Source organism: Strix aluco, chromosome 3 (genome assembly GCF_031877795.1).
Source record: "Strix aluco isolate bStrAlu1 chromosome 3, bStrAlu1.hap1, whole genome shotgun sequence".
In the NCBI taxonomy this organism is placed as follows: domain Eukaryota; kingdom Metazoa; phylum Chordata; class Aves; order Strigiformes; family Strigidae; genus Strix; species Strix aluco.
In genome coordinates, this window is record NC_133933.1 from 38,046,510 (window position 1) to 38,334,867 (window position 288,358).

Here is a 288,358-nt window from a genome sequence, read left to right on the forward strand (position 1 = left end):
TAAAATTTTAAAATATTAATACTTCCACTGAATACCTGATTACTGAGAAATAGAAATAGTTTCGAATATAAATGATTTGTTTAAATTTTAGTTTGCAAAATATATATGCATATTCAGCAACTGAGCTTACAAAAAGACTTGCATATACTTCCATAACAGGTCTTATAGCATTGCTCACATAAGCAGTTACACATGATTTTTATACAAATGTCCCGCCATACATAATATTCTTAACATGTGTCTTTACAGAAGTAATGCAAAATGGAGGGTGTTAAGGAGTATTTTTTCAGTAGAAAAAGTTTAATTTAGCATCAGATATCTTCAACATGACGAAACAGTCAGACTTTCTCTTAATTCTGTGCCTAAACCCTGGAACACTGCAGTTCATATGGAACAGATGCCATTCTTCAACAGGAGAAAAGAATTTCTGTCCATCTCCTGGTGTCCAGGAACTCACAGGTTAGTTGTCCTAGATGAAGATTTCTAAAATGGCCCAAAACAAAGTATATTCATGGCTGACTGCTAGGCAGTAGGCTGTTATGCAAAGGTCACTCCTTCCCTTTTCTTTCCCTTTCTACTCCACCAGCACATAAACCTAGGAAATGTTTGGTTTGTGAATCCCAAACCCATAATCCAGGGCTACAAAGCATCATCTAAATCCTCTCTCTCCATGTTTTCCTGTGGAGTATACTCATCCACTTGCATTTGCTGGCTACCATCAAACCCATTTTGTAGATCTTAACACTCAAGTATATATTGAGAAAATTAGATGTTTTATTCAGTATGCTCAAATCCACACATAGATTGAGCAACTAGCTTTAAGGCACTGTAATAATCAGTAGAGCTATACCTAAAATCCTTATCTTGCATCTAATTTTTCCTCTAAAAGTAGCTTGTTCAGCTTCACAGGGATGTTATAATGGAGAAATATTTTAGAAAACAAATGTTAAGATATGCCATTAAGGTCATACCCAGAATAACAGATAAAAGCATAGAAATTGTTATTCTACTGAAATTAGCATTTTATGGTACCAATACCATAAGGATTAAAATAACTATCAAGAATTATCCAGCAGTTCTTGTAAGGCCTTAGAGCAGCCAACTACACATATAACTGTGTTATGTACTTTCTTAAACACTATTGCCCGATTCAGAAAACAGAAAATCAGAAGGAAGGCTGACAAGAAAAGCAACACCTGACGCTACATTACTAGCTCCATACTTTTGCCCATGATTAGCAAAGTGGCCACAGTTTTATGGACTTTGGCATACAATCACCTATTATAGAAAATGTTCGTCCCTTTCTTAAAGTAAAAATACTAAGAAAAACCAAGAAAGTCACCAAAAAAGAAAAAAAAAAAAAAGAGAATGTAAAGCCTAAATTAATTAATTCCTTTCTTTTCCTTCATGCTTATCTGACTGGCCTGGTCATCTATAAAGTCAGGAGTGGTACTTTTTTCCTGGACACTCAGATGGAATGGGTTGGATGTTAATTTCCTTGCCTTTTATCTGGTCCTGTCGAAGCTGGCTAGTGACCTTGATACCTTCCCCTAAAGCTCGAGAGAGGTGCGGTTCTCACACCTCTCTTTAGAAACAGACTATGTTGGATACTGGCATTCCTCCCTGCCTCTCCGAACACCTGTCTGGCTCATCTGAGACTTTCACACTTTTCAAAAACCAGCATGAACTCCAGCTGGCTACCTACCTAGTTATAACAACTGATGTGCTTTTATAATAAAACTTCCTTTCCTTCCCCCCTCCAGGGTGCTCTAAGCTACGGGACCTGTTAATAAAAAAAAAAAAAAAATTAAAAAAAAAAAAAAGTTAGTCCAATTTCCAGCACAGGTCTTCGAAGGTAGGGGGAGGATGAGGTGAAGGACGGAAGGAAAAGTGGAAGATTCCCCAAGCGCAGAGCACAAGGGATTCCGACTTCTGGCTCTCTTCTAAATAGCTGAGGTGCCTTAACCGGCACTTCGGCTTTGGCAGAGAGTGCCTGCAAAGAGCCTCACCGCCCCGGCTGGAGGTACGCCTCACAACGCGGGGAGAGGCGAGCAGCCCCCCAACAGCACAACCACCGGCCGCTGCCCCCTCAGAAGGGGGACGAAGCGGTTCCAACGCCTGTCGCGCGGCGGTGCCCTCCCGCGCCCAAGCGTTTTGCCGCCGGCCGCACGCGCGCTATAGCGCGGCGGAGGGAGACGACGAGTCGTGATGCGGTTAGGCCGGTCAGTCCGTTAACGGGTGCGTCTAATGGCCGCGGCGGTGCTGGCGCGTGGGGCTCGGCCACCGCCCCGGCCCGGCCCAAACGCGGCCCCCCCGGCGGTGGGGCCGGGCACCGAAGAGCTCTGTGGAGCGTGAATTCCCTTGCTCGGGGGTTGGTTTTAAATTAGGAGAACGTTAGGAGAGACAAAGCGCAGCTAGAGTCCAACCTGGCTACAGCTGTTAAAGATAATAAAAAATGTTTCTATAAATTCATTAACAACAAAGGGAGAATTAGAGAAAATCTCCCTTCTTTATTGGATGCTGAGGGAAACAGGGTAACAAAGGATGAGGAAAAGGCTGAGGTGCTCAAAGCCTACTTTGCCTCAGTCTTTAGCAGTGGAACTGGCTGTTCCCTGGACACCCAGCCTCATGAGTGGGAGATGGGGAGGGGAAGCAGAATGAGGTCAGCACAGTTGAAGAGGAGGTGGTCAGAGACCTGCTACACCACTTGGATGCACACAAGTCTGTGGGAGCGGGTGGGTTACACCCAAGGGTGCTGAAAGAGTTGGCAGATGTGCTCGCCAAGCTGCTTTCCATGATTTACCTGAAGTCATGGCTAACTGGGGAGGTCCCATTGGACTGGAGAGTGGAAAATGTGACACCCATCTACAAGACAGGCAGAAAGGAGGATCCAGGAAACTATAGACCTGTCAGTCTGACCTCAGTGCCAGGGAAGGTCATGGAGCAGGTAATCTCAAGTGCCATTAAAAGTCATATAATGGACAACCAAGGAATCAGGCCTAGTCAGCATGGGTTTATGAAAGGCAGGTCCTGCCTGACAAACCTGATCTCCTTCTATGACAAGAAGATCCGACTATTGGACGAGGGAAAAGCTGTGGACATTATCTACCTGGATTTTTGAAAAGCATTCGACAGTTCTGCATAGAATTCTCATAGAAAAACTGGCTGCTCATGGCGTACGGTCTGCTGGATCAAGCACTGGCTGGATGGACGGTCCCAGAGAGTGGTGGTCAATGGAGCTAAATCCAGCTGGCGGCCGGCCACAAGTGGTGTTCCTCAGGGCTTGGCGTTGGGACCATTTCTGTTCAACATCTTTATTGATGATCTTGATAAGGACATAGAGTGTACCATCAGTAAATTCGCAGATGACACCAAGTTAAGCGGGAGTGTCGATCTGCATGAGGATACTGGACACTCAGATGGAATGGGTTGGAGAGACTTGGGTAGGTTGGATCGGTGGGCCAATGTTAACAGGATGAGCTTCAACAAGGCCAAGTGCCAGGTCCTGCACTTGGGCCACAACAACCCCATGCATCGCTACAGGCTTGGGGAGGTGTGGCTGGAGAGATGTCTGGAAGAGAAGGATCTGGGGGCTCTAATTGACAAACAGCTGGATATGAGCCGGCAGTGTGCCCAGGTGGCCAAGAAAGCCAACGGCATCCTGGCTTGTATTAGAAATAGTGTGACCAGCAGAAGTAGGGAGGTGATAGTCCCCCTGTACTCTGCACTGGTGAGGCCACACCTGCAGTATTGTGTCCAGTTTTGGGCACCTCAAAATGAGAGAGATATCGAGGTGCTGGAGCGAGTGCAGAGGAGGGCAAGGAAGCTGGTGAAGGGCCTGGAGAACAAATCCTATGAGGAGCGATTGAAGGAGCTGGGACTGTTTAGTTTGAGGAGGAGAAGGCAAAGGGAGACCTCATCACTCTCTACAGCTACCTGAAAGGACATTGTAGAGAGGTTGGTGCTGGTCTCTTCTCACAGGTAATTAGCGATAGAACAAGGGGGAATGGCTTTAAACTCCAACAGGGGAGGTTTAGACTGGGCATTAGGAAAAAATTTTTCACAGAAAGAGTGGTCAGACAGTGGAACAGGCTGCCCAGGGAGGTGGTGGAGTCACCATCCCTGGATGTGTTTAAGGGTCATTTAGATGAGATGTTGGGGGATATGGTGTAGGGGGGAACTTTGTAGAGTAGGGCTGATGGTTGGACTCGATGATCCCAAGGGTCTTTTCCAACCTGAATGATTCTGTGAAAAACAAAAAAAAAAGAGAGCCAGCAAGTTGGATAACTGTCACAGTAACAGCATTCTGTCACTTCTGTAAATGTACCTATGGAAGTTACTTCAGTTCTGCCCGGCAAAAGCACTCGCCTCTCAGTTATCAAAAGCGTACTGTTTTCCTCAAAGCATGAAAAATCTTGTTTTTCATGCGGAGTTTTTGAGAGAAAGGTCATTATTCTCTTTTAGACCTGAAATAATTTTCACTGAAGTCACAGCGTAACTCTGGAGGTGTCAGATACTACTTGAAATCTCCCCCCAGCGCCCGAGGGCGAGGGCAGAAGCCCGGAGCTGCCAGCACCGGGGAGAAGGGAATGTCCGCAGGGCTGGAGGCGCAAGCCGGGGCCCCGAACCCCCCCGCGCTCCCTCCTGCCCGTGGGAGACTGAGAAAAAAAGCGCCGTGCCAGGGGAGGGGGGCACGGTACGCCCGCCCCGCCAGCGAGCGGCGGCCACAGGGACGTTTCATTCCCCGCTTCAGCTAATGAACCCCACAGTGGCGGAGGCTCCTGCCCGCTAATGCTCAGGGGAACGCGCCGGCGACCCGGCCAGGCAGCGGCGGGGCGGGGGGGGGGGGGGGGGCGGAGCAGAGCAGAGTAGAGCACCGCCTTCCCGCGGGCGTCGCCGCCACCTCCTCCTCCTCCTCCTCCTCCTCCTCCTCCTCCTCCTCCTCCTCCTCCTCCTCTCCTGACATGGCGGCCCCGGCCGAGCTCAGCGGCCTCAGCGATGAGGCAGCCTACGGCGCCTGCTCGGAGCCGGATGCCAGCACGAAGGTGGGCTGGGTGGGGGGCATCGAGGGCGCCGCTGGGCTGCTGGCGCCGCGAGGGTCTGCGCCAGCGGCCGTCCCCCCGCCCGCTGCTTGCCTGGCGGAGGTGCAGTGGGCGGGAGGCGGCACGGGGCCGGGAAAGGGTCCCGGCGTGGGGGAGCGGGGCGGGTGGTCGGGGATGGCTCGGGGTGCGGGGAGACCGTTCCGGCGGTGGCCAGCCCGGCGGGGCTTCACCATCGCGGTGAAGGGCGGATCGGCTGGGCCGGGCGCGGTGAGCCCCGTCCCGCCCCGGGGCCAGGCCGGCCGGAGCGCCCTCGGCCCGGCGGCGGCTCCGCGGGAGCGGAGGAGGGCGAGCGGCCGCTCCGCGCTCGGCCGCGGGGTGAGCGGGGCCCCAGGGGCCTCTCAGCCAGTGCGGGCCAGGGTTGCAAAACGAAAATGACCCAACACATCCCAAAAGTTTTTACTCTTTATTAGGAGAACACTGTAATTGCATTTTAGTTGTTCTACATCTGTTTGGTTGGTTGGTTTTTATTTTTTAAATACATCTGTCAAAGCTATCGTACCGTTCACTTTACATCCACTTAGTTGCTCTTTTAGCCCTTGGTATATAAAGTGCCACCGTGGCTGGAGGAAAGATACCCTTACAAAATTGCAGGCCGGTTTTGCAGCCAAGATATCGTCAAGCTTGACAGAAATTCAGCGCCTGTGCAATGAAATAATTAAAATAATGAGTTCAGGAGTTTAGCTTTATTGAAATTCAGTGTCTGCAGTGAGGCCCAATATCAAATAATGACGTGCTTAGTGTGCTTGCATGCAAAGTGGTTCATGTGCAGTACAGCTCTGTGAAAGAATAATAAAGATAAGAACGATACCCTTTTTTTGATACCACTGATAACATATATTGAATGATACCAGTGGTGGCTTTGTTTATTTGCTTTAAACATTATGTTACAAAGGCGTATTGAACACAAATCTCTATGTGTAGGATCAGGACAAAAGGTTTTATTTACATTTATGTACTTTATTTGTTACTTCTAAACCTGCTAGTTTTAGATTCATTATTAACTGGCACATTTGTTAATACGCATAATTAAATTCTGGTTGATGTATAAATAGTAAACCTTTTTTCCCCCCAGGATTTTTTGTTTCAGCAGACAATGTTAAGAGTAAAGGATCCTAAGAAGTCACTGGATTTTTATACGAGAATTCTTGGAATGACGTGAGTAGAAGTTGTATGCCACAATAAGTTTGGTTTTTCCTACCATTGTATTCAAAATAAAATTTTATTTTGATGTAATTATACTAATTGGTACATAAACAATGCTGGCCCATCAGCTGATGCCCAGTTGGACAGTCTGGCAATCTGTGAGAACTCCCACAGCACAGTTAATGCCTAAACTGTAAATGAACTAATATTGGCCTTGATTAGAAATTTCTTTTTTTCTTAAATAGGTCACTCATTATCAGTGTACAACTTGCTTACTTCCTCTTCACTGAGCCTGCAGATAACTGGTAATTTTTATGAAAAGTGCTTATAATCAGGAGTCATTGCTACAAATCTTCAAATTAAGTGTTTTACTAGTTCTTGGCGGTCGCTTATGACCACCTCTGGTCATAGGAGACCAAGGCAGTGGGAGCTGGAGGCAGGGTCCAAACTCAGCCTTTTGGAGAAGGTTGTTGGGAGGCACGTGCCCTGCAGTAGCCAAATGTGATTATGCCAATGCTCTTTACATTCTTGACATTTGAAATGAGTTATTTCAAAACAAAATTCTAGCATATTTTTAAACATCTTGAAATGAGTCCAGATTAAAGTAAAATAAACTACTTCCACTCTAATGAAGATGTGGGTGAGAGAAAATAAAAATTAAATACCTGGTAAGCTAAAAAAGAAATTAGATTTGTTTTGCATGCCTACTTGTTTTGTTTAAACGTCTTATGTAAAAATGTATACCTCAAGTATTTTTTTAGTTGATTAAATTGTCACATCTGAAATTGAATTTATCATTATACCTAGCTATTGAAATTGTAAAAACATTTTATTTGAAGGTATGTTTGTTTTTTAAATCCTGCTGTGTCCTTACACTTTGTTTGGTGCTAGTGAGCTCCCCAGAACAAATAAGTTTTGAAGTAAATCTTTTTATTCCTTGGTCATATTTTGAAGTGGGTAAACATGAAGATCTTCCTGAGGAAATACATACAAGGAACAGAGTGGCAACCTCAAGACATGAGCCTTTGTACTGGCTTTGCTATTCAGTTACTGATAGTTTGGTTTTTAAGCATCTGATTCTTCTAATTCTTGTAGGTTTGTAATGTGTTCTGGAGTGTTTCTATTTGATAGTTCGAAACATACCTATTTTGAGATGTGGATTACAGTGAGAAAGGCAAAAAATCACATCAATAATTCTTCTGTGGGGGGAGCGTCTTGGTTTATTACCTTTTAAAGTTACTATTTCAAAATAATTGTTGCCATTTAGACTGCTTCAAAAATTTGACTTTCCTACAATGAAGTTCTCGCTCTATTTCCTGGCATATGAAGATAAAAATGATATCCCGAAAGATAAAACTGAGAGAACAGCTTGGACCTTCTCTAGAAAAGCTACACTTGAACTGACACAGTAAGTGTTAATATAATAAGAGATGACATTTAAGTAACAGTGATTAAACAGAAGTGAATGAGTGTAAATCCTACTGGATTGTATAAAAAATGTAGTAACTGTGGCAACATCTTCACTGACATATAGCCTTACAATATGGCTGAGGTCTTGGATACTTGGCAAGCTTAATCTTTCTCTTTTCAGAGCTCTATCAAACTGTTAGGTGAACAGTGGTACATAAATACGAAATAATGCTTGCTATATTATGAGTATGCATGCCATCTGGGTGAGGAAGCCACAGAATTTAGGAAACCCCATTGTGGTTAGAACTTTCTTTGGATCCCCAGAACATCCTAATAATGGATAACTATTGCTTTTGGAATCCAAAAGAGGTATTAAGGCAAAACATACAATTCCCATAAACAGGACAAATTGGGTAATGCTACTAATTGTAATTATGCAGAAAGAATCTCCCAAATACCCCAGTGTCTTGCTTAGCTTCAGGACCTGCTACCCTCACTGTTTGTTCTCCAGTGATGGGTAGATAAACTGACTCATGCAGCATAACCTTCTCTCTAATCTGAATGAGACAGAAGTGTCTCTGCCTCGTTAAAATACAGAACCTGAATACTCGTGAAGGGCTGTGAACGTGACTGGATTAGCCTTGAGACTATCCCCAGAACCAGGGGAAATTTTGATAGTTTAATCAATGCAGCCAACAGCTGAAATTCTCTGGTTTCTTATGAGAAACAGCTTACCCTCCTGAGGAAACTGAACATTTAGGATTTGTTAGTTTTGATGCTTTTCTTCAGTATCTAATAATTACTTCTTACAGCAACTGGGGCACTGAAAATGATGAAAAACAGTCTTATCACAATGGCAATTCAGATCCCCGAGGATTTGGTAAGTCTTTAGTTTTGTGTTTGTAGTTTTTAAGCTTTGGCTTATTGTGATTACATTTTTTTCTCTCATGTACTGGGGAAAAATGGAGCTTCAGATGTTTTTTAGAAAACATCTATATAAATTCTGTGCAAAGGTTATTGGGTAAGTATATGCTGTAGGTCGTTTTTTAATGAGAAAATATTTTAAACTTGTATGGATGGTAAGAGTTTTCTAGTAGGTTACTGTGAAGAAAACGTACTAGCAGTAGGAAAGAAGGGAACTTCCATCTTATCCTTTATCTCTTTTCTTCCAGCATGTACGCTGGGAAAGATTGTGAAAATAGGTAAATAAATGTGTTTCAGAGTAATGTGCTGCAGTGACACTTTTTATAAAGAATCTAATCCTCTGGCAAGCAAACACATGCTAATAGTAACTACTGAATGAAGTACAGTAATTGCTCTTGTGTATCAGATTATCATGGTGTTTAGACTGATTTAGATTTGGATTTCTATTTTATAATCCACTGGCTACTCATTTTAAGCTAGAAGGAGAGTTCCGTTTGTAGCACTGAGGATAGCATTTGTGCGCCTTGGTTTGATATTTTGAGTGCTTGAAAGGTCACTGGCTTGTGAAATAAGATTCATGCTCAATCTAGCCACTTGACATTTAAAGCTTCTGAATTGATTTGTAAGCTCAGGCCTTGCACAGCGTTAGCGTTAGTCTCTGCAAAGACAGCATTAATGACAAACTTGTACTGTTGAACTGAGCAAAAGCAACAAAAGCCTGTGAATATGGACATGCTTCCAGAAAGGAAATACAGATAAGAGTTTGATTGAAAAATCTTTTTTTTTCTTACTCTAGATAATATGAAATACTTTAACTCTGAAGTTCCTATTTTAAAGGCATTATGAAAAAGCCAACTTCCTGAAAGTGTTGTTTTTCTTGTATACAATCATATTGTATATAAACTACAGCATGTAAACATCTTGCACAAGGTGAAATACTGAGCAAACTTTTCCCTAGAACACCCAGCAATACTTATGGTGTACTTCACTCTTTTTACCTTGTTGCACAGGACACATTGGAATTGCTGTCCCTGACGTCAATAAAGCTTGTAAGAGGTTTGAAGAACTAGGAGTGAAATTTGTGAAGAAACCAGATGATGGTAAGTCTTGATCAGAAATGCAATTCAATTTTTTCCCTTGTTTTTAATATATTCTGTCTAGTAGATCTACCTGGAAAGCTGGGTAATAGGTTTCTAGTAGTTGCCACTGCTTCAAAGGTGCTAGAACTACTTACCCCTGCACCTTCTTACACAGTGGGCAACACTGACAATAGATCCATCTTGGCAACAGTAGTTAATCAGTCTAGCCACATGCCTTCTGTATGTTGTCTGGCCTTCAGGAAAATTCACATGCTCTGTTGATGTCATATTTTACTATGTATACTACTGTCCAGGGTTATTACATAGTTTACTTTCACATGGATCAAACTCACCTGTCACATATGTTTGTTCTTATTCTTATCATATGAAAATAAGATGACTCAGAAGACATAATTACTCCCACCCATTAAAACTGAGCAATTCTTGACTTTTCTGGCAATTTTTATTTAAATCCACCTAATGCCACCTACTAGCCATTACCATTTTAGCTGTTCTGCCAGCTTTGGTAGAAATAGCCTCATTAGTCTGTATCATATTTGACGTGTATGATTTTCAGTGAAAAATGCATAATGTGTAGTTCAAATGCCTAGAGAGTATATAAACAAATAATTTCCATGCCAAAATAGCCTAAAATACAGAAATCAGCGGTGAGAAGTCTTGCATTTTTCTGGATAGACCTCATGAGAGTTTTAGGACCGATGCATTCCAAAGCAGACATCTAATACTCAGGAACATGCACAAATCTGTGATACTTCTTTGTTGCATTTAAGGTAATGAATTAATTTGGTAAGAGATGAATCGCCTTGCGTTCTAGCCGATCCTCAGAGATTAGAGGGGCTAGGGGCGGCTGGACTTATCTCTTAATAGGTATGCCAATTATGGCCGTAACTGTAGGCCTGACACCAGATGCACGAACAGCCCGTATGCTGTAGGTCTGGTTGCATTCAAGAGAAGCAGTCAGGTTCACAAATAGTACGGTTTATTCTTATGCAATATGGACAGATTCTTTAAGATTGCCTGTGATAAATGCACAAACTGCAGGTTGGCTATATAGCACTACACACAAAAAGAACGATTGCAGTCACACACACTTAATACCCGGGTAATCACTCAGCATAGCCAAGGGCCCAAATCTTACTAAAAGGCATCTCTTCTGGGGGCGGGTGAGGAGCACAAACCCATCGATCTGTCCCTCTGATTTGGTATCGGATTATCATCCCTCCAAGTTAGATACAAACTCGGGGTAGTATTTATCTAAGTATGTATGTGTGTGAGTGAGTGGGACTGTGGTCAAGCCATTGTTTCTTGAGTAACGACACAGCACATTCCTTGGTGCAAGTTGTGCGCTGTTTTTTTGTGGGAAAGAGGAAGAGTGAGAGATAAGGTCTGCAGAGTACTGCAAAAGGGTCTTTGAGAGAAGGGGAAGAGCAGGAGACAAATCTGCATAGTCATGTCAAATGTTCCTTGAGCTAAGTGGAAGAACGGGACCACACAGCCTCCACCTCGCTTCCTCCTTGGTGCCACGGCAACGCAAATCACTGGATCTCCATCCCGTCCTGTGTTTGTTCTGGGCACCATGTGTTAAGGAAACATGTGTTTTGCAGATTTTTCGCTGTTTTGCTTTTCCCACACTTCCAACGTTCTTCCTTCTGGCTATAGAAACTAGACCTGCCTGTACTAACGGTGCATTTTTTTTTTAGTTTGAAAGTAACATTAGTACCTGAAGCTTCAGTTTACACGTATTGGTATTGATCTTCTAGATTCCTTGCTAGAGGAATAAGAACAAGTAGTTGAAAAGAGACTTAAATGATTTTCATTTTATTCACTGCGTTCTCAGCTGAAGGAAATGTAAGAAGCGTAGCTGAAGACTTGAACAGAGATTTCTTGATTTAAGAATTGACCTTTGTATTTCTAGCGTTTCAGATTTTCTGAGCCCTTTTTAATTTGTTCAGCACCTGTTGAACTCGGAGAGTTGAAGTGAGAGATACTGACTTTGATTCTGTATCACTGCACAGCTCTAAGTATGTAGGAGGGGAAGTTTAGACTGTAAATGGAATAAATCACAGGAAAGAACTCTTGAAGCAGTCAAGGGAGGGGGAGAGCAAAAGCTGTTAAGCTGTTAAGAAATAGAATTGCTGCAGCAAATACAAAGGAGGAGGAAGAAGTTTTGGACTTCACATTCGTTGTTTGTGGAGCAGGCTGAGAAACCTAATGTTATTTTTCTTTCCCTATATTACTGAATCAAACATTACTATTTTCTCAGAAGTTTTTGCAACTAGAATATATATGAAGAGTTAGGTTGGTTCTGCTATAGTAAATAATAGAGCAAGTATAATTAAAAGTGTGTGGTTAACGCTTTAAAGTAACGTGTTAAGCTGTGCTATCCTGAATTACTGTTGAAGACAACTTCCGGGGACCCTGTTTTAATGAGTAATATTTTTTCCAACAGTAAAATTTAAAACATTCTTGTCCTGAATTTCTCTGTTTTATGAAGTAATGGAAGTGTGTACTGTAAACCACAAACAAAAAACAGTAACATAAAACTTCAGTGTGGAGGCAGGAGTGATGGAAGATGAACAGCACAGAGAAACACAGGATTTTATACTGGCAAAGCCAGTTCAACAAAATATGTTAAAACATCCTGGAGCACAAAAATATTTTTCTGAATTTAGAGGATGAACACTTAGAGGGGTATATACAGAAAACTTCAATCAACAAAAGATAGAATTTCAAAGTGACTTTAAACTACAGCTTTGTTGAGAGCCAGATTGACAATTTAGCTTGCAAAGATCTAATGCTGATTAAAAACTAACCTGGATGTTTTCAGAATTAGCTGTCTAAATTTGAACCAATTCTTATGCAGAAGGCAAAAAAGGAAAAGTATTTTCCAAGTAGTCATATTTGACATTAAGAACTAGTCATGTAGTCTTTGTCTTGTATTTTTTTTCCTAATAGGTAAAATGAAAGGACTTGCATTTGTTCAGGATCCTGACGGCTACTGGATTGAAATTTTGAATCCTAACCACATGGTGACTCTCACTTAGTTCTAATGAAGTATATAAGAGATGCCCACTTTGAGCCCCCTGGAGAAAATCTGTAACACTGTTTGTTAAATTCTTGATTAATGGAGAGGAATCAGTCGTGTTCAGAGTCTCCTCTAAAACTATCCCCTGGGACCTCACTGTACATTAATTCCTGTTTTTTCTCCTGTGATGCCACTGCAATTTGTTACCAATTAGGAATACTCAATATTTTTTAGAAGAGTGCTTACACAGATTCTCCTCTTGAACATTGATTATGCTAATATTTCACTAAACACTATCAAAAGATATGCATCTCACACTGTTTAGATTTAAACTAACAACAAAAAAAATCCTATGTTACTACTGATGTGCTTCAACAAAGAGGTCAAAAAAACCCTTGAGAATAATTTTTTATGAAGTTAAAGGCTTCACACCCTATCTTGTATACTAGAAAATAAAATTTCAGATTAACTTTGACTTGAGTAATAGTATGTTTATGAAAGTCCTAGTTTTACATTATGCCAGGCAAAACTCTTCAAGGAGCAGTCTTAAACAGCCTTGCCTGGAACAAGAAATTTTCTGGAAGCAATAAATCAGTCCAGCAGAAGGAATTCAGTCTTTCAGCTTTCTGGCTGCTGTTTGACAGCCAAGCTAAGAGGTCTCATAGTTGCTGACTCACAATGATCCTTCTCGTCTCTTCCAACACTAAAAAGAACTTGCTCGCAATTTTTATTTCAGTGGAAGTCTGGGGCTATACTTTACTTAGGTTCTGCATTAGGAAATGACTGAAAGAGTAGCAACAATTTCCTACCAGTAGACATTTTGATTGGCCCTCTCAGAATGAGTGATGGTTACTGAAATGATACCTGTAAACAGCGGGAAAACACATAACGTTTACATATGTTACACAAATTAATTGATTTTATGCTGTTCCACCTGCTATGAACAGTGTAAACTATGTCAAGTTTTGAAATCCCGTTGTTCCTTCCAACAAGAAAGAAACCATCTGTCCTGTCTTACTGTTGTTTGAGTAGCACTCAACTCCTGCTAAGTCTTCAGTTACTTGACTGTTGAATAGTGTAATGGCATTGCAGTTCACTTCCAAATAAAGCATTGGCAAAAACTAAAAAATAATTTTAAAGCAGTATGACCTGTTGCTTTGTTAAGTGTTGAATCCTAGATAACTGAAAGACTGTTTTGGTCCGTGGATTCTTTTTTGAGAAGTCTGGTGATAAAAGAACATGAATTGGGAGTACCGTAGTGAGGAAGGTAACTGTGTGACTTGATTAGCAGGATGTTTTAGTAACGTAGTGTACAGGGTTAATAACTGTCAATAACTCCCTGGCTTATAAGTTAAAACAGAAATGTTGGAAGTATTGCATTTGATTTCTACTATACTAATGTAGATGTTAATGACTTAAATGCTGTGTTGCTGTCCTGTCTTAACTGAAAATTCCTCAGTTCTGTCTGCCTCATCTTAACAAGATAGCATATATAAACTCGGTCATTTTACAGAGCTCCACATGAAAAATCATTTATACAACTTAATCCAAAATATTTTGTTTAAGCTTGGAAATGAGTAAAATAGATTATACGCTTCATCTGAGTCTTAGGTGTTGGAAAAAAGAATGTGAAAACTATTGCTCTGCTTAATACCCCCTACAGATGTGCAAGCACAATCATAAATTAATTGGAAGGTAGACATAGTAACTCAAAAGATAGTATTTTTTTTAAGTTTTCTGTTGTTATATGAAGCAACCTTGATATTTTCAATTGTCATTTGTATGGTATTTTCTGGCTGGTCTCTACAATATCTACAGATACTGTGTTTTAGGTGGGGCCTTATCAGTTGTCATTCATATACAACAGATTCTTTCCCTGCTTGAATATTTGCCAAGTTGCCTTTTTTCTGCAACAATAAATACTGTTGGTTCATAGTTGCATTCTCTATTTCTGCCTTCCTGTACTTCCAGAACTAGTATCTAGCCTGTTCCCTGTCTTACTCCTTGTGCAGTTGATTATTCTCCTGTATGTTAGGTCATTTTGATGGGGACAATATAGTTAACCACTGTTTGGAGCAAGATCTCTTTAAGTGAGCTGTCTTAATAGCTGTCACCACATGATCTCAGTCTTCTTCCTCCCAGATAGGGGGCTTTTGACATTGCACCCCCTGCCTCAAGCAGGCTAATTCACCTTAATAAAGTGGCAAAGATTTTCTTGACTGCTGGATTAGTTTTATGCCAGGTTTACTAAGCAAAAATGAGGAGCCAGTTCAAGGTTCTTGTTTCCTGAATGAGTAAATAAAGCTGTTCATTTTAGCAGAAAGTTAGATTGGCTCAAGCTGACTCATGAAACTTCATCCTAGGTTAAAGAAGGTATACAACATTGCAGAATACCTGACAGCAGCAATTAAGAAGAGTCTTAATTTGAAGACTGTTCTAGTGTAACTGTAGTATGGTATCTTCTGAAGTTAGTAGGATGAGTAGTGCCAAGAAGCATGAGAGCTACAGCAATAAGACAAAGCACTCAGTTGATTGCAGTTTACATAGGTTGTGATGGCTAAACTGTTTTTCATATACATCCCTTCTGCTGCTGGTGTTCTGAAACAGGAACTTAAAATGAAGTGAAACTCAACTGAAGCACAAGTGCTACCTGCAGTTCCTTACCATTCGGAATCTCTTACTAGATCATGTGAGTAGAAAAATTACTTTGACTAATAGTAGTCTAAGTGAAGTTGTCTAAAACTAAGTTTTATTTCAGTCAATACAGATAAATCATCTAAAGCTTTATGACCAAGGTGTTGGCAAGGAAAGTATCAACATTTTACAAGCATGTAACTCGGTGGTTCATATTTTATCAGCATGCAGTGTTTCACTCAGACTTGTTTCACTACACTTCAAAGTACAGGTGTGACTGGAAGAGCTATTGACCCAGTTGTATGGAATCCAGTAAATAGAACTGGGATAGTTAGTAAATCAGATGAGTAAGTCAAAGGGTGTGCCTATGGAGTTCAGTGGATAACTACATGAGGAGGAGCAGGCTATGCAGAAGGTTCTGTGCTTAGTACTCAGAAGTTACTCTAACCATGTTTACTAATCTTGGGATTACCCTTGGGTTTTTTATGTCGTTAACAATGTATAGACAAGGTGAGAGATGATGAGGTAGTAAAGAGGAAACTAGTAACCACTGGAATCTACAAGCTAGTTACAGCAGTATCATGAAGTGGGCAAGGTATTTAAAAAAAAAGAAAACCAAAACCAAACTGCTGCTTGCCATACTGAGAACTAATTAAAACCAGTATTCTGTTATGAAATCCAAGAATAAACTACTGAAGAAAAAGTGATGATTCTTTCAGCTTGCAACAGATGTTAAAGATTTTGGTTGTTAAAACTTGAAATTATTTCATGTTCTGATTACAGACAATGCTATTTTTTACTTCTTCCAGGGTAACACTTATTTTCAGCTAAATAAAGCATAGCATTAAATAAACATGTAGTGCTTTGCCACTTGGAGGGCCTAAATTTAGCTTCATTCAGTAGAGTAGAAATGACTCTTATGGTCAGATAGAGACAAGCCGGTGTTCTCCTTAGACAGGAAGAGGTTCCCAACACTCCGGACAGCAGAACAGGTATCACCGACTGGCAAACACACGGCTACACCTCAGTAAAAGAAACGTGTATTTCGAATGTGGCCGAATAACAGCAGATGAGAAGGGCAGGGAAGGTTGGACAGCAGTTGCCATTTTATACGGGCTGGGCATTTACGCGCCCCGCTTGCCTGAACAAGAGCCCGGTTTCTGACAAGCGCTGGCACCTGCTGGAAGGTTGGCGGCGGCCATGAAGCTCTTACGCAGCCCCACCCGCGGCTCCGCTACCGTAACCCTCGCGTTGAGAAGCTTCCCCGGTGCGGCGGCGGCCGTCGGCCTCTCCCGGCCGTCCGCCCGCCCCAGGCCCCGCGGCTCCCCCCAGCAGGGGTGGCGGGAGCGCGACCCGCTGCGGCCGCCCCTGTGGGGGCTAAGCCCCAGGCGCTCTTTCCCCGGCCCGGCCCCGCGGCGGCCGCTCCGCTACCGGCCGCCTCCGCGCTATGGCCGGAAGAGGAAAGCGGGCGCCGCGCGAGCGGAAGGACGGAGGCCGAAACGAGCCGGTACCGGCGCCCTTCCTGAGGGTGCTTGCTTACGTCAGCACGCAGGAGGACGGCCGCTGTTGCTAAGTGACGTCAGCGCGCCGGTTGACGTAGCGACGGTAGGGCAGGGGGTGGAGGCCTTGTCGTCGGTGGGGCCGGTGAGTCCCGGGGGAGGGTGGCGGTCGGGCGCGGCGGCCGCGTCCCCCCTGCGGAGCGGGTTCGTGGCGACGGGGCGGCGGCTCCCGAAGCCTCCCCCGGGGTGGGCTGCGGCCCCTCGGCGGGCCGGCCGGCGTGCTGCCGCCGGTGGCTCCCCCCGGGTGCGGGCGGGTCGACCGGGAGCGGGCCGGGGCGGCGCCGCCGCTGGCGGGAGCGCGGGCCGCCAGCGGGAGGCGGCCGGGCGCACCGGGCGCCGAAGGGATTTCACCCGGAGCGCCTTTTTGCGAGGGCGGGGGGCGGTGGAGCGGGCGGGGGGGTCGCCTCCCCGCCGCCCCCAGACTTGGGAGGCGGCTTCTGGGCAGGCGGCGGCGGCCCTGGCTTCCCCGGGCGCGACCTTGGGCGGATCGCCCGGTGTCGGCCGCCCCCTCGTCCGTGGGCGTGATGCGGCGGCTTCACCTGCCTTCCCCTCTGCCTGCCCCGGCGCTTTGCAAGACCCTGTTGTGGCTTTTTTTTTTTTTTTTTTTTTTTTTTTAAATATTAGTTTAATATTTTGAGGCTTTGACAGCACACACAATATTTTCACAGGTTCTTCCGGGGTCTTGGTACTTAACTACTCTTGCAAGTTAAGCACTACTGTGATTCAGTGACGTTACCTTTGACTTAGAAGAAGCTGTCACATTATCAGACATTAAAAAAACCCAACTTGTTAGCAATCTGCCTGTAGTCTTGCTTGCCCAGTAATGCTCTCTGCTTGCGTTATTTTTAAAGTACAGATCCCAAAGCCCTGTGCTGGGATCACTTAATTTTTTATGTGTTCTAAGAATTGAGTCTACTCACAGTGCAGTTGTATTTGGCATGTCTTGTTACAAACCTGTAAATCAGGTGCTTGAGGGGGTTCTGTTGGGGTCTGTTCACTCATATTTATCTAAAACTCCACAAGAATTTTTATAAATTATTTTTGAATGTATGTTGATAATACAAGACAACTTGATAACACGCATTACTTGTAGGAACAAATATTTTGATATGACATGTTATTTTCCAAAACCAGGAGATCTTTTTTGTCAAATACCTGTTTTCAATTTTCTGGGTTAAGGTGTGGTTACTTTCCAGTTCATGAGACTACCTGAAAATATTTTTTCTTCCTTCTCCTCCCTTGCTCCCTTAAACATATACTTTAAAGAAGATTAGAGTGTCTTTTATGAGAGAATTCATAGATCAAGGTATCATCTGTTTACCAAATGAAATACAGTTTATTTTTCCTGCTGGCAGGTATGATGCAAAGAATAACAATAATTTATACTTGTTGAGAGACTCATTATGTTGGTTATGTATTTAATCAAATAAAGCCTCTATATTTCTGTATTTCCTCACCCTACAGTTTTGTTTTGTTTTCCTGTTTGTAAAATTAAAGGCTTGCACGGGAGAAGGATCTGCAACTGCCTGAAGTATTGTAAAAAAACCAACCACCGAAACCCAAACCCAATCCCCAAAACCTGTAGCTAGAAAGAGCACTTGGAGAAATTTAGATGTGTAGGGAATAAAATGTGTGTGATGCAGTTTGTATAGACCAGGTTTAATTAGGACACCCATGTGGGAAAATGGTGTTCTCAGGGCCATGAATGCTGTAGCAAGAATGTCAGAATGAAATTTCTGTGGCTTATAATGAACAAATGAATGGCAGTATGTTACCATCTTTTTTGATGGTTAAAAAAATGACTGGTCAAAATTAAATGATGATGGCTCTAAAAAAGAAATTCTAATGCTGTGTTTTAACATCATTAGGCGTTTTCCCGTAGAATGGAGAGATTTTTTTTTAAGAATTTATTTCCACAAAAATTTTAACTAAGAAGTATGTATCTCTCACTTTTGCCATAGGCTACATGCCCCCAATTTCTGATGGTATATATTTTATGCATTGTTTCAGGAAATGGTACAGTTGTTGCTGTGCAGCTGGATGTTGCTGAATAGCGTTTCTATGAGCTTGCTGTTCAATCTGTCTGTTGTTCAGAATGGCGAAGAACCCTAATTTTCAGGAAGTTGGTCATCTGCCTACAGGCTACGTCCACTGTAGATCTTCAGACAGCTTTACTGGTGAGTGGACCAATGTATTTTCTTGAGATTTTAACTTAAGGGTTTAGTTGTATGCCATTTTAACCAGGCTGTATCGAGTGCATTAATACCTATTTTATATGTATGTTAACAAATAATCTGTGCTTAGTATGTTGTTCTTTGTACCTAGCTAAACTTATTCCAGCTCTTCTATCAGAAGAATACATCTTTGGGCAGAAAGTAAAACATTAGCAGTACAGCACTTAAGTAATGGGAATGTGTTTCCAGACTAGTAGTGCGTAACTTCCCATATGCTTTAAGTCAAACCATTTTCGGTACTAAATTGTTGTTTAGAATGCTGTCACTGAATGGTGTTATGGTGTAACCATCGTTAACATCTGCTCTTCTTTTAGACCTTTCACAACAGAGGGGTTGGAGGTGAGACTTAAAAGTTCTGTGAATTTGATTTACTTGATCCTATTCTGTATCTGTAATGCATACTATATTGATTGTTATTATTGGATACTAAGTATCAGAATATGTTTGGGTTTTTTTCCCCTTTCTGTTACAATTTTCATTCATAGTCAATTTTCTTATTATTTAGAAGGGCAAAGGAGCTTTTGTAGAGAGTGTTCCAAGAGTCAAAGTATTTATTTGGGTTATACTCTGTGTATCTTGAAATATTTACTAAAAATTCCTATGTCTTGATTCTCTTACTGTACCAGAACTTGTAAGAACAAAATAGTGTTGTATAAAGACATGTTTATATCCTTTAAAAAAAACAAACCGTATGATTTGAAACAATGGTATGTTTGTACAATAGCTTTACTGTCACACCTACCATGTTCTGTGAGTCTATGGTAATAGAAATCATAATTAAAGTAATATTTTGCTGGAATTTATTTAAAGCATAGCAAAATATTTTATGAAGTAATGAATTACAAAAATTGAAATACTATTCAAATCCCTTCCAGTCAACTGAGAACCAGTTCCTATTTCTAGATAAAATAGTGGTGTAAGAGAATTAGATATAAGAAAATTCCCTTTCTGTAATTCTATCAAAGTCTTTATTATCTTGCTGGGTGCAAACTAAATGATGAAGGAATTAAGTGTTTCAAGGATATGAAATTATTTGCTCAGTGTTTATAATCCAGACTTATTTAATGTCATTTTTAATTCTAGCTATAGTCTGTCTATTTGCATTTATTGCTCAAGTTTCAATAGGGTTATCAGTTATGTAAACATTTTTCACTGATTTTTATATAAGAAAAAAAATCCAAATTATTCATGAACAATTTCTTAATATTCCTTTTTCTGTGCGTGGTGTAAAAACAACTCTTCCATGTTTCTTTGAAACAGCACTGCTTTTTAGAGGACTGTTCAGTAAGATCCCAAATGGGGTGGGAGGGGTGGGGGGGGAAGTGACTGAATACTAGTCTTCATTGCAGCTCTTGTTTGAGAGTTGTTTAGTAAAGATGTCATTGGGGTTTTGCTGTTGCTGCATTTTCTACGTCACATTTTTGTATGCCATAACATGTTATAGATTACTTACTAAAAAGAAATATAGCAAGCTGAAAGCTGTGGGGTTTTGTTGTTTTTCTAGCCATGACATGCATTGTGTAATATTGCATATTGCATCATGTAATAAATACTAGGCCGCATTTTTTCACAGGCTCACTGTTGAAGATGGCCACCAAGAAGTGTGTCTTCCCATGGGGTCTTACACGGAAGTGATTTGTAGGCCTTCTGACTTTAGCAGATGCCTTTTGAGATTGTTGCAGTTTTAATGGTGCCTCGGACTCACTGAGAAGACTGTTTTGTTTATTTCTGTGGCATGAACTGCAGCAGCTGACTCCTGAAGCAGTTAATTAGCTTTGATGACAGAAGATGCCAGAGGGATCTTTAAGAAGGGTTTTGCCAAGCTCCTGGCAGCATCTGTCTTTTTTTTATTATAAATAATACTTTGAGCTGCAACTAGAAAAATATATGTTTAGCTATACAAGGAAGTTGTGAGCTCATAGCAGCTTGCCACAACTAAAGCAGTATATTACTTTTTACTTCCTCAAACAAGAAATGTGCAGATCACTTCAGGGATTGACTGAATTCGTACCATTAATTAATCCAGTCTGGGAACATCTGAAATCATGTATTATTTGGTTCTGTGTTTTGAAGGTGGGACTTCTCTCACCGCACTGCTTTATATGGAAAATCCACAATACAGACAGAACTTGCATTGGAAATGCATAGTGGTAAACAAATAAATGAGTTTGAGTGCTTTTTCTATATACTGGTGTTACCCACAGAAAGCATATAAGGCATGTTCACAGTTTCGTAAAGTTGCCACTTTTCAACACTTTGTATCATTCAAGCACTTGAAAGGCTCCTCAGCCAGAGGCCTATAGGTGTCGTTTGAGTCCTGTATTCCCTGTGATCCGTGTGTGCTTGGTTGAAACTGTCAATTTAGAATAGTAGTTGTACTAGCAATTTGGAGAGCATTTAACATCGAAACAAATTTGTCTTGCAGCTTACACAGAGGGCCTTCTAAATTTCTATTCTCATCACTTGTGGTAATTCAGGGTCTTGATGTTCATAAGGACTGGCATCACCGACTTATTAACAAGTGTCTCCAGTTCAGACTTTGCCACCTTCTATGCACTGATTCTTCCTTAGAGAGAGGTTTATGTCCTTGAGAGGGAAGTGTGCTTTTGATTGTATTTATTTAACCTGAAATGGAAACAATTTTCCTTTGAACTTTTCACTCTGTTAGTACATGACAACATCTATAGCTACTGTGCAGCTGATGGCCTTCCCATATCTCTGCCAATTTTACGGTCTCTGTTTTATGCAGAAAGCACCTGCTTGTGTTTTTTAGAGATAAAAGTGGATGTAGGAAACAAAGAAGTAGAATGTAGAAGAAAGGGAAATAAAAATAGAATTTAAACCCAGAATGTGCTTGTATTTACACATGCATGAAGTATCATAAATGAACTTCCCTAATCAATCAAAATCAGAACTAGCAGGAGAGAGTACAGAATTGCTCGATAATGTGCATGTAACTCGCATATGACTGGGTTGCCTGACTATTCTGAATGAAGACCAACAGCAGCAATTATAGACTTGTAAGGTACAGAAGTGGTGAAGGCCATCGAGGCCTGAGATTTGCAGCTGAGTAATAAATACATCCTTTTGTTTGCTCCTTTGGTGTAATAAAAGGTTTTATATTTTGAGGGCTTTTCAATTTTACTATTGTCTCTAAAGTCTCAATTATGTTGTGATAAATATTATTGCTGGTATAAATAGATGCAACTAGACTGATGTGAGTTAAGTTAATCTTGCTTGTTACAAGGTAAATGTTACTGGAAGTGTATGTTGCATAAATCTCTTCAGTGCAGAGTTGCTTTAGCTAATTGTAAATTAATTAGTGCAAATGGAAGAAACAGTCTGTTATTCTGAAAAAACATAAAAATTAATTTACTCTCCTGTCAGGATAGAAGAATGACTGTACAGTATTCTGTGTTCCCATGGTTAGGATGCCTCCAGTATCTCGGCCAGTATTGCTGGTTCCACACTGTAGTGGTTACATGCTTCCAATTCAAGTAGCTTCCAATTCAAGTAGCAGAGGCAGCCTCAGGAAAGCTGGGTTTTTGTTCCCATTTGTGCTGTAAGCTGTATTATCAATTTAGTATGCTGTATTTTTCTCAACTCTTACTTTCTAACACTTCTAGTTTATTTGAAAGTTCTTTGGGACCCTGTTTCTACAGTATCTTGATTTTGGGTTGTTTCCAGGTGTTACAGAAGTGCAAATAATACTTAACCCCGTGGGCACATGTTTTCTTTTCTTTGTTAGGGCAGAAATGAAAAACAGATGCATATTTTCTCATAATACTTTTAAACTATAGGTTAAAAATGCATTCTTGTCATGAATATTTCACTTGAAAGATTAGTGTTAGCTGTGTGCAGGGTATGGCCTCATCATTTTCCTGCTTCTTGTGGTACACCGTCTTTCTTCAACACTAAGTATGTGCCCATGTTGAGAAGTGGCTAGTCACTGGAGTGTAGAAGGTGTCTCTGAAAACGTGGGTGGTTATTACCTGAAACAGACAACTTTTATTTAACAGTAATCCAAAATGTAACAAAAGGAGCTGATTTAAGACCTAAATTCTCCTGCGGATCCTCTTGCCACTGAGACTACAGAAAGCCTCTGTTGCTGAAATAAACCAAACCCAACAAAACTAAGACCTCTTGTGAATTAAGAAGTAACAAAATAATTCCATAGAAGATACAGCTAATGCATTAATCTATATTGTACGTTAGTGGACAATCTCTTACTTTTATGACTGAGAGGTATTAGGGGGTTTATTTCCTTACATATATCAGGGAACAAGAAGGCATCAAGAAAACTGAGTGGAAAGGTTAAGAAAATTGAATTGTACATTGTAAAGCTTTGCTCTTTGACAGACTTTGTCTGTTATTTATTAAAAATTATCTCAATTGTTTATTTTCTCCCAGTTCTGGAAAGTTGATTGGAGTTCTGCAAAAACACTGATGTTTTCACTCATCACTGATTTTAGTAGAGACTTAGGAGTTAAGACTATGCTTAATTGGTCAAATTATTTTTCTTTATAAATTATGTGCGTTTTAATGCTTTCTAATGGTAACTTGAAAATTGTTCAATTTTTAATTCCTTTTGTTGGATGCCTTTTATTTTAAGTAAATGGGTTGACAGAACAACAAGGTGACAGAATTCTCTGAAATACTTTCTGTCAGCTAGAATTGTTGATGCAAGCTGCATCAAGTCCTGCTGTAAATGAACTTTAATAGGAAGCCTGTTGGTTTAATTTTTCTTGTAACGTATGGTAATTTACACTGGTCACTTTTTTCGTAATCGCAGCTTGATCTTTGCTATTTTTTAATATTTGTGCCCTTTATAACTCTGGTTGTTTTCTTTTTCCCTTTAGGCTACCAGTATCACCATCCATCCAAGATGAGTAACAGTCATCCACTTCGTCCTTACACAGCTGTGGGTGAGATTGACCACGTTCACATTCTGTCTGAGCACATTGGTGCTCTGATGAATGGTGAAGAATACAGTGACGTTACCTTTATTGTAGAAAAGAAACGTTTTCCTGCACACAGAGTGATCCTGGCTGCTAGGTGCCATTATTTCAGGTGAAGTATAGCTTTTTGTCAGGCTCACAGGAAATTTTCATGCAGATAAGATAAACATTGTTTCTCTATGAACTTTTCAGGGTGTAATCATCTGTCCATTGAGTGTGACCTTTTCTGTGTGAATGTTTCCCAGCGCATCAAATCATTGTGTCCAAATATAAAAAGATAAATACCATGTCATGATGTTATTCTTTTGACCTTCATTAAATTGGATTTTGAATATAGTTTCACAAATTCAAGAGGAAGATAACTTCAGAACAGAAAAATTGTTTTGATTTCTGAGAGTATGGATGGTGTGCCTCTAGGGAATATACTCAATTAGAAAGCTTAATTTTATTGTGTTGGAGTTGAGTATTCAAAGAGGTCTGGCTGGTTAGGATATGTATTTTACAACTAGGAATAATACTAATCCAGCTTTTTTAAGAGCTGGGCATTTTTCATTCTAAATGTAATTAATAGAACTTCCTGATAATCTTCCAGTTAATTTTGTCAGAGGGATAAGCTGATAACTAAAGGACAGTGTGTATGCAAATTGTGTTCAAACTGTCTACTGTTTTTTAAAAAATAATTGTGAGTACTCTGATTTTTCTCAAGATTCAGAATTTCATCAGAGTTGACATGTGCTGGATTTTAGGCTAGGGAATAGAGGATCAAGAATCCTGACATTTGCTAATCTGCCACTGCTATTATAGTGGTGAACTATTTGTTTCACTTGCTTTCTGAAAATTTTTCATTTTTTTTCCTTTCTCACTGATAGCACTATATTAAAAAAAAAAAAAGAGAAAGGTAAGAGTCACGTCTCTCAAGTTCTGCTTTGAAAGCTAATGTGCAAAGTGCAAATGGAGAGTTGTGTAAGATAAAAATATGACACATTAGAGTATTATTCTTGTGCAGCTGCTTTCAGAGCAGAGCTGCGCTTTAAATGCCAAGTATAAGTGGTTTTCTTTCGTAGATTCTTAAACCATATCCCCTTTGTATTCCCCTTGCTGTAAATAGTAATTTTTTCATTTCTATTTTCTGCCCAGATTTTATCAGGATATAAATTTCTCAAATTTTATCTTCCTTATAGAGCATTATTGTATGGTGGAATGAGAGAATCTCAGCCTGAAGCAGAAATTCCTCTTCAGGACACCACTGCAGAAGCATTTACCATGCTGTTGAAATATATTTACACTGGTCGTGCTACACTACGAGATGAGAAAGAGGAGGTTCTCCTAGACTTCCTAAGCCTAGCACATAAATATGGGTTCCCAGAACTGGAAGATTCCACGTCTGAGTATCTTTGCACAATACTTAATATTCAGAATGTCTGTATGACATTTGATGTTGCCAGTCTTTATTCCCTTCCCAAATTAACTTGTATGTGCTGTATGTTTATGGATAGAAATGCCCAGGAGGTGCTCTCCAGTGAAGGCTTCCTGTCACTTTCTAAGGTATATACTTTGTTTGCCCTTTTTTTTTCCCCCAGAAATGTTAATTTTAATCTGTATGCAGCTTTATGATAAAATACTAAGGGGGGCACCCAATACAAGTTTATAAGTTAGATAACAGATATCATTTTATACTAGTGAAACTGTGACAGTTGGAAATGTTCAAGCCAAACTGAACTGAAAATCCTGGTGATCTGTTCTGAATTATTTAGGTATTTAATTTTGACCAGTCAGTAGAGCTAATTATAGTAAATCTGATGGAGTATTATAAAAGGTGGGAGCAGACAATCTAATCATTGTCTTTTTTCAGCTGTTCCTGAAGTGATATAATTTGACTGTCATGCACAGTTTGTTAAATCTGAGCTCTGAGAGCATGTTACCAATAAAGAAATTAGCAGACTTTATCAGGAAGCGCATACTTTATGACATCTTTGCCATAGCCAGTCCTGGTATATATGAGAGATTTATCCTTTTCTTAGGGAAAATCCTAATTAATCTGCTAGCTAAGTGAAAATCAAAAAGCTGTTCAATTCTTCTTGTTCTCATTTTACAGTCTGTGGGGTTTTTGCATGAATAAGAGCCACTGAAATTTTTACCTGCTGATTCTAAGTTGGTACCAAAAGAGAGAGAGAAGGGGAGGACGGGGAGGGGGGGAAATCCCAAATAGTTAGAAATGTTTTAAAAAGGTGATTCCAAGCCACACTTTATTTTTCTCATCAGTGTTCTTATGCCAGCCTAAGTTTAAAGGAATGCTTTGAACTGTGCTACCAAATCGCCAAATCACTTCCTGTATCTCAAAGTAAATTTGAAGTAGTAACTGGAATTAAATTGATTTGAATAGTTCTCCACATTTCAATTCTGACTTACTTCTCCTGGTGGGTTTGTAATATGCAAGAATTAGAGAATCCATCACGTAAATAATAGGTAACAAGTAACTAAAATAAGCTACAGTTTCAGGTGGTCACTCCTTTGGAGATTATTTTTAATAAGTACAAGTTAAAATACCCATTAATTTTTGCCTTATTTTATTTTTTTAAAAATAATTTTATTTCTGTTTATTTGGAGTTTTTTGTTTGTTTTTCTTTTCCAGTCTGCTCTTCTAAGTATTGTACTGAGAGACTCATTTGCAGCTCCTGAGAAAGACATTTTCCAAGCTTTGATGAATTGGTGTAAACATAACCCCAAGGAAAACCATGCTGAAATCATGCAAGCAGTACGTTTGCCACTAATGAGTCTAACAGAACTACTAAATGTCGTAAGACCTTCTGGACTGTTGTCACCTGATGCCATCCTAGATGCCATTAAGATTCGTTCCGAGAGTCGGGACATGGACCTCAACTACAGGGGCATGTTAAGTAAGCGTCAGGTTTTTTGTTTCTTTCTTTCTCATTTAGTTACTATAGTTGTCTGGAGGATATGGTTAATTTGTGCTTTGAGTTTTTATCTATTATTATGTGTTTTAAAAGGCTTACATAATGAAATATCTTGTTACGTACTGCTATTGCCATTTCTTTTCCTCAAATAATATTAGTCAACATATTTTCTTTCTTTGTGTATCAGATATTGCTCAAACATGAATGTTGTAATAAGAGTGTATTTTCCTAGAGAAAGTGCTATTTTAATAGAAAAGCTTTCGCAAATACATTAAAAATAAAAATGCATTGGCAGCAGGTTATATGATATTTAAATGGTTTTATGTTGATGGTGACTTGTTTTCTACTGCATGAAGATTTTCATCTTTTCTCCACTACTTTTGATTTTGCTCTTACTCATTACATGCTTGCCCAAATAGTATAAACAAGTCTTCCAAGATTGTATTAATAGAAGCCTGAAAAGTGTGAGAAGCTTTCTGTTTGACTTTTGTCTGTGCTCTCTGTTAATTCCCAAGAATATCTAACACTGAGCTTTAGAAAGATATTGTTATCTACTGTGTGATTTACAGAGTATTTGCCCCACAGCAAATAATAAAGTTAAATGTTCTTTAAGAGCCTGCACTGTAGTCTGTCAGTAATGTATGATGAGCCCTGAAAATAAGTGCTTTCTCGGAGCTGCATCTCCCCTTCGTTCTCTCTTAGAAGTTACAGATATTAATATTTAAACATATGAGTTTAATATTAAGGTATTGTTAAAGTCTTGTCATGCAAGGCATTCTGTTGACAGTGCAGTAGATAAATTTGAAAAATTTAAATGGTGTTTTCTGACTTCTTTTTCTGCATATTTGTGTCTCAGTATGCTCCTAATAGCAAAATTTTGAACTTCGGCAAAATCACAGCTTTTTAGAGAATTGAATTTGTGTTGGTTTAGTACTACTTCAGGCTCTTGGGACTTTTTCTGTTTATGGAAGCATTGATGACCACTTATACTTTCATAGTTGAGCAACTGATATACTACAATGCAGTTAACATTTTACCGCTTCAAGTTCTGTTCCTTAGATGTTAAATTCAACATCCTGTTAAAAATCAAACATCTGTTGCCAACCTGCCTGAAGAGTTCAGGGGCAGCTTTTCATCATTTAGCTTTCAGATCATGTTTTCTAGGGTTTCTCCTCAAGACTGTTAAAAATGTCTTTTTAACAGGGTGGTTCACCAATATATTGTTTTGTAGTTGGAGTTAGGGATCATTATCCCTAGTTAATCTTGTTGGCACATCTGTTCCTAGGACGTAACAAGTTTATTACTGTGAAATGGTGGCATAAAAAACTTGCTTTACTGTGTTGGTTCAAAGCCCAAGCAGCCAAGTTTCCTGTTTCACTCAGGTTTGTTTAACTTTGCAGAGTACAGGAAGCTTGTATACCTATCAAAATAGCTTGTATAGCTATACCACTGGATATACTACCCTGCAAATTCATGATGCATCCACATCTTGAGCATTTAATGTGATTTTTAGTTTCCTTCCACTTCAAAAAAACCCCAAAACCCACTCAAAAACCCAGGTGAAATTAGAACAAAAAAATGGGAAAGAAAGGATAAAAAAATTATTAGAGGTATGGTGAGAGGTTGATCACAAGAAGAGTGTAAATAGACCAAAACTTTAAAACCAAGAGGAAAGTGATGATTGAATGAGGAAGGTTCAATAGAATTCTGTAAAATCATGAAGGGGGCTGAGAATATAGATAGTACATACTAGTAAATTACCACTAATTATTATTACCATAAAAGACCTAGGGGAACATTGAATGAAATGGAAGAAGCAAAATTTCTAAAATGCCACTCTTCTTGTATTTATGTTTTTTTCTTGAGCATGTGTTGTGGCCAAGAAAGGATACTGGCAATAAATCTTTGTTCTGACCTAATACAGTTGATGTTCAGAACATCTAATTTGCAGTATGAGAGTGTAAAAATTAAGTAATTATTTCCTTTTCTTCTTAGTACCAGGGGAAAATATTGCAACAATGAAGTATGGAGCTCAGGTTGTAAAAGGCGAGCTGAAGTCTGCTTTATTAGATGGGGATACTCAGAACTATGACTTGGATCATGGCTTCTCTCGACACCCGATTGACGATGACTGCCGTTCTGGAATTGAAATTAAACTAGGCCAGCCATCGATAATCAACCACATACGAATACTCCTGTGGGACAGAGATAGTCGGTAGGTGCTAAGTTGCCATAAAAAGGGAAGGTAACGCATTTTATACTGGTAATAATATATCAGTGCGAAATATTCATCAAAATGCTATATAGAAACAACATGATACAGTGTTGGAGATGACAAGTTTTATTTGAAAATATTGGGGTTTTTAAGTGTAGGTTGGCTTACTTACACACAAGACCATATTTTGTGATATTAAACTACCTCATAATACTTCAATGTATTTTCTGTCTTCATTAAATAGTTTATATTACTAATGAAAGTTTATGTAATTTAAATTGTTTTAATTGTTTTCTATTTGCCACTTAGTTTCCAACTGCTTTTATTTTAGTTTGAAAAACAGTATTCTAGTCCTCTTGCAGAAACCATATTTTTTTACATATTTACATTCACAGAATCACAGAATCATTCAGGTTGGAAAAGACCCTTGGGATCATCGAGTCCAACCATCAGCCCTACTCTACAAAGTTCTCCCCTACACCATATCCCCCAACATCTCATCTAAACGACCCTTAAACACATCCAGGGATGGTGACTCCACCACCTCCCTGGGCAGCCTATTCCACTGTCTGACCACTCTTTCTGTGAAAAATTTTTTCCTAATGTCCAGTCTAAACCTCCCCTTGACATTGAAGGAATGTTTGTTCAGATTTTTTCAATATAACAAAATTGTCAAGAAATACCCCACTTTGACAATAATTGAGAGATATTAATATTTATTTAGAATGTGAATTACTGACTAACTACAGTAGTTATTAGAAGCCACTTCATGGTGAGACTGGTGAAGTATGAACTGTCATAGATGCCTTAGCCAATTTATGCTCAGATACTTTAGATTATTATGGAATGCATGAAAGATCAAATTATGCGTATTTGAACAATTGAGTGGCTGCTTAAGTAGGAAAATTGCAAGGTTCTTTTTATCAGACACATTGAATATATTATTTTATAACTTGCCATGACAAAGATTTTACTGTTTAGTAGACAGCTCATGCAGGTATTCATAAGCAATTTTCTATTAAAAACAATAAAACAAGCTACTTATACTTTCAACACATTATTACCTTTATGATAAAAGATTAATTTTATATTACATCCAGACTAACAGTTTAGAAATGCAAGAGTTGCATTTTGTTTTCTTAACTAAGCTGTGTTATTTTTATAACAGGGTGTACTAATGTTTTATTGATTTTTGGTTTTATTTTTTGTAAATTCTTTTTAAAATATTAATTTCAGTTATTAATAATTCAAAACAAACTGCATGAATTTTTAGCTATTGTTTCAAGTACTTCTGATTCAGTTCAACTGAAATTTATGCTTCTCCTCTCTTTCTTTTGGGAAGATTGAAAAGTAAAACTTTGAAGGTACAAGGAACTACTTCATACAATATTATACTACTTGTCCCAGAAGATCAACCAAATTTCTAAACCAATTATCAACCAATTTTATAAAATTTGATAAGTATTAGAGCTATATTGATAATGAGGAGTTCTCTAGCAATTTTTAGAGAGCTAGTAACTAGTAAAATGGCCCTCATCTGCAAGACATAAAAGCTGCTGAAACTTAGGGAAAAACCCTTCTCCTTGGGACAACTTATTAAAAAAATATCTGTTGCTTGGTGTCCTATGCCTTTCCTCTGAAATTTGTAGAACAAATGATTGTTGCTGGCAGAATATCAGGCAAGATGGACCTCTTGAGTTTTTTGTCCCCATAAAATACTGAGGGTACAGTGGTTTAGTATCTAGTTTCTGTGTTATCCTGAATTTTTTGTTTTTCTGTGAAAAGTTTGCTGTTGGACTTTTTTTTGCTTCTTATCAGGTATAGTACTGAATTGTCAGGTTTTTTTCCCCCAGGAGCTCAACTGTCTAAGATAAATGGAAAAGGAAGCATTGAGTATTTTGTCCAGTTGTAGGCTCCTCGGTATAAGATACTGACATACTGGAGTGAGTTCAACAGGATACCAAGATGATGAGAGCTTGAGGACACGATGTACAAGGAGATACTGAAAGAACTTGCTGTTTTAAGAGGAGAAGACGTAGAAGTGAGAACTTAATGCTGTCTTCGCCTACTTAATGGAAGAATATAGAGAATACAGGGCCAGACTCCTCTTACAGCTGTGTGCTGAGAGGGCAGAGAGCAGTGGACACAAGCAACGAGATAAATTCCAATTAAAATATTAGGAAGATAGTTCATAATGGGGTAGTTGAAATTGGGAAGAGTTTGCACAGAGAGGTTATGGATATCAGCCCTTGGATGTATGCAGAACTCTACCAGCCAAGACCTTAAGGAACTTGCTCTAAGATTGTCCTTGCTTTTTCTATAAATCCTTTCCAACCTATATGCTTTTTTAGTGTAAGAATTACCAGCCACTTGTCTGCATCTTTCTCATGGGATACCTGAATAATGTCTCCAAAAGAGATGTTTTAGCAACTGTACAAGCACAGGGTAGATTCTTGTTGAACATCTTTTTAAACTACTCATTCATTTTAACTGTCTCTGTGAAGCTCTGGTCTAATGGATATCTTTATATAGATAATGTACATTCTTAACAGAATCAAATACAAACTAATGGGCATGTTTTGCACTTCTGGTTTAGAGGTGTTATTAACAGATGAATCTTTAGATGTGAAAGTGCTAAGGAGACTAGCTGTCCAAATTAGCTCTCCAAAAAAGATGCTATCCTTAAGAAAAATAAAAGGCATAATGTTGTGTATGGTATTGGAACTATATTTTTGAGATGGTTTCTGAAGGTACCAAGCAAAAAAAAAAAAAAAAAAAAAAAAGCATGTCGCCTATTGGTTACAAATTTACATTATTCTAGCAATGGTGATGTGAGAACCCCTAAATTCTCACCACACAGGGGACAGACAGAAACTTCTGGATCCAAACTGCTCGAACTCTAAAATGCTGGAGCCTACTTCAGTTAAATATGCATAGGCTAGTAATAATAATGTTGCTAAAACACAGTGTATTTATATGGGTTGTGAATATTAATAAGACATTTAATGTTTAACAAAAAGTGTCATGTAGAACTCTGGAAGAGCAGCTCTTCTTCTAGAAATCAGTGTGAAAGCAGGATAAGTACTAACATGGTGCTGTTGAAATGCCTGTGTATGTTGCAGACTAATATATTAAGAGCAAAAATACTCTGAAACATGTTTCATGATTTGCTGATCCACAGGTGGAGTTCCTACTTCTTTCTGAGTATCACTGTTGTAGGTATAATATGGAAATAGTTCTGCCTTTTAAGTATGAGTTTTCTTTCTCCTAACAGCAAACTATAGGCTAAACATAATTGATAAGCAAGAGGAAGACACAGATTCTGTTGATGACCTTTTTTTTTTTCATTTTGATGAGGTAGTTTTGGGATATGTAAGTAGTGACAGGCTTAATGTATCGTAAACAACTGAAAGGGATAGAAGAACAGCATCAGTGAGAAAATGATGATAAAGTAAATTTGTTTTTTTCAAGTGAAGGGTTTGAATGTGTATTTTTGATCTGCTAAATGTTTTTTATTTTTCTTTATTGATATGGGAATAGAAATAATAACTGTATCACTGGTGTTTTAGATTTATTTCATGCAGAAGGAATACAGATTATTATTTTTGAATTGAAAGTCTCCGTTGCGTACATGGCCTCATCTAATTACTGCAGATTGTGAGTGTTAGGATGTTTTAAGTCATTCTGAAAACATGTAACTGCATGTGAATTTATCTTCAAAGCTATTTGAAAATAGGGATCTCTTTTAGGTATCTTAGGTACAGGTCTGTGGGTAGGAACAAATAGCCTTCTTTTCAAAACAACTGAAAATCCAGAAGAAAGGGTGAAATTTAATACCTGAAATGTGGCTGCTTGTATTCTAACCAGGTTTTTTTGACAATCCACAGATCGTATTCCTACTACATTGAGGTGTCCATGGACGAGTTAGACTGGATTCGGGTTATTGATCACTCTAAATACCTCTGTCGGTCCTGGCAGAATCTGTATTTTCCTGCCCGTGTCTGCAGGTTAGTTCATCAATGTAATGTTGCATGGCTGTCATTAAATAATGTAGACACCAGGAGAAGTTGCTGGATTTTGCTACTGCATTATGTATTTCTGATAATGTATAATATACACAACTTTCATTAGCTATCTTAAAAAAAGAACATTTGTCTATCTTGATGGATGCTCTTTTGCTATAAATATAGGTGATAAATTGCAGGTATCCTGTTTTGAAAATTGTGATGCTTCCATCTCTAACTCTGTATCTCTTTCTCCTTTTTTGTTTTTTTAGTCATACTCACTTTTCCTCTTGCAGTTGATTTGTTTTTTTCACTCAGTAGTAAACATCATTCCTTGACCACCAAAATGTTTAAAATGTGTTTACATACTTGCTATAGAACTTGGAAATGTATTTTAATATCTTTTATATATTTTCTGCTGTTTCATTGAAAGTGTGTTTTAAATAATTCTGAAAGAGTGAAAGGGGAGAGTTGGGGCTAAGGAGGTTTGAGCAATGCTTTGTGTAAACCAAAGCAGCTAGATGGATTTAATCGTTATTAAGGTGGTGATGTCTTTTTACTCTAGGTGCTGGGAATTCTGGAAAAAGCTTATAATCATATTGAAGCTGTCTTATCCAAAAACTGAAGTAAGCTCATTGATAGAGAGGCTACAATGTGTAGATTCCAAAGATGTTATCATCATTAGGTTTTGGGTCACAGACCCAAAGAGGAAATGCCCTGTATAGTAATAATTATTCTGTAGACACAAACTGTTTAATCAGCAGAACAACTCTTGGAATCCTCAAGGAGGGGGAGTGCTTTCTTTTTCCCAAAGAATGATCTCTTTCTCTGATCTTTACTGCTCTGCAGCATGGGATTGCTGGCAAGCAGTTGTAGTCTATGGGGAAATAGTCTGGTGGGTCACTTGTGTGTGTCTCCTTCTCAGATAACTTTCTCAGCCTCCCTATCTTTTACTAAGTTCATACCGAATATAACTGACCTGAAGTTTATTTTTCCTGATACAAACAAATACATCCTCACCTTTTCCCTGTAAGTTTTATGATTCTGGTTTTACTGTTTTCTCTTTCTGAAATAGTTGGTGCTGTCCCTTAGTTTGTGTGTATATCTGACAAATTTTTACTTGGAGGTACCTGTGATAAATCATCTAGCAATGATGAAATGCCTCATGGAGTTTGTAGGTATTTAACATTTTCTGGGGATATATTTTTTGTGTGTGTGTGACCTTAACTTGGTGCAAAGTGGACAGATTGTTAGTAAGCACAGCTTTTTTCCTTCTGTCATGTTACCAAGAAGATTTGAAGAGGTCTAGGGTGTTACGGTAGGACTTTCCTTAATCTTCTTTCAAAAGGGCAACCATTCTTTGGCCTCATCCAAAGACTTGTCCAAAAGTGATTTTTCTGTTGCAACAACATATTATCTCTTTGTCATCCCCCACCTCAGCTGTCTTCATCTGTGTGTGTGCTGTTTTGAGAGCATCATGGTTCTGTTTTGGTGAAGGCTCTTTGTAGCCTTGCCTGAAAGTATGGAGAGGGAAGGGTGGATGGGAGAATGTTATTCCAGAGTTTTAGGTGGTACCCAACTCATTTTTTGGCACAAAAGGACCTCTTGTATATTCTAGCTCTCCAGTGATCTCTTAATCCTGTGTAAGTGACTTGCCCTCTATTGGAGGAGCAGATTATCAGGAGGGAATTAATTTCATGTGCTGTTTTTGTATGCATAGCTATGTATTATCCACTTAAATGAATGCGGAAGCACACCTGGAAACCTCCCCCTTGCAGTTTTATTTTAGCAGATATTTGAAGTATACAGTTGTCCAGGTACCACTACAACACAGATTTCCTTATCACATAGTCCTCTAATTTTTCCTGTTTGACTCCATGATCCCCAGTAAACCTGTTACTTTCTATAAATCTCTGTTATCATATCCACAAAGTGGTAGGGAATTCCCGGAAGGTGCAGCTACTTTGAAGAGTGAGTGAAAGAGCTGAAGAGAAAGTCATGTAGCAGTATAAGTTTATGAGTACTTATTGTTAAGGAGTAACCTTAAGGCAATATGAGTTCTCAGTTGAGTCAACATAATAATTCAGTGTAGTTTAGATAAGGCCGTTCTATAATCTCTCTTTACATCAGTGAATTGAAACCTGAATTATATTAAGAGTACATTTGCTAGTCAAAAGTAAAAGTACTGCAGCTATAATTTATTGTTCTTATGTATTTTTTTCCTGTAAATAAGAAGAAAAGGATGTTTAAAATGTAAACAGAGACCTAAAACTGCTAACAAATTTTTAAGGAGTTCCACTTTAAGAACTTTGTATTTTTTTTTTATATAAATATAAATAGGTCTACCTTGAAGGTTGGCTCTGCTTTGATAGGGGTTTGGACCAGATAACCTCTATAAGAGAGGCTTTGAGTGGGGGAGGGGGCTATGTACAGATACATATTGGTATTTGACTTTTATTGGTCTGGCTTTTAGTTAATATTCTGTTTAGAAAGAAGTAGGCAAGGAGTACTAAACATTATTTCTGTCTCTAATTTCAGGTTTTTGTGATCATGTATTTAAAGTAGCTTTGTTTGCTTAAATGAGCTAAGATAGTTATCTCTAGGATACTAACATACACAAAAAGAAATCCTAAAATATGTAACAGGTTTTTGTCATCTAAAAAATATATGATCTCCAGTGTTATGAGCACAGATTTAAAATATGAGTTAATACGAGATTATGTCAGAATGTATTCTTTTAATATTTGATATTCTTCTTTTATAGATAAGTTATACATGTTTACCAAAGGGCAGATATGTTTTAAGTGTTTTATATGCTCTGTCTAGAAAGAAATTGTTATCAGATTATCAACAGATAATGAGAAAAAACCTCATTTATTTCATTTGAAGACATAAGTGTTTCAATTTTTGATGGAAGACTATAACATAACTTGGCAAATCACTCATATTTATTAGCACTAGGTTAATCAATACATTCTTTACGTCCAAAACTAGTTATGTTTTCATATTTCTCAACACTGCTTCTGTTGTATACTCTTGAGTCAGTGTGACAAGCCCCAGTACTAACATTTTCCTGTTTATGGACAATGGAACTGAGGAGTGCATTGCAAGCATCGTGCTTTGCTCTGTCTTCTTGCCATTAGTTTTAACATTTATTCCCTTTTTGTCTTAGCAATGCAGATAATAATCTCTCTGCAAGCAACCACTTAGGGAAGCACACAGCAATTTTTTTGAAGGTTTGTATGCATTTTCAGAAGAAGATGATGGACTAGGTGTCTTTCACAGTTCAGATTTTTACCAGTATAGGTTTGCGATAGGTGGTGTTTTGGGATTTTTATTTTAAAGAAAGTTTATTTTATCTCAGAGCACTTTATGGCATCACTGTATAGGATGACATTTCGAGGAGCAACAAAGAATTGGAGACAAGGGTTATTGGGTGTTTTTTTTATTTACACGCTTTTTCAAAGCAAGGGAGTAGAACATGCCAAAATTCTGTACACGTTGTTGAAGGACAGCCTGTTTGTGTCTGATACACTAGAGCAATTGTTCAAACATAGATTATGAAGGGAATATGAGTCCTGTAACATTAGGCAAGGTTAGTTGCCTTTTTGAGTTACCTTTCACATAAATATTAGTTCTGCAAGGTAAGAGCTGTCAAGGGCTGAACTAACGTGTTCACCTGATTTTAAAAAGCTATTCAAATGTTTCCATGGGCATTAAAAATTGACAGAATGTATCTTCTATTTGCATGTATGCAGGTTGCTTTTTTTGTTTGTTTTTTGAAAACCTTTCACTTTTCTCTTAAGTAAATCTATCCAATTTCAAATCTGCAATAAATGCCTCTTTCACACTAGCTGCATTAAAAAAATGCAACCTTCTAGCTGTTAATTGTTAAATAAAATAAGTAATTTATTCCACAATGATTTAAGACCTGTTCAATCTCCTTAATAAGCCATTTATTGTATTACGTGTGTTATAGTCTTTATCATGACTGATTTTTTTGATATATGGAGCATTGTAGAATATTCACAATAGTGTTAGTTAGGGGTTTTATTGTGCTTCCCATGAAAATTTGTACTTGGCAAAGCATGTATCAAGCCAAATTGATCAGACAGAATCAGGTAAGTAACATGATAATGTTATTTACACTCTTTTCTTTTGCCTGTTACTTACTTACATGCTCAAGTCTATGTTTTAATAAGGTCAGAATAACTTTTGCCAGCCATAACCTTTGTCTAGATTTTTAGATGGAAAGTAAAAGGACCAAAGACTCTGAAATTCTATAATGAAAAGGAGATAAGAAGATGGTTTATGCTTTCTCACACACAGAAGATAATTTATTTGTGATATGTGGAATGTAATCCCTGATTTAGTTATACAAGCCAATTTGTACAAGGAAGAATATTTCTTAGGCATTGAAGTTTAGTACAACAGGTGAGAGAGTGTTGCTGTATTTTGAGGTTTTTTTTTTTAGTAAAAGAAAATGCTAGGTATAATACCTGGGCTTTTTATTGACATAGTTGTATTTTAGAGTTTTGTTTATTTATTTTTTTTAAATGCTTTTCAGGACATTATTCCAGCACCTTTAAAAATTGAACAGCCATATACTATGCAGAGAAAGCAAATAAGAGAGTGGGAGTACAGGGTAGCTTTTTTTGTTTTTTAAAATGGTACTGCATTTTTCTAGAATTTATTTTCATCCTGGTTTCATTGTTTGCACTTATATAGCAATTTTCATTCAGAGCTGAAGACTCCCTTTAGAGGAAAGATGGGAGACAGAAAATAATGTAAGGAAGTTCCTGTCAAACTTAAGAACAAGTCTTAGGTTCATAGTTGTTCCAGCTTCCTGTTTTAATAGTTAGGCAGTGTAGAAGAGAATGCTTGTGTGTGTGTTTTCCTTGTGTGGTTTCTTACTGATTTTTGAAGTGAATATTTTTCTCTATTTCCAAGTGATTTTAACATGCAATTGTTAATCAAGCCAACTGTTTACACTGTCATTGACCTGAAAAAATGAATACCATCTTCTTGATTATATTAACAGGGTAATTCTTACATATCACTTACTCAGTCCGTGGTCCTGACAATGTTGAATTGTATTGTGTTTCAACAAATCAGTGATTAAAAATCATAAAAGAGCTGCTTGTGGGCTATTTTTCATATCCCATGTGGATATCAGTTTGACTATGGGTTAGCAACAATAGTTCATTTAAAAAAAACCAAAACGGACAGATTTCAAATTTAGATAGCAGTCAGAGTTGTGATTCTAAGCCACGTCTCTTTTTAGGGATTAAAAACTGCAAATACATTAAGTAAATGTTAATACTTCTAGAGATCTTTGAATGGGCAATGCTGTTTTCTGTTTTATCCTTCTCACTTCTGTCTTCCTTTCATTTTTGTTTTGCGGCTTCATCTTTTTACTTAGTCCTAGACCACAAATTTTTATGAATTTCGTTAAAGCAATAACAAAAAAATGAAAAATTTTGAGAGGTTTCAGAATAAGTCAAATGTAGCCACAAGGTGTCGCTATAATAAAAGTTTAAAAGACTTTTTTTCTGTTTAAACTTCTTTAGTGAAACTGTTATTCCTAGTGTATGTTGTGCTTGTGTACTAGACTTCCCAGGTTTACAGAATCATCTGGTTTGTTGTTTTTGCTATAGAGAGAGCAAGTAGAGAGATGGTACATTAAATCAGAAGGAAACTCCCAATTTGTTTTCCATGTTTCATCTCCCATTGGATGATGCTGAGTTTTAACTGGGGGAGTATTTGCCTGACCAGATCAATTTATAGTTTGAAATGTAATGCTATTTTGTCAGTAATATCAGAATTTGCAAAAGATAATGAAAGGGGAAAGGGGTTGATTTTTTTATCTGCATTCGCTACTATTTTATTGTCTTATCTCTTCTTGAGATATTATAATGTGACTAATCAAAGGGAAATACTAATTAATTATTACTGCATGAAATTTTGGTCCTAAAGCATGTTTCTGTTAAAATAACTGATAGATGCCTGTAGAATAGTGCTGTAAATGTGGGGCGTTATTTAAGCGTATTCTTTTTCCTGTTTTTTAATTTGTTTTACATTGAAAAATGTTGAGGTGTTCTAATACTAGTAGGTTGCATTAGTAGTGGTATAATATGTCTAAGTGCTCTGTGTTTTACCTTAAAGTACTTGGCTGCTATAGAAAACATGGTGTAGCATTATTTTTACTTCAGAAGGTGTGTACTCATGTATTAAATGTATTTATCAGTGCAGAGAGAATTTCTTGCCTTTCCTTTTATTAAACATTGATGATATTGGGTGGTTTTTTTGTTCACTGCTTCAACAGTTTTTGCTGCTAATGATTACACCATTTGTAATCCTCTGCCTGAGTGGAGACAAATTAAATTGTAGACCCTGTCTGCTGAGCATTGAAAAAAGTAAAATGTAATAAGAGTAAATGTTTCAGTACTAATGTAGTTCTAAACTAAGAAGTGTTGGTAGTTGTGCACAATTATTTCACAGGTAGTGACAAGTGATGTGATTTTTCAAGTATAGGCTAGACAAGTCTTTTTATTTAATTCTGTTCTTGGTCAGGCAGCCTCAGACACCTGTGCTTTGTATTGGTGATGGTGCAGTCATTTTATTTTTCTTTCCACTTGGGAGAGTTACTCATTGAAATTAGCCGCTGATTAAGCAGCAATGTCTCACTTTCAGCCCCAGTAGGTCTCTGACATCCTTACCTATAGTAGATACCCATTTTGCAGTTTTCCTGTGCCTGGTGGAAGCTTAGTGGATAATAACTTGACAAAAGGCATTCAGAATGTGGTTCAATTTAAGAAGATGTTGAAACAAGTGAGGAGTTAACTCTTGAGGAAACAACAGTTGAAACACTGTCTCAGGTACTTGAAATAAACTGAGGAGAAAGCAGTGTTTGCAGATCTAATTTATCACTGACTTACGCAAGTAATTCTGCATCCTCTTCCCTCCCCCAGTAGAGAATGGTGGTGTTCAGAAGAAGCACACGGGCACCCAAAAGAAGTTTTTGAGCATTGTTTTAAGTTAAAATGCAACCTTACTACATCACTGACCTAACTGAAAAACATAGAGTAAGAGTTGCTGGCAGGAGCTGTGGTAAGGCCTTCAGTCGGTCTGAAAAGCATTTGAAAAATTTTTCCTCACTAAATCACTAATTTCCTTACAAAAGGGTTTCTTGCAAATGGAATGATTAAACTTGAGCAACTGAAACCATCTTTACCTTAGTTACAGCACTTAAGAAATACAAATGGTTGCGTAGGCAACATGTTGATTAGTTATTTTATTTGTACTGTGCTTTGGGAAACATTGACTGTTGTGTAAATATTTTATTTCTAACTGTGCAGATATGCTGATGTTTCAGAGTTCAGGAAAAAACCAAAACCTTGCTACACAATACAAATTAGCTTTTCTTAATTTCTGGATAACTGAAATCTTAAAATCTTTTCCTAATTCTAATGCTGTGTGTTATACAGTGATAATGTAATGTCCAGAGATATGTAAAAAAGCAATTTTGAAATGCCACTCCAGACCTTTGAGGGTTTTCACTGATGTTATTTTCACAAATCAGTTTTCACTGCAGGCATGCAGTTTTCTGGGTTATTTTGCGGGGGTGAGGAGAAGGTCTAATCATTCTTTCTGGTAGAAGGTGATCATACTGAGGGATCTTTATTGGTATGTTTCCAATACCTTGCTTTTTAACTTTGTGAAGTACAAGGAAATGATTTCCCGAAGTCTCCGTTTTAGTGGCTAGGTCCTGCTCGATTATCTTTCTGTCTATCAGTGTTTAAACATCTTTTTTGAAGTATGTGTTCAATCTGGCATTTTTTTCTTTTTCTAAGGTAAGGTGATAGTCTCAAATTTTTCAAATAATGTAGATCATCTACACAGGATCAAGAAAGCTACTGCCTTGTCTGGGACAGAGTATTTATTGATTTAAAAAATCGCTTTCTTAATTTCAGGTTGTGTATACTTTTGATCTTAAGTTTACACTTCTAATTTCAGCTCCAAATGTGGTCCTAGTGATATAGAAGCTCATTTCTCTACAGGCATAATAAATAACATTTTTCATGAAGAACTTTATCAAGGCAGCTTTTTTCTTCTCAAATTCCTTCTCTGTCTCTGCCATAACAATTTCAGTTATTCTAACCTAAAGAGCCCAATTCTGCTTTGAGGAAAAGCAAAAAAGCTAGTGTGCATTTCAGCTGTCAATGACAACCTGCCAGACAGCTCATCCTCTGGAAATGAATATTTGTCTGAAAAAGCGTGTGTAGAGGGGTCAATATTGCTTGTATAAAAATACCTGAGAAATGTGAGAGCGCACCTGACATTCCAGTTTGTTGCATATGAATTATAAGAAAGTATTGTATATTCTTTTCTTATTTTTTGGCTTATGGTTTAGAAGAAACAATTAACTTTTTAAGAGATCTAGATTACTTATTTCTCACATTTGACATACTACAAAAACCCCTGCTTATTATTATGGTTAGAATTTCTATGTTTTCTAAATTTTGATGTATTCATTGTGAGTTTCTTAAACTGTAAATTGTCTCCAGGTTTGTTTTCAAGCTGTTTCACCTCATAAAAGAGATCTGACATAGGTGAAAATTATTAGCAGTTATTCATCTTGACAGTGATACATAAAGATATATCTAAACACTAAATTATCAAATTGTTCATAATAATTCTACAGCAAGTTGTATTTTATAGTTAATGTTGCGTAAGACAAATCTGTGTTTAAAAGGCATCTTCAACACTCTTTTTCTTTAAATCCTCTTCTGTGATTTCTGTTACACTCCAAAAGCTAGAATTAACTGTGAAAACTTGCCATATATATTTCCAAAGACAGGCTTTTACAAAAGGAAAGCTTGTTTGGCCAAATTTGTATGAATTCTGGTTTATTTTAGTTTGTTGATCAGTGATGGCCATCTGTTGAAGTTGTTTGCTGCCGCTGTACAAAGCCTTTCTTTTTTTTTCCCTATTTCTCAGCAGATAATGGGCATGGTTTGTTGATGTGTATCTGGAACACTGTACCATGCTTACAATTACACATTATGAATATTCAAATTGTATATGTAAAACCAAGTAATACACTGATGTGGATTCACTTTTCAGTTTCTAAGTTTATAAAGCCATCTGTCAACCAATACTAGGCCAGTCTCAATTTTGGAATAATTTGGATGACGTTAGGAGTTTTATAGTAAAGCAAATTTGTCTGTGGTCAAACTTGATTCTTTGTTCACAAACCTCATGTTACCTTCCATGTAGCACTTTTTAAAGGTATAAGTCAGTGTATGAATGGTAAAGTCATAAACTGCTTTATTCAGTGTTCTTTTTCTTCTCAAAAGAAGCTTGTAGAACTGGTGTTGAACTTAAGCTTCTCTATCTTGGACTGTACTTGCTCTTTCTCATCTCAGTTTCAGTTGGATGATTAGGCTGATGGTTCCAATTGATGCAGCTTTTAAATAGTTTTCTGTTCTAGGAATATTCTAATAGTTTTCTGTGAAAGGAATATTCACGTCCTGGTATGGAAAAAGATAGGACAGAAACAATTGAAAATGAAAAATCAAGCTGAAAAGACCAATAAATAAAAATTAACAAATTAGGTGCTATAGAGAATCAAATTTATAGGAAATAAGACATGTGAAAGCATGCATAAGCATCTTCAACTGACAGAAATGAGTGAGTGAAGGAAAGAAAGCAATGGAAGAGAGAGATCACAGAAAATACAACATGTTCAGAAAAGAAAAATCAGTGCAAGTGAAAAATGTTTTAAAAGATCGTGGTTTTTACAGCAGGGTTAATTATAGGAAAGCCATGTGCGTTTTCTCATTTTCAGGCTGCTACTGGAAGCAGTTATTTTATTACTTGTGAAGTCTTCTAAAAGAGAGAAAGAGTGGTCTTTGTAAAACACAGGATTCTGCATTTGGGTTTTGATTTTTACCACAAAGTAATTTTTACAGCTTTGTACTTTCATGCTTGTTTTTCATATGTAAGATTAGGACAAATATGTCCATACTTCACTGGAAATGTAATGAAGATCTCGGAAATTTTAGATACTGTAAGTAACATCATTAGTGATCAGTAAAGTAGTGGCTTCATTACCTTTCTTCATACCATTTTCTTTGTTGATTGTATTGGGGAATAACAGCAGTGATGGAAGGTGTATTAAATATTGATTTCTAAATCTGTATTCTGTTCAGTTAAATTATCTTGTCTCTTTTAATGGCAAATTGCAAACTTGGCTAATCAAGCTGCATTCTCATTAACAACATAAGTCCCCTATTGAGTCAGATCAAGGGGCACCTCAACCTGTGTCCTGTCTCTGACCCTGAGAGCAGGAGGTGCTGGTCAGAGAGAGCCTGTGAGCTTGGCCATCCTCTGTGTTCCATTTGCCTAATACTCCTCTGATACTGTTAGTATACATTCATAAATTTCTTGTCTATTCGTTTATCTAAGGTCCTTCTCTGATTGGGCTGTTACCAACTGCTTTCACAGCTTCTAGTGGCAGCAAATTCTAACAGTTCATTTGCCACTAAATAAAGAAAGTAGTTTTATCTGTTTAGACAGTTCTTTTACTAGTTTGTGTCCTCTAGTTCCAGTATTGTGGGATCTGGTGAATAACAATGCTGCATTCACCTTTTCCACTCAAAGATTTTGTGAATGTCAAGCATAGCCCTCTCAACTATCTCCTCTTTGATTCCACCTACTCTGTTGCTTTTATGATTTTAGGTGATCTCTGTACCTTTTGTGACTCTACTATGTATTCCTTGAGGTGTGGAGACCAAAACTGTACACAAGCACTTGAGTAATGGGTGCACCAAGCTGTTACAGAGTGACACAACAGCACTGTTTTGTCTTCAGCACCCTTCCCAATGATGTGCAATATTTCAATGATCCACTGGCATTTGACTACCCAAAAAACCTTACTTTCGTCTCCAGACTTGGAGACTGAACTAACGAGAATTGTTACGTCCCAGGCTAGTTAGAAGCAAGATTATAGATTTCATGACTCTTCTTGATATTGACAGTGTTTTGCAAATGAAAACAACTTTGGCTCTCACAGTTCCTTGACTGTGTGACTTGCGTGATACTTGCAGTTTTGTTCAACTCCTATGTTAAAGCTTTAAAAAGTAAGATTTGTCAGTATTTCTTTGGGTTGAAGTTGATCCACTATTTGCAAAGATTAATTCTCTGATATACTTCAGAAGCTAAAATCAAATGTGGGTGTTTTGTTTTCTTCTTTTCCTGAAAATTTAACTCTAAACCTATCAGGGGATTTTCTTAAGCTACGAAATACCTATTTTGGGGGGGAGGATGAACATGCATGATTTTTTTTTTTAATTTTTTTTTTTAGTTAATGACTAGAACTATAGTCTTTTAAAGTGAGTGAAACATTTTGAAGTTAAAATAATTATTTTCTTTCATGTCCTCCTATGTAGAATTGAGGGGAGGAAATTTTTTGTTTGTTTTGCAGATTTATTTTTAAGTGGTTACAATTAAATTGGACTGGAAAAATCCTGAAAAGCCCTTATGAATTTGAAGAACATGAGTTTTGTCTGAGAGACTCGACTTTTCAAATGTGTAGGATTTGTGTGTGGGTTTATACTAACTTCCCATGTGATTTGACATTACATGTTCAACTTCACATTAACTTATCAGACGCCCTCGCTCTTTATGCCATCAAAATTTGGATAATGGAGTTAAAAAATAATTTTATTTAAAAGAGCAATTAATTCAAAAGGAAGTAATGTGTTACTGTTTCTGTAACAAGCTGTTTAGAGCCTAGAAATTAGTCATGTGTTTGGACATTTGAAAAAATTAGGAGTAAATTATGAGTACATAGTATTAAGGCATACAGTCAATCTTAACTGTGCCTTAGGGTGTTTCCATACAGCAGTTATGTTCTTCAGTGCATATTAATAAGTTTTTTATCGGATAAAATTCACTTCTAAGAATTACTTCGCTTGGCTTTTTAAAATTATTCTTATTACAGTATCAGTAACAGGACAGTTTTCTCTGTAAATGAGTATTTATGAAGACTCACTGATGTTGGACAATTTTAATTATTTTTTTTGTTTAACTAGTGATGTTAATGTTTTGTTTAGAGAGTGAGGGTTATTTTTTCTTTGCATTTTTACAAGAGTATTTTTGATTTTGATTTAATAGGTAGGAAAACTAAATCTGGGTGAAACACTGTGTATATGTGTATGCATAGTTGCTGTTCCCATTCAGGTTGTATTTCATCCCCATTTTTTTAAGGGAAGGATTTAATGTATATTTAGATGAAAACTGATTTTAAAACTTTGGTAGATCAGAGTAAGGTGAAGGGCTGGAAGATGTTACGACTGATGATTCCAGTTTGTAGTAAATTATAAAGCATGTATAACAGCTGTAAAGTGAGATGACTTCCTGTGTCATATTTCATCTTGCCTTCAAAGATAAGTGTGTAAATGAAAGGGAAACAAATTGTTTCAATATGGCAAATCCATATTATTTCTTTGAAGTGAAAATGAATGAAATTGAAATGATTCACTCCAGGATGAAACTAGAAACTATAAATATATTTTGTCCTCTTGGTGTGGATTGACATACTGCAGATTAGTAATAAGACAGTCTTCCTCATATCATCTTCCTCGTATCAACAGTAGTAAGACAGGTTCATGAGTACTGAATTACAGTTAAGAAAAAGGGGTTCACCATACTCTCATATAACGTACACAGAAGAGCATATAATTCATCATTTTAACAGAAGCTGGTGTCCACTGTTAGAAAATTATTTTTTTCAGACTTCTTAAACCCTTTTTATCCCTTGTGTTATGGAAAGTTTGTAGTTCCTGTGCCTCGTCTGCATCATCTACGCATCACCTGATTTCTGGGAAGATACTAAAGGCTCTTTACCGTCACCTGGTATGTGGCCATGTGTTGCCACCATTGCATCTAGCACCTAACTGGTCTTCCCCACAGGTGTCTGGAAATAAATATTATAATAAGGTTTGGGGTCAACAGCATATTTAGAATACTTTGTTTCTACAACTTACCAATAGTCTCTTGGCATTTTGTAGAGAATGAGACATCTGTGGAAGGTTCACAGTGCCATATGCAAGTTGAGCTTGTGGGGTTTGTAGTGATGATACACAAGCAAGCTAACAGGAAAGTTATCTGCAGCCACTGAAACTTTTCCTATCACCTTTATGAATGCAAAGAAAATCAAAATGAAACTGTTCTGATCATTCAAAAGACACATCTTTCTGCCTTGCTGATGAGTGTGGCAAAGTAGCTAGAAAAGGCCTATCTTCTAGAAATTATAGTTGTGTTTCTCAAGTCTAACTTTCAGTTAGGTTTGGTTTAGAGTAATAATATGCCAAAATAATGTACCAATATTCATTCTTCTTTGACAAAAATTGGTTCCTTTATGTTTTTCATAACTGGTTATTTATTAAGAATTCTTCTGCTACTAAGACTTCAATGAAAAATTTAGGACACTGTTCTTAAGCCAGCTTTCCTTGTGTATCTGTTTCTTACCAGTTTGAATGCTGGAGAAGTGCAGATGCTCACTTGAGTTTTCATGTGACGTGCGAGATGCTCTGCAAAAAAGTATGCTGCTAGATATTTAATTTTCTGGTACATAAGAATTCTTTGGAGACCACTACTGTCAAATTTGTTACATCACAGAACTGTATAATGTTTCACAGAAATAGTCTGACAAGGATAAAGTTTGGCTGACTTCACAGCAAATTCTGGAGGCCAATGCAAGCTAACACAAATTGCTGGAGGAGGCTAATGTTGCTACATTGCACATATAATTAATAGAGAGCAGAGAACCTCTTCCAGGGCTTGATGGAGAGCATGAACCTAAATGTGGTGTTTTGAATGCCTTGTAGAGAAGCCTTTTTATATTAAATGATAGTGCTGGGAAACCTCAGGTGACTGTTACCACAACATAGCTCCCCAAGTTGGATGCCTGCAGCTAAATGATGTGAATAATTCCTCTTTTCTTTGGGAATCGTTCCTTGTTAGGAGTGTTCATGTTACGAACTTAAGGTATGCACGTGATGGAAGAGATTAATACTTCTTTGGAGGAATGTTAGTACAAGGGCAGGAGGGTGCAGGTAAGACCTATGCTCAGGAAAACACTATTTGATTGATATTGGGGAAAAAAAACTACTATTGGAAAGTATTTTCAGAAACAGTGCTCTGAGTTTAGATGTGCATCACTTAAACTTTTGAGGGGGAAGAAATGGTACAAATGAAGTAGAGAGGATGTATGTAGGAGCTAGAGGTGAGATAGAGGTGATGGGATGGCTTGTCTGCTCAGATAACTTCCTAGGATTTCTATACATCAGACATCTACACTAGATAAGGCAAGTGTGAAGGAGAAAACATGAGTGCTTTGGCAGAAGAGTGATTAGGTTTGTATTTGGTAATCTGTGGAGATGATGGGACTCTGGAATTCATCTTTTAAACGCCAATGAGGCTGCACTTTTTATTCAAGGGGCAATGGACATTCTACATTTTACTGGCATTTGTTTCTGTATTGTGGTTGTTTTGTATTTGTCATTATCAGAAACAAGATGACTGAGACGAGATACTTGAATTTTGGAGAGAATCTGGGTTTTGTGGGTTTTTTATGACTGGTCTGCTGAATCATCCCACACTTAATAAAATGTTTAGGCTTGTTAAATAAAAACTTCTAAGTTGGAATTCTCAAAAGGTACATTTTAGACACAATATTAGTTTGTGTCTAAAATTAATCTAAAAAGGCATTTTGCAACAGGGAAGTTGACTGAACATTTTATTCTGTACTATAAGCTTGTTTAGTGCACATTCTTCCAAAAATTATTGTTAAAGAATCCTCCAAATCACAGGTTAAGAAAAATTGCTTAAAGCAATGCACGGAATGCAAACTGAGTGTCTGCCCAAGTTGGTCTGTTTCCTTTATTAGCTTTGGCAACTATTGGACCTCAGTTAATGTGATGCATTGTTCTGTGTGTTTTGGGATGATGGCATTTAAACATTTTTTATGGGAGGTGGGAGAGAGTGAGAGGAAGTACTGTTCTTAAGCAGCCTCTTGAGCATTTGGAGGACTTCACTGGTGTATCATTTGTAAAATCTTTTAAAAATAACTGATTTTAAAATATATCTTCTCTGGCTATTTACTCTGCTTGAATTTATTTGATGCTTTTTCTCATTTTGTACTGTGGATGACCACTGTTTGAACTGTTCAGAGACAAACCACCAAATTTATTTAGTGGTTACATTTTTTTTAAAATAAATTGGAGGGAGAAGGAGGCATCTAGGCACTAAGAACATCCGTTATCCTGTTTTATTTTAAAGTAAGCTCAGTGGTCCATTATATAAAATTGCCATTTTAGTGAAATTCATAATCTAATCTTTATTATGTGGCTTTGTGGCTTACACTGTATGCAACTGCCATGATGCAATTTAAGAAGTTGAATATATTTGTGCTCTTCTCTATTACCTAAAAAGGCAATGTTTCAGTTTGAGAATGTTATGGTCATTATATCAATTTCTTAAGTGCAGATGGGAGGAATTACTATCGATCTAATAGATTTAATAGTTTGTATTCAGAGTCTATGGAAAGAAGTAATATTTTGCAGCTGAGTAACTGCTGAGTGTAATCCTTCAGGCAGAATTCTGAAAGCAGCTGTAAAACTGGAAAATTACGTTATTTTCTTTTTCAGGCATAACTGGACTTAAATATCTTCGTTTTAGCTTCTAGTGAATTATATCTTCATAAGGAGCTAAATTATGTATTTTATTTCATTCATTCAGATAAGAATTTGTTTTGGGTATTAAAATTAGGAACTGTATGTCGTTACCATGGAAATTATTGGAAGTAGTTGCAGTACTTAAGAGAAAACAGAGGTCACCACGGGAGTCACAAACAACAGAGAGTGCTTTTATACAAGGTGAGTTGGATCAGGCTGATAGGAAGAGACTGAGCTTTTTAGTTCTTCCTGTGGTGTTTTTCCTATGTCTGGTGGCCTTTTTATATGAGAGAGTAGTTTTTTTTCTGTGGTCTTCTAAACTTCTTTTGGTTTGCTTCCTCTCAGCTTCTGGTTTTCAGAATCAGTCGGTGTTACTTCAAACACTGGCTAGAAGAAATGACTTGACACTACTATGGAGCTTTCCTACCCACCTGTTCTTTTAAAGAGAACTTCTGTGTTGACTTTGTAGTTATCTTGATTTATGGGTCAAGAAGGTTATGTACAAACATGTCAGTTTTTCAGTTATTAATAAGCTCCACCCTGGTTAATACAGTGGTTCCATTGAGGTGGCTAAAATACTCTTACACTGAGTGAGTTAAAGTTCCATGAAGATGGAATAGACTAACATGTCTCATCTTAATGATGCAAGGCTTGTTGTAAAAGAGGAATATGTACGAATTAGCATCACTACTGGGGAAGAAATAAATTTTTTTGTGGTTTATATTTTCTTGTGAATGATGTTTCAGGTGTTCAGACATGGTGCTTTAGAGTAGACTTCTTCCATAATAATTATAGGTAAATATTTTCAAAATTCTACATAAGAGTTAATAGATACGGGAATTACAGTGGGAAGCTAAAATAAAGCAATAAACACCAATAGCAAGAACAAAAATGGGGAATTCTTATCCAGATAATCTGCAATACACTTGTGCTTTCACTTTGAGTAGCAGATAATTTTTTTTTTATATTTTAAGATGTAGGAGGGAAATATACAAGAATTCTGTGAGCTTTATTGCCATCATTTAATTAGAATATGCTATGTCATACTTGGAGGCAGGGGGGGAGGGTGGTTTTAAAAATGAAGTTGAAAATTTTACTCATTGTAGAATTATGTCCACACTTTAGTGTTAGAAGAGTTCTCATTTATAGCTACTGTAACATTAAAGATTTAATGAATAATAATTTACTCCAGGGTCACTGGAGTAATTTTTGCTGCCTGTTTTCCAGAATACAGTTTCTGACAACTTACAAAAGCACAAATGGAACCAAGTGCGTGCTCTCTGGCATGCTTGATCATCTGCAGCTAAAAGACATTTTTCTTTTTGACTCTTCTTTCCTCTCTGCAATTTCTGTCGAGCAAGTTAAATATAGCACTTCACTTGCACATTAACAGTGTCTGGATGTTCACATTCCTCCTCTGTGTTTTTGGAGAACTTCATACTTAGAAAAACTACTAATTCCTTATTTAATGCTTTAAATTCCTTTCCAGGCCAGGGCTGAATTGTAGATGATTCATTCTGGTTCAGAAAATCAGGTGTTAAGACAGCTGGTTTCTTGGACTAGTGACTAACACACAGCTCCCATATGCCATACTGTCACTTCTTCATCTTCCTTCAGAAGGCCTTATTGGGTGTTGGCAGGTAGTTCCTGCTGGTCCTCCTCTGCCCTGAGCTCAAAGTCAGCACTGAGGTGGGGATATTTGAGGCTGAGACTCTCACCTTCCTCTCTTAATCTCTTACGCTTAGACTGGGAGTTGGTACTGTGGGAAACTCTGTGCCATCCTCTTATTGACAGAAAAACAATTTGCTGGATCAGATACAGACAGGACCTCCAAGGATCTAGCTTAAGACTTCCTTTTCACTTTCCCCCCACTTTCTTCATAGTGGTAGAGATACCCGAGGCAGTCATCAAGTCTTTGGATTGCTGTTAGGTAACTTCCACTCACTGTGGATGCTAGACAGCAGGATCATCCGCAGTTTGTGAGTGAAGAATAGTTCTTGTTCATACCCACAGTAATTAACTGAGAAAAGCATGCTCTTAGACTAAACATGCATATGCTCTTCACCCTCAGCACAGTCCCCTAGTGACTGCAGGCCAGTCATCAGTCAAGTGGAAAAGTGCTGGTCTTGTCGTTCCCTGGAGCAGGCTGAGCCTTTGTTTTGCTGAGCTGCTGTCTTCCTTTCCTATGCTACTGCTGGTAGGGTTTCTATATCTTGTCACATCAATCTTTTTTCTTCTGTGTTTTTGATGGTCTTAATTCTCTGCTGAGATAATGCCACATAGTAACAGTTTAAAGCTATCTCATGTTTGTGCTTTTCCTTTGTTTTTAGTTTACCCTGCATGGCTTAATTGCTTAAAGAGGCTCTCACATGTAGACAGAGGTGGTAAAGACAACCAGAGCTCATCATTAATTTTTCTCAGTAAAACTGAGACTTGAGTCATACTGCAGGAAAAAGGAAGGGAAGAATGAAGAGTAAAAGTTTCATACTTGGTCTGGGACAGGCCTTAATCCCTCCCTGGAATTGGCTGTTGTTATTCTGGCAGGATGTTGCTGTCCTCAGTTGGAAGATGCTTATTAAAATTTGGACAGCTAGGTGAATTTTGTGGTCAATCATGATACAACAGCTTGTAGGTACAGTGTTAGCTTATGATAAAATGGGTCAAATGGTGTCAACAGAATTAGGAAGGAAGTTTTGTTGATGTGAAAATTATGTGATATTTGTGCTAGATAGCATTTGGAACTGTTTCAGCAAATGAAATGTCATACATAGATGGCAGGTAGTCAAGATTATTTGTAAAGTGGTTTTGTGCATCTTTGGATAATATAATTGGATTAATTCACAAATGCACAATAATGTAGCTCTTGTCAATGTCACTCTGATTTATTCTCACAGTTACTATCAAAAAATCAGCCTGATAATTACTCTATTTAAAGGGAAGCAAATGCTACACTATTTTTTTTTCTTGATCCCAATTTTATGGCTCTTACTTGAAATAACAAAACAGTTGTTTCACCCTAGATAAAGGCAGCTGGCTTTCTCCAGACCTTCTTTAAAATACAGTATTAGCCTGATCAGGGGGATTAAATAAGATCTTAAGAACTGTAGCTTGTGAGTCTCAGAAGAGATTGGAGAGCTTTAGAAAGCCTGAACAGAAGAGAGGAATAGGAGGATAAGCTTTTAAAGTAAAGAAAGCCTTTTAAACTGAGGATATTAGCCAAAGGGTGAAGTAAGCTGTATACAGAACATGGGATTTGGAGCAAGTGTCATGTGCAAAACGTAGAAACATGGCTGTGCAAGACAGACCTAGCGAATACTTAGGAATGCTGAAAAAACTTACAGAATTTATCATTCTGCCTAGAAAGTATGTTTGTTTCTAATAACTACTGTAATAAGCTTTTGAAACCTTTTCAAGTAGTCTACTGCATCTAAAAATTAATGAATTAAATAGTCCCAATATCAATTCTTTAGTCCTGTAGTGAACTGTCAAGTTTGGCCACATCATCCTATTAAACTCCTCTTTCAGCTTCCAGAATGGATTGACCATCCTTATTGTCTGCAGCAGGAATAGTTTCTGGCCTGTGTGGACCCTCGTTCAAGCAGTGCTTGAGAAGGGAGTGTCAGTTGGATTTGACTGGAATCATGCCAGGGACAGGTCTAACACTTTAACAGTGTAGACGGTATGTCTGCTTCCATTTTCAGATGACCTTAAAAATGAATAGTGTTGCCAGAATAATCTCTAGACAGAATTCTGGAAGAGTTTTTCCTGTGCTTTTGTGCATAATCACTGCTGTGCAGAATGGGGCAGCAGGCTTGGAGGTTGTGGACTTAAAATGGAAGCCGTCAGGTCCATTAAAGGCATAGCTTCAGTTTGCTTGAACAGAGTATTTTAGAGAGTGTAAAGGCTCTTTGTGTGAGGTTCAACTTTTTAAAGGATTGCTTTGGAGACGCTTGGTAATAATTTTTCTGAAACGCCAGAAGCATGTCAATGTAAGCTGTACACAATAGGTAACGTGTGAGCTGTATAGATATTTTCATTTTCTGTTATGATACAGAGTGAAGCAATAAAGGATGTCACTGACAATTTCTTCAGGTTTTGTAGAGTGCATGAATAATTTTTTTTAATATAGGTCTTAAAAATTCCTTTGGCTTATAGTTATTGTCCTTTTGCAGATGAGAAAAATAAAGCTAAAAGATATTGGGTAATCTGCTTTTGTTTGCAGAACAAACTAAAATTATAGAGTTTTATTTTTAGTGCTTGAATGAAGGGTTTGGATGCTGTATATTAAATAGATGCAATGAATATTAGTTGGTAGATTTTTAATAGGCTGTAAGATGCATAAGCAAGTGAAGCAAAACATATTCAGCAATTGCCAAATCCACGATCGTTTTGTTTCTGTAGCATGTAGGGAATAAGAAGTGCAGTGTCAGTTACTCTTATATAGAAAGTTTATCCTCTGGCCCAAGTTGAGTTTTAATATTTTTAAATCTCTTCTGTTTTGATCTTTCATGCAATTTTGTTAATCACAAATTGTCTAGCATTTCCGGACAGCTTTTAGGATGATGGAATGAGTGATGAACCTGCAGAGATCTAATACCTTCTCAGGGGGATGGTGAAGCATGAGAGTTACTACCTTTACAGAATGAGAAAACTTGTGGTAGCATATTGCAGTGATAGAGTTAATATTCAGTTAAATAAAAGTGGAAGAGGAGCAATAGTGCAAGGGAAGGAGTGAGAAATTAAGTGGTATCTTTTTAGAAGTCTGCCTTATTGCTGCTTGCATTGCTCCTCTGGGATTTTTCTATTGAGTGCAAGAAAAACAGCAAGCTCTTCTTGAAAAACCCAAGATGAAATTACTGCCATAAATTTTTACTTTTTTTGTGGTGTAAAACCTTAATTTAGATGGGGAGGGTTTATTATCAGTGTTTTCCTGGCATGGCTAAGTTCAATTAATTTCAGATGACAGGCTCCAGGGTTTTCTTCCTCCCCTCCCTCACAGCCCCCACTTCCCAATGTGTGGAAAGTACAATTTGTTATTGGTTTGCCGTGGGCTCTGGAGACCTCATTAAGAGCCCAAAAAGGGGTTTCTGTCTCTGCTGTTGGATGCTTTTCTGTTTTCTGTTGAACTGGGGCCATTTGCATTCTCACATGGAAAGGAGTACAAAGGAAAGGGCTGGAGGATGAAAACTGTTAAGTTTATATTGCTTGCCTGTTGATAAAAATGATGATACCAGATTGAACAACTGGTGCTCTTTAGGCTCTAGTGTTATACTAAAATTTGCAATGCAGAGGCAGATCAGCTTTGAGATGGGAATCTAAGCAGGAAATCTCAAGTAATTTTTGTTGTGACAGTTTATATGCAGAATGTCCATTTGTTTGATAAGGAAAGATGCCGGCACAGTTCTGAGACACTATGCGAACACTTCAAATTCCTATTCCTATCAAAATACTGTACAAGTGCTTATTGGAAGCAAGAGACTGGGGTTTTTAGTCTGCACAGTAGTTCAAGACACTATATTGGAGCAGTAAGCATATAAGAGCTATTGTGTATGTACGGTGTATTTTCATAGCAAAAGCCAGTATGTTTGTGAGAAGCTATTTATTCCATCCTTAGTTATTTTAAGGTTTAACATGAAATGTATACAGTCACGTCTCACTTTGACTAGCAAACAAAACTGGCTTATGTATTTAACCCCACATAGGGTACTGAATTCTAATTTAAAGCCTTCTCACTGACGTAAAATAAAGTAGGAGTTCAGTAAAACTGATTTTCTTGCATAAGTGGTTGATTCCCTTGCTCTTTTCTTTGGTTGTCTTACTACACATTATGTTATTACCAATGTAGAATTGATAGTGCCTTTAGTGTTTTCACAGTATTTCATAGTGTTTTCAGTGGCAGAATAAAGCACCTACACATAGGTGTGCGTGCACACACATTTATGTATCTATATATACATGAAGATACACACATAAACCTATATAAAAGGATTCTAAGACTACTCTCAGGTAGATTAAATAAAGGTCCTTTATAAATTAATAATTGTTTTAAATTCCTATAGTATGCTAATATAATACTCAGCTTATATGTATAATATAAAAATTTAAAAAAAATAAGAAAAATTCTGGCATATTAGGACATTTCTAGCTAGTCTGTGGGTCATAACATCAGCTGGAGAAAGGTATCAGAAGTCAGCAATGCTTCAGAGCTTGTACATGTAAGTTTTAGGCATGCAAAGAAATTCAACCCATCTGAGGGGATTCCAGTGACTTGTACATTCCTCCAGCACTAGGTGATTCTGTGGATGTAAGCCTTTTGGATTGCTTTCTTGCAACAAGATCAGTTTTTAGATACGTAAGTTGTTCTGACATGCCAGAGCCTTTTGTATCTATGGCTCTTGTGTTTGCTTTGATTAGAGCCTACTCGGCCCTTGCTGTCACAGGTGCAATACAGTGTTTGCTCCTACCTGATGGAAAGCCTGGGGAGCCGATCGAGGGACATGGCACACTAAACCAGCAGAGCTCTAGTTTTCTGTGTGGAGGTTTGGGTATGAGATAGAAAGTGAGCCCAAATATACTTAAATAATTAAAATGTTTTTAAACTTGTCTTATTGTATAAAAATCTTGTTTAGAAAGCATAATTTTGCATGTGATAATTAATGCTTAAGAATGGACCCTTAACAAGTGTGTTAAGTTGCTATAGCTCCTGGACTCTCAAATCCTTTCTAATCTAATCCTTACATCTTGTTTAAAAAAAAGGAGAAGAAAAAAAATCCATGTCTGTGTTCAGGTTTTTAATCTTGCTTTGCAGTTTCTTTTATAACAAAGTGTATTGGAAGTCGATGCTTATAATAGTTGTACTTTTAATGACTTTTTTAATATGATGTAACGTCACTTTTAATGGCTCAGAATTGTTATAGACAGTTATTAACAGAATATTTACAATTTTGTTGTGAAAATGGATTAGCTAGTCTTATCTGTGCTTGTTCTATTGCTAGAATGAAGCTAGTATTGTACTAAACTGCCAGAAAAGATGCTTGTTCCCAGAAAGTAAGGCTAAAATAGGTTTGAGATGAAGTTCTAGCATAAAATAAGAGTTCAGTAACCAGGGTGTTTTGTTCCATTTCAAACACAGTTGAGTTTCAGATGAATTTATTTAATGAACATGGAAATGAGTTGATCTTGCATTTGAAAAATAATATAAATTATTTTTGCTTATACCACAAATATAATGGGAAGTCTGCACTATTGGGCATAAGGATCCCATTGAAAATTTGCTGTTAGAAGAAGAGGTAGGGAAGTGAGCTGAGGGGAAGACCAGTAAATTCCTCTGCACTTCTTGCAGAAACCAACCTCATATCTTTGTTCCCGGGTGACGGATGAGTAGGTTGGTGTTGACATGTGCCGAACAAATATTTATCTTAAAATAAATTTGCTTGCTTTTATAACGTAAAATACTATAGCTCACATCATTTTTGTGCAGGTTAATGGAAATAAATTGCACATTAGGTATAATTTATTATATATAAAATACAACTTGGTTATATGTGTGGGTATCCAAATCCACATTCGTAACCTGTGTGTCATCAACCTCATGGAAATATAATTCAGAAAGAAGTATACGTGCAGACTGCAGAAACTGTTCTCAAGCAGTTCAGAGTGTTTTGTACTTAACGGGCTATGCTTGAAGCCAGAGAATGTAAATGGAGGGGTTAGGCAAATGCTTTCTGTTTTGCTGTTTGTGGCATATTCTACAAAGATTTGAATTAAAAGACTAATTTAAAGGAAGTTTGAAATGTTATTAGATTAAGCATCAGTAGTCTTCACAAAGATATTGGAAACATTGCCGTGAGAAAAGTTGCATGTGAGAGATTGTAAGTAGTTTAAAAAAAAATCCATAACACAAAACTTAACAAAAAACACACCACAAATCCAAGCATTTTTCCCAAATAACCGTATTTTTTCCTCCAGAGAAATAAATATAGAAGTATATTAAGTTGTATAAATTAGATTATAACTTAAATGATAAATTCTTTAGTCAGATAGACTTGTTCCAAAGACTTAGTTGACTTGAATGCCTTTTGCCACTAGGGAGTGCTATGCAATAACTAAAATTTTTTCTTTCCAGAAAAAAATTCTCTAATTGCATCTTTCCTTCTTCATATTGAATAGCTAAATGATTGATATTCTTCAAGTGGCAAAGTAATTCACACTTAACATGCAGACTTTAACTGTAGAAACTTGTTTGAATGACAGTAATGATTTCATTGCAAGTTATTTAAATTTTTAAGGTTATAATTTACTCAAATTTATGTAATTCTGTATTTGACTAGATCAAAAGAAAATGCTGCTGACATTGGTTTTAGTGTTAATTTAATTACATGTGTAAAAAAACCCAAAAACCAAAAAACACGCAACTAAAAACCAACCAACTAAAAACCCACCCTAAACCCTTAAAATAAGACTTTCTAATTCTAATTCCATGATTCCATGAGAAGTTACTTAGAAAGAAAGAATGAAGATGAACATATTTTGAAGATTTTATATTTTAAAATTAGTGTTTTCTCAATGGATCTATTTCTTCCTTCTCTTCAGTTTTACAGTTCTTTATAATTCTCCCTGTTTCTTTTTTAGTAGACTTATAGACAAGATTTGAAGCAAGTGCTGATTTGATGTAGATGGTGTTTCTACTAAATCTTGATTTTGCAGACCAATTGAATAGGCTTTTTTAATCTATATGATTCTTCTGTTGAACAGAAGTAAATGTTGTGTTTGCTGAAATAAGAAGATCAGTGTAATTACAAAACAAGGGACTGAAATGTTGACTTACCTGACAGTGGTAGTACTTGAATTCCCATCTCCTATTGCTGAAGTTAAAACCTCAGCATTCAAGTCCAGAGGTCTCATCGGGAATGTTTTTGGTATTTTCTAGCCTCTTCAACCAGATCATCAAACTCCATTTTGTTTACCGTTTTTAAAATGTTGGTATAAGCCTTTGCATAAGGTCTATTATTTTGGTCTTAATTACCTTCAAAGTTGTGGTTATCAGGATTCTTTCAAATTCCTCTTGACTGAAGCTCCCTTTACAGTCATCACTAATAATCTTTAGGTGAGGAACAGCAGCGATGGTCAGCCACCTGACCCAATTTGCCAGGTGCTCAGGGCACTTCAACATGCCTCTGTTTTTCTTGTCACATACAGAAAGAATATTTAAGAAAGCTCAAAACAGTGAGCAATGAAAGTAAGAGTGAATGTTGTCATATGTCTTCCCATAAACAAGTGCATGATATAAAGCTCAGTACAATCTATTATGATTATGTTTTGAATGCATTTCTTACTGAACTATGGACTTTCTTGATGTTACAATCATCTCTGACAACTGTGAAGTTATTTTAGGGTGAGTTTTCACACATAGTAATAGATGACGTACAGGTTGTTTGATAAGAAATACAGCATTATCACAGTTTGACAGATAAGCTCTAAATTGTGGTGTAATGTAGTCTTAACATTTCTTAAAGAGATTTTATATTTTAATCAGACCTGAAATACCATAGCATGAATAGGAACAGTTGTGTCTCAGGGAAAGAACTAATGAATGTTGCTACTAAATTTTTGGCAAAGGATAATTTTCTTAGTTAAACATCTCTTCAGTAATGTATTTTAATGTTTTGTATGTGTTTCGTTGCTTCAGGTACAGCCTTACAGTCGCATTTAAGCAATTTTGGAAGGAAATGCCTGCTTTGTTCCCCTTTTAAAGAAAAGGAAAAGGACAAAATATGTCTGAAAAACAATACTTGTGTCTAGGATTCTAATGCTTACCTGGATTTTACAAAGTTGTAAATACTTATCATAAATTTAATTAGTTAGGATTGTCTGGATTCAACTTGATAGGGATGTGTAGAAATAGCTAGGGTAGCTTAAATATTGGAAAGCATATAACATGCATATGGTGTGTTCCATCTAGGTCAGTTGCTCTGCAGCTTAGTATGACCTGGTGGCCTGAGTAAGGTGGGTTTGGAAGTACAGCTGCCTGGCTTCTGATAGCTGTGTCATTGCATCTGTCAGATCTCAGTTGATGATCCTTTGCTTTCATATTCATTAGGAAGATACCAGGTTATTCTGCTTAAAGTACTAACGTGGGAGTTTAGTGGTTTCTGTACAGTTCTCTGCTTTGGGTGCCTTATGTGATTTCAAGTTTGTCATCATTCAGGTACATCTGTACACCAGCTTCACTATACAAATTCTGTTCATTGCCTGCTTCAAAGCAGTGCTGTGAGAGGAAGTGCTCAAAGTTGGTGATGTGAATAGTGTCTCCTCACTTAATCCCCTGAGATGCTCACTGTTAGAGTAATTCTTCTCAGTAGTGAGGAAATATTTGTTTCCTACTACTTTGAAGCAATTTAGGAGACTAATTATTTCATAAGATAGGTTATCCATATGTGCAAGTACAGTCCCTAGCTGGATATTGGGAAGGTCAAAAAGAATGGGAGATCTTTTTCCTCATTCTTGAGCGAACATAGTCACCTCTCTCCATTGTGCTGGTTCTGGTGCACGTCTGGCTTCTGCATGAATGGCTTCAACCCACTGATCCATGACAGGGTTGTTTTCTACTTCCTAATGAGTTGAGTTGATTAAGTGAATAAGCACTGTCTGATTAGCACCAGAACTGTTGCAAGGAAAGGAGGGGTGTAAATCCTTGTCTGGAAGTAGAAAAAGTGGGAAGCCTGAAATAATAAAAGTAGAAAAGGAGTCAGACCTCCCCTTTCAGATGATAGAGAATCATTAGATTAGATCAGCTTGACTTTTTAAAATAATTTTGTTTTGAGGCTAGCAGATGAGAATTGATGACAGGAATGACCAGGTTAATTCAGAATGTCAGCAGTAGAAAGTTGAGTTTCCTGATTAGGAGATAACAAATAGTTACATTATGATAACTTGAATATAAGGAAAAGACAATATCTGTGAATCTGACATGCTTGGTTCAAAGAGTATTTGGTCTTCAGCAAGTTCAAATGAAGTCTTTTTCTGTGAAACGTTTCTGTAACACTGTTCTGAAAACAAATGTATTTTGACAATACATTCATCTGTGGTCAGTAGAACTGAATCTCCACGCTCCATCTATTTGTCCCTATCGCTATAATTTGTATTAAGCTACTTTATTCTAACTCTCTTTGTCAGATGATTAGGCTGTTATATTAATTCTGTCTTTGAATTGGATTTCTTTCCCCAAGCTCAAAGGTAGAACTCTTTGTTCTTAAATTTAACAATTGAATACCAAGAGACTTGGAGAAAATGCTGGCTTTTGCTTTTTCCGCACTATGTATATTACAGAAGTAGCTGAAAAGCAGAGTATCCACAGTTGAAATTTCCCTTTCAAGGAACTGTACTTTAACTGTACCACTTTTCTCTTTTGTTGGTCAGGTAAACATGAATTGACCATTAGTTGTTGAAGAATTTGTTTCAATTTGGTTTTTTGTTTGTTTTGTTTTTAATTGAAACATGAAATGTATGTTGCTGTAGGACATTGTCTAGTGTACTGTTTTCTCTGCTTTTAATTAAAAGCTTGTATTTTGAAATTCATGTTTGTGTCAGACAGCTTTGCAATTCTTGCTGGAAATAAGCTAGAAGAGATGAGCATATTTATGTTTTCATTGGTGTCTTTCTCTTCTGTTCCTTGGTGTTTGAGGGCATGTAGTTTCCCAAACTTTGAAGGAAAGTATTCAGTAATAAAAGAAGGAATAAAGGGGAAAAAATAAATTGTAGTAACTTAAATATCAACCAGCTTTATGTAGGGAAAATTAGAGGAAGAGGAAGGAAGAAGGAAAGTTAGGAAGGAGGAATCTATCTTCCCAGGATTGTCTTAAAGAGGGAGTCAGAAAATATCATATTATGTATATGTTAGGATTGAAGCAAAAAAGAAATCCCTGAGTCATGTGAATTATTTAGGAGGAGCTCTGTAAAGTTGTTTTATGTGGTCCTGGAAAACACCAAACCCCCTGAATTTAAGGGCCTCCCACCCCAAACACCTGGCAGCTCTAATTCACATAGGTTTTCTCTCTTCTTTTTCATTAAGTGATCGGCAAGAACTACAGAAGTGTTGCATACAGTTTTTTAGAAGTTAAGCTTCCAGTGTATGCCTAAAAGACATTTCCCTGGACCAGGTTTATGGGCTTGACTCCACCTGAGAGCCTGCCATTAGAGCGTTTTATTAAGAAAGTAGCAATTCAGCTGATTAGCTTCCATGTAATATGGTAGGTTGAGAAGCTGATGGAGGACTTTGCATTAACCATTCTCTCCTCCTTGTTTGTCTGCTTTCTCATCTTGCAGTACAGTATGACTTCATAAGAATGGCAGTGATAAAAAATTTTCTCTAGGACAAGCTTCTAAAGCATTCAGGATAGGCAAGTCACAGGTACTTGTATCCTGCTCATCAGTTGTTATATCTGCTGTGCTGTTGCTAAATGAAGTGCAACTGCTTTTGCTTCACATAGTCTGGGTTTGTTCATGATTTATGACAACAGCTTTATGACAACAGCACAACTATGAGTTTGGCATTATTGTAGGTGCATTCATATGTTTACATAAAAATGTAAGGGTTACCGTTGCACATGCATTGCCAAAAGAAAAAATGAGTCACTTGCTGCATAATGTAATGGAAATAGTTTATGTGGGAAGTCAGTCAAAGTAGAGTTTTTCTTTAGGTATACTAGAAGTTCTGGTACTTAGGTTGTATATTGAATCCTTGAACCCCCTGAAATAAGGGGGAAAACATTTTGGTTTCTTGTGACTTGAGTGATTGATAACAAGGAAATTCTGCTTACTCTGTGTTACTTGGTTCAACCTGAAACTTGCTTTTCTTTCTTCATCTACCTTCCCTCATATTTTTTGTTGTTGTGACTAATGCCCTAAACAATAGTTGCCTGACTTCTTGTTCATCGCACAATGTTAGGGCACTAGAGGATCTACTTTTTTTATTTTTCCCCAGGATGTGTTGACATATTTTCATGGATTATAGAGAGGAGGGGACAGGGGAAAAGCTTTGGAAATGTATTTTCCCAAAAGTTTTGGTTTTAGGAACAAATGTCCAATCGAAATGCTGTTAAACAGTAGCCTGTAGCGCCTGTGGTCACTTTAGTGATCTTTTTTGCCCTCCTTTTCTCTTTTGGCAAAACTCTGAGGAATGAGATGTTTGACTTTCTTATGGTTTTGTACTTGCCTTTGCAGAACAACCTGACTAGTGGGCAATATTCTCTCTCTGAGTGGTGGGTTGGAAATGATGTATCGAAAGGTAACACAAAAATTATAAACTGTATTTAGCTGTTCAGTAATCTACTGATAGTTCTTGTTGTTGTGGTTTTTGGTTTTTTTTTTTTCTGTCATCACTTAGAGGTCACGATATGCATCAATGTGTGAACAGCACTTAGACTTTTGCCTATTTTAGTCAATATTATTTAAATGGATATTTTATTAAGGTTTCTAGAAATCATATCCTGTTAAAATTTACTGTATATCATTTTTATTTGTCTTAAAATATTTTACCTTCCAACTGTACTGATTTCATCCTTTGTTTTCAGATGAAGGTGCACTTTTTAATACAGTTGGTCCTACCATTTATTATCATTCACTGCTTCATTTTGATTCGTAGTAATTCATAGGCCTAATAACAGAATGGGCAGATACAATGAATTAAAATATCAGTATTTGAAATATGAAGTTCAGATATTTGTATTTCAGGGGTGGTGGTATTTTTCCACGTTTATTTTGCAGTTTAAAACTAGCAAAACGAATAACATGTATCTTATTCTTAATTGGTTCAATGGTAAATAGCTCTGTTTATAATCAATATACATTCTCCCAAGCAAGTATATTCATTTAAAACATGAGAGGATTTTCAACACAAAGGAAATTTTAAAAAATCACGTTTCCAAATCTGAAGTGTGTATGAACATAAGTAAATGAAGTAGAAGCAAAATCAAAACCAGCACTGCTAATTGTGCCACATTTCTGTCTGTAACTAATAGCACCATGAGGTATCTTGAACTTTAGTAATCAAGTAAGGCGTTGGTTTGAAAAAGATTGGGTAGGAGTAGACCCAGAAGGCATCTAATCTATTTGCACTGTCTCCTCATCCAACTGATTTAAAAATAGCACCAACATTGTTGAATGTTGGCTTCCCTTTGTTGGCAGCAAACATGTGTGAAACTTGCTGAGAGTGTCCCGTTCACCTGTACTGCTGATTGGGGTGGAGAAGGAGTATTTGCTGCTGTTCTTAGTTGCTCTCAGTTAACTTTAGTGAACAAGCCTTCATGACGAGTGTGTATGTTGTTGTCACCTGCATGGATGAAAGTGTTATAGCATATGATAGCCAGACATACTGACTTTAAAATTCAGAAATTACTATAGAATTTTCTGTGTGAATTTTCACTGTAAATTTTCTCGGCAAAGTTGCAAATCCAGTAATTGGATGTTTAGAAATGCCAGAGTCAAGGTAGTACATATAACCTTACTTGCGCTCCTTAAATTTATGTTTATAACACAGTATTGCATTTACTGTAGTTGCCATTTCATGTTCTTTTGATCTCAGTTTACAATTCTGAATGTAAAGTGAGGCCACAGGCTTCAAATATTGGGGAGCCCTACTTGATGGGCACTCAAGAAAAGCCTGTTTTACTTGAGGATTTGGGCATCACATCAGAACTCTGCAGCCTGTGAAGGGAATCTGCCCAGTTCAACAGTGCAGCATTCAAATGCTATGTATCATGCTACTTTCCCTTACACTTGTTCATCTTTTACTCTATACTTTTGTCCTCAGCGATAATGAAGCAGGTGTCCTGCAGTCAGTCTTACACTTTTTTTTTTTAATGTACCAGCCTGATTTCTTAGCTCCAACTGTATGCATACATCATTTGCTGACTTGTATTATATTTCGCTTTGAGGAACCAGGGAGTGTACATCACGTTTTGACATATGAATGGCCCTCCTCATGGGATAAACCTAGCTAACCTAGCAGGCTCGAAATCACACTGCAAGCATCAAATTATCCTTTCTAGCTAGGGAAAAATCCTGCTTTTCATAGCATTAAATACATTAGAGTCTTAACTGGTTTTTAAAGACTGTTCAATTTTTAAAATATGTTGAAGTTAAAGCATAGTTGTGAATGTGATATTCACTGATTTTTGCATGTATGTATATGTCTAATGTTATGATTCCCCAAAGCTTTATGGAGTATCTTGATTAATGAAATGAATAGTACATATAGAGGAATTTAGTTACTGTTACTAAGAGCATTCTAAATTAAATACTCTAGGCTTCATTCAGTTAAAACTACAACTTTAACATTTTGCTAGTACTTTTGGTATTTTTGTTAGGTATTTTATTTTATGCGGATGTCATACGAGTTTCTAAACGCTACAACTAATATGCAATTGCCTTTTTACCCTACAAGACACTTAGGAAAAGGTATAAAACCCTGCTGTAAGTGTTTTGCAAGTTTGAGTAGGACTAAAAGGTGTAAATTTTTTTTCTTGTTGTAAAGCTGCTGTAAAAAAAATTAGCAGAACAAATTGTAGACATGTTTTCCGATTTGCTGCCTTGTTCATTGTATGTTGAAGCAACAGCAGTGAATCATATAACTAAATGTGACTTTAATGTCTTTTCACTGTGGATTTCAAATTGTTGCCCACTGACATTTTAGCTGGTCTCATTGAGCTGAAGCTTTTCAGAAGAGCTATAAATGCTTTTTAAAAGTGGAATAAGTGAGGGAGAATGATACCAGCACAGTTTGATGCTAATATTAGCTTAGCTTAGACTGTGCTACTGGAGTTTTTTCTGGATTTCGAATCACTCATATTTCCATCTTGGATTTTTCTGGAAAAATTTGTACACAAAACAACAGCTAATACCCTATATATATGTATATACACACAGTGTATACATATATGTATATACACACAGTCTCCTACTGTTTCTAGAGAGGAATAAACATCAATAGAGGTAGGGGAAAAGATGGGAATGAATTCAGAGCTCTGCCCTTTATAGAGTACTGCATTACCTGTCTTAGCATAGAAGCAAATGGTTGAAGCACATGGATCGTGTGTCTTAAGAAGAGGTGCATTGAGAAGAAGTGGAAGCTCTTGAAGCTCCATGGAGGAAGGTGAATGAGTAACTCGGTGGGGCAGGCATGGGGAATTGGGGTGTTCCATGGAACAGGCAAGAGTTTTAGCTGAATATGCTGAGGTGCGTGGGCATCAGATGCACAGGAATCTTTTAGGTAAGGATGGAGGACTTCCAGGATTTTTACACGCAATGCAGAGACTTAGTGCTTCTGTTCACCTTTATTTGCAGACTAAGGTAGTACGAAGGATAGCAGAAGTTTCTTTTTCACAGTTTTAGACCAGGCCTGTACACAATTTGCACAATAAAGATACTAGCTGATAATTTGTCATGGCTTAAGCTAACTTTCATAAAAGATGGCATATTGGAAGAGCCTGCTGTTCATCTGTTAAGCCAGAAAAAACTGCAAATAAAATGACATAACACTGCTAATACCTATAGTCTTCATTATTTAAATCTCAACATGAGTAACAGGCAAATATAAGCAGTATATTAGAAATAGAAGGTTCCACTATTGCCAACACTTTTGTGCAAGAGAAAAAGAGAGTGTAGGTCTGCTGAAAAATTATCATTTGAGTTAATTTGAGTTAAGTGACAGGTAGCTATTACTATTAAATGTAACAGGGAAAGTAAACATTTGCTTTCAGGAATCTAGCCAAATTTCTACACTTTTTTTTTTTTTTCCTTCCCCCCCACCCCCACCCCGGTAGAAATTCAGCAGTACTACTCTGCTGCAGGGTGTATCTTGTAAGCAGTATTTTTTTTCTGGCACAGATTTTATATGCTGTAACACAGTATACTTTGTGGGATGTGGTATAGTAAAGTAACCTTTATGAGGGGTGTAAAAAGCTCCTGCTCAGGCTGCACAGACTTGGGAATGGCCCGGGAGGACTGCAGAGTGAATCAATGTAAGTGTGAGAGGGTGGTATATATTAGTTAAGGATCTTAAATCACCATGATGATTCTGTCATGCAGAAATCAAGTAGCCTTCAGTTGCTCTTGCTTAACCCTAGAAGTAAATTTTAGTGGCTTGTTTGGGTCTTTAACAGTTTGCAATATAAATAAACCACCATCAAACCTTTGTAAAGAAAGTATTGTTTTCCCGCTATATATTAGATTAATTTCCTAACAATATTTTGCTGGCGCAGTTACACCCATTCTGCAATTCTTCTCTGGTATAGACGTGTTGGTCAGAGGTGTGGTTTGGGTTTGATTTTATTTTTTTCTGTATGCTGACATGGCTATAAGAAAGATTTGTTCTTAAGTATTATTGTGCTGGTCAGGCTAATGTGATAGCAAACAAAGGATACTCCATTCCCTTTTAGAAGATTAATTTTTCTAGATTCCTTATAAATGGAAAACTTCTGCTGTACAGTTTCATAGAAATATTTTTCGTTGGAAACTTTTGTTAGTAGTGTGAAAATGATGTAGTTTTTAACAGTTTTTTAAGCTTTTCACTTTGAATAATAGGAGTTGGTTTACTGCATAGCTGACATTAAAAGACCAGAAATGTAAATATGTGTAAAATAATATGTGATGTGGTAAATTTGGGAGGTTTTTTGTGTATTGGAGACTATTGCTATATCTGCTGGAGTATCCATTTCCTTCAGAAAAAAGAGAAATCTGTTTAACAAAGTCCTGGTTTTTTTTCTGAAAGATACTTTTTAGAGGTTTTGTTTTGGGTTTTTAATTGGCATTAATAATTTCAGAATCAAATGTATTCTATGAAAAATATTCTTTCCATGTGATATTCCTGGTTTGGAAACAGTGTGGTGAATAGAGAGTTTAATTGAATATAGACTTTATATCTATCTCTTGCCAGAAGGTATCCATTTCAGTGTAAAAATAAAACTGATTTAAATGTAAATGCCTAACTTTGCAAATATACTTAGTGCACAAGCTTTGTAGCAATCTTCTCTGAGTCTGGTAGTGATGCTGCTGCATTCTTTGCATCTTGGATTTCAACCTTTATCTTCTTTTTCTGAGAGGCCAATGTATTTGAGTCATTGCCATTCCTGCTAAGTCAATAGTGTCTGAGGCTGTTATAGCATCATCTTTTATGCCATCACCAAAACTGACCCCCAAATGAGGATAAGTATGATAAGGAAAGTGATGTATTTCAGGTGATTGCTCTGGGTCCTTATGTCTTGGAGATAAAATAAACATATTGAAAGTTGGAATGGTAATGTCCCATTGAATGGGTTTAGAAACCATGTTTTGTTGGGTCTGGAAGTACATTAAATGTATCAAGTGCCTTAATACTGAAGAACCAGTTCGGTTGGAAAAAATTGCCTGCTCACCTGCTTCTTTCCTACTTTCTCAGGAAAAAAAAAAACCAAAACTAATTGGAAATGATATTTGTGGAGATGAAGTGCTGTGACTGGAAGCTACAAAATGAGTTTTGTTAGCTCTGATTTTATTCTTGTATACATATTACCAGTAAGATAGTATTGTAATGGGCACAATAATCTTTAAGATAGGCAAAGGTTGAATTGACAAATTGTTATGTGGTCTCTTATTGTATCAAAACCAGGGTCTGTGTTACAAACAAACGGGCAGTGTTGTACTTAGCAAAACAATACTGAATCTGCTGCTGATGTCTTTTCTACCACCCTTTGAAGGTGGTGTGTGATGGAGCAAAAGCAGAGGAAGTCTAGAAATTTACTCAATAGAGTGGTAAAATAAATATAACTAATTCTCATTCTGGGGATTTACCATATTTTTTCAAAAGTGAAATTTGTTGATGTTACTTCAAATTACAAAGTGTCAAAGCTACAGATATAATGTTCTTGAAGCTTTTTTTTTGGTCAAGCATCTTATATGAAAATGGCTCTCAGGTGTTAACTTGTTGTTCAGTATGTTTTTATTTCCAAATATGCTTTACTTGGTGTATTTTGCATGTTTTTATTGAGATGATAAGTGAAAAGGAGCTAACGTTGACCTTGAAATGAAAGATGGTTTTTTGAATATTGAAAGTGTTTGTTGGATTGCCATCACTTGTTCATCTATAAAACAAAAACGTCAATGAAGTAGAAAAAAGAACAAATTACAGCTGACTTCTCACAGCATTTTTTATTCTTATAATTTTTGTAACGTTACCTCTTTTTTGTTGTCTTTGTTTTTCCTCTTTTTTTTTTTTTTCTCCTTTAATTAAAGTCAGCAAAGAAGTGAGGATCACTGAAGCTTGGACAGTTGGGACCCTTCTGTAATGTCCAGAATACATTGAATATCTCAAAGTTTGATGACTTTAGACAGTCTTTTGCATTTTAACTCTGTTGGCAGGATTGTCAGCTGGTAAACTGTGATCAAAGGCAAGAGCTCATCTTTATTTCACAGCGAAACAGCAAGCTACTAGCAGAAAAATGTGTGTATGTATGTATTAAAAATAGAGAATGAACTATTAGCAGAATAATAAAATAAGTAGATACGTGTTTCTGGTTTAGCTGATTTCATAGTAAAGAGATTTCCAACAAAAGTATCATCATGGGGTGAAAATTAACTAGGAACAGTGTCTTGATTTTCATTTCAGTGTTCTTCTCCATAATGACATGAAAAAGAGATCCCATAAATTCCTCAATGGGATATGGCTATTTTCAGTCTTTGAAGTTGTAGTACTATAACTTTATTAACAGTCTGTCTGAAATGAAAGAAGATGAAACCTTGAAGCTAGAAACCTCTAACTGTAACTTTACAGTTTGAAGAGCCTGTTGGCAAAGGAAAGATGTTATGTTTAACAATGTGCAGGCTTTATTTCTTACAGTGAAATAGTACAGAGAAGGTGAGAGACATCGGGTTTTGCTTTGGGAGTTTGAATATACCTTTACCTTGGCTTAAAATTACAGTGCAGTTATCAATTAGGAAAATGGGAGGGGTAGTAATATCATGGGTAACATTCTTTAGTGCCTGGTTTTTCATCTCTCTCTGCTGCAAAGTTCAGTGGAGATGTCTCCAAGACATGTATTTGAGAGCTGCTCAGAGGTAGAGTGGGTTATTAGCACCATCTTAGCCCCTGGGCAGCCTCAGCATGCTTTCTGCAGACCTGCCTGGAAGCCTCTGCCCTCTGTTCCTTCCCACTCCAGATGATCAGGAAGAGAGCAATGCCCAGTCCCTCTGTGCACTCACTTTCCTTTCCCTGTTTTGCTTTGTTTGTAATACATGTACCAGTGTTGTGTTTTTCAATGTAATAAACTTGGGTGGGAAACAGTTACCCAGCCCCACAGAAGTTATCCTGATTGTGGGCTGAACAGTCTTTGTGGACTTGAGTTAAATCCACATGGAAGTACTGCTCTTCCCACACTGTAGGGGAATGCTGAGACACCGCAGTGCAGAACTGGGTTTGGGACTTTTATTTGGAACTTAATATCAGGAAGACGCAAGTATATCCAAGCAGTATAGTAGCATTTACATGATGGGGTACTTGAGCTGAACAGACAGTGTTAGACTCGATACACTGCACATAGAAGTGGGTTAGTAGTGTTTAAGTATGGCTAATCTGCTTGGTGGGAGAGGGAACAGGAGTTACTGAGAATTGAGTACTACTTCTGATTTTTTTTTAAGCTTTTTACTTAATTTCTTTTGTTTAAAATCAAATTGTGTCATTCTTTTAGCAATAACATTATTGAGTGTGGTTCTTGATCTAGTAGTAGTATTGTTTTTGGGGAGAGGTTTTGCAAACAGTTGTTCTTTAGCATGACTACCATCTTGGCTAGGCCTCAGAATATCTGTTGATTATCTTCCACTTGCACTGCTGCATCTGATTATAGCATGTACATTTGAAATCATGTTTGAGATACAATAGGTGCCTTTAAATTAGAAACAGCAAATAGCCGCTACAAGGAAAATTTTCGAGCCAGGGTGATAGCCTAAAAAATGGGAATGAATGTAATAAAAGATACTGATATCCTTACTTCCTTATCTTTTTTTTTTTTTTTTTTTTCCACTGAAAAAGATATAAGTTATACAACTACTTATAGAATATGCCTTTTCTCTGTAGTGGTGATACCACTGGCCTTTCAATAAAGAAAACCACGGTTTCCAAACACTACATTCAAGTTTTGTTTCCTAATTAAAAATACCTGTTTCTGCGCTTGTTAAAGTTTTGGCTGGACGTTTTCCTGATCTGTCTTGACCATGTTCACCAAGTTACTGGAAGAGTAGTTGGAGTGCAAAATGTGTATACATATGTTGGTATTCCATATAATTAAATCATACAGTATGTATTTCTTGTTTTTTATCTAAGCCATGGTTTGCTATAGTGCAATTTAGTAATAAGAGAAAATGTTTAGTGTTTGGTTATTTTTTGATACATGGACATTGATAGAGGGATCTCATATTCAAAGACTAAGAACATAAATATGCTTAAAGATTTTTTTTTTTTAAGACTTAGCTTAATACTTGTTCAGTATGATGCACAGTTATCAGTACATAATTTCATTTATATACAGTATATTGAAATTTTAGATGATGGACTTTGAGTGGAATAGGAAACTATTCCTCTTCCTCCTGTCATCTTTGAAAACTCACACTTTCATTCTGTTACTGTCACCTAATATCCTTTCTCATTAGGAGGACTGGAATATCTCAAGTAAAATAATATCCAAGGAATGGCTCTCTGGCAGGCCCATCACTCAGTGCCAAGAGGAAAACTTGAGGTATCTTTGCAGTCATGAGATCAGAAGATAAAGTCTTCTCTCCAGAATTCTAACTTCATCTATTTTTACATTCTGTTTTTTTAGACTGGCAATTTTTGAAATAATATTTCAAAATCATGATATCTTGTATTGGTTTCTTTCAAGATTTGTGTATCACATGGAGGAAAATGGAATGTAAAATAACTGAGCTTTAACAAAGAAGAGCTGGTAATTAGTCCCTCTTGTGGAATACTGTTCATTCTTCTGTTACTTGATCGTGGTCATCAAAGGATAATATAATTTTGAAAATTAAACTTACTAAAACACTTAGCTTTCTTTTCTGAGGTGTATTATTGGATTTTACCTGGCCTGTTGCTATTTGTGAGGCTATTCTTGTCAGGAAATATATGGCTAAAGGACCAACCATAGTTGTTTTTTTTACTTTACACATATATTAGATGAATGTAAATTATCATCTCAATATCTACCTCCTGTTGTAAATCTCTGGACATTTTCTTACTTACTACTTATTTACCCTCTTCCTTTGGTAGAGGGTTGGTGTCTCTGCTGAGATGCAATAATGTGTGGAACATCTCTTGTAATGCAGAGGAAAGTGGCTTCATATGAAGAGCCTAAAACTTCTGGTTGGGGGGCAGTAACTTCAGGTGCCCCAGCAGGATTGTAAGTATCTCTCTAATCAGCGTATAAATATTCAGGGATACTAGGATAAGAATTTGTCTCACAGGTTTCTGAGTTTTGTTTTTGTACCCAAAGATTACCGCATCTAAATAATCTAAGAATGCCAACATGAAATATGCTGATCTGTTACCAACACCGTAGGCTGGCATTATTGAAATGTAAAAAACATTTTAAAACAGGAAATCACTTATTTAAAAGTGGGAAGGCAGCTCTCAAGTCTTTGTTGCAAAGCATATAAGGAGTTGTTATTGACACAGCTGAATTTCTATTTGCTCACTTACCTTGGGCCCTTGAATTTTGAAACGATAATATAAATAACATGCAGGTATTTGTATGAAACAAATACACGCAATAGATTATCCCTTTTTGCTTCCCATTTAGCCATGTTATAAAACAGTTATTTCAGATAAGTAAAAACAAACTCCACATTATTGTACTTAATCATCGTTATTTTTTATGTACAGTGAAAGAATAAGACAGAGCTAATTGCCTGTCTTCAGTTTGTTATGCCTTCTACCACCCAATTTACATTTAGAAAAAAAAATTTTCTTTTTAAATAGCTCCCCTCTTATTTTTTTTATTTCTTTTTTAACCTCCATATATGGTACAATGAGACAGACTTTGAAAGACAATTTTCTACAGCGTATAGGCAATGGATAATCCTTATGGACACTTTGCAGATACCAGCAGATCAGATACCACATTTTTAGTGATTTCAGACACTGAATTAAAAAAACAAGGTGCGTTTGTTTTTCAAACAATCTATCATGGCATATGCTAGACAGTAGTTTCTGTGCTTTTCTGGTAAGATGAGCTCTCACCTAAAGAGGTTTTTCTCTTGAGTGGAATCTTCTCAAGAAGTCAGAAAGATGTGGGTTTTCTTCTTGTTTGGTTTTTTTTTTGTGTGTAAATAAGGAGAAGATATATATCTTTCAGTTAGGGGGGAGGAAGAAGAAAGGTATCTAAGTTCTTTCTGTAGGAAGGTTAGATTAGAATATGACAGTCTCTCACCTAAGGTCTTCTCCTCTGCCTTCCAGTGGAGGTCTTGGAAAGGCCCTCAGTGGTGTATCATTAAGGACACTATTGCATCATATTAAATTAGAGAACAAAGTTATTGGCATCTATGGCTTACGTTCACTTTTTACCACTAGAGCTGAATATTCTCACCGAAAGGCTTTTTAAAAAATTGTTTCCAAGTGATTTTTTTTTTTTAAAAAGAAAAAAGGATAAAAAGATATTGTCACTGTGTTTACCTCTTTTTGTATATGTTCTTGATTTGCACCCCTTAGAGAATGTTATTTAATAACACCTAATTTTTCTCTTCCATTTTGAAGTTTGTTTACTTTTATACTATACGTAATTTCATGATTTTCTAAAGTTAATTCTAGAATTCCGTATTTACTTCACCATTAAGCTGTAGGGAGCAATAATCAGGGAAGGGGAAGTACTTGTTCTATCATTCATAAAATCTTGTGCAAGTTAGGAAATATGACAAATAAGCTAAACTTTAACTATCCAATATCATCCTTGAAAATTTACAATATGTAAGCCCCCAATTTCTTGGTGGCAATAGTTGCAGTTAACAATTAGTAATTGTAGAATCATAAATAAAGTTGTTCTGCTGATACTTATAATTTAGATTCTAAGTTCCAATTTATTTATATACATATATAACTTGCTTTCTAATCCCCAGAAAGCAGCTTTTGAACTAGTAGTTGTAACTTATTAGCTTGCAAAAGTTATTGATTTTATGAACTCATGGAAAATAGGTTGTAGGCACCAACTTTGTTCTTTTCCCATCTTTAAAAGGAACAAAAAGAGGGACCTGAGGAATTGTGTCATACGGCACAACTTCAGTTTCCAGAAAAACATTGGAGCAAGTAATTGAACCAAATTGTTTGTAGGCACTAGAAGATAAAGAAATTACTGTCAGCTAAACTGGATTTGTCAAAAACAGATAGTCAATTTAGTTTCCTTCTGAGGCAGAAAAACAGGGCATGGATAAGAAATAAATCAGTACCTGTTATATTTTGTCTTTAGTAAAGCTTTTGACACTAAAGTGGTGTTTCAGTATGCAGGAAAGGAGAACATGGTCTAAATGAAAATATAGTAAAGTGGATATAAAATTAGAGCAGCACCTGTTGTAAACATAGTCACATGGAAATGGAAAATGGAAGATATAAGAAACGGGATTTTTATGGGGTCTTTCTTGTGTTCCATACTACTCAGTATATGTGTAATGCTTTGGATGGTAAAAAACCACACCATAGTCTCTTAAATTTGAGGATAGAATGGAACTGTGAGAGGAGTTGCAGTTATGTGAAAGGACAAAATTAGAGTTAAAAAGGATCTTGACAAATTGGAGACAGTCTGAAATAAATACAATGCAGTTTCCTAAGAACAAGTGCAAGAATTTGTACAAGTGCAGGAAAATATTATTTAAAGAATGAGGATGAGGAACAAATGGCTGAACAGTACTTTTCAACACCAGAAGGATCCACAATTCTTTTGCCAAATGGGACATGGGTCTGCAGTATCAGCTGTTGCAAAAATAACATTTGAATATATAAACACGAGTATAGCTTGTAATATGAATCAGCATCATTCATTCAGTTCAGTCATATCTGAATTGCTAATTCTGAACCCTTGAGGAAATTACCATTTCATACTTCAAGAAGCATGGGAAGAGTCTGGAAGGGAAGGAAGACCAAGAACCAGCACAGTTTGACCTACAAGAAAAGATGGACAAACTTGGTACTGACTGGTTTAGAGAAGTCTGAAGGGAGGCATGCAAAACCTCTCAAGAGGTGAAACACTTGTACAAAACAAGAGATGAATATATTTTTTGTCTTCATAAGGAATAAGGGAAGAAATAATAAGCATAAATTATAGGAATGAAAAGTTGGATTTGGCACTAAGAAACACTGTCACACTAGCTAAATACAGGTTGTCTGTGAAGTCTGCAAAAGCTTTGTAAGTGGAGAATTTTAATAAGGGGTTGGATATTTATCTGTTTGGAGTGTAATAAATATGGTTTGATCTTTGTGACAGGAGGGATGGACTAAATGACATCTTAAATTATCTTTTAAGTCTTCTTTTTCTGTGACTTCTGGACCCTGATTTCTAGATTACGTGTGACTCAAATTGGTAGTTCAAGTAAAAGCAGCATGATGACCGTGGGGTCAGTACAGTATTGTTTCTTAAAAGCTGATGTTTCTTCTGTATTCTGGTTGTCAGCATGTGTATCATGATTTGAAAGTGATTCATAGATAATCTAGCTCCATGGTATATAAACTATGATTTATTGATTGCTCATTCTGGGGACATAGTATGGTGAAGCACATTCCTTTTATAGTGTCTGTACCTGGTTCCATAAAGAAATTAAGTCTATACTGACAGACACCAAATACAGGAAAGAGATTCTGTTAATGCCCTCACTGGAAAAAGGCCTACATTTTATCAGACATCATAGGATCTCTCTTCAGAAAAGGGTCAGACAGAGACAGCAAAAAGCTTTATAAATACCCCAGTTTTGGAGAAACCTAATTTGGAATTTGCATGTGTCAAAACCAATTAAGTCTGTGACACACATCAGTAGAAAAACAGGCTTATTTTATTCTGATACTCATAAGATGATTGTTTTTTAATAAGTTTCAGAGCATATACAGAGGTCTGAAAAACTTGGAGGATTGCCACTGTCATCTTGTCCAAAGAATTTGGGAACCTTTGGTTTTAACTGATTTTTTTAAATGCCAAAGGAAAAATGGTCCTCTATAGTTTTCTCTGCAGTAGTATGTCAAACTTTTAATTTATTTTTTTTAATAGGATTGTCACAAATCTACTGCAATGTATTTTTACCATTAGAAGATAATTTCTGATTGTTTATGTGAAAGATCAGTTAAGTTCCCTCATCATACAGTCTTTAAAATCATTGTTGAGCATGCTCATACTTCTCTTTTGACATCTGTATGATTATTTATGCATTGCTGAATAGTCACAGCAGGTGTAATCATCCAATATCTGTCCAAGTTACATACCTGCTCATGAGTGTGTGTGTTTGATTCAATGAAAAAGGATAACCCAGCCAGACTTGGGGGACTCGAATCATCCTCTGGAGCTCAGGTAGAATCCAAATAGGTCATGTGAATAGCCCTTTATATAGTGTAAAGGGTGCTGGTAAATTGATTTGCTTCACAGGAGACTGTGTTCCTGAATAGCAATATCATCTTTTCAGAAATAGTGGCCTTTGATACATGGAATGGTTGCTTCAAAGGTTTAAAAAGAGGATGAAAAACAACAGCAGAATGCAAGCTGATTCTGTATGTTACCATAGAGGAGGAAGCATTTAGCAAAAGAATTAGTTGATTTATTTGTCCTTGGTAATTACATTTTACTGTATAATTAACAATTGTTATAGTAGTCTGGGATAAGTAGGGTATAATGGATAAAATTTTTCCCAACTGAAGTAAGTTTCACTGGTCACATCATGTTTCTATTACAAGGCACACAGATTAAACACCTGACTTTGCTCATGACATTATGGATTCAGTGAATTCATTTCCATAGATTTGTTCAAGATTATAATCTAAACCTTTTATTTTAATTTGTGAGACAATAGACATAACTGGGAAAGAAATAGTTCCTATGCTGATTTGCAAATAAAAGGATTACACCTCTATGTTCTGTTGCCCTCTTAAATTTTTCCTCCTATTCAGTGTACCATAAAGTGAGATATTGGTTCTCTGTTTCTCTTTTCCATTTCTTTTAGTAGAAGTATGTAAAATTTTTTATGCAATGTCTTTCATTGGCATTTTGTTTTTCCTGATCAAAGCAGTGCCACTCTCCTTTGTTTCTTCACTCAGTTTATTGTCTGTTGCCTCTTTCCTTTGTTTGTTTATTGTTCCCTTATGCTTTGTTTAATTCTCTTCTTGAGGTGTTTTGTTTGTGTTTTTTCCCCATTTCTAATGCTTTGTTCCCTGCTTATATATTTATTACAGCATCTCTTTGATTTCTTCTCCTGAATTGCCTTGGTGGCAGTATTTTGATCCGATAGTAATGTGAAATTACAGACCTGTTTTAGTGAAAAAAGCATAACGACAAGGTATATTCTGCAGAGTTTACCGTCAGAGAAAGAGAAGAAACATCATGAATAACTGATTAGGATAAGAGCTAATCAGTACAGATAAATTTTCAAGAAGAATAATTTTTACGAGTAATTTGAACAGTAATTTTTTGCAAATGAGGTAAAGGCGTCTGTTGCGATTGTATGGGTAAATGAATTGTGGAGCTTGATAGGAAAGGGATTATTAGGAGAAAGCAATGTGAAATGGTTGGAAATACAAACAGTGTTCAGATATTTAAAAAGGTGGAGGTAGAAATGTGCAAAGTTTTAGGAGGAACATTCACTGGCATTTTGAATTTGTTCAGCTAAAGATCATGGAAGTGCAGAAGAGATTGAGCTGGAAGCAGGGAATGGGGCTATCTGCACTCTTTCTCCCAGCTGTGGTCTTTCTCTCTATCCATCAAAGTTCTTCACAACAAAGAACATTCAGAATTAGGTACCCTACACTACGGATTCTTGTCTTGGGCAAATAACTAACAGATTTTATTTTGGATTCAAGGTTTAGAATAGAACTATATAGGAGTGTAATGTTTTGATTTTCCTTTCTCTTGGATGTCGGTTTAAAAACTGTATGAGCCCTAAAGGCTCTTAAGATAGATACCTCAAATATTCTTTAGTGACTTGTTAAAACCATTCCATGTCAGAAGTGATGAATAGTTTTTGTGGGTTCTGAGCAGGTTCTTGATCGATTGGTTGCTAGTTAATGAGGGAGAAGAAGGGCAAGAGAAGCTGAAGTCCAGCTGACTGTGCAAGAGCACACCTGCCTTTTCTCTTCATTTTCTCTGTAATGAAGGAACCAATTGGTTTAGAGCGATCAATGCTGACCTATTACGATCAGGCACTGTTCTGGCATTGCTGAGGCAATTAAATTCAGCAGAGCAAGTATTATAAAGAAAAAAAAAAAAAAAAGGCCTGAGACTTTGAATTGAATAAGAGCTACACTGATATTTTAAGTTTGGCAACCCCCCCCCCCCCCCCCCCCAATCCAATATAGTTTAAAAGGATTAAATCATTATCATGTTCTCTTTTGTGTGAGATTGGGAATGACAAGATCACTGTCATTTGTTCTTCAAATCTGATAATCTCTGGTCCTGCTTCTGTGACTGGGGATTTCTGCACAATGTAATGTATGTATTTGGAGGAGCCAGTTTGCTTTGAAATTTCATATTGGTACTTGAAAACTTCCCCCTTTGTTGTCTGTTGTATTCTGTACTGTTAAATTCGTAGGCTGTGTACCTTCATAAAATGATTCATTCCAATTGAGGGGGATAAAAAAGCCCAAACCATTAGTAAATAATTGTAATATATAGTTCTTGTCAAGTGGTAGGTTTATAAAGTGTGTCATATATTTTAAGATTTAAATAAGATTAAGTTTTTATGATTCTGGTGAATTTTTTCTCCTTAAAAGGAAATGAATTTGTTTCCTATAAGAGTTTTGGCCTTGTCAAAACTTGTATATTTGGAATTAGCTTGCATCAAATGTTAGTTACCTACTCCATATTTTAACTTAGATTTATTGAATATGGACATTAACTTGCTATTTTATTGATATTAAATTAAATGCCAGGATGTCCCTTCTATACCTCTTTCCTGCTTGAATAAGGATAGTGCATTGTTTTGTAAGATTCATCCATTCTGAGTTAAGACATCTCTATTTAAAAAAACTAAAATAAACAAACCAACCAAAACCCTGCAGGCAAACCAAAATCTTGAAAAAAATATTTTAGAGGTATTTATAATAAAACAATAATATCCAAGTATGATTTACCTTTGTATGTGATATTCTCAGTTTTACTTGATTGACCCACTTTTCTGTGGAAGTTAACCTTTTCACCTGAAAAACATCAGAGAGCCTCAATATATATAAAGTTCTTTTAATCATCAATTGCATATTGTCATTTTAACCTTCATCACATGAGCATCCTTTAGTTTATGCTTGCCCTTGGTCAGATGAGGTGCATAATCCTATTCTTTCAAGCTTCTAAAGCATTTTTATTGAATCTTTGTAATTGAGTGGTGTGTTAAATCAGATTCTTAATATGTGAATTTCATTCTAGCTGTTAACTGTGGCTTTGTGCTTATTACTTTAGTGATTTTAGGAGTACATGTATATATGTACATATATGTGTATGTATATACACACCATTTAATTTTTTATTAGGGACATCCAGTGAATATGATCATGTATTCTATAGTTTTTATGATGCCACTTTTTGATGTGCTACTTTTTTGACATAGTTGTTCCCTCTTCAGGAGTCTCCACCAGTTAGCTTTCAGATATAGCTGTAGAAATTCGTTATGTTTGAATGTGTTGACCATGGAGTAGATGTTGTACTTCAAAACAAAATATAGTGTGGGGACTTCAAAGATGGTTGTTAGAACTGGTGCATTTCTGCCCTCTGCAGCGGGAGCATGCTAATGATGGCTAGCGCTAATGACTTCTATCCTCTTTTAGGATGTATCGTCATTCTAATCTCCACTGATTCAGAAAGATTTGGGGTTTTTTTTGCTAACTACATGCTCATACAGCATGGGACAGGTTTAATGTTAATTTTCAGACTGAATTTATTATAGAGTAAGAACAGTGAGTGTAAGCCTCTATTGGTTATCAATAATATAGTGAATTCTTTATACTGTGGAGAATAGGTCTTGAACAGACAGTTTTTAAAAAAGGAGAGCTAAAGAGTATTAATCCATTGACAGTAAGGAAAGTCAAGTTTGCTTATCCTGATCTACTGGTGCAGAGCTTAATTATCCTATGGCACTACCAATAGTATGTGTATAAATACAGAATAAAAATCGGTAACAGAATGTTTCAAGTAATCTTTATGTTTTAAAAGGAAAGGGGTACATTAGCCATATATGAACTCACTCTGAAAAATTAGTAATTTGAACTGTATGTTTCTCATGGAAGGTAAGTCTGCTTTTTCCAGGCCAAAGGAGTCACCAGGTTTTCAGTCTCAGCCTTTTATTTGAATAAAGCTCAGCCTATAGTCCACACCTTTTACTGAAGTTGTAGGTCTGGACTGTATCTTTCTGGAAAGGGACATCACAGCATAAAATGTATGTAATACCTCTGAAAAATGTATTTTTGATGTTGATAGTTTAATATTTCAAAAGTCATGAAGATTTAACTTTGAGTTCTAATTTAAATGTCTCAGGCCTTTAGCATTAGTATTTATGAGAATGTGAGTTATTTTGCAGTTGAATTTTTTGGTATAGAATAGGCATGCTCACGGACTTCAACAAACATGGCTAGAGACATAATACAGATGCAGCTACAGTGCTCTCCATTTGTAGTGTAATAAAACATACTTTTGCATTTTATTTATTAATTGTAGAAGTCCTTTTCTGGTTTTGTATGTGCAACATTATTGCTTTGAAACAGAGGTAGAAAAATGAAGCTGTAGGTGTGGAACTAAAAGTGTATGCAGAGGGTTTACCTGTTAGAATACTGACATTCTACAATAGCGTGTTATTTATAATAAAAATAATCTTTGAATTCTTATAAATTAACACTGGCAATGCACACCTGATGGGATATTTTCAAAATTATGCTGCACTTGTGCAGGAGAACAGGTTTGTATCATGAGAAACAGAAGTAGTGTAGTAATGCCCTTTATGCTTTCTATAATGGCTTGATGGGGCACAGGTGGATTCCAACCAGGTAAACTCAAACATGAGGTCATTGTGCTAAGGGGGATTTAAAAAAAAACCAACCTTTCAGCAGAATTGGCTTTTTTCCTCCTTCACAAAACATGATGAAAATTTTGAAGTCCTGAAACTAAATACGGTAAGAGGTGTCACAGTAAAATCAGATCTCATTTGTATGGGGAAATTTTTTTTGTTACTTTTTGCTTTGAGGTTAAATGTGACTTTAAAAGCAAGTTCCTTTAAAAAGATGTGTTGGAATGAGATAAGTGGAGAATAATATTGAACTGTCTGTTTATTAATTTTCACTGCATTTCTTCTTTTTTCTTCTTCTTGCCCTTCCTATTATTTCTACTATTTCCTTAGTTATAGTCATACTGTGGGTTGTTTGGTTGATTGAGGGTTTTTGTTGTTGTTTTGTTTTTTCTTTTTGTCTTAAATACCTGAAGCAGAAGTAGATACCAAGTTTCTTATGCTAGTTGATCTTCTCCTAGCATTATGCATTTTGTTATCTGTTTGTTGCCTAAATTGCTTGCCATGTACAGACATGCATCTTTACATAGTATCCAATTGTAATGTTTTCATACAGTGTTTAATACATGGACTTGATGATTACATATAGAAAATGGAATCAGACATTGGGCAAGGGCAAATGATTTTTAGTATTCCAGCTACATAAAATTATTAGAGCTGAAATTTGTTCATGTCCAACCACTGTATTTTTGCTTTACTTATTTGTGGAAAATCAGCAAATATAGTAGAATCCCTGAGTATAAGAGATCATTTTAAATGCAGTTTGATCATGTACAAATCCTATTTCTATGGTATGTGTGTATAACAAAATTAAAATATGATCCCAACATGAGTTAGGCATGCACATTTTAATTTCAACCTGGCTACCATGGATAACAATAGCATGTGAGTTGTAGGGATGCAGGTTTCAGCTACTGAGATTGAGGATTCTTTGTAAGTGTCTGGTATATGCTTTAATCCACAATGTAGGGTGTAAAACCAATGGTACTGTGGCATTAAAATTACCATGACTTTGTTTCCCTGTGCTTCAGTTACTTCTGCTAAGTAAGCATGCTCCTGGACTCTTCTCTGAAACCAGTTTCTGTAAACCAATGTTTCACTAATATTTTGGCACTATTAACCTCTTTTGGCTTATCCATCTCTTTCCTGAGTTGACATTAAGAATCTGAAAGTGAGATATTGAGTCAGCTGTGTGTATTTAGGTAGAAACACTGACCAGGCTTCTCTGGAGTAATGTGTTAAAAAAAGCAATATAAAATAATATTTAAAAAAAAATCAGGAAGTTTGAGCTTGGAGTTGACATAGTTCAGCTGTTGGGAATTGTAGAAAGTCAAAAAAGCTCTACGATCAGATATGAAATAGATGGATAGGGTATACATGAAAGGACATACATTACATAAATCAATACCATGATTACCTGCTAAATATGGAGGCAGTAGGGTTCTTAAACATTTTATGGTGAAAAGTACACAGGTTAGTTATTGATTTCAAGTAAAATTTGGAGGCTCTATTTGAATTATATCAAGATTCATTCTGAATATATCAAATCTATAGTCTTATTTCAGGATACGTGACCTAGTAAGGAGATGGGAAACACTAACACTAAGTGAGCTGCCAAGGTGAAGGAAAGTGGGCATGAGCTGAAAGGAGGAGATATAGTAAGAGATCTGAAAATGAAGTGTGAAAATTTGACTTGGGGCATAGGTAAGGAAGGCCAGAGGGGCATGTGATGGGGGAACCTTAGTTCTGAAATTCAAAGGTTCCACTCCATGAAGGACAAAAATAAGTCACAGTTCTGTATTCCCTGTACATTTCTAGTTAATGAAAACACAGCGATAAATAATATCGATTGCTTCTGTTTCCAAACAGAGATTTATGTCATTATACTGAGAATAATAATATTATGGAAGAAAATATAGTATTAGCCTGATAATAGCCTCCTAGTCATAACTGACATAAATTACAGCTAGGAATAAAACATTGAAGTATAATGAAGAGCTGCCTCCTGAAACATGTTTTCACTACATTAATATATAAGAATAAAATACATAAAATTCCCTTTTAGCTGCATATCAAAATAATGCACTACTGAGCTCAAATTATCAGCTTAATAAAACGAAGTAGATAGTTTAAAAGGTAATACAGCACATTCAGGTAAATTGAATTGAAATGCTAATGAAAGTTACGTCTACAGAATCAAGATGCACATAACTGGATGGTAAGATTCCTTTAAAAGATACTCCTTACCACAGAGCAGTGCTGTCACTTCTGAGGCAAGAATTGTGTTATTTAGAGGGAAAATCTTCTTGAAGAAGATACACTACAAGCTAATGCCTTTCAATGGCAGTTGATCCAGTGTAATGTTGTAATGATCTAATTGGATTTTGAATATGAGAGAGTTGTGTATGCTCATAACCACTTTGGGAAGGCCAGATACAAGGTAATAACAAAGAAGAGCCATCAGATATCCTGAGGGTAGGTGTGGTGAATACACCAGCTCAGCAATATTTTTTTCCAATACAAGTGTGTAACTTCAGGTTTTTGATAGGCTGTACAATTGGTAGAGCTAATATCCTAAATCACTAATTTCATTCTCACTATCTCACCTCCTATGGAGGATAAGAACTATTGAAAAAACTTTTTTTACTTTTTTTTTTTCCCTTCCATTTTTTACTTCTGACTTTTTGATTGAAGTATAGTAGTTTATTTCTTCATTGAGGAGTCACATTTTAAAGTCATAACTAAGTTCAGCAATACTCCAAAGCAGACAGATGTGAAAGAAAACAAATTCCTATTAAAATAAATGTTGCGGGTTTGTTTTGGGAGCTCTGGTTTGTCAGTGCTAGAGATGTGCTGGATGGGCAGAATTATTCTTCCAGCTGCTATTGATGTGAAAACAGGTGTAGGACCCAAGTTTATGATGTGGTATCAGGGATATTATGGTAAGAGGTTAGATGGATCAGAGCATTTAAAAAATATCTTTCACATTTATTTTATTTTTTTTTTTTAGAGAGAGAAAAAATGTTATTTAGAGTTACATTTGAGTGTTTTTTTGAACATAGTACCAAATTTAATGATAGAATTAGGGGGCCTAATTGGGGCCTAATACAGTACCTTCATGAGTAATGGAAATATTTCAGTGACAGCATTAAGCTGGGAAAAGGCATCTTATACTTTCTGAGTCCTACATGTCTTCTGGACTGAAAAAGACAGAGGTTTACGAAGAAGAATTAAGTTTGTTACATTAGATGATCCTAAGTAGATCATTGAAATTAATTAAGGAGCCTTTATTTTGTCATAACTTGACTCTAAGCCTATCCATTTGCAACTTTCAGCTTTTTCAGTACAATTTTTATATGCAGTGAATTTGTTACTTTTTTGAAATAGTGGATGAAATCTCTCTCTGGCACTCCTTAATATGTAGATAGCTAAAAGGATGATGGCTGAACGCATTCTGTCTTTAAGCAGGTATCCAGATAAAGCTCTGTTTGATTCCCAAATAAAAATTCCTTATTTATAGTGAAGGAAGTTATTACTTTAGGTTGTTTTTTTTTGTTTCTTCCCATGGCCATAAAACTTATTTCACTGCAGAAGCTGTCATCCTGCAACTGTTAGAAATATTTGTGCACAAGCAGGTACTGACTTTTTCATGTCCTTTCAATGTTCTGTGGGATCTGTTATTAAGTATTTGGAAGGTATTACAAAGGAAGATCAAGGCAGATTTGTTGCTGTTGCTGATACAAATATGCAGTATGAGCCTCTTTATCAGTGCTCAGTTACTTTCATAAAATTCCCTCAGTTGATGTGTTCACAATGGTAATGCCCTTCACTGCAATGCAGTCTGAGTGTATTTTGTTGTTAGTGTCCTGTTAACGTTAAGCTGTGGTGACCTGAAGCTGTTGTATAAATGACAAATTGCTGCATTCACCCCAGTGATATATTTCTTCCACCAGTGATATAGGTGATAATGTGTGACAACCTGTAACTCTTCCATTTTCCTGAAAAAATCCAATAACGGTGGTGAAACATTATTTGAACATAAATACATCCTAACTTCTTAGTTTTTCGGTGGAAATATGTTGTTTAATGTCTCAAGACAAAATGAAAGGTAATTCCTTCAGCTCAGTTTTCTAGGTACTTCTGGCACTAGCTTGTCTTGTATGGTTTAAGCTGCATATATTGACAGAAATAGTGGAAGCTTTTTGGTGAATGCTTGAAGGAGTTACATTAATACGGAATTACAGCAGAAGTTTGATTTATTGCAACTCTGCTTTACTGCATGTATTGGTAAAGATGTTCAGTCATCTTTCATTTGAGCTGGAATCATCAGCAAATTATTCCAGTGCAGAAAAGGATTAGCTTAAAGATAAGGTGTGAGCCAAAGAGCACACAAAACCAAACCGATTTCCAGAAATGTAATTACTTTTATAATTTTATTAAAAGCATAGCAACTCAGCTGTTAGACTTAAAGTATGTTTCAACAGAATGAAACTTTATGGGTACTTATTTATTATGATGGATAAGTATCACCTAGAAGGAACCTATCTGCAGCTCACTCAACACTGAGTAAATTTTGGACAGGTGAGAAGTTTCTTTTCTATTACACTTAAAATAAAATAAAATAAATAATATTTAAAAGACAAGTGTTACTTTATTTTTCTGGTTGCTGTTTAGTCTGTTCTTCTTCCATTGCCTCCAGATTGATATTAGTATTTATGACATTCAATTTAAAACAGTTTACTATTTTTAGATGTTTTACTATATAAAAGGAAGTATGTGATTGGTTATTAAATCAAATTGTTGTTTTGCTAAGGAACTAGTTGAAGAGACCTGAATTCAGTAGTTCAGTAAATATATTTGTCTTCTGCAGGTCTGCTCACCAGCTCACAAGTTTTGGTGGTGTTTAGTTTCAGACATGTCAAACATAAATTATTTCCGTATTGTAGGAGACAAAGAACTACATTTTAACAAAATGATAAAATTTTCTTGGGTCAATGGCACCAAATGTACCACTCCAGACTGATGGTAGTCTTTCAGTGGGCTAATAGCCATTGTAATCATTTGAGTTGGTGCGATGTTGTGAAGTACTGTTCTGAATTAATCAAACAGTTCTTCTCCTGATTACTTATGAAATCAGCAAGAAAAGTGTGGCAAAATGATAAATGTCGTTCCACTCTACAGCTAAAACAAATCACAAAAGAAAAAGAAAGTGGAAGAGAGAAGCAGCATGAACAAGAAATACATTAAAGTGGTTGTCTGTCTTTAAAATAAATATCATTCAACTCTTCTCACAGAAACTTGAGTTTCTGGAGATTTTATTATCCATATTCAGATATTGGAAGTCATTGCCCTTCTCTTCTGCCATATTACTGCTCCTGAGCTGTGTAAGGGTGGTTGTGCAGGTTAAAGAGGTCTACTTGTAATCCAAATTTATGATCTTCTTTTGCCGTGTTATCTATTATTTCCAGTAAAATACAATTTGGTTTAAAAATAGCTAGAACTATGAAGCTTACAAGATTCAATCTGCTGCACTGTCCATGTCTGATGAACAGTCCCATAAATAATATTTCTTTTGTCCTTTATTTTATAGCTTAGTTCAGGCCTGCAGTAGTTAGCAGTTAGGTCTTGAATATGGTGGAAAGTGTAAGCGGTGCAGAGTAAACACACTGAGTAGTTGAGGTAGCAACCATATATATGTGTGGCAGGTGATACTGCTAATTGATACCATGTCAGATTTTTCTTACAACACACAGAATTTAGTGAATTTAGGAATAATTGGTTTATACTTTTCACTGATCTGTCTCACATCAGACGTTTGTTTCACCAATCTGAAAAACGTGTCTTACAGCTACCAGTGAGGCTTCTTTTACATTTCATAGTGTCTGATATATATTTCCATAAGAATTTGAGTCTTCACTAAGTCATTTCTAAAATGAATGTGAAGAATAGTCATAGTTAAGAGTTTGGTTGTGTGGTATCAGGAGCAGAACTGGTGTTGCATACTTTTAATTATGTAAAAAAAACACCAAAGCAATCAGAATTTCACTAGTTTAAGTAGGGCATTACTTGTGATTTTTTTTTTTTAGGAGTTTTGCTGCTACAAATATAAAATCTCCACTGTTGAAGAATTTAAGTTGATGTTTCTTGTAAGTAGCATTGTTGCTGTTAATGTCTTTATCTGTAAATCACTGGGTAGTATGGTGGTTTTAATAACTGTATGATCATATCTTTAGTTAAGGAACCAATTAACAAAGCCATTCTTGCCTCAGATATAAACTACTTAAATATTAACACTAAAAACTTTATGATAAATGTTTTAAATGTGTAAGGCAAACTCAGCTTAATGGATTACCCCACATTTCAGCATTCCAAAATTGTTTGTGCAGCAAGTTACAAATTGAGCCAGCAATGTTTTTGCGTTGATTTTCTAACCACCTCCAACTACAAGTAGTTGTATCCATAGGTACAAATTTTGAAATCATAAATGTATTGATTAAAAAGATGTATCCAGTCTTTTTTATGTTACCAGTACTTAGCTGATTCCACTCGAGTATTGCTTAGTGCTTTCCCAGTATAATTTCAGTATAACAAATGGTAGGGTTCCTTGCATGTATCCTTGTATATATTTCTCAGTAAGTAAAAAGTTATAGTGGTGGGGGGAGTGTTTGGTTGGTTTTTATTTTTTATTTATTTATTTTAACATTTCATTCTTCATGTGTGTTTATGACCCCCTTTTAAGAGCCCTGGAGGTCTTCTCTTATTCTCTTCTGCTTATGTGCCTAGAGTCGCTGTACTTCTGATTAGTAATGATTCATCCAAACAAACCTTATGTAAAAAGGATTCTTTCAGTAATTGCCATCTTTTTTTTTGTCATTTTCATCCTCTTTTAAAAAATTCACCCTTCTTTACTACCATCTGTCAGATATTGAGACGCCAAAGCTAAGCACAATTTTCTGTATATATCTTTACTACAGTTTTATAGGAAGAATTTCTAAATTCCTTGCTTTTTTAAACACAAGTCAAAGCCACAGTTATTTCTTTGTTGAACTACCTTGATGCATGTTGATTTTTTGTTGATTTTTTTTTTTTTTTGGTCCACTTGCTTGTAGATCACTTTCTTCTAATACTTTCCAAGTATTTCTTTGTCATATTGTATGTAGTCTGATTCCAGTCTAGATTTAGACGGCTCTTACTGACATGTTCTCCTTGGAGAAAGAAATAATTATTGTATGTTAAATTCACAGGCTGGTGGAACATGAGAGTTGGGGAAAATGGAAAACATTCTCAAATTTCACTGAACACAACTTTTCTGTATTTTCTTCTGTTTATTCAGTATGTTTAAAAATGTGGAGTCTTCAGTGTATCTATATAATGAAACCTAAGTTTAATTGACCAAAAGCCATGAAACCACATCAGGTTATACTGTGATTCAAAGAAAACAAGTCCTGTTGAAGTTTATGTGCATTTTGGAAAGAATCTGGCTCCATGTCACACCAGCCTGGAAGGAATGCAGTGGAACCTCATGTCTGATAAGTCTCATGTCCGCTTTGTGCTAGAACCAGACTTCCCGAAGAACAATGCTTTCTTCCCTATTTAGAAATAACTATTTTTTTCTATAAAATTTAATTTATTAGGGTCCCATTTTCTCTATTCAACAGGGCATAAAGATAAATGAAGGTGATGTTTAAGTTGAGTATAGCTGCAAAGTCAAATCAGGGATAGGGTTTAAATACAGATTTGATGGCATCAGAGTCTTACTATCTTCTACTACCAGATTTTGAATTCATGTAGTGGAAGTCCATGAGATCAGGTGAAATTACAGATTTCTCTGCATATCTAGATAGGTTCTATGAAATAGAACTGGTTTGGTTTGAGATCTGACCTGAAACAAAGCCTACAGAGCCAAGTTCAGATTTGAGAAATTGAATGGAACTAGAGATGCACATGATGTGAAGATTCAGATTCAAGCAAGTTTACCTCAAATTTGGGGTTTTCTGTTCTTAAAAAAGTAAAAAAGAAAACCATGAAAAAATTACGATTTATAAGCTCATTATTCTTATGTATAGAATATAAAACGTATTATCACATCATGCAAATGTTACTTACATTCCCATATTTGTGTTAATTTCGTTAAATATGTTCAGAAACATTGGTTGCTTGATTGATATACTGCTTATATATAGTACACAAACAATTACATATCCTGTGTGATTATTGTATATCAATATTTTTAGCCACTTGAATGCTGCAGCTTAAAATATTTGGATACACATTTTAGTAAATTACAAAGAGAAATGTGTTTTCAAACCATTACACTGTTGCTTGTATTTACATCAATTGCGAAGGAGAAAATGTTTGTTACTGTACAGGCTTTGTAGGTGTTATGTATGCTTTTCCTACTAGAGTTCAATAATTTTGTCTTGTGTGTTTTACTTGATTTGTCACTGTTTTCTCTATTTGCAGCAGGGATTTCCTTTGGTGTAAAATAGACTCTATTAGACTTTCTTGTCTAAGTGCAGGACAACTTCTCTCCTGTCAAAAGACAGAAATGCTTTCCACGTTTGTTCTGGCTTAATTCATTATTTTATATATTTATGTCCATTGTTTTTCCACATGATTTAATTCTGGCAACAGATTTTTCCTCTATGCTTTTTTTTATCTTTCTGCCATGAGTCTGTTGATTCAGCTGTGTGAACCAGAAGGATTATACATTTTACAGAGTTGTCAATAAATGGGGCTTAGATGGTGGTGAATAGCACTGTGTCCTTTTCCACTAAAAGACAAACAGAATGTCTTCTAATGCCCTTGTGTGCTGGGCTGTATCTCATGCATCTCTGAGGCAGTGATCAGAATGTGAATGTTAGTGGTTTCTAAGCAGTTAGAGGAGATATGAAGTGTGTAGGACTAGCACTGGTGTCTCATACCAAATGCTTTGAAATTCCAAGATCTTAAGAGCTTGTTTTGTACATAGTAGATTTAGTTCTTTATTTTACTTCACTGTTGCTTTGATAGTAACTTAGAGTGGATATCAGTAACTTAGAGTGGATATCAGTGCAAAATACCAGTTAATTTCCTTTACCTCTCTTAGTTTCTGTCTCAATATTCTCAAGAGATTGGAATCTGGCTTAAAATATTCCAGAGTTTGTCTGTATCTTACTGATGTTGTTACAAGGAAGGATTAAAATGGATCCTAGAGTATGCACATTTTTATGCTTTGACACGTATGTCCTAAGTACTGTTCTGATGCAGACAGCTGAGCTTCGGTATTAGTAGTCCTCCAGGGTATCCACAGCTGAATCAGTGGTATGCTCAGCAGCATCTGATATCTGAATTAAATGTCAGCTGTACAAATGTAAAGAGAAGAATTAAAACATAATGTAGTTGATCAGAAATGTGAGTATTTGTAGTCACAACAGAGTGCCCAAGTCATAGTTTCATGTAAAGGTGAAGAATATGTCTGGGAAGAATAGGGAATGGATGAGGGCCATTGCCATGTGGGTGCCTAATTAATCAACCTAGGTAGTTCATTCAAATTTTAGTAGTTTGGAATTCTACCAAGATCCGGTAGAACATGCTGTTTCCCTCTAGTTAAAATAATTTTCTTGCTGGGGAGGAAGGAAGAAAAAATAATACAGATATTCCTCTCATGGGAATTTCAGGGCCAAGTGTAGCATGGCTAACTGTGACTAGAGAAGTCTGTGACATGTGGATGAAACTTAAAGCACTTAAATACTGTCAATATCCATTATTCTCAAATGGGGCCAGAAACAAACAAAAAAAAGTCTTCTAAAGGAGCAAAATCTCATGCTGCAGTCCTGTTCACCTGCCAGGGAAGTACTTTTAAACCCCCCGAAGTGATCAAGGTTTTCTCTTTAAAGAAGGATTCAGGATTCTTTCTGTCTTCCCCCCAGTCTATCAGTTGAGTCTAAAAGTCCATTGACAGAGGAGCTAGTCTAGCCCTTGAATTGTGATTCTTTTAGTCTGCTATCACACAAAGATTTATAGGTAACTTTGTGTTGTGTAAAGCTGCTTTGTTCCTGACAGGAAAGTGAACAATTTCTAATTTCACTGGAAAAACTGCCTGTAGTGTTTTTAATGTCTGTCCTCCTCATTTTTTTGTCTGCCGTGTCTCTTCCTCAGTGAACAATATAATTAAAATTCATAGTTTGACATCGGGATTTTGATTGTATAGTTAATTCTTCATCATGCCTGTCTCAGATTAATCAGGTTTGTCCAAGCTTGTGTCATCCACTAACAACGTGCTCTAAAGTTTTTTGGTTCATTTAGGGTTTGGGCTTTCTGCTGTTTTTTACCCCTTCCATCTAGTGGTAATCAAAGCTTTTAAATTACCTTATAATTCAGCATACCCAAGTAAGTTTGGTCAGCAGTCCTCTTTAATTAATGACATGCTTGCCAAGCACACAGAAGAATAACTCTGTATGGCTATTGAAAATAATTAGTATACACATTTATGTTGATTTAATCAGCAAAAAAGATACCTGTATTGTATTTCAGGAAGTGTCATCTGTTAAAAATATAATCGTTAGTTTTTCCTCTGTTTTTTCTGATTCAGAGGACTACAGTAACTGTAAGCATGTAGTGTTGAAGATGTGAGAATACCACTCATCTTAGAGGTGAGTGTAGTGTTCTCACTACTTGAACAGGTGAAAAGTAGTTACAAAACTATGCAGAGTTTGAGCTTATTCTTCACAAGACACAGTGCACAAGCGAAGTGCAAGGTCCTGCACATGGGTCAGGGCAATCCCAAGCACAAATACAGGCTGGGTGATTGGTAGCTTGAGAGCAGCCCTGTAGAGAAGGGCTTGAGGGTATTAGTGGATGGAAAACTGACTATGAGCCAGCAGTGTGTGCTCACAGCCTGGGAAGCAAACCGTATCCTGGCCTGCATCAAGAGAAATGTGGCCAGCAGCTTGAGGGAGGTGATTCTCCTCCTCTACTCCATTCTCCTGAGACTCCTGGACAAGCTTAGAGATAAAAAGAAAATTTACAGAAAGTGGAAGGATGGACAGGCAGATTGGGAAGAATATAAAGAAGTTGTCCAGGTAGCTAGGGATCAGGTTAGAAAGCAAAAGCCCAGAGAGAATTAAATCTAGCCTGGGACATCAAGGGGAATAAGAAAAGCTTTTTTTAGTCATGTAAATGATAAAAGGAAGGCTAGGGAAGATGTGGGCCCTCTCTGGAAGGGAACAGGAGAACTGGTCACAGAGGATACGGAGAAGGCTGAGGTTCTCAATGATTTCTTTGCCTGTCTCTACCAGCAAGGGCTTCAGCCACACTGCCCAAGACGTAGAAGCTGAATGTGGGGAGGACTGGGAGAAGGATAATCCACCCACTGTCAGTGAAGATCAGGTTCAAGAACATCTAAAGAACCTGAAGGTGTACAAGTCTATGGGGCCTGATGAGATCCATCCATGGATCCTGAAGGAATTGGCAGATGATGTTGCTAGGCCACTCTCCATCATATTTGAGAGGTCATGGCAGTCTGGTGAAGTGTCCACTGACTGGAAAAGGAGAAACATCACCCCCATTTTTAGAGAGGGGAAAAAGGAAGACTTGGGCAACTATAGGCCAGTCAGTCTTACCTCTGTGCCTGGCAATATCATGGAACAGATCCTCCTGAAGGCTCTGCTAGGGCACATGGATGATGTGGAGGTGATTGGTGGCAACCAACATGGCTTCACCAAGTGAAAATCCTGCCTGACAAATTTGGTGGCCTTTTATGATGAAGTGACAGCATCAATAGATAAGGGAAGAGCTACTGATGTCATTTACCTGGACTTGTGCAAGGCCTTTGACACTGTCCCGCATGACATCCTGGTCTCCAAGTTGGAAAGACATGGATTTGATGGATGGACCACTCGGTGGATAAGGAATTGGTTGGAAGGCCACACTCAAAGGGTTGCGGTCAATGGTTCAATGTCCAAGTGGAGAGTGGTGACAAGTCATGTCCCTCAAGGATCAGTACTGGGACCAGTACTGTCTAATGTTGGCGATATGGATAGTGGGATGGAGTGCACCCTCATCAAGTTTGCCGATGACACCAAGCTGTGTGGTGTGGGACATGCTGGAGGGAAGGGATGCCATCCGGAGGGACCTGGACAGGCTGGAGAGGTGGGCCAACCTCATGAAGTTTGCCAAGGCCAAGCGTAAGGTCCTGCACCTGGGCCAGCGCAATCCCAAGCACAGATACAGGCTGGGTAATGAGTGGATTGAGAACAGTTCTGGGGAGAAGGACTTGGGCATGTTGGTGGATGATAAGATCAACATGAGCCAACAGTGTGTGTTTGCAGCCCAAAAAGCCAACCAGATTCTGGGCTGCATCAAAAGAAGTGTGACCAGTAGGTCGAGGGAGGTGCTTCTGCCCCTCTACTCTGCCCTCGTGAGACCCCACCTGGAATACTGTGTCCAGCTCTGGAGCCCTCAACACAAGAAGGATATAGAACTGTTAGAACAAGTCCAGAGGAGGACTACCAAGATGATCAGAGGGCTGGAATACCTCTCCTATGAGGACAGGCTGAGAGAGTTGGGCTTGTTTAGCCTGGAAAAGAGAAGGCTCCGGGAAGACCTCATAGTGGCCTTCCAGTACCTGAAGGGCACCTACAAGAAGGCTGAGGAGGGACTTTTTACAAGGGACTGTAATGATAGGATGAGGGGTAATGGGTGGAAGCTGAGGGAGGGGAGGTTTAGATTAAATATAAGGAAGAAGTTTTTTACTGTGAGGGTGGTGAGGCACTGGAACAGGTTGCCCAAGGAGGCTGTGAATGCTCCATCCCTGGAAGTGTTCAGAGCCAGGTTGGATGGAGCCTTGAGCAACCTGATCTAGTGGGATGTGTCCCTGTCCATGGCAGGGGGGTTGGAGTTAGATGATCTTTAAGGTCCCTTCCAACCCAAACCATTCTATGAGTCTGTGATCTAAAAGAAGTGGGATCAAATCAAATGTTTTATTATGCAGTTAGGGTTTATTTTATTTCCTTATGGGTTGGTTTATTATTTGTAGCACACAGAGGGTACAGAGAGTGGAGACGTTACTCGCTCCAGCACTTCCAATCCCATAACTGTTTGTTTCTTTTTTCTTAGTTGCAAGACAGAAAATATTAAGTTAACTAAGATTCGTTTGCTTTCTTATGGGATGTAGTTTTTCTACAAATGTGTAAATAAAAAGCAAATGTTCAGACAGTTAAACTTCCGAAGTTGGACTCTGAAAGATACATGGTTACTGAAATTGTCCTTCAGTCTTAATTAAGTATCCTTTGATCTCATGATGATGTCTTATAATATAGTAATTTCATAATGGGAGCCTTTGGAGGGGCCAAGGTGTTCAAGCTGTAACTTTTTCAGTGTATAAGACGTGAACTATACGAGGAGGAGCTGTTGGATACTTTTCTCTGATTCACGGAGCGGCCTCACGCCTTGTCTGCCTTGCATAGCACAGCATCAGAGCACGTTGTGTCACAGTGTAGCCTGGCTCCCTGGGGGTAGCGACCTCTCCTTAGCTGTGAAGTCCTATTAAGAAAAGTTGCATTTTTACCTCTTTGTGAGCAAAAGCCGTGAAGAACAGATCATTGTATAAAGAGGGATTGTCAGCACCAGTATTCACAGCAGTTCTGCAGAAAAAGGTCCCAGCTTTGGAGTCTAAGTTGACAGAAGGATCTCCCTACGCTTGATGGAGAGAAGATGAATTTTTCAAACATACATCGGGCCTAAGCATTGTCTTCCTAGTTTGCTGTAGACAGTTGTACACAGAGCCTGCTCATTGATCTCATCTCTTGTCACTGTTACCTAGTTATTTTCAGGTATAATACTCTTGCAGGTATGATGCAGACTTGCTTGTGGGAACCAGAAGGCTGTTAGATCTCACAGTGCTTAATTTGCAGTTGTCTGTATCTTAGGCCTTTTGAACAAAGTCAGAGAGCCTTACCTGTTACTGCTCTGCCATTTAAAGCCAAAAGCAGTATCATGGTGGTGTGGGCTAACCTCAGTGGGCAGCTCAGCCCCACCCAGCCACTCTCTCAGTAACCCCCAGTGGGATGACAGGGAGAATCAGAAGGGTAAAAGTGAGAAAACTCATGGGTTGAGATAAAGACAGTTTAACAGGTAAAGCAAAAGCCGCATGCACAAGGAAAACAAAATAAGGAATTCAGTTACTATTTCCCATCAGCGGGCAGGTGTTCAGCCATCTCCAGGAAAACAGGGCTCCATCATGCGTAACGGTTACTTGGGAAGGCAAATGCCATCATTCCAAATGTCCCCCCTTCCTGGTATGGAATATCCCTTTTGACAGTTGGAGTCAGCTGCCCCAGCTGTGTCCCCTCCCAACTTCTTGTGCACCCCCAGCATACTTGCTGGTGGAATAGGGTGCAAAGAAGAAGGGCCTTCAACGCTGTGCAAGCACTGTGTAGCAGTAACTGAGATGTCATGGTGTTACCAGCAGTCTTTTCAGCACAAATACAAAATGACACCTTACAAGCTACTGTGAAGAAATTTAACTCTATCCCAGCCAAAACCACTACAGTATGTTTTAAAAACTTAGTGAGTGATCACACAGAACATGTTCCATATATTTTTAAGCATTTGTCAAAAGTTGCATGGGCTCAGTAATTGATCATATTAATTTTGTTGCCTGTACTCTTATATTCCAACTAACAAATCACTCCAGGAGAATGATGAGATGGTACACATATTCTGATTGCCTGAAGGATACTTTTATTTTTAATCATGACTCAGTTGCATTTCCATCTGGCAGAAAAATGCTTAGGAAAATTTACACATTTTCAAGCATGTCATGAGCTATAATAGGCATTTTAAATTTCTGAAGTCTGTATACTTTGAATTTAGACTTCATTGCTCATATTGAAGTTGTTCACATTGCAGTTTTTCCTCACTATCATATTTCTCAGACAACTCTTTGTTTTCAGCCTGTTGTTTAGTGTTCTTCTCATTGAGATGTACTACTTCAGTATGTATGTCTTCATCTGACTCTTCTGAAACAGGTTATGTACCTTCAATATCACTCTTCATTGGTGATATTTGAAATTCAGATACAGCTTGTTTACCTCGCAGTACTGGGCATTTCTAATAAATTGTGCCTTATTTGAAGGAAGATTACTGTTTTAGGCTATGGTGGCTTTAGTATCTTGCATCAAGTGGAATAATAAGTTACAATTTTTATGCAAAATCTGAGAATGTGATTTTAGAAGTTAGGGTGTTTAAAGTAATTCTGAAGATTACATTATTTTAATTTCCATGTAGTAGAAGAATGCAAGATTCAGGCAGGAAATCATGCTGGTCATTCACCTTGAGAGAGATAAGGAAAGAATGAAATACGTGTATTGTATTGGGGAGAAAGGATGGTGTTTGTCATATCATTACGTTCTACCTTGCAATAATATTACAACATCAAAATTATATACTTTAGAATATTAATGTACACATGATTATTTTAATGGATGGGATTTTGTTTTATATTACCACAAAATTTCAGCTTTTTGGCAATGTGAAACATTGTTACCTATTGTTTAAAATAACTGATAGGCTATTTAGAATACAAGATTAAGCTTTGTTCCTTTCTAACTGTTGGCAGAGAACTTTGTGAACCAGTGAGTGACATGTTATTTAACCTAAGTGTGCAGTATGATAAGGATGCTTTTCCTGTGGCAAACTATTCAAGTTTTGAGTGTCTTTCACCCTTTTGATATATTAAAAAAAACCCCACCCAACCTACAAAAAGGCCAAAAACAATCAAGAAGTTTGCTCTGGTGTTAACAATTTCGTAACACAAAAAAATCTAAATAAATTACCTTTTAAGGCTAATTATGAAGCAGTTTCTTGTATTCCTATTAATATTGTTACCTTGTTTATTCTCCAAACTCTTTAAAGCAAGGAAGCGTAACTGCACTATGTGAAAATATCGCCATTAGTAATGCTCTGTTGGTTAGCCTGAAGCGTGTTTTGTCCAAACAGCACAACTCAATCAATACTTTTCTTGCCTGAGAGATGAGGGAGTCTCTGTGGTGAGCCAGCCTCTGCATGCACTTATAAATGTTCCAAGATTGTTTCCGTGTTCAGTTGAATTCTGTGCTTCTGATGTTGGATAGAATGAGAACATTTACTGTTGTTGGATCCTGGTCATTGCCTGTGTATTTAGGGTTCATACTGTGCTTGTGAATTGACAAAAATAAAATAATCTGAAAAGATTGAACCAAATATGTCTTTGCGTGTAACTTCAAGGAGGAGGCATACTGTTAGCTGAAGATGTGTACCAGACCTCCTAAAACTGAGATTCTTTCAAATTTCAGGTTAACTTTCTCTGAATAGCAAACTGTTAGTCCCCTGAATAATTTGGTTATAATATTTTCTGTGGACCTTCAGCATCAGTTTTGCAGGTCAGCTTTGTGAGTAGAAAACTTGGGGTCTTGCTCCTGTGTGTCTACCGTGTTTTTGCTATGGCTGTACCTGACTGTGCACCACTTGCAAAAGCACTGCGAATTATCCTCAGCATGTTAAAAAAAAAACTGAGGCTGATACAGTTTTGCCTTCATAATGTGAGTCCCAAAAGATGGCATTTCACGTATCACCTTGCAGCAACTGTTTCACATGGGCAGGTCTAGGGAAAGAACTGCTGTTTCCCTGACTGTCAACCAAGATCCCTGCGATGCTCTTTGCAGGTGCTTGTCGCAGTTACGTGGTGAGGGCTAAGTTCTGCTTTACTCTTAAAATACAGGTTCACCTTCTTTATGAAAAATATTTTCTCCAGTTTTGCAACTTTTACTTTTTCTTCATAGAATGACTTGCAGGAAATTTGCTACTGTGATAATTAGTTGATCTGTGAGTTAATATTAGGGATTAGCATATGATTCTTTTTTGTTTCAAGTCATGATAATGAAAATCATTTTTTAAAGTGAAACTTTGAGCATATTGTATATCAGTTCTGTAATTTTAATCAAAATATTTAATAGCTGTTTTTTTTAAATGAAACTATTATATAAGCTAAAAGGAGCAGAGGTCAAAAACTGGCACTTTTAGTGACGTCATGATATTCAGGTGACAGTTCTCTCTTGCAGTCATTTGCATGTAATAGGTGAATTTTTTTTAATTATTTTTTAGAATATGTTTTTCTATGTATGATAAAGACAAACAAATATTAGTAATAACAGTTATTGAGGCTTTCTTTTAAGAGGCCTTTCATAAGGCACTCAAGTCTTGAAGTGGAGAAGAAGGTTAAGCATTAGTACAGTAAATAGCTATGAGGGTTTCTTATTGTTTTAAAAAAAAAAAAAAATCCCAGGACTGAAAGCTGTGTATCTTTTCAACTTGGTATGATGAAGAACATAAGCCAAAAAAATTATGCTGTTCGTGAACGGCCATTATGTTGGAACAATAATTATACTGTGTAAGTGAAACGTTGTTTTATATCACAGACTGAGGATATTACTTAAGATTTATTCATTCTGATACTTCTTAATTTAAATTAGTTCATTTAATACGCAGCTTTCTGCAGTGTGGATAACCCATTTTGTAGGGTAATTGTATTTCTTTTAGGTAGTTTTCTGTGTTGCTTGCTGAACATTTATTGAGATGGTGTACCACATTCTGGTTAGGATTTTTCAGAATTTATAATAAGAACTGTTGGATCTCTTCAGAAAATGCAGGAATCAGGCTGAATCAAGGTTAATGGGTGTTTATAGAAGGTAAAGCCTTCAGGTTAATACAGAAGGTGAATAGGTCACAGTATTCGAAAGCAGCTCTATTTGATTTTCAATTAGAGTCTAGAAGTGTAAGTTATACAACCAGGAATGAAACCCAGAGCTAGCTTTGTTTCATAACATTTGACTGTTCAGATTTTTGTTAATAATAAAAGATACACCAACAAAGATATGGATATCCTGTACATCCACTGTTAGTATTAGAAACAGTCATATTAAAACAGAATTAATTTTTGTATTCTACAGAGGAGCTTCATGGATTTTTTGGGTTTGTCCTGGCTGTATGAAATCTTTCATTGTGGTGAAAAGTAGTTGGTAAAGGGATTTTTTTTTATTATTATTAAAAGCCTCCATGAGCACACATTTGCACTGACAGACCATTTCTGAACTAGAATGTCCCTCATTTACTTTTCTTGGCAAATTAGGCCAGAAAGATTTTTGATAGATTTCACAGCTCTTTACATTTATTTTTTTATGTTTTTTTTTTTTATTTCTTAAATTGTACTGGACCCAACATCCTGAGTAGATGCAAGTTTGCTGTGAAATTTATATTTTTTACTCCTTTTCTTATTTTATTTTTTTAATGGTTACTCAGTTCTTATGGATCTGCACAATACTGTCCAACTGAGTCATTTATATTTCAGTGCATGGAAGTTTGTCGTGCTTAACTTGTGCTACTTACCTTTTGTTTTTTCCCCATAGGTATATTCGAATTGTTGGGACCCACAACACAGTGAACAAAGTTTTCCATATTGTGGCATTTGAATGCATGTTCACGAACAAAACCTTTACTCTGGAGAAAGGTCTGATAGGTAAGAGATACAACTGTTTTCCTTTTACATGAACTGTTGCAAACACTTACCTTTTAAGACTGATCATCACTGCACTCTTACTCCTGTTGCCACACAGGAATCTGTAACTTGAATTAGATGATGGCATAAGCGTAGAATTAGTTGGCTAGTCCTTGTGACTTCTTTGAAATTCCAGTTCTGTGAATTAATTAATGATGCTGCAGGAATGCTAAAGTTCAGATTAAATCAACTACTGCTGACAAAGCCACTGGTAACTGAGTCAGTCTGTGCTGCTAATCCGATGATTTTTTTTTTTTTTTTTTGCGTGTCATGGTGTCGTTGCTCTTGCTTCCCACTAGGTTAGCCTGAATTCTGTAACGAGAATGGAGTAACTAGAGGTATTTATTGCAGTGAAGATGGATTTGGGCATTTAGGGCCTCTTATACAGCCTAGTTTCAACTGCTGAAAGTAAACTCTCGTGTTGATTTTCCCCCAAAGAGTCATAGACACACTTAGCCATGGCAGAACATTATATTGGCTGCCCTTATTCTCAGAACACCACGTTGATGAAGCTCTGTGACCTCTGGAGCTCCAGACAGCTTATATAATACTGATTTAAGTACCTCTACATAGTATTGCATCACTTAAGGTAGAAATCCCCAACAGACCAACAATACTGAATGATAAGATGTGTCACAGTAAGATTTAATATAAATTTTTTTAATCATCCAAATGGGGATTTCTGTGCTTTCTTCTATATAAACTCATGTGAGTGAGATCCTGAAGTTCTTTGGAAAGAGTTTTGTGCACCTTTTAGTAGTTGCCTAGGTGGGATTTCCTACACTTTGTTACTTCTGGCATGAAGTTGAGAATTTCAGCAAAATTCTCAGAGTTCATGCTGGTTTTAAACATATATTTAAATTTTAAGTATGCCCCTGTGATAGATGGAAGGGAAAAAAGTTTTCAAAAAAGAATGAGAGGGAGGATTTTAATAAGATATATTTCTTCTAAATTTTTTTCTGAGAAAACTATATTTAGCTGTGAAAAACTGGGACCCAACTCCTTCAGCCCATTCCCTATGCTTTATATAAAGGCATTGCATGGTTACACCTGATTTTACATGGTTTGCTGTATAATTTCCTGATGGTGTTTTTAAACATAAAATAAGTAGCTTGACCAATCACACTTTACTGAATTTTGTTATATAGCCCCAAAGTGTACAAGCTGTCCCATGATACACATAGAAAGTTCTCCCTTTGTTTTAGGGAGTTTGCAAGTAGTATTGCAACTGCTATTGACAATAGAATAAGCAGTAAGGAAGAACTGTGTTTACTACCTTTAGTAAGCTAGTTAATGGAGAACCAAAATGTTTCAAGTTTGATAAAACCTTTGAGCTAAATTTCAAATTTAGCACTGCCAGCTATGAATTTTTAAGAACGTCATACAAAATCAGAGTTACTATGTGCAAAGAAGTGGTACATATACATACATGTTTTTGATTTAGGATTATCGGTCTTATTTAGCAAATACTTTATTTAGGACTTAACATAGGATTTCACAGAATCACAGAATTAACTAGGTTGGAAAGGACCTTGAAGATCATCTAGTCCAACCATTTACCTAACACTGACAGTTCCCATCTACACCATATCTCTCAGCGCTATGTCGACCCTACTCTTAAACACCTCCAGAGATGGGGACTCCACCACCTCCCTGGGCAATCCATTCCACTGCCTAATAACCCGTTCTGTAAAGAAATACTTCCTGACATCTAGTCTAAACCTTCCCTGGCGCAACTTGAGGCCATTCCCCGTTGTCCTATCACTTGTTACTTGGTTAAAGAGACTCATCCCCAGCTCTCTGCAACCTCCTTTCAGGTAGTTGTAGAGGGTGATGAGGTCTCCCCTCAGCCTCCTCTTCTCCAGACTAAACAGCCCCAGTTCCCTCAGCTGCTCCTCGTACGACATGTGCTCCAGACCCTTCACCAGCTTCGTTGCCCTTCTCTGGACACGCTTGAGTAATTCAATGTCCTTTTTGTAGTGAGGGGACCAAAACTGAACACAGTAATCGAGGTGTTAACTCAAAGATTGTTTGGTTGTAACAGTAGGCAAGGTAGTGAATCTGTGTATGTTTGTTTAAGTGTACTTGTACCGTAATTGACTTGTCTTTCAGGTACTCAGTGATATTTTGTGGTTTAGTGAGTGTTTTGGTGAGACAAACTATTCGATTTGTTTCAGCAATTCGTGAGTTTCAAAGATAATCTAGGGGATGGAGACTTTATATGGCTTTATTAAAATTTATTTGTTTATGAATTTTTTTTTATAGTTACAGAATCTTACAGGTAAATAGGGTTTGGAGTACATAATAGTAAGTATCCATTGTTGTTCATGGTGATCAGTGGAACTGATCATTCAGTGTGGGCCAGTCAAGCTGATGTACATGCAAGTAGTTTGAAGAGATCTACAATAAGTAGAGAGGCCTGTAGGGCTCTACAGCTTTTTATCTTGAAGGGATGGTAGTCAATACAATTAATAGAAAATTAAAAGAGTAAGAATTCAGCGAGTAGTTAATTGAAAGAGAAATGTGGACCAACTTCCAGTTGTAACTCAGACAACAACAGTTGGATACGTGGCCCTGCAGAATTTGTGGTGAGAAAGGGACAAATGGAAAGATTTTGGGATTAGTCGAGGGCAGTCCAGTTGTGAAATGGTGCAGGGGCACAATGGCTGTTCCACCAGAATTTATGGCCATCAATGTTACCTATTCAAAAATATTCTCAACAGCTTTGATCCAGTAAAGTGACCTTATATCCGTTTAGTGCTTTGCTTTATATACCTGTAATGGTTACTGTAAGGTAGCATGTTATCTGGCTCCCTTGATCAAGCAAACTGTCCCAGTTCCACTTCCATTAAAAAAATCTGTATGACTACCAATGGGGTAGTTGGCACAGATTTATTTTATTGCTCTAATAAGGATTTGTAATGTTTGTTTCTATTTCTGCAGTGACCAGATAGGGTAAAGTGAACTGAAAGCAGTTAGGAAAGCTCCATGAAATATATGAAAGTGCAGTAATCAGAGTAGGTTGCTTTTAAGCTTGAGTATAGAAGCTTTCATTCTCAACTCTTGAAAAGCAGCATTGGGTAGTCTGTTGGGTTCATTGTTTATGCTGTATGGTATTAAATCACAGCTGCTGTTTCTATAACCTGTTTTATTAAGAAAATGAAATGTTGGTCAGCCCCTGAAGGCCATATGGTCCTTTCAGACTGACTTTGTAACCCTTAGTCCTACCAAAACAACACTGAAGATAATATGCAAAGAGTTTTAAATCTCATTACAAAGAAACAAGGTCACTGAAGTATTTATTTAGGGATCTTATGTGGAGATTTAAGAGTAATTATTTATTTATTTTTAGTGAAACCTATTCAACTTGATCAGAAAACTGTATATACAAAGAGGGTAATTTATCAGATACATTACTACTGATACATAGTATCTATGTAATGGCTGTCACTGTAAAGTGAAGATTAGAAGGCTGATAAATAATAACAATGAAGTGCTGTTTCATGGTAACAGCAATTTTATGTTGCTGTGTTTTTGCGTACAAGGTTTTCATGACAAATTATTAACTTGGCATATTACATTTAAAAGTTAATAGTAAGATGGTTTATACAGTTACTTTAGAGAATACTGGATGAAGTACTGACATGACCCGTTTGTAATTGAGTAGCAGTTTTGAAGTAAAAGTAGCAGGAAATGCTCTTTCTAGCACTGTCTGGTGTTTTAGTGTTGGCTTACACTTTATAGGCATGTGAAATGAGATAAGTGACAAAATTCAGTCATATGAAATTATTCACTAACGCAGATGTTAGGGTTGAGATGTAATTTTTTTTCAGCATAGTATTATCTCTAAATGTGTAAGTTAACAGTTTTACAGATTAGATTCACAAGATTGATGTAACTGTTTAATTTAACAGGGATGTAAATATTTTTTAAATCTCAAAAGTATAGTGTTTGCTTTTAATGAATTTCCATTTCTGAAATTTTGAACCATCTTTAGTCATTAATATTTAATCTAGAATCCAAAACAAATGAAAATTTTCACAAGCAAGAGGCATACTCCTTTGGAGGCAGCAGTGGTATCCGGTATGATGTGACATTTTGTAAAAGCTTCCAGTGTGTCCAGTGGCAAGAAGCTACAACAGTGGGTAAGGGTCTGCTTCTATGCAATGCCTGTTTTGGTTTTTTTTTTCCACCTAAATATAGGAACCAATTTCTCTTTTCTGCCTCAAAGCGAGAAAATTGATAACCTCGCTTAGTCCTTTAATCAGTACTCAGTGCTGAGGGGCAGTCAAGGACTATGCAGGCATGTGGGTCTGACCAGCCTACCATCCTATTTTGAGCCTGGTTAAGGTCATAGGGAGTGCAATGTGGAAGGCTTTTATATGAAGTTGTGTTTATCTGTAGTCTGTCTCAGTCTATCAGACTATCTGGTAACTTGTACGCTACACACAAAAGGGAGAAAAGTGAATAATGACTGAAGAGCAGGAGATGGATATAAAACACTGGAATGTCCTTGGTCACCCTCTGGGGAATGCTGTTCAGTACGTATGAATCATTGTGAACCTTCATTTGTGTGCTCTTCAGTGCCTTAGGAGAACTTGTTTTCAAAAGGGGAAAATGAAATGAATAAATAATCATTCACTTTCTTTTACTCTCTGGCAGTTATTTAAAAAAAAAAAATGAAATATATAGCAGGAAAACCAGTCATATCAGTTTCCTAGTGTGTGGTTCAGTTTTGTAAAAGATTGCTCTATCTCTCTCCAAGGAAGCAATGAGAGATGCTATTTTTGTATCTAGTTCAATGTTAACTCCAGACAAAGCTATCGTGTTTTGTTTTTCTCTTTTTTTTAAAGATTAGCCTTCTTTCAAAACCATGCAGGCTTACCCAGCAATGTGAGTCAGCTCTGCTGCAACCATAGCCTTAGGAAATTAGGAAAATTTGAAGACAATCTAAATACTTCAGGGATTTTTTTTTCCCCCTCTTTCTACAGGAAAGGACAGCCACATGGTCAGTTTAGTTACTGCTACCTATTCTTCAACAGAGATTTGTTCATATGGTTCCAGTTACACTTTTTTTTTTCTTTTCTTCCTATTTCCAGTGCTGCAACGAAGGGTGCATACTTCATAGGGCTCTTCTGAAACAAGTGCTATTTCCGAAAGCCACCTTCAGGCAGAATGTTTAATGAATGAGCCCTGTAGCCATCCAGTTGGTTGGCAATTAAAAGTATGGCCAATTCTAATGGCTTGAATGCTTTTGTTCTAATTTATTGGATCAGAAATCACAAGCTATAGCAGATACCAACTGAAGAGTCAGCCTTCTCCTGAAGTTGCTCTAATCCAAACTGACAGTTGGACATAGACAAGTATTAGTGGGGTTTTCTTTTACAGCTAAATATGACTTGCAGAAAGCTTTTCACTAAAACAGGCATAAATGCTATTGATATTTGTTTGAAGTTGGTACTTCCTGAGTTCTTGATTGATTTCCTGATTCAAGATTCAAATGAAATATAGCAATGTCATCAGCAATTTTCAGCTCAAGAAAATAAGAAAGAGTATGTGGAAGAGGAGACAGGACTCTGTGACTGTACTTTTAATTAACTGAGAAGTCTGAAGACTTAATATTTTCTACCATCATGTAGCAAATAAACAAGTACTAAATCATATACTGAGTAATGACTAGCCTTAACAAATCTTTTGGCATGTGGAAAATAAAGCAAGCAAAACGCCCAACATCCTTTTACTTATTTAATACAATAAAGTCAAACCCTGGAATAATAATGACATCCCTAATTTATTTTTTTTTCTTTGCTCTCGGCTTTCTTTTTTCCAACGGTCGCTTTCCAGTGAGGAAACTTTTGTCAGCTCAGTAGATGTTCAGGTAGAGAAGGAATGCGATTTTACCATTTAAAAATGGGGTAATTGAAAGCTGAGTGTTTAACAGATGTCAGCATGAGGAAAAAAATCACTGCTTCGTATTAACTTAAAAACAAAAATTTATTTCTTCCAGTATAATTTCTTGTTTATAGTTTCTTCACAAAGTGATGGTTTTGTAAGTGTCTTCGGAGAATTTAGTAAAATGAACAGTTGTGTTGCAATGATGACACTGGCTGAGCACCTTTGACTCTGTTGCCTAGAGTGCAGTATAAGTATATTCAACAGTCCATAATGCTTTAAATTACTGCCTTCCTGTAAAGTAAAACTACTCAGTAGATCTGCTGTCTCTCTGCATGTTTATTTTAGTAATTGAATTAAGGTTCATTAATGGCTGGTTTTGTGAGCTGGTGCAGGAATCCACTCTGTTCTGTCCTTCCTGTGTTGCAAAGAGTTGTTTTTGAGGATATTTCTGTGATTCCCCACCCCCATGTTAGCCAATTGATTACAGTTAAGTTACAGTGGATGGACAGAAAGCAAAAGCTGACCTGTCCAGACTGGGAGATGAAAGGAAGTACTTTACATTCAGATATGGAAGCCAGTTAACAATGAATGCATTAATTTTTTTCTGAGTACTTCAGGAAGAAAAATTTTCTGTGGAAAATCAAGTATGCTAAAAATTAAGGGGGGGGGGGAAAGTTTAAAGGAGTGGTAAATAAACATGGCTGAGGCTACCACACACTCCTGGTACATTTTTCTCCTAGGGGATCTCTAAGGACAGTTGAATAACCTATCTGTCTTATCTTTAAATACAGCTAGTATAGATGGCCCTTAGGCCATGCCTTGAAAATTACAATCCTTTATAAAACTACTATTACTAGAATTAAATATATTCCCAAGCTGTTCATTGCTCCATACTGCAGCATAAGACCAGGAGACAAAAGACAGTTTTAGAAAATGTTTTGGTGCTGTCCTGTAGCCTCAGTCATCTTCTTTTGTTTGCTTCCAGAATGTGTATGCTTTGCTAACGCACATCTTCTCTGCTCCATAAAAGCAAATCAGATTTGTCAGAGCAAAACTGCTGTATGAACAGTGGAAGAAAAGAATTTCCGTATTTGTAATCCCCTCTTTTGTTTTCTCTTGCAACATTGGTTACTGTAAAAGCTGGATAGCTGGTGGATTAAAAAAAAAAAAAAAAAAAAAAAAAAAAAAACCCAAAACAAATAAAAAAATCCCAAACAAAAATAGAAACAAGACTGTTGGTTTTGGCAGTATGTTTTTGTAAACAAGTGACCTAAATTGAAGCATAAATTCTAACAGGGAGAAAGGAAGATAACCAGAAGACTTGCAAATACAGCACAGAGCAGAGTCCCCACCAGATGGTTTTTTTAATAAATTTATCAAGCGGATATAAAAGATGATAATGAACATTCAAAATAGGGAGTGGCAGACTCCTCTAGAGAGAAGGAACAGTATGGCACCTTCTGCACACTGCAATTAGTTAGAATCACTTTCTAATTAACCGTTGTAGGGAAGACCACAGAATTATATTAGAAACAAACTAAGACAGTTTCTGTGTGGTTGTTACGGAGTTTGACTAATCAGGGTAACATCTTCTTAGGAGGTCACGGATTAGTGCAGAAATCTAAAAGTAAGAAGGAGCGGGATGATGTTCAGAGGGCATGCAGGTAAAATATTGGATGAACTGAGCTATACTGTATTCAATTAATGCCTTACATAGCTCAGAGGGTGTTCAGAATATGCCGCAGAGCCTCAGCATGAACACTGATCTTCAGACTTTATCTTTTACTTGTTTTTCTTAACCAAGATCTTAGTAGCTTCCTCCTACAAAAAGCAGCGGTATATAGCAGATGCTTTAATGCCTATATAAAATAGATATTCAAAGAAGTTTCCTTACTGCCAGGGAAGAGGGGAGGAAAAGAAGGCCAAGGAAAACTTTATTTTGATGCCAGTACTCTTAGTTTGCGTTGTTAGTCTTTGCTTTATTCAGATTATTCCCAGTGAAGTACTTCTAATGTCTACGACCTGCTCCCCCATAAGAATCTGGGAATTTCTGGATGTCCCTTTTCAGTAATAGGGAATCAGGAGGTTTCTAGAATAATAATATGGTGGGTTTAGTAATTTTTTATGAGCAAACAGAGATGATAGTACATTTGATAATGCAGTAGATTTTTTCAGAAACCATTGCTTTTCCACTGCCTTGGATTATTACTTGGTAACGAGCTTGCACTTTTCTCCCCTGTGTGCTTTATGGTGTGTTGGTTGGTTGGTGGTTTTCTTAAGATTATGCTCCTGACACCACTAGCACACTTAAAACACAGAATCCTAGCTCTTCATGGAAAATTATCGCTTTTTTGGGTGCTAGAGACTCTTACAGTTAGCTCTGAAGTTTCACATAGGTATATTTCAGCCATTTTCAGATGTTTCAGTATTTCAAATAAATATTTTACAGACAACTCTTAAAAGTATGTACTTAAGTTATCAGTGTTCAGTGGGCTTAAAATGACACATTTGCATCTGTACTATACATCACTTGTGTTGTGAAAATTCAGGTAGTGTTGGTTTTAAGTGTCATGTATTTCTAATTTTTTTGTGTGCCATTCTTGTTTTGGCTTGTTTGGTGTTCCTATTCTGATTTTCAAAAATGTCTGGTATGAGATATTGTGAATTTGGAAATTTTGTTAAATTGATCGTTGTCATTCAGATAATTTTTGGTAAATAATTTTTTTTCTCTCTCTTTAAATTTTATTACCACACTGATTGGTTGGTCTTTATTAGAAGTTGACACACAAAATCTTAGCTTTTTTTTAATACAGTCTGTGCTGGAAGAATTTTTGTTATAATTTAGATAAAACAATCCATGCTTTTAATACTTTCCCCCAAAAAACAAAGGCTAAACAGGCAACCTTGATTTTTACATGTTCAGAGAGCATAATTTTTCAGCCTTGTTAATATTAATTTTTTCATTGAGAGAGTTTGAAAAGTTGAGGAGGTTAGCTAAAAATTGAGCTTTTTAGGAAAGTACTGGACCTGACTGGGGCATCTTAACTAGCTTTTTTTTAATGTTCATCTTGCTGGAAGGTGACATTCAGAAAGCTTGGGATTCAATTACAAACAGAAAGTACCATACTTGATTGAATGTTAACAGAGGGAAACAGTAGGTAATTTAAAAAATAAGCATTGAAGCACTTGTAAAACAGTTCTGGAAAAGTACTCCATGCATAAGAAAGTACACCTCTTTCTTACAGCATGCTCCCAGAGGAGCTGCTGTTGTCTTGATCTTTGATGAATTTGCTGAAATTATGTCAAGGAAGAGCATTCCTCTTCTTGGAAAGTTTTCTAGAAGCCAACATTAAACTTACGTCCTTTGCTAAAGAATAACAACTCCCAACACTGCACTTTATTGCCAAATATATAATGTTCGCCTGCTTCTAAAAATGCCTAGTAAAGGGTTATATTATCCTTTATTTAGTTCAGTTTATAAACAGCAGTTCCCAGGCTAGAGCATTCAGTTTTGGATGTACCGGGGAGAAGATGATGCTGACATATGGACCCACTGATTGCAAGAGGGGTTGTAGAGGTGAAAGAGTTCATTATAGATGTTGCAGCACAAGGTAGCAGTTTAGCACTGGTCTGTGCAATTAGAATCGTAATCTTACGCTTTTTAACTGAAACTCCCTTCGTCTTGTCATGGTTTTCCCATGAATGCTTTTAGTAATTTGAAAAACTCTTTGAGTTCCCTAACTTGCTCATTTTCCCTGTAATATTCAAATAACTGCATATAAGGTGAATGAAAGAAGGCAAATTTGATATTCTGTAGTAATACCTTTGACTTTTCTTTGGCATAGCAGGCTACTGCATGCTGGCATTTTTTGTGGCTGTGTATAGGATAGAAAAAAAGAATTATCCAGCAAAGATCTTTGATGAAACTAATGGGGGGGAAGTGCTGTGTAATTTTATCACTATCTCCTGGAGGAAAATAATTATCCTGTGTTTGGGCCTTTTTTCAAAAGGATGGATTCAAAGGAGTTTCATTTCTTTTGCTATTGGGATATTATAATTTCTTTTTTGTGGCAGTCAGTCATACCTTTTTCCTGTCTCTTGACTGAATGAGAAATACTTCTGTGCTTGCTGTTCCATTTGTGTGGCAGACCTATTGGTCTCTCCTTCCTTCTTGTAGTCCAGTACTTGTATTGAAGGATTTTGTAGGTATTAAAAAGCATTTTCATTTTCTAAATTCTGGGGTGCAATTTCTGATCACAGTCAGACTGTCAGAACTACCAACAGGTACACAACAGGTACATGCTGAGAATAGCCTCCTGAGCTGTGAGACTTCAAGCCCTTGTTTCGAAGACTTTGAGTCCTGGCTTCCCACAGTCCACATCAGTGCTTTAAACTATCTCCTACTTACTTCTTTATCTCTATCTCTCTTTTCTTTTGTTTTCTTTTTTCTTCTTTTTGGGGGGTGAGGGAGGTTTCATCATGAAAACAGGAAGAAATTGTTTGAAAATTTCAAAAGTTCTGCTGGACAAGATTTTTTTTCCCCAATTGTATTAAGAGTTCTTTCATGTCACCAAGACAGAAATCCATCTGTTAATTTGCAAAGCTATTCTGGCATGAATGCTATAAAAATTATCTGTACCACTTGATTCTGCTTCATAGTTCATATTAAATAACAGTTAAATTTCCTTGTGTTGATCATACTTTAATCTTTTTTCTTTTTTTCCAAATTCTTTGCTAGAAATAAAGACCATTGCTATCTGAACTGTTTTCTATCTACATGTCTGTCATCTTGGTGTTTTTAATTCACAGTTCCCACTGAAAATGTTGCAACAATTGCAGACTGTGCCAGTGTGATTGAGGGTGTAAGTCGCAGTCGCAATGCCTTACTGAATGGAGACACAAAAAACTATGATTGGGATTCTGGGTACACATGCCATCAGCTTGGAAGCGGAGCTATTGTAGTACAGCTAGCACAGCCCTACATGATTGGATCAATACGGTAAGAGGGTTTATTTTTCTCTAAATTAAGGGCGACAATGAAACTTTTGCTAAGCACAGTTATTTTCTTTAGAATATATGACATTTGGAAACGATGGTAATTAGAGGACTAGTTTAGGAGTTGTCATTTGCCTTCTTACTTCAGTATAATGGGCATGTTAAAAATTAAATGTGTGAATTATATGTCGAGATACAGTAGTGCAATTCCAGAAGATATTACATTTCAGAAGCATAATAATAGTAATAGTCAAATTGTAAGATTAAACGTATGTACTTACATTAAAATAGAAATTTAATTGCAGCTTCACTTGTGGTCAAAGTAGGTGCAGTTCCTCATATCCACCTCATTGTGAAAACAGAAACATTTATTGAAGAAAGCCATCATCTCAAGTCAGCCAGGTTTCCTATTCACTATACAATTAGTACCAGTTCTTATTTGAACTTGAGTGTATAATAAGGGTACAGTAACCTGAATATTTCTTTACAGTGTTGGATTAATGAATGTGTTTTAGATCTGAATTGAAGTTCATTGGGCTATTTCTACAGTGAATGTCTGTATACATATGAAGAACAAACTTTTGGCTAGTGTAGAAACTTTGGAAATAGATTGGAAAGCAGGATTGTTCACAGGTGAAGACAAAAATATTCTTGCCAGCTTCAGATTCTCTGTCTGTAAATGGCTTTTGTTTCATAAAATCAGACATACTTGCCTTAATGGCTTCCTGTTCTTCATAAATTTAGAATATGTTGTCAGGGACTTAATTTGTATTTTTTGTGACAATGAAAAAAAAAAATAAAGGTTTCTGAGGTTAGAGTACCAGGGAGCAAAAGTTGAATTCCCAAGTGAGGTACTGGCTTGCAACAGAGACTGTGTACATAGGTACATAACTGCCCATTTCTGTTTTGTGTGTTTTGGTTTTGGCTTGTGGCATTGTTATGATGGTTATAAAACTTTGAAGATAAAGTATAAAATCAGACACCCAGGCAAATCTCTTACCTAACAAAAGTACTGTTTGGTCTGTATACTAGCTATAGGTGTTACGCGTAATATGTCTGGCATTTTTCTCACTGTGTGAAACAAGTTGAATAAATATAGTTGGCAGCTTTCCACACTCAATATTTTATGCATTTGAGTTTGGTATTTTTAATGTTCAGTTAAATATTGCATCTCAAGAAGAAAACCAGGAAGACACAGTACTCAGATTTCTTAAAAGAGGTAATTGAAAATGTAATTACATAATTTTCATGCCACTTTAAACTTAAGTAGCAGCAGAAGCTTTGGCCACATGAAGGAGTAAGAGAAGAATATTAACTAAAATGCAGAGTTTCTCAATTCATAGTCTCTGTCTTCCTATCTTACCATTTTCTGTTGTCCTTCAATTGGTGAATCATACCATCTTTTCAAGTCAGTGCAAAAAATTGACTTTCCTGTATTAAATACTCTGCTATTGTTTATTCTAGAACAGAATATTTTTAGTAAGTCTCATTATTAAATAGTGTGTTATATGAACTAGACTTTTCGTTGCCAAGAAATTATAATTGTATAATCAGCATGTGTGTAGAGCAAACTTTAAAAAACCCAACACCAAACATAATGTAATTTAAAACTAATAGCATTTAGTGGTTTATATGGTATTGCATTGTACAGATATAGGGTCAGAATTTCGTCTTTCTTTGTCAGCTTTCCTTCATACATAGTACAAACAAGATGAATAGCTTGCCTTAAAAACCAACAATAATAAACATTGTCATCTAGGGTATCTTCTGACAGAGGAGACTACCTGCATTGCCTAGAGACAGAAATGCTAGCACTATGTCATCTTTTCCTTTTTATGTTCTGCCTAGAAGAACAAGTGCTTTGAGTTGCAGCCACGTCTGTTGCAGATCGTAGACAGTGAAGGGAAAGATGTCCCTTTGAGCGAGGAAGTGAGGTTTCAGTGTGTTGCAACTACAGCTTTGGCAAGGGTCTAGAGCATGTCCTGTACTGTGCAATGCTAAAGATGGTGACAGTGGTCTCTTTATTTAGCACCAGGCAATCTGTGACTGGTACACATATCAAATTACATATAAGCATAGATTAGAGCAAAAAGTCTTAATATTTCATCTTGATGAAAGCAAGAGATCTTTTTGATCAGAACGTCTTCCAGAATTGATTGAACTGTGTTCATTGCCTGTTTTCCCGCTGTTTGCTTGCTTGAAAACTCCCTTGATCTCACCCTCCCACCCAATAGAAAAAAATTCCAGGAGCATTTTCTTTAGGTTGGCTGTACACTGTGACTGCAGAATGACATGAATGGCTCTACCCCCAGAAACTGAGTTATTAGACCTGTAGGCTTGGATTCTAAATGAATAATTAGGAATTAAAGTATGTATCTTTTAAGTTCAGAGACATGTATGTGCCCCTGAATAGATTTGTATCAGAGAGAGTAAATGTATGAGCCCTTGAAAAAAGGGTAGTAGCTGCTTTTAGTCTATAGAAATCGGAATACCGCTGGAGAGAGCCTCCAAGTCAGGACATGTTACCGTGGCAACTAAATTCTGAGTATGAAAAAAGCAGACGAACTCTTGGTACTGGAATATGCATTAGAAATCCATAGAGAGCTTAATGTTTCAGGAGTATATCTTGTATGCCTGCTTTCTGCAAAAGTCATCCCATTGTCTTAGAATCATTCAGTTTGGAAGGGACTTGAAGGCATCTAGCGAGCCTGTTCCTCAAAGGAAGGTCAGCTATCAAGACCATCTTACTCAAGGCTTTATGCACTCAGGTTTTAAAAACCTCCAAGGAAAGAAATTCCACAACTTCTCTTGTAGCCTGTTCTAGTGTTTAATTATTCTCAGAGTATACTACTTTTTTCATGTGGTTCCTGTTTTTCTATGCCTCTAGGCCATGTGGAATGTCATGTTTTAAATTTAGAGCACTGTCTTTTGTTTCTCCTGTTGTGCACATCAGTGAAGAGCCTGGCTCAGTCTTTTTGTTAACCTGCTCTCCGTATTGAAAAGTGGTGTTAGGTTCCTCCATGACCCCAAGCCTTCTTAGGCTAACCAAGGCAATTGCCTCACCCTCTTGCACAGTGCATGTGCTCCAACCTCCTGACCATCTGGATGGTCCTCTGCTGGACTTGCTCAGATCTATCAGTGTTGTATTTGGGTCCACAATGAGATGCAGTATGCTGGGTATGATCTAACAAGTGTCAAATAAAGGCAGATTTCTTCCCCTTGTTCTGCTGGCTCAGTTCCTGCTGCCACAGCTCTGTGTGCTACTAGCCTTCGTTGCTGAGAAGGCACACAGGCAACTAATGGCATTTTCTGGTCAATATGATGCCCTTGTCTTTTTTAGCACAGACAGACAGACTCTAGCATTTACCACTGCAGTGGATTAGTCTGGATGAGGTACAGGATTTTGGTTTTGATCATGTTGAATTTTGTGAGATTCTTTTTTGCCCATGCCCTTAGTCTTCCCAGAGGCTGGCAATCAGTCCTTCTGGAATGGCAGCCGTACGCTCAAGTGTATCGATTGCATCCCACAGTTTGATGTCATCTGCAAGCTTGATAATGACTGATTCCATCTCCTTGTCCAGGTCATTGATAAAATATTAAACAGGATACGTCCCAGAATAGGCTCTGGAGGGAACTCCTCTGGCATACGGTCCCTGGGTGGATGATGAACTGTTAACCACTACCTTTTGAACTAAACAATCTAGCTAATTTTTACCCGTGTTGTAGTCTACCCATCTAAACTGTAGCATCCCCACGTGGATACAGGGATGCTGTGGGAGACTGTGTTGAAACCTTGTTAATATTAAATACTTCTTCAGGTATTTGTATATAAATTTGGGGCTCTTGAATTCCATGTCAAAATTTACTCAGAAATTCTGAAACAGATGTAGTGATAGTCTGTGCTCAATAGTATTTTCTAATAGAAAAGACCTAGAAAACATGGGGGTTGGACGGGATGACCTTTAAAGGTCTCTTGCAACTCAAACTATTCTATGATTTTATTTTAAAATAATTGTAACTAAGTATTGTCTTTTAGATTACAGAAATGAAAACATTTTTTGATTTCAGAGATTTATTCTTTTATTAAGAATCCTACTTGGAACAGCTTACAAGATACTTGGAACAGTTAACAGAGAAAATGTTATTTTAAGTAGCTTTTCCACATTGTTGCCTGTCTGGACAGGAAATTACCTTGCTATTTTTTCCTCTCTGAAAAGGCCCTTATCAATGACTGAAAAACTATTATATTTAATTAGGAACAGAAAGACAGCAATTGGTGTGTTTAATGTAGTAAACATAATTTAACTTTTAAATGGCTAAAACTTTAATATTGAAAAGGCTGCCATATCACGATAGCTCTCTGTCTAACCCTCACTGCATTTATCTGGAATAGAAATCTAATACTATTATGCCACAGTCTTTGGCTGATAACTTCATAGGGTGTTTTTTTTCCTACGAATTAAAAAAAAATTTAAAAATAAAAAAATAAACAAGCCAAATCAAAAACAAAAGATACAACAGGATTTGTTATAGTCTATGTGGTAGAGGGATACATAATACTTCTGTACCATAGTGGTTTTCATGTTACAATAAATAGAAATATTTTGCATCTTTGTAAAAGTAGATTAAACTGGAATAAATGGTTTATCTATTTGAAGACTTCATTACTAATCTGAATCCATGATAGCCAACTGTTTTGCTTTTCATATTCAGAGTAATTCTTAACTTACCAGATGATATCAATTAGCTTTAATGTGTTTTCTGTTTGCTTATACCATATACATCTCTTATGCTTTCTAATTTTCCATAACATTTCTGCTTACAAAGTTTTTCTTTCTTTGCTGCTCATTTTCTGTGCTTGCCTGACTTGAGAGTGAAATTGTAACTCAGAATAAATGATCATATAAGCACACAGCAAATATTCAGGAATTTTGTCTCCTTTGTAGGATCCTGAAGAAAGATTGGTTTCTTGCAAGATAACTACTGAAACATAAATATCCACAGAAAATTAAAGAGGATTATAGACAACCAGAGGCAAAAATGCAAAGACAATTATATAAAAAAAACTCTTTCCGTATGGTTTTGGGTTTTCTTTCTTTTTCCCCATCTTTCAACAAGTTTCACTATGTCATGTTTTAATTTCTGTCTTTTGGGCTTCTATAAGTATGCAAGTAGTTTATGAAGATGGTATTATCAAATATTTATACTGTATGTGGTAACTACTACATAGTATTTGGGAAGCAGGTATCATTCTGTTAGATGCACGGCTATTATTGTTTGGTATTCTGCTAACACCGTGAGTATATGTAGTTGTACAGCAGTCTGAACTAAACAGTGACAGTCTTTTTTACAGAAATCTTAAGCATAAAAAGCAAGCAAAGACAGCCCAAAGTGCTTGTATAAATTTAGAATGATCAATCATAGGGCAACATATGACATTTAAGGAAATACTGTTAAGAAAAGTACTGTGGTGTCTTTTGATGTAACAGGTACCCAATATAATCACTTTCCCACACCTGTAATATGAAATCTGATTTATATTTGAAAAGTTCTCTTTATAAAATGAGGCATTGTGAACATGTGTTATAAATAACACTACCATATTAATGATTAACTGACTTAGACTTTAGATACCCAAAGAAGTGGCGTATTAGAAATGTGTTTAAATCTCATGATGTTGCAGGGAGCAAGCTGGATAAAGCTTCGGTCTGTTTTTCCTTCTGAATCCTGAGGGCAAGATTTACTAACAAAAGCTAATTTAGCTTTTTATTCTAATATGGAAAGTTCCAGGAACATGCGCAATTTTGCTATAAAGAGATGCATTTCCAATTAGTATAGTTCTGACTTTTCAAGTGGAATATTCTTCTTCCTGTCAATTAATATCCATCTTAGCAAAACAAAAGTTTAGCCTGGTAGTTTGCCTGAAATGTGTTTCAAAGGCTACTGTACCTGACATAAAAAGTGGCCCTTGTGCTCAGTGTGCACTGGTGAATATTCATGTAATCACCTCAGAGTTTTTCACTACTTATCCAGAAAGACATTGCATGCAGAATAAATTCCAAATAGGTTCTGACATCAGTCTTGTTCCCCAATCTCTCCTAAAAAAGCTGCTGCAGGGAGGTGAAGAAAGAACTTTTTATTTTCTTTCACAAGTCCCAAAGAAACAAAAATCTACATTTAGCATTCATGCTGAGTCACTTTGGGAAAGACTCTGCCAACTTTAATTCATTCATTGTTTGGTTTGTAATAATTCTGAGCCATATGCTTTTTAAACCTATTTAACTTGGGCTAGGTTGTTTTGGGGGAGAGCAATTGTACATGTTCTTAAAAGGAACACATATGTCCTCTTAGCCTTTCACCCTAAAACCAAGCCAGTTCTATTTTAACTACAGTTTTGTTAGTTGAAATTACAGTCACCAGTGTGCTTCTGATATTCAAACTCTTGATCATAGCTTTGAAAACATGGATCAATGAAACAACACTGAGCCCCAATGATGAAAAGGATCCTCTTGAAAAGCATAATTAGCTACATTTTAATAGCCTTTTTAAAAGAAAACAAATTTACGTATGTTTTTGCTTTTCCTTCTTTATCATTTAGAAGACTTGGTTTAAATATAGATGTTAAATCAATTCAGGATCTGTAGATTATTAGTAGTTACCAAATCCAGGATTTTAGTCTAAACTTTTTTATTTTTAACAGAACTTCGTTCTTTAGTATTTGGAGAGACCTTCAAGCTATAGAAAAGCAGAATGGGAAGGATCTGATGAAACAGGGAGAGGGTTTGGAGTTGGGTGGATTTGTTGGGGGTGTGGGGTTTAAGTCTTTCATTATGCCACAGGCAACTATTTTTATTTTTTACTAAGTCAGCTCTGAATTTTTTAATTTGCAAATAGTATTAATATGTGCTAAAAGGCTTATGTTAAAAGTGTTTTATTTTAGCTTCTTAAAGCTATTTTTGATAGCTCACTATTTTTGATAGTATTAATGAGCTGGGTTCAGTTAAGAGAATCTATATTTTAAACCTGCTTGTCCAGTAGACCCAATTCTGCTTTGGATACAGGGATTCCACAACCTAAGGAAAAAAAAAAGCTAAACTAGATTGTTTTGAAAAGAAGGTAGTAGCACTTGGGTTTAGGGCAAAGACACATGTGTCTTTAATAACCAAAGACCTTAATAACCAAATTCTGGAGATGGTCCAGCTTCTGCTTGGGACAGCATATCTCTCTAAGAGGAAGGATTCTGCATTCAGCAACTGGCTAGGTCATTTTCCCCCTCTAGCAGTGCTGGTTTCTTAAATGTTAAAAGTGAGCAATAATTTTTGCAGTTATATTCTTCCCAGAAGAGGTAGCAACTAAAAACAAGAAAGACTTTCTCAACTGGAAGAAAGGAATTTATAACATAAAACTTGGGCACTCTTCTGAAAGTTGATTAAAGAAAGACAGCTTGAAACTCTGTGCCTGGGAAAGTCTGTAGTGTGGCACAAGTTCCTTTTCTTTTAATGTACGTCTCGGCTGTTTTCATTGGCAGTCAATGGGTCCTCATCTATTGCACTTTGAAAAATGCAGATCTGTGGAAGTTCTTCCTCACAGCTGTAGAAAGAACCCAGGTTAGCTGTATTACCTGGCTTTTGCACTTCTCTCTGTGGCTGAAGTTATTCTCACTTAGGTCATCGTTGCAGTTATATTTATTTTGGATAGGTAGCTGTGCTTTGGTTATTTGAATACAGCACCTTCATTTGCTTCTGTAACAAATAGTCAGATTCAAGCAGTCATCCTAGTAAGTGTTAGCTAACTTTGACAAAAACCTGATGATCAAGAGACAGCAGCAGTTGGTAACAGCCAGTATGTTGCAGCAGAGTATGTATTTTCCATTGGTGTATTGAGTAAGGGTTCAGAGAGTAAGAAAATCAGCAAAACATAATTTTCCATGACAGGCATAATGTGTATTGTTCACTTAGAACGTTGCAATTCAAAAACTTTGGGTGGGTTGATGAGAGAGCTTTATTTCAGAGAGTGGTAAATACAGCACGTTGGTTTTGCCTCCAGTCACCTCTAACTCCAGTAGAAAAGTCTTCTGAAATTCTGTTTTCGATATCACATCTACCATTGAGTTTATATGAAAACAGTAAGAACAACAGTTAGTTTTTCTAAACTGTGTCCTGCTAATCAGTGGAATGACACCAGTCAAGGGTTTTACATAAAATGTAGGCAAACCCACATCTATTAATCAAAATATGGACGACATTTAACTGATTCTAAAGAAGAAATTGCAGAATTGTCTGCCTCTGTTCTGGCCAGTCCATTGCCCCTTTCAGTTGTGTGAATACCCTCTTGTCATTTGTGGATGCTTCACTGGAAAAAAGGAATCTCTTACAACAGGGAGATAATCCCCTTATAAAGAAGAAGATAAAACATTTGCCAGAAGTGTTTTTTGAGAATGATATACTTAAGTTAAATCACATCCCTGATGCTTTAGATCTCTGTGAGACAAGTATGGAAATGGAAGGTTGTTCAGTGTGTCATTTAGTGCCCTTCCTGAAGAGCTGAATGTTTGTTAGAATGAGTATGGAATGAGTCCTTGAGATCTCTATTTTCTTCCTTTTTTCTTCTGTGTTTTTAGCAATTTGGTCAACAATTCATTGCCTTTTTGCTCATATTATGATGAGCTAGGACTGGGAATTCCCATTTTCCTACTTGCTTTTTTTTCTTAATATTTCTGATATACTTACCAAAAAGAAGAGAATACAGTTACGAAGACGGTGTAATCTTTTTCTTTCCCATCTTAAACTGACCTTTCCGAACAGATCTTTGATTCAGGTTTAAAGCAGGCAATGCCACGTGCCAAATAAATCAGTTCATTTACTGACTTTCAAATAAATTAAAAGTAATTGCATAAATGTAATAGATTAGTGTTAGTAAGATGGTTATTATAAGCCTGTAAGTCTCTTCCTGGCCTTAGGATAATAAGAATAGGACACTCAAGTTTGAGAGGACAGAAACAGTAAAGACCTTGCTGAGAGTTAGAGGCACATTCCAAAAGAAACAGCTAAATTTATAAAGAATTAAGAAGAAGAAATAAGGAACTAGAAAACTTAAGCAGCTTGGTTTAACGTTTATCTTACTTCTCACTCAACTTCTTCATATGTAGGTTGCTACTTTGGGACTGTGATGATCGGAGCTACAGCTACTACATTGAGGTTTCAACGAATCAGCAGCAGTGGACTATGGTGGCTGATCGCACAAAAATTTCCTGCAAGTGAGTTTGATTTTTTCCACTTCTTTGCAGAAAATCAGAACTAGGAACTGGTGGTTTTTTTATCGTTCTGTTCAGTACTCATAGATAGATGACTTTCTGACTGTGAAAAGAATGATCATTACACAACCTGTAGATTATTAACTCTAGACACCTGTAAATACAACTTTTGGAGGTAACAGCTTCTAGTGTGGCTACATATCTAGACTTTCAAGCCAGAAACAAATTTTGAAGGTCCACATCAGTACTGGATCTTCAAATAATCAGTTTGATTGTTCATTCTTAGAAACAGTCTGCCTACAATACCCTGCCTTGAGAATCACGGTAGGAGAGGAAAGAGAGCATGCTTGTTAAAGGATTTTCTTAATCAAATGCCATTCTCCCTTATCAAAGCACATAAATGTATTGTACAGTATTTGAAGGGGGTGGCGAGAGTGAAGGTGGGGACCAAACCATAACAGGTCAAATGGTTACCTAAGCTTGACCTTGTCCTTGTTCAAAAGCAGAGTACCTGACTTATATGCACTGACTGCTCTGACTTTGAACAGGGACCTTCCATAGAAAAAACAAGCCTCTTAAAAAGAGATAAAAAAGAGACAAAAACTGTTTCATTTTCATTTGTATACTTAAATCAGGAGAAATTGGGCATGAATATTCTCCACATGTATACTCTCCATTGGCTTTTCTGCAATTATTGGGTCTGCTGATAAAATCTATTCTTCTAGTATGGAAGAATAATTCAGTGTTGATAGCCCTCTTAAACCATTTGATAGTTCTAATTCTAAGTAAAGAGTGCTTCAGATACTTGTCATGGGACTGAAAAGACAGTCTGCAAATGTATACGTTCCATATCCAGAAGCCAGGTATGCTCAGCATTTAGTGGTACAATATGATCTCCTGGCTGATCCCCAGGGAAGCTCAGCCTTATAAAAATCTTATTAACCTCCTTTTCCCTGAGTCAGTTTTCTATAAGATACGCTTTCTTCCCTGGGACAAAATTGAAGTCATCAGCTCATATGGGGACAGCCACCACCCATCCTGTATTTCTGCCAACCAAAACAAAATTGATTTTACAAATTCAGAGATGCATCTCAGTTTGTCACATCAAGCAAGAGAGTTATTCAGTCCTTTCTAGCAACACTGCTGATACACATTTTTCTAAAGTTTATATTTCATCTCTTAACAAATAGTGCAATTCAGACATGTTACAATGCAGTCTAGACGTGTTGATGAAGGAGAACTTGACACGTCCTTTCACTGTCTGTAACGGGCAGGGTATTGATGAGCAGAAAACCCGGGTTCTGCGGGTCTAGAGAAAGAGTAAAGGAGATTTAATCATTCTGGAAGGCATCTCAGTGTAATAGATAAAATTTGTCTTTTTGTCTGCCTCCAGCAGTGGGAGCACTAAAAGGCTGAAACCACAGAAGAGAGGGAGAGATAGAATCAGAATCTTTTTACACTTTTTCCTTGTACATTTTGATACTAACAGTCAAAAGGAGCACTTGTTTAAGTATGCACAGTGCAGGTGGAATTGCTGATTGACTTCACAGTTCAAGTATGTTCAAACCACACTTTTGTTTTTTAAAGACTTAACCTTGGACAAATATAGGTGCATCCCCAAAATAAAGATAGCTGCCTTCTCATGATATACTTCAAGATCTTGATTCAAAAACACAGGTGCTCTGGAAGTTCTCAAAGCTGTGGCTGCAGGAACTATTTTTACATGGATTAGAGAATTGCATTTTGCCTAACTTCTTGCTCTGACAGGTACACTTCCAGCTGGCAAAATGCCAGTCTTTAATCTTGATTTCTGCAGATTTACAGTGTCCTAGCACTGTCTGTAACTCTCTGCTCTAAATAAATACAAAGACCTGGTCCTGAGGCTTACAATTACAAAAGCTCAGTGGGCTCCAGAATAATTCAATTTAGCAAGGACTAGAAAATTGTAAAGAAAAAGCATCAATTTGAAAAAAATCTTTCTGCTCTTTCAAAGTTTTCTAACCTCTGCAGTTACATTTAAATACTGTATCATCTGTGACTGAGACAAGTTGAAGGGTTTGTGGCCCTCTCCTCCCCCCCCTCAATTTTCAGGTGATTTCTTTGCATTTGACAGCGCTTTTTCATGTTCATTTTGAATCTCTTGCCCTTTATGATCAGCACATTGGCCTTTTTTTCTTATTTGCAGTCACACCACCACAGAAAATAAAACCCTTTAAATATGTTTAATTTTCTTTTCAAGTAGGATTTGCAGAAATGCTGAAATGAATTCATAAACACTACTTTGTAATGGCAGGATGATAACTCTAAATACTATATAAATAAGTATATGTATTATATAGAAAAATAAATATATACAATAATATTTCTATTTCTACATTATATATTTTTATATATTAAATATGTAAAATAAATATATAAATTAGTACATAATTACTATATACTGATCTGTAAAGTACAGAGGATCATAATTGCATACAGTCAGAGCTGGACCACTTTTATTTTACTGAAAAATACTGAAACATGGTACTATGACCTAAAAAGCCATATTCTTAGTGATCAAAACCAGCTGAATGTAGAATGGAAGAGACATCATCATTCAGTGACTCACACACTGAATGAAGGCCTTCACTTAAAATTGTTGGGCAAAGTTTCAGTATGGTGATGGAGACATCTTAATGAAGAAAGGAAAATTGAACCAGTCACTAGTAGGAATATGTGAAGAACTGACTTTTTGGTTTAGTGTCTGTAAGTTAAAAAAATAAATCTCTAAGCAAATTGAAAATGTGGAATTTTTTTTTTGCCATGAAAACAAACAAGTTATTTTCACTTTATGTAATTTTATCAACAACAAACAGAGGAAGTGAAGAGTTGGATTTTAACCAAAATTAACAGATGCTGTAGTAAGGTGGAGGTGGTACAGTTTGTCTGGTTTACTGTCATAGTCCAATGGTAAAGATATTCCTGCTGGATGCAAGAGATTTTTTTTTTTTTCCCCTGTCTCTGTCCTTCCTCTTACCGTGATTACATCGGTATTTTACACAAACAGCACAGCTCTAACAGAGAGAAATCTGCCTCTGAATGCTTCTTGGTGAAGTGATTCAGGCACTCCCCCAGGAAAAGCAAGAATCAAACTTGTGCACTGTGTCTGGGTTTGACTCATCATCAGGTCTAGGCAGACAGTTAAAGATTCCTGCATTGAACAATTTGCCTTAACCAGACTGCAGCTCAATGGGGTGGAAGCAACAGTACACTCATCACTTTGTTCTCTGTATGTTTATGAATGCTACTGCACCCCTCTCACCTGGGAGAAATGAAACAAATCTTTCACTACTGTAGTCAAATTTTGCAACTGTTCTTTGTCTTGGCCGAATCCTAGTATTTTTGATGAATACTTGGACATCCCAGCCCAAAAAGGACTAATCCTACATTGGTATAAACATTGTCATCACTTAGGCTTATGTGTCTTTGTTTAAAAAAAATGAGAAGTAGGTATGTTCTTGCATGGGACTGTGATTGCCTGTTTGACTACAAGTACCTCTCAGAGCAACAGTCAACTAAGAACCATTTTACATGTATTTGTGTCAGGCTAAAATATTAATTCTTTCCAGAAAGTATACTCCAAATTATGTCTGTTTCTCTTATAAATTATGGAGATGTGAGTGCAGTCTAAGTGGTTGATAAAGTCTTAAAATCCCAGGTTTACCTTTTCTGGCATTAGTTCTGTGTTTAATATACTGCAGTAGACTCCAGTAAAATAACTTACTTGCTTTTCTGTGTAGGATAAGCAGCACTAGCAAATGAAAGCGGATGGAGTTAAAACATTGAAGAATTTCACAGGGGCCCACATTTGAATAGACAGAATACTTAACAATGAGAAAATTTACTTTGCTAGTAATATTCTCCATTCACTTTCCTGTCTTCAAAGACATGTATAAGAGTTGTCTTGTTTGTTGTTTGCTGCCTGGCTTTCTTTCTACCTGCTCTTTCCGTGGAGTTACAGTCCTTTGTGAAAGTCATTGGTGTGCTGTCTTGCAAGTGTGCTGTGAGGTCTCCAAATAATTTTGTGGAATCTCTGGCACAAGGGGCAGGATGAACCATAAAGGTAGCAAACACAGACCTCAACAGACACCTTTGATAATCAGTAAGTGGCAAACAAAGCTATGAGAAAGAAAATTAAATTATGTTTAGATAGCATATATTGGTTCTGGCAGTCTTTTGAAGCATGAACTTCCCCTTTAAACTATCGGTATGCTGCCTTGGGTTGTTTTAATGGTATTTTTAATGTAGTATTTTGTGTAAATTAATAATTCAGTGCTCAAAGCCAGGAAATGACAGGCTACTCCTGACCTCCTCCTCTTGCAGTTTTAAAAGGCTGAAGACAGAAACTGGATGTCTGTTATCTTCACACGCGAAGCTTGTGTACCTTCCCTAAGTGAGAGCCAATTAATGCGTACTGGTTGTGTAATTGTCAATTTTCAGATGTTCTGTGGAGGCTTTTTTTTTTCTTTCCCACAATAAGCTGTTTTTCTCTACACAGTATGACAGTAATGAAAAACAGTCGCGTTCCGTTCTGTTTTTTCAAACATTTATGATAAGTGGGCTTGAGCGTGTTGGTGTTGAACAACAGAGACCTGCGCTTGTTAGAAGAATTGGCTGACAAAGAGTCTGAAAGTCAAATGAAAAACAGAAGATACCAAAGGCCAGTAGGACTCAGGCCTCAGAGTTAATGACACTTTTGATAAAATAAGGCTGGTAAAGACAAATACAAAACAGGCTATCACGATGGTTATCAACTCAGTATCGTTCTTTCAAGTTCTCTTGTGTAGTTATTGCAAAATGGATCTAATCCATTGACAGCACACATACCATGTTCAATTCCCCAGTAGGAAAAAAGGATCTAATACTCTGATAGAGTATGGAAGACAATGAATATTGTTTATTGATGGGAAGTTCTAAGGCAGTTCATATCAACTGTCTATATGGCTGGTTTGGGACAGTTTTATGATTTTCTTGTGGAGGGCATAACTTTATTTTCAGAAGTTTTATAACATATTGCATTATATCTTTTCTTTTCTTGCTTTTCCCTGCTGGACCCACTGTTTGTTATTCAGAGTATACTGCTGTTACGATAAATGTTTAAAAACTTTCAAACTTAATTTCACATTTCCATTGCTTATTATATTTTTATTATAGCTATTTCAAATCCTAAATTCTCAGTTCCCCTCAAATTTTTTTCTACGTTTTTGTATGAATATAATTAGTACTTTCATATGAAAAGCCCTTTGGGATGTGGATGCAAGATTCATTAACACAATTTATTAACTGTCTTCTGATTGATTTTTTTCAAGAATAATTTTCAACCTTGAGGCTTACTGCTTTTGTCCAGTGTTTCTTATTTTTACCCTGTGATGTACTATGTGCATTTCCAGTTTTCAGGCACTTCTGTATTTTGTTTGATAATAAATCACAGGTAAAGAACACCTAGAGAGATCTAGATCATTCACTTAACAGTTCTAAACCACTTTTCAGATGTACAGAAGAGTGTTTTCCGTATTGTCTAAGGATTTCAAGTGAGAAAATACTTTGGCTTTACGTAATGTTGGTGACGAACTCAACTTTGGATTTTTCTTTTCTGGATATACTTTTGTGAAACCAGGCTAATCTCTATCATGATGTGATTATTTCTTTTGTTATAGAGATAACATTTGAAATGTGCAGTTATGAGGAAAGGTATTCACACGTGTCACATAACGTACTCATATTTGTAGTTACTTATACTTAGCCACAAACATAGCAGCTTTTTCCTCCTGTCCTCCTCTAGTTCCTCCACTTCACTCCATGATTCCATCTCTAGAATTCCCTTACATCCATTTCCTCTGTCATTCTTCTCCTTAACCACTTTCACAGGACTGTTTTCTCTCATAATAAAACATCTTGAACATCTCAGCCCTCTTGCCTTTCCAACTAACTGTATCCTCCAACGCTTTTTCTGCTGCTTCGCATCAGTATTGCATGCATCTACTGTCCTGTCATACGTAGAATGAGAAAATAACGTTTTTCCTAATTTTGTATATTCCTTAATTCTCTCTTACGCCTGAGCTTCCAAGTGGCGGGGTGGAACAGGATGAAAGAAACTGCTCTTGAACCTCCAATGTCAGAGTATTTTGACCACACTTCATCCTATTTTACATGAAGTTAATTTCACAGCAAAACTGTTCTTGTACTTCTGTCAAACAGAGTATATTTCAACCATGATTCATCCTATTTTACATGAAACAAATTTCACAGCAACTCTGTGAAATCCATATGCCTCCTCCAGAGTTGCCGAACTCACTGTAGCCACTATCATACAATACAAAGATGAAATATATTCAAGTAAGATGTCTGGGAAATTGCTACATTGTTAAGCTCAGTTTCAAACCTCACGTCACAAAAATAAACTGAGGCTTCTCATTAATCTGTTCATTCTGCTAGTAGTGCTTATTGGAGAAAGTCAGACAGATACAAAGGGTTATTTTGTGTAATTACTGAGCTTAAAAGCTCTGAACGATAGAGGCATTGAAGTACATATTTTTCCTTATGTTTATATGCTCACATTTTGAAAGATTCTACTAAGGCAAAAGAAGAAAAGAGGTCCAGCTTCACAGACCTGCCTTATTAAGCATGAAGAGTTAAGATTTCACAGAGAGAAACCAGAGTTGTATTACATTTCAGAGTGTTAGGAGCCTCCCAGAAGTGTGGAAACTCTGTGTCTAACATTTCATTTGCCAGCTTCTATTTTAGCTGAGTCTAGTTTGACTGGAGAAAGATCTGGCTTCTTTTAAGTTATGTTTCTTAACAGTGGTTCAGGATCACAAGAAGGTTTTCAAATTGTTAATTTGTCGTTTTGTTTTTCCACTTCTACTTTCAGTTCCTTGTGGTTGTTTTTCAGCCACAAAGATACATGGATCTTTTGAGTGAGCCTTGAACAGAGTAGCAGGGAATTGCAAACTGCAGTGTCTCAGTCTCCCTTGAATGTTTTGCCATACACTTATTGCAGCTCTGTGTGTGCCAGATGGATTGAGGTTTTGCTTTGCTCCTCTTTGCCTTGTGACTGGCATGTTCTCAGCTCCTCTTAATGCACATTACTATGAAGAGAGTGAAGAAAACATCACAGTAACTCTGACATCAGTTTGGATCAGTTCTGCCTCAGAGAAAATAAGCAATGCCAAATAATACCTATAGTATCACTACCTGTTTCTTTTAGGTATTGGATTTTTCTCAAAAGTCATCGAAGACTTGAATGTCTCTTTTGAGGCCCGTAAAAATTGTCAAACTAACAATATAAATAAATGTAAGTTTCATTACTGTGTAATATATCATCTAAAAACGTGTATAATTTGGTGAGGGAGGAAAAGGAAACTTGAAATAATAATTATCCTAAAGTGTAATGTTAATGTCCACAAATAGCTTTACTTGAACATGGTATCATGCTTGTTTTCAACATGTGCCACCAAAATAGCTAAAAATACTTCACCAGTGTTAATGAATTAGGTTTTGTAGAACCAATGTTAAGTTGATAATATGGTGTGTATATTGTAGGTAGGGGACACTCCTGGATACTGAAGCTCAAAGACCTGGTCTACATATTCTTATGCCTGTGATTAATCATAAAAGTTCGTCCTCTCCTCTTGAGAGGACCCTTTCTTCTTGATTTAATCTGTCATCTCTGCCAGGCTAAAAAGGAAATGAGATGATATAAACACTGTGATTCTTAGTGAAAGGTGAAACCTTTATACCTTCTGAAAAGTTTAAAGGTGCTGAAAAAAATTCTGAAAAGAAGATAATTAATTATAAGGAAATGCATGCTGAGATTGAAGAATGTAAGATTTTTAGGACACTGAGATGAATACCTGAGCAGCCCATTTCTGCAGCAACATACTGGGTCTGTAAGAGTTCCTTATAGTGTAGAGGTACAGGAAATGCATGTATTCATTGAGAGTTATAGCATGACTACATTGCTATATTTTGCTTGATTGTACTGTGGTCACTTATTAATATTAAAGAAGATCAGTAAGATGGCGAGTTAGTTACACTTTGCATATTTTATCAGTACATAACCCTACTTTGGAGATGCCGGCTAAACGTTAAGATGATGGGAAATGATCGTTGTGTCTTTTAAACCTTACAGATAATGATTTGCCAGAATTAAATTTTGCTTTATGAGTAAGCATTAATTTTGTCTTATAAAATAACTTGTAGTCAGTGTCTTGGCTGTTCCTCTGTCTTAAAACAAACACCATTGTTTTCAGTAGTCAGTCTCACTTAAATATACAGCCTGTTCAACCATTTGCCATGGAGAAGTTCTGATAGTGTAAGAAAACTTGCGCTTAGTAGGTTTATTCCTTTTTTAAACTTCATTCTGTTGTTCAGCTTTACCTCAGTGTATCTTGCCCCTCTTAGATATTTGTAAATTCTGTTGTTCTCCTTCTGTGATTGCTTGCTCATACAGGCTCAGAATACATAAATATTTCTCCCATAAACATTTGGGTCCCAGTTTGACCTACAACATTAAGCAGCTCTAGAAAAGCCTTAAGAGGTCTTAAGAGGTCTCCATTGCCAACTATTGCCAACTTTGCTCAATGTAATAGAAATCCTAATTTTCTTACTCGGAGGAGAATTCTACTCCTTTCTTGTATCCTGTTAAGCAAAGTTTTTTCTCCAATCATCACAGGAACAAATTTGCAGCTTCTGGGTAAGGACTCAACAATGCAGATTACTGCTTTTATATTGCAGAGGGATCCTATGGCAGTACATTGGAGTACCTTCACAGAGTCATAAGATTCTGTGGTGGTTTGATCTTAGCTGGATGTCTGGTGCCCACCAAGCTGCTCTATCACAGAATCATCTAGGTTGGAAAAGATCTTGAAGATCTAGTCCAACCATTAACCTAACATTGACAGTTCCCAGCTACACCATGTCCCTAAGCGCTATGTCAACCCGACTCTTAAACACCTCCAGGGATGGGGACTCCACCACTGCCCTGGGCAGCCCATTCCAACACCTAACAACCCGTTCTGTAAAGAAATGCTTCCTCATATCCAGTCTAAACCTTCCCTGGTGCAACTTGAGGCCATTGCCTCTTGTTCTATTGCTTATTACTTGGTTAAAGAGACTCATCCCCATCTCTCTGCAACCTCCTTTCAGGTAGCTGTAGAGGGCGATGAGGTCTCCCCTCAGCCTCCTCTTCTCCAGACTAAACAGCCCCAGTTCCCTCAGCCGTTCCTTGTTAAGACCTGTGCTCCAGACCCTTCACCAGCTTCATTGCCCTTCTCTGGACACGCTCGAGTAATTCAATGTCCTTTTTGTAGTGAGGGGCCCAAAACTGAACACAGTAATCAAGGTGCGGCCTCACCAGGGCCGAGTACAGGGGCAAGATCACTTCCCTGTCCCTGCTGGTCATGCTATTGCTGATACAAGCCAGGATACCATTGGCCTTCTTGGCCACCTGGGCACACTGCTGGCTCATGTTCAGCCAGCTGTCAGTCAACACCCCCAGGTCCCTCTCTGACTGGCAGCTCTCCAGCCACTCCTCCCCAAGCCTGTAGCGCTGCTGGGGGTTGTTGTGGCCGAAGTGCAGCACCTGGCATTTGGCCTTATTGAAACTCATTCAGTTGGCCTGAGCCCATCGCTCCAGCCTGTCCAGGTCTCTCTGCAGAGCCTCCCTACGCCCGAGCAGATCAACACTCCCACCCAACTTGGTGTCATTTGTAAACTTACTGAGGGTGCACTTGATCCCCTCGCCTAGATCATCAATAAAGATGTTAAACAGGAGTGGCCCCAAAAACCGAGCCCTGGGGGACACCACTCGTGACTGGCCGCCAACCGGATTTAACTCCGTTCACCACAACTCTTTGGGCCCGGCCATCCAGCCAGTTTTTTATGCAGCAAAGCGTGTGCCCATCCAAGCCATGAGCAGCCACTTTCGCCAGGAGAATGCTGTGGGAAACGGTGTCAAAGGCCTTACTAAAGTCAAGGTAAACAACATCCACAGCCTTTCCCTCATCCAATAAGGAGGTCGCCCTGTCGTAGGAGATCAGGTTTGTCAAGCAGGACCTGCCTTTCATAAACCCATGCTGACTGGGCCTGATCATCTGGTTGTCCCACATGTGTTGTGTGATGGTACTCAGGATGAGCTGCTCCATCAGTTTCCCGGGCACCGACGTCAAGCTGACAGGCCTGTAATTTCCCGGATCATCCTTCCAACCCTTCTTATATATGGGCGTCACATTGGCCAATTTCCAATCTGTTGGGACCTCCCCGGTCAGCCAGGACTGCTGGTGAATGATGGAAAGCGGCTTGGTGAGCACCCCAGCCAGGTCCTTCAGCATCCTTGGGTGTATCCCATCCGGTCCGATAGACTTGTGTATGTCTATGTGATGCAGTAGGTCACTGACTATCTCCTCCTGGATTGCGGGGGGGTTGTTCTCCCAGTCTCTGTCTTCTGGCTGAGGAGGCTGGATTCCCTCAGTACAACTGGTCTTGTTATTAAAGACTGAGGCAAAGAAGGCATTAAGCACCTCAGTCTTTTCCTCATCACTTGTTACCATGTTTCCTCCTGCGTCTAGCAGGGGATGGAGGCTCTCCCTGGTCTTTCTTTTGCTGCTGACATAGAAACATTTCTTGTTGTCCTTGATTGCTGAAGCCAGATTAATTTCTAACTGGGCTTTTCAGTCCCCTCCTCAGCAGGACAGAGTGGGGAGAAAATAAGATGGGAAGAAACCTTGTGGGTCAAGATAAAGGCAGTTTAATAAAGCTAAAGCTGCAGATGGAAGCAAAGGAAAACAAAAGATTTGTTCTCTACTTTCCATCAACAGTCGATGTTCCAGCCACTTCTTGGGAAGTAGGGCTCCAGAAAACAAATGTAATAACAAATGCCCCCCCTCTTCCTCCTTTCTCTTAGCTTTTATTGCTGAGCAGATGTCATATGGTATGGAATATACCTTTGGTCAGTTTGGGTCAACTGTCCTGGCTTTGTCCCCTCCCAAGACCTTGCCCACCCCCAGCCTACTGGGTGAGGGGGGAAGTGGTGGAGAGACAGCCTTGATGGTGAGTACTGCTCAGCAGTAGCCAAAACGCTGGTATGTTATCAACACCTTTCTAGCTACCAATGCAAAGCACAGAGCTATGAGGGCTGCTCTGGGGAAAATTAGCTCTGTCTCAGCTATATATTCTCTCTTCAAAAATGTCTGTGCATGCATGCACATAACCACATGCATGCAGGCACCCACATGCACACACACTCTCAGCACCTTTATAAATAAATGTTACAAAAAAGTTACTTAGATTATAGAGGTCTCCTGTGAAACTGGCCCATCTATCTGCTTGAGATAAGAAAGGAATGCCTAATACACAAACTGTTGTTTTGTAGTTACGTTTGTTTACTTCGAAATTCATTGTTGCATAAGATCATCTAATAACCCAATGAATAGGGGATGCCCAAATGTTCACGAGCTAGATGGTAAGTTACTATTTTGTCTGTAACCCTTCCTTTCTTATGGGCAAAGCCATTAAACATAGCAACTGTTGGCATCTCCTTTTATAGTTAGAAGACCAGTCAGATGTTAACGCATCAAATCTAGAGATTTGCCCTAATTAGATTGTTGATATTCAGGATCTAATTTTATTAAAACTCTGAAAAGTACACAGTTGCTTATGCTGGCCAAAACAGGTATGGTCTTAAATGTTACAAAATATCCTACATTGAGATATACGCAGTATTAAGCCATTGATTTATTCACAGTAATGTTTTTACCAGGACGGATTATATCTGTGAATCACAAAATGGAAGAATTATTATATCTTTAAGTTCATCCTTTGGGGATTTCTGCACTATGTGGTATATGGTGTATTTTTTTAGAATAATGCTCCTTCAGATTGTTTCATATACTTGAAGGGATGGTGCTTCTGTTCTGCTCTTTGCTTTTCTATCACACTGAGTTCCCACAGTAAGAATTTCTTTTCTCAATACCAGTACTGAACATCATATTACCTAATTTCATTCCATTATTTTTCTTGTATCTCTGTAAACCAATTTTTCTTTCTTAATAGATTTCATACCCTTCAACTACATATTCATAAAGTTATTCTGCCTTTTTGCTGTTACCTCAGCTACTACTTTAAACAAGTTTTGCCTGACTTTTTGTGCTCTTTCATCATGAGTGAAGTTTCCTTTGTTTTTAAAATTTTATTTATGCATTTTACCTGGCTCTTTGTCTATAAATTTTTAAGGTACAGAGTTACTAATTAAATACTAAAATTTAGTTGATCAGAAACTATTGGGAGGGGAGCTGCATTTTCTCTGTTCTATAACATGGTAACAAGCAAAAATTGTATTTGTTATTTTTGTCTTAGTTCACTTTAGTCTCTTATCTAAAATCACTGCAGTCATGGATGTGGGTTCAGGTTTTTTTTCTAGGTGAGTTTCAGTCTGAGGTCACAAGGCTTTGTTTTCTGACCTTGAGGTTAATAGATAATTCACTGTGGTAGGAGAAAGAGTTACAGTTTTTCTCCCTTCCATTAGCAAACCTCAATAAGTTAGTATCGCTGTTATGAGGAGGCACATGCTGATTTACTTTTTTTCACTGATTCACTTTTTTTTCCAGTCTTTTATTCTTCTTAGAGGCTGTGGTTCAATTTACTGCGTTCCTTGGAGGTTTGACATGTCAATTAGATGTTATCGACAGTAATAGAAAGACAGTTGCTGTAAATGTGAAGTTTTTATGAGTGGGCCATGAAATCATACCCAAGGGAACGTAAGAGAGAAGTGCGATAAATACAGTGTTAGTCTATGTGCTACAAAGGAACTGATTAATAGGGAGCATGATTCTGTCTCATATCTCTAAAAATATTGTTTATATATTTGCTGTTAATCAACTATTCCATTTGTATGAAAATATATATAATAAAACTATCTTATAGTCTGTTGTAGGGTTATGGGGGGGGGAAAGTCTTCAAAGTTAAAAGCAGTCCGCTAGTTGTGTTACCAGGTACATTCATGTGTTGGATGGTTTTTCATATCTTTGCTATATATGTAAACATCAGGAGCAATAACCGTTGGTCATGAGTAAGCACAACAAAACCAACTAAACTTCTAGGATTGTGCAAGCTTGTCTTCTGCATGTGTCCTCTGGTGTACGCAGAAGTATGTAAGATGAACTCATAGGTCAAGTTGCTCAAGTTCACAGCCTCTGTTCGCCAGCACTGCCATTCCCCAAGGATGTATGCATGGGTACTACCTGAAGAATTCTTGGCACAGCATAGAAATTTGGCTCATGGCACTCTGCCAGACAGTTGCCAGCAAATTCCCAATAATTTCATTTTAAGTAAGATTTTTAAATGTAAACTTTATTACTGCAAGTACAGAAAGACAATTTGTTGAAATTGAAAAAATATGAGCAAGGTAAATTATATGAGTACATGGCTTATGCAGTACAAAAATGCTATTGAATGCCTACATTAGCATGTGGATGTATTTGAAAATCAGTTACTACGTTTAGTTAGAAAAATAATTACTACATTCCATTTTACCATTGCTCAATTTAACTATGTTTTAATATATTCTTTATGTAATATTTTCTCTAAAACAGCAAAAATGTCAGGACTGAAGCTGTGAAAGCAGGGGTTACTCTAAGGAGTCTTACATTGGAAGCTTTATAAAGATGTCAGAAAGTTGGTATAGACTTCATTAGTTCTATTTTATGTCAGAATTTTTATTTTAATAGCTCTGCTTTGTGAAGCCCACATTTGGTTTCTGCAATAAATCATATACAATAAAACATTTATAGCAGTTCAGTAAATTGTTGTTTGAATTGGTAGGAGGGACCAATAATAGGGCAGAAATAACTACAAATTTTGTTCAGATGCTTTCAAAATTATGTGTTCCTTATGGAAAGTATTTAGAATAAAAACTTTTGAGGGTGTTTTCTCAGAAGGTGGGAATACATGTTTTTACTTGTAAGTATATAAAGCTGTTATGTAACAAATACTGCGACAGGTGCTTTTTAGTATTTATTATTCTCACATTTATTCCAGACTCTCATCATATTTCTCTTAACTATTTTTATTACCTCTGCCATTAGTACTTCAAGTCCTTTTTGTTTTTTTTCCTTTATTAGACTGAATAAAGTATATTTGCTACTTCATCAATAGACTATAGCATAAATATAACCAAGATGCATTATTAGGTGAGTTTTGCCTCTGAGAGCTGAAGAGAGAAAGCTGTTGCTTCTAGCTTGCACCTTCCTTGCTTCTTTAGAAGTACCACATTTGATGGGCCACCTTTTGAGAGAGTGCTGTCATGGTGACAGCAGAACAGATGGAAACTCAGTTTTAGGTCTCAGTTTTTAGTTGAGGTAGACCAGGGGTAGGACTGCACTTAATTTTACTTTAATTTAAAAACCAAAATGTAGATGATCTTTGATTCCTCACAGTATTTCTTTCTCATACTTTGTCTTCTCCCTCAGTGGCTTGTGAGGCTGTATGGAAAGGGGATGGCTGAGCCAGCTACCCAGTTTAACTTCTGTGCTTTATGTGTCTGACTCTCTGAGTTAGTATGTTAAATTACAGCTTTAACAGGAGAGGGAGTATTATTTCACTTTATTGTTTAGTACAGTTATGGCGGAAAACGTTTTTTATAGGCAATTTATAAGGTAGCTTTAGACCTCTCTGGTATTTTATAAAGAAAAATGTCTGTATAACAATAACTGTTATAGCATTTTTAGTGCATGCTTCCATGTTTATTTTTTAGGTACTCCATAGTGGAGGTAGGTATGGTATTCATTAATAAAATACATACCATGCAGAACATACTACAGTACTTTTTTAGTCTCCATTGGCTTGCTTATGCGTGCACACAATTTTTTATTTGGTGTCATCACATTCTAGTTATTTGCTGTCTTGTTTACATCAATACAGTCACCAGACTGATGTATGGAAAGACCACAAGACAACTCATCTTTCCTTTTCCTTTCATCTGCTTTTGCAAATATCTCCTCACTATTCCATCATAATGACTTCTGTATTTCACTGAAAAAATATATAGTCACAGTTGAAAAAGTCCACATCCCAATAAGCTAAGAAGTGTTTTGTCACTTGCTATAGAACAAGGCATATGTGGACAAGCATTAGAAAGCAAAATGGAGGTTACTTGCTGGTAATTGAAATTTTTCAGGGTGTGTTGTTCATTTCCACATTTGCTTCCAACTCTGCTTTGCTTTTCTTCTTGGAGTGAGGAACAAAAAAATTGACGGTGTCACCTTGGGAAGTGAGGAGGCACAGTGTGTGCATAAAAAAATGTACATGCTTAGCCTAAAGCAAGCCATGATATGAATATGATATGGTTATCACAGCTTGATGAATGTTACATGTAACAGCTTTCTCTTTTGTCTTACATCTTTGGCCTGAATTTGGTTTCAGCTATAATCAGTGTTGCTCTGGTGATCCCACAGTGTGGTAGTATTTTGTAGTGCCAGTGGCTCATTAGAAAACCTCAGTAAAAGATAAGCTTCCATTTCTTAATTTGTTCTTTCTGGAAGAGAAGGAAATAACATGGAAGGGTTGCTATTTATACCCTATTATATGTAGTAAATCTTTAGAAAGATAGCAGCTTTTCATAGAAATAACTAGGCAAAGATTCCAAATGCTGAGAAAAGCCATTGAATTCTTTGAGAGGTGAATTGCTATTTTTGACCTGTAGATCATTTAAGCAACAGCAAGCTATTGTTATAATTTACCCGGACATCAGTATTTCTTTCATTCTTCTTGCAGTAAAGATAATAAAGAAAAAGAAAGAAACACGAAAGTGGAGGGGTTTCTAATGATTGTCGTCTTCTGCTGAATGGAATATGGTGAAGAGATTGTGGGATGCACAAAGCCATTGAGTTTTCAGTGACAGCTGTTGCTGTTGGAGAGATGAAAGCACTTGGCCCAAGAGTCTGTTTATATATTTGAGCAGAGAAAGTGATTTTCATTGCAAGAAGCTCTAAGTGAGACAGGCAGAGTCAGAGAATAAGAGAGCAAAAGATAATTATCTAAATTATGTTCAGGCTATTATAGAAGATGAATATAGTTAAAATGTAATTAAATATGACAGGCTTACAGGATGCAAGCATGGCTTTGGAATGCTAATCATCAATTACTGCATCTCCTTAGGGGAGTTGGGCAGAACGAGAGAGTTAGAAGTCAGGTGGCTGAGGTGAGATACAGAGTGTTAAATAAAACACCGTAGGACTGTAACAAGGCTAATTGCTTTTGGAAAATGGACCTGTGGTATCAGGGGACCTTTGCTAGCCAAACAACTTGTAGTGCTGCCTTTCAGTTTGAGGACCCTGGTATAAATCTGAATAGGCTGCCAGTCCCGAGTCTTCTCTTAGAGATGTAAACCTCAGCTTGAGGTAGTGATTATTTCTGTTGTAAAAGTGATGACCAGAGCTGCTGCAGATTAAGCAGCAAATCTAAAATGAATCAACCAGCAAGACAGGTGTGAAAGCAGGAAAAAAAAAAAAATATCAACACTTCCTGGATATTTAAAAAAGCTAAACTCTGAAAAATCATTTTGTTATAGGGTCACTAATAAGTATTACAGAGATACAGAAAGTCCAAAGACAGCAATGTGGGAGAAGTAAATTCTGATAGCTTCTTTATGATCGTGTCCTAGTTAAAGAACGTGAAAGTATTGCCACCAGCTTGAAAGATCTGTTTGCTTGACATATGGAGAATAAAGATGAAGAAATGGCATCTATTACACAGAAGTATCTAATCCCAGACCAAAAATGAAGTGCTTTTGATATGTTTTAATGCTGCTGTTCCTGGAAAATAGTGACTTATGTATGAATTGATACCAGAGCCTTGTATAAAGTTCTGAGAAAATTTTCGTAAAGACCATCAAAAGCGATTTTTGAGGATGGAAGGACTGGCTCTTGTGAGTAAAGTATAAAATAAGCACATACACATGGCAAATTCTACAAAAGAATTTGCAAAATAAAATTTCTACAGAGAAACTGAAATTATTACAATAGTACCAGAAGAGATAACCAGTAGTAAAAGAAGAAGATTAAAAAGAAACTTAATGGTTACCTGTGATGTCTTTTAATTTAATCAAGCAACATCACTGGACAGTTGTTACGTCTTGATACATAAATAGAAGTCTTATTGAATTTGTAATATCAGTAAAAAATGCAAAAAAGAGGGCAGATACGCCTTGAAAATGTTCTGTCAGTAATCTCTCTTCTCCTATAGTTACACTGCATAAATTATCTCTTTGCTGCATAATTATATTTGTACTGGGGAGGTATTACTTTGTATATATCCATGTTCTTAAATGTTCTGTTACAGTCAAAATCAGGGCAGCTTTCTAGTGAAGAAGGTTTGCCTTGCTTATTTCAAAAGTGACTTTTTCCAAATCCATTTGAGTTGTTTTCTACTGTGTTTTTTTCCCTTTTGCTAAGGAAATAAACTAAGAGACCTAATTTTCTCATTATTCCATCAAGTACTAATTCTCTAGTGGCAGTATTCTTGAATTTTAATAATTCTTCAAAAAATTGTATGTAATTTTGACTTTCTTTTTCCAATGGGAAAGGAATAAAATGGACACATACCAAAGCAATAAATATTCTTAGAACCAAATTTATTGAAAAACTCCCTTCAAGTCTCGCATCCTCAAGAATTTTTTTTACAATTTGCTACCATGTTTTAATATTATTAGAAGGGTATTAATATTATTAGAAGAGTAGTTATAATCCAATCCTAATAACAGCATTGTAGCAGGAAGTAAGGACTTGTAATGCAGTGGGAAGTGGAAGAATTTAAGAGCTTCCTGGAGGAGCTGATCTAAAAGTGTGTGTGTCAAAAGGATCTTCAGAGGCCTTTTTCTCAGACTCTCTTAATATCTGTCATGCTCTTCAGCTGTATTCCTGAATAGATGTGTCAGCTTCCTTGTTGCCACTTCATACGACAGACAACGGCATTTACTACCATCTCTGGAAAATCTGCACTGAACTCTTGCAGCGTGTATTTGACCAGTGCTCAGAAGTACTATAAATAAATACAGATCCAATTTATATTCTATTTTGTGATCCCTAATTAACCTATTTTCTTGTCACAGAACACAAACTCTACCTTAGAGGCTAGGAAGGCATAGGCTGTTCTTAACAGCCTCTTTGGGATTTCAAACTCTTTTATTTAGAATAGCTTTAGAATATTTTCCACATCACTAAATAGGGAAATCTGATTTTTACATCATCACTCTCCTTACATAAAGTGCGTGCATGTAAATGTGAAATCATATGCATAATGCAAACTAAGGCAATACTTTGTTATGAGAAGTAGTGTTGCAATCATCTGATTGTCCCAGACACTCCTCTTTGGGACTCTGTACTTCAAGGTAACAAGTTACATTTGGCCATGAAGATTAACTGAATGGCTGTACTAGAGTAATATGAGAAGAAACTCAAGAAGAATTGTTCACCTGTTTAGGGAAAAAAAATATTTAAATCATAACAATCTTTGAGATCTTGAGACAGTCGACAAAATAGTCCATTCTCATTTTATATTTTATTTAGAGCTTGAAGAAACAGAAATAAGAAGGACACAGTCACATGAGGGATATAAATAAACCATGCCATTAGATAGATAACTGCTGTACCTCTGAGACCTGACACAGACTGCACCTTTCTATTATGATGAGTAACTAATTACATCCATTACTTCATGCAGTAATACCAGTAAACTACTTGAAATTAGGTCTTGATTGGGCTCATAATCTTCTTTAAGCAAATATAATCTGACAGCAGTGATAAAAGTAATAGTTAACTAAATTAAACCCAGAAATGCTGTGTTTGTGACAAAGAGGTTTTCCTGCTAAGGGAAAATTCAAATGCCTGAGAAATAGCAACCAAGCTCGTCATACTGCCAGGCTTTGGGGTAGTCTACTGGGGATGAGTGGTGTTTTACTCCAGTTTTGCTTTGGTTCCCTATTTCTTATATGAACACTTCTGAATGTATTCTGAACACGTTCAGGAAACCTATCCAATGTTTTTCTCCTGTAGTGAGTTAATCAAGTTATACTTAACCACATTTTATTGCTGAAGCCTTCTGTGATAGAGTCTAGTTTTGCGAAAAAGTTACATTCTGTATCTAGCTTTCATGTTTTATGAATATAAAATAATTCAAATTCTAGTGTGTTCAAGTGTAATCTAGTGTAGTGGAAGACTGGCATCAAACTGGAACATCTAGTTCCTATTATTCTTTTTGTTTCTTCTGTTTTACTGTCAGTGTGTTCTCTAAGCACAAAGGTATGGTAGTAATCAGGGTCCTTTGCCTGATGCTCATTAGGCTACTTGAGGTGTTGTACCTCACCCCGATCAGAAGAGTATGAATGAAGAAGGAAGATTATAGTGGTCACAATCTACCTCTAGTGTTTTCAGTCTAGCCAAAAAGTTGTACTCTACCTGTGGGAGGGCGTTCTGTTCTCCCCACTGCCTCTGTGTCTGGATGGGGAAATCTTCACAACCTGAACTGTGAAGAATGCTTTCTGTCATTCATAATTTACTGGAAGGACCTTGGCCCACACAAGAGAAGCTTGGCTTCTCTGCCTCCACTACTCCACTTAGAGTGGGGGTTTATTTGAGGTTTTGGGTGGGTTTTTTTACCTTAGAGCTGTAATTTTCTTTAACCAAGCTCTGATGATTTCCCATGAGTAGTTAACAGATGAATGCATTTACTTTTATTTACCTGATCTTTTGTTTATCTAGAACAATCAATACTAGCCAAGGATTTTAGACTTTGATTCAGTTTTTCTATTACCGTTTTCTTAACTTTCAGCAATAGTATGAGTATTATTCCTTCATACAAATTATAGTAGTGTAAGGTATGTATGGAAACACATAAGCAGAGTCAAGGCACTTAAAAATAAAAATGAACAAGGAGTGCTGGAATTTCATTTGATGCAAAGTGTTTCTCTATTTGCCCTATTAAGTAATAATAGTATGTACTGTCACTTGAATGGATTCTCTGTATATTTTACTGCAAGCTGTTGTGACGGTGTTTAATATTTGCATGTCTTTCTGGACTTTTTTGTAGATCCTGGCAAACAATCACTTTTGATAAACAGCCTGCATCTTTTATCAGAATAGTTGGAACTCACAACACAGCTAATGAGGTAAGGAACTTTGTAGAAAAACTATATTCTTCATGAATATACAACAGTATGGTTTTTCATACCTTACAGTGAAATCGATAATGCCTTCTGAAATGTACTTCATTTTTTTGCTCTGTCAATCTAGCAAAATAAGAATGAATGCTTTTCTTATTTGAATATTTGTGAACTGTGTTATCATCTTCCCAGACTCTACAGAGTTGAAGGGCTGTTGCCGCTGTGGGGGATATTTTGGGGTTTTTACAAAGTACAGTAAACTGTTTCTGGTTTTCACCTTTGCACAGTGCCATCAAACATTTCTATTGGGTTTGCTTTTAAATTATTTCTTATTTTGATGAATGATTAAAATACAGTTTTAGTGCATTAGAGAAAGGTGTATAGTCTCTGATTACTTGGTTTTATCACCTTTATGTTATCTTTTTAATGAATAAAACATAAGAAAAATCCATTCTTCATAGGAAAATCTTATTTGCGTAAGATTCTCTTGTAATTAATTTCATACCTGGTGAATCACTTAACCAATAGTGGCCAAACCAAGAGATTTTTTTCAATACATTTTATATAGAAAAAATATATTTTTCCCTAACCAACCAAGTGCAGTATCATCCTCTTTTTGTTTACTTGTGCTTCTGTCTTTCATAATTGTTCTGCATTGTCTCAGATGAAGTCCAGATTTTACAGTTGACTTAATAATTTACAATATCTGAATTTCTGAATGTATGTAAATCCTTGTGAGATTAGGACCTTATGTGACAAGATTATAAGAAGCACCAAAAGCTGCTGCTTCTGTGTGTATGCATGCATGTCTACATTCTACACATATAGTTCACCACAAAACATTGTACTTTCACACTTTACAATGAACTTTGGTTAGCGCTGTTACATTTGTCATAATCAGAGTTTGTCAACTTTATCGGTATTGGGAGTCGGGATTTACGATCATATTTAGTATATGGGGTTGCTGGTTCTCAAGCATTGGAAGAATTGTCAAATAGCATTGTTTATGTCCAATTTTAGAGCAATAATTGCAAACACGTGTACCACCAGATGTCAGCATTAGTTCTCAGCAGGTAGTTGGAAAGAAGCTGACTGATCAACTGAACTTTTTTTCCTAAGCACTGTCTCTTCTGTTGTACAGTTCAGTCTTAATCAGTGAGTTCTTAGAGAGAGAAGCTGTCTCCAGGGTTGTTCTACATGCATGAAGGCGGCCTTTTCCATTACTAATCCATATAGACAGTCTTGTTTGCTCTCATGTCAGTCTTTGTAAGTTCTCATCTCTTTATTAAAAAAGAATGAGGTGCATTGTATAAACTTAGCAAATCAGCCTACAAGAAATATTACCTCCAAGTTTTAATTCTTAAAGTTAACTTTAAGACCTGAAGGGTAAAGGGCTTTTAAACATAATTCTAATTTCAAATTGGTTACTATTTGCAAGGAATTTAATATCCTGTGTAGTTATTTACATGGAGCACTGCATAACAATAGGAGAGCTCAGCATATGCAAATTGAGGTTACAGGTATTCATGTAGTGGCTCAGTGGAACTACAAACACAGGCTGCTGTTCTAGGTTTTTTCCTCTTTTGTCTTTAAAATTTGTACCGAATGCTAACTTTTTTTTTTTCTGAAAAAAATTATTTCTCCTGAAGCTTGTAGAGGAAGAACATTATCAGCATGCACATATTACTAGATTACATTGTTTCAATATATATTAAACAGATGGTCTGTAACATTTTGTCATAAATTCTCATTTTCCAAAGAAGGCAGCAAGATATTTTTCATACTTCCAATTTAAATAATGACACTGTAATCAAAGTCTTGGTTTCTTCTGCAGACTGAGTAGTCTCTTCAGTAAGAAAACAAGCAGTTTCCAGAATTATTTGCTCATAGCTGGTTGTACTTTGTCAAACCATTCCCATTTTAAACATGCTAATGTCAGCATTTCTCATCAAGTTTTACTGTAATAGGTACAAAAATACTCCCTACTTGTTCTACTTACACATACCTTTGAACTTTGAAGTACCATCTGAACTCTCCAAAGGGAAGAGTTGATTTTTGAAATTGCAAAAAATCCTGTAAAATTTCTCCCATTTTGTGAATGATTTCATCTTCTAAACTCATCTTTTTCTTTGCCATGTTTTCCAAGTTTTGAAAGACATGATGTTCACAGACTTTTTGACCTGGCATTTGAATATTCTTTGGTATGTTAGAACATGATAGAAGTGTAACTTTTTGTTTTCTTGAGCTTCCAGACATCCTATTTTTATAAAGAAAAGGATTATTTTTCCTTAGTCCTTGTCATCATTTGTTTGTCACACAGGTCACCTGATACTTTGACTGTGTAAATTTTATCTTGTTATTTTTCTTCAGTATTACTGATCTGGAGAGGACACCCAAGTTGCTGGTGTGAGAGCTTTATCTTACAAATTACTGCACCAGTGTATATGTACTTGGCCTTCCTGCTTTGTATGTTGGACTTTTCTTAAAATGTCCATGAGAAGTATAACATGCCATTAATCAGAGGATGATGCTGAACTGTCATCTCTGCCTTTTGAGAGAAAAACATGCAGGATTATGTGTTTTAGTAATATTCTTCTGAAATACGTAATTCCAATATTGGATGAAGCACATGAGCTCAGTTGTACTCTGTCCTCTGCTTCTTTCACAAACTGTATTCTCTATATGTTGAAGTGGCAGAGTAACTGAAAATAATGCTGTAAATTCACAGGCTTGTTAATGTGCCAGATGCTGAGCTGAGCATTGAGAATTTAGTATGAAGGAATAGGTAAAAATGAAAGTTACAATTTAAGAATCGGGTACTTCAGGCTTTATAGACTAGTATTAGCTAAATTTCAGTGGTACCCATACTATAGCATACTAAAGCATTAATTGCTATGTGAAGTAAGTTTTAAATGAGAAACACTGTTGCTGTGGGATACAGTAGAAATACAGAGTCTTCTGACTTGGAGACCTCCATCCCATTCATTAGACTGTGCTGTCTTTCAAGGAAAGTAGCATTTTACAGAGGTGTATTGATGAGATAATGTTCTTTTCTGCAAATCCTGATGCTGGTAAGTGCAGCTGGAAAAATGACAATAGCTGTTACTATAAAAACATGGGAGTGGGATGAATATAAAAGCGGCTTCACAAAATGTGTAGCTCAATGCAAAAATTTGCTTCTCAAGAACTGTGACAGATGGAGAGAATTCATGCCACTGCAGAAATTAGTTCAGCTTTAGAAGAAAACTCACCGGAAGAAATGCAGAGAAAAACCATTTTGTGTACATGTGTGTGTGTGTGGGTAAGAGTGTAGATTTGTAATCTGTTCATATGTGTATATATAAAGGCTTAGGGATACATCTTTATGTGAGCATGCGTGCGTATATGGAAATACAAACATGCATCGCTATGTATCTGTACAAAAAAACTGCAAGAATTCTTACACCGAGAGGCCCAAGAAAGTATAATGGGGATTAAAAAAAACAGTGACTCTGAATATTTTTTTTATTCGTTTCATGCATGCTGTCAGAATTTGAATTAACTAGCTACCTCCTCAGAAAAGACCCAGGGGCTATCGCAGACATGTCATTGCAGACGTCTGCTCACTGTGCGCTTGAGCATGGATGGTCAAAAAGAGTAATAGGATTTTTGGTTGTATTGAAGAAAGGATAGAAAATATAATATTCTGTAGTCTTGTATGAATATATAGTATACCCATGTCTTGTTTATGGTATTTGATTTTGCCCACGTTAACTTGAAAGGGTCTGGGAAAGGGCAGCTAAGATTATAAGAGATTTTCTTTGTTTGTGAGAAAAGCTCTAAAGACAGGATCTACTTGCAAGAAGAATGATAGAAGATGTCATAAAAGCATACAAAATTAAGTTAAAACAATTTTAAAATTCAATTGTTAATATTCATCAAGCTTTAGCTATAAAACTACAGTGCATGAGAAAATAGCAAATTTTAAATCAGCATGTGGCAAAGCTGTGCAATTCGTAGCAATGAGAAGTGTGGAAAGAAGTTTTGTAACAATTTTAGAGTTCCTCCCCCTTCTTCTCCCAGGCATTTCAAGAACAAGTAGAAGTAAGAGTAAGTAAACTAGAAAATAAATTGGAATAAATGCTTAAACAGGTGGTCCTCTTACTCTAAGTTACAGTCACCTGTACAGTGGTCCCAGGTATTGTTTGAAACATCAGCAAATGATCATTGTTTGAAATGGAATATTTCATCTGATGAAGCAGCAGCCTCCTTGGACACTCTGAATGCCTTTCTACATACTTCAGGATATGTCTGTAGAGCTACCATTGCTGTTACAGCAGAGGGCAATCTTGAAATAGAATCATATGGGTAATGACTTAAATTTCGTTTCTAGTGTGTATGAACATTCAGTCTTTTGAGAAAGTAGTTAGATCTAAGATACTAATATAATTGTTATTGTCATCCGATGGCATGTAGTAGATATTTATTCTACTTAGCAAACAAAAAAATAATTTACAAATATCTGTATCTCCTTTGGAACCATCTTTCTGATTTTTAGTGCCATATGTCAAGGTTGGTATAATTTGAAGGCCTTCTCTTGCTTCACTTGTATCACTTGATAATGTTCATAGGCCATGGATAGATGTTTTTGACCTCATGGTGAAACATTCCAATTTGACTAAGTACTTTGGCACTGATCTGGCCTGCAACTTTCATATAGACCTCATCTTACTTTGATCATGCTTTTGCCAGCATTTAATTGTTTTGCTTTATCTTCATTTTTTGTTCTCTCCAGGTGTTTCACTGTGTGCATTTTGAGTGCCCAGCACAAAACAGTACCCACAAGGATGACAGTAGTAAGGAAGTGACAACAACAGAGGTGGGGACTGGTGGACAACAGCTTGGCTCTCGCCCTGTTCGAGCTGCAAGCACTAGTTCCCTGCATTCCCCTCCTGGATCCACCTCGCGTTCACATGCTCACCAACCATAAAGAAGATTGAAAGGGAGCTTTTGCAGCCCTGCTGACATTATATGAAATTATTCAGAACCTTCTTGTGCTGGCACCTTTTCTTTCTTTTTCTCTGTGAACAAAGGGGACCATGTCTGAAAGCTGGAAATGCTGAAATGGAAAAGGCTTTTCCCAAGGACATGAAGAGACTGCTTCGCTCTCCTCAATTTGTTCAAATCAGGCTGGTCTCGGAGGGGGGAGAAAATAGGTCGTCAATCTTCATCAAGTACCCCATTAACACCCTACCTCTCTAATCTAACCAAGGCAAGAAGAACAGAAGGAAATAAAAGGCAGAGCTACAGTGGAAATCTAAAATTACCCGAGCAAAATGGAAGGCATATGAAATAAGTATTTGTTCCCTGAAGGCTTCCATTAGCAAAGAAAATGTTTATGGAACACATCAGTCCAGAATATATGTTATTTTTAAAGTTATTCTTCATTCATATTCCTTTGTAACTAGTAATTTGTTTTCTAAATTGTTTTGACTCTGTATTCCACTTTGTCTCTTATTTTTGGCTGTAGCAAATGCTGTGCAGTAGATTAAGGAAGTATCAAACATGTTTACCTGCTGAGATGCAAATTCCCTCATTCATCAGTGGGATGACAAAAAAAGCCTTCATGATATCAACAAACTAATTAATGGATGCTATATTAATCTTGACCTTAGTTGACTTTTCAAAGTACAAAATTGTAATTTCTTGCACTCAGAATGGAAATTCCTAAATCAAGCATCCATCCTGAAGAAAAACATATTTTTCACTCTTGAGGATGATTACTTAAATTTTGCCTGTATTTCTAAGAAAACTTGCAACAGATCGTAAAAAATATTTGGTTTAGAAAAGTGGAACTGCATCTGGTTGCTGACAAGCAATTGTTCAGAATAGAAAAAGAAGGATTTGCAGATACTTTTTTTTTTTCCAAGAAAAAAAGTTTTACAGTCTGGAGCTAAAAATTCAAGGACTGTATGTGCATAAACTTTTCTCATAGTCTTCATAAAATATGATGCTTTTACACTGTATTGTAAAAGATCTGGCTCTTACTTTACAGTCACAGAATTTGTTATCCATCTATGTCTGTCTGGATTACATTGCCTGCTATTTTGCTTATACTAAGTGTTTCCACACTAATGATGATGCAGTCTCTTACTCTCCAGATCTACATGACTTTTAGGAAGAGCTCCATGTTGGTCTTTCAGTATGGGATTAAGTGATTTTGCATTAAGACAAATGCTGATGTAATTAGCAAAATTGATTAGGAGAGTTGTTACTCCTCACAAAGTATATTATATTGGAAATGTCAGCTATCCAGTTTTATGAACTTGGAATTTCCTGTGGTGACAAATAGCCTTGTCAGAAGAAAACAAAGCTAGTGTAGGATAAATACGGTTTTCCTTTGCATAACCATAGTGATAAAAAGAGTTATATCAACATATCAAATAGTATGTTAATTTATCACACTACTTACTTTGAAAGAATTTCCCTGTTGGATACTGGTTGTGCTAAAAACAGGAAGAAATATAACAAGTGGTAGCAATGAATCAGTAGAAACTTTGAACTTCTTGTTTCACATAAAACTGATTAGGCTTTATCAATAATAATATAGCATTTTTAATTGCCAAATTGCAGCTGAGTTCTGACATTTACACACTGTCCCCTCCCTTTCCACTGCTGTCTTCTGACTTGTGAATCTCTGTCGGTGAAGGTGCATGCCCATGGCGTTATATATAGTTTATAATATGTGCCACACTGCCTCAGACAGTCTGGAGTTCTGAGCCAGGATACTGCTCATGCCAGTCAGCATCTAGTCTGGGGTTCTGATTATAACAGCCTTTGGAACATGAAAGAATTGAGATCAGCTACTGGGGACACAACTCTCTTGTTTAAGGTCCAAAAAGTTGGAACTTTTATTTTTTTCTTTGAAAAGTAAAACCAGAAAACTTTTCTATTCCGGTTGTAATCCATGCTGGAACTACTGAGATGCATGGAGCATGTCTCGTCTTTGGTAGATAAGTGTCAGTGATGGTATTTCTTTGCCATTTGATCAAACAAGTTCGCTTTTCTGAAGCTGTGGAAAAGCAAAGGGCATAGCTTCCTAGCTCTTAGTCTTTAATAGTCACCATTGCAGAGAATGTTTAAAAAAAATTTTTTAAAAAGTTTGTGCTAGCTGTTCTGAGTCTAGGCTCTCAGAGAAAGAACAGGATTTTGAGTTTGTAATCTTTGATGTGCACAGTTAATTTTTATGATACAAGTATGTCTTGTAGACTGCCATCTACTGCAAATCTTTTTGGTCCTGTCCTGTGACTCACTGTTGAACAGATTTGTCTGTGTATTTCCCATGACATTTGCTCTCTGCCAGGAATCTGAATGAACAAATCTGAGATTCCCAAGGAAAAAACTATGAGGTCCTATAGACCCTTCAATTCCCCACCCCCAAAAATCAATCAAAGCAAAAAATAACTTTATATTGTCCCTTCATACAGGTGTGTAGAAATTTGTAGTATTAGACTGGTCCATAGTCACACATGGCCTTTCTCACAGTCTTTATTTTTTTCTGGTAGAGTTACTCTTTGAGCCTGTCACTGAGGGGAGTCCAATGTGATCTCAGAGCTCCCAGGCTTTTAAGACAAGCCCTGTCACAACTTCACATTTTCTAGTGGGAATCCTTTACCTTTTTATTCAAAGAAAATAATGTTGAAATGTTTAAGGGACCTGAACTCTGCTTGGTCTTCTAACACTACCCGCCAACAAACACCTCTATCTGTATTGCCTAGGAAGGTCTCTGTCTTAAATATTGTGTCAGCAACGCATTACTAGTGTCACGGGAAGATACCACACAGAACTGATTTGTGATCTGGTGTGAATTTTCTCATTCTTTCTAATTATTGTCTGTATTTACTGATTCCCAATTTCAGATGTAGTTCTTGTACATTCTTCTGAAATCTTTTTTTTCTTTTTTTTTTTTTCCTTTCAGTGAAAGTAAGTTGTGCTGTTAGGGCTTAATATCAGGATTTATCAGAGTGATGAAATACTATAATTATTCAGAACTGTGTTATCACTCATATTTTATTTACAACAGGGGTAGAGCAGAACTGACCAAGTATTCATTGCTTTCTTGTCAGAAACTATAAAATAGACCTGTTGTTAGATTTCTACGTGATGAAACTAACTATATTGTCACTACTGAGCCATTATTTCTATTTAGCGCTTTAGTATCTTTAAATTCCCCAGGCTGTGTTTTCCATAGGTTGAATTCAGACTTAGGCTCAACTCCCATGGAGCTCAACAAAGCTCTTTCTAAAGTCTCTTTATTTAATTAACTTTATTCCAAGTGCATTTAAAGGATTTTTATTCATGGAAATGTATGGCCAAATATCAACTCCTTAAAACTGATTTATCCAGGAAAATTAATTCCTGAAGTGAGCAAAAATTGTGTGGCTGTTTTCAAGCCATTGCCAGTCAGCTCTAAAACAAGTTCAAATGGCATGTTTAATGGAATTACAATGAGAAAACTTAATCCAAATCTATTGTAAAAGACAATACAGAGGAGGAATCACCAATTTTGTCAGAGAAGGAACTGTTCTTCATTGCAGTTTCCTTCCTTTAGGGCTCCATTTCTTTCTTTTTTCCCCATGAAAATAATTTTTTCTTCTTTGTTATGACAAATCATTAAAGAACTCAGTGCTTCTCAGCATTGCTGAAAAATTCAAATTAATTTAATGCATCTTCATCTATAATGATAACATTAAATTAGAGAATTTTCAGTTTAGTATCTTGAGTTGATGAGTTGGCTTCCATGAAAGAAAGCAAAAGATGTCTGCAGTTGTTACACTCTAAGTTTCCCAACCAAATGCATGCAAGCATCTACTCATTATTCAGCGATGTTTTGTACATCTAGAGCCAGTGTGAAAATTAGAAGACAAAGTTAATGCCATTCTTGTCTGATTGTTGTTAGTAGTTCTGGTAATACAGTGATGCTCACTCAGAGACACTCAATGAGAAATCAGATGTGATTTCAGAGAAAGTAGACATTCTATATGCTGCATTTCTCTATGAAAGTATTAATTGACATATTTTGACAGGTGTTAATATATTGATAATTTTGTTGTGGCTGGAGTAGTCAGCAAATAGTCAGAGCCAGTAAGAGTTAATGTATTTAAGAGTAAATGTTTAGGCTTGTATGTCATGATACCAGTTGCCAGAGGACTAAACCATGCTTCAGAAATAACAATTTGTAGGTCCCAGAGGATGCTTGAGGCCTGGTTCCTGTCCCTGTCTCTCAGTTAATGGTGTATTTAGGTCAGAATCCTTAGTTGTCTCTGAACTAATTGTTGTAGTTGTCAGTTGTACTAGTTAACTCGGTTATGTATAGAAGCTCCACAGATCTTTGTTCAGGAGAAATAAAAGTCCTGGGTCAAGTTTTAAGAGTACCTAAATATTCATACATATATGTTAAATTGAGCTAGTAGCTAATTATTTAGCTAGAATTCAGAACAGGTTCTAAAGCTCCAAAACTAAAACAATTCTGTGCAGGCAGGTGTGAAATGCTACCGTTGTGGTACGGCAGGATGCTGACTCTGGTTTATGGTTGCTTAAAAAGTGCAAATGTCTAAACAAGGTGTGAGTGAGCAGGTCCAAAGCTGGGTTTTGCCCAGTTGTTTAGTACTGCCAGTGTAACTGTAGAATTCATCTCAAAGACAGGTGTGCAGTCCAAAGAACAGACCTATATTTCTCCTAGCTACCTTGTATACTATGGCTTGCAGTGTTTACAGAGGGAGCCTTCATATGACTTTTGTTAACTGCTCAAAAAAACCCTGCAGACTTTTCTTTGGCCTTTCACAAGCTTTCATTGCAAAGCTTTGGCTGAGATAATGTCAAAGTCCCACCTGTGTTCCATGATAGAATCTGGGTCTGTGTTTGAAAATGCTTACTGGAAAAGTAGTTTTGAAGTCACCCTGCAACTGTTCTTAGATAAGCCCAAATTAAAACCTGTAGTATAATACAAGGAAACTGCAGGTATCTGTCATGTACCAATAGACTGGCTGCCAATACAACTACATACTAGTTTTATAATACCGTATGTGTTTAATTACTATGATATATAGAAATGGTGGGAGTGAAGAGTCAGCTCCACGCACCCTTGGCATTAGACATTATCACCCAACCGGACATCAGAGAATTACTTCTTTTTCCATTCCTTCCAGTGTAATAGAATAATACAATTCACCGTTTTGAAAAAAATTATAATTGACTCATTACATAAATGTCATGGGAATTGAACTTCAGATTACTTTGGCTAAAAATCCGAGTGAGTGATGATTTCAGTCTGCACAGGTGTAAACATGCCTCTCCAGTGCCTCCTGCGACTTTAGACCATGCACTGTCATAGAGGAGAGGTGCACTGTTGGTGCAATGTAAGTAGTTTTCCTCATTGTAACTTTTGCTCATCTATTTCATATTTGTCATCTTGGCACATGTGTTCTCTTTGTGCAGATGCTCATCCTCGGTTAAAAGAAGGTAGCCTAGTTTTCTTTATTTTCAGAATTATCCAGTGACTCCTGAAAACTGGCAGATATACATCAACAACCTCAGTCTATATTAAGTAGTCTGAGGAATTTACAAAACTGACCTGTATGGTCTTTTACAGCAAATGCTATGTGTCCAAAAAGTACCAGGTAACTCTTGAAAGTTGGGCAGTATTACTGTTCAGATGCGGGTTTGTGCATCTAAAACGATGTGCCATGTAATCCAAGTGAATAGTTAGCTATTGCAGCTTCTTTTTCTAGAGGAAGTGGGGAACTTGCACACCTACCAGAAATCACTCATTTCCTTCGTATCATTTTTGGTCTACATCACCTATCTGCTGTCTCTGGACTCCCAAGCTATAGTTGCTAGGTGATTTATGGTTAATACCAATATGTCACTCATTTTGAGGGTAAATACTTTGAGTGAATGTTTTTATGCAATAATACAAAGTTCATGGGACTTAGATGATTAAATTAGAAACATCACTTACGGCAAGAGCTGAAGTTGCAAGGAGCAGTTTTGAAGAAAGACTGGTATGGACTTACATGTGTGCATCTGTGCATATATAGCTAAGAAAATGTATGTGTTGCCTAAGTCAAAGTGACTGTTTGCAAAGATGTGTTCTACATGGCTTTTTTTTAAATTTAGGGAATTCTGTTAAGGAATCTGTCACTCATCTGAATGTAGGCTCTAAAAAAAAAAGAGGAAGAGAACATAGGGAGAAAGGCTTTAGTAGTTTTTATGAGAAGAGAAACACAAAGATACAATTCTTGTGGTCTGAGCTAGTTTTGTATGTCTCCAGTCCTCACAGCTCTTACTTTTTCGTACACGCTTCCCCCAATCTGCTTGGTACTCCTTTTCTTTTCCTCCCTACCTAGCAACATATCACTGTTGCTGTGGTATTCCCTGGAACTTTCCTTCAAATTGTGATACATTAAGGATTTTTTAAAATTTATTTATTTTTACCTCTTTGCCATATGCTGAATAAAATATCCTCATTCCCGTTCATTAACATCAGACTTTAAAGCCAACTGCTACTAAGCTGTCAGGTGCTAGTGAGCAAAATTTAAATCTGGCTGTCTACGGATATGGGAAATGCTAGCCCTTTTGGAGCTTGTACTTCCATAATCTGTTTGTTACCCTTTAGAGAAAAATCAATAAGAGGTTTTCTGTTGACTTAAATAGCAGGTCAGGCTTTGTGCAGGGTTATCTAAGTCTAAATATAAATTTAAGTATTTCTCTCTCACCATGATGTATGTTCAGGTTGTTATTTGTGCATTTCTCAATGTGTTAGATGTACATAAGTATTGTTTCCTAAATAAACTGCATCATCGAAAGTGAACCTTGAAAGAATTCATAACTTTTCGGTGTTCTTGTGTGAAGGTGTTTCAGCTGTCTGGAGATTCATACATCACACTGAGTACATGGACTCATTTTGAGAAGTATAGTGTTACTTTGCAGTTCAGTGCCCAAGTCTATTAACCTTGTCCAAATCTTGTAAAATTTTCTTTTCTTTCTGCTTTGCTCAATTTCATTATTATCATTGGTTTTCCTTCTGAAGTGAATGTTAATGTTGTTCCTTCAGAGATCATAAGTATAAGGAGCCAGGCTAAATAAAAGTTCAGCTTTTAATGAACTTTTTCACTCATTTCTGTCAGTGCTCCTCTTTCTTCACAGACAATAGTTTAAAACTATATGGTTACACTCCCCTTCTCTGTAGCAATTATCCTTGTATCTTGAAAGTTTTGTGCATTAAATCCCTTTCCTCCTTTCTCATATTTCCTAATTGTAGAGTGGTTATAAACTACCTCAGACCTTGTTGTGAACAGGTACGAGTTTCAGCTGAAGTTTTCAGACTTTACTATAGTCTTTGAATGTTAAGTGCATGTATATGTAGTGAAATCAGCCTGCCAGACCCTGACTGCATTTTCAGGAATACTGTCTCGAGTGAGATATATAACTGGGATGAATTAACAGCCACACCCATTCAGGCTCATACTGATACCTCTTTCAAGAAAAACTTTTCAGGAGCTCAACTTCTGATACGGGAAGTGCTTCAACTTTCTGGTCTCAGCTCTTTGAAGGAACATGATATTGCCTGCACTGGACTCTTTTCACCTCTCCTTTACTGTGGCAGCCATCATAAAAGTTGCATTGTCAGACCTCCATTCCTGGCTGTTAGCAGTGCTATTGCATTGGACTGTGCTCATTAAATGAGAATAAACCCCACACGGCATGTTCTGATGACCTTGGTAACATTTTATGCCGCAACAGATACACGTTGCCACCCATTTGGGCTAACTAGGTTTCAGGTAAAACGATGGTTGCAGATTATGCTGCAGTGACCCAATCGATAACTTTGGGAATTGTCTGGTTTTGTAAGTTATCCATTGAACAACCCATCAAACCTTGTTAGTACTGATTTCCTTTTCACCAGCAGACATGCACATCATCAAATGAGCATTTTGTAACATGGAATTTTCTATGAGCATCTAGAAAAAGAAGCATCACAATTATATCCTTAGTAACAATGCGTGTGTTTGTAATGAAAGCTATAGAATTATTAAACCGCTATAAGCTATTCTGTGCATGCTCTAGCATTGTATTAACAGTTTGTATTAACAGCTGATAAGCAGAGGGTTCTGGAGAGCAAGGAAGGCTTGCTCTGGATTTCTTTTTTAAGAGCAGCAAAACTCACCAGAGCGGATGCAAGACCAGATGATACTCAAGGCAAATCATAAACTGAAACTGTTGTGCTTCGTATTTATTTCTTTGGGGATTTTTCTTTAATGTATTTAACTTCACAGGAAAATATAGAATATATTTAAAATGGTGACAATTAGAAATGCACCTTTTCAAGAATGAGAGGGGTGTGATTTGAGAAATAAAGTGATCTTTTGTGTTTAACTGCTTGTCTGTAATTTTGTTAAAATAATGGTAGAGCCTGTCTGGTGCTGCTCACATATTGCATGTGCAAATAGAAGAGTTTTGGCAGAGCTGGACTGATTTCCCAGCATGGCAAGGAAATTCATATCATCAGCATTGATGTATTAACTCATAATGACGGGGTTTTAATATCAACATAGAAAACGCTAGTGATTTTCACAGTGACTTTCAGGCCAGTGGGCATCCGTGAAGCTACTGCGAATGTTGACAACAGCAGCTGCCAGAGGTTACTACCAGGATGTGCCAGTGTACACTCTGGCAGAAATGTGTGAATGAGTATTTCACTTTATTTCACAAAAAAGGGGCAAATATTTTGGGACTTGGGAATCTGTTTTCAAACCAACCAAAAAAAGGCTTGATTTTTCAGAGGTATTTAGCACTTAATTTCCTCTGGACTACCATGAAAGGTGGGATCACTGTGTGTTTAATTCATGATTAGGCCTTTCTCTGCCTGGCTTATCAGCCTCATGTATTGAATAGAATTTTTGTAAGCCTTGCCTGGATTTCAGAACTTCATGCCCTAAAGCAGTAACTGTTCTCCAGTAGCCACAATACATTCCTCTATCGTGTAATCTTTTAAGCAGTCGTAGATGTGTCGTGCTATTCCCTTCATAAATGTATATAACCTTTGTAACCTAGTAAGTGGAGAGGTCAAACTCGAAAGATGGAAGTAGGATACAAAGTTCTGAGATGAAGCTGAGGTACCACAGCAAACCATACAATGCCTTAATATAATTAGATCTAATTTCTTTTGTGTGTTAATTAGCCATACAATAGATAATAAGTTTGACAGTTGTTACTGGATTTGAGAGTAAAAATGGGATATTTAAGTGTCAGATCCTGCTCTTCGTTTTAAAAAATGAATGTGTGGATTTTGGAGCATAACCTGCCACTCATCTCAGTTACTAAGTTGTGACACTTAAAACGTGGGAATACTGATGTGAGGAAGCCTTACTTTTGAAATGGTGTTTGCCTAATAGAGTATGGGGTGAATGTAAGCCAGAAAGTTGTATAATCCAGTCAGTGAGAAGCAGCACATGCTGAAGCCATCTGCATTCCCAGGCTATGTGTCTGAGTTAAAAAGAAGGTAAATGCTTTTTGCTCTGTCTTGAGAAATCAGAGGCCTCTTGACGGCTTTGGGCAATTTGGGCAACAGGGGTTGTTTAGCCTGGAGAAGAGGAGGCTGAGGGGAGACCTCATCGCCCTCTACAGCTACCTGAAAGGAGGTTGCAGAGAGCTGGGGATGAGTCTCTTTAACCAAGTAGCAAGTGATAGGACAACGGGGAATGGCCTCAAGTTGCACCAGGGAAGGTTTAGACTGGATATTAGGAAGTATTTCTTTACAGAACGAGTTGTTGGGTGTTGGAATGGGCTGCCCAGGGCAGTGGTGGAGTCCCCATCCCTGGAGGTGTTTAAGAGTCGGGTTGACTTAGCACTGAGGGATATGGTGTAGCTGGGAACTGTCAGTGTTAGGTTAGTGGTTGGACTAGATGATCTTCAAGGTCTTTTCCAACCTTGATGATTCTGTGATTTCCATTGCAGCCCACAGGCAAAATTTTGATTGTGTTCCAGATAATACAATTCATAGCAAGTGATGGATATATTATACTAGAAGAAAAAATACACTTAGAAAGCACAGAGAGGAGGAAAAAAAGTTGGATAAGAGCAAAGCTAAGAACTATTCTTTCTCCTTGCTCTGGTAAGGGTCTAGTTTATCTTTGTGCTTAAGTTTGTAAAATCATCAACAGGTAGGGATCGTGAAGACAGTGCAGACTGAAATGGAAATACAGCTGCATTTCCAAACAGTAGCAGAGTGCAGAGTCAGTTTGGATGCTACAGCCTGGGGATTTATTTCAAAGTTGTTTCTAATTCTAAGTGATGGACTTACTTGTTAATGAGCAGTGGCAATTCAAGCTTAAAACACCGTGACGCATGGTTTGAGTATGAGTTGGAAAGACCAGATATATATCAAATCACAATCATTTTATCTTCATAATATGGAGCAAAATGCACATAAACAGGACGTTTTTGTTACTTACTCATTTTGTAGTTTACCCTCTATTAACTGCTGCTTAAATATTCTCCTAGGCTGTGCTAAGCAAATTAAATCTGGAAAGTAGGCAATTGTTGCCTTTATAGCTCAGAAATAATCATACAAGATCTTATTTGAGTCTCTGCATTTCTGTGTTTTGCCATTCTCTTTCCCTTTTCCTCCCCCAGTAATATGCCAACCTTCTGTAGCTAGAAATGTGTGTGGGTTTTTTCTCAAAAGCGTCAGAGGAACCAAGGTGTACAGGAAAAACTATATCGCATTTAATAAGAGTGGATGCATCACAAAAATATCCCTCAGTGCAGCTGAGTCATTGGGAAGTTGCATGTGTCTAATCTATGCAACACCAACGTTAGTCTCATTTATGAAGTGTTCTTTGTTGTCTGGTTTTAAGATGTTACATTTGAAGGTTGATGTTTAAACTGTTAGGCTTTTTTCTTGAAGACTGCGTGACTTGGGGAGAAACTGAAATATTCATAAATCTTTGCTTCCCTCAGCAACAAACTGACTGCTGTGCAGGTTCCCTTCTGGCCAGTTGTTTGTGGAAATGCTCGCTTCTGTGGCTCTGTTTGATCAAGCACCTCCCTCTGTTTTTTGAATGTGAAGATTCACAAGTGTACATGGGAGGCAGTGTTACTGCTTCGCACTGAAATACCATCTCTGGGATAAATCAAATTGACAAGAGGAGCTATTATTAGAATATAAAAGGTATACTTGGTTTCCTATCTTTTAAACAGTTATTTCTTTATGAGAGGACATTCTGTACCCTATGGCAGCTCAGTTTCTTGGAGCCTTTGGTGAGTGATACAGTCTACCTGCTCTGGTATCCTGTCTCTGATGGTAGCCCATAGCAGAGTGAGATTCTGTGAAGAACCTTATCAAAAGCTGTTTGGAAACCTAAATATAATAAACTAACTAGGTCACTGGTATCCTTGTGCTTATGGACTTCTTCAAGGCACCGAATGTATTTGTGAGGTAATTATTTCCTCCACAAAAGCCAGCCTGAGCTTTCCCATTGTGTGTTTATCGAGGAGGAAACAGAGACAACCCATGCTTCTGTGCACTGTGGAATAGCTTTCACATTTTCAGATCTGTCGGGTCATACATGTGCTGAGACTTGCTTGTCTGTCCCCAGTTTCATTCATAGTCCCTCACTACCACTTGTGGTGTGGTTTTCAGAAGACAGAAGCTGCTGCTTGGGGCCCGCATGTGCTGCCTGCAGGTAATCAACCTGCCCCCCAGCTGAGGAAGCACAGCTATGAATAGTTAAGGGGTTTGGTCATCCTCTTGGAGAGCTAACTGCTCTTCAGTGCATCCCTCCACTGTCTGCCCTTAGCGACTGCCTCGCACCTCGGTTATTTTCAACCTGTGTGACCTACTGCCTGCAGCTCACATGCAGGGCAGCAACATAGGCTGGGACACAGCTGTGCTTACTTAATATGAAGACTTCTTTGCCTTGAGGTCATGCATACCTGCACATATTTCTGCATACCTGATGTACACAAATGGCTACAAGCACATCAGCTGTGTTCATGCACATGCTTCACTAATGAGACATCCCTAATTTGATTCAGAGAATTTGTGAGCTTTGAAGATGTGGACTGTTGTATTCTTAGGTAGTAAACTTTGTTACAGATTCCAGGATTGCTGCTTGAAAAACATGTAAAAGTAAAAGTGATTCTAGAAACAATAACTCCTAATTGCCCTTGCCTTGGAGACTGCATAAGACCAAGTCTGAGCTCTATTCAGAGGTATTTATTTTTGATAAATAGCCATTTTGCAGCCTAATTTCATGGTTTCATTAGGCAAAACATGTATAAAAAGATCATGCACGAACAAACGTACTAAAATATATCAATGAGGGGCATAGTAAAAGTATTAGAAATTTGCTTAAGGTGCACCTGAGGCTCACGGATGCTGTTCTATAAGTCCATTCTGTTTAACAAGGAAATTTACTATCAATCCATCATTGCAATGTATTAAACTGATGCCCTTATAAGGATCTCAAAAGGTCTTGCTTTCTAACAGTCTAATGAAATGAAAACATATGATATGTATTTTAAGAAATGAGAATGTGGTACAAATAGATGTATTGCTGACAGGTGTGTTCTTTATGCTGCATGCTTTGTGCTAGACCACTACATAAATATCCTTATTGTTTTAATTCAGACATGACATTATCACATTCTGTTATCAACTGCTGGGTGAGAAGATATTTTTGCTAAGGTGCTGACATAGTGTAGTTTTATTGCTACTTGCACCATTCAGACTTCAGCATCACATAATGGAGGTGACTCTTTTATAGACCTATTTTTAAGCTAATAGTTTCACTATTAATAAACAGATAAATGGGATTTTATTAATACAAACAGAATATATGTCATGATGCTCTTTTAGCCATGTTCTAAGCTATATAGCATAAGTAAAAGTTTGCTGCTAATATATAGACTTACATTATAGTTATATGTGGATTTCTTTGGTTATTAATGATAATATCAGATGGAAACAGCTACTGCTGGAAGTGAATGGAATGAGGAAAGGAATTACGTATACTTTTGATGCTGTCATAATATTGTCTATGTTAAAATCTACTAGGAGGATAAAAAAGCACTGCTTTTGCAATTGAGGCTGTTAGAAGAAATGTGTTTTTCAGCAAAAACACAAGAGATAAAAGTAGAGGCATACAAATATTCCCAGTCAACAGCTTTCCAGTTGATACGTACACTTAACTCTTTCCCATATATTTAATGGTACTGCTTTCTTGTCCTGCTCCCGGCAGCTTTCCTCCTTTTTGTGCTGTTTTACCTCTGGCACGGAGGGCTTCCTACCAGTGACAGTTCTCTTCTCTGACTCTCAAGTTCAATCTACTGAAAGGGAAATAAAGCACATCATTACCTCACACACATTTTCTTTGTCCATGTTCTCAAATAGGACTGGTGAAAAGGGGTTTTTTTAAATGGAAGGAAATATTAATAGCTGCCTTGTCAAAAGCATTGTTCCCAACTGCAGACCTGTAGAAGTATTTGGGCAGAGAAAAATGAATAGAGTTGGTAATTTTGAAGTCTTAAAGCTAACTGGGAAAAGTTTTGGCACAATTGTGGTTTAGAAGACCCATCAAGCTCCACTATTCTTTCCACTTTTCTGGAATTGGGAGCAATAGTATAAGCATACATACATTATCCTGCATATTTTATGAGATCTGAATTCCCGTTAAACTGACCTTTCTTTTTGTTTCAAACTAGACTAGGACCCATGACTTGCAGCACGAAATCCTGTAACCTTCTGGCATTTGCCAGATTCAGGTTTGACTGCTCGTGTGTTTAAGAACTTCTGCTGTCTCTCACAGTCACACATAATCTGTTTGGGTGATGGGCCAACATTTGGGGGTTCCAGTACATAGCTAGGGTGATTAAAACATCTGCTCAAAGAGGATGTTGTTATTGCCTTCATGTCCTTGTTAATACTGGCAACCTCAGAAACACAAGCTGCAAGTTTACTAATACTCCAGGGCATTTTCTTTCTTGTTTCCAAGCATTAACTCTGAACAGCTCCCAGTGGTAGCTGTTTAGGGAAATGACTGTCCCAATAACTTAAATGCAATGATTTGTAAGCTTAACTATTACACATTTCAGATATTCTCTCAGTGGGACAAGGAAAGAGGAAGAAGGCTTATTATTCATCTTCAGAAAATGATTATTTGGCCAGACTTATGTATATGAAGGAACTCATGAAAAGGCCTGGCACTTCACTTTAAGCCACCATGATCCATAGATGAGGAGAGGCTCTTGTAATGGTTGCAAGGTTTTTTACCTGTGTGAAGGAGATGAGACAGAAAGGAGCTGATGAAACATGAATGTTCTGGGCCACATCAACTGACTGACCTACAAGTAAGGTTGGTGTCTATAACAGTTTCTAAGATCAGGAGATGACGAAATAGTTTAGATCATCTGCTTTCCAAAGCTGCCAAATTCTGGCTGACTATATAGTCAGTGGGAAGTAGGCTGAACACTGAAAGTTGGTAGATATCTGTATTATGTGTAATGAGTACGGTCTCTAATCCTCTCTGCTGATTGCAGTAGCAGGCGGGCCAAATCAACCATGCTGTCATGGGTGAGACATAGCAGTAGGCACATAAATCTAAGATGCCATAGAGAATGCCCCACGGTTGCCTGTAGCAGTCCTACATCGAATTTAATGATTGACTTTTATTCAGTTGAGATGCTTGTGAAATATCTAAATCCAAAATATCAAATGTTTTCAACTTGATTACAAGTTTGAATCGAGATAACTACAGTACAGCCATCACAAAAGTCACATGCAACACCTCCCTGTTTTTAATAAATGTTAAGGGTGACATAAGATTGCAGTTTCACTAGAGGTCTAACTGAAGACAACATTCTCTGCTAGGGGCTACGCAAAGGTGTATTTCAGGTGTAGTCTGGAAGTCTTGTCTCATCCATTTTATGGCAAGGAAGATACTAACATATTCTGTTCCCCTGAAAATATTATAGAAACTATTAGGTGTAGATTTTACTTCTGAGAATGTGAAGTAGCAAGTTGCTTTATCATTTTCTTCTTAAATGAAAGTAAAATTGCCTATTGTTTTTTGAGTGATTTTAATCTTAAGGTTGATGGGCAGATCACAGTCTCATATTTCTCAAGATTAATGGTTGTCTTCACCTGTCTTTCTCCCCACTGTATTTTTCGTTTTTCCTCCTCCTTCAGAGCCAAATTACTAAAACACAGCAGATGCCGACAAACAAAAAGAACTCTTTATGCATTTTATTTATCATGAAAGTGCTAAAATTTTAGCTTTTTAGCTCACTTAATCATTTTGACAAGATGACAATACGATGTATCATCACCAGGCAGATGACACTAGACAGATGACAATACTAATCCTGCAGCAGGTTCTCAAGGGAGATTTTTATTGTAAAAATTGATATATACTGTATCAAGATGAACCTAATACACTTAGGAAAACAGCAATTTGCTACTTTGTGCAGTTCAATATAACTCTGGGTCTTTATCACTGTTGAGTCAGTTTCTACTAATCTCAGCTGCCTCAGAATCTGGGCTCTGGTAAAGCTGGCAGGTCCTTCATGTCAGCCCCCACTTCTGAAGCTGTTGAGATGCTGACAGATAGGAAGTACACAGATGTTTGCTTAATGCTTATTTCCCTAGGGGCTCCTATCAGAGCTCTTGGCAGGGAAATAGGGGAATTACCTTGGAAATTGCTAACTCACTTTCACTGAATGATAGACTGGTGCATTACAAAACAAATTTGACCAGTTTGTGAGTGTATGAACTGCCTCCAGAAAGAGAGGAAACTGTTCCTAGCATAGATGTTGTTACCCATCCGTTGCTCTGTCAAATCAGTTATATTGCTGTTGGCAGGGACTGGTGTCCGATGCTTCAATTGAAGGGAAGCGTTCTCTAAAACATACATGACCTGTTGAGTGGCCCTGGGCAGAAGATAAAGAGTCAGGAAGCAATACCGGAGGGGGAGAAAAACAACAGTTTACTTTTTGTTTGAAGTACATTTTCAGAAACCATGGTGATCAGCACAGTATAAGATTTGGGCAAAGAGAAATTCTAATTATCCTTTCATGTGATGCCTGATTGTACTGCAATATGAGGTCTGATTACTCTTTTCTCCACGGTCCAAATACTGGTGGTCAGAAGACCTGGCTGCAGGCTGGGAGGTGGCTGTACCCCTGTGGCTGCAATCAGGTGTTAGAAGCATCAGTTTACAATACATTATGCTGCTCATTTTGCTCCGTGGATTACTTGCTGTGCCTCCATGTTGAGCTGCTTTTAACTCATGTGCAGTTTTTGATCTTTCATATTTTTTTCCTGGCATTAGCATTTTTCCTGTGACCTGTGTAAGAAACACACAGCCCAAGCTGAGAATGTCAAATCTTGCTGATGCCTGCCATATGTTGACTTATCCTGAGATATATTTTTCTTGATTTCTCTGATATATTCAGCATCACAATCCCCATATGGTTACTGCTTCTTTGTGTGTTTCAGTGGGAGTTTATCTTTTGCTTTTCAAAGGTTTGCCATAGAGACTATCCTTAGTGGAACATCATTGCGTCCCTGGGTCATCTAATTATCCTCCCTAGTTAGAGATGCATCAGGGGCTCTGTGTTAAATTGGGAAAGGCTTTTAAAGTTGAATATCTGAATACTGAAATCTGTAGAAACACCAGAGTGAAGAGAAAGCACCATATATTGAACAGGAGCGTTCAGGGATGGGAGCTATTACAAGCAGACAGTTTTGACTTCCTACCACCTGCAGCTGACTATGCCTTGATTTCCACAGTAAAGAGACCTCCCCTCCCCCTAAAGTGATCCATTGCAGCAAATTTACAACATGCTATATGCTCAAGGATCTTTGCTGAGCTATTACAGTAATGTAGTTCCACCCTTGCAACATGACAATACAAACTTCTTAATAATACTGCCAAGTCCAATCTGGGTGCTTAGAAGATTTTTAATTAAAAAAAAATTAAAACGTTCATAATAAAGCACTTGTCTTGCTGTCTCACTCACCTTTTCCTAAAGACCATGCCTTTTCAGAGCATCATACTGGGGCAATGTCCATGGTAGTGATGTAGTGATTCTGGTGGGAGAGAACAAGTGTGCTGGCCTGCTGAAGGCTCGTCTTGCAGAGGGCAACAGAAGTCAGTGAAGCCAGCAAGTCACACGGACAAGAATCCTAAAACAGAGTCCAAAGAAATGCAAATTAGGTGGGACTTTTCAGGCTAGGAGCAGCACGCTGCTCCTATACAATGGTTTCCAGTGCTGAAGAAGAACCAATTCAGACAGACCACAGCTGAAGAAAGGAAAAAACCAACAATCCAAAGTAGATGCTGCTTTTTCCAGTTCCTGGTAGACATGTCACAGCACAGCATAGTATGGCTTATTGCATTAAATGTTTATCATTCAGGCATCTATTAGATTTTTCTATTCTTAGCCATAGTAATAAAGGAGTTTCAAATAATGTCTTATTACAATGGCATCAGATGTTAGAAAGCAACATTGTGAAAGATGTCACCATGATTTTGAGAGGTATATGCATATCCTCAACAAAGATGAATTAATGGTAACAAACAACATTAGTGTGAGAAATTTATTACCTTAACTGCCTTTGGATTATCTTCCATGTGGTTTCAAAACAAAAAATACATAAACAACCGTCATGTTCTGACTCTCAACCCCTAAATCCACTCTTCTTCCTTTCTCTCTCCTCCTGTTAGTCAAAATCAGGCAGATGGTGGGTACCCAAAGGCTGTAAATCAGGAAAAGGTATAGTCTAAGGTCTGTGACATATGCAGTATTTATAGTCATTGCCTATACTCTATTAGTACTTCACACCTCTAAGCATGAGATATACAGTAGCATTAAGGTAACAAAAATAGGAATAGTAGAGTAATAAAAACGATTAAAAAAAAACCTTCAGAGTTTTTTCTGAGAGTAATTGACTGGTTATGGATTATTGGTTGTATAACTACTACTGTATAAGCCTAACTCTTCACCCGCTTTTCTAGATAAATAAGGCTGCAGATGTATGAATATACGCACATGTATGTATGAAAAAATGCAGATGTGCACACACACAACACACACACGAGAGCTTTCTTTGATCCATCTCCCAAAGTCTCTCACCTAACTGGCAAATACATATCAAAGCTCTAATAAAGTAGCTAAAGCAAGCAAAGACAATGTATTATATTTACCCACGGTTTCTACTCTTCCAATTCTGCCTCACACAAATCAGTGTTTGGCAATGTTCTTGCGCAGCGTGAACCACTGTAAATCTTGGAGCTCTGTATTAAAGTTACACAGTAAGTGCCAGCGTATTACACACTAAATCACAGAGTTTTACCAAAGAAGTTGCAATATCAGCTGCTTTCCTGCATTGTTTGTATTTATGGGGAGCGTTCATCAGTGATAGATAAGGTCAGTTTGTGCTGCTGTTGTCACTGCCCAGAGACTGAGAATGCAGTGATTTCTCAGAAATTCTTTCTGCTTCTTGCTGTCCCATGTCACCTGGAAAATGAACTCTGGCAAAAGCAATCAACAGAGCGGCACAGCCTGTGTGGATTCTAGGCACATTTGAGAGAGACTTTTGATCTCATAATGGCACAATTGTCTGGTTTACTCTATTTACTCTTAATGAAAACTCTTGTGGAATTTTCTGCCTGGGCACTCAGGTACCACAGAAACGCACACTGCCTGTGCCTACCTAGGTTGGATAGGGATAGTGAGTTTTAGAGTGTAATATTAAACTGTGGCTGAATCAACATCAGTTTCTATAATGTAGACATACAGAAAATGCTTGGAATAAACCCACATGTAAAATCAGAAGGAAGTATCAGTGTGCCATCAATGGCAAAATTAGGGGTCTGAGAAAGACAGAAACAGTGGAACATGCATAGCTTGAAGGCAACCTCTTTCCCAAAGAGCTGGTATTTTCACAAGACGAAAGGATCTTTAAATACTCATGAAACACTATAAAAAGCCTCCTGAGCTAATGACTTCAGTTCTTAAGCCGTGTCTGTGGTGAAAACACTCTTCTGATCAGGTAGGCAGGTGGAGAGATTTGTCTTTACTTATATGGTGACAGCCTACTAGCAGATCCATATAACCAAAATACTGTAAAAACATTATGCTTATAGTCTTTGCTCGCAGTTCACGCACCTGTAATCTCTAATTCCAAGTCTACGCCAGAATCCTTTGTATAAGAAGTAAAAAATGGTAGAGATGTGCATTAATGAAGGCCCGTGAAATTCAGAATCATTCCCATGTTATGTTTCCTTCTTTTTTATACGTTTTTTAAGTCACCTCAATGTATTCTAAACACCTCTACAGTGCAAAATATGTTATGGAATTCCTGTCTCAAGGAACCTGAAATCTAATTTCAAACACAAAATAATGGGTAGGGTAGCAAAACAATAGACAGGTCTGTGGCAGGGCACTTAAGTCTGTGCCAGCAAATGAAAAAGAAATTGCTTTTTATATACCAGAGACTGGATTATGGATTTAAAGGGACTTTCCCAAATGTCTATTACATGAAAGTGGAAACCACAGAACAGTGGTCTCTCTCAGTAGAAAACAGTATCCTGTTTTCATTGCAGTTTTAAATCTAGAGAAAGCAGCTAGTATATCCCATCCTGGGATGGCCTTTCCTCAAGACTTGCTGCAACTATCCAACATAAGAAACTTAACTTGGGGTGTTAGGGGTTTTTTTCATTCATATCTAGAGGTAAAAGAGATTGTAACAGCTGTCTTTCATATTTCACTATTGTCTGTCTGTGTTTCAACTACTGTTTTGTCTAAATTTCCCTTTAGCAGGATTTAGATTACTAAACAAGACTTATGATTTCACTAAGGAAAAAAATCAAGACATTTACAGAAGTCTGTGTATTTGTACTGATGCTCAGCCTGGTGTGCTTCCACTAAACAGCACAACTAAATTCAGACTATGTCAGATTTACAATTTACATGGGTGGGAAGGAACATCTACGCTAAGGGAAAAAACTGCTGCAAGAAGAAGGAGAAACCAACAAGCGAAACAGGGTATCTTAGATGAATAAATTCTAAGCTCTGCACTTTCCTGTCTTCCTCTTCCTGGTCCTTGCTACTGTTCTTTTGGGCTGTCGTTTTATGGCATGTGTTTGGTGCAAGTGTCCCTTTGGCACTAGTATGTGTCAGGAAAGTGGCTATCCCACAATATAACCAGCAACGATCAATATGGTATCATAGCTTGGTGACAAACTGTTTTACTGTGAATGGAGTTGCTAAAACATACCAAATAAACTTAGCTGGAAGGCTGTCAGGGCTGACAATCACTAAATTCAGAAGAGCCTTGGACTTTGTGAGAGTCTTTTTGCTTGGCAAGTGCACTAATTCATGATTAAAGGAAATGAGGAGGCTCAGCACATGAAGCAGAGTGGAAGGAAACTGATGGCATGATTAACAGCTGGTAAAAATATGAACTTGAAATAATTGCACTGTTCTCCATGTTCATGGCCTCTTTCTATTCATGCTATACTCTTCTTTTGATGACAGAATGAGAAGAGGCTAACTAACCCACCAGCTAGCCTGAGAGCTGTAGGAATTAATTTTGTGGACTCCAATCAAGAGAAAGTACTCTCTAATGGTTGTAGCAGGGAAACAGCAAACAAGTATCCCTCACTACAATGTCAGGTCAGGGATTTACAATCAATAGGTGTAGGACAGTTTGAATCCTCTGTAGGACACATGTTCAAAAGTGGTAAAGCTATGCCTCATCTGATAGATTCCAGCATGCAACTTGAAATAAACTTGCATTTCTGACTACCAGACTGGTCCCTACAGCCAGGTGGAGGACCTTGAATGACTGTAATTTGACTGCAGATGGAAAGTGACAGGCTTACATTTTATTGATGTAAATTTTATTTGCCAAAACATAGTTTTAATTTTAAACACCCACCCCCGAAATGCCCTCTTTGGTGAATCTGGGTACATACCTCTACATTCGAATGGGTTTCTCAGCCTCTCAGATGCTATTGGCAGCACAGTGACTTGGCTAGGGAGATTATTCATTCTCCTATGACTATTAATCAGCTAATAACCACCTCAAAACTTCCTATAAGCCTCAGCAAACCATGAAGTTGACTTCACCTCTCAAGTGGGACTTCTGAATAATCATGATTGTGTCCTCCTCATGGCTTGCCCAGGAAGTTAGGATAATACTGGAAAATGACGTACAGAAAGAGGAGGCAGCGCAGAGGATAATCAAATTGAAGTATAATTCTCAAAATCTCACGCTATATTCAAGTATTATGGCTGACACCAAGGTATACTTTTCTACTCTAAAGGTGGAAGGCATTTTAAAGCTGGAAGGCTTTTCAAGCAAAGCATGGCAAGTGAAAAACCCTGCAGGTCTGAGGACAACAGGAGTTTCTACTCCACAGTGGAGAGAAGCTGGAAAGGAAGAGAAAAGGAAAGGTTAGAGGGGGGTAAATGAGGAAGAAAAGGAGGAAAAAAAGAGATGTGGAGAACTAGAATAAATAAAAAGGGCAGCACAGATCCTTAAGAAAGAGATAGAAGAGGCATTAAAAAGAAAAACAGCCAATAGAATTTCCCTGAAGAAAACAAAGTTATTTTCTGGCTCTTTCAAAAAGTAGAACCTCAATAAACAAAGTTCCTCAAAATATCAGATTTTGTGTCTCAGCCAAAACAAAGAGAAAACTGAGAAGCTGCGGCAAAAAGCTGATACTGGAAGCCAAAAATCCCAAAGCAGCTTAGTTTGGGAGAAACTGGAGTGAAACAAAATGTGCATGCAAATATGGTTTCCATTAAATCAGTTTGAAGGAAATCATGCACATAAATGGGGCAAAAAGGACAGCCAAGGACTTGGGAGTAGAGCTAGAAGTGGAGAAATAGTAGTCATAATCAGCTCATTCAAAAAATTATTGACTGTTATTTCCCTCCAAAGTGTTGGTTTTCCTGAACATGAAAGGCCCAAAGCATATCAAATGTATAACAAACTACAGTTAATTAATTTAGCATCCCTGCTAGAGAAACAAGTCCATTTTTCTCTGTCGGGTGGCCTCTCCAGTAGTATCCTCAGTCTTGGCACTCTGCCTGGTCATTCCCTAGCCTCTTGGAAATGTAAGACAGGCACTACTCCAGGTTGAATATGTCTGTCTTATCTGTGTGTAAATAAGTAAAGCATCAGAGGCAACAAATGAGCCAAGAATGAAGTGGTGTTTGATAAGGTCATATCTTGACAGTTTCTCATCTTTAGAATCTCTTGCAAAACGCATTCAGCTAAGAATGGAAATGTGTATACTGCAGTTGCACTGTTTGGCAAATTTGCAGATCTCAGCTGCCATATTTGTTCTTCTTTCAAATATACATAAATGCTATCGGATAAGAGATGGGAGAGAGATCCTATAGTAAAATCTCCATTATCAAAGGTAATGGGGAAACTCGTGAGATGAGAAGCTTGTACAAGTACTACTGGGTGCACCTGACAGCACAATATAATATACCCAGTGTCTGTGTCCAGTGCAGGTCTGAGTACAGTCGAGCCTATTATCTGGCCATATCAAAGCTAGGTTGGCTCTTGCAGTCACACTAGTGTTCTCCAGACTTCCAGAGAGAGGATTCATTAATTCAGTGCAGTGTGAGCCCGGATCTAGGTCTGAAGCTACACCATGGCTTGAACAAACAAGCCCTGGAACCAGGAGTGCAGAGATGCAGGTGCATGGTTCTGCATGGCGTTATCTCAGATCCCACTTGCACAGAGCTGCTGTGCACAGCTCTACTCCATCTTACTTCTTGTGGCTCTGGAAGTTGTCCCTGCACACTATTCCTGACAGCCCACCTGGCCCTGCCACTGTGGCGCACACACTGAGATGCTTTGACTCTGGTGAGGTTTATAGTTGGAAAGCCATGCAACACAGAACAGCTCTGTGCCTGGAAGTGGTATGTCCATGTTCTCCACCACGGCACCTAAGCTCTAATATGAAGTGTATCAGCGCCAACTACCTCTGCAGCCATACTAGAGATAAACCACAATTTGAATAATCCAATCCCAGAAAACAGAGAGGTGATTGTATAGTCATGTCCATGGCATTAATTTCTGCAAGGCTAGGATGACTATGAAATGGAGGTGCAGGAGAAGAAGATGGATTGCAAAGGTGTCTTGAGCTGAGCATGGTAAAGTGTCTGTCTTCTACACTGTCATGGTAAATCAGATACATGACTATCAGTATTTTCAGCAGAAAAATAGGATGAGTTTCTTAGATCAATGGAAATGTATACGCAGAAGGAGAGGCAGCTAAATGAAAAATCCTTGAAGGGAATCCCAGGTACTCAAATATTTAGAGAGAACCAAAGCAGGTTTCATTTACCTCCTGGATACATTCACCTCCCTGGGAGAACACGGAAAACTGTGGGGGACAGTGGTAATCTGAAACATTCCCCTTCTTGGCTAATGAGGGAGGAAGAAAAATTCTGTTAAAATGAATATGTAACCAACAACTAAAATCAGCTCCTTTGTCATTCTAAAGACTTTGAAGGAGAGCTGTATTTTCAGTACAACAGTACTAACAGACTATCCTGATTCTTTAATGGGTAAAGGAAAACTGAACACCAGCATCCCTCCACCCAGAATTACTTAATTTTTTCATCCCTTTGGTATATCCTAGAGAAAGGACCCAAAGAAGATTTTAGTGGGTGATGAGTTAAACAAGTAGCAAACAATCCAAAATATTATGGATTTCAAGTTCTAGATGTTCTTGGAAAAACACAGAAGCTGAAATTAAAAGTGTGAGGTTTTTTTCCCTGAGAAAGGACTAATTACTCTGGTTTCACAGAGCTTGAATGTAGAGTACAATTTTCTTTCCTCCTTTGGACTCAGAATGAGCTAGTGCAAAAGACTTCTAGGTGTCCAACTTCAGGCACTTCAGTCCAACATTACAATTGCAGAAAACAAAAGCAAAACCAACCTCCTCTTCCAATGTCTGTCCAATCCTGGGAACACAAAAAGCCTCTGGAAGACTTCATTTTACCTTTTCAGGATACCCAGAATTATAATCTCCAGAGTGATGAAATAGGAACCAGACACAACAGGTGTAGGGCCTCATCCAGAAGGCACCAAGGATAGATACCTAACTCATAGAAATAGCTCTGGGTTCAGCACTGAACATTCCAGTCATAAATTCATTAAAATGTTGTGGTTGTGATGGTGCCTCTAATTTTTTTTTTTAAAAAATAAACAGTTATAGCACTTCTCTAGAAAGCTGAATAGACAAGCTCTAGCTTCTCCAGCTAAAGGACCCTCACAGTTCTCTTGTAGGAGGGTGCCATAGGATGACATAAAGCAAGCTGTAGGAAGAAGGCACCCTGCTGTGGCCTGTTAAAGCTTGGCTGCTGTACAGCTAATAACGTAAGGTATATGCAGCAATTAAGCAAGAGGGAGACAGTGTTTTTAATAAAAGTGATCAGTGTATGCCCTGGGAATGATGGGATTTTATACGTTCCTCTGATTTATCTAGAGGTGGTGACTGCCAATGTGTGGCCAACACCACTGAGCTAAGCAGGCACCCTGGGAAGAACGGGGGCCGAGCCTTCAGGAACCAGTCCGCTCTGATGCAGCAGTTCCACGATTCTAAGATGTCTTCCTGGAGCAATACTCTGTGACTTTCACTCTGTCTCAGTTTTCTCATATTTAAAAATGAAAATAATGGCCTCAGCCTATCTCACTGGGGTTTCTGAGTCTGAATTAGCAATTATGAACTCTTATAACATCTCTGGAGAGCTGGCAGAGCATAGCATTATAATCAGTTTTCTGCTGTCTTAAATACTGGATTTGGATAACTTGGTGTGTGTGTTCTGTTGCCCTGCTTCAGAGAAACAAAAGGGAGAAGAACAAGTCAGATACAGATTTGGAAATTCTTCTTTATTGCTATGTAATGAAGGGTAAAGGCACATTGATTCTTTTGACACATTCTCTGGTTCCCACATGCTAACACAATTGTGGGTGAGAGACTAGGATTTTGATTGATACCTCTGTGCCAGTACTTCCCTTCCATGAAGAATCAATTGTTTTACTTAACATGAAGCAATACACAATATGAGCCCAACATTTCACCTGTGTGGATAAGGATTCAGAATGAAAGTTACTAAAGAAGTCCTGCTTAAAAGTCCCCAGCTTCAGTGAATACACATTTGCTCTGTTATGTTTGTGACGACAAAAAGATGATTCAGGAACTGGTAGAAAAGCATGAGTCTTCCTTGGAGGGTGCAGAAGCCAAGTGTGCTCTGAGGGCTGTCAGGAGTGGACCAGAGATACCAGTGGCAAGATTCCTACTTATCAGTATCGACTTCATCTTGCTGCCAAGGCTGCTGGAGACTTCAGGTTTTCCGCAGAGGTCAGATAAAGAAGTTATTTTCCTTTTCTGGGTGAGGGTGATGGGGGGAGTCACTAATCATCCCTCCTGGGTAGCCAACTGCTTTCACAGCAAGGTCCTGTGCACTGGGATCATAGCCAGGCACGGTCAGTATGAAACAGGTTTCAAATCACCGAGGTTAGGAAGTACAGTAAGCAACAGGCTAATCATATTTCTTTAATAAGAAAGGCACCATGTTGTACTCAGTCCCATCGCAGTTCTCCCTCCAGCCTGCCTGGAAGCTTCAGCTCCTTATAAAAGCTCTGGAAGAGTACTTCTTATCTTGGCCACCATCTAACGGGACAGTGACACTGATATAATATATCAGTGATATATTATATATATATCATGTATCATATATATGTCAGTATATATACTGACTAGTAATTCTACCTAGACTAGGTTGTCCATGTGCAGCTTCTTGGATTTATATGTATTCCCCTTTTCCTCATATCCTCTTCAAGGCCCTTCCTCAGAGTGAAACCAAGTCATATTCCACCCCCCTCGAGCACACAGCCCTCATTGCTGGCTGCCTTATGGCCAGCTTATGGCCAGCAGTGAGGGCGTTCTTACCTGTCAGTCCCCGATACTGACATTACTGTGTCTTATAGCAAATACTTCACATTCCTAAGTCACGCTGGGTTTTAATGGGCGATATTTAAGCAACTTGCCAACATCAAAATCTCTGTTATTATTTCAGCTGTGCCTCTGAGATAAGGCAGGTGGTAAACAGATCCAGCTGGACAGCAGATTTGCCTGCAAAACGTGTGCTTGTTCTTTTGGAAATTTTAGAGAGCGCTTGCTTGACTTGCCCTTTAGAAAAGCTTTGTTCTATTAGAGCTTCCTGTTTCCTGCTCACAGCTTCATGTCATCTGCTGAAAGCAGCTGACAAAAGCATCACATTCACTTTTTCCATAAAAAAAATGCTTGCTGTTCTGCTTGTCCTTTATGTTGATCTGCAGCATGTACCCTTAGAAGTGGTTTTTGTGGGTACAGAGGAGAACAGTGACAGTACGCCCAGACTGCAACTGTTGATCCACCCGAGCTATCTGCAACAAACTATTTACCCACGGAGTCTGAATTTTGTTTCTGAAGAGATAGCAGTTTCTATAAGTGGATCTCGCACTCAGAGCTACTCACTGAGTATTTTATGTGAAGAAATTTTAGCAGAGGGACTGTACTCATAGCCATCACTGTTTGGCACTGTAATGTTTGCAATCTAAAATCAGATAGATATAGGCTTGTTCCATGAGATCATATAGCTGTTGGAAAATAGCTAGTATCTAATATAATCAGCTCTCACAAACTAATCATTAGCAAACAGTATAAGCATGATTTAACTATCCATCCCAAGTGCAGAATGCTCTTTACTCCTCAGATGTGTAAGTTAGGTCAAACCAGCCACACTCCCTGTCAGCTGCCATCTGTCAGATGGTTTTGTAATGCGGAATTTTGAAAGCAATTATTTTTCTACACTTTCAAAAAGGCCATTCTGTAGTGACAGATGAGAGACACTGATTTAAGTCCTTATTAGTAGACCTTGCATGGTAGAAAGATCTTTGTGAGTGGTTACACCCCAATACCACTCAGTGAAGATTAAGACGCTCCTCTTCTGCCAACTTCTTCTCTAATGCTGTTCCTGACATGGTGGGAGGCTTGAGGTGGTGGTGTTTCCAAAGCTGCTTTTCCTAGCATGACTGCAATGCCTTAAAAAATACACTTCATTGTTATGCTTGTAATGCTCTTTCTTGTTGGGAAAGGTGTTGAAAGCAGCAGGAGATTTTGTTTTCTGATTCAATCTCTAACTAGAGTGAATTCTTGGCAAAGAAAGACTTCCAACATCCCCAGCTCTCCACAACTTCCTTTCAGGTAGTTGTAGAGGGCGATGAGGTCTCCCCTCAGTCTCCTCCAGACTAAATAACCCCAGTTCCCTCAGCCGCTCCTCGTACGACATGTGCTCCAGACCCTTCACCAGCTTCGTTGCCCTTCTCTGGACACGCTCGAGTAATTCAATGTGCCCAAAACTGAACACAGTAATCGAGGTGTGGCAACCTTCTGCATAGTATTAATCATAATTATCAGATTCCACAGTACTGCATTATGTAGCCAGAAAAGGTCTGCCAGGAGTTCCTCTTCCTTATATAGAGCTAACCCCAGAAAGCAGGATGACTAAAGCACAGCAAAGCTTGCCGGTCACCTAATAACTACTGTGTGAGAGTATCCCAGAAATCCTTATAGATGGGAGTCCAGGAATAGTATCAACTCTGGACAGTTCATGAATAAATTCATAAGGATATCACTGTAAGGATTTAGGGATAGTTTTGGAATAGTTTATTGGGTTTCACCTGTGCATTTTACTGTAGAAGTCTTGACCAATAGGGCCTTTCTTCTCCCTCACCCCACTGTTCACCTGGTCCTGCTGTGGTGGATGCGTTGGCTTTAGGAGCTGGATTATCACCTGGGGTTTCCACCAAGCCGGTAAAACTGCACCTACTACCAACTATTCAGGAGTGTCTGTTCCTCAGAAACATCTGTATTTGAAAAATGAATGAGTTTTAGATAACAGAGAGGATGTTAGCTCTTCTAAGTAAATTATTGAAACTTGCAACCTGTTTCTGTCTTTTCCATACGAAAAATTTATGCAGCGCAGGCCCTTTTGCATTTGCATGGTAAAACAACTCTTTTTATAGGCCTTCCCCTCTTAAGGAACAGAGAAAAGGGCTTTTCACAGCCAGTGTCAGAAATTTTAGCTATCAGTCCTCAGCCCCAAAGGACTCTCTGTTAATAAGCATCTAAGTATTAACAAAATAGAGCAGGCCCATTAATCTCCAGAGCACCGTGTGCTACTGAGAGAGAAAAGCTGAGTCAAAATTGCTGCTCTTAACATTTGTGAAGAACAAAATGAGGATTTTTTTTCCCATGTACCACACAGATCTTGTACTTGGCCTTAGACTGATACTTGATAAAAATCATGGTCAAAATCTTCAACCTGGGTGTATAAACTAGGCTTTTATTTTCAAATTGATGCACTACCTGAACAAAACCACCCTGATTTTCAGCAGTTCTGAGCAAATGCCCCTCCAATTAATTTCACTGGCAGTTAAGAAATCTCAGCACCTCTGAAAATCAAATAGTGCTTAAATTTACAGCTCCTCTGTTTGAAAATATCTCTCCTAGTCTCCATCTATTTAAACGGAGACATGTGAAGCCAAGGGCACACAGTGATCTGGGCAGTTAATAATGTTTTTGGCGATGTAACAAATCAATGAAACACTTGGGAATAATGGCATCAACTCAGACTTAACAGTTTCATGACAGTGTCACTTTCCAACAAATGGATGTCGGGATTTTTCCCCATGTACGTATCAGTTGTGACAGGTCACAGTTGTGTCCCTCCCTCCACCCCCATCTTCACTTTAATTCCTGTTATGAACAAGCAAGCAGCCTGGGCACATTACTTACTGCCCACTCCGTAAAGGTTTAAAATCCTGTGTGGCATCTCTGACTTGCTGGACACATGGGAAAGGTGAGTGTTGCCCTTCTCATCCTGGGGGAAGGGAAAGGAAGAAGAGGGGACAATCCCAGATTTCCCTGAATTGGCTTCAGTCATTACTGAGCAATGCTATGGATTTTTAGTGAACTGAAAAGGCAGACTGTCTGATCCCTCTAGGACAGTCGCACGGAGCTCAGCATTGCAAGTAGGAATGGATTCTCCTTTCCCTTGTGACCTGCAATTAGCACCTGACTACTTCTATGTAAAGCATTAATATTTCCAGTCCTGGAAGTGCCTCTGCCTGCATTTGGAGTTTTACTGCATTGGCCCCGAGCAGTGGTAGCTTTCTCTTCCACGTCCTCTGTGCTGGGTGGCTGGCTGGGAGCAAAGCTGTAGGGTTTGCTCTTCTGCGAGACTGCTCTCTTGGGCATTCCCACATCTTTATGGGTCCATCTTTCAGGGCCTTCTGCTTCCTCTCGTTACTTATTTATTGCATTTAGCTGCTTATTTGGCTGACAGTGCACTTTCTGTCCTTGTACACCTTGTCCCCTTCGATGCACCTCATACATTTTAAAGACCATTTTATAAAAAAAATAAAAGTAGGTGAGTTAAATAACAGTTTGCCTGGCCAAGACCTCAAAGGAAGATTTAGCTGAGTTACAGTATGAGCATCACGCTGTTATGGAAGCTGAGGCAATATTTGATTTTGCTTCTTTCACGTAATTTGTTGCAAAGTATCCCAAGCAAATGCTGCCAAACTGCTGGGCAAGCAAAGAGTGAAAGGAAAGCAACCTACAAAATATTTAATGCCTTCTGATCTTCACACCCCCAGCCAGATGGGTAACAGTGACATAGTAAGGTTGACATTGTGAGCTTATTGAGGGTTTACTATCTTGTTCTAGGATCCTTAGTGAAATACAGCTGAAAGAACCAGTTGGGACTTTCTGGACGCTGGATGAAATCTTACAGAAAAAACTGCTGTGGAAAGTCCTTTTCCCTCTGGAGATAAATGATCTACAATGGCCATCTATTTCTTTCCTTGGTATTAATAATGTGAAGTGTATATTGAGCATTGCCTTGTGAGAAGCCTTTTGATATCTTTGTTAAACATTGTCCTTTGCTATAGCTTTATCTCTAGCAGCAAATCTGGTGTGTTTTGTACAGACAGAATAAACGATAAAAACAACTTATTCTATTGAAGGAGACCATTCAAATTTAAAATGAGATTACTTTTTACAAGAAAGGTGGTTTATCTGTCCCAGGCAGAGGGTATCTTTGATCAGATATCACTGTGAAAGACGTAACACAGCAGCACTCTCAGAGAAGCCCTTCCCAAGGCGAGGGCCGGGCAGAGCGAAGGGAATTCCCCGGAGAGGCGGCCTCTCGGCCTTCAGCACCTCCCGCAGTTCCACGGCACCGCCGGGGCCCTGCCCAGAAACGCCTGCAGGCCCACAGGCACCGAGGGCTACTACCCGGGGCAACCCGGCTCCCGCCTGCGCTGGCCCTCCCTCAGGCCGTGCCCGCGCCCCGGCTCCGCCTGGAGCAGCGCCGCCTCTTCTGGGCTCCCACCGTGGAGCGGGGCGGGAGGGGTCCGGCCCCTCTCCCGCAGCATTTCCAAAACCTCCACCGGCCTCCCTCCCTCACGCCCGCGGCTCCAGGGCCCGCGCTTCTTCCAGCGGCCGCGCCCCGATCGCTTTCACCTTCCCCGGCAGCCGCCCTGAGGCCGCCGTCCCCTCAGAGGGGCTCCCCGGGACCCCCAGGCCTTGCCCGCCACCTCGCCGCTGCCCCTCCCCGCCAAGCACCGGCTCCCGCGCGCTGCTCGAGGCAGCTCCCTCGACTGTTTAACGGGCGCCGTGGCGGGGCAGGGCGGAGGGGCGGCCCCACGCCGCCGGGATGGGGGGGGGGGGGGGGTGCCGGCTGCCCGCCGCCGGGGTGAGGGGGGGGGTCCTTGCCGCGGGGGCTGCAGCTGCGGAGCCGGGGGCGACGGGTTCAGCGGCGCTGCCCCGGCAGAGGGAGCCGGAGACCGCCCGGCCCCGCGGCTGAGGTAAGGCGGGGCCGGCGGGCTGGGGAGGGAGGAGGTGGCGCCGGGGCTCCTTTTTGCCTTGTTTTAACTCTCTTGGTTAAATGAGCGAGACTCCATTATTTTTTTAGCCTAAGCAGCTCCACCCGGCAGCAATAGGCAGGCATACCGCGACCGGTCGCTGCCGCGGCCTCTGCCCGTTGCTTAAGGCACCGTGCCCGGCAGCGCCTTCCCACCCGTGCCCAAGGGCTGCACCACGCTGCGGAGAAACGAGACCTAAAAGTAACGCGTATTCTGTGAATGTCACGCTGTAAATGAAGCTGCCTGCGGGTGGTTCATCCCCGGCTCGCTCCTGGGCCTGGCCGTGCTGCTGGAGCCGCAGCTGCCGGCTGAGGAGCTGCTTAATATGCTGGCGGTGTCCTCCTCCTGCTTCTCGCTTCATTCCGAGTAATCAATCAGGCTGCTTTGGAGCTACAAGCTTACGATCTGTAATTTGTATAATTTGATTTGACAGTAATTCCATCGTTGTTATGTTTATTTACAAGAGATGCCCCGTAATTCGTTCAGTTTTTATCTGTTGTTTTCCTCGCTTTTCCAGTGATGGTTTCATAATTTCCCATCTAATTCTTGTGGGCTGCCATGCATCATGGCTCCCGAGGTGGTACTCGCTTCTTTGTGCCGCACTTCAGGGAAGAATATGGGTCTGTACAGGACCTGCTCACCCTTGCGTAGGTAAAACTACTATAGACTTACCTGAAGTCTCTTTTTTTATTCTAATATTATAGGTGTTTTCTGCTTTCCATCAATTTAGTTTTGTACCCTTTTTTCCCCCCACTCTTTTTTAAACACCACCACCACCCCCCAGCTTTCTGTGTTTACCTTCAGATGCTTCTTAATTTTGAGGATGGCAAGTAAGTACAGCTCCATTACATCAGTTTCTAAAAGCTGGATATCAAAACCAAGTAAGCACAATGCAGTATGGTACTTCAAATGCCAGAATGCTTTAATTTTTAATCACCTGTCCTTGGATTTGAATCTGAAACCTGTATCAAATCCCACTTGCACTCCTCAAATGAGGTATAGGAAGAGCTGGGTATATCAAAATGACTTCCAGAGCAGTGTTTTGAACACAGGATGGAGTTAACCGCTAGGAAATTCTGACTGGAAGGGTTTATCATCCATCCCGTCTCTCTCTTTGAGTTCAGATGTTTAATTTGGAAACACTTGGGATAGTCTGGAGTTCTTTACTGAGCAGAGATGCCTACAAAGAGAAAAGAACTTTATTTTTTCCTTAATATATCCTCATTGTAGGAGAAGAGATGGAGGTGTCACCTTGGTATATAACACCTTGAAACTGTGCAGAAAGTGAGAGATTGTTTCTTTTCAACCTCATGACTTCCAAAGTCACATCTCTCTCTACTCCCAGAAATACTGTAGGCCTGTAGAGGTAGAGTACTTGTTACCTGTGTTATAGAAGCTGTGTCATCATGCAGAAAATAATACATTTTCTGGAAAAGAAAATTTGGCTCCCACATGAAGTACTTCATTCACCTAGGAGTCCAGAGTTCTGATCCCTGCCTCAGGGAACACATGGGTATTTTACCAGTTAATAATGGTCCTTGGATTAATGCTCAAAACTGAATGCTACCTTCTCTCAGGTGCATGCTTTAAGTCCTCAGGTGTTCTATAAAAGCAGACCATTGCCATCAGTAGGCAACAGCTGAGTGAAAGCTGTTGATTAGTAATTTGGGATCTTGATATGTTAATTATGCCTAAAACCCAACGAGGTGGCTGTCTTTGTTTTCATCTCTAAAAGAAACAGTGATGTGAGCCTCTTTTTCAAGATTTCCTGTAAATATAAGTATTTCTGCATGCATCTAAATGGTAAGATGATTTTTTTTTTTTTTTCAGTGACACAAATGGCTGCTTTGGAAGTAAACAATACCCCCCCAGAAAATCATGTTTTAATGTCTAGATCACATCAGTATGTGTAAGCAGAGTGAAAATTTCAGGATAGAGATGTTAAAGCAAATGAAAAAAATTATGTAAGCACACATACGCTAGTATGCAGATAAAAGGTACAGAAGGAACTTCTAAAGTGGGATTTACATATATTAATTTTGTAATTGTATGCACAACAGGCAATTACACAAGAGTTAATAAAATAATAGTAATAATGATTTGTACTAGGTAATTGAAATTTATGAAGCAGTTTTGGTGTCTCTAATAAAGCTGTGATGTCTTCAAGTAGAGCTAATGAGTATGATAGTGACTAGCATGAATAAACTTAACTAATGGTGCATTTGTCAAACAAAGATAGTAAAATATTTTTAAAAGGTGTGTGAATATTAGTATCATTATATAAATGGGAAACAGGAATGTAAGTCAGATTTTGGTTTGCTTTGCAACTTAAGTCAGAAATGGGATGCTGCAGTATTTCCTCTAAACACCCTTTTCTCCTACTCTATAAAATCTTGGCTGTTGTTTACAAATACTGCGTCAAGTGCTGGTGTGCTTCGGCATTACTTCCATGCCTGTGGTTTTCCGAAACCACTGTTGTGTTTAGCAATTTGAATTCTTTTCTCATGTTGGCACCACTGTAACTGTTTGTTACTGTTGAGTTCAGCTGTGTATCTGCTACTCCGAAGAAGTAAGCTGATTGCTTCTGGATTGGGGTGTTACTGTCTGTGCCTTTGAGGTCTGCAAAGAAAGAAATGAGATCTCTGAATGTGAGAATGTTTTTGTTTGAGCATGACTTACTTTGTAAAGTACTGTTTCTGAGCTTAGGGTTTACATTAAGGTTACTTTCTTCATCTGAGAGTTTTAATTGTGTTCTTTCTTCTGTACCATAGGATGTATTTCTAAGGTGATAGTAAATGCTTTTTCTCACCAGAAGATTCTGTGTAATTTGCAAATGAGGTAATTACCATCCAGTTAGAATGGTCCTGCCTTTTTATGTGTTTTGTGGGGTTTTCACCTGGACAGAGAATTAAGACCTTTGTGCTGGGAAGGGTTCACTTTTCTTTATGTTCTTGTTTTATAGCAATATCAGTCTCTTAAAGTATGTTTACTGTAGGATAGGATGAAACAGTATGGAATGAATTCTTTCAGTTCTCTCACTGTTCACATTACTTTCTCTTGCTCCAGAAGAGTACTGGGTCATAATGGTATGGCTTTTTGGTGAGGAGTGATTTGGGGGGGGATGCAATTAGGAGGGACAGAGGAAACCTCCATGAATAAGGTAGTAGAAAAAGGGGCAAGCGAGTCCGATTGTTGTTGAGATGTGGTGTTAGTAGTTTGGAGCTCTACTGTCAGCAATGAGTAAGGATGGCAGGGGGTACAGAGGTTGTAAGCCGAGGCTGACACATACTGGCAGAATTATGTATCGGTATTTTGAGAACGGGGAATTGGTTTATGGAATTAGGTTCTCTGTTCCCCTCCTCTCCCACTCCTTCCTTGCCTCCAGCTGAGCTCCTAATGGAAAGGCTGGGGGGAGGAGAATGGGAAGCAGCAGCAGGATGTCTATTGCTGCTGGGTAGGAATGTAAATTAAGTAACTAATGATGTGCATTGAATAAATGGGTTTGGTTTTCTTGTCTTACTGCAGATTGCTACAAACAGTCTGTCTCTGCCTTTCGTTCACACATAAGCATGTGTAAATTTGACCTGTTCCTAGAAAAGTCTCACCAAACTGAGTCTCATTTTTGACCATCTTCCCCTTCTACAGGAACGAGAAGTTTCTTGAATCAGGTGTGATGTGACAACACCGCTCCACCAACACTTGTCACATTTAGGACTATAATGCAGTGTTGGAAAGATGGGTCTGGTTGCTAAAGCTCTGGGAACCATTCCTTTTTTTTAAAGTAAGAAAGTGGGATTTGAAAGCCTATGAGAGCAGGTGGAATGATGGCGCTTCTCCACCACCCTTTTTATTTTTTGGTAAATTCTGAAATTTCTATGGGTGCAGGCCTGGTTGATGTTCATCCATTCCAAATGGGTTCCTCACACAGGGAGTGACCTACAGTAAGGGTGCCAGAAAGCTTCACGCATGCACCTTTTCCTTAAGTTGCATTTCTGGAGGAAGTTTGAGCTGTTATGAAGGCATTGAAGTGGGAATGTTCCACATCCTCCTTTAGCAGGAGGAAGTAAAAGAAAGGGTTTATTGTTATTTATTACTAGGCATGCTGTATTTGGCAAATGACAGAAAAAGGAAGCAAAGGGGTGATGGCTTTAGGTGAGATCAACTCTGATCTAGCCACTGGTGCTGAGGAGCCAAGAGAATAATTGGACTGACACAAGCACTAAAAATGAGTGAAGCTACATGTCATGCCAATTGACTTTGGAATTTAACCTAGGACTTTGCCAATTTAACCTAGGAATGAGTGGTTCAGCTCTTTCTGAAACCTGGATGAGCCATCAAAGTCCCTTTCCATACAGTAAGAAATATAGGTCACTAGTCTGCGTTGTAAGTGAACAAAATGCTTGCTTCAGCTGCTTTAGGTTTAATATAAAAGTGTTGTGACCCAATCCCAGAGTGTAGTCTCCTGACTGAGTTATCTCACACAGCCCTTTTAGAGGGTCAGGCTCAGATAGGTTTCTGATTGGTATCTGTTGCAGGTTCACTCTTCTCATACAGGATTCTGTTTTTTCTTACTGAATAATCCAGCCTGTTTCCACTCTCACTTCACCAGCCAAACTCAAATCTTCCTTGCTCATGTACATAGGAAACTGGGGCAGTATTTTAAGATTGGGAGCTGTCTGCTGAAAACTGCTTGGCTTCATTCAGTAGAAAGACTTGCAAAATACAGTACAAAGCCTTGTCTGTGGCCTGCAGTTTCTCTCTTCAGCAGGTAATAAGGAAGATGGGTGACTGCTTTAAGGGAGTGCTGCAATCCTTAAATCCTTTCCCTCCACATCCTTCTTTTATCTTCTTTCCCTGCTTATTTTGCCACTGGGTACAGGCTTACCCTGAGAATTAGAGGTTCTCCGCTAGGGTGGCAAGTTCAGCTCCTTCCCAAGCCACTCGCATAATCCTCACTGTCTCTGCAACGATCAGTCAAGCAGGAAGATATGAATAGAAATACTGGTGAGAAGGTATGAAGAAAAGAGGAAAGACTTGCAGTAACAAAGATGATTTTGCTTTGGCACAATCAGTTATGATCTCTTCCTTCTTGTTTCATTTCTTCATAAACATCCTGATCCCTCAACTGTATATTCTCTGGACAGCATGTCACTTTATTTTTCACTGGATGGAAAAAGTCTAATTCCACTAAATTAAAAATAGAGCTGCAAATGGGCTTGGTTTGATCTCTGTGGCGTGTGAGGCAGAGGAACAAGATTAATTCCTGCAATTAGATGTTAATTGATGTCTGAGCATGTCTATTCCTAGAAACAGCAAGACCACATATAGCTTAACTAGCACCATTAAAACAGCATCGTCTACCCTCTGTGCTCAGCAAGTGCAGAACTGGAGGAGGGGGGAACTTACTAGGGACGCGCATCTAAATAGGGCAGTGGGGGATGCTGTGAAATGAGCAGAAACTTGTGATGGGGAAGAGGGAGTGCAGCCTCTTTGAATGGTTACGACGTGGTGGCTAAATGCACCGAGTATTACAGAAGAACTGTAGTTTTGTTTGTTAAACATACATCCACTTTATTTTCATTTCATTGCTGGTCAAGTTTGCTTGAGATTCACATCATAAGCAGCTACAAAGGTTTATTACAAACTGATGAAATATCTGATAAAGAAAAAAAACCCAGAAATTTTCTTTGGCCTTTAGAAAACCATATACTAACAGTTTTTAATGGAATAAGAGGTCACAGAATCTGGTCTTTTACCTGCTGTGTGTAACAGCTTCAGCTACATCCATTTCGATAATGAAATTCTGTTTCTGTGCTGCCTGTGCCTTATATATAAAGCACCATGTGCTGTATATATTTCATTTTGTTTCCATTTCACAATACAGTAAAAATCTTTTTCAACTAGAATAGATGCTAGCCTTGGATACTGAAGTGCTGAATAGAATAATAAATCCTGTACATCACTAGCTTGACTTTCATCCAAGAGTCTCAAAGAGCTTTATAAACATCAAGTAATCTCTCCAGTGTGCCCATCACAACTGGACAGTATTACCATTATTCTGCAGATATTATTATTAATTTGCATCGTTGCATCTAAGAGCTGCAATCAGACTCAAGACTCTACTGTGTGTATAATGAAAAGTTAAGCCCCATCCCAAAGACCTTTGAACAATTATAGGAAAATAAGAGAGGGATGCAAGAGGCTGGAAGAACACAGCATAACAGTAGAAGGGGAAAAAAAAAATTCCAAGCTGGGAAGTGGCCAGTGTTGGAACAGTATGATCTGTCCAACCACTGTCATGTATCTTGTGGACAGTTCAGTGAAGGTGAGAGGTGAAGAATTTTTTCAGTGGCTCTTTGGATTTCACTGTGTGACTGCTTCCATGTTTAAAGGGCAAGCACAGAAAGGGTATGCCTGAGGCACACTTGGCTTGATGGGTGATTAAGTTTGCCTCAATATTAGGAGAAAAATTTGTAGAGTGGAGGTAACTGAACTGTGAAGGAGTAAAGGCCGTTGCTTTATGTGTGGTGGTAAAACAAATGGAACCTGTGGGCTGAGGAAAACAGTGGCCAGCCCCTTGCCCGAACAGCTGTCAAAGAACTGTATGTGGACAGTGGGTGTTATGACAGAGCTTGCTGTGCCTGCACCTTGTGAAGATTTCAATTTTGTATTCCTGTTTCCAGACTTAGAAAGGAACTTTCAGCAGAAAAAGGTAAGCACTAAGACTGTACCACTGTATCTACAGTATTGTATACAGCCTGGTCACCTGCGGTCAAACCAGTTGAACTGCAGCAGGTGTGAAGAGAGCTCTTCTGATGATTCAACAGCCACAGAAGCAATTTTAGGAAGCAATCTCTGGCATGTTTAGTCTGTGCAGTGATTCTTGAAGTCTTCTGGCATGTCACTCAGGCTTACCCTTGCATTTTCTGTGTAGTCTAGTAAGTGGGGTACTGCTTTTGGGGGAAGGAAGAACTTGCTTCTGGGACTTCCTCCTAGCCTAGTGGCAGCTGGGCGAGTGCTTAGCTCAGAGCACCCCCTGCACTGACAGTTAAGGGGGGCTGAGGTGCATCAGAGCCATCCGTGCTCTGCATGAGATTTTTACTTGCTAAGCTGATAAATAAGTCGACTCTCATTTTACAGCTTCTCTGCTGCAGATTTAGACTGCAGAGCTAACTGGGGTTGTACTTTCCAGCTTGCGTCTCTCAAGGTGCAGTCTGAGAAGCACCTACAGCAGAGTTATTCAGTTTACCCTGAGATCTGTTCTCTCACTTCTGAGATGCATATGGTCCTGCCTAGCTCTTATAAAGGGCAGAGATTGCACCTCTGATTGCTCCCAGCTGTTGAGCACAGAAAACACCTGGAAGAAGAGAGTGTTTGTGACTCCTGTGTGCAGCTTCTGTTGGACTAGACACCTCCTTCTCTCATTTCACCTTGTGACCCCACCTCCATTTTTCTCATTTGTTTTCTGGTCACCTGGCTGTTCTTGGTAAAGCTGAAGCAGAATTTGATTCACTGTCCAAGTCTAGACAGCAGTCTGCTATTTGAGTTGATTGACTCCACTGTCTACCTCCTTTCAACAGTGTAGACAGGCCCAGGTCATCCCTGATGTAAGAGTAGAGATGTGCAGAAGCCTGTAGCATTGAAAGTACAACTGTCTGTAGACTATAAGCACCTGTGTTAAAAGCAAAACAAAAGAAAACCCTCAGAGCCCTCACACTGCTTCTGCCAACCAGACTGTTGGATCCCAGGTATTTTAGCTACGTGTCATGTGGCTTCTCCCATCCTCCACGCCACCCAGGACTCCCACAGTATGTTAGGCTTCCTTTGTGCCACAACTGTAGCTGTGGCTGCTGCCACCACACTCCCACAGCACCAGTTACAGCTTGTTAGCTCAAGTTTGTTAGCGTGGGCCCCTTTGCCGTTCCACACCATTACTGCTGGTGAACCTTGCTGCTGAGGCCTGCCTCAGTGGCTGCTGCCTGTGAGTTGGACAGAACATATACCTGCTGAAATCTTTGTGCAGGTCTAGCTCTTCATGCTCTTCCTTAGCATCATCAGTGGGCTTAGGTGGCTGCTGTGTCAGAGAGCTGGGGTTTGGGAAGCCTGGTCTGTGATTCTCTGTGTGTATCATATAAAATGGCTATGCTTAGGAAATTTGTCTTGTGAAGTCTGTGTTCCTTGTGTTCTGCCATGTTATCCCTGGCTTTAATCTAGAATCCTAGAGACTTTGTGGTCCAGGGAGATGTCTTCCAACCCAAGGATAATGGACACAATATAAACATAGAGCTGTGCCTTGAATGTAACAAATCAGGCTGACGTAGAAACACTGGCTGTTGGTTCATTCTCATCCTGACTAGTGACCTTGTGGAAAGCTATTGGATCTGGCTGGGGCTTGTACAGATAAAGGAAAAGAGGGGTGACACTGTGGGTGACTGCCCTTTATCAGCAAATGCTATTTTCCTTATGTGTGTCTTGTTTGTCCATACCAGTTCACATCTCCCAGTTGGGTTATAGTATCTGTGTCTCATTCTGATGCAGTGAGATTCACAGCCATTTTAGTGCCAGTCTGTTGTAGTGATCAGTGCAATACCTTGCAGCTGTTGATCACTTTGAAGACATCACTGGAGCTGAGGATCCAGCTAAGGCAATCAGCCCAGGCTGGAAAAAAGACACTGCACAGATGAGTAGTAGTATTTTACTTGGCATGCTGGCAGACTACCACAGGCTGTGATTCTGTTAACTTCTGTGAGGTAATGCAGGTTCAAGTTTGGTCAGTTCTTAGGTGGGAGAATGCTAAGGGAAAATTTTGTGCTGCAAGGGGTGTTGTTTTTTTGATGGAGGAGCCAGCATTCCGCTCTCTTCAAGGGCAGGCAACACTTCGGTGCAATAACAGGGGATGTTGTCCTTCTGGAAGTGCTATCATTCATGCATGACATGAAAATTGCATCTGGTTTATGCTGCAGTTGAAAACTTCCCAAGGCACTGAGAGCCCTACTCTGCGTGGCCTGTTCAAATTTCCACGTAAATAACTTCAGTGCTGCTTCTCTAAATCTACGTTCATATGATAACAAATGTTTGAAGTACTGTGTGTGAAGGACTATGTTTGCAAGAGGAGGAGAATGCATGTGGTGTTACTGAAGCACTGGTGATAAATGGTAACGTAGTACAAGATTTTAGCTTAAACCAGGTGGAAGTGTTTTTACTTTGCATTTGCTATGGGTTAAGGGCGTACATGGCCTTGGCTACTGCTGCTCAGTGGACAAGCTGTAATTCGCTGTACACTGTGGTAGCTCAATCACTTGCAGTTCTATTCTGGGTGGAGACAGCAATCTCATTTGAATATGACTGGGTTTTTTCATGCCAAAGAAATGTGTAGTGTTGCCAGTGTGCTCAGAGGGATAGTGATTAATCTGTGTATAATCTACACATTTGATGATTTTTTCCTGTGTGAAAAGTGTTGGGCTTTGTTTACTTCACTGTAGGAAACTTGGCAGAAGGAAAGTGCTCTTCATATTCGAGGTTTTCTTTCTGTAAAAACAAATTCTTTGTGCTTGGGCCCATTGCAAGTGGCTAGGTCTAGCAGTAAAATTTCAGGAGTGAACATATGGATTTTTCTAGTGTAAAGGCGTAGTGATGCCTCATATCATCTCCAAAGGGTGTATCTCCGATGCTTGTGGCATTCCAAATGCCATGTGAAACATTTCAGTTCTCTGATCTGGAATTATTGGGCACCTAGGCTTTGTGTGGGATTTCTAATACTTCTTTGTTGCATTTAGGCTTTGGTATGACTGTAGAGACACATACCAAATACTTCTGATGATATTTTAGCATTTTTGCTGTCTTTTAAAATCTAAGTTGAAAAAGAATGTAATGAGCCACCTATTCTGTGCAGTACTTGCTGCCCCCTTTTTATATATGAGCGGAAGTGCTTTTTTTTCCTCTCACCACTAATTGACTTGATCTTCCCTTTATACTGCTGAAGTTAAGATGCTGCTATGCACTTGGAACAAGGAGGGAAAATGACATATACAAGGTAGGACAGTTCAGCTACCACTGAGAAATATGTACTAATTACACCGATTTCTCACCCGCATCTAGAATGACAGAATTGCTTGAGAGACAGAGGTGAGGGGGCCAAGATTAACCATTGTAACCTACCTTGCCTTTGAAAGGGAAACCTTCTGGGTAATTGCTTTACCTGCTGGCTGCCTGTTTTACGAAGTCAGTGAAATGATTCCAAATGAAAGAAAAGAGCCTAGCCAAAATATGCCATCTCAGATGTCCTATTTGGATGGCGGGGAGATGAGAGAGATAGGGTGCTGCATAACTGTAATTAATTAAAAAATCTACTTTCACTATTCAGAAGGCACTTTTCACAGGTTCATCTTCTGGGTTCAGCATCTGACATTGATTGGCTTGTGCAGTTTGACTCTGGTTTTGGTATTCTGATCTCAGTGGAAATACACTGGAAAAGACAGAAGTGGAACAAATTAGGAACCAAAGCCATCCCCATGCTAACTAATTGAATATATCTATAAACATCGAACAACCCCACAATTGCTGTTGAAGCTATTGCATCAAACAATCATGAAAATTCTCAAAGCTTGTAAATATAAAACATGTTGGCAGCTGGGAAAAGAAGCTGTAAAAAGGGAGAGCTTTTTACAAACATTTGGCTTACAGGTTCACACATCTCATTTAAAAACAAAACCAAACCAAACAAACCATGTCTCTCCAATTCCCATGCAGCATAGTAAACATGTGCCATTTACATTCTACAGTAAAGAGAAGCCATTCAGAATGAGCCGAAGCACTGCACGGGTTTCAAGGCCATCTGGCACACAGTGCTCCACTGTCCGTCACGTGAGACCCAATGTTACCTCTGGGCTCAGGGAGACCTGCTGTTCTCTCCATTTCTCTATTACTATCATTTGTTGACATCAAGAAATGTGGATTATGGAAGATGTTATTTGTGTGACTAAAGCAAATGCTACCTATTGGCAGCTGCCTTCTGTTTAGTTTCTTCTTTGTAAAGAGAAGAAGAATATTGTCTTTGCAACTCTTTATGGCTTATTTTTAAGTTGTGCATCAAATCTGACAACAAAAATCAAGGTTTAACACTCTGAATTAAATTTAGCTAGCTCATTGTTCCAAGTTCTTCTGTTCGTGCTAAATGACTTCTTAGTTATCCATGGCTGCAGGAAATTAATTATCTTGGGTGTACTGTAGTAATGCAGATTTCGGGCACGTCTGCTGAGCTGTGCTAGGACAGTTCTTGTTTTTTGTTTTTTCGTTGATGCAAACGGTACCAGATGGAGAGCTTATGTAGCAAAGGGTATAGCTGCTTGGTTTGTTCAGTTTGTTTCAAGTGCTGCGTGTCGTAGCAGAGTAGCAGTGAGCAAGACCTGCCTGTTTATCTTGTAGCTGCTGCACTTGGGTGAAATACTGTGGAAGTACTTACACCTTCTCTCAGAAAAAAATAGCCATTCTTCTCAGTTAGGAAAACCTTTTAGAGGGAAAGAAGAGCCGCGATGGATAGGGAAAATCCAGCAGAAGAGACAGAATCCTTCTTTCCACAAGGACAGAGTGATGAGAAAGGGAGGATTTGCTTTGAAACTCTTGTATTGACTGCCTTACCAATCACATCTGGTTTTTTATCTATTTGAAGAGAGGGCTTAGTTTAGAGCCCAATAAACTAGAACATATTCTAGTTTAGAGATTGGGAGCTTCTTGGTGTACTTTGATGTGCTCATTTGAAAGAAAAGGTGGGGGGTAGTTCCACAGGAATACTCTAGCTGATTCAGAGTCCTGTCACAGCCTATTTTTCTTCTCTCCTTTTACGTTAATTGGACAAATGGAAAATAATGAAGAGGGGACGTAGAACAGGCTACCTGGATCAATAAAAATGTCAGTTTGGCTGCGTCAATGTAATAGGCAGAGCTAATGTCATTTGGCTAAATAAATGTGTGTTTTGTGCAGCATCGTGGTTGTCCAGAGTGCTTTAAAAGCAAAGATGATGACAGAGCTCAGCAGCTGCAGGCTGGTGTGGTCTGGTGATCTTAGAGCAGAAGAGACCTTGCCCGTTTTCTGACAGGAAATGGTCTTTATACGAAAGCATCAGCTATACTGAGGTCAGAGAGTGGGCCGTGAGGCTCAGTAGGGCAGGGTTGGGCATAGTTTAGCGGCCAAGATGGTAATTCTGCCAAATATGAGAAATAATGCAAGTTTTTACTGAAGTCTGGCCAGCGTTGCTGCCGCTGTCCTTGTTGCATGGTGGTAGTGTGTTGATACTGAGGTGTTCAGTACCGCATGGCTACCAAATTTGCAGTCAGAAGATCTCAGCACTGGACTTGTCCAAGACCCACGGATTTAGATTGGTGGCAAAGATTCAACCAGACCCTGTAGACAAGTACAGCCCTAACGCTGTTGGCCAGGTTTGCAAGCTAGCTTGATCAATGCCTTTGCAAGCCAACCAATACGCACTGAGCAATGCTCCAGTGAAGTACAGAACTGCTTTTGCACCTGCGTGGAGTAGAAGGATGGTCAGTGCAACCTCACCTACACAGTCGTTTGTTGTGCCCTTAGGATGGCTGCCTCTCTCCTGGCATCAGATCCTCTTGTCGCTATAAAGAAGTGTTTCTTTTGCTCACTTTTTCCTGCAGCACTTAAGTAGAATTCCTTCTACTGAAGCATGGTAACACAGTTGCATAATGCTGTGCATTTAATTTCTATCTATCTACAAAATTGTCATTGGCAATATCGAACTAAAACTGAAGAGTGACATTGTGTGTAGTCTTTGCTGCCTGAAGATATGGTAGCAAACTCATTTTCATGGCACTTAATATTTGTGGGGTTTTTTTAAGTTCTCACTATTAGCTCAGAAATTTACAGAAGTTGTGTGCAATTTCTCTGATGCTGCAGCATTCCCAGAGAGGTTTTCTTTAAATACCAGTGGAAGGAATCTTAATGGTCAAACTGAAGGAGGTGCTACTTTTTCTAGGAACAAGTTTCATTTCACCCAGATATCAGAAGACTTCATAGTTATTTGATACATCTCTTACTTCTCAGCTTTACTTCTCAGTTGCTAAATGCTGCAGTTCAATAGATTTTGTCCATTGATCATTAGATAAATATAGATGTGAAATTGGAGTGCTACCAAAGACCTGATCTATGCAAGTTGTAGCTATGTGAGATGGGGAGAATTTCTACTTTCAAGGCTGCTAAAACTGACAAGAAAGTCCTTTAAACCCTGACCTTTAGCTTCTGGGTTTACTTTGTTCATGTTCTCCATCAGGAGCCACAGACTGGCTTTATATATATGTAGTAAAATAAGCAAGTGTGTCACCATTTCTCCTACACACAGGCAGCTTTTTTTTTCTGGTAGAAAAGGTTCTTTGTGCTATTCTGAAATTAATACTGACAGATAGCCTGTTAATAGTCTGTAGGTAACACTTTTTTATAAGTATTTCAGTGTTTCACAAATATGGTTGCATGCTTTGATCCCTTTCCCAAAGGGCAAATACATTTGGGAGGAAACAGCCACATTTGCAACATCACAAGCAAAATCAAACACCCTCTTAGTGCAAGAAAGAGAATAATAGTACTCCAGCTAACCTTAGGAAACTAAATGGCTTGTAAAAAGAAGTCAGTCTAGTGTAGTCACCCTGGCTAGTGACCTGTCCTTTCAGTAATCTTCAATGTCTGTTTGTTTTTCATGTCCTGTGAAAATCAAATACTGAGCCAAAGAGTTAGTTCAGCATCACAGTCAGATAGGTTGTGTCATATCTTGGCATTGTGCAGTCACTGGTGCAGGCCGCATCTTGAGCAAACAGAGAATGCAACTGTGGCAGAGAGATCTACTGTTTCCGTTCCTGAGGAACAGTTTGGTCTTGTTGCACCCACAGGTTGGGTCAGTAACTAAAACTAGCTTCTGCAGCAAGCTCTGGGTTCAAGATGATAAAATGGGCACTGTCAGAACACTAAATGAACGGCTAGATTCTGCTTTCAGCCTGGCTTCCAAAAGAGGCTGGTTAGTGCTAATCCTAAAAAACCAGCAAAGCAATTTCCCTTGTTGCATGCCAGGAGGACATTCCACCCAAGTCTTGCATCCCCCTCCACCCTCACCAAGCCTCCCAGTACCATCAAATACCAAGCCACCACTTCAACTGTGGACAAAAGTTGGTGGGATGTAGGAAGGAGGCTTGCATGGAGCATGTGTGTCCCTTCACTGATCTTTTGCTGGCCATCCGTTCAGGACCTGGAACAAGACTTGGGGGATGCGGAGAGGGAAGGTTTCATCAGGGGCTGCAACAGTCCAAGGTGGCATGGGGAGTTCTACTCTTTTCACTTCTCTTCTAGAGCTTTTGATCTAGCATTTGCCAGAGTGTTAATCTGCCACTTGTCTGAGTAGAGAAAGTGGGTGGATGTTATTGCAGAGGAGGTCTTAAGTCCTTTCCTACTGCTGGAGGAGGGGGTCCGCAGAGTACAGGCAAATCATGGACAAGTGATGTAGGGGCAGAGCGTGAAACTAATACAGGTGCCTCACTAGCTCCAGCGCTGCACAAACACTACTGTCAGTATCTTACACATCACTACCCTTTTCTCCTGCCTTTCTCCTACAAAATATGGTGCAGGAAATCTCACAGTGACTTCTCTCCACAGTAGCAGGGTTTTGTACACTTTTCTCTGCAGAGAGGTTGGCACACAGGTCTCAGTGTGGCCCAGTGGCTCTGAACTTCCTGATACTGCTGGTAACTTTGGAGTGATGAGGAACTTGCATGCCAGTCACCCTGGGGATGACATTTCTTTTACTGTTTGGCATAGTCAGTACAGAAAAACAGAGCTTGACTCTTGTATGTGGGTGGGTTTGGACTGTAACTCTGTATCAAAGCTGGCTACCACATTCAAATAAATTCTGGGTAAGTGGATACTTCAGAGCCTACTATTACTTCTCTATCCTTGCCAAATTACATGAACAAATTGCAGAACTGCCTGCAGGTGAAGGTTGCATAGTCTGTCATCTCTGATCAGATAATGCCTGTGCATAAGACTGTCCTATTGAGTGTCCTAGGCCTGTAGCAAGTCAAGGAATGCAACCAGGTTCTGCATCCTTGTGAAGGAAAAATTATTTTTATTATTTTGTGGTTTTTTTTTTTTTCAATGTTTGACTAAGTCTTAGTTTGCTTGGTGCCTCACCAATATGAAAGTTGTTATGCTTTCTCCATAAGGCGTGCATACCATCAGAGAGATAATACAAAAGACTGGTTAGAACAGCATCATGTAAACCCTTTATCTGTTGTGAACCTTTGAAGTTCTGCCATCTTCATTGACTGTAAAGAGTTGCCGTGCAATGCTTGTACTTTTATTTGTCTGGTTATGCTGGCACTGATAGTGCCCCAATAGTCATGGATTCAGACTGAGTAATTTGTACGCAGTAGAAGCATGGCGTGAAGAATGTGCTTCTGGCTGAAGTGAGCAAGTCATTTTATCATTGTTTTTTTTTTTTTTTTTAAATTGAAGATGACCTGGCAGTTCTGAATTAACATGCTGATGAACTCTGTGCAGGAAGAGTTTACACAGGTTCCTTGGAATAATTTACTACTTCAGATTTCTCTGTTTTTCTGTATTTAGGGCATCAACCCCTTAGTCATAAGCTCTAAAATAAAGGCTAAAAATTAGCCATTCTAAGACTTAATGCTTTCATTCTTCTCCTATGCTTTGGAGTAGCAGTTATCTAGTAATGGAATTACACAGTATCCATGAACTGTAGTTCAGTTAAGCTCTCTCAAACAGAAAATTATGCCAAGAAATCCATAAACAGTAAGAACAGCAATGGTCAGACTGTCTTACTGTGAAGAATTGTATGGTGTGGGAAGCCTGTTGCCTTTTGTTCTTTCTGCTGTTAATGCCCCAATCTCAGCTCCCATGGTGCCTTCCGAGAAATCAGAAATGTAGGGTTGTATTTGCAACACATTTCAGTATTAGAATTCTATTTTGGTACATTTTACACAAAACTGTGTAATCCTTATAGTAGATATATAGCTCTATCTGTTATGTTCTATCTTTAGACTGCACTCAATTGATCTTCCTTGCCTTTACTCAAGAAAGGTGCTGAATGTTGGCTAAGGAAAACTGATCTGTGTGGATGTTAAATGACTGAATCAGGGCTGGTGTGAAATAAGTGGTTAAAGACTGCATTAATCTTTCTACCTTGCTGGATGTATGTGAACTGCACTTGTTCCAGTTCCTCTGGAGTGATTTAAATTCCATAGGCTGTTGAATTTCCTTCCCTACCTTCCTGCTATCAGCCAAAGGCTGATAAAAGAAAGCCACCCCAGAAAGCACAATTCAATCACAGATCAGCACTGTCTTGTTTAATACATTATATCTCTTTATAAACAATTTTATTGTTTCACACAACAAACGTGGTTAGAAAGAGCAGGTACAATATACAACTTGATTGCTTTAAGGGACTCATGGATGATAGGTTCTGTGAATCCTGAGATCTTTCAGGGCTTGGGAGAACAGCGCAGAGCACCACTGCGGCTGCTGAGCCAGTGGACAACTTGCACATGCATGCAGCTGAGGCAGCATAATTGGCTTTACCTTTGTTATCCAGACTTAGAACAGAAAAGCCAAGGAACTGGTCCTGATATATGTAAGAAGTTTGACTTGGGTCTACTTGACCCACAGTTTCTGCGTCAATCAAATGTGCCTGTTTCAGTAGTTGTAACAGTTGAGAATTGTATTCATGAAGCTTGATGTAAAGAAACCAAGCCCATAATATCAACCGCATGCTAACAATTTTCAATCAATCAGTGTGATTGATAAACATTTAGCATTACTTGGCAAATGAGTAATAGCTTTGTATTTTATCCACAGAATAACAATAGAAAGAAAGAATTAAAGGCAGAACAAAGACAAAAATTTTTATTCTTGGTCTGGATGGGTATTTGGTACCTGTAGAGGTACTATTAAACACTGCTTGCATATCTCTAGTGGCTGTAGTATTAAGCTAGCCTTAAGGTTCCTTGTATTGAGAAAGTCCACAGAGAAAGAGCAATGAAGAGGGGTTTAAACTGGGAGTACAACTCAGCCTTAATGTTATTTGCTACAGTGTATCAAGCCAGCTCTAGGAATTTCATATACTAAACAGCAGCAGTCATTTAACACTTAAAAATAACATTTTCATTACAGATGGAAACAGCTACTGGCAATACAAGCCTCAATACCTTTAGATGTGATCATCTCTACTGTTACGTTGTCTTCACACAGACTCTGTCTTTGAACATGACAATGGCGTGGGGGGCAGCGTAGTTGATGAGGGAGAATTTGCAAAAGGGATGATGGAGAAAACCTACGGAAATTACGGCAAACAGAGAAGCCAGGGAGTAGAGAAATGAAGGCCTGCATGGGTGCTAGAACATGGGCTGACAGAGGTATCGGATAATAAGTTTCAAATAGCACGTATTTCCCTGCTCCCACTAATTTAGCAGGAGTTGCTGCCTCAAACAGAGGCAAAGTATTGCTATTAAGGTAGCAGCTGGAACACGGTCAGCATCACCAAGCTGATCCTACACGCGCGCACGCACCCACCCTTCACCCTTCACAGAGTTCCGTGCCCCCGGGAATAGCATGACACACACTATTGAAAAATATCGGTAGCCCAAGTGTTAGCATTCACTCAAACTTCTCAGCTGTTCGGGGGAGTATTTTTAATGGAATTGCAAATAAGCATAATGGTGTTTCCAGGACTACGTCAATAGTAGTTGATAATGATTAAACTACAGCTACTATTAAACAGGCAAATTGAGCTATTGGGACATGCTACATTTCCCCAGAAGACAAGCCAGACAAGGACTGATTATATGTATGTGGGTGTGCAGAAAGTGAAAGCTGTTTTTAGCCCAGGAGCATAATTCTGCTTCAGCCGTTTGATGTCCCAGGAGATTTGTGTGTGTCTGTACGTGTCTGTGTATGGAAAGATCTGTTTAGAACTTATTTTTGACAAGACCTGAGACCAAACAGTCAAAAACAGAAAAACAAGGGATGTGCAGTGTGACTTGGAAGATAGCTATAGAATTTGTAACTGCTGCTTACCTGATTAGTATTTTAATCTATATAAACTGGGGGGTAATGAAGGGAAAAGTCTGCATGCAGACAGAATAACGGTAACACCTCTGGCTGCTGTGCACATGACAGACTATCCAAAGGAGCAGAATTCATGCAAAGCGGATAGGGGTGGATCAGTTAAAATATTTTTAGCTAGCCATCATTTTTACACACTTGTGTAGACAAGAACAGTTGTGCTAGCCAACAGCGGTTAACTTAACTTATTCTTAGAGCTCATCATCTTCCTCATGCTAAATGTAGTATGTTAAAAGACATCTCCAGAAACTGGTCTAGCAAAAGCTTTCAGGAATCTAAAGCAAATGCACTATAAACACTGCAGAAGAGGGGCGGGGGGTGAATGACAAATTATTGCTAGAATGAAGAATGAACTCTGAATTTAGCTTATCTAGCAGAGTGCTCAGATTCTCTTCTCCCTCCTCCAAGTCTTGCATTTAGTTGCTCCTTTGAAAAGCAGAGACGAGACTAAGCATTTTAGGAGTTAATGAACCTTTCATTCAGCTTTCTTAATGCAAGTGCTGATCATGCAAGCCTTCCTTTGGAAGGATGATACAATGCCACACCTTTTTTTTTTTTTTTTTAAGGATTGCTACTTTGCTTCAAAGAGACCATGAACAATTTAAGAGGAGAGAAAAAAAAACCCAACATTTTCAAGTGTTCTGAAAACCCTAAAGAGAGCTCCTTCTGGTGTTGCATCTCTGATAGGATGACTTCCACACTTTGCTTTCAGAGATGTCAACTTTTTTTTCTTTTTTAGAATTTTAGAATGTGGTTTTCCATCCTCCCTGAGCATTTGTGGTACAGGGGAGTAAAGTGTCTTCTGCAACTCAGAAATGAATCAAAAGGGAGTAAGCAGTAGTGGGTGTCATCTTCTGTCCTTTTGTACAAAGGGAGAGCTGACAGACAAGAACTAGGTCTCTAATTTTATTCCCGTTATTTACACAGTCACTGCACCATGCTACAAGTTAACTCACAGCATCCTATTGCATGTTATTAGCTTTGCACAAACCTAGCAGAAAGGAATGTTCTGCTTACGGTTAAACCATTGCCATCAACACTATCTGAAGAACAAAACCTTTCTGTTAGAGGATGCAGTCACCATCTTTAAAAACTATATATAATTTCATTAATCTTTTCCTCATGCTTCGGATGCATGTATTGAATTTGAAATAATTTACAGTTTGTCTTATAAAGTTCTGCTTGTTTTTCTTCCAAATAGCAGCATATTGCAAAATAGGAAGGTCCTGTAGCAAAATATGTAGCTACTACTAAATAATCCGTAAAAAATGTTTTATAATTATGAGAGCCCTGTTTCATTTCTTTGTATGTAACATGTTGCAGAATTGACTCAGACAAACTCTACGCAGGTATATTCACAAAGATAAAACAAACTAGTTTTCTGTAGTACCAAGTCAAGAAAGTTGGTGCTGTTTGGCAAGAAATTATTTGCCTCTCTGCCATTTTATGATATGACCTGACTTGAAGAGGAAGCACTTGTCAACTTGCATCCTCTGCCTCCTGCTTTCATGGCCTCCTTTCCTCCTGATTCAACTTTAGATTGGAAGATGAGGCATGCAGAGTTCCTGGGAAGGTTATAAGAACAGTATCACAGAACTGAAGTTCAAAAACCCCATAGCCTAATATCCAAAACAAGTAAATCATGTCTGCATTAAGTTTCAGTTAATTGAAGAAACAGCCTATCACTGTATTAAAATACACAAGGAGGTTATCACTTCTATAGACCAACGTCCATATTTTAATCTGCTTGAACTAATGTGCAGGGGCTTGCAAGAACAAACTTGATGCTTTTTTTTTCCTGTGGTGAATACTGAAAAGCCACAGAGAGCAACATTCAAACAGAACTACTTTCAAATGCCCAGCTGCACATGCTGACTGCCTCAACAAAAAGGAAAAATGAATGAAGACTAGGAAGAGAAAGAAAAATATGTTGTTCTCACTGATGCCTTTGAGAACTGTTGTTTAAGACTGGCTCTTTCCAGCAGCATTAAAGTTTGTTCTCCTGGAAAAGCTGCTGATAGAGAGAGATAAAGCCCGCTATTGCACAAGTTCACCATGTAAAATGTGCACTGTGAATACTTTTGAACAGTTTAATGTTATGCGCTGTTTTTCCAGTGTGGTCCTTTGTGTAGCAAAGTATGTACAGACACAGTCTCAGCTAAGCGTAAGATTATGAACTGGTTACACTAGAACTGTATCCTTATACAGCAGATCCCGCCACATCAGCTTTTGTGTTGAACCACAGCTTACTACTGCTTATATTATTCTTGTTCTGCGTGCAGAATTCTAATCAGGTATTTGAGTGATGAAATAAACATCTGGTGCTAATAAATACAGTTCATTTTAAGTAGTATTGTCTTAAACGTTTCCATTTGTTTTCTAGGTATAAGAGTTCCCAGGAGCATACAAATTTATTTCCAGTGGGAATTGGCTACAGTCTCACTGAGACATTAAGGGATTACTTCAATTAGACCTTCTCTTTGCTGTTCCACTGATGACTGACAATTTCAGTAACTACACTAGCACAAAGAGGCTGTTAATTCATTTGCCTGGGCACTTAACTGTGTAAACTCAACTGTGAGCATAGGTGCTGTCAGTTACTCCACTGATTCATTTCTTGGAGTCTATTATAAAACCTGTATTTTTATGACACCATTAGTACCAGTTTTCTTCCCTGGTGAGTCTTCGTACTGAAATAGTCATTGTAAGATTAAAAAACGTGCTTTTATCCCTTAGAGATTTATATCTAAGTTGTAGCACAGTCACAGAAGGAACTGCTATGATTGTAGAATGAACTGACCACCACAATGAGTACAAAGTTAAATGCAAACAAGACATTGTGTCCACGAGGCCAGGGGATTACAATTTATCCAAAAGAAGAAAGTCAGGCAAAATTCATGTTTTGAACATACTTATCACCTTCCATAGGGTAGATAAAAGCAGTTAATAATACTTTTGAACTGCTATAACTGCACCAGGACTCTCTTCAGAGTGTTGCCTGTGCACTACTCAAGAGTGGTTCATGTTCTTGGGTACCTCATTTTACAGTTACATTGCTTCTCATTCAAAACACTAAACTGCTTCAAAACAGAAACCAGTGCAGTTAAGGACATGCTCTGGCATAGCAGCCTTCATGGCCAATTCTTTCTTTTCCTTGAAGCCTTCACTCACACCCAGCTATAGGTTTGAAACGTAATGAAAAGGCAGAGCTGTTTTACATAACTTACCTTTACTAAAACTCAGCCAAGAATCACACACAGTTTTAGAAATAAAAGTACCATATAAATTTGAGGGAAAAAATGGGTGTATGAGTCCCATGAATCAATTTCATGGGACACATACACAGTTTCAATTCCAAAAAATTTTCAAAATTGTTTGTAAATAATTACCTTGATAGTCTCTCTCCCTCTATTACAGCCAACTGTTTTTTAATTAACCTTGTGTTTCTAGCACCTAAATTATTAAGAAACAAGTTGTTCCTCTACTTATCCATTATGTACACAGCCCATTATGGTTTGGTTAGTGTACTAACACTAGGTGCAGAAGTTGTCAAAATGCAGGAAAGAACGTTTAAGGCATTTTAAAACTTTGATGCCAATGATATAGCATACAGTATGCATTTGACTTAAGAGTATGAACAACCTGTTCCTTTGATTTCTGTATCTAACCTCAAAGTTAAATTGACCAAATTGGCTACAGTAGTTTTAGACAGATTTGCTTACAAAATAAATCACTAAACTTGAACCCAGAATTATTATCCTCCCCTTCCAAACTGGCAGAAAATACTGTCCACCTTCCACCAATTGAAAATTCAGCTTTAATTTACTGACCTAATGTTTGTATTTTCCCCACTCATATTTCTTACATGAAATTGCAGCAGAAATGGTGCAAAATAGCAAGACCTGTTGGAATAGGCAGAAAGGAATTCAAACTTTAATCTGATTGGTTTAATTTTTTTTAGCAGGAGGAAAAAGAATAAAGTTACAAGATTCTTTTAATATTTTCACAATGTTAAACTAAAACTGAGCTCTAGGCTACATGTGTAAGTAAATCTAGAACACAAAAGGGTTAAATAAGATCTTCTTTTAAGATACAAGAACTTAAGCTTTCTTTACGTTTAACAAACTTCACAGAACAGATACTGCAAAGGAACAACCCCCTCCCCAACTTTTTGTTTAAAGTGAACATTGTCCATAATTCACATGAACTTTAAGTAGTGTTCTCTCAAGAGCCACCTTGAAACCATCTGTGCACTTGTAACGAGATTAAAGAGAATATTAAGGAGGAACAAAATAGCATCTTCGGTATTAATGCAGAAAAGTCTTGTGTATCAATCAGAATGCCCATCAAATGCTATAATAGGATTTTGTAGGAAAAGAAAGTGCGTATCACAGCAGCCGCCAAAATCCATGTTTTTTGAAACCCCTCACAGCAAGTGTAAATAATACCCTTGGACAGCCCCTCTCACCAGGACCGTTTCCTGAAAATGCAGCACATTACAGAAGATTTTGCTGCTGGTTTCATATTCTTGAATAATAACAATAATAAAAAAACAAACATCTTGCCTTTTGGATAGTTTGCATTTTATACTGATGGGACGCTTCCGATTTGCTTCATGGTTAATTAATGCTAATACAGTCAGATGCTGAGTGTGTGTGTTGTGTAGAGACATATATATATTTATTTTTTTAAATTAGTTGTCTCCTTGTTAAATGCTCCTAGCTGGCTACCAAAGTAACAATGTATTTTGGCCTAAAAGGAGTTAGTTACCTGTAACAAGTAGAATGGAAGATGACTCATATAAGCTTACTCCCAAAACACTGGGGTTTTTCAAGTGACACATTACTTCACCCCTCTGATGTTTTATATCTGCCCAGTATTTCAAGATGAGACAAAATCTTTCCCCCCCTCTGGTATTCTTACAAATTTACCTGATTGTTAATACCTTACTAATACACTGAGAAGCTAAATTCACTCAGGATTAAGCTGGGCCACATCAGTACAAATCTTTTTTTACCTGCATAAACCCTACGTGCAGCAGGAGACATGCCAATTACTACGTTTGCTTTTTTGTTTCCAAACTGATGAGACTGGTGCAATTCAGTTCAGCTCAGCTCAACGTGACATACTGTAATACAGAACCATAGGTCTAAACAGATCCAAAACATTCTGCTCCATGTAATGCTTTTCACATTCACTTGCTATACTTGCTTTGCAATAGATGCGGGCAGAGATTTTCATGAGAGCGTTCAGCTGCATAGAAAGAGGGCTGATATAGCCCATTTGATTATCTCACTGACAGTCTGGAAGTGAGGAACACAAACTCAATGTGATAAAGGGTGTTTTACTGGTTGTTCCCCAATACTGTTACTGAATTCCGTTTGCTACAAAATGTCCTTTTTTTCCCCAATATATAAGTCTAGCTACAGAAAGTCAGTCTGTAGAATCCAGCCACGGCTACTGTGCTGTGAATTAGCCTTATTTGATCAATTATCAGATACCTGCACTTAGCAAAAGGCAAACAAGAGCCAATCAGGTTTCGGCCGGTGGGAATGGCTGCACTGCTCAAGGCATGTGGAATCTGTTCACACATCTTGTAGAATCTCTGTGGATGCCATGTAGAAAGTATGCACCATTTACTGCTCTGGGATGGAGTTTGGCTTTGAAGTGAGATCATAATTTAACTGAGAAGAAAGACCAAAAAAATAAAACAAAACAAAAAAAAAAACCCTGATAGGTTCTTTATAGTAAGATAGATATAAAAATTTTTCATAAGAATCTCTGTCCCCCTTTCTTTTTGGCTTCCTGGGAAGAACCAGAAAGATGTTCCTACCCCAACAGAATCCCTGATGCTGGTGACACTGCCTAACTCAAAAGCCACACGCGATGAAGGCACGAGTGACCAGTCAGGTCTTCTGGGCTTAAGCAGCTGCAGTTGCTGCTCTTAGTAGTATTTCACCTCCTCAGGATTCACTAGCAGTGAAGAGGTGAAAGGCTGCACATTAAACAGTTTGTCCGAAAGCCATGTGCATAGCAAACTTTTACACCAGCTTCTATACAACTATTTGTTTTAACTCTGCAGCTGGAATGTTTCCAGCATAAGGCTTTTAGAGTGACTCCAGCAATAACAGAAGCCTTTGGATTTTTCTTGTTTTGTTTAAATCCACTAGCCATGCTCAAAAATAATATTTCTTCATGTTTTATTTTTATACGGTGGCTAGCAGGCACCTTAGTAACCAGCCAGAAATCAATTTCAACCACCATCAACCCCTAAACTACAGTACCAGGACGGTTGGCTAAAGAAAGGAAACTGATTGGCTGTAGTCTGAAACTTGCCTAGTACAAGGTGTCTGGCTGACTTTGTCCTAAATAAGGCTAACATTAGTGAACTAAGAGAACAGCATTTGGTTGCAGTCTTGCACTCAGGAACATCCTTCGCCAATGCGTTGGCAAGATCTCCCTACTTTCCGATCCAGTTTCACCATTTTCATAATGGCTTCCTCACGCCCACGTCCCATGTGGTCAAATGTGCAGTCATGTTGTTCAGGCAGGCGATGTAACATACAGAACACATAACCTACCATGGAAAGGGAGAAAAAAAAATACAGTTAGGGACTTGGTCAAAGTGGCAGAATCTTACCTGAATCAGAAGTGAAGGATCACCTCCTGGGGGGTTACTCAGTTCTCAAAAATGAACACCAGCTTTAAGTTTTTACTTATCTTCCTTACAAGGCATTAATAAATATCTGATTATTTACTGCATCTTCTTGAGTATTTATCAACACAGTATCAAAGCTCAAGTGATACCAGGTTTGGGGGTTTTTTTTGCCATCCTCTCATCTTATAGAGGAAGCCCCCAGAATCATCTAAACTAGGTATACCCACATAGTGTAAAAACTAATGTTTTTTAAAAAAAAGCTGATCACCTTCACTGAAATCTTTTCCACCTTATGTGGATCTGGTTGTCATTTCTGAAATTCATGCCTATGGTACTTCAGGTTGAGCTCCCAAGCAGGCATTCAAGTCAGAACTGGTAAATCTAAGCACCTTGCTTCCTCCTTACTGCCAGCACCCCAAGCCGGCAGCGACTGCAGGAGAGTTCATGGCTCCACTACTATTCCAGTTTTCAGAAGCTTCTCTTCATGAACTGTTCTGACACTAACCACAGGGGGTGAAGAGGCATTTGACACAGGGACATGTCACACCACATCATCTTGCTCTGTAGCTGAAAAGACGTAGGTTCTTGTCTCTTTGTCTAAAGCTAGTCAATGTTATTCAGTTTCCCAGGGAGCATGTGATTCAGAAACATATGTCAATATTTTTTCCTACAGGTGAGGAGGGCACCTTCAGTAGCTACCTCTTTCTGGTCTACAAAGAAAACTGGCTTTTTTCTTATTTGGCCCTAACAGTTTATAACAGTAAAGAAATTGCCTCAAATTTCCTACCTCTAAAATGAGTATTACATAGTGATAAGTAGTATTAAGATGATATAGTAGGGAAAAGAGTCACACAGTTACAGGGTTCATGTAGTCCACTGTATATGAAACGAAGTATGATATCAGCTATGCTGCAATATTTTTCCTGCCTGATGGTGCAAAGAGCATCACTGCTTCTCACTGAATGCTTTACATTACTGCTGCACCTTCAATACTCAAAAGGTACTAAAACCATAAAATGATGATATCTGAGAGATGGGAAAAGATAAAAATGAGCGAAGGATTGAGAGAGTGTGTATTTGTGTGTGTATATACACACACACGTGTATGTATGTGTATATATATATATATATAAAAATATGTGTGTAAAGTATTTCAAACTCCTGGACTATAAAACATGAATTGTAGAAGAGAACAACAGGCTACCTTTATGTTAGTGTGATTGTTAAGAGAACAGAAAGGGACAAAGTATCACATATAGAATTATTTTTAAAAAAAAAAAATGAAGAAAAGTTGATTTATCTTTGCTCTTTGTTTCAATAGCACCAGCTATGAAAAGACGGGTCTATTATCTGTGGCTGGCTTTGAAACCCAGTTCTAGGAACAAAGTGAAAAAGACAAGTTTTTTGTATTGGTATATGTGATTCAGAAATATAGATGGAAAGATGCAGATTGAATTCATATATATCTTGCCCCTTGTGATCATTGCCTCTACTTCAGTCTCAATCTGGGTCATACCACACTCAAATGTGACAAATACTTTCTGGAGATGCCAAAAATTCAAGGTCTGATTGTTAAAACGAAAACATCCTTGGACTATAGTTTCAATACTGAACAGGCATTTCACTCAATTCTCTCTTACAGAAAGCGTGGACTGAAGGCTTCCCTTATTTCTTGAAATAAGACTTCAAATTACTGAACCAACATCCACTGCAGGCACAAGAATGCATAAATACCTGACTAGATGAGCTCAAAAATCAAGTTCATCACCTTACCTGCAATGGATGCGTAAGAAGCAGATGTAAGAAACCCTGCAGATACGGATTAGGCTGAAGTCATTTCAGTCGCTTGTAGGTAAAAACTGGTTTTAAAACCTGATGGTTTTACAGATCTTCTCCACACAGTTAACAAGTATATGTAGAAATGCTGTTTAATGTTATCTAAACGAGACCTTGAACATGTATACAAGCTCCTACACAGCTTCAGCAAGAGCCTTTTGACAATTCTATAAATCTAATATGAAAATACATGTACAACGTGATTTATCAATTTTGAACATAACCCTTCAATTGCCATATCTCCTCACCTTCTACAAAGCCTCCTGCCTTTTGTAGACCACTATAACTTCATGATGTTCCTTTCTACTTTGCCACCCCCCCAATACAATCTATTTTGTGCTTTACCATATCTTTATATCCTTTCTGAACACCTTTTAGTTCTTTTTAGAGCACCTGTTTTCACGTAGGAAAATCTGTACTGTATGCTATATTTATTCCAGATGAAACATATTCTTTATTTTTTCTGTCAAGTGTTTTCTCATGCATTTTTGAACAGAATTTCAATAACTATCCACAAAGAATGGCAGGCGATTTTCCTTTTCCCAGACTATGGAAAAAGTACTCTAATTTCAGCAACTAAATGATCTAAACCTGCTATTCACATATATCTATTTAAATATGTACTGCTAATTAGAACTGATAATACCTAATGAAAGAATATCCAAGCACATTTTGAACATTACTAAAATAGTTTTGCATATATTGGCTGTTCTTATTGAATTAGCAATGGGGATCTTCTGGAAGTCTCATTTCCAAAAGAGATTTCAGATCTTTAGTCCCATTGCTCCACATGCCTAAGTCACATTAAAGATTGGAACTTGTATTTTTGTAGGTTTTATTTAAACTATGAAGGACATGATTACTGTTATATAGTAGTTAACTGAGTAACAGTAGTTCTGAACATTTTTTCATTAGTTCAGAGTGGATATATTCAATTAAATTATTACTGCTATATTCACTTCTTGCTTCACGAGTCTGGAAATCAGAGTGGACATTTTGTGTTCTGCGTGTGCACAAGTGCTTGATGTCGTATCAAGACCATCAGTTTTTACAAAAGTTCCATTATTAACTTATGTGCACTGGGGCAGAAGGCCAATAGATGTACTTCTATTTTGATCCTTAAAACCAATCCATATCTAGAGGTGAAACCTTTTCTCCTGAGAACTCTACTTTTATGGTTATAAAGCAAGTTAGATAAATGAACTCTTGTGGTGTATTTACTGTTAAGTTCATTATGGGAAGATATCAAATACACGTTGTCTCCTCTAAAGGATTTTACTGCAGAAATGCTTCTTTTAGCACATTATAACTAAAAGACAAAATAAATAACTTTGTGCTAGGGAAAAGAGCATTGGAAAAGGGAATCCATCTGCCAACTAAAGTTAATTTACCCTAGCCATCAACCAAAAATATGCCAGCCTTTCACTTCACGCATAGAAGATGTCAGTCTAGTAAATGTAATAGTGCATCTCACAGCATTGCAATTGTTGTTTTCTGATGTTAGAAGTAAACTATGAATCACCTACTCCTCAGGCCTCTAACACAAACATCTTGGAAAAATGTTATGTAGTGCCTCAAAACCTCTGAGCTCCTCTAAGCACCCCAGAAACTACTTCACAATATATCATTAAACATTTCCATCGGTTCCATTTCATCACCAGAGTATAAATGGCTAAATCTGTAAAGCAGTGTACCATCTGCTTTACTTGTACTCATACCGATGAGTCTTGCATAGGACATGCAAGAAAACATCATTCAAAGGACATCTAAAATTGCACACAAGCAACTGTGAAGTTGCTTTCATCATTCCTGAGGAATCTGCTGGGAAAAGGCAATTGGAGAGGGCAGAAAACAAAATAATCTTCCATATTCAAGACCAGAGAATACCACAGACCTGCAGTTCGCTCTGTGTGGGCGATGATGAAAAATGACTCCATTTTCCTCATTGTTACATTCAAGAGCACTGGCTAGATGGGTGTATGGAATGACAATAAGCAAATATTTCAACTAAAACATAAAATTAATTCTTAACTTCCTCTTCAAATTCTGAAAACAGTAAGCTGCTAAAATACCAATAAAATTCTATGGGAAGCATCAGAAACAATTTAACTAAATGGCATAGTAATCCACAACACAAAAGCCAAATTGTAATCTTGGAAGGTCCCTGATTTTACTAAGTTTCTTTTTTTCTCTTTGTGAACTCGACAGAAATCAGTCAGACTTTCTGGAACGTGGCACAAACGTCCAATAACTGCATTACTGCAAAATACCAATGGAAAGCACAGCACACTGGTGGGACTACTCTAGTGTGGATGTCCTTGGCCAGGCATGGAGTTCCAGACTCTTCTAACATACTGCTGGAGAACATCACACAGTTACATAAGATACAGAATAAATATAATGATCCCTGTTATGTGACTAGCACTGTGATAGAAAGGAAAGTCCTTTTTCTCCCACCCTGAGATTCTGGTACTGATCTTCTTGGTAAGACATTCAGAAAACTGCTAAAAAAGAGACAGATTTGTTTGCGAGCATGTTCTGAAAAGTGGAGGAAGTGCCAAACAAGCTTATTAAATATTTATGCAGCTTACACAGTTACAGAGTGACTTGAAAACATTTAAAATTAATCCTATTTGAAACATCTTGAAGTATATTACCTAAAAAGTAGTTGCATGCTGCCACAATTACCCTGATATTCAATATATTCAATACTTTTGTCTTTTAAGAATAGAGAGCATATTTGGACTTAACCATATGACACATTCACTGTATGGCAAATATGGCAGTTCCATCTACTGAAGAAAATTGAACCTTGATTATGTAGAGGTACATGTTTGTGTTTCTAAAAGCTAAGCCATTCAAATATCATTGCTAACGTGAAAAGACAAAGCCCTTCATTACCAAGTACCATCAATCATCTCAATTGTTCAAGCTAGACATTTATGTTTTCATTGTATGCAGTAAGTGCTCTGGAAGTTTAGGCTTATATACTACAGTGACCCCTTCTAATTCATTCAAAGAAGCTCCCACTGGTAGGTAAAAGAAAGTGAAGTCAACATTATCATACAAAATCAGAGCTTCTAACACTTTAAAATCATCTTACCTACCCACTAGTACTGCTATTTGTCATTTTCATTCCCAAATCAAAAGGCAGAAGTTCAAAACTGACAGAATTTGCAGCTTACGCCATTTCCAAATTTTATTTAATAAACAACTTGTGTTTGTCTAGATCCCCTATACAAAGTCACTTCAAAAGCAGTATTAATAATAGCATGGCCTTACTCCTGTGCAGAATTCTGGGCTGTGTGCTTTGGCTTCTTCACATGCTTCACAAGAAATTTTACCTTTCTTGCTAATTTGAAATTCTAATCAACAGAGGTTCAAACAGACCTAAAAATACCTTGTAACCTTAAGAAATTAAGGTGCTGAAAAATTCTCTACCAAAGGTGTATTATCTAACAAGGTATGTGTGAGTCTATATGCAGATTTCTGTGCAAGAACAGCTTTTAACATATCTTTAAATGGTGAACATACCTACAGGATATCATACAACACAGCAAAACCAGGCAGACTAACCAGCAGGGAAGACGAGCTCATGTAGTGATACGTGCTGCTGCAGCACTGTTCAGAATAACTGGACATCATTCACCAAGTGTCTAGTAATCCCCAAAACGGTATTTATGCATCTCCCCCATCCCTTCCAACTGAAAAGATGACTTAATGTGTTGCAAATGATACTAACAATAGAGCTATTAAAAAAAAGTGTGGGAGAGGAGTATTTTTTCAAGACATGAAATAAGAAGATAGCAAGATCCTACAGACTTGTACATCGAGGACCTCAGAAAACACTTGGCTCTTTGGATTTCAATATAAACCAGCTTGCTCCCCTAGTATTTTGGAGATTGTTCAAAAAGAACATCCAGCTATGGAAGAATGTAAAAATGTGCAAAACTTCCAATGCAGCTTATATGCACTGCTATTTAGCAGTATAAAAATATTCTAGTCTGCTGATATCTTGCATTGTTCTCCTTCTGGACAGCTCCGTTCTTGTATATACTCTATTTCTTCTCTCTCCTCTGTGGGGAATACTCCATATTGGCATTGTCAGCTTTCATTACACAACTCAAGAAGGAACATTCAGTTTTACTGATATTTTCTATAAAACCAAACCAAATCCCAACAAGCTAAATAAGCTTTTGGAAAGAAGTGAGCTAAACTATTCTCATGTTTCCCTTTCCCAGCTTTGCAAGAAGTCATGGACCTTGATTAAGTGCTAAGTAGTTCAGAATAACTTGGCTAGAAATCTGGTTATTCACTCCTAAATCGAAAGGAGAGTAAGCCACATTATGGTGAAGCTTTTTAACCAAATAGATGTATTTATTAAAACTCCGCAAAACATAGCTTGAGGCAGTCCTTTGTACCATTTCCACTCCAAGAAGAGTGGATGGGGAATGTTAACCTCTAAGTGCTCCAAGTTAGAAGTCTCTAAATATTAATGCACAGTATCTTAAAAATTGCCCTCTCGAGGCATTTCAGTTCCACGTTCCTTCACAAACAGCACAGCTGCAAAAGATTCACAAAACACACAGTAGGAAGAAGTGTACACAACATATTTACTTATTTTTCTAATCGTTTGCTATGGTCACTGCAACTTGTCTTTCAATATTTTCTTCTTTATATAGATCATCTATACTTACTCATGACTACCAAAACGATCAATAACTGAATCAAAAAGAGAAAAAGAGGTGGTATAAGACACCTTAGAACATTTCTTTTAATCTGCCAATCCAGTCTGGATTGGGACTGGACATGCACTTGGGACTTCCCTTCTGCTCTTAAGTCAGTCATCATCTCAGGTTTCATGCTAAAAGCACACAGCTCTGTGACATCTGTGATGCTACATAAAATTTTATGTCCCAGACTCAGGATGCTTACAAGATGCTTTAGATTCATTTTTTTGGGGGTTTATGCTTAGGAGAAAAGAAGGGAACAAAGATTTGTTTTTCCTTTCTTGCTCTATTTTGCTGTCTACCACAAAGAGGGTAAAGCAATATGTATAAGCATGCATTAGAGACAAAAAAGCTATTAGTGAAAAAAACTGCCCAGGAAATGAATAGAATATATTGTATACAAAAGAAAGATGATGTCATCTTAATCCTGTAACAGCCACTGGACAGGTATGGTTAAATATTCTGCAAGAATTCTTCAGAGTGCAAGGCAAAGACTTTGTATTTCCAAGTTTAGTCACGTATAACCTGTGCTTCAAAGTGTCTTCTTTCTATTTTCCTGAAGATTGTAAGTCTGGGAAGTGGCTTTAGGGAGCATGCAAGAGATGCAGTTTTGTGCTGTGCAGACTCTGCAAACAAACTACGTTTTATCCCAATTTGTGCTAATTTCAAATTCACTTTCCTATTTATCTTACCACTCGCACAGAAAGCTGTCAAACTATTTTTTCCTACATTAAATGTGACACATTTTGAACAAAGAATTTATATCACTTGAGGACAACACACATGCTGATTTTTTAGGAGTTTTTTTCTGAATCAACAATTCTTAAGGAGGATCTATGTAAGACACTATTCTACTCCTTGATTTTGGAACTAAGAGGAACTCAAAAGAACCCATTTTCTCTTGTTTCTTTGAAGAGAGTGTATTTGGAGTGGGGAAAAATTAAGATATGGGACACTCTCCTAGATTCAAACCCTGCTTTTGCTCTAGTGGATACCAACTCCATAGAAGTAGGGAGCATCTTCAGGAACAGACCTGAGGTTTTCAGAAAATCATTTCTGAATTTCAAAGAATCCTCAATGAATCAAAGTGATAAATACAGCACACCTGTTTTGTAATAGTAAACTGCAATTAAAAAAAGTTTGCTGTGGGTCAGGTCTTACTAATACTGCAGGTCTCAGTCAGGATCATATCTCAGTTCCGCCATGTACCGCAAATGAACGGTGGTTAAATCTTTTAGTTTGGACCAAATATTTTTCTTGCTCAGCAGAACACATACACATAAGAGTAACTACTTCTACATCACAACTTCTTCACTCCCCTACAGAGTAACAAGTTATGGCCAACATCTATTGGAGACAGTAACGGAGCAACTTAGGTACATGATTACTCCCACAGATACAGCATGCAATCAATACTCACTTCTGAATGGCTTTACACCTCAGAAGTCACTGACCTACACGTCACCTGTAGGTTCCCCTTCCAACCTTATATACTGTCCTCCATTTTTTGTCTGAGTTGCAATCCACAGCAGCCAGGAACATGCAGTAGTTGACCCACCAGCTAGCAGACTTACCAGCTAGCACAAATGGTGGGTTACCACTGTTGTGAAACATCTACAGAACTGGGGTATGATCCCAGTTCATCTATAGTGATAAGATGCAACTTCACAGAAATTAGCATTTTAATTTGTCATATACTTTCTCAATATAACTGAATGAAACATTTTTCTCCATAAGACTTGCACAATTGTTGACGCATAAAGGCAAAAAAAAAAATGCTTAAAGTTTACTTTAACAAGAGAATTATCGAAGAAACCATTTAGCTCCCAACAACTTGCAGCATCAACAGCATGGCCAGACAGTGAACACCAATGTATGACTAACTTGAGGGAGAAGAAAAGCTAGGTTCAAAATTAAAAGTTTAGACATCAGGTAGGTGAAGAGAGTTTGCTTTTTTGAATAATCATGTCATCTTGCAGTGATATATTCAGGAATAATTCATATCACCGCTACACTTGTGAAAGGAACATTCACTGCCATGTTTGCAGGGCCAAGAACACCCTGAAACAACACTGTACCTCCCACATCATTCCTAGTTTCACAAGGTTATATCCTGTAGGATGTGGGAGAATGAATCCAAAGAACAGGATATGCAGTAAGAAAGCAGAATTATGCCAAAAAGGCATCCTAGTGTCCCAAGAGTAGAGACCATACAAAACTATTGTAGTACTCTTATGAAATTAGATTTTCCATAGGCCATACTAGCATATAAAGAAGTATTTGTTTCCTACCCAGAACATTTAGATTTGAGAGTAGTGTGAAATCTTAAAAAAAAAAGTCTCCTGAGAAAGAGCAGGTGGATGACGGAGCCATCCTAGCATCAATGCAGGGCCTTGTGCAGAGTGTTTGACGTTTCCAAAAGAGCTGTATGAGTATTAATACTTTTACAATTCTCTCTACACCAAGCCTACCTGAGCTAATACACTTCTCCCAGAAGCTGAGGATTTAATTAAAAGCCAGTGTACCCAGTAATTTAATTAAAAAAGCAAGCAATACCGAGTGATTCAATAATGTATGTGTATCATTTTGTTTAGCCCAATGAAAATGCAGGAAAGGGAAGGCTACTAATAAAGAACTGAAATGAATAATGAAAGGGTCTGTACTAACATACTGTATGTGTTGTATTAATTCTGACTGTTCTCCTGGACCCTGCATGTATTTTGACTTCAAATCATCACATGCTGAATGTGATTCTGGGTTTGACTTTCAGTATGTTTCCTGAATTATCTTATTTATGCTTTGGGTTTAAATAGCTTTCTAGAGGTTGAACCATATTGATCCAAAGTCTGACAACAGCTAGGCTTGCTGGCCAAGTCACTGGAAAGAAGCAGCTCTATTTCTTTTAAACCTAAGTAGAATTTATTTTATGTCTTTATCCCCTATTTACACCTTACGTCCAGGGTCTCTTACATTCTGCTCCATGCAAGTCTTCTATTCCTCTAGCCTCTTGCAATCTATGTCAGGAGTAATTATTCTTCTAACCAAAGGGAAACAGAGCTCCATTCAGAAGCTCTCTTGATACCATAAAGGAAAACAAATGCTTAGCATGATGTACACTTCCAGCCTTCCCCCGTCCCCCCCCCCCCTTTTTTTTTTTTTGAGTACAAAGACTTACACAACATTCCCTGCTCCTGCTTGTTCAGAATATGGCAGGAGGGCCCTGTGCACCACTTATGCACATATTGGAGCAACTTTCAGAAACTCAGGAACATTTAATGGCTGTGAACACCTCTGTAGGTAAACATTTTCATTTCAATACATGTAAAAGATGCAGTTAATAAATGTATTACTTTTAAAAACTTACTGAAGAAAGTACTATACCTTAGTGATTAGAATATCCATAAATACAGTTTTTCAGCTCTTGAAAACCTCCTCCAAGGTCAGAAATACTTAATATCAGAACCCCCTGACACAGACTAATACTACTCTTTTTACTTTTGTGAAAACTGATGCACACTGATCTTTATGCCATTTCCTTAGAAGCCCACAGCAACTTAGCAGAGAACTCCAGCAGAGAACGAGGTAGTCTCAAGTCCCAGTACCTAGCTTTAACACTTTCTTGTACCTTAGATATGGAATTTAAGACCACAGGTGGTATTTTCCCTTAGGTAATATTTAGTTTGTAGGAGGAAAAAAAACCCAAACATCTCTAGTTCCTGGAAAGAATCCTGACTTTTCAAGGCAAGTTTTGACAATTCCTTTCAATATCCTTTTTCTCCTCCCAGTTCTGATGCAGCAATCGGTGTGATGTTCTTTCCCCCACTTCTTCCTATGAAAAATTTAGACTTTCACCAACAAAATTCACTGGGCATCATCCCTCCCTACCCAAGTCTTACTTCATGGTCAGTTGAACTGGCTGGTAATGTTCCTTCTGGATTTGTCAGATTATTATGGCATATTTTTGTGTTTACTTCAAATATCAAGCACATTAGTACAGTCCGTACTTATGTGTGTAGCTATTTGTTAACATATGGACAAATATGGTTGATTCACTTTGAGGGGAAATGCTTTCTAGGCAGTATCTTTCCTTTTGAGAACAGGCTGCTGCAGCCTTCTGCCAACCTGCAGAAGCTTTCAAGTGCACAGTCCTGGCAAAGCTATAGCATGTGCCTCTGAGACTCTGCATAAATAAGAGCACTATAAAGAAAGAATTTTTATTAGAAAAGGTAGAGCACTTTAACCTTCAAAAATGTTTCCTTTAACATCTAGTAGGTACGTGGCTATAATCTTCATTTTTCTGCCAAGAAAAAAAATGACTCAAAGACAGCAATTTACTTCCCTAAAGATACCCAAAGAGATGGAATTAGAAATAAGGTGGTCTCAACTAGATTTTTATGTTCAAGTTCACTAGGCCATGTGTCTCTTGTGCACACAAGACAATTAAAAATTGCATAATCTTTTACTTTATGCATCTGCTTCTTTCTTCTGTAAGCACAGTATGTATAGAAGAAGAGACCTAGTATGGCAAACAACAAAATGCTTATTTTTAAAATTCATACTGTAGCTTCCATGCAAAAACAATCTGAAGGTTATATAGTGAAGGACTTACCACATCAGTATTGTCAAAATAAAAACTTTGATTTGTTTTATTTTTAAGAGGAACATGCTAACTTGTTTTATATAAGGAGAACTCAAGGAGACCAACTGACACATTTCAATTACATGTATTGATTGGGCCTACAGGAAGGTAACCAACAGGCTTGGTACTAAATCAGGAGAGTTGCCTGTTGCAGAACTTTTGGTAGTGTTGTGGAATAAATCAAAATCAACACATGCTGTAAGAAACCCATGTTAGTTGAACAAACTGGGGGAATACAGTAGAGCCTTTTCAAACTGTATTTCATGATTCCTAATTATAAGCAGACCATGAACTCCATTTAGACTTTTAAAGCTGTGGACAGCTTTTCTAAACCTAGACACTAAAGTGTTTTTCTGGGTCCTATCCTTGGAACCCATGATACAGCAATTAGTCAACTGCTTTTAACTGTTTATTTTCTAGTATTTTCAGAATACATATTACTCAGGGACCAACATTAGTTAATGGCTCCTATTCTCTATCGATTAAATTATAGTGTTGAGATAACATCCTTGTAAAATAAAACAACAAAAAACCCCTCTGAGTTTGAATTCAAACTTCAATAGTTTTTCTTCTTTTTTTTTTAAATACTTGCAGCAATGTAAGCTAAGATGCTAGGCAGTACTGGAATGGCTGATGCAAAAGTGGTGTTCCGAGAGCAACTATCCTAGGAGAACAGTCAACAGAAGACAGCTGAATATGGTACATCTTGAGGACTGGCAGAAAGACTTGCCAGAACTATAGTATGTAACCACTTACTAATAAGATTTATTCTTCCTTTAATGCTTCTTATTGAACTGGTTGACTCAATCTCCAGAAGCAGTGTGCATATTTAATTTTAATCAAAGGACATCTGTTATAGCAATTCATAATCATGTCCTGAAGCCATTTTGGTTTGTACCAGGTAAACCTTATCCATCTCAAAAGTGAATTTACCAGTGCCATTACAAATTTTTGTCCACAGAAAAAGGTTCCATGGAAATGGAACCATGATTTAATATTTGACTGAGTTTTAAGAGAAACATTAGTTTCAGTACATGTCAGACTACTTTTGTACAAAGATGAATAAGTTGTCAGTTTGTGGAGTTTTTTTGCTTATCTATTCAAATTTTTTTCTTTCTTCCTGTCCTTTTGAAGATAATTTATAAATTAACTGAGTAAATCAAATCATTCCAAATCTGTTCTGGCACAATCCAAACAAGTGCCTCATCTCCTGTGTTTATGAACAAGCAGCTCTGTTACACAAGTTAAGAATCTGCAGCTGTTTTTCTTCCACCTGTTTTACTACCGAATCACAGTAAGACTTGCTGCCACACTAGCTGTAAAAAAAAGTAGTGTCTCTTCTGTGTGGACACATTTTGTTTCCGATGGCTGACAGAAATGCTTGGTGCTTCATATGAGTGTTCTCTTCTTCCTTTTAGCCCTCTGCTTAGTGGAAGACCAAAATGGAAATAAAGCAACAGACACTTTTAAATAATCCAAAGAATTCCACCAGGTTATTACAGATTTATACAGAACTAAATTAAAAACAGGGATGTAGAAAAATAAGCATAGTAACATACGAGAACCCTCTTTTTTATACTTACTAGCTGTGCTTATGTGATTGGGTGTATATATACACATGCATATCTATACATAATATGAGACAAGTTTCTGAAATGGTTTAGAAGGTATGTTTGCCAAATATTTTTTAAAAAGTTTTGGTCCTGTCCCTGCCAAGATTACAGATTTTTATAACTTGTTTATAATGCTTTCTCATGATGGTTGGATCTCTTTTAATCTGTATTTACTCATTAATGTTTTAAAGTCCCTTGCATCGTTAATATTATATATTTTTATAATTTTGCAAGCACCAAATTATCTTTAGAACGCACCAGACTTAAGTTAGGGGATAGCTTAGGATGTATGATATTTTGTAACAGATATAGTGCCAGTTTGTTTTTAACGTCATCCTAGTGCAAGATAAACGTGTTCCTCATGAGTTTATTCCCTCATCACCTTAAGGTGAGCTTTCCTTTGAGCTACTTTTTGAGAATAACTTCTCAAATTTGTAATTTTGTTCCCATGAGAAACTTCCCTCATGATCACTGTTCACCTAAAAAGGAATGTGGTGCACTGATACCTGTACAGAAATTAATCTGAAGACTCCACATGCATTTTTTTTGGACATGTTTTTTGATGAGCTGTCTTAAGTTTTTTCTCTTATTTTATTAATCAGAGTACCTCTGTTTCTGTCAATGATTCCTTTCATCTATAGGCAATATATAGGCAATCAATAGGCATTTATAATTGCCTGTCCCATTGCCCCTATTTTTTTGTTTGTTTTCAATGTAGTTAAACATTCACTTACATGTTTTTTTTCCCCTCTAGGCAAATAATCTTAAGGTTACTCAAATAGTTTGTTGCTTTACTTCCCTATTTTATAGTTTTTCACAGTTCTGCTTCTCATTTACCTTTCTTTTATTTTCCTATATGAATGAATTTGTCATCCAAGCAACATACACATCTTGTACTACTATGGTCACTTTTCTTTATTTTCTGTTCTTCCTGACCCTCCTCCAATCTAAGCAAAGAATGCAGAATCTTAAGTGGGTTTATGCATTAACCTTACAAGAAACAAGCCACAAAGTAGTTGGGGACAAATTGAGTTATCCACTATTCAGACATGTTGATTTTCTGTGTTACTAAGCTGTAGCAAGCAGCTTGCTATAAACTTATTAGAACTAGAAACCATTTTATCAAGACAATCTTACCCATTTTGATCACATCTTGATGAGGCATTTCACCAACTTCTAGTAAAAATTTAAGATGGCGTTTATCCAGTTTGCATTAAAGTCCTGTTCAGCACCATCTCCGAGACACCCAGCACATAGCATACTGCAGACTAAAATCGTGTCCCCTTTCTAGAGACAAGCTTTAGTAGTTAGATCTCAATCACAATGAGCAGTGGACAATGATCTATGTGGATAAAGTTATATCCTCATAAAGTTCCTAACTAATTAGGAAGAGAAGTTATGCCCTTATAAAGGAGCAGTCTGTGGCGGGCTCCACCAACATGCTATGCCCTTATTCCACGCGTTCAGCACAGCGAGGCAGCACTCTGGCTATCTAGCAAAGTTAGACTCTCACTTTCTGACTTGAAGTCTTACCACTGCAGAGGCCACTTGTGAATGTGCATCCCTTCAAGTCAAGAAACAGACAAACATCAATACTTGCCAACATCTCACAAATAAAAATTGCAAAACACCACCGTTTGCCTTCACCCAATGCCTGAGGTTAGTAGCTACTGCAGAGCCTCTATCAAGAGCAGCACTGAATACATAACTGTTCAAGCCTGTCCACATTCTGGGAAATTATAACTTGTTACAACACAACCCAGGCCAGTAAAACTCCGAGAAAATCTTTTCTGTCCACACAGGCAAGAAGTACTGCTAACAACTGTTTGATCAGATTGCACCACAACTGAGCAGTTATTTTTTAATACAGTCTGATTGAACTGGAAGGTTTCGGCATCTTCACACCCTATTAAGCATCTACTCTGTCCAAAGAACATGAAAACCTTGAGATTCCTATCTGAGAAGCACACGAATCTGCAACACCTCTCCAAGGTACTGCTACTGGAAGCTAAAGAAAGGCTTGTTTTCCAGGGCCCAGACCACTGATTGCCAAGAGTTGTGGATAGGTGGAGCCTGAGGTACAGATGTGTCCATTAGGATGTGGCCTACAAATAGCAAACCATTCTACACAAAAGCTGCTGAAGAGCTTTCACACTGTACTAATTTTTCTTTAATTGCTGACTGGGACTGGATTTAACATGATGGATGTGAAATTCCTTTACTGATCATCTAGAGTACCCTCATACATCTTATGCAATTCTAACAATATTAAAGACCACTGGAGACTTCTATGTGTTGACTTTACACAGCAATTGATACCAGAACTACTTTTTGCTGTAAAATACTAAGACTCTCCCATAAAATTAAGCTATGCTTTCTGTGCAAATAATTTCTATGGCTTAGAAGTTTACAGGTTGGTATCTTTTAAAAACGTACACAACTTTATTTAGTAGCAATATACATTTAGTCAAGTAATTAAGGCAAGGCCCATAAATTTATAGTGTAATTTGCAAATAATTGACCTGCCTTTTTCTAAAATACATTTCCAGAACTCTGTATTATATAACTCACTCACCAATTTGCTGCCCCTAGTTTTAAAGCAAGTTTGTGGTAACCACTTGCTTATCACATCCCTGAACTGACAATTTTCAGATCAAGGATCAGAGGCAATTGATTTCGGACTGCTTTCACTTCCAGCAGAAATGCTGTAATTGAATGTAACTTGAAGAATATGATTCCTGTAATTCCTGATAATATAACTGCCTACTAAACCTAATATGAAATAAATATATGATTTAAATGCAATCATTATCTGTCATAAGACACTAAATTTACTGAAAGGCTCACCCAAAACTAGAGAACATCGCTGTCTGGAAAATATGCCTAGTGTAACTGTCATCTAGAAACGTTTCATAGGAAACTGGTTTTATTCTAGTAGTGTTGATTTAAAGGTTATCCAGTCAGAGAGGCACCAAATGAGAACTCATTTTAAAATTTCTCTTTCTCACTGAAGCTTGCAAAGTGCATCAGCAATTAACAATTCCTATCACTTCCCCCAGTTGCTGTGTGAAAAGGCTCAGAACTCGTCTTACAAATTGCTCTTTTGAAGATCAAAGGGAAGCTGAATTTGTCTGTGTGTGCTCTGGATGAGTTTGTAATTTACTGGAACTTTAAGAGGAGGCTTGGCAGCATGCTCATTTGACAGCCCCAGGGTACAGGATTCAGGGGAGCTCTGTGACTCTTCCCTTCTGAGTTCCTTCCTTGCCTTTAATTGGCACCTCATTAGAAATTAATGAAAATTACATCCTCTGTTCTTCCTGCTTCAGGCACAGAACACTACAAAAAGGCCCATCACAATTCATAACACATTCAATTTATATAGCAATGGCTCTTAAGCATTATTTATGAGATGTGAATTTCTTGTCAGCGGTTAATAACTTGTACAGAGCGGAAGCAGAATGAAGAAACATCTTGAGAGTATGCATGTATGAAAATAAACAAATCTTTTTACAGCTGAAAAATGTTGTGTTTGAATTTGAAGAACCCTTATTGGAACTCCCTTCTCAGTGGTGAATTGTTTTTCTTCATGGCAAAACCCTGCAGCAGTGTCAAATCTGTCTAAAATCCCATGTAGTGTCAACGGAACAAGCTCAGCAGCATCACCTCTCTGGACAGGTCTCACAGGAGACAGTAGAGCCAAAACAGCAGTTTCCCAAAGATGTCAGAATTTCGTGTAAAGCCTTAGGTGTAAAGAAGCAGCCCGTTCTCTCTGTCCCCTTTTAAAAAGGGGGGACAAGTCCCTGTTGGACAAATCCCAGTTATGCTGGATTAATATCTGCAGGTATGTCTATATTAACATATCATCCAGTACGTATAGATTTTTCTTTCCACTATGTCTGACTAAAAATCTCACTGGAAGGGTCACCAGGACACATCAGCAAAAAAGGAGATGATTTTCAATACTTTTAAGATTAGGACAAGAAGATGTCTAACAGCAAACAATAAAATTGATGTTCGGTGGAGTCTTAAAGAGTTAATTTGGATTTTAACAACTGTGTTTCAGACAGCGCTTCGGAACAACATAAATATTATGTGGTTAATCCTTTTTCCTTACATCCAAGCAAAACACAAAAGAAGATCACATCTGCCTTTTTATCAATTCTGACTATCAGAATTTCTTTTAATGTTTAAAGTTGAGGTTTCTTCCCACTGCTTCAGTTAAGGATTAAGATGCCAATGAATTTAACAACAGTGGCCCAAAGTCCAGATCAAACAGTGTTCTACTTTGACCATTACTTTTGAAGAGTATACATGCTTATTTTACACCAGTTGATTATATTTCCAACACTTCCAGTTAAACATGCATTCGTATTATGACAAAAAGGATAACCTGATCACATATGAATTTAGAAAACATTTTAAATGAATGAGATTTTAACATACATATTCTGTCCCATTTCCAAACACCCCGTCTCCAAGGTTTCTGATCTGGCTTGTCATTCATGATCTAAAGCAACCTAATTTTACAGATAGTTAGTGAGAATGGTTTCTAAGGCAGCTTCTTTAAAAATGACAAAAGCTACATGCTGATGTGTACTGGGGTAAAGCAGTTTAGGTGATGTGAAACTGAGATGATCTGTGTTGCTCAGTGGTAGGGATTTGTTTGCTTCTTATTAATATCACTATTAAAAGTAAGTAGTGCAGGGTATGCCTACTTTCACATCACATAAGAGCATTTAATTATAGATAACACATATGCACTGAATACAGTACTCATGAAACATTACGGCTGCATGGATAAACCAAAGATCTCCAGTCTTTTCAGCCATGTTGTAAATGTGGAAATAGACTCCTGCCTCCCACTTCTCTCATTAGATGTTTGGAATATAAATGTTTATTATACACCGTATACAGGATGTAATATAGGAATGCAAATTTTCATTGCCTCACTTGTTACTGAGGAATTCAGAATTTTTTGTTTCACATTCATGTTTTAACAACACATTTTATGAACTTTAACAGAAGTATTTCCATAAAGCTGTATATATCCAATGGAAACAATTTAAAGAATAATTCCTAGAACATTTATATTGCAACAGTGTTGAATTATGGAACTACTTCAAGAAAACTTGAGAGGAACCAACTACATCTATTTGTCATCCAGTTTATGAAAAAAAGGCAGGTCTTATTTTATAATTTTAAAAACGTTACTAATCAGTGGAAGTTGCTTTCAACTTCATTGCTCTTACATAGCTTCAATTTTGCAGAATTGCTAAATCATCTTTTCTCCAGTTCTCTCCAACTTGTAAAACTTTCTTGGTCCCAATATTAGGGAGGATTCTTCTATTTCAGTCAGGTACCTGTCAGCAGCCTCAATCATCTGATATGTGACTGCAGCAGACCAAGAGCAGAAACACCTGCCTCTACCACGCTGAGCAGAAAGAGCCATACCAAACTCTGTCACTGATAGTACCGAATTTCTTCGGTTTGATAAAACCTTACTGGATACTTCGAAGTATCCTGACATGTGATTTCCATAACAAGTACTTCAACATTACAGCTTTTGATTTCATGTTTGGTGGCTTCACAGATAAGATATGCTAGTTCTGTGGCAATGCTCTGAAACAAAGCCTGTCTCATGTCCAAAAGAGCACACACAACAGTAATCTCTAAAGGTTGAAGACAGGTAGACGCTGAAGAAAAGAACAAAGGATAAGGTGGAATCTTTGTAGCTTTCTATTGCTTCTCTTCACTTGATATTAGGTATTCAACATAATAGAATTCATTAACTGGGTCTCTGTAACTAGCTTAGCCAATCCTTTCTCTCCTCTTCTATCCAGAAAACAATCTAATACAATGTTTAATACAATGTCAATTGCATCTGTCATCTATGCAAATCCTTTCAAAATTATCCCACTACTGACACATAATAAACTAAACAAACTTCTCCAAATTTATCAATACAAGCATGGTCAGAAAGTGTAAGTGTAAGATTTCAATACATGATTATATGAAAAAAATAATCAGCAGGTAAAACTACCATGTGCATTATCACTGGGTCTGATGAGCACATTAAACCAGTTATGAACACAATTGTTCCATGAAGGAGAGAGCACCTCCTCTGGAATCCAGTCACATTAATTATTGTTTCAGAAAGATTATTTGCATGTAATATGAAACCCCAAATTAGCTGTCTGCATGAGATTATCATCCTCAATTCAACATGCTGAACAGTATCATCAACTTTGGAAAAGCCAGGTTGGATGATTTTAAGTGTATGATGAACAACAAGCCTTCCCACCCCCCACCCCCAACCGCTAACTGTGAGAATGAAAGAATTTTCAGTTAGAGCTTTTTATGGTTTTAACTTTTTAATAACAACGTAATTATAAAATGCAGAATGTAGATGCTGACCTATGTTCCTTTAAGCTCTGTAGAAACCTTGTCATCTTTGCGTATTTACTGATGTGCCTTGTGTTTCTTCTCCTGTCAAGTGGGTATGATGCTCTCCTGCCTTACAGGGACTTCTGAAGCTAAATTCATTAACATCTGAGATCTCCTGAGATGAGGCAGCACATCAAGGCGAAAGTTTTAAAGGGGAAATTAGACAGGAACTAATTATAACTTTTTGCTACCAGTGGAAGCTATAGCTTCTGTTTAAAGTATCTGTGAAAGAAAAAAAAAATGCAAGTGTTCTCTGTATTTCTACCTCTGATATGGGTCCAATCACGGCTGCGTTGGAAAGCCAGACGCTACTGACAAACAGTACTCACCACAGCGACATGATCCCAGTTCCTGCTGTACTAGCTCCAGTTTTGTTTGGCACTGGAAGCATCGGCGTCTACTCTTCTGTTTGGATCGACTGGTTTCTTCAGGCCTGTCATTACTGTCATCCAGTAGCCGTGGCCGTTTCACAGGAGAAGCCTCACTCTCCGACTGTGAATCTGTTGTATTCACAACAAATATTTTAGGAAAAATATTAGAACTTCCTTGCTGAGGCATCCCTTTGGGCAGATTGAAGGTATATTGCTTTCAGCTGGGGTCATCACCAAGCAGTGTGATACTTCCCATTCTATTGCATGTACACATTTTCTTAACAATCAAAATGAGCATCAAGTAAAGGACAAATTATCTTTGCTCCCTGTAAGAACCCCTCCTGCTGGCAGTACTGAATATAAAATGAACTGATTAGTTTCTTCCAGCCATAGCTGGGTCATATAGAGATACACGGAGAATACACACCATCCTAAACAACTGCAGGCTTCATCTGTCACCTCATTTAGTTTCTCCTGTGTGCCACCTTCATTCTCCCTGCACAAGCTAACTGAAGTAGGCTGCTGATGAAAAATAACTGAATGCAGGTTTCACCTATTTCCTCCCTGGGCAGGAGGGAGATTTTTAAGGCACAGCATGTAAATTATATCTCTTATGACTGAAGGCAGTACATGAAAGCACCATACCGTGCTTCCTTCTCTTTCCACATGGGTAACAATCTAAACCTGAATTAGTATACATGAACAATACAAACCCAAACAAAATAAGCCCAACCTGTACATGCACACTATTAATTCAAAGTGCTCAACCATTTTTAAAGAATTAGTCAGAATGCTATTTGCATTAATAACTTTATAAATTTCAGCTTATAAGTAAATAGTGTGTGGAAAGCCTTAAGAAGTTAAAATTCAGGACCTTGTTACTTCAGATAGCATAGTGCCTTTTTCTCTTTTTTTTCCCTCTTTTACAATGGAGAGTGTATTGACCAGGGCTATACAACAGCACATGAAATGCACATTACTGACTGGAACACGCGATGCCCAAGCCTTATTTTTGTGGCATCTCAGAGTCAGTGGATTTCAGCAGATTCTGCCACTCTGCAATCTGAGTCAGGTCAGGCTAGAAAAAACATTTTCCCTTCCCAAACCTGTGCATAGCAGAATCAGTTCTGTATTTTTTTTTAATAGAAGCTGCAAATGAATTTAATCCAAACTGTACTAAAAATTAAATTGTTTGTAGTAGCGTTGCAAGGAAACTAACTGCTGAAAGCTGCTGACTGATTACAGTAATATTCTAGTGCAAGATGGTGATCAAGGAAGAAAAGCAAAGCATTAGGTAAATCCATTTTGAAAGTACATTAATCTAACAAATAACAAGGTAACTATATCTTTTGGGCAGGATGGTGGCCTACTGAACACGTTTTTACCTTTAGGTTTCCATTGCCTGGTGTCCTGTGCTTACGGAAAACATGTCTACTTTGTGTTAGCTGTCCTGATTAGCCAGGGAAAGATAACTGCCATGGCTAAAACATTATCCATATCCTTGTTATTTCAATGATCTTACCTAATCCTCCACTGCTTATCAACATCATGACTTTCCTTGAGCAAATATCTAATGAAGTCAGACTAGGAATACCTGCCAGCCTCTCCCTCCGGGGTATGCTCTGTTAACTTTCCCTGGTTCCTCACATGCAGTATAAACTAACCCACTTTTCTTAAGTGTGTTTTAGAGCTTGTCTTATAGTGTTTTGCCAGCTGTTGGACTCCAATATTACAGCCATTACAAATACACAACTTGCCTCACTTGGGTCTACTTTAGTTCTGTCATGCTGCTCTTAAGATATGCTGAAAATGTGCCTGGCTTTTCAAGAAGTACAAAGTCTCCATGTCTCACATTGCAGAAAGCAGTTCCCTTTCCTGTGGACAGTATACAGGTGATAAGTTTTCATTAAGTTGCAATAATTTTATCTGACATGTGCCTCAATACACCCTTCTTTTTGATCAGTGTCATAGATTACAACTTACACCTTACAAAATACATCTATTAGGCCTAAACTAACATTCAGTATGTAATGCACTCCACCTCTGCATGCCTGGCTGTGCAGGAGCCTTGACAAGGAAATGAAAATGGTGCATAATGAATTAATACAGTTATGGAACAACTAGTCCCATCTTAAATTAAATCTCTGCAGAAGATGATCCAAGAGAAAGATCCTCTGAACAGACTGCCCGATTCTCTGAACAGAGATCACGACTCATACTCCAAGGCAACAGTCCTATCACACAGACATTTGAAAGCAGACTAGCCTTGAATGTACTAGGGTGCATCCTTCTACAGGCAGCTTGAAATCCGTTCCAGCCCACCTTGTTGCCAGAGATGGGGAGCTACATGATTTGTAGTTTATTCATTACTCAGAGAAACAGACACACTGCTATTTTGAAGTAGCCACCTCCCACACATCTTTGCTTCTAGAAACATAAGCCATTCTGGTAGTTCTCAGAGGCAAATTTGGCATTCTGAATTAAGCCGATGGAAACCATAGGGGTCTGCTTATAATAAAGTCCAAATAAGGGATTCATGTGTATGAGTCAACCAGTGTCTAATCAGTTAATGAAGCCATGTGCCTTAATGAGAAAAATAGCTACTCCGAGTCAGGCTAGTAGTCCTATAATTAAAATATTTAATTATACATTTCCTGTTAATTGGTAATGATTAATTGAATATTAACATAAGTTGGTTAATATGATAGAAATTAAAATTCAGGTATCTCATTTTTTAAAATGCCTATCTTTTTGCCATAAATGAAACAGTGTTAACGTTGAGGTAAACTTAGCCTGACTCTAAGGGACAGTACCAGCTATCTGATCACTGATTGCACAGGGCCTTGAACACATGAGCACAAGCTAATATTCATTACAAAACAGACCAACAGTACACGTGCTTACATCTTCTGATGGGCACGTACAAAGAGCGAGGAGACAGCACAGATCAGAAATCAGAACTTTCAGATTCTGTCCTGCATACATTTCTTCCAGATCACGTTGCCTTCCACAATACTGACACGAGCAATACAGGACACAAAATAAGTCTTCCAGCACCTGGAATCTTGCAACATTAAACTCAGAGGTCTGATAGCAAAAGGAAATTGTCATGCATAGCTTTACTACCTGGATTGCAGAAAAAAAGCCCACCCTAGGAACAGAGTGAAGTACTGCAACTAGACTCAAGAGAAAATTCTCAGTGTGAACTATTAAACAATCAAAAATGGCTACAGAGTAGAGGATTCTTTCAGCCAGTGACTGACAGTGGCTTTCCTTAGAACAATGGTTTGTGCAACAAGAATTACTTCTTGCTTTGCTTTTAAGAAACATTTTCCACACTCAACTTGCATTTTAGCATCACACTTAAACCAACAAATACCCAACAAGTACCCTGATGAAGTTTGCTGATGATACCAAACTGCGTGGGGAAGTGGACACTTCAGAAGGGAGAGCCACCCTGCAGGAAGACCTGGATAGGCTGGAAGAGTGGGCTAACAAGAACCTTATGAAGTTCAACATGGACAAGCATAAGGTCTTGCACCTGGGAAAACATAATCCAGGAGTGCAGCACAGGCTGCGATCTACCTGGCTGGGGGGCAGCTCTGTGGAAAGAGGCCTGGGGGTCCTGGTGGACAACGAGCTCAACATGAGCAAACAGTGTGCTGCAGCGACAAAGGAAGCCAACGGGATGCTGGGTTGCATCAACCAGGGCATCACCAGCAGAGATGAAGAAGTCATTATCCCACCCAGTGCTTGTCAGGCCACACCTTGAATACTATGTTCAGTTTTGGTGCCCGCTATACAGAAAAGATGTGGACAGGCTGGAGAGGGTCCAGAGAAGGGCCACAAAGATGATCAAAGGACCGGGAAGCCTGTCGTGTGAGGAAAGGCTGAGAGAGCTGGGTTTGTTCAGCCTTGAGAGGAGAAGGCTTAGGGGAGACCTTATCACCATGTTCTAGTATTTAAAGGGTGGCTACAAAGACAGAGACTCCCTTTTTACAAGGAGTCACATGGAAAAGACAAGGGGTAATGATACAAGTTACTCCTGGGGAGATTCTGATTGGACGTAAGAGGAAAATTTTTCATACTGAGAACAATCAGCCACTGGAATCTCCCCAGGGAAGTCGTGGATTCCCCAACATTGGACACTTTTAAGATTCAGCTGGACAGGGTGCTGGGCCATCTTGTCTAGACCATGCTTTTGCCAAGAAAGGTTGGACCAGATGATCCTTGAGATTCCTTCCAACCTGGTATTCTATGTTTCAGTCTGAGAGAAAAAAAAAAAAAAAAGACCGCTTTCCTTTTACCTGCAGATATCAAAAATAATAAAACTTTTCTGTAAAAATGAAGAAAAAGAGAGATGAGACATCCCTAAAATTTCATAAAGAAATTGCTCAGCAGAGTAACTGCCATTGATGCTCTCCCATTGCAATTTTAATTCAGAGTTAAGACATAAGGATTCTTCTAACCTGTATCTGATGACAGAGATTCTTCTAATTGTGGTTACTCTATCAAACTCCTATTTGAAATGAGAGAACAAAGTAATTCAGCTGAGCAAGACTGAAACTGTAGGCTTGTCTGGAAACAACAAGCAGAGTTGTACAGATTGAAACTGTAGGTTTGTCTGAAAACAAGAAGAATCTTAATAATTCTGTTATGTCTTGGACAGAAACTCACATTTTTTCTTTACTGTCACTGCTCTTGTCTTCATTACTCATGTTCTCTCCTCAAAATTTTCCAAACAAATGGTGTTAGGACTGTCAGCACTGAATCCCACTCTCTTACCCTCCTGCCATGGAGAAGTTTGCAGCTGTATGCACACGGCTTCACTAACAATCATGATGGCTCTTTCATGGCATTTTGGGGAGAGGGTGGGAAGCTCTAAGCCCAGCAAAGACGTGGGCTGAGAAAATGTGACAGGGAAGGAGGAAGGAAGGAAGAGATGGGAGAGCAGTGAGAGAAAGAGGAGCCCTCCTCTACTGCTGCTTGCTTCAAGAATGAGATGAATCTGTTTAATCTCTGGTTTGATGACAGCTCTTGAGGCATTCAGTCAGGTTTTTTTTTCTTTTCATAAAGAACCCATCACACTGACAGAATGACATTTATGATCTCAGCTGCCTGTGCAAACACCAGTAAGAGCAATAATTAATGAACCCTCAAACATCACTGCTATCTCCTCTGAAACTATTTTAAAAGGAGCTTGAGCCATTAAAAACCTCTGTCCATGAAGAAACTTGCACAGTCACAGACAATAACTACATAACAGGGATTAACTAAAGTTTGAGCAATGTCTTGTTGCCAATTTCTAGGGTGGTTTTTTTCCCTTCATTATTCAATTTTTAGATGAGGGATTACTTAATTCCCTGGCATGTTGACTATGCATTAGAAATTTCATCTAGAGGAAACTGCCTCTTTACAAATCTTTCCTATCACATTTACCAGAATCATAATTTAAAATCATCTCTACTTCAAATGAACCTACAATTAACATAGTTGTTCTAAAACCCATTTGCTTGTTGACTATTAATGAAGAGATAGAAATTCAAGATTAACATCTTATGGGCCAAGTCTGACAACTGCGACCACCTCAGTTCCTCCCTGTTGCTGTATAATGCTGTGGAAAGAGTTATTTTGAAACTATGATATTTACATTGAGATGAACATCTCATCCTCTCACGCATCACAAAGCTGTGTCAGAAACCTAAACGCACACCTCTTTCGAAGCACTAGTGCTCATAACGAATTGATTTCTTTTGTGAATTCACCTCAGTTTTTCTTAAAATACTACAGATACCTCAAAAATCTTACATAAACCCTTAACCATGCAATCTCTTTTTTAGTATCATCGCAGTGCCCTTAGCATCACCATTTCACTGATTTATTTTTTCCCCTCCATAGAATTTAAATGCAATTGCACTAAAACTCACTGTCCCTAGACAATGTGGAGTAGGGAGACTGCATAGGAATAGTCCCTATATAACTTAAGTCCCGTCAGCTGCTTCTTTGCCTCAGGATGCTCCCTATGAATTCACTCTAGAGACTATAAAGAACCCCCAGAAGTTGCATTACATAAGTTGTTATTTCTCATCAATTACCAAAACCATGCAGCAGTAGTTTCCAGCTCTGATTAGTAATAACAACCAACCAACAAAAAAAACCCCACAACTTTTAGCCTGGCTGAGATACATCTTGCAAGATGTGTCTTGCAAGACATTCCAAATGCAAAAAATACTGATGTGCTTCAAACTCTGCCAGCAAAATTCACCATCCCCCTTTGCAGTAGAGATAACGTAAAAGGCTTCTGTTACAGACAGTGGCTTAAGTTGTTGGGTTTTTTTAAATCAACACTAAAGGAACAGTTAAAAAATGAAATTTAGCATGTATTGCTTTGAGTGTAAGTGGTACTTTTGAGTTCAACAATAGCATGACCTAATTTCCCCAAAATGAGCTGGCACATATGATGCATGTGTTGCGAGGGAAGAAGAGGAGAATCAAACTCATGCAGTACCAAGCGCTTTGCTAGCATAGTGAGAAGAGGCATTTGTAAAACATAAATATGAACACATCAGAGCATCACAAAACTTGTGTACGTGGCTCACTGACAGCATGTCTTACAGCACCCAAGTACACTTATGCAAATATGCCGCTTAACTGTGTAGGGCTGTGGCTGAGCTAACGCAAGGAACAGAGCCTACAGGCTCCAGCTGACTTGAATTTGGACAAGTGGAAACACAGGCTGCAAGGCAAGATGGGTCCCCCGGCTACCAGTCACCCTCCCCAAAAGCCCCCTGGCCTGACACAGAGGGGCTGTCAGCCACAGCTACAAGTTATTTCAAACAGGGACGCTGATTTGCACTGTGTCACACACGTATCCCCTGCAAGTATTAAGCTGCCCATTTTCATAAAACTTGCTTGTGAGATTAGTGTGTTCAAGACCCTAGTACCTTCGTAAAAACTGATTAAAGTAAGAGATTCAGAAGTTATTGCAGGACAAACTACGGGGGCCTTGTTTGCTTAGGTAACCAGGAAGCTGCCCCCCACCCCCAGTGGTTTACATGCATCAAGCTAATTTGTGTTTCTTATCACCAAACTTCAAAACTTAACACTCTCTAGTTAAAATTATATATATATATATATATGTGTGTGTGTGTGAATTAGTATTAATGCATATATTACTGCTAGTGTACGATTTCAGGAAAACAGAAAAGTGTGGGAGCATAACCATACACGACTGTATAATTTTAGTAACATACCACTTACACATAAGAAAACACTTTTTTACTGTAGAGGAGACCCCACCCTGGCACAGGTTGCCCAGGACGGGGGTTGTGGAGGCTCTATCCTCAGAGGTGCTCAAAACCTGACTGGACACAGCCCCAGCCTGCTCTAGGTGACCCTGCTCTGAGCAAGGAGGTTGGACCAGATGGTCCCCAAAGGCCCCTTCCACCCTCAGCCATTCTGTAATTATGAGATTCATGGATGGGAAAATAAAATTAAAAAAATATATATATATATATATACTAATTCCTTTGTACCTCTCAGATTTTTTTGTTTTCCTCTAAACCTGTACTGTTGGTACTATCATGTCAAAAAGGAAGTATACAGTACTGCAGTGTAACTTAATGAGGCTATTAACTGCCATCTCTAATGAAACAGAAGAGACTAATCTAGTGCCAGTAACCCAGATGAACAAAATGCCCGTTGAAAATTGTATGACAAATAGTGAACTACATAGGCTACTGCATGCATTTAGCTAAGTTATAATTAGAAAAAGTGTGAAAATGCTTATTATCCTTTCTTGTCAATATATTTCTTATTGCTAAATTAAGCGAAAAGCTAATTAGTTTTCATCTCATATTTAGGCTCCTATACTACATCTGTTTTATAGATAAATTCTTGCATTACTCCCCCCCATACTCTCTGATGTCAGCATGTCTTTAGTTTATGGAAATACTCATTTATTTCTCAAACATTTTTACTTATATGCCCAATTGATTCAAACAAGTACATATTTAAATGTATTCAGGCACCTGTACTGTACAGTTCCTTTAATGGATGAACTTAGGGCATTTCAATTAGCTGAAACATTTCCTAAGGCAATGGCCACCCCTACTGCTGCTGACTGAAAGAACGACCTTGCTTATTTAGAAAACTAAGTGAATGGGGTTCCTTTCCTACATTACACCAACGGGCCAAGCCTGTCAACCTCTGAAGCCCACAACAGATGAGTTTGTAAACAGAACAGGTTGGACAGTCCTGCTGAGCACTTGGCCTGGTGCTTGCTGTCCATCTCTTGCTACAAGGGTAAACAGCTGAAGAGCATGTTTAAAAACAGCTGCTGACAGCAAAATCATACTCAGATAGCGACTGCTAGTGTGTGCAGGCATGAGACTGAATTCCTGTTGGCTTGATTACTGGTTACACACTGTAGAAGCTTGATACTATTCTAAGGATGTTAAGAGAAGTTGTTTTGGGTTGTTGGCTTTTTTTAAACAGCTGACAAACAGCATCTCAAGCCCTTCATATATTCAGACTACTATAAAGAACAAACCTTGAAAAGGCCAGAAGAGAAAGAAGGCCACAACACTAAACTCACTAGTTTTCAAAAAAATATTTTACAGGTGTCAATTTGAACTTATTTCTTCATTATTATGTATTTTGGCATCATAGGGTTGGGGTCAGGAGAGGGACAAAGACAGATTCTGGTGACAGTTAAAGTTGGAGAACAAATGATACTGTAAAGTGGCCTGAATAATCAGAACAGGATTGTTAGGTGAAGGAGTAATGCACAAATACGGATAGCTAAATGGAAGAACAGAAACACAAGGAGGAAATAAAAAGCTGTAACACAGTAATATACATGATGAAAAAGTTATGAAGGCAAATCATGAACATCCTGGCCATTCCACAGCACCTGAAGACTACTTGCTAATATTCAGATACATATATTTACATATATGAATATGTATGTATAAACACATACAAATAAGCTTACACTGGTGCTGCTAAAATGGGAAATACAAAAGCATTCAGCAATATCATAGCTTTGTTTTTGTCGACTTTAATGACAGCCCTCTTATGCTTTGTGAAATTCTCTACTATTGGATTAACAAGAATAGGTAATGCTATAAATATTGCATATTCACTAGTCAGCTCAAGAGTGCATAAATAAGCAGTGCTGCTCTGCTTCAGAATCGTAGTAGTATACTCCAGCTATGTCCTCATCAATCAGATGGTATACAGGATTCAGGAAGGTAATTCTTCAAACTAATAGCCTAAAACCAGTTCTATATAGAAACTACTTGCTCTGTTATTTTTCATTCACACACTGAGTTTTTCTTGGTACACCCTTCCCCCCACTGGTGTAATGAGGGTTTTCCAAGGCTAAGACACAGATTCAGAGAGGAACGGTAAAGAACTCTTGCCTGCTAGCAGTGAAGAAAAAAAAAAAAAAAAATTCAATATTTATCTTTCAAAAAACTTCTCTGTCATTAACTGCAGAACTTCAGTGATGCCATTACCAACAGAAATCCTGCAATGAGAGACTATAATTCCAAGGACTGTAACTGATTAATGTTAAGGAAAAAAATCTCTTGTTCTTTGGTAAAAATTATACTGAATGCATTAAGAGTAGGTTCTGAAATGTACAGCTAACCTATCTTCAAAATACACTTGGTTTTCATTCAGTTATTTTAAATAGAGCTTAAAAATCAGTTTATTATATATATAATAATAACTTATATATATAACATATAATATATAACTTATATAATATATAAGTAATTGTGTTACTTTTTCTAGTGATTTTTGTGGGGAAAAAACAAGCAGCCCTGGCAAAGAAGACAATTTCTGTACACCTGATTGCTGTCTACAATACATCAGAAGTCAGGCTGGTTTACTGGGTAGTTCTTACTGTTTTGAAAGGAGATATTTGGGAAGCATCTACACTAATCTGAACCAAAGACCAGATCTACACATAGGGGGAAGTAGAACAGATCAATGAAACTCAGAGGATGCAACAGTACATAGAGGTCTTTTTCAACCCTCTTTTGCCCGAAGATGTTAGTTTCATTAGTTATTCCCTGAAGTTTATGTACAAAATAATTTGCAACAAGAATAGGAAAAAGAGGTAACTTGTTTGCATGACGATTCAGTGAACATACAAATATTTACAAAACTCTCACTTTGTAGGAAGATACACTTTACCATGTGTATGCTCAACAGACTTAAGCATATTTCCAAAAGACTCTAAAATTACTTCCATATATTTTTAAGGTCCTTATGAAAATTAATACCTACATGGAAAATAGTCAAAACTTGTACTTAAAAGCTGTGTAATGCTCACTGAACTCATCAGTCAGAATAGAGGCCTTCCCCAAGAGTCAGATGAAACCTTTGAGGCACTGCCCTCACATCAAAAAGTACAGCCAGTACCAGGATCATGGATTAGCTCCCTGCAAGTTACATGTGTTTTAATTTAAGACAGTAAAAAAACCCCCAAGTATTAAAAAGCAAACGTAAGTGCCTATGTGTTTTTAAATATATTTCAGGCCAGTTATTTAATGCTGAACTTGTTAAAAAAACCTCCAGTGGAGTAAGAAACTTAAAACGATAAAAAGCTGTGTCTTGTTTTCTAAAGCATACCAGTAAGAAAGTTGTCTGATCTGTACAGATCAGATCAAGGTGCTGTCTGCAACACAATGAGGTAAAATCAGTTCAATTCTTCACACTGACGGGAGCAGAGTTCTCACAGATTTTGAAGTTAATGATCTCAATTATTCTTTGCGACATTCTCCCTATTGTCTTGCTACTGGGCAAGCCCAATCAAAATGAAAGTAAACCCTAAACTCCCCCAATCCTGTTCCAATATATATTTTTATAAAATTTTAGGAAGGGGTTGTAGGTGGAAAATGCAAGACATAACCCCAATTTCTTTGCCCTTCAAATTAATGGAGATAGGGTTTATATAAAGTTATGAGCTGCAATTGTTATTTGGGAGTGGCTTTCCAGCAGTCTGTGGGAGGATGCTAGTAATGAAACAAGGAATTCAGTGCTGTGGGGAGCATAATGCTATGTAAGCTTGATAGATGTATATTCTCTAATAATAACTATGTACCTACTCTCAGAGGTCAGTTAACTGATCACAGAGATCCTGATAGTTCTGAGAAATAAACATGGCATGAAACCACTAAAAAAATATTCAAGGTAAAGTTGTTTCTTTTTAATCAAAATATATATAAAGAATGAAATATTTACTCTTCTGTTTCAACGAACTGAAGGACAAATTCTTTGTCATAATTCCCTATGACTTTAATACAAAGATGTGGTCACATCCGAATTTTAAAAGACAATGATCTTAAAAACATACAATTTTGTAATTGGCAAGAACTTCACCAACCAGACCACAGAGAAAAAGTGGTAAGAAAGGGATAAGGGCAGCAGCACACAGTTTTTCAGGACAGGAGAGTATCTTATTTACCAAAGCACACTTCACTTATCCTACTCATGGTCACTGAGAACCCTGCTGCAAGGACTGTTCTCCCAGCTCTTTGGTTTGCGTCGACCATCCCAACTCCCCCACCTTTCCAAGAGTCTCTCTCCTGGCTCTTCTCTGTAATGCTTGAGGCACTAAACGTTCACCTGTACTTCTAGAGCCTCATTAAGTGCTATGAATGCTATTGAGCTTAGACTAAATACTTTTAATCACTCAGATCATATTTGTTTTCTGTTCATGTCATTGAAAAAATGACGTTGGACGGGATTTCTGGGGATCACCTAATCCAGCCTCCTGCTTGATGCAGAGTAAACATCAAAGCTGGATCAGGTATCTTGGGGGCCTGGTCCAATTTTCAAGGACTAAGATTTTGCAGCCTCTGTGGGTTCCTGTTCCAGCAACAACTAGAGGGGAAAAATCTCTTCCCTTGATCTGCTGGCTATACTCTTCCTAACACAGCTAATCCTGAGACAGTGCTTACTATTTTCCTATCATCTGGTACTACCTTTAACTTGACATTCAAAATAATTTTCCTACTGGCTTACAATTCAATGTGAACTACTCTCAAGAGATCATTCTGTCCTCTTGGCCTAAGCACATTTTCCTCAAATGTTGTTCTACTTTGAATGTGTTTTTTTCATAACAGGATTCAGGATATGGAAATGAAAACATGAAAAATTTGAATCAAGAGCAGCAACAAGAGATAAAGACAAGTGAAAGCTGAAGAATGGGCTTAAGTAACCAAAAAAAAGTCTTAAACAAGTTATTTGGTGAAGTAAGAATGAAAAAGGAAGGTTCAAGGGCATATCTGAACAGCACAAAAGATAAAAGAAGATGAATTTAGGAGATTTAAGAGGATAAATAAAGGTGGTAGGAGTAACAGTTTTAAGTACCTGGAGGACATTCTTTATTAGGATGCTGGACTTGAAAACTTAAGACTCTGAATGAACTGACAACATGGTACTGATCTCGGATAGTTGGGAATATTATGAGGTACAGAGCTGTGTGTCTCAGCACCTGCTGGGACATTATACAGGCCAGGAAACCCTTACTCCCTATCCACATATACATTTTAATTATTATGCTTTTATTCTATTGTGTTGTTGGTTTTTTCCCTCCTCCAAAGGGAGGAAAAGCTCCCTTCTCATAACCCATACACCCCTGTATAATCAAAATCTGTTTAAATTGGTTTACATTTCTGCCCCTCACACTAGCATACACCGAATCCCACTTTCTGCATGAGGTAGCTAACTACAAAGATTCACTGATACACCACACAATGGGAAAGCAGCAATCCTCTGTTTGAGGTCTTCCTGTTGTCTTTAGAAAGGATACATTAGTAACATGGAGATCATATACAACCACCTTACATGCTCTTAAAAGAATTTATCTGAGCTAGTACAATTCTGGGGAATAGAATGTTATAAAATGGGAAACGTTAATAAGCACGTAAATTATCGTATTCATCTATTTATCCTATTCCATAACAGTAATTTGGTTTTACTTCTTAAGGCCAGCAATTGCTTCATGAATGACTTCAACAGATTGATTAGAAAAAGAATTTATTCCTAAATAGAAATTACTAGCACATTTTATAAACATCTTCAAAACACTGTCTCTAAGTATTTCTAATTCATTTATACAATGTGTGAAATAGGGCTTCCACAATCACATTACATTTTTTGTCCCTTTGGCCACTTCAACCATCTAGCTTCCTCATTTTATGAGCAATGCAAAGGAAAGGAACACCTGGGAAACAAGTGTGAAAGTTAATTTGAAAGAAATACCGACTATGAAAAGGATGAGTTTCCATTCATCTCAGTTTAGTGTACTTTAAAACAGGCAGATGTAAGTATTCCCATCCTAATATCATAAAATGACAGAAGAATAATCTATTTATTTTATCCTGGCTGTACTGAATAGACAAGGATAGGAGACACTCTTTTCACATGCAGTCATGCTGCTGCACACCTTTTCATTTCTGAATGCAGTATTTTTTCCACTACTGAGAAGAAAATTCTCTTCATAAGTAAACAGCATGAGTGATTAATGTATGAACTATGAAGATGCTTGCAAAACTTCTCTTTAGATTAAAGCAAGTACAGGCTAAATTTCAAGGCATTTTTTTTCCCACCATGGTTTAGTAAAGAGCACAGAAATGTGCTAGACTGTGATAGGTAAAAGATCAAGACTTTTTTGTGAATATTACCAATTATTGTGTGCTAACAAGCTCTTAAAGACCTTCCCAGGAACAGTTTATGTTTTTATAACTCAAAGGCAAGGATCATCACAGCTATAGCTGACTTCTAACAAACTTTTTGATATATTGACCCCAAACCCAACCCACCTCTTTGGATTTTCCAACCACACTGGTTATAACATATTTAGTCTAAAATGCATGGGATGCATTTAGTGTAAAAAATAGTTCAGGTGACTATATCCACTATTTTTAATGAATGAAGGTGATTTTGTAATGTTGAACAAAGTGATAGTGAAAATAAATCCTACAATTGCAGCAAGCCCTTAAATTTGTTTACAGATGTGACTATTATGATCCTTACCATTAGGAGGATTTTAATCTACAATAATCATAACACGTTGAGGAGACTCTTAGATAAGTAGTACTGGCAACTAATGCAAAGTATATGTACAAAAAAGCAAGCTTGAGTATATGAACTTAAGCTCCTTTGAGCAGGAGAGGAAACCAATCTGTCCATCCAGATAGATACGGAAGCACAGAACAGATAATACAACACATCACAGAAATGGGCAATAAGATGAGATAGTAAAAACCCATCAACATACATCATCTGATCATGGTACGGTGTCATCTCCCAGCCTCTATTAGCTCCTGCCACATCAGTGCAAGTCCCGGACACTTTATTCTGTTTATAATTGCTGATGAGCAGTAATAAGGCCTCCATGCCTCAGCTCCTGTCCGTTCCACTTCAACGCCCACCTATTAGGTTATAACTTTTATTTACAGCCTTGCTTGATGCACAGTTCTATTAGTACAGCTGGAAACTGAACAGGGGGGGGGGAAAAAAAGCACATCCCTAATGGCCACTATTATTGCCAGGGCTGGGCGATTTATTATGCTGCTCAAAGGCTGTTCTATCATCACTTTCCTGTCAGTGAGAGAGCTCCAAGAAGGTTGGATTTCTAACACAATGCCCTCCAGAAGTCAAACGCTAAAGAACACCTTAAAAGTCCCTTGGAACACCAATGAGAAACATACCTCAAAGTTGTTTTAATGTTATAAACCCCCTTCAATCATCTTTCATATATTTTTTGCTCAGGAGTTTAACATTTCAGAGCAATTAAAAAAATATAAAATCTAATTAGTGGTGTACCAGGTCTTTTTGTCCTTTTTTCAACACAGAGATTGATAAAAAATGATCATAAAAAAGTAATTATTTCTTGCGTTTGGCTCTGGCTGAAAATTTGTGTACTTCTATTTCCAGAGCCTGCCCTTTCTATAAGTCCCAAAAGGCTGTCCTCTTGATTGTACAGGTTCAGTCTCAAAGCATTTAGGCTTCTGGCACCGCTATGATCAAGCACATGCATTAGTAAAAGAACAGCAATAAATCCAAAACTTCAGAAAGGACCATACACCTGCTTAACTGTTTTGTTCAAGCAGTGGAAGAACTATTTGCATCTTCTAGATTTAAATTTTAAACTAGAAAAAGCGTAGAGCAATGAGAGAGATACTGTAATCTTGTACAATATAAATGCTACCACACCCATCTAGAACAGATATCCTCATAAAACATGTGCACATAAACTATACAAAATATTAAAGATGCATGTTTCTCATGAACTGCTACTGAGAAATAAAGTACTTAAAAACTCACCGACTTTATGGATATAATGTATGAATTGATTGTATCATTATTGCATTTTATCTGCCTGTTTCTACTACCTTCTCTATCACACAATTAAAAATTAACTGAGCGCACTCACACAGTTCCACCGATTTTTTCCAGGTTTCTTTAAGCTGCATGAAAATGTTTTAGAATCTGGCTGTTTAGAATGGTGTATTAAATCATCATTAAAGTTGTACAGTAGGAAAAAAAAAAAGTGTAATATGCCACTTCGTGCTGCACTTCCACAACACAGGCACCCAATATAAATGGGATCTGGGATGCCCTGCTGACTGGAGTAAGCCTCACAGTACTTGCCATCAATTGTAACATTACCTAACCATTACAAAACAAATCAAAATACATAAGAAGCTATACACTAGACCACAGAGTTCCATCTTTTTTTCCTACAAAATCTTCATACTGCTGGCTCTCAAAAACCTTTGAGGCATCATCCAAACTAATGATTGCAAGGCTTTATTTTTTCTTTTCATTATAATCCTTGTCCTATGGGCACACTTTGGAATAGAAATACTTTTTACCACGGCGATGGTTCTGGCAAACAAGAGGAGGAAAAAACCCACTATTTGGTGTCATAATACAATTTTTTATCTGAACAGCTCCTCCAGCATACAAGTTGACAAGTGCATGAGGAAAAAACTCTTTTTTTTTTGTAAGAGAACTTTTCCTGTGTCTTGGCAGATTTATTGTTTTGATCTTTCTTCAATGGTTACATTAATGCTAATAAAATATGAAAGGTTTATGTCTTCCTTAATATCCTCCTGATGGGAACCTGCATACAAGATAAGTAGGTCAAATTTCTAATTTTCTGTCTCAAATGCTGATATATGGCAGACTTTAGGGAAAAACTATGCTTGAAGGGGGAAAAAAATTACACAGATGAATTCTACCAAAACATTCTTCCTTCAAAGCTCTTCCAAGCAGAAGAAATGTAGAATACTTACAGAAAAGAGACTTATACTCAATGTCTACTATTGACAAATATTGCTTGTATCACTTAAATAGCTTCCTAGGAAGGGACACTAGGCTGAAGTGAATGTCATGTGAAATATGCACCTACATAGTCTGCTGCTTATGCCTGAAGATGTCACACCATTTCTGGGTAATAATTTGTAGCCAATGTTTTCTTGTCAATTCCCATATTTATCTGGATTCCCAAATGCAGACTTTGAAAACATGGTAATTTATTTTAAAAATGAAAGTTTGCTGAAAATTCAAGCGCTGGAAAAGAAAACTGTAACTCCTGATAACAAGTTTATTAGTGTAAGGGACTACAAACAAAATATGCAGATCACTGAGCAAATGTAAAAAAACATTGGGGAAATTGAGGTAATAAAATCATTGGGTTTAGTTGACTGAAGATGAAACTTGTGGCATCAAATTAAGATCTCCTTATTTTCTTGCTAAACACACCAAATGATTAACATACAAGCATGTAGGGACAAAACATTAGCATAAACCAAAAACAAGAGAACTAGCAAGTTACCCAGCCATTTAATGGGTACTTTTCAACATGTTCAGTAGCTTCATCTGCTTTATTCTAAGGAGCTTTTACCGTTGCCATTTGACACTCCAAATAGCAGACTTACTTTTTGCTAATCACAAGCACATTTTAAAAAAATATTCATATAGTACCCTCAGTTTTCAGTATCTATACCACTAGAAAGCTTTTAAATTACCCTGCAATGAAAACCACACTTAAACCAGCTAATGTATAAAAAAAATACGATTTAGTAATACTGTGAGCAAAGCAGATTAGTTTGCAAGGGATACAGTGGCAAACTTTCCGTCTTGTTTAGGTACACCTCTGTGGCTATGTAGAAAAGAAAATCCAGAGTCTTCCTATTCTGGAGAAGTTGGATCCAGTATCTTCCAGTGCCAAATTTAAGAGAGTTCTTTGGCAAACAATACTCACAGCATTGTCACAGATTAACATGCACTACTTGAGAGGTCTGCACCTGCACCAAGTACAAGGTACTGTAGCTTCTCTTTAACCTTCCTTCACCGCAGACCAAGCCAACTTGCATCATCACACATTAGCTGCAAGCTAACAACATGCATATATGGAATAACTACTGTTCAGCTGAACATACAGTAACTTAAAACACTTTTTGAATTAATTATTTCAGAGGAAGTTACCTTGAACTCCTGAAAGAATAAGAGCTCTTAATCAAACAGGAAAACCCTTCGTTTCTGCACATTCAATACAGCTCAACTGGTACATAAATGCAAATATAGGCAAAAATTATTTTGAAATCCAGACTGCTAGAACATTATCACTACCTAGGCACCTGTCACTGCCACTGCACAAGACTTTATGGCTTCCCACAGTGGTGCTGGTGGAAAGGATCATAAGAGCTCTCCGTAATCCATGCAAAACCAAAGTCTGAAAGAGATCTGAGCCAATGCAGGTACCTTGGCTCCCTGCCTGAATGAGTGCTCACTCAATTCACAGATCTGCTGCAGAAGCAGCAACTTCAGCCTGGCAATGACCTAACATGTCCCTACAAACACTAGATCTGAGAGATTATCCATCTATATCCTCCATGTAGAAATACAGTCATTGAAAGGACTCAAAGCAGGTGAATTTAGTCTTAATGCAAATGTCAGCTGTCTATACTGCATCTTCAATCACAGAAAATAAAGTCACTATACTCAAAACAGTTTTCTATTCAATACTTTGCAGTTAAAGGGGGGATTTCCAGAACACTATCACAAGAACTAGACTTAAATCAAACCGATTACTCCCATCATACGTTTACAAATATTAACTGAAAACAGTATATTTATGGAATTATATTTAAAAGGACTCTGAGATGAGCTATCTGCCATACAAATCCTTTTATATATAGCTATTTCTGACAGCAAAGCAACAGTATTTATTTTCATTTGGCATTCATCAGATATAGTTACTCCCCTTGACTATTAAACTATAACTGTACAGGTACATATCATGCAAAAATCTAATTCCTTGACCCCCACAAAACACATACCTGAGTCACAAGATCTTTTGGTTGGTGTGGTTAACGAGGCATGAGCTGTACCTGTGCATGGCCCACCTGGAAACAGAGAAGATCATATGTCTCAAAATACCACCTATATTTAACATTTACGACCACATCAAGATTATACTTAGGAATATAAAATGCTGAGGAGCACTTGTCTTTGGAAAGCACATATGGAAGTGGTCTACTATTCTTGGTATTTCTTTCCCAGTCAAATCCAAGTATGTCTTGCACTGAAAAATTAGATGAGAAGTTGGGACACAAAGACAAGTTATGTTATACTTGATAACTTTTTCAAAAGACAGTTTTAGAAAAATACAGACTATAATTACAATTTTTCCAGTATTGACAAAAGTACTGTTTATGTCATAACAAAGCTAGAAATGTACCTAACTAACCCACAAATAACGCAAGGGACAAAGTGATCGCTTCCGTGATGTCAACAGAAACCTTGTCACTGACTCCAGTGAGGCAACGACTTTGCCTCATATCTTGTTCTCATTATGTTTTCAAAGTGTGGCACGAGCATATGCTAACAAACTCTTTCCATGGTTAAAAGTTTTTTTTGTGAACTCTGGACTCTTGCCCACTCATCTGGTATCTGCTTGGTAGTAAATTGCTTTCTGGCTTTTTTCTTAACATGCATCATCGCTGAAGAGTTCTCCAGAGATCTTGTTAAAATAGCAACCAATCGAGTGTACTTAGTGACTTGCAGTAAAAATAAATAAATAACAATAAACCCCATATAGTGAAGCCAAGACAAATTGACAGTAGCTTTACCAGTGGTAATAACACATCATAGCTTTGGTAATTGGATATTATAAATTGCATGATGCTAGAGAACCTGAAATTAAGTTAGATCTAGTAGAGTTTGGCTATCAAAATACTCATAATCAAGTTTGCACTGGACTGATGGCGATACAGTAGTACTGTGTTGGCAATACAGCAGAGCTTAGTATGACAGGATAACCTTTAACATAAGTCTTCACACCCTGAAAAATACTTTTTGCTTTTTTTAAAAAAAAAAAAAATCAGGCTTTGCATATCTGGAATGCAACACTGTGGCTATGGCAATGCTTTTCTCTTTTCAAATATTTTTAAGCCTGGCCTGGTAGTAAACTATTTCTTTTTGCTTCTCTCTGAGATGCTCCCCCTTCAAGTTTTCCTTCCATTTCTATTTTTCAGTAACTATCAGGACCTGGGTAACTTTGTCTACCCTGTAAAACTCACAGCATTGTAACACTACAAAAAAAGAAAAGAAACTTCTGCAATTGGGAGGGAAAGATGTGAGGAAATTATTTCGGTGCATTTGATTTCAATGAAATGCACTTGGCAGCAAGATCTCAGAAGTTTTACACTTTCATTTTTCCAGGGGAGGACTGATAAATGCCTTGGGTTTTCTGTTCTCCCAAAAAGTCCCTCCAGCACCGTATACCATTTGATAATCATGCAACAGATAACCTTTAAAGGGGTGGTTACAAAGGTCAATGAGTCAGTGTTTGGCCTGCAGGCAAACACTGAGGCCACTCATTAGGGCCTGGCTTGAGGTGAAGAGAAGTGAACAGGACACAGGAAACCACCCAACATGACCCAAGAAATGGCAGCATGCAATAAGCAACAGCATCGGCAGCTGGCAGAAGTTACAGACAGTGTTGCGAGAGATGGTTGGATTCTGAAGGCTGGTAAGGAGGGAGCTGGTGAGACATGGCTCAACTCCACAGGTAAGTGGAAGGGAGCGGTGGGGGCCTCTCTGCAGAGTCAAGTCTGCATATGAGAAAAGCCAAGCTTGCTTTTGCAGTGAGGAGGACTGGGAAGCAGGGGGTAGATGCCTTCTCTGGCTGACAGGAAAGCATCCCAGGTGAATGAATTAAGCATCCTGGTATCATCATGCTGGTGCCTGCCCCAGGCAACAACCAGAAAATCAGGCAACCCCCAAGCAACAAGAAATTAACAAGAAAGCTCAAATTTTTTACAACATATCTTTTTCTCGGCTAGAATATAAAAAATGAAAATGCCACCTTGATCTATGCTAGTAATACTACTGTAAAAGGCTTCAAAAATGCCTAGTCCAGTGTTTGGTGCATTTGGGAAGAAAATCAATACTGCAACAAGCCTTACCGAGCTTTCTGTTGACACCTTTTGGATATTCAAAAAATCACATAGCAGGTCTGTTAAGTCAGTCTCAACTTTCAAAGATTTGTTTGCACAAATTCTATATTGAAACCAATATATACAACAGGATATGGAATATATCAAAATATATACAACAGGGTATGGAATTTCAATGAACTGACTTTAGATCACAGCTGCCTCTTAAAATGCAGCAGCTGTCCTTTAAGTAATTTTAGTTACATTCTCCCAGTTTTCACTGAATAGACGCTGACAGGGATCATCACTGTGGACTATCAAACAAGACCACTCCTCGCAATTATTGTACAGTAAATATTTACACGTTGATACTTTCAGCATCCAACTAAATACAAGATTTTTATTTCTCACTCTCTAAAGTACAGTAAATTGGTATGCCTTCTGGACTTCCCTGTGTCAAGAGTTTTCTTTTATTTAATCTTCCCTCATTAGGTATTAGTTCCATATAGCTTAGATTTGTATAGTACAGCAGAGTTTCAACAAAGAATATCTTGGGATTTGCATGCACGAACACCAGTGCCTAATAACCAGTGAAGGCAGCATGTCCTTTGCAGCACTTCCTTCTGCTACTCTTTTTGTTCCACCATTAAAAATGTCATGCATAATTCAATACTATGTAGTATGGGCTTGACTGTGCAATTCTATGTGGAAGTCATTATGTTGAATCTTTTGGTATACATAACAGCTAATACAGGCATCTTTGTACTATTTGAAACAGGACAGTGTATTTCCCACAGCTTTGATAAAAATTCTGCATGAAGGAAAAGGGAAGTCAGATAACAGTAGAACACCAGTCCTTCTTGGCTATACACAAAGGTAGGCTTATAACTTAGCATGATTCAGGACATATCTGCACCTTCATTCCCAAAAACATACGTGTTTCAAGGGAATTTAACTGTGGTACATAAACCACTTCAGTGAACAGTGAAAGGCCACACATGTCTAGCTTCTAACATAATCCACAGGGCTGTAGACTGCTATTTTTTCCTCTCAGCACAAACAAGAGATTAAAATGGAAAAATAAAAATATCTTTCTACTCTATATCCAATTAACAGATTAAACCATAGCTTCTGTTCCTATTTTATTCCAGTGCATGGTTTCTGGCCTTTGCAACTCCTCTTCCAAACAAAAGCAGCCACTGCCCAGCAATAATGTAATCCCAAGAGGATTAAAAATGCAAAAATACTAAAAAGCTACTGAAGAAATTAGTAGAATTGTGAGAATCATTGAGTTTGCAAATTCAAATGCAGAATTAATAAAGGACAAAACAAGACCTTTTAACTCAAACATCATATGTTAATACAAAAGGTCTTGTTAATGTTTCTGACTTCTGATATCCCCAGCTTTCTGTAACTTGCTGTTAACTGTACTCTAAATACATCAATTTGGAAAAACAGCTTCAAAACCAGTTTCTCTCTCTCTCTAAAGTAGTAAAATTTTATGTATTACTTATATTTCTATATACATGTTAATATTGTTATCATTTACTATTACAGACTATTATAATTTGTGTATGTTTAAATTGACCTTTAGAATGCCTTTCTGCATTGTTCACCTCCTTTCCTGAAAGATGGTAACAACTGCCAAGTACCACCTGTCCTGCAGGACATACTCTGAGTCAGGGGAATTTCTTGTTTCCCCTTCCTGAAGACTTTGTAAAGTCAAGTGACTCCACTCAGTCAGAACTTCCCGTGTAGGAAAAAGTGGAATACTGGGGCAATCCCCCTCTTCTTGCTGTCTAAGGAAGTGCTAAGTTTGAACCCAGAGTACATGTGTCAGATGTATTTGAACAGCACTTGAAGCACTTACGGAGCAGAGGAAGAGATGCAGAATGGATCAAAACCAAGCTTGTACAAGAGTACAAAGCCTAAGATTACAATAATACACTGAAACAATTACAGAGAACACAAAAACTGCAAGCCAAATAATAAGCAAACATGAAAAGTAAGTGAAGGAGCCTGAAGCTCAGTAACTCTTTATCACAGGGACATAAGCATGCCGGAATGCTACTTTGAGCTTTCAGTACTGCGATGGTTCCTTCTCAGAAAAAGCACACCAACTCCCTGCATGCAATGGGCCGGAAGAGGGTAAGAAGGAAGAGCTGAATTTCCTTGGAGCGCAGTGTTGTAGCCAGGACAGGAAGAATTTCATGGCTATTTGCAATAAAGGAAAGAACCCACCTTTGGAAACCTGTCCAAACCAGTAATCTAACTGTGCATTCCCTAAATTGGTAGGGACATAATCAATCTACACAACTGAGTTGGAAAGCAGTCACTGATTACAGCCACCAATACATAAATAAATGGGAATATAAATCTCTAAGTTCAGTCTGCACAGACAGAATACACTATCTTTAAGTAAAAAAAGCAAAAGAACTTTACAGCACGTAAGAACTGCTTATTTGCTACAGAATGGGTAAGCTACATGATAATTTAAGTGATGTCATTACTAAACAGGTAAGAGGATTATATCACATACAAATGCATACTTTTTAAAATCTAGTTTTACAAATCTGCCATTATTTACTTTTGTGGATTTTTATCTACATGAAGCTTTTGGAGAAGGAAGTGAAACCTGGACTGCTTTGCTGCTGCTGAACATCTGGTAAATTTAAAAACTACAAAGATTCCACTTTTTTCCCTGCTATTGTCTCACTCCGTTACCTGCTTTTCCTCATTTCTAAAATAGATGTGATACTTTCTTACTTTATAGGTGTATGTTGAAATGTATAAATGTGCTTTTGAAACCAGCAGTTAAATTATATTTTTATAAATAATTTTTATGTAACCTTGATAGCTGTACAGCTCTAATCCACATTTTTCTTATGTGACTGTGTTTCCATTTCACATTCCATGGGGTCCTTTCACTTTAATAAATGGGACCCCAGGATACGCTGTCTACTCTGCAGTGTGAAGTGACTATAAATCAGAGGGAACAATTAACAGTACTACTATTCCGCTAGTCTTCATTATGTTTCAAAATTATCATGCCACAGACGTGGAAAGAAGTGTTCATTTCATAAATCTATGTGCCAGATCTTTGCTTAAGATGTTAGAAGAATCAGAAATGTTCTTTAAATGGAAGTGGGACTGTAGGGATTAGATGGAAACTTACAATAAGATCCTTACACCTTGAAAAGACAATGAAGGTGACACTTCTACTAGACACTGATTTGTTCAAGTTTCTCACTGCCTATATGTTCTGTACTGGCACCTAATACTAGTGGCATTTCTCAAAAAACCACTCAAATAGCCCACAACTCAATATGGTTTTATATTTGAAAGCATTCTTGCAAATTCCCAGAGAAAAAGTGCTTGCATTGACACTAAAAAAAATTACGTAATTTGCAATGAATATTCAAGAAAATCCAGGTTTGATGATAATCCAAATGAAAAATTCAATTACTCTTAATTTTAACATTAAAAACAGTGTCAAAAGGCTATTTGTGTATAGCATCTAATGAAAACAAGGCTAAAAAAAAATCCCTTAAGATGTAAAACACCTTTTACTATTATCTAACTCAATAAAAAAGCAGCCTGAGAAAATAGGTAGTTCATATTCTGTGACAGAAATTCAAAGATGACTGTAATATCAAAAACCAGCCAGGTACATATTCTGTATTAGAGGTGTGCCCCCTCTTGCTCTGATACAAGACACAAAATTGAGTACAACAAGAAAGAACACATGACAACCTTGTGAGCTGATAAGGAAAATTAGAATTATTCATCATCACCATCACCTAGCTGCAGTTTTCTCAGTTATGTCTTGGTACAAGTTTAATTGCAATATTAAATCATGTGGGTCAGGTAGGCTAGTTTTGTAGCTCAGCATAATTTTAACAGTTAATGCATTCTTTTGAATCAGAGAAAAACATACAAATTGGTATCAGAATAAATCAGGTTAGCAACAAAGCGAATTATTCTTTACAACCGTCTGTGACAACCAAGAAAAATATAGACAGCTAGCTTGGTCTGTTTATAGAAGTGGGTATGCACGTAACTTCCAGTCAGAGATGAAGCAGAAAACAAAGTTCCCCATAGGCAGAATTAGGAAAAAAACAAAAAAAAATAAAAAATGATGTACAAAACTGACTCCTACTGCAATAAGCGACTGAATTCTCAAAAGCCAGGGCATTTAGAAAAGTATACAAATGGATAGCATCAAAGAGCAATTGTCATTTCAAAAATCACTATCCTTACTTAAAAGGCAAAAAACGGAATTAAGGATATCACAAGAGTAATTAAAAATATGAAGTATTTTCAGAGCATACGTAGGAAAGCTGTCATCTCTGACTCTGCTGACAAACCCAGACAAAATGCAAAAACTGTGAAGTCATAAACTGGTAGAAACCTTTTGCACAGTGTCAGACAAGGCCACTCAACAAAAAGAAAGAAAAGAAAGGATGCACTTGTTTACCCATTTTTCATAAGGTTATGTCGAAAAAAACTGACATAAGATTATTTTTTTTTATTCCAAAGACAGAAAAAATATCGTTACTTTTCTAGTACTATAGCCTATGTGGCTTTTTACACAGTCATGCTTCAACAAGCCATGAAATTCAGAGTATAAACATCCAATAAGTGCAGTAGAAAAAATAATCTCTCACCTTTCTGCCAGGGATCTTTTACAGAAGCCTGGTGCATCTCTGCCTCAGATGTAGTACACTTTATGTACATAAAGTAACTTCACCAAAATAACTTCATAATCAAGGGTATTTCAGTGCTTGCAGCACATGCAAGTGCTTAATAAAATAAACAATGTTTTAAAGCATTCTTCAAACTTGTCTTACAAACCTAAGTATTTGAGATAAACTAATGATGCTTTAAACACTTAGCTTGACATGCAACAGTTTAAATTCCCCAGGGTATACATTATCTAGCTACAGATATTCAGTCCTGAAAATGCATATTTAGGCATCTTAAATTCAGCACACACAGAGGTAAGGTGTGGTCAGTGATCATCAACTTCTTTCTGGGCTGAAATCTCCACTGTATTTTTTGACATTTACAGCAGTATCTCAGATCTTTGTGTATCTTCTTATAAAGTCTTCAATGTAGAAATGTAGAGCATTTAACTGTTCTAGAAACATCATATATTCCTTTTGTCCTTTTTCAATTGTGGCTCTTGCTAATTCAAGGAGGCCAGGAAGAGTTAAGCACATAATTAAAATAAAATCATGTCAACTGAAGCCAAGAACTACTGAAATATCAAATCTGATCCAGCTGCCAGAGTCAGAGTTGTTCACATTGACATTTCTCCTGTCACGTAACACCACAGTTAGTTTTAAACCTGCACAGCATGAGCTTTAGGTCTACTCATACAGTGACAGAAAAATAATGTGACAACCCCAAAGAAAGCAATGAAGGCCTGAAACTAAGCAAAATTATTCTATGTGCAGTGTGACCTTTTCTTTACCATAATGCACAGAACCTTCCTTAATAAGCTAATCTTTTTAAGAGTGCTGGTGGATGGAGGTAGGGAAAGAGAGAAGCGAGGGTCATTATCAAATCCCTTTTTTCTTGTCTGTTAAAAATAAACAAAAACCCTGTCCACCCAATAAGAAAAGGAAATCTTTGACAGAGCAACCAGCTCATATGGTGACTGACACCGAAATAACTACTATTAGGACCTCGTAAATAAAGAGGTGAGATGGAAGGGAAAAACAAGAATAGAAGAAAACTACACAAGAAATTAAACAGAGACACTTATCTCCACATAAAGTAGCAGAAGAATAAAAGTTAGACCAATTTAACATCTGTTAAGAAACAGATCGTTAAAATCCATGTGAATCTAGACTTATTAAAGCTATAACAATATCAATATATACTCCTTGTCTGCAAAAATTTATTCCAGAAAACTTACTGCTACGGATGGACAAAAAAAGGCAACTCAAGAAGAATATGTAGGGGAAAAAAAATTTCTTAGAAAGTTTGCCCCCCTAAATTGCAACAGCATTTTTTTTTAAAATTGGTGGTAAGTAATACTTTATAAAAAGAAAACACATGTAAAGGAGGAAAAAAAGTCCTGAAGCTTGCATCACTGTCTCCAAGCATAAATCTTTAACATATTTTTGTTGATTGTAACTTTAAGACTGAGAACTATTTTTCATCTACTAGGGGAAGAGATATTAATCAGCAAAGCAGCCACTGGGGTAGGTGATTGTTCAGAAACAAGGATGGCAGGAGATGGAAAGTCACTGCAACCTGGTTGTGTATATAAGACACTCAGGAATGCAAATGCAACTCTCACAGAACATTAAAACAGTAACAAAAAAGGCAGAAATACTTGCATATTGTCAAAATGAACTCCTGCAAAATCCAGTCCAAGGAACTCTTCTCCTATATCGTTCATTCAGTGTTAAAAAAGGAAATGGCTACTCAAAACCGGGTACAAACCAACCCCTCACTTTCTCTGACCCAGAATAAGAATTTTACTACATGAGATTTCTATGGTTCTCTTCAGTTGTCATAACATGAATGGAATTTGTTAATTGCCTAAATTACTTGCTGCAATTCTGTCCAATCTGTTTACCCTACGGACTCAAGTACCATGGCAAATGCCTTGATGTGAGACTCTTCTCAAAAGCTTGAAAGGGAAGAGAAGGGAGTGGAATGCACCATGAGAATCCTTCCTGAGTACTCCAATCTTTACACATTTTGATAAGGATTACCATAATGATCCCATACATTGATTTCTGGTGAAACACCACAATCCTATTCAGAACAGCACATAGCTGTACATCATCACATGGCACTGCAAAATATCAGTCTCTGAAGAACACAGCTGTAATGAGAGCAGTGCATGCTTTATGTAACTTGCTGCAAAATAAATAAATACTGCACAGAAAAAGACACCCTCAAATTAAAATCAAAGAGACATTTAAAGTTTGGGCATTCTTCATTACAGGAAAGAATCTTCCACGCTGAGGCCATTATCCATCAGAAAAGCTCCATCTGTGTATAATTATTTCTGATAAATGATATTAAGCTTCATTAAAGAGGTAGTGGGGATGCGAGAGAAGACAGAGAGAGCTCAAGCTGTAAATAAATCTCTCCACTGTATTTCACTTAAAATCACCCCAGCAGGAAGTCATAAAGAATTTTTTTAATAGGTAATATTTTCAAATGCTCCGCAGGCTGTGCTGCTTAATATCCATTATCTTCAGTGTATGTTCACAAGCTTACAGCAATTCAGGATGAAGGACACTATTTAATTTCCTTCCCATCCCTGTAATCGCCTTCCTACTTACCCCCAAGTCCTTCTCAGCCACAACAGAAACACTTTGTTGTAAAATAATTTAATTCCTAACTGAACAAATTTTCAGAAAACCTGACCCAATAAGCACTGTAATACCAAACAGTAGATCCTGGCTAATAAGCCAGCAGAGGAGCCGAAGCACCCTGCCCTGAGAAGGCCCAAATGCATTGCTGAAGCATAATGTTTTGCTGAATTCTCTAGGAAGGTTGTTTTAAGGCCTTGTTTTTACAGCAGATTACAGGTTTCCCCTGAAGAAGCACTGGACAGAAGGAAGAGATGATGGGTGGTCAGCAGCAACTGTGTATGCGAAGGAGACACAAGAGTTACACGGCAAGTTTACTCTTATTACAAGAACTGGTATCAGAACATTGACATTTGAACCCTGCTGTATTTCTGACAAAATTCTCACATACAGATAGAAAAAAAACAATTTAAAAAATTTATTTTGGTCTCAAACTACCACAATCCCAAAATGACACTTTGTGCTTTGTCCACAGCCAATCTGCAAATAAAAAGAATATATATGCTACATTTACATACCTGTAAACAGAGTAAGTAGTTAACACAACTGAAAACAAGTGTAGCATATCAAAGATTTTTTTAGTCTTAGTACTTTGTCAGCATTATTTCCAGCAGTTGCCTCAATGTTAAAGAACCAGAGTAGCTCTTGCAGATTTCCTACTAAAAAATAAGCAAGTTTTTCTTGCAATGTGTACCTCTATTTAACAGCCACAATGTAAAGTAAACTCAGCTCAAGAGGGATTCTCTCCACAGCGCACCTTCTAAAATAAACCTACAGTTGGGAGGAAAACAAAACTACAAATTTTACGTTTAAGTTGCAGAATGCAACTCAATGTATTAGACACAGGATGAACTTGCACAGAGGTTTAAAATAATTTAAAAGACAACTTTATCTCACTGTGTTTGCTAATCTTTAACATCTTAGCTTACCTTCATGGAGAATTTTTGCCTGACAGTTCAATAAAGAAGAAACAAGGGTCATGAAAGAAGAGATGGATTACCACATGAAACTTGAGTTTTATGCAAGTAACCTAAGTCTAGACAAACACGCATTACAGTCAGTGCTATGTGCAATTGCAATAATTACAAACCAAAAGGTTTTAAAGTCAAATTTCCCAAGATATTGGTGTTTATCCTAGAATACATATATTAATTTACCAGTCATGTGAGAAGAATTTTCTCAAAATGAGAGTGCCTCAAAATCACAACTAAATTGTATACTGCGATTCAAAGAGCTGTAAAGTTAGTTAGAAACTCCTGCAACCCCTTTGAATTTGTTCTTTGGTTAAAGCCATCAATGTCTATTTTGTGAATAACTTCCAACATTTCCTTTCTCCCCAAAAGACAGGGCATTTCCTTCCAAAAGGGAGTCAGTGAAACATAAGCCTGAGAACAAAGCAAAATGTTTATGCCTCCTTTGCTGTCACTTAGGACTCATGCACTTACATTCCTCTTTGCTCGGTGAAGTTACATTCAGTTCTGTCAAAAGTTGCTGGTTGGAGTTAGCGGCCTGCGTGGTTAGAGAGGTATTGCTGTTGTCACTGTTCGTTTCTCCAGAGAACAAATCTGACTGGCTGCTGCTTGTGCTGGGAGTAGAGTCATCGTCTGGCTGCTTCTTCTGGAAATCTATCAAAACCAAGATTTCATACATCATCCCACTTGCTCAATCTTATCATCCAATTTTATGAAAAAAAAAAAAAACCCAGCATAACAAAAATAACCCTAGAACACTGTCAGAGGTACCATCTTTCTGATCATTTGTATATCTCATAACACCAAGAGTAGCCTTCAAGTTTTTATTTCAGATGTAAAATATCTTAAAAGTTATTTGTTGTTGAAGAACAGCAAACATTTTCAGAACTGCACGAAGTTATTGTTTCCCCAGCCATTCAAGAGCATCCAAAGCTTACCACTGCGTATATCAGTATACAGCATATGGCATCATTTTAAAGATAGTTCACACAAAGCACGTACAAAAGCATAAAGGAGTAAACATCTGATGAGGGAAGAACTAAGGCATGTAATACAAGTATAAGAAAATGTTACACTTCTGTAAAACCAGTATTTCTCACTGATGTTACACAAAATCCCACTAGTAACAGTTTTGGTGAAGCTAATGCAGACAGCTATGATTCCAGGTTAGCATGGGGAGCTGGTGAGGGATCGCCTTTGCATCACTTGTTTGATGGGGGTTGGGGGGGGGGGGGGGGGGGGGGGGGGCGGGGGAGGGGTGTGTGTGTGTATGTGTGTTCCTTCTTTCTCTTTCCTTCATTTATTCCAACATCGGTATTAAAAGTTGCTCATTGATCTATGACCAGACTTAGATATGGGAAGTAAATCACTACAGTACATTAAAGCTATGTACAAATGATCTGCCTTCAAAGTTTTCCTTTTTTTTTCCCTTTTCTTTTTTTTTTTTTTTTCTTATTAGTCAGCAAGTGCCAAGTCATGCTAAGTCTCCAAACTTCCCCATAGTCCAAATTTCACATCTTTGATAGATTCCATCCTCAGGCTTACCTGGTCTCCAAAGCAGATTCAGGTCTGAGGGGAAATAATCTTTTCCTTTTTAAGTGCAAATCCTCCCTTAAGGGCTTTTTCCCAAACCACAGTCCTGATACCTGGTGGATTTACAGCAGCAGTCTCAGTTCCTACCAGCTACAATACTGGATTTCAGTCTGGCACAGCTCTGCCACTGGATGCCCCCAGGGAACAGTCCTCCCAGCCAAGTGGATTTTGGTTTGCTTAACATCCAGTTATTCTCACAACATAAAGGCACCTCTTCCTTGTAAAGAGACACTTAAAGATGAAGTGCATCACCTCTTGGTATTCCTAAACACTTCTTTTAAAAAAAATTACATACAAAGGCAGAATTTATTCCTTACATAAACAGATATATAAATCAGTATTCAGTTGCTCATTATGATTTCAGACAGGAAAACAGAGCAGTCTATAAATATTTGCAGATGATGATGTGTTAGAAAGATGGATCACCAACATGACTCATTGGGATTGGGAAGCACTACAGTCAAACAGTCCCTAAATGCTGATTTAGAATTTAAGTGATTTGCCAGAGAAATTAAGCTGTAACCTCTGCTGTGGAAGAGTCAGCCAGAAGTCCAGCTTTGAGAGGAACAAGCTCAAAGCCAGGGAAAAGGAGGAAGGAAGTGGTAGACAGGAAATCACCCACCTGCACCACACAGCTCTGAAAAAACGGTGGGATGCATTTTGTCAGGGATGAGTTACTAGACCCAGGAAGATGTGCAACTCAGGCCCCATGAGTTATCAACAAAGTTTCTCCCAAGTTGGGCTCCTGGATATTATTAGTGTGTTTGTGAAATCAAGAAAGCTTCAAGCACTTGGGATTCTGCACCAAACAATCAGACAGCTGCAGCAATTAGAACTGAAGCCACCACCCCAGAAGGTACCCAACTCTTCACACCTCTACTGAGGCCACAGTCCTGACAGAAGGGGAGCTCACAGTCGAAGACATTTTGGGAACCATCAGTCTATAAATAACCAGTACAGAAAATACATGAAAATCTCAAATGTTGCCTACAAATATAAGGTGGCTCCAAAGATTGTGTTTTACATGAGATTGCATCCAAGGCAGTGCACAGAAGTAAAGCTGTTATATGTATGTATCAGAAGTGGGAGCAACTCCATCTTCAAGAAGCAGAGCAAAAATAATGGTCACACTCAATATTATACACTATGAGCAATCTATAAAATGCATTAAAAACGAAAGCATAAAGTTACAGAACAGCAATAGATACTATGAAATATATTAAAATTCAGCAAGTTAAAAAATTCTCCGCCAGTGTATTATTTTTTTGCCAGATAGCTGCAAATACTTTACTCAGGCTGCACTAGCTCAGTGTCATCCACAAAAGGTATCTACAGAAAAATGTAGAACGTGTTTACAAAATGGTCTATATAATAAAAGCCCTGACAGTCCTTTAATGATAGTATGGTAAGTACCAGTGCTACATTGTGTCTCCCAAAGCTGCAAGTTTAAGAGCACATTGATCAAGGTGCTTGGTTTTTTTCCCTGGAAAAGTATTCACTTTTGCAACCTATTGATAAATTCTCCAGTTTCAAAGAGAACATAAAAGACTGTCAAAAATGGTCACTCAGTGACAGCATTTCCCAACAAGCTTACTTACAGCTCAGAGCTGTCACACAGCAGCAAAATCTGCCATGGCAGTTAAATGCTCTTTGCCTTCGTGAATCCAGGACCTCGTGTTCAGAACTAACTTTTATTCAGACTGCAAATCAATTAACTTTCAAAAAAGTCTTAGCCTGAGTTGAGTGGAACCTGAGAATGTCTCCCACACCCCCTTTTTAACTACTTTTTCACTTCAGACGAGTACTTGAGGAAAGTGTTGAGACTGCTGATCGCAAGCACCTAAGACATACTAACTGTAACTGAAGTTGTACTACTTACACTACAGAAAATTAACAGTTGCCTTAGTAATGTAGTGTCAACAGCAATACAGGACCTGTTCAGTAACATAGTTTATATGATAAATTTGACCTAAATTACCAACAGATTTCTGAAATACTGCTTTATGATTTGTGGTCCAGTATTTACCTGTACAAATACGTATCTCATGACATACTGGGTGAACTGTATTGTATTTCTTCTGTGTATCGGTGGACTGCATTTGGCTTCGGTTAACCAGGACTCTTGTTAACACAACTTGCAGATCACCTTAATATCCCCCCAAACACAATACAAGCTGGCAACAACTACAGGAGAGCTGTGTCTGAATAAATCCAGTTAAGCCTTAACTGTTTAGCAAATAAAACAAATCAAAAATACACACACAATACAGGCAAGACCCTGGCAAGTTTTGAAGGGGAGGCTTCATTCTGATTAAACTCAGAATGTAATTCTGTTGACAGAACAATGACCTCTCCTAATAGTCTCAATGGGGAAAAAACAGAATGAGAGTTGGCAAGACATTAATCATCATTTCCAGAAGTTTAACTAGAGATGGATGCAAAACACTTTCATTTAAATTAATTTTTTCCTTCATTTTTAGTGAGACTTTCACTATGCTAACAAAATCCATGCCAAAATGCACAATGACTGATCAAAAAACCATCAAATCCACACTCCCCTTTTCTAGTTAATGAAATGCAACTTTGCAACTTTTTACAGAAACTTCAACCAGTACACAGGTTTAGGGGAAACAAACTTTCTCCATTTGTCAGAAAACATTTTCTTCTTCTCAACATTGTCTCCTTTTCTCTACTGCCTTCAGATTTGGGGTTTTTTTAGTGGTTGTGGTGTCTTGTGTTTTGGTTTTTTTTTAATTTAAGTGCAAAATATCCTGGTGTTACAAGGTGGAGCCAGCAACAAAATAAGATGTGAAATTTAGACATTTCCTGCATGGTATAACAGAAGGAAAGATCAATAAAATCCATGAAATACATCCAATAAACTATTACTGCACGGTACAGAAGCTGCTAGTAGTAAGCAGCAACATTGCCAGACTTCTAGCTCCAAAGTTCTTTTGCTTTGAGTTTGCACCCAGCATCTCAACTAGCTGAGCAGGAGCAGAAAATCTCAGGCAGAGCTCTCACGCACTGGTTCTTAATAGAGTGTTATTTTTGTTTTGTTACTTAGAATTTCTTTGTAAACAAAACAGTGACTATGTGCATATATAGATATGATACTAACATTTCATATTCTATATATACAATGAATTCAAATAGTTTAGATTAAAAGAAAGGCAAGAAGCCAGATTTGTTTCCAGACTTCAGAAGAAAAGTTCTTTTGCAAGACAATCTTTTGTCCATTGGTATTCATAAAAGCAACATTAAAAACGAAATCCATTACCTTTACAGCTTCTGATTCTAACCCATAAAGCCAGAGATGCCACACTAAATCATGTCTTCTGCACAGGACTAAAGCTCTCTGGTACATTTGTCCAGTGACAGGTACTAGGTTAGGGTAAGAAACCAGAAGGAACATATTCCCAATATGTTCATTTCATCCATTACCTCAGGATCAAACTAACAAATATTTAGAACATCCAACCTCTACCATCACCTAAAATACTCCTGATTCTGTGACACACACACACACATAAAATCCATCTCAATTCCAGTATTTAGTTTACTTTAGTCATCAATATCCAACAAAATACCTAAGGAAATACTGAGTCCTCAACTTTTGCTTAACTGTAAGGGGTCTGTAACTAAGCAGGGAACAACCCTTCAGATTCTGGTAAGTAACTTCTGTGATTACAATCAGCTGAAACTTCAGGTAAAAGGCAAATACGAGCAATATCAGTGTGTCATGAAGTATTTTATTCTGGAAAAGACAGGCATGTCAAAATATTAGATGAAGTGTTTTAATACTAAGCCAGAGCTGCTTCTCGTTTGCACTCATGCTATAAGAAATCATAAAATTTATGAAACTCCCAAATGTTCTTAACTTAAGCTCTCCTTTTGGCTTATCTTAAGGGTCAAGGCTACAAACACTTCCTATTCTCTGGTCTATAACAGATGTTTTCATTAGTAAGAAATGGGTTCATTCAAATAAATTATGAATGTTGCAAGAAGTGTTGGAGTAAACAGCATGCTAAGAGGAGAAAATTAGAGCCTTTAAAGTAATTATTTTGGTTGATAGGCAGTATTACACCACTTCTTTATTCTTCAGTCCTACAGCTCCCATAACTTAGCAGTGTGAACTAACAAAAAGTTATTTGAAGCATGTTTGTTTCTTACACTGCATTAAATGTGCAATCTGCATATTTTTAATGCCAGAACATCTTGTTCTTTTACAGAGCTTAAATTAACGTGTTAGTGTCACATCAAATGTCTACTAGTCCATTTGTATCCCAACACACAAAACAGACTTTTACCTTACTCTAGTGCAATCAGAAAACATATCCATGCTTAGAAGAAATTGCATTTTGAAAGTACTCTATGGGAAGTAACACAAATATTATGACATTGAAACTGCTACAGTGAAATGTTTACTTTATTGCATAATTTTATTTTTTTTCTTCACGTGCCTGGAAAAACTGTTCACATATGACCATGGAATACTACTGTAAGTCCTAGGTTTTTATTTACTGAAAACTCTTCACTGGACTTTTCTAGTTCAAAGCTTACTGAAGGCATTTCAACTGTCATTCATATATAACTACATTTTGCATAATAAACTACTGTGAAATGGATAAAACCTTTCCTTTAAGTAGATATCTGAAAGCAATCTAGAGCTCAAATAATGGACTGGCAATAAAACTCCACTTGGGAGGACTTTTTTTTTTTCCTCCTGTTTTAAATAACACACAGACAGAAAGATGCGCTAGCCCACTTGCAGAATAAACACAGGGGAATGCACTGTAGAATTTGCACAAGCATTTGTATTAGAATACAACCAAAGTAATAAAACTGAATCAGAGGTAAGTACTGTACAAAGTTATATTCATAAATATCGAAACAATATTTAACATATATATAAAAAATTATTTCTTAATACATCTACAGTAATAATAGCAACAATAGGTGGATTAATTGAAAATTAGACTGGAGAGTGCAAAATACCTATCACAGTATATTCCTCTATGAGCTATCAGCAAAGCTCATTACTTTCACATTATGCACAAAGTACAGGGAAAATTAACAAACCAGTAACAATATTAGAAAGATGATTTTCTATACAACTGAACTTTATTTAGAATTCTGAGCACATATGGTACAGGAAAGTCATTCAGCTCTAGAGTTTTTATTCATAAATACAACTTTTTCTTTTTTTTCAGTTTTTCTTCATGAAGAAAAACTGGAGTTATTTATGCTTAGTTATCCTTCATGGTTGCTATATCTTTTTAAATGGCAACACATTAATAAGAGTTTCAAATAATACTGTGATTTGCATGTTGGATACACTGAGCTTTTTATATAGATTTCATTTTTTCAAATAAGCAGAAAAAAAATACTAGAAAAGTGCAAAATAAAGAATAAGAAAGACAGATCTGCAAGCATGGTAGACAACGAGGACATGGCTGCAATCACATGTGTTTAGCATTCAGGAATTAGGATCCAGTTATATAATAAGACTGCCATATTTGTAAAATTACTGGGATGTTTAACATGTTTGGGTTTCTGGGTTTAATTTGTTTGTTTTGCAGGAAGTCTGATGACATGGTGTTTTAAGGTGTTTTTCTCTCAAAAAAAAGACACCCCCCTTGCTTAAAGGCAACATTCCATACTAGGCCTTCTTTCTTCTGGCTCTATAAAATGATACTCCCCCAAGATACACAGGAAGCTCCAGATTTGAATACCAGATTTTGTTTATTATTTAGCAAGAAAATTCATGAATAAATAAACAAAGGCTAGCAAGACAACAGGCATAACATTATTACAGACGACCTTCAACTTAAGATCCAGGTCATTAATAAATATATATGCAGACATCTTTTTAAGGAAGAGAAATGCAGTTTTGTATAAAAGTGAGTAGAAGAACCTAAAGCAACTGTAAACACCAGGCTTATAACACCTTACATGACTGCCATGAGAAAAATTGCCATTTTTATAGCACATGATCCCACTTATCTCCAAAGTAGTTGTGAAATCCTGAATTGATGAAAATAGGAATTTCATTATCATCTACAAAAGTATCTTCTGAGAGCAGCTTCCCCACCGAACAAACACTACTTCCTCTGCCTGATAATAAGTTTTCTTACTGTAGCTATTTCAGCACTGACCAGGAACAAGGTCACTGAAAACCCCTGTAAATAACATTTTTAAAACCCTTGTGTCATAGTTCCCATTGTTACTTAAAGTAGCATGCTTACATTATTTCAACTAAAATTTCATTATTTCATAAAACTCACCACCATAAAGAATATATAGAAGAATAAAGAAGAATAAATATTATTGCCTGTCATCACAGGATCCAAAGTACTGAAGCTATGAAGAGTAAACTACTATTTTAACAATCCACTTTAAATTTCCTCTTACAGAACTGCTCAGGTCCATCGTTAGCATTCATACTTTAACTCATTACAGAACATGTATGATGAGAAAGTACTACAAAAAGGTACTATTACATTTCAAAACCTAAAATTAACAAGGGGCTAGCTATACAGCACCTGCATCTGACAGTGGAACTAGAAAATTAAGACAATTTATTTCCCAACTAATTGAGACTGTATGGATTCTTGCAGCCACAAAAAACTCAACTCTATCACTTGCCTAAACTTCCATATCTTTATCTCTAGAATTTTTAGTACTAGTACCCCGTTATGAAACTAAACAAATTAGTAAGAAATGCCTCATTCCAAATTAAATTCAGAGCATGATGACACCTCAAAATTTATGCTCGTAAAGGGGGAAGAAACATTCTTGATTAGAAGAATCTGATTCATAAACCCATATCAAGCACTTTGCAACAGCATCGAGTCATACAAAGTAAACTAATGAAGTGAACTTCTTGAGATGCTTTCATAATAAATGAGAGATCTTGAAAGCAGGACTGTTAGCTGATAGAAACAGAATTTAATTACCATTGGTATTTATTCTGGACACTTCATTCACCAAACACATAGCAACTGATACTGTTTTAATAAAAGAAATGTTTCAATTAGCTTTTCTTGTACTGGAGCTACCTTTTAAGTCACCTTATCATGCCCCTTCCAGTACCTAGAGAGAACCTTCCAATTTCAAAATGCATGTCTATTATTTTTTTAATTAATTCCTCCAGTCTAATTTATGTGGTTCCAATTAAAGTGAATGTTTGCCTCATTTTCTGTCAATAATAGTCACATTTAAAGTTCCAGGATTCCCAAATATTTGACTACAATATAAATCGTCAGGATTTTCACAAGGGATAAAAGGCCTCTATGGTAAATTAAACCTTTCTAGAACTAACCCACAAACCTCTCATCAGTTCCTTCTCCCTCACCTCCACTTAAGGCACCTTAATAACTACCATTACCGAAACTCTTAAAACATCCCTCAGAATTACTCATTTATCAGACTCTTTTCCCCAGTCTCCTTTGAACAGCCCAGAGGCAGAACTGAAGAGCATTCTGAAAGAGAAGGGAGAGCAGGCACTCTCATTTTCTGGCCTCACTTCCCCACAGCCATCCCAATCCTTTGAAATGTGTGTCTGTGAGGAAGATTTAGTTCTTTATCACTATTCAGGTTTTACCACCAAAGCAACGAATGGCGAGATGAAGTATAAGAGGTGAGCTTCTTCCCACTCTTCTCAACCCTACTGAATCCGATGCTTCATGTTGTAATAAATATCTGCCTTTCATACGCAGTAGCTAGAGGAAAGTGTGGAGAGGAAATTCCAAGTACGACAGTTCTCAGTTGTGGGGGCAAAAACTTTGCAGTGGTTGGAGTTTATATGAGCAATTTGTGACTGCAATAATCTACAGTAGTATGAAAAAAAACAGGTCATGTTTTAATCACACAATTGAGAAAGCTCACTGGAAACTCATCTGACACCTCTGTGCCTTAGCTTCAAGCTCCACATTTTACTAACTCCCCTAAGGAGTCCAGTAGCTTAAGGGAGTAGCTGTAGTCTCCCACTTACCATCCCCTCCTTCCTATTCTGTAATTACACAGAAACGCAGGAGACCAGTATTCAAACTGCCGATAAAAAACTGCAGAAGTTCAAGGACCCAAGGAAAGGAAAGTTGATCTAGATTTATGAATCCAAAAGGTCAAACACAGCAAACTCTCACTAGACGCAGTTGCTGCAAACCACTGCATTACACTGAATTCTGACTATGGAACACTATAGCTCAAAAGCCCAACCAAAACTTAAGCAACCATTGCTTATTTTCAGCAAACTTGAAATATATATATTTATTTTCCAGTCTTTTAGGGACAAGAATATGAATATGCACAGATATCAAAGAACTGTGTACATAAACATTGCTTAGGCTTCTGTGAGCAACAAAACATACTGAAGTTTTGAGTTAATAAAACCAATTTTTTTTGTATTCCTACTTATTAAAATTGTCTTCTAGAAGATAGTAGAAACATTGAATTCAATGACAACGTGTGTTGTCATTGACTTATTAGCCAATTAATCCCAAAGAAAATAGCTGGAGCACATCTCAAAATTTGAAATTAGTATAAAATAGCTACAAAAATAAGTCATCTAGTGAGTTCATATCTAAAGCTTGTGGATTTTTTTGTTTTTTCTTACAGCTGCTATTTCAATATTCGGATGCTTCTCTGGTTTCTTTACATTAGAAGAAGTGTAGATAAGGAAAAGGAATGGAAAAACTACTCTCCTCAGAAAGACGCATTCCTGTCCCCCCAGTGGAAAAGACAGATACACTACTCCTCAATTAACTTATTTTTATATAGCAAATAGATGTGAACTTAAAGCATCTCTTGTGACGATGAACTGATCCTTCTGCCTGTCAGTGCTGGAGGATCACTGCTGAAACTGGCTATAAAGCATAGTCTTGCCTATGTCTTAATATGGAAGTAAAGAGAAACTGCAATAAACAAGCATGAGAAGAAAAGGATCCTTTTACTCCTCATATCCATGATTTGTGATTTGATATGATCTGATTTCTTGAGCTACCACTTGCAAGTTAGTGGAGATGAGAAAAATAGCCTTTCGCCAGTGTTGTTTCCAGAGCTCTGGGTTGCAAATGGTTGTTATTGGGCATAATGGTTCTGGAATCCCTTAAATGGGAGTCTTCACTAGCAAAACATAAATCTCTAAATCAAAGCAGCAATGTGCTGACCTTGAACAATACATTAATTAAATGCTGGTAACATTGGGATCCTGCACATGAAAACAGATTCCTTCTGTGTCCAGTCCTCCATGTTCCAAGTTTTGTTTCTACAAGTTTGTAACAGTGTCACAGCCATGGAATTAGGACTCCTACTCACAGAAAGGCCCCAGCTGTTTCACTTTTCATCTAGAGCCTTAGAGAAGATTTACAAGGTTTTGTGGGTTCTTCTATTAATAACATACAAAAAAAGCAAATAATATTTTGAGTGTTCAACCTGGGTGGGGGAAGAACAGTTTTCATTATGCTCTGAAAGAACCACAGGAAAAAATCATCCTAAACACTTACTAAACAGAAAAGAAAACAAGGATGAGAAATGTTAATTCTCACACATTCAGCTAGTTTGTTACACTTTCTGAAATGCAATGGCCATGAAAAGCAAGGAACTAAAGTATGCTTTCAAGAATCATTTGAAAACATTCTTTCAAGCATTCGTTATGCCTACACAGAGCTAGAAATAACAATTATATAGCCGCTTCGGGGGCTCACATTCTATGGATTGAACCCTGAAAAGCTCACAGAGAAAATTTTAGAAATTATCTGTTTCTTCGTATTAATAAACTACAAGATAAACAGTTAACAACAACATTTCTTCTCCAGTTAGGGTGGCTAATTGTATTTCAAGTACAAATAATTACAGGCATTACTTTGGAAACTGAGGACAGGCACATAAAATTCAGATCAAACAGCCAAATATGAATAAACTAAAGGATGAATAAATTTCCAGAAAGAGCCAGATAACTGCTAGAAGCTATTAGTTGTTCATGCATGCTGTTCTGATTACCTGCTTAAAGCACAAACACCCATAGAGCCTATGCTTCCAGCCCAGCAAAAATTGCAAAATGCAACCAGTCCCAGCAGAAAGAGGAGAGGGTAGCAGAATAAACTGGGTCAAGCAGCCCAACCTCCACCTCATCCTCAAAGAGCTAGACTAGCAGGAACCCCTATATGCAATTCAATTATCTTTCAAAAAAGTTCTTCTAGCTTTTCAGGAGCAGTCTGACAGGCATCTGCCGCCATGAAGCTTCCAGTTCAGTATGTTGATACAGCAGATTAAACTATGTAACATCTACCACCAGAGGGAGGTGTTCTATTATATTGCATTTTCCAAATACTTCCATTCCTGCACATTGATTTCAGTTCTATTTAATCATCATCAGTAGAGAACAAGCTTCCTTGTTTCTGTAAAGATGCTCTGAAGAGTGTCTTGTTATGTATATCCACTTTGGACTAATTACTGCTATGGCAAATTTGATTTTCTATTTAACAAAAGCAACTTGGTAACTAATCCATTGTTTCTATCTCAAACAATCAACAAAACCACTGCCCTTTATCCTCTCTTTCCAACCCATAACATAAAGACAACAGAAATGCTCATCTTCCGTATGACTCGGGACCATTACAGAACTTTTTCCAAAATCAAAACTACTACTACTATCTTCAGTGGAGAGGGACCAAAAAAGTGAAGTAGCATCACCTTGCTATCTTGCATGAATCAGTTCAGCAAGTCATCAACCTGAAAGATATATAAATTAAATAGGAGAAAAAGACAGCTGCAGAAGCCTGTCTGATGTCATTTCATCTTTGGTAAATTCTGCTGTATAAATTTGTGGAAATAACCAGTAGCACAGTTTCCTAAAAGACAAAAGGAGTGGTGCCAACAGTGTCTAACTGCAGGCATTTGATTTGTGCACAAGTGTGAATGGACAGAGGCAGAGACCTCTGGAAAAAGATACACAGTGCCAACATGAAGAGAAAAACTACTGCAATATAAATTGCCTAAATCACCCTCTTGAAATAGTTACTTGCGTCTGTTGACTACAGCTGGCAGTACAGTTATGCATGGGAAAAAAAAAAATCCCACAAGCCAGCCATCTTGCTTTACAATGATTCCATCTATTCTGCACACGTAAGGAATAAAAACAATCCCCTTGTGTTTGAAAAAGAGTTATATGCTTCTTACGCTACAGAGCTGAACAGCTAATACCTGCAAGACTTGAAACAGCAGCATATAGAAACACAGGTGGAAAAGAGAGCATTAGCTTTTCCTGTGTGTATCACTTCAAATATACGGTACACCAGCTTTCAGCAGAAGAAACCTGTCATCCACTGCATTGGCTATTTCTAATTAAAGTCTGCAAGTTCTTCAATATATGAACTTTAGATGGTAGCTTTTATCAAGAGACTCTCCAACGTTAAATCTGATCTTGCTGGAGAAGCAGAAATATATCTAATAAAAAGGGGGTGGGGGGGTAATGTTTTCCCTATTAAATGGGTTTTGCTAGGAAAGAGCAACAGTAAATCCAACAGGTAATACTCTGGCTGACTTTCCACTGTTCTTCCTCATCTAAAATGCTGTAAGGTAACATTTTAATGCTGCCTAATTGTCTGTATATTAAAATATCTGAGGCAAACAACTTCAGAAGTTGTTCTTCTGAAGGACAGATTTTATTCTCATAATCATATAGTAGGACCATAGTGACAGATATGACACCAGATATGTTTTTATGTCTATATACAAACTTCAACAAAAGAAATACATTTAGTGCAGGCCAAAATGGAAGAAAAAGGAATGTCTTTCTATATGGGAAAGGAACACTAGAACCATTACTTTTATTCATACTATGGGCTTGGATTATCTCTAGAAACACTATTAACACACACAAGTGTTTTATGTGCTTATTTAAATTAAAAATGGGCTGCACTAGATATTCTGAAAGTCAACTTTAAGGAATGTTTTTCTTTCTCTTACTTGTCCAATGTTTCTGTAAACATTATTACATTAAGATTCCGAGCAAATAATAGTGGTAGCTCATCTGAAAACAGGAGTAAAATGAAGGTATTTGAGATGATTACATCAATCTGCAGCCTAATGTTTGAGGGTTTTTTTCCTAGAACTAAGTTCCAAGATGATCCACGTTTTCTTCAAGATTTTAACTACGAAATTAATTTTCAGATTAGTTTTCACATCAAAATTAAGTAGCAGAAAAGTAATGACTTTTTTTAAAAAGTGTTACAGTCACAAAGACTGCTAGAAACAGACTTATCTGTCAAGTTCATTGCAATGCTAGATTCTCAAACTTTCTGTTTAATTCTTGCTAAAGATTGAGGCAGTCATTGGCCCATGGAGAGTGGTAGTTGTACATATCCATGAATGATGCATCACCAGCTTCAAGATTCAAAACTCATATTTATTATTGTCTGCATTCCCTGCCTGATGGACTTCTTTCGTGCTGTAAAAGGTATTTTATTTTCGTGATAGACGCCTTAGGGAGCCACTGTCTTATCTTACATTGATGGACACATACTGCAACTTTTTTTTTTTCCCCTCTTTTTTGATAATATCCCCAAGCAAATGATATCTTAAAGATATTCCACAAAGTTAAGATTATTGTTGGTCATATTTGTACTGTCTTCTCACTTGAGCATAGATAGTTCTACTATCTTTTTCTTTAGTCATTCTCTTACTTCTGCTATCAAGCACAAGGGGGAAAAAAAACCAAGGCTAGAAGTGAGTAAGAGCAACTTTATTCTTAGTATACTATGTTAGCAAAACATGCTAACACTACGCAAATGCAAAGCAGTCCCAATGCACCCGAATCCTGTCAAAAGCAGAGCACGCTGACATTATCACTTTTAGGAAGATCTGGAAGTTCAGTAAAGGTACAGAGCTATTCCTCTGTTATTCTGAACTGATTTTCATAGTGTCTTTAAGGAAACAAATCTTAGCCTGCTATTCTGATACTGAGAAAGTAGAGTTTCTATTATCTTCATTACCTGTTCAGTGACAGCAGACTGAAAGGCTTTCATCAGATCTCCTGTGGTGAAGAACAGAAAACTGTAGCTTCCCACCTGGATGCTTGATTAGCACTAAAATATCTTTAAAAACATCTGCTTTTAAAAATAGAAGTTGGAAGCACAGCTCTCTATGCTATTACAAAATGACTGTCTAATTGAAGTTCAAATGAAATGGATCCAAAACTGCCAAGCTACAACTACTTTGCAGATTTTTACCTTACTGACAAGTTGTAAGTTATTTTTACATTGCAAATTTTCACAAGAAGAGAAGAAGAACTGTCTATAGCGCGTTATATCACAGATTTATCATTGATGCCTAGAAGTTCCTCAGAACCTACACATGCTCAGTTTTCCAGAATGAGTCAGAAGTAGGAAGTCCACAACTAGGAATTTCTGAAGTTTTTTAACAGAGGTTACATGCCTTGTTTAGGGAAAAGACAACATTTATTCTGTATTCAGCCACAAACAACAGTTTTTTGGAAATACTATCTAAGCTAAAGAACTAGAAGTCACATCAGAAAAGTAAGGAACACTAGAATATATACGTATCCACTTAAGAACAGTCACTGTTTCTTGAAAAGTTCCAAAGTATGTACCAATACCTTACGCAGTTTCTTTAAAAAAACCCCACCATATTACTCCATAATTCAACTATTCATCTGTTAGAAATCTGTAGATGCAAATAGAAAAGCAGCCATATGACAGCAACTTAAAGTACTTTTTCCAACAAAAACTGTAAGTAACCTTAATATATTTAAAATTCCATTCAACAACTAAATATAATAAGAGAAAAGATAATAAACAGAGAGTAATTAGCTATACCAAGAGAGAAAAGATGCTCCTTAGATATCATGTACGTGAAAGTAATTTTATCAGAAAATAAAAATCAGAAGGGGCCTCAGAATGAGACACTGCAGTAACGGCATGCAATTTACATACTGCTTTTATTTAAAAAAATAATAATTTGTCATCTTTAAGAAAGCACTAAATAGTTCTAAGGTTAATTAAGATTCAAAATCGTTAAGTGTATATATATACACACACCAAGCACTCACTAAACTATTCAAAAAAGTCATTTAGTTTGGTTAGTTCACTTTACAGCAAAATGTGTCAATAAAGCTATCTTAAATTTAATGATGTTTATGCATTTCTGCTGCTCTCCTAAAAATGATCTGGCAAGCAAAATTTTTATGAGGAAATCCACTAGCTCCAGCAACAGCTTGTGTCTGTCGTCCCTGCAGAGACTTTAAGCAGGCTAGGACACGTCTCCTTGTCTGAACTCTACCATAGTCCTCCTTTTCAAATGTAAATGGTGCGTGAGAGCAGAACTATTTAATTCACCCATTTAATCCTCTTAATATTTTAAATATGCCAGAATTTGGTCACAATGAAGAAAGCTTTTCTCTTGTGGAACAGTATTACCTTTATCTACTGTATTTCAGTATCTATTTTCCATGCTCTTTCACCCTAATTAAGGCTTTACTGAGCAAGAAGGTAACAATTAGTGGGTTTTCTAGCCAGTATAACATTGCTTCTTCTAATCAACATGTTGTAAAAAGACAAGACAAAAAAAATTACAAAAAAACCCCCGAAAACCAAAGAACATCAAGTTATTTTAATCCAGTACCATGACAGGCAGTTATTATCAGAGACTGTGATACACAGTATGCTGTCAAACCATATTCTTAGTAAACACATGAGCTAGAATTACAAGAGATGCTACTCTGCCCATTTTAGAATCCAAGTTCATACTCAAATGCAAAACTTGAATTTTCCCACAGAAGTGAAAAGAAGCCAGAGCAATGAAGAAGTGCAAAAGAGTGGCAACTTACATTTGGTTTCAGAAACTTCTACTACTTGAATAGTTTTTGCTGACTTCATGACATCTTACTTTTACTGACTAAGAAACTTTCCCCTCCAGTACCCATATTAGTTATACAGTCTCCACTGAGAAGAGCAGTCTTTTGTGTAAAAATATTTTACACCTACAAAGGCAGGCAGCTGTGAGGAATGTTTTTTTCTTCAAAACTTTATTTTTTCTGTGGTTCCACCCAATATTGCATAAATTGAGTTAGCTATAGGGTTCCACTGGGATTTTAATCTTTTATATGTCCATTGATATTTTATAAACTTAATTATAAGGGTAAAAAATACGCTTTTAAAGTGTTTCTTTGTACAAAAAACATGCTTTAGGAGATACTGTGTGGCAAAGAACTCCGCAATGACACTTTAAGATGTTGAGAAAAATCATGCCTCCAAAGTGAATTTTATTTTTTTCCTCTTTATTGCACCAGACTCAAAAGAATGAAGTAACTTCTTGATTGCCACTCATTGTTTCATGACTTAGGCTGTTCACCTTCAGATTTTTTGGAATTTGGGAGCAACTTAACTATTCAGAACATATTCTGACATTTACATTTAACATTGCCATAACATGTTCACAGCACTTGGTGAGTTACGGTCTGATGAAAAAAGGAGGAAAGGGGAAGAAAAGCAATTTGGAAAACATGCAAGTATTGTGATTATACTGATAAAATCCTCAGAACTGACAAGTTACTGAACATGTCTGACATATGGAGTCAATACTTTGCTTTAAGATGTGACCATCAATTTCCAAGTTACAATCAGTAAATACACGGATATGTGTCAGACATCAGTTAAACATTCATCAGATTTCAGTTACAAGCACCTAAACAAAGACAGGTTTAACTGCAATTAGTACCTTTCAACTATGGAACAAGTCCTTGTACTTGTGAAGTATCTCACTTCCCAGTGCTAGAGTCTCAAAGATTTTTGATTAACATATTTATAATTTAAGGGTTTGCTATTTCTACATGTTTAAAGTCTTAATTTAAAGTCTTAACCCCTCTTACATAAAGCTTCCAGAGTTCAAAATTTTCCTCAAGCCCCAATGACATTCTGAATATATGATATAATCTCCATGTAGCTGAATACATATCAACCTTCAGTTTACAGGGCCAGGAGTACAGGTTTGGAATAGAGGAAAATATTAAAACTATTTTTTCCAGCTTGTTGAGATGGTATACTGTTTAGCTCAAGGACCACTTTACACATTTTACAAATGAGCCATAAGTAGGAAAATGAAATAATTTTGTTCAGGGTAGTAATTTGTGGGAAATTCCAAACTAAACCCACATCTTTGGATCCTTTTCCTTTCCTACTTGCAGTTTTTTTCTTCTATTATACCAAGTTTAACAACTTTATAGACTTAGGTGCGTAGACAATACCCTAATTAGTGAGTGCACATATCTATATAACTATCTATATATCTCCGTATTAAAATAGAAAAAATGACTACTAAATACTACAAACCTAGTAGTCCTAGCAAACCTGCATTCCACTATCTTTAATGTAAAGAAATCTAAAAGTCACTTTTGAAAATGTGACTTTTCTATTCCTAAAGGGCAATTTGATTGTCCTTAAGAGAGCTCTGCTTTCACCTCTAAGGGACTTCATCAAAGGGAAACAACAGTTACTGTGACTGTCATTTTCTACTGGCTAGAATACTTTTTCACATCTCAGTAGAAAACAGTCCTAGTTTTGATTGCGTGTACATTTTCTATGCCTACGCTGAAACACAGTTGTGGATACACGTGGGCATATCTGCTCAAAAAACAGAGGATGCTGTGGGATTAGATTGAACTTTATTCTCCATAAAGCTTCCAAAAAACTGTTGGGATCATATTCAAACTGCCCAGCTTTAAAGACATTCCAATAGAGACAGCACTAACATTGCGGCTGACAGATCTCTGGAGTAACAGAATACTTTTTTATAATGAATATGAGATTGGTGAAATGGAGGTGGCAAATTGTTCACCAAAATCCGCAGCGAACTCCCTCAGGAACAATGAACCACTACCAGCTCACTTCATTCCGCTGCATATGCAAAGTATGTTTTTAATCCTTTCTAACATGTAACATACTATATACGTACCCTTTCACCTGCCTGGCCCCATCCTTTCCCCAAAAAAACCCCACTTACATTGCCTGCACATGGTATTACCCCAGACAAAAGGACAAGGGAATTGCCAGCATGAAAAATATCACACTTTTTCAGCACTGTTGGAAAATGCTCAAAATACACAGGGACACACATGGTAAAGAAGCCTTTATAAAATAAAGTGTCATATAAATGTGCCTTAGAGCTGATTTAATTCTAACTGATGCTGGACAAGATGAAGTAGTAGGCACCCCAAAGATTTTGAGAGGCCATGAAAAATTTTATGCAATATCAGTTTACAGGAGAATTTGAAGCAGAAAATGGGGAAAGTTGAACATTAGCATTTTTAAAGGTTTGGGGTTTTTTTAAATTATATGGGAGTAGAGCACAACAGAATTTTTAAGCATGTCCAAAATTTAGAAACTTGAGTGCACCTTTTTTACTATTACCAGAATCTGAGTACATAACATTCATAAGATTGATTTCTCTAAACTGGTGCATGCAGCAAAACACTTATCTTCATTAACTATCATGTTTCACCCATTAAACTATGAGCTTCCTCAGAGGCTAGAAACAAATCACCAGCCATCTTTAATGGGTAAAAGCACTGAGAATAATTATGTAAAACTACAGAAAACCCAAGAGACAGTATTTATTTTCTGTTAAGAAAGCAAGTCCCACTAGAATGGGAGGAGTAGATGGAAAAAGGAGACACCAAATTTTTTTTAGGATCAATTATATGCGTAAAAGGTAGGGGTGGTTTTTTTTCTCTTTCTCTGTGAAAGTGATAATGACTCTGGAAATTAAACACATCTTACAACACAGTGAGGGCAATTGTGTGAATTATCAAAACGTTTTATGAGCAACAATGCAGTTATTACTAAAGAGCAGAAAGGAACTCAAAATATTTAAGTCAGATGATGAACATTGTTTTATACTGATGTATTCAAGAGGCCTAGAAACTATTAAGAATAGTACATGCCTAGTGACAAAGCTGACTGTATTCTTATACCAGGATTAGGTTTATATATCTGTATTTGTATGCAGCATAGAGATGTTGGGTAGAAAGAAATACTGCACAGGGATAAAACACAGAAATTACTATGAGAGAAGTTATTAAAGATCTTAATCGTCTTTAAAAATTGCTTATTTCACAAATATGCTGTGACCAGTGGGAGCAGAAAGCTTACCCCCAAGCAGGTTTAGCAGGAGAGGTAAGTATCTGATCATTCAATAGCACCCTTAGCTGGCTGCTTGAAAAGCAACATTGAACAGTCCTCAAAAGACTAATTCAATGGTACTCAGCAAGGAATATACAGAACAGAGATTCTGAAGAGAACATCACTGGGTGAAAAATTCATGGTCCTACAGAGTGTAAGACAACAGAGAAAGTTAAATGAATAAAAGAACTTTTATTGCAGTTATTTTTAGAAGACTGTACCATCCAGTGTAGAGGATACATATTTGTATCAAAGCACTTAGGAGCTACCCCGCTCTCCAACACTAGCGTTCTGGGTGATGTCGTACAAGTCACTTCAACTAAGTTTCTATCCACTTTTTCCATATGCTGGTCATGTCAAATTAGCTTGCAAACCCATCAGCACAATGATTTCTCTCAGAACTCACTTACAAAGGATGCTCAGGAAAGTTAACTCAAATTAAAATGAAATAAAAGTCTTAAGTCACTGAGCATAAAACTGAGTACAGTAAAGCCTCACAGAAATTTCTCAGAGATACTAAATCTTTAGATTCAACTTCACACCTCCATTCAATACACTTAAGTTTTCCTATGTCTTGTATTGGCCTTCTGTGTATATTCACCGGTAGACTTCCAAAGTAATAACTTCAATAAAAGCCTGGATATACAAAATTACTGCTTCACTACTTATTTATTATTGCTTTTACTGCTTCAGGTAGTACAAAGAAATTTTCATCCAAAAAAAGATTTGTCTTAAGAACTAGAATCAGAATTTTCTCTTCTGCAAAATTAACATGCAGTGAACTAGCTGCAGCCCATTAAACTAACCTAGCATTCCATTTTAGTACATCTCTTAGTAAGCCTTACACCAATAACCCTTCTATATACTGACTTTCATGGACAAATCCTTAATCTTCCCCACACTGCTTATCTCAGCTAGGATAATGTTTGATCTAATTCTAACAGATTTTCATTTCAGAATCAATTGTAAATCTCAGCATGGGATTATATAGAACTTCAATGAGACTGCCTCTCATCCAACATTCTCCTGACACGCACTTGTTTAGATTTGCAGTATTTTCCTTATGGGGGTGGGAGCTCAAGGAGAAAGGTAGTTGAAAAAAGAAAATTTAAAAAGAAGTGACACTTCTTTCCAGCTAATCGTATCGATATGACTATATATGAAACCTGACTTAACTGCTCATGGCATTTCCATTTACCTTTAGAAATTTCAAGGCAAATTCTGTGTTCTCTCTTTATAGGTGTTTTTCACTGCACCTAGTGAGTTGCACCAATTAATGCAAAGCAAGAAAGCAGCTCTGGAAACCTGCTGACAGCCATTTAATGCGAGAGGTGGCAAGTGGTGGACATGTCCTGGCAGTGTGCTTAATGGATACACAAACACCCACAGTCGTCACCCTAAAGTGATACTGGCAGAAAATTAACTGAAAGATACAAAGCTCATTTAACAAAGAGACCCACAGCAATCTGGACAATGTAAGACTGTGTAAACATTGGGAGAGGGAAAATGAGAAGATTCATTTCTTCAAGGAGATGGCAGTCTTTAATTTCACAAGTCATTTTATTTAGCCTTGTTGCTTCAGTGCACAAACCATTGCCTCTGCATTGCAAAGCAAATGCTTTTGTACAGATCTGTAAACTCCCTGGATAGAGCATGTCACAGACTTGCTTGAGTTAAAAGGAGATCTTCATGTTAATAACACTGCCACCATATCATGTTTTCTTCAGACACTTCAAAACGTGGCTGTAATAGAAATGATAGTGTGTGTCTCACATTATGGCCATTTCAAAATGCAAACCTCAACCACTGTCAGACCTATTGCAATTACTGACAGAAAAGCAAACCAGTATATAGACTTATGCCAACTACTGGAATTGGAAAATAAAGAGAAAGACCTATCAGCAATGATTTAAAAAAAAAAAAAAAAAAAAATCAAAAAAAGCCAAAACAAAGCACACCACAAAACCTTACTACACGCTTAAATAAGGAAAAAACCCAATTCTTTAATATTCATGCTGCAGTGATAACCAACAGCCCAAACAGGGCAGGGCTGCTGTTCTACCATAAAATGTACAGTGTAAACAAAAGAGAACATGCAGAGGCAAGACTGAAGAAAGTATATTCGGGATATTACAGTATACGTCAAATATTATAATGAAATCACAAGTTCTGTAACATTTCTGTGGGATTCTGTCTTTGTGGTGACTAAGATAAAAGATCAAACTACACTGTTTTATGATCTAGTATAAAGGGTAATCATCCTGTTAATTAGTATTTTTAAGCAACTTTCTGTGGCACTGAGAGCATGTTTCTTACTGCAGAGTAATGAAATTTCAAGTCCATGAATCCTATGCAATAATTAAAATGAGGAAAATGTCAGGCTGTCTGTTTTCTGGGATCTGACATTTCCCAACACAGAACACACAGTCCTGAAGCGACCTGTAAACCCACTACTCACTCTCTTCTCGCAGATCTTCTCTTTGAGCTATCTGTATACCAGGAGCTAGAAAAACAGTCTATAAACCCTCAAATATTATAATGGTATAAATAGCCAGCATTCCCTTAAGTTTTAAAATTACACAGCTAATGGTAAGCCTTGCCATCCTCCCTTTTTACGTAACATTAAGAAAGAAAACCAAGATGGTTTATACGCTGCAATAATAAAAAGTTTTTGCCCTTAGCAAAAATAAACCTCCCTGACTTTTGAAAAGTGAATTTTTCAAATACAGTTCATCTAATCTCTAGTTGAGGATGACTTTAATCCTCAAACTGGAAAAAAAAAAACCAAAACCCAAACCCTTAACCTATCCCACCCAATTATCTACATGAGCCAAAAGTCTGAAATGTTGTCCAATGCAAAAATACCCTAAGCACTTTCCAACCAAAATGTATCCAAAACAAGATGACTGCATCATTTAAAAATCTCATCTTGAAGAGAGAAACACACCACAGTTCAGAAAACATTTCTTCCAACAGCTGCGGCAGTTTAAGCAGCTCTCCCTGCATGTTCCTCAGCCAACTGTCCTACACTGCGCCTTCAGCTGTGCCAACGCTACAGTGTGATGAACCACACCAGAAAACTATCTCAATTTTGAATACAACACCTCCTCTCATCCCAAAGAACCTCACACACCAGGAACAAGCACATTTTTACTGTGAAACTTTTTTGATTCTGGTCAGCATCACACAGTTCTCAGCCCACATACACAACAGAACTTGGGGGGGGGGGGGGGGGGCAACACTGAGGAGGGAACACCAGAGAGTCCTCAAAACTATCATTTGCAGAAAAAAACTACTTGCAACCCTGGCTTTAGTTTCATATATCTGTACAGTAAGCAGTGACACAATTTTCAGGGCAGTCATGTTCTCAATGTCTAAAGCTGTTTGCAAAATCCAGTAACTTAGTTACGTTTGCTTCAGTAGGTCCATGGCAAAGTCTTCTTAAATTACACCCTCTTCCTACAGAGGCATACATATTTTAATGTCCACGAACGGTGCTATACTTGGAGATAGTATATCAACACCATTCACCTTTCCCCCTCCCCTCTGTACAGCTCAATCAACTTCCTAATAGCAAAACTTTAGAATACCTTTATCTTTTGGTATGACAGTCTCAAGTAAGACTTTCAATATACTTTTCATTTAAAAATAACTCTACAAACCACAAGTAAGTATTATTGTCTCTCTGACAATTAAGTATTTGTAACAAACATTCTAAGATCAGCCACACAACTTCCACAAATATCCATTCTTCCATTTTTTAGCTAAAGGACAAAATTCCTTTATTTGTAACCATGCATGTCTTTGCCAGAGGTATCATGGGAACTGGCATCCTAGAAAGATTTAAAAGAGGCAACACTGACAATGCTTCCATCTAGAAGAATAAATAAATTATAAATTAAACCTGCCTGCTCCACTGGGAAATCAGGCGCCAACTAGGGTCAAAAAATAAGTCTCCCTTTGCTATCAGTTACTAGACAGTTGTGCATTTTGTGCTCTAGACTATGTACCTCTAAGCATTGCCCTCTCCAAAACATCTTGGAACATGTCATTAGCATTGATTCATTTTTTCTAGGATGCAGAGATGACAAAACCCAAGACATGTCTAGTTATTCCTAAATTGTCTTTCAGATAATTTGACAATATATCCTGAGTTTGTAATGAGCTTACTACTTTCTACTACCCATCCATTCTGACCCATGTGTAACTGCTCCCCTCCCTTGTGGTCTCAAAGCTATTTGTGAGTTGGTAAAATATACTGAAATACAGAACTCATACAGGTGTTCACATTTTGTTGGGTTATTCTTCCTCCCAGCTCAGTCTGCTATGTGGCCAAAACAGCCATACTAGCAGAGGGAAATAGCAAGTAAGGCTTTCTAATTCAGGTTACCTACACCAGTTCGTATGGCTGGTGGAACTCTATAAAGTGTAACTGAAATTTTGTATTAACTTTGAGCTAGCTTGACTTCAATCATCTAAACATAGAAAGCTTTATCAGGTACAGCTTCAGATGAAACTTCCCAACACCGAGCCTGGAACCAGCTACTCAGAGGGGGAGAAAGATTGGTCCAAATATAGACAAACTTAACAAAATAAAAACAAGGCTGAGAAATCTAAAGAGTAAACTGGACAACCCGATAACTTAAGCACTTCTTTGAGGCACAGTTACTATTTGGCAGATAAGAAAGGGAAAGAGCAATACATAAAGTCTAAGAAAGCAATCTATACTACCATTTGTCTAATTCTACATGACACATAAGATGGTGTTCAAAATTACAACAAAATCAGAAAAATTAAGTTTAGAGTGGAAAGATACTAGATGAAACCAGCTATTAAATCAGTAGACAGCACAGGCCTTCTAAAAGTGATTTACAGAAAAAGTAGTAACCTGAAACATAACATTATGTCTCTAGAGGATGGTTTTATCTTTGAGATAAAAAAGTTGAACACATCATAGAGTCACTTCACTGTTTGCTGTATCCTGTCACCTGTTCAACTTAAAGAACAACATTAGGAGAAAACTGAGCTGTGAGCTCCACAGCTTCTGAGAGGTTACGTGATTTTTCTGTTCTTTTCAGGTCAGGCGATAGCTACAAAGATGGGGAAATTTGTTTTCTTCCTGTTGCTTCCACATTGTCAAGAGACAATAGAAAAGGCTTTAAGAATAAATACACATTTCAGAATTTATCTTGAATCCCTGTATGCACAAAGTGAAGAGAGGCAGTTAAGTGTTTTCAAAAACAGGAACATTGATATAGTGGAACTAAGCAGATCAAGCTTTCAGACTGTATTTTAAAAGCACTGAATACATGGCTGGCTGGGCACACTAATAACCAACTTCAAAAACCAGCTGAAGTAGCTCTGTAATGAAAAGACAGCCTAACTAAATAAATGCCAAGCAGAAAAAACTTATTTTTCAATTGCTCTTATTTGCTTGTCCACAAAACCCACAACAGAAGTCTCTACTATTTGCCCTCCATCTAATTTATCATATTGAAAACTAATATACACAAATTTCTGTAAGCGGTACTTCAGAACTATTTTGTGTAGAAGGCTAATGACTTGGGTTGTAATTCTGAAAAGTACCCCATTGTTTTGGTTGCTTTAGAAAGTCTTACCCACTGTTCTAAAAATAAAATCACAATTATTGAGCTATTCTGAATCTGGATAAAACATATTTCTTTAGATTTAGGAGTGCTACAGTAAATATTTGCTTTTTATTTTCCTTATATCCAGAACAGTGAGAATGGCTGCCCTCTGTTTTTTCGATGTCCACACCAGTTATAAACCACAGCTGCAGTCCTCATTTAATTGTCAACCTGGGATACCCAAGCACGTTCTCATGGGGTATGGTGCAGTACTTCTGTTATTAAAACTATTATTTTATCTGAGCTCAACACACAATCCTGAGTATGTTACATGGTGGAAGTCAGAATGGAAAGAATCAAATCGTGTGTCCCAGGTAGCAACGCAAAGTCTAACAGATATGGTCACATAAAGCATTTTTAAATAACTATAGAAGAGTTGTGGGAATTAAGAGATGTAACTGTGTAGATTACAGCAGAACCCAAGACACAAGTCTCAGCTCCTGAACAGAAAAGTCATTCCTGCTCTCAAAAGCTCCCACACTGTTCAAGCCATAAGAAGACATATTAGAAGCAAGAGAATTAGCAGCTAGTAGTGAAAACAACAGAATAATCTCTTGAACATAGGCATATCCATTAGCATACCAGAACAAAGTCCAGAGCTGGCTGTCACTCAAGTTATAAACTATGTTTTCTGGGTAAAAACTTTGGGATAGGAAGTATACAGGACACATATGCTTTAGCAGTGATGGGAATTTTAGGATTTGTTATTATTCACAGTTGGTGAAAAGTACTGGCAACCAGCATAATGCAAAATTAAAAATTCAAGTAAGGAAAGCAGTGGGGCTTACAAGCTTTTGTTAACCGTCCAAATATTTATCACGTTAGTATTAGGAAGCATGGTGACAGATGAGAAAGCTGGAGTTTCCTAAATGGAAATAAGAATTTACAGGACCACGATTGAGCTCTCAAAGCATAGAAACCTGCTTTGGCATGTCACTGCAAAACCAAACAGATGTAAAATAGAGATCTAAAAATGTTATATTGTTTCACCTGTTATTACAAATTGCAGTGTATTTGAATTGCATTTGGTGAACTGGGAGATAAATACTGTTCACAACAGATATATAGCTGTGTTTTGGAAAGGATACAGCTCCACAGAGATGGATCATGAAATACATCTATAACTAACAAATACTAGTGTGTGCAAGAGAGATTATATAGGACGCTGCTCTGTCATTTACACACTGGACATTAATAAATATTTTCCTCATAGCACTATATAAAAGACATTCAAAACAGTAAGAATTGTCATACCAATAAGAGTTGTTCACTGTTTTGGAAGGTACAGATGCAGCTACTTTCCCACTCATTTCTGGTAGCATGACATTAATGTAAAGGAAACTTCTGATTACAAGTGTGAAACAATCAATAGCAATTTGCCTTATGGGGTTGATAATCTTTGCTCTAGTAAATCAAGCAGTATAAGCAAGGCTTCATTTTTCTAGAAACCCCTAAAAGGCAGCCCTTGGAGCACTTAAATGTCTTCTATTGGGGGGGGGGGGGGGGGGGGGGGACACGACACAGCAGACACACCTGAGACTGTTCCTATCACTTTCTACAAAAAGGAAATTCAAAATAAAGAATTGATAGATGTTATCTGAGCTTCTCAAAAACTATTTCTGTTTGTTAAATATTTTAAGTCCAATAAATTCAAGGTGCTTTTGTACTGTAATTCTGCTCAGTCCAAAGACAAAATAGGTAACTGAACAAATACATCTTCAGGGTAACTGAACAAATACATCACTTGCAGAACTTTGCACATATTTTGAACCAGCAGAAACACCTCCTATTCCTCCTTCAGGATGAAGGTGATTTTACTGTGACTAATACAATCATCAGCTTCTCTGGAAAACGGCCAGTGCCATGTCAGCCTTCCATGAGAAAGAGACAAGGCTAACGCTTCATACCACCCATGATCAGCAGTTATTTAGTGGCACAGCTACCTCGCAGGGCTTGAAGTACCTTCCAGTACATAATGCACAGTAGACAGAATTTAGTATTTTTAAAGCTACGTATCAAGGTAGCAAAAGATCACAACTTCTGCCACTCATCATGTGGATAGGCTGTTGTGGTGGGGGTCAGGGAAGGGGCAACAGCAGTGAAATTATGTTTATATAAACACATGTAGTAACTGACATCCTTAAACAAAGGGTACCTTTATTTTGCTGACCTAAAACCAGAAAGAAGCTTTAAAAATATTTCCTTCTTGCAATTTCAGTGTTTCTGAACCAAATACTGACAAAGTTTAATAGATTTGGGAGCAGTTTTCTATATCATACAGCCAGTTCATTCATCATCTGACCAACTTAACACTAGGTTAAAACAGTTCATAAGAATTATATAATCTTTCAAACAAGAACGTGGGGTTTGGGTTTTTTGTTGGTTTTCCCCCTCCTAATTCCTTGATACAGAAAACCAGAAAAAGCATGCTTAGTTCCTAATAAAACATTATTTTCTCAGTTACAAAGCACTTAAAACCACGTAGGTAGTTAAAAAAGAGAAACACTACTGAAAATTCAATTCACATTTATGCCAGGGAAATTCACATTTATTCTGTACATACCAATCCCTTACATAGTTCACTTGCTTGAGTTTGAACCATTAATAGCTCAGGTTCAACACCAGATAAGATAAAACTATGCTCACAGTATGTATGGACAAGTTTCTGTTTAATTCTAGGTACACTGGAGACATGAACACTGTTTTGATTGTAACACTTCCAAAGAGACTTTGTAGCTAAAACATTGATTTCCCCTCCAATACATGTCAGGTTGAAGGCACTTTTCAACATGTTGATCCCTGAAGTACCTTTGATTTTTAAAAAGCATTCTTATATTACAGTTAGCAATCACCTTCTCAAGAGGGCTCTCATTTATAGTGCATGACTTCATTCTGGACATTTTTCAAATTAGCTGACATTGAGATGCTACAGCTTCTCATAATGAGAAGGTGCTATTTATGCTGTTAGCATATGGTGCAACCTTTCCACTCTCCATCAAGGAATACAAGAGTTACCTGGGATGGTATCACTTCCGAATTATTTAGAGTCTCCAAAATTAATATCTTCAACACTGAATTTTGTGTACAGACAAAATTCTTCTGAACGCCATTTCCTGTTGATTTCTTCCTGAGAATATCTAGTTAGCCCTGTGACCTCAAACACAGGTCCAAAGATCGCATTTAAAGGCAAATTACCAGGATTTTGAAAAACTGTGCACGTTATGCAACTATCCAAGGTAAAACAATCCAGGACAAACTGTAATCTTCTAACCAATGCAAATCAGTCAAGGAATGCGACAGAGGCAACTCAGTAGGCACCTCAGAGGCACCATTTGCAATGAAGTCCTGTTTCAACTTAGTTATGAAGTTACATACTGTCTCTTCAAGGCATATCACTGAAGAAGAGTGAACATACTCTGGAAATTAGTTCAATTAAATCTCTGAATTTACATTTAATTTAGAGAGGGCATTCTCTTAATTGCAAGAGCCTTTTCATGCTTTGCATGAAAAAGAAACAATTAGAACAATCTGAAACAAAATGAGTGTGAAATTTCTCCACCATCTCACATGCCACAGCAGCAAGTGCAGAGACATGTAACAGATGGCCAATTTAACTTACATTCTCAGTTATTAAACATTACCCGCAGGTCCATTAAACTGCTTTTGTACTGGAAACACTATATAAATTACTTAGTACCCACAATGCAGAGGATTAACCTGACCTTTTTCTAGGGCATGATACATTCCTGCTCAAAGCCATTCAAATACAAACCTAGAATGATATTAGCTGTTCTTCTAGTGTCAAATTTTACAGTTACATCTTTAGTAGGTGAGCTGGGGAGTGTCAGTCATCTACCTTATTGTCTCTTTATGACAAACACCATGAAGTTAATGGGTACTACAAAAAAGCACAGTGACAGATTAAGGTACTATAAAACAGTCGTGTGAACCCAGAAATTGAAAATCCTGGTCAGCACAAGGAGGAGGAAAAAAAAGCTCAAGTACTGTTTTACACTGTTGCTATCTGCATCTGTTGGAAGCAACTTAGACAACAACTTTTGTCTGTTCTTATAAACATGCTTCAATAGCTCCTGGAAATGACAATATACAATGTGGGGCCACTGTTATTCCTCCACCTGGAAAATTTTAAGTTCTGAGAACTTGATCAAATACTGATTTTACCCATAATAACTGCTTGCCTTATGGCAAGCTACAACTCCCTAACAATGTATATCACAATAATTGTATGTAAATTAAGATGACTTCTGAAATCTATCATTACAGCTAGCCTAATTACTTGATTTAATGTCTTCAGATCCCTGTAAACAGTATAGAGGATGAAAAGCTGTTCATTATTATTAAAACCTCAAGTAAAACTACTTCTGCTTCAAATGACTGCATTTTGGGAAGCATGAAGACAAATTCTCCTGTGCTTCCTGTCATGTGACCTTTAACACCTGAGCTCTCAAGAAACAACAAACTTTTCATCAACCAGGAACTACACATTTGCTTTACTGAGCTCTAAGACACAGAAAGTTAGGTGAAAAGAAACACTGCTATGCATCATAGAAAGAAGATTCAGGGATGTGTTTGGCTGGTATACTGTTATGCATTTAGATATATGACCATGTCAAAGCAAACAGAACTTTGAAAACACTGCTCTTCCCACATAATGGCTTCAACACACAACAGCCAAAGGAAGCAATAAATATTCCTTGAAGCAACCTGAACCATTAAGAATCTAACTATATCTTTCCTCCTTCTTCACAAATATTTATTTCGGAATAGCAAGGATACTTAGACTGCTTGCTCATCCTCCTTCCCTGACAGAATCACAGAATCATTCAGGTTGGAAAAGACACTTGGGATCATCGAGTCCAACCATCAGCCCTACTCTACAAAGTTCTCCCCTACACCTACACATCACATTCCTTCATATGACAGTCATATGACAATCACATTCCTTCAAATATGGGCAACAGGCACAAACTGAAACACAGGAGGCACCATCTGAGTATCAGAAAACACTTTTTCACAGTGACTGAGCACTGGCACAGGTTGCTCAGGCAGTTTGCAAAGTCTCCATCCTTGGAGATACTCAAAAGCTATCTGGACATGGTCCTGGGCAATCAGGTCTAGGCAGCCTTTGAGCAGGAGGGGTTGGATCAGATGACCTCCAGATGTCCCTTCCAACCTCAACCCTTCTGTGATTCTGTAAAACATGCAGCAGTCTGACCAATGACAAAAAATCCCTCTTGGTGTAAAGTAGTTCTCATTAATTGCTGAAAGATCTATCTGCCAGTACTAAGACTGTATTCCTGATGCTACTGTTTGAGAATAGAAACAAAGAACAGATTTGGACAGCATGTGGAACATCAAATCAGCAGCATCCATGAAAAATCATGGATGATCTTTTATTGTCAGCTTACAGGAGACAATGATATATGTACCAACACCTACAGATAAATATGATCTCTAAGAAATGGCTGCATTAGGGAAAACTGCATCCCATCTGATGGTGATGATTGGCCTCAACTACATTCAGCTTTGTCACACCCTAGACGCTCTACAGCAATGATGATAGTCCAAACCCTAGGGAACCACAACTAGTGCTAAATATAGCAGTCATCATCATACTGTGAGTAGCACATGAAACCCATCCATACCTCTATACTTGCTTCTCAGAGAGGAAATTCAGGTGAGATCTCAGATCTTATCTTTGTGAAACCAGTTATCTGCCAACACGGTACTAGAAGGCGTCTGGAGAACCATGCAGTGCACTGACACACCACAGATTGCCTAAAGCAAAGGTGAAGCTCACATGCATATCACAGACTCTTCCCCACAGTCTGTGTAATGAATTCCTACAGAAACTAAAACCACTGCAAATATTATCAGTATCTTCTCTAAAGGCAAAGTATACTTTGGTGATGTGGCTTTCACTAACATAAATATAGAGCAGGGAATAAAATAATGTATTTAATAACAGTCCTACAGAATTTACCTTGGGGAAAGAAAGAACAAACCACCCATAACAGATGTTAATCACATTGCTTAATTAATTTCAGGCATTACAATAAGGAGAACTATATATGAAACAAAAACCTATACCAAGGAGGTAAATTCATTAGAAAATGCCACATTTGAGTGAACACCATTAGCAGTTCAGGACACTATGAAAACACTGTGTTTGAGGCAGTCAAGTAGGTAAGCTGGAACACAATATCCTCTAGAAGATCGTGCAATGCCACAGAGAAATAAGAGAGCACCTGTGCTCTTGCTGGGTAGAACATTAACATGAAGGGCTGCCAAAGGCTTGGAAGCATTATTCTGTAGATATTTAAATACAGATAGACATACTTTAAATACTTCAGGCAAGAATATTTGTAATTCTTACAACATTCCATCATAAAATACGACAGTACCAAAAAAAAAAGTCCAAATACTTTAGCATTGGCAGAGTTCATTTTAAAGAATGTCTCTGGATTTTTCTCAAAGACGCAATGTAATATTGTTTAATTTCTCTCATCTTATTCCCCATTTGTTTACAAACACTATCCTGTTAGAATTTTATATAAATTTTTTGTTTCACATCTGTTACACTGGAAACTAACTCTCATTTTTGTCTTGTAATACTGACAGGCACTAAAAGTATATGGAGTATAAGATTGGAAGGCATTCACCAAAGCAAATTATTTGCATGTTTACACTTCATGACAAAAGGTATTCTATCGCATATCCTACATTCAACACTAGGGTATGGCAACTGATAAATTAAAGCAAATGTGTGTATAAGAATCTCTGGTCTTCAAAACGGGCAAACACATTCATTTTCTTCTCTTCACATAAAAAATATTTTATATATATACTTAATATTAACCATATATTCATTTTGTTTAGCACAGTTAAAAGCAATACTCAACTCCATTATAAGTCTTGGGTGCTACTGTCTTGCTTTGGGATTTATTGCATCTGTGGTGACAATGACTGATGCCATCTTCTCCACCACTATTCTCATTTCTCAGCCGATGAAAATTTCACTTTTGGAACAACACTTTATAACCATATAGTTTTAGTAATTCTTAGCTTCTTTTAGTAATTCTTATCTGTTAAAATTTTTGTATTGTGCAATCAGCAAAGACAAGTGCCATATATGAACTGAAGAAAAAATGATAGATGATTTAAATGAGAAATTCACAACAGAGTAAGAGGATGCAAAAAACAAATGGATACTGTGTATCTGAGAAAATGTAAGTACTATGAAATAGATTTAAGTGCTATAAAAGTAGTGTAAGTTTATCTTTTAATCTGCTGCTCGAAACCAAAAAATAAAATTTACAGTTTTAATTATAATAGTATCATAATCAATGGAAAAACTGCTTTGAACTATGCCTATTTATGTTTACAGATAGAAGACATTCATTGAAGTCCAACTTAAAATTGTATGTTGAAGTTCTTATGCAAATAGGAATTATTTTTTTCTTCTCTTTACTGTTTCACTAAACAGTTCTGTAAGGTACATTGTCTGCATTCCACATCTGAATTGTACATTTCAGAAGAGAAAACCTGTTAGCAGCTAGGACATACATTCATACATAGAAAAATAAACACATGCTAAAGATAACACCAAACAGAACTCACTGCAGAAATTTGTTTGATTTGCCTAAGGCAACTAAAATAGAGATTTATTTCCAAGAACCTGAACTAAAACTCTGAATAAAGTGTCTGATACAAATTAACTACCTTACACCAATTCAACAGAGGCAAAGGGAAAGGTCTGTGTCAGGTTAACAAATGAAATTTCTACTGAGAAGCTTTCTAAATTGAGAAAAATCTGGTTAATGGAATCTGTTCAAGAGTCAATAGCTTCCACTATGGCCCTGACACAGGACAGTGCTTCAATAGACCTAATATTCTTTTACAAATGTCTCCAGTATTATGATGCTGTCAGCTTGCCTTTGCTGTTTTCACCTCACACTCTCCCATTCATTCACTGTCACATCCAATGTAGCTGATCAATTTTTATTTCACTAGCTGCAAGAGAGACATCTTCTACTTAGAACTGTTGAAGTAGTAGAGAACACATTTCAGGCCATGATCACCACATTTTCCCCTCCCTTTTCAAGCAGGTGCATGACATACAAACATGTTTGATGAGCTTTTTCCCAGAGGGAAAAAATAAAGTATGTATTTACATATGGCACAGAATATGCATGAAGTAGAGAAGACTAGATATTAGGAAGCAGTTTTTACAGAACGGGTAGTTAGGCATTGGAATGGGCTGTCCAGGGAGGTGGTGGAGTCCCCATCCCTGGAGGTATTTAAGAGTCGGGTTGACATAGCGCTGAGGGATATGGTGTAGTTGGGATCTGTCAGTGCTAGGTTAATGGTTGGACTGGATGATCTTCAAGGTCTTTTCCAACCTAGACGATTCTGTGATTCTGTGAATGTCCTCTTGCAAAAGTCCATCCAGAATTCCAGTAAGAGCTGAACTATAAACACATTCTGCTATTTTGTCAAGTGTTTCATATATGTTGTTGGAAGTTAGAAAGCAGCTGAAAAAGTATTTTATTGATAAAACATTCTCATTACTGCAAAGCTCATAGGTAACAAGACTACATTGTTCCAGTACTTACTTACTCCTAGAAAGGAGAGTATACTCAATCAAGGAATGAAACTTGAAATGAGGAGTATTTCCTCTTTCTACTGAAATTGGGTAACGGTCACTTACTTCTATAGAAATATAGCCAAAACAGAGGGGAAAAAAAGGGTCTGAGAAACATCTCTATGTAATTGTGAGGGAAACAAATACAAATAAATGTGCATACACAAAATCTTCCTTATCTAAGTCAGCCACAACAGCCTAATATAATTTGAAAACCAGAAAGAAATTTATTTCATCAAATCATGCCAAATGAACAGTCTTTGGAAAGAAGTTGGTCTCAGAATTAAAAACCAATACATTATGCCCTAAGAAGAAAAAAAGGGCAACAGTTTCAATGGTTTGCCGCCTTCAATGTTTTCAGAAGCTATTACAACCTACATGATTGCATAGGACAAGCATGCCTTTTACAGCTTGAGGCAGAGCACCGTTCCCCAATGCCACCTATACTGAGTCCTGCGCTTCCTTTTCCTCTGACAATTCCTTGCTTTGGTGAATGCAAGAAAATGTGAACACTTACTAAAGGACCTACTATTCAGAAAGCAAGTAAAGGAACATTTCTTTTTAAAGCAGCTTACTTTAATGAATCCAAAATATGCTATATATGGGGCCATCTGATCAAGAAAACGAAAGACTCGTGTACCTGCTTATATACTTCAGGAGCATTAGCAGACTGATTTTGCTCACAACATTCCAGGGTTTACCTCATGAGTAAAAATCCTGCATCCGTCACAGAGTCTTCTTTAACCTGCACTCACATATTTCAGAAATTGTTCCTCTGTATGACTGCAGAAGTTAAAAAGGAAGAGAGAAAATGCTACCTCCATTTATAAAGAGGCAGTTCTTTGTCAGGTGGCATTTCAAACCAAGCATACATTTGTGATCAAAACTCGTCTCACTCTCCTGCGCCATGCAGGAAACATCCCCTAAAAGCCCACATGACCTCCACCTTGAGAACTCATCCTTTCAAGAAGAAATCTTCTCCTTTTTCCACAGAGTCTATTCAGTTAGGTATTTCCCTTCTCTGTGCTACTTGTTCGGGATCACAATCTAAGAGAAGATCAATGGTCACTGAACTATGCCAATGAAAAGAGTCTGTAAGCAAGGTGACTCCACAGATTGAGCTCTGATGAAGCACCCGTCCCCTCTCCTCCTCTCAATATTAAGGAAACCTACTCTGTGCCTCTGACCTCCAAAAGTAAACATAATTCAGTTATTTATGTTCCATAGCAGACTGTGGAACATAGGCAAAAATTTCTTATACAAATATTTTCCACTAAAAATGCAAATGTAGCTTTGATTCTTTAGTTAAATATACTCATTTGAAAAAAAAAAAAACCCACACCTTTAAAAATTCAGCTCAAAATGCAACATTCAGAATTTTATTGTGTGTGAAAGTTTTTGCCACTGACATAGAACGGAGAATTTCAAGAAATACAGGACTTTTCCCACTGCATGTTCCTCATACCAACAACCTCTGCCTCCCCAGCACACTGCCAATCTCCTAGCTGTCGCACTCGAGCTCAGGCTGTGAATCATCACTTTTATTTGTAGAGCACACAGCTCTATTTTTGACTAAGGCATGCAGAAATTAAAGCCAATTGCCTAAATATTAGAGAATCCACACAACAAAATTCCATAAACACTACTGTCATTGTAAAACGAAACTGAAATTAGCATCCAGTTTTTATCACTGTTTTTACTGAAGATCATCTAGAAGATTTATTATGGTGACTAGAGCATTAGGGAGTAAAGCATTTTTTCAGGCTTGCTCATAACTTTTCACCACCGGTGCTATCACATGGTATCACCAACTCATGCAGACTCAATTATTTTTTAATTTACTAATTACTGAATAGCTTTAATGGGTTCCATAAGAATAGTGTGATTTTCCAACCCAGCTGTCAACCCTACATAAGTGAGTGCAGCAGTATTGTTTAGTGCTTTCAAGAAATCTGACAGGAGTGGCATGACATACTGGCATACTGTAAATAAACAGCAACTCACATTTTTATTAAGATGTTTAGACTGAATCCTAAGATTCAGTATGAATCGTCAAACTTTTTTCTTCATTTTACACACTTTTCTCATCTCTTCTGCCCTACAGATGGAGCTCTGCATATCCACTTCACTGCCTACTGACAGAAGAGAAGCTACAGCTGCAATCCCCCCAACTGTACCAGGGAGCCAGATACAAGCTACTGAACATGGAGAAAAACTAAATATTAAAAATTGTCAAAAGTGAGCGTAGTTACTCTATAGATTCTCTTCCAGTTAGCTACTACACCTTTCACAATTTGTCTGTTAGTACCTTGTAACTTAAACTTACCCTAAATTTTTAATCACGGAAGAGACCAATATCACACACATACGAGATCGACAGGTTAGAGTTAAGATTAATTTTCAGTTCTTTTGGAAAAGTAATAAAAATACATACAGAAAAAAATATTTACTCTATTCACATCCCAGTACATTTCAAGCTTGAACATATCTAAACGCCTTGATCAGAAACTAAAACACTTTTGAAACCTCATTATAGAAGTTAAAAGAAAAGGCCCAATCAATTTAAACACCAGACAGCACAGATGCAGAAAACTCCTTCAAAAATACAGCTCACATTTACCATTTATACCTACACAGAAGAGGATGACAGGGGGAAGGGAGAAGCATTATCACAAATGACTTATGTTAACAAAGTATAAAAACTGAATGGTTTTCACTTCTCTCAGTGAAAAACACTAGAAGCATAACGTTTCACATTTTAATGCATACGTGTTTCTTACAGAAGCTTCATAATATTGGTTTTACAATTCTTGAACACTGTGGGTTTGATTTCAAGAATTTAAAGATGTTACCACAGAACGCCTGATTTGTAAGGAACACTTATCACTGATCATACAAGACAGGTAATGTATCACATCCTAGGGATTAAAAATGCTTCTCAGAAAGTTATCAGAGATATGGATGTTTTCCTTTAACCTTCTTGTACCGCATTCTGTACAGTATTACCACACTGATGGATGTGTATCTATCACTCATCTTCTGAATCAAACTGGAAAAAAACAAAAAAAAAAAAAAAAGGAACTGTCTAGTATAAGGGAAATGCTTCCAGCAGACACCTGTAGACCTGGCAGCACAAACCACTGCCATCCTGAATACAGAGATCCCAAACTTGGTCCCTCAATTTTTTTTCTGTTCAGATACCCCATTTTCTTCTGTGCATTTCTGTAGATCAAATTGAATAATTTGAACTTTCACACAAATCTTTTTTTAAAAAATAATAACGATCCATTCTGAGTTGGGACCAATCATGAGTACGCTCTGCTTAAGGCAGGAGCTGTAGCCTATGAGGTCAGGTTAGAAAAAGCTAAATCAGATGGACAGCACTATAAGAATACTTGGAAAAAAGGCAGCTCCAAAGTAAGATACATGCCTCAGATTCTTTATGTCTATTGGGAACCATGCTATGCCAAACATCCTGTGAAGGTCTCCCTTCTCAGAAGGGAGGAGAAAGATATATTAAAAAAAAAAAAAAAAGAAAAAGAAAAAAATTAGCATTACCCTCACTTATTTTAACCCTAGAAAGCTCACACTCTTGTCTTGCACTTTTTTTGGTAAGGTAACATATGCACAAACCTAATGGTTTTATTTTAAAACTCTCTAAAATCCTTTGGGAGCAAATCTAGCTCAAGTGCAAAAATATCATGGTGTTTGACATGAAAATAGAGGAGAGAACGATATTTTCTTGCAGAGCAATACTCAGATTTTAAGTATAGGTATTTTAATTCCTCTTGGTATCTCATTTGGTAGACTCAGGGAAATTTTTCCTTTGTTCTTTGTAAAAAAGAAGCAAATCAATTAACTTATTCACCTGTTATCCTCAAAGCAGTTTCTGTAGCCCACATCACATGCCAAAAGTAGATTCATCCTGTATCATCTTCAGATGGAGTAGGTGATCAAACTGGTTTTACTTCACTAGTTTATGACTTCTGACAAACCAAAGCTTTCTTCTTCAGAAATGCCATTACAGCAAGAGTCAATCCCACTAGACGAGACATACAACTCTGACTTCTGGCAGAAGAGTTTCCAACTATCCTTTCACGATCTAAATTTCAGCAACATCGATCAGAAGAAAGAAGCTAACTCTAACTTTCATAACTCAACCTACCTCTCCAGTCAGTGCATGACTCCAGTTTAACCAGCAGTTCACATCAATTTAAAACGTTTTAGGCACAAAAATATTGAGATCTACTTTACATTGGCTTTACTTTCATATCTGAACCAGATGAACATAATTTAAAGACATTAACTTTAATTGAATGTGTTAAAAATACATGCCTTCTGTGATTCTGCTGCACTCTACAAGACAGCAAGACACTACAAAAAATCCTGGAAAAACACAATTGTCCCACAGAACAAACTGAACATAATTTTCTTCTTCCTCAACTATCACATGTTGCTGGCCATCCAATCACAAGAAAAACAAAACAAACACAAAAAAGTAAAATCAAATCATCACTTGCCTAATGAATGTAACAGGTTCTGAAATGACCAATTTAAAACCTATCTCAGAAAATTGAGTGCTTCTGTCTAGGGTTGTTTAGTGAATTATTTGCCATTCACCTTTTTTTTTGGGAAAGTGTTGAGTGTTTTCATTGCACACATCATCCCTCTTGGCAGAAGGCTGTGCTCCACCACTTCTGTCAAATACCAGGTCACCTACATTTATGCCTAAACTTTGTCTGAAGGACTGTAAGTCTCCAAGTAGGATGGTGAAATTATCTTAAAAGCAAAATAAAGAGTTTCCTTCCACTTCTCCAACCTCTTACTGGTTATGCTGAGCACTCTAGCTCTATCTCTATGGATCTAACTCTTTCCTAAAGTTAAAAGCAAATGCTTCATCAGGAGTACTCTGAAATTTTGATTAAAGTATTAAATAGAAACTGGATTATAAAGCCCATTTGTCTTCCACAGGCAAACAGAAATTGCTTATCAGTAACTTCTAGTTAGGGTTGACCCATGTTGAGTCAGAGCAAAAAAATCTATAGTGAAAACATTTCTAAAACGCCAGCTCCAAACCTGCACCCAGTTTTGAAAAAGGCTCTTTTCAAAGCAAACAAAAAAACCCCAACCATCAGGACTGACAATTTAATTTCAAATAACTTTCCCACCTCTCTGTAGATCACATGAAATTCACATCACCAAATAGCAAACAGTGTCACAAGGCATTTACTGAAAAGGCATTATAATGCTCACTAAAGGCAGAATTCTCTGAAGAGTTACTATCCCTTGCAATACCAGCATGGATGGACATGGGGATCTCCTCTTCTGCAGTCTGCTCTTTCTCACTGTGATTTCAACTGATCCTTACCTCCTGATGCCCTGAATGCTCCAAAAGCACTTTTTCATACCTGAAAGCAAATCTAAAGCAGAGATTGATCTTACATTATAATCTTTCTAGGGGAATTCTACTTCAAGCAAGGTACTGCTTATCAAGCTATTAATTTTAATATTTCAGCAATAAGATTTTTTTCCTTTAAGTTCCAATCTGAAGACAAGAACAAATCCAGTAATAGAATGTCAACGTTAATTTAAGAGAATATGAAAAAATGACTTAATAACACTGCAGGAGGATAACATTCTACAATAGGTCATGGAGGCATAAAATTTTCAAATTCTTTCTTGTACCACTGTATATTCCTGCTAACAGACCAGAGCACAACTGAAAGATTGTTAATACCTTGCTGTACAAACTTATATAGCAGAAAAAAAGCCAACTTTTACAGTCTCAGTTTCCCTAATCAGCAGTAAAACTGGGGGAAAAAGGCAAGAAGCCTCTTTCCCTTGAGCAAAAGACAGAAAATGAG

The 288,358-nt window shown here is 37.6% G+C and overlaps 3 protein-coding genes across 6 annotated transcripts in view; 2 read left to right on the forward strand and 1 right to left on the reverse strand.

Moving 5' to 3' along the window:
• Positions 1-4,908: 4,908 nt before the first annotated feature.
• On the forward strand, positions 4,909-13,836 carry GLO1 (glyoxalase I). The gene is made up of 6 exons (XM_074818128.1): positions 4,909-5,045; positions 6,175-6,257; positions 7,513-7,653; positions 8,468-8,535; positions 9,590-9,679; positions 12,635-13,836. Exons 1-6 carry the CDS (start codon positions 4,965-4,967, stop codon positions 12,721-12,723), a joined length of 552 nt encoding a protein of 183 aa, XP_074674229.1. The 5' UTR covers positions 4,909-4,964; the 3' UTR covers positions 12,724-13,836.
• A 2,928-nt stretch (positions 13,837-16,764) lies between these two features.
• BTBD9 (BTB domain containing 9) lies at positions 16,765-152,535 on the forward strand. Of its 2 annotated transcripts, XM_074818129.1 has the most exons (12): positions 16,801-16,982; positions 18,908-19,074; positions 23,991-24,201; positions 25,271-25,634; positions 26,722-26,986; positions 29,000-29,219; positions 33,107-33,226; positions 98,637-98,746; positions 109,490-109,679; positions 118,824-118,931; positions 139,047-139,125; positions 143,894-152,535. In XM_074818129.1, exons 2-12 carry the CDS (start codon positions 18,993-18,995, stop codon positions 144,086-144,088), a joined length of 1,944 nt encoding a protein of 647 aa, XP_074674230.1. In that variant the 5' UTR covers positions 16,801-16,982; positions 18,908-18,992; the 3' UTR covers positions 144,089-152,535. The 2 variants fall into 2 exon arrangements, with proteins under 2 accessions (XP_074674231.1, XP_074674230.1); XM_074818130.1 differs by lacking the exons at positions 98,637-98,746; positions 109,490-109,679; positions 118,824-118,931; positions 139,047-139,125; positions 143,894-152,535 and adding an exon at positions 91,491-91,973 and having other exon boundaries at positions 16,765-16,982.
• Positions 152,536-197,223: 44,688 nt separating this feature from the next.
• The window catches only part of ZFAND3 (zinc finger AN1-type containing 3), a 140,888-nt gene continuing 49,753 nt past the window's right edge, over positions 197,224-288,358 (reverse strand). For 2 of the 3 annotated variants that reach the window (XM_074818134.1, XM_074818136.1), the window contains 4 exons: positions 248,866-249,045; positions 237,981-238,046; positions 219,568-219,738; positions 197,224-199,895 (listed from right to left, as the gene is read on the reverse strand). In XM_074818134.1, coding sequence (XP_074674235.1) covers positions 199,741-199,895; positions 219,568-219,738; positions 237,981-238,046; positions 248,866-249,045 — 572 coding nt within the window. In that variant the 3' untranslated portion in view covers positions 197,224-199,740. Of the gene's footprint in view, positions 199,896-219,206; positions 219,461-219,567; positions 219,739-237,980; positions 238,047-248,865; positions 249,046-288,358 lie in introns of those variants that run through there. The other variant, XM_074818137.1, reaches the window with a different exon arrangement.

Coding starts and splice junctions, on each gene's coding strand:
- BTBD9 (XM_074818129.1), top strand. CDS start 18,993: ATGGCGAAGAACCCTAATTTTCAGGAAGTTGGTCATCTGCCTACAGGC. Junction 25,635..26,721: donor GCTTCCTGTCACTTTCTAAG/GTATATACTTTG, acceptor TTTCTTTTCCAG/TCTGCTCTTCTAAGTATTGT. Junction 139,126..143,893: donor CTCACAACACAGCTAATGAG/GTAAGGAACTTT, acceptor TGTTCTCTCCAG/GTGTTTCACTGTGTGCATTT.
- GLO1 (XM_074818128.1), top strand. CDS start 4,965: ATGGCGGCCCCGGCCGAGCTCAGCGGCCTCAGCGATGAGGCAGCCTAC. Junction 8,536..9,589: donor TTCAGATCCCCGAGGATTTG/GTAAGTCTTTAG, acceptor CTTGTTGCACAG/GACACATTGGAATTGCTGTC. Junction 9,680..12,634: donor TGTGAAGAAACCAGATGATG/GTAAGTCTTGAT, acceptor TTTTCCTAATAG/GTAAAATGAAAGGACTTGCA.